Below are 288,358 nucleotides of genomic sequence, written 5' to 3' on the forward strand. Positions count from 1 at the left end.
TCCAGTGTACTTGCCTGGAGAATCCCAGGGACAGGGGAGCCTGGTGGGCCGCTATCTATGGGGTCGCACAGAGCCGGACACGACTGAAGCGACTTAGCAGTAGCAGCAGCAGCAGTACCTCCCCTTAGAAGAAGGCGATGGCACCCCACTCCAGTACTCTTGCCTGGAAAATCCCATGGATGGAGGAGCCTGGTAGGCTGCAGTCCATGGGGTCGCTAAGAGTCTGACACGACTGAGCAACTTCACTTTCCCTTTTCACTTTCATGCATTGGAGAAGGAAATGGCAACCCACTCCAGTGTTCTTGCCTGGAGAATCCCAGGGACGGGGGAGCTTGGTGGGTTGCCGTCTATGGGGTCGCACAGAGTCGGACACGACTGCAGCGACTTGGCAGCAGCAGCAGTACCTCCCCTTAGAATATCAGAGATTTTAGAAACCACTGTTTTGTTGTTGGTCTTTGTTACCTCAGCCAAAAACTCAGATGAATTATCTCCACATGAAATAGAGTGTTTTAGTTTATACTGTTTTAAAAATTATTGGCCCAGGCAATATATTTTAAAACATGTTACTTCCATTGCCTGCCTCCCTTCTCCCCTCACAGTTTTGGTGCCTTAGAAATGTCTGAAAATTTAGAAGACTAACAGGGAAATACTAATTACCTCGTCGTAAAACAAAAACAGAACCTTTTTCCTCTCTAGCTTGACAAATCATTCAAGAACTCTCTCCACTGCTTGAGTAAGAACAAATGTTATATTGGTAAATACAAATATAAAACATAATTAAATCTTACTTAACTGGAACATTTTGAATGAACCACTCTGCTAAATTGAATTTCCAGGTTAAGCAGCAACCCCTTTTTGTTTCAACGTTCATCCTTAAATATCTTCCTTATATTCCTCAGCTGCCTTAAATTCCTCATGGAATCAGGCGATAGGCAAGTCCCTCCTCATCTGCTGATTTGCTTTCCACGATTTCATTTACTGACGGACAACTGCAATCTGAAAATATTAAATGGAAAGTTGCAGAAAGGAACAATTCATGAGTTTTAAATTGTGTGCCATTCTGAGTAGACTGATGAAATCTCGCATGGTCTTTCTATGTCCCACCCGGGAAGTGAGTCACACTTTTGTTCTGGGTATTCCCTCCCGCCCCACATTAGTCATTTAATAGCCATCTCCGTTATCAGATCCACTGTCTTGGTATCATGGTGCTTGTGTTCAAGTCACTCTTTTTGTATTTAATGGCCTCGAAGCACATGAGTAGTGATGCTGGCAATTTAGATATGCCTAAGTATTTCCTTTAAGTGAAAAGGTGACAGTTCTGGACTTCATAAGGAGAGATAAACACTCTTTTGCTGAGATTGCTAAATTCTACAGTAAGAACGAATCTTGTATCTATGAAATGGTGAAGACAGTAAAAGAAATTTGTGCTAGTTTTGCTGTTATAACTCAAACAGCAAAAGAAATGGCCACAGTGAGTGATGACTGCTTATTTTGGATGGAAAAGACATTAAATTTGTACAATAAGATGCTTCCAGAGAGAGACCACACAACATTCACATATCTTTCATCACATTATATTGCTACATTGTTCTATTTTGAGTTATGGCTTAACCTCTTACTGTGCATTCATGCTGAGTTGCTTCAGTAGTGTCTGACTGTTTGCAACCCTATGGACTGTAGCCCATCAGGCAATTCTGTCCATGGGCCAGACAAGAATACTGGAGTGGGTTGCCATGCTTTCCTTCAGAGGATCTTCCTGATCCAGGGATCAAACCTGTATCTTTTATGACTCCTGCATTGGAGTTCTTTACTTCTAGTGCCACCTGGGAAGCCCAGTCTCTTAATGTGACAAATTATAAATTAAATTTTATCATAGGTATGTATGTAAAGGAAAAAAACATAGCCCATATAGAGTTTTTAGCAGCGCATCCACTGGGAGTCTTAGGATCCACTGTGGAAGAGGCAAGGACTATTGTATATGAATGAAATAAAATTAAAATACATGTCATTGCCACCTTTCTATGGCTTATAGTAATATAATTTAATGGTTGAGAATTATAGGAAATATCAGATAATCGTCTTACCTCTGGCCTTCTTCTTTTGATATTATCTGGGTCTGGAGGTACCTATACTACACAGGAAAGTAAAGCAGCAGGATAGAGCAGGCATCGTTCCTGAGCAGCGAGGGCTAAAATCAAGCGCTTAGTCTCAAGCCAGGTGCCGCTTTGTACATGACAATATGAAGAACCCCACTGGAACCTGGGTCCTGTCTTGGGAGACAACCTGATGATATACTGCCAGTCATATATCTTAATAACATAAAGCCAATATACACATGTTCTCCTGTATTCTCTTATATTCTATATTCTCTTAGATTCCTGTATTCTCCTGTATTCCATTACACTGTTTCATGCAAGTAGCCAGACTTAAATTCCTCGATCAGCAATTTTGGGGAAAGATACCTGAGGTCAGCATTTTTGGGGTAATGCCCATTGAAGGGCTTTTGCAATGTGGCTATAGAGACGATGAGGAAGAGTGATTCTGAGAGACTGACAAGAAGAAGAGGAAGTTCTGTAGACTGGGAATGAGAAAGGGGCCAAGGGTCCCTGGTAGTTTCTCAGGGGTGGTCAAGGTCTGAGGAAGGGTGACGGCTTGGAATACCTCAGCAGGAGGAATCTAGGCATGGGTTTCTAGCTTAGGCAAAGCAGCCTGTCCTTCCACCATGATGAGTTGTTATAAAACCTCACAGGTTTCTGAGAGCTGAGTTTTCTTTCTTTTTCTAGGTTTCCCACTGGAAGCCATGGTTACTGTAAGCAAAGTTCTAAAGTGGGTGACAATGTCAAAGATGGCCAGCTACATGTGTGAATGACTAGATGGCTTCTCAGAGATCTAGGGAGATCTGCCTACAACTAGTTGTCTCCCCAGTGGGTGTAGCTTATACTGAATGGTAATTGAGTCAACTGAACTTTTTGTCTTGGGGATTTCAAGTGTGAAATACTAGAGTTAATTATTAGGAGTAAAGGCAGAAGTTTATCTATTCATTTATTCAATAGACACTTCTTGAACTTATACTATTTTTCAAATACACTGCTAGATGATGAGAATATAGTCAGTGAATAAAACAAAACAATTTTCTGCCCTCCCAGTGCTCATATTCTAGCGGTAGAGACAAACATTATTATATTTAATTGATTTGAAGACTTGCATTTTTTCACATTTTAAATTTCTGGAAAAAAATGGAATGCATTTTACAGTCATTGGCCTCTGATAACCACAGTTGGACAGAAAGCAGTCAGAGTCATTTTTCTGTGTGACCTTAGTTATCTGTTTGTAACTATAAACACAATTGAATTACATGCATTGTTGGTACTGAATATGTGGACTTTAAATGCTGTTTAAAATATCTTCAAAATGTGGTATTCTGATATAGCTGAAAAAGAAAAGTTATTGGTAGACATCTAGGCTCAGAAATAGAGCAATGAGACATAAATTTGATATTAGAGAAGCAAGTAATATTATTTGAAGAATGACTACAATTCCATATCTCTTGCTTTATGAGTCCTAGAAAAGAAAGCCACTCACAAGTAGATGAAGCTGTGTTCCATTTTATTAGTGAGATAGTGTGTGGAAAAACAGTGACATTGAGTATGAGATGAAGAATATATCAGAATATTGAATTCTGATTGTAAAGATGTCTTAGATATAATTAAATTGATTTATTTTGCTTATAGTTTCCTTTTTTGCATGTGAAGGATATATGATTTTTTAAAAAAATGTCTAAATAAGCCTAAAAGACCAATTCCAATGAGTATAAAATAAAAATTCTAAGTGATAAGAAAGATGACATGATTTTATTTGTCAGAGTTTCTCTTTCTCGATGGGTATATAAAATAATGGCACATGTTTCAACTGATAACATCTTAGAGTCACTGAAATTCACTAGCTATATAATGTCAGTGCTAAGTGCCACAAGAGAAATAAAGTAGATAAGAGGATAGAGAGTAATGGACAGATTATGCTATTTTGGGATGTGGTGTTCAAGTCAGTTCTTTCTACTAAAGAGACATTTGAGCAGAAATCTGAAATAGGTGAGAAAATGAGTCATGCAGCTATCTAGGGGAGGGCTTTTCCACATGGGAGGAACTTCAGTAGAAAATGTTCTGTGGGACGAGCATGTGTGGAGTGTTTGAGGAATCAGGAAGAGTTTTCTGTGTTTGGAGCACAGTGGGGAAGTGGGAGAGTGAAGTCAGAGAGGTGGTGGAGCATGTACATTGCGGGAGTCCTTGTAGACCATGGCAAGGACCTGGGGTTTTACATACATCATGTAGGTCCTTGTAGACCATAGCAAGGAACTAGGGTTTTATTCTAAGTGTGATGGCAAGTCATTGAGGATTTTTAACACTCAGAATGCTGCATGGGGAATAGAATAGGGGGCAAGTTAGAAGATTGCTATAGTAAACCATGGAAGACATGATGGCAGCTTGAAATGGAATGTTTGTGGAGATGGTGGCTTTTGAATACATTTAGTGGAGAAGGCAATGGCAACCCACTCCAGTACTCTTGCCTGGAAAATACCATGGACGGAGGAGCCTGGTGGGCTGCAGTCCATGGGGTCACTAAGAGTTGGACACAACTGAGTGACTTCACTTTCACTTTTCAATTCCATACATTGGAGAAGGAAATGGCAACCCACTCCAGTGTTCTTGCCTGGAGAATCCCAGGGACGGGGGTAACCCCAGTGGGCTGCTGTCTATGGGGTGACACAGAGTCAGACACGATTGAAGTGACTTAGCTTAGTAGGTAAAACCCATAGGATTTATTGATGATTATTTATGAGGATTTCAGAGAAAGAAGGAATCAGGGATGGTTCCATGGTTTGGGGTGTGAACACCTTGTTAATGGTGGTGACCTTATTGAAATAGCAAGATTGTAGGATAATTAGGACCTATAGAGGGTTTCAGGTAGGGAATTAGTAGATTAAGACTTTGTTTTGGACTTGTTAAACTTAAGCATCTAAGAGAAAAAGTTAAGTACACAGTCATATATAAGAATCTTTGTTTGGGGGAGGCTAAGGCAGTAGAAATACATTCAGAAGTCATCAGAGTATGGATGGTATTTAAAGTCATCACACAGGATGAGATCACGATAGAAATGAATAAAGAGGACTGAAGAGAGGCACACAGGCAGTGATACAGGGAGCAAATTAGGAGGATTTGGAAGTCAGGTGAAGAAAGTGTTTCAAGAAGACGAGACTAATTAACTATGTCAAATGTTGATGAGATTCAGTTAAGATGAGGCTTCAGAATTGTCCACTGGGTTAAGCAATGTGGTGGTCATCAACAGCTTTGACAAAAACAGTTTCAGTGGAGAGGTGGGAATAGAACTTGGCTAGGGTAGAGTCAACATAAAATAAGAGGTGGAAGGTGAAGAAAGTGAGACTGAGGAAAGATAGTGCCTGTGAATTTTTGAGGGAGAAAAAAGAAACAAGTCAGATGTTGGAGGAAGACATGAGGTTAAGAAGGTGTTGTTTTTTTTTTCTTTCTGCTCCCTTTAAAAATTATGGGAGTTACTACAATGTTTAGTTATGGCTGATGATATGAATGCTTTAGTAGAGAAAAGAAATAGAAAGAGAGATATCAAACAGTAGGCAAAAGAGATGGGATTCCCTCTATACAAGGAGAGTTTGTATAGGAGCCTTAGACAGAAAAATGACTGTGGTCCAGAACAAAGTAATATTGAGAGACAATTCATGGTTTTGCACATTTTGAAAACAGAAGCACTGACTCTTTTGCTTCCAAATAGCTTTTCAAGAATGTTCGAATAATGAACTGTCTTGGAAAATGGTGATTTTTTTCTCTCTCTGGAGAAAAAGGTAGGCTAACTTGCTACCTATTATAAAAGATATGGGTCCCTGGTCTGAGGACTCCTTTCCTATAACACAACTGATAGCATGCATAAGCATCCATCTGGGCTCACCTGTGAGGGGCATGGGACAAAGGGAACTGACAGTAAATATGCTGACGTATGTGTGTCTGCCATACTATGGGTGATAAAGTCTTTGTCTCCTACCCAGGGGTCATGTGTGTCCTGTTGGCATTCATGGCTCTGTGGTAAGCTACATTGTTAGCTTACAAGTAGGGTAAACTCTCAGACTATCAACTCTCCTTGAAATATAGGTTGGTGAAAGGATAATGAGGACATCCTTGCTTGATAAAATATAAAGCAAAGTCATAGGCTAAGAATGAGAATGGGGAAGATATTTTAGAGTTTAAGAAACAGAAGAGAAGGCATGAAGTAGACATCTTAGGGAGTAAAGAGATTAAAGAGGTGGAATAACATTGCAAAATTCTATTGGGATGACATTTGAATACTTTGAGATATAATATGAAGCACCATCAGTCTATATAGGTTTTATCCGAGGCGTGGATGCTGAAGGGAGATTTTTGGTGGGCTTGAAGAAGTGTTGAAATAGACATACTGCGGGGTGTGATCTGGAAAGGTATCAGGGAGTGGTTTAGCAACAAGATACCTGACACTGAAATTTTGGAAGCAGTTACATTATGGTAATTTGTTCCTATATGGGTATTGATATAGGAAGATGATGATGACTAAGGTAGTGGTAGAGAGAAAGGTAACAACTCAGGGATAAAACTTACAGTGAATGAAGGAAATACTGTAGATGACTACAATAATGAGATGAAGTGGTCTCTCAGGCTGGCTGCTAGTCCATACAGTGGGTGCCGTCACAGAAATTAGGAAATCACCCTGTTGGTATATGCAGCTTTGCCTAAACTTGGCTTAGCAAATGGTTTGTCTCTGTGCAAATTAAAAATGGCACCCTTCCTTTAGCCACGGCCATCATCCTCCCTTGTGCAGGTTCTGGCTACACAACACTGTATTATAACCCTGAATCAGATGGCATATGTCTCCTCTAAAATAGACTTTTGGGGGTATTTTTGCATATTTGTTTTAAGAAGTGGGTTTTCCCACAGAAATGGCAATGGGAAGCAAGGATGTGGACTTTTATTCTACCTCAAGGCCAAGCAGTTTGTGTAATATAGGAAAAGAAGCAATCATCCCTTGTCAGGATTTCAGGGTAAGCTGAGCCCCCAAGGGAGAGTCAGGCTATAGTAAGAGAAAGAAGGTTCAGATAAGAGTTCAAAGTCGTAGAGTATTTAACTGATGACATATTATGAGTGGCTTCCCTGGTGGCTCAGATGGTAAACAATCTTCCTGCAATGCAGGAGACCTTCCTGTGTCAGGAAGATCTGGAGAAGAGCACAGCAACCCACTCCAGTATTCTTGCCTATAGGATTCTATGGATAGAGGAGCCCGGTGGGCTACAGTCCATGGGGTCACAAAGAGTCAGACAAGACTGAGTTATTAAAAGTTTCACTTTCTTTCATACTAAATTTTCATTTTTTAATTTCACTGAGTGATTGAATTGAACTAAGTCCTTATTTTATTCTTTTTATTTTATAATACACACTCTTTTCTATCCAGTTCTATTCTCTTAGTGAAAATACCTGGACTCCTCTAGGATTCTTCTTTGTTCAGTCACTCAGTCGTGTCCCTCTCTTTGTGACCCCATGAACTGCAGCACGCCAGGCTTACCTGCCCCTCACCGTCTTCCAGAGCTTGCTCAAACTCATGTCCATTGAGCCAGTGATGCCATCTAACCATCTCATCCTCTATAGTCCCCTTCTCTTCCTGCCTTCAATCTTTCCCAGCATCAGGATCTTTTCAAATGAGTCAGTTCTTCGCAACAGGTGGCCAAAGTATTGGAGCTTCAGTTTCAGTATCAGTCCTTCCAATGAATATTCAGGACTGATTGCCTTTAGGATTGACTGGTTTGATCTCCTTGCAGTCCAAGGGACTGTCAAGAGTCTCTTCCAACACCACAGTTCAAAAGCATCAATTCTTCAGCGCTCCGCTTTCTTTATGGTCCAAATTCTCACATCCATACATGACTACTGGAAAAACCATAGGTGGACTTTTGTTAGTAAAGTAATGTCTCTGCTTTTTAATATGCTGTCTGGATTGGTCATAGCTCTTTCAAGGAGCAAGCATCTTTTAATTTCATGACTGCAGTTATCATCTACAGTGATTTTGGAGCCCAAGAAAATAAAGTCTCTCACCGTTTCCATTGTTTCCCCATTTATTTACCATGAAGTGATGGGACTAGATGCCATGATCTTTGTTTTTTGAATGTCGAGTTTTAAGCCAGCTTTTTCACCCTCCTCTTTCACTTTCATCAAGAGGCTCTTTAGTTCTTCTTCACTTTCTGCCCGAAGGGTGGTTTCATCTGCATATCTGAGGTTATTGATATTTCTCCCAGCAATCTTCATTCCAGCTTGGGCTTCATTCAACCCAGCATTTCACATGATGTACTCTGCATTTAAGTTACATAAGCAGGGTGACAATATTCTGCCTTGACGGACTCCTTTCCCAATTTTGAACCAGTCCTTTGTTTTATGTACGGTTCTAACTGGTGCTTCTTGACCAGAATACAAGTGTCATAGAAAGCAGGTAAGGTGGTCTGATACTCCTATATCTTTAAGAATTTTCCACAGTTTGCTGTGATCTATACAGTCAAAAGCTTTAGCATTATCAATGAAGCAAAAGTAGATGTTTTTCTGGAATTCTCTTGCTTTTTCTATGATCCAACGATGTTGGCAGTTTGATCTCTGGTTCCTCTGCCTTTTCTAAATCCAACTTGAACATCTGGAAGTTCTTGGTTCATGAACTATTGAAGCCTGGCTTGAAGAATTTTGAGCATTACTTTGCTAGCATATGAAATGAGTGCAATTGTACGGTAGTTTGAACATTCTTTGTCATTGCCCTTCTTTGGGACTGGAATGAAAACTGACTCTTCCCAGTCCTGTGGCCACTGCTGAGTTTTCCAAATTTGCTGGCATACTGAGCACAGCACTTTCACAAAATCATCTTTTAGGATCCTTATGGATGGCCAAGAGTAAGAGATTGTAGAAATTCTGAGTAAGCAGAAACCCAGAGGTAGAGAGGGAGATGGAGTGGCTGAGGCTTAAGCACAATGGCAATCTGCAACAGCTTTTCAATCACCAGAGCTTCTGGTGATCACTAGGGTGACCACTGGAACTTTTACTCTAGCAGCTGCCTCCCACAGATCTCCCTGAGGCTAGGTGGACTATTATTTTGCTCTTCCTTCCTTCCTGAGTATTCTCACAATAAACCTCTATTATCTAAGGTTGATTTAACATATTTGTGGCATTTGAAAATAGAAAAGAACCTATTTAACAATGACTGTGGTAGTTTTAGTCCTAATTTTTTAAGGCATCTCCATACTGTTCTCTATAGTGGCTGTGTCAATTGACATTCACAACAGTGCAAGAGGGTTCCCTTTTTTCCAGCATTAGTTGTTTGTAGATTTTTAGATGATGGCTATTTTGACTGATGTGAAACGATACTTCCTTGTAGTTTTCATTTGCATTTCTCTAATAATGAGCTATGTTGAGCATCTTTTCATGTGTTTATTAGCTATCTGCATGTCTTCTTTGGAGAAATGTTTGCAGGGCAACAGTGGAGACACAGATCAGAAGAACAGACTAGTGGACACAGTGGGGGAAGGAGAGGGTGAGGAAATTGAGAGAGCAGCATTAAGGCACATACATCACCACATGTAAACTAGACAGCCAGTGGGAGTTTGCTGTATGACACAAGGATCTCAAACCCTGTGATCTGTGACAACCTACAGGGATGGGATGGGATGGGGTGGGAGGTGTGAGAGAGGTTTAAGAGAGAGGGTACATATGTATACCTATGGCTGATTCATGTTGTTGCATGGCAGAATCCAGCACAATACTATAAAGCAGTTATCCCCCAATTAAATATAAATAAAAAATTTTAAATGACTATGAATCACATGCCTCAAACGTATTGATTAGTGATAAGCAAGCACAGTAACAAAACAGGTCTTCTTACCCCAGGATGAAATTTACCTTCTCCAAGGCAGTGCCTCTCTAACTTCAGCTTGTCTTTGTATCACCCAGGGATCCTGTAAGAGTGTGGATTTAGACTCAGTAGATCTGGAGTGAGGCCTGATAGTATGGATACTAGTTTTCATATCATACTCTGACCAGGGAGACTCTAGAGTAAGGTGTGGAAATTCTATAAACACTCAACTTCTAAATATTTAAGGCTTGGGGGGCCATACAGTGGCTGTCTTAGCTACACAACTCTGCCATTGTAGCATGAAAGCACAAAGCCACAGACAATACTTAAAGAAATGCACCTATGTTCCAATAAAACTTAACAGGTATATCTCAGAGATCTTGCAGGTTTGGTTCCAGACCACCCAGACCACTGTCATAAAGCAAATATCTCAATAAAGTGAGTCACAAAATTTTTGGTCTCCCAGTACATACAAAAGTTACGTTTATGCTATACCATAGTCTATTAAGTAAGCAATAGAAATGTGTTAAAAAAAATCCTAACACTTTAATTAAAAAATACTCTATTGCTAAAAAGTGTTAACCGTCATCTTATAATGCAGGGTTGCTACAAACCTTCGTTTTTTAAAAAAATACAGTATCTGTGAAATACAATAAAGTAGAACTAAGTAAAATGAAGTATGCTTGGACTAATGGACACTGAAATTTGAATGTTTATAATTTTTATGTCACAAAATACTGTCATTCTTCTGGGTTTTTTTCAGCCATTTAAAAACATGGAGACCAGTCTTAGCTCACAGACCATACCGAAATATGTGACAAACCAATACGGCACGTAGGCTATCATTTGCCAGCCTCTGCTCTAGAAGGGGCTGTTTTCATTACCCGGAATCACTACCCGGAATTCCCCCCATAGCTGGGGGAAACCTGCTTTTGGCCTATCTATTCCAGTTTTAGTGGCACCATGAATATCATGATACCCTGACCAAAGGGTAGGCACCTGACCTGGGCTATTCCTAGGCTATTCTCTCCCAGGAATTTAGCTCTTGGGTGAAGTGATCTAAAGGACTTAACATGCTAGTTTCTCCTACAGTGGGGCACCAAAGAGACTGTCCTCTAGTTCCTGCTAATGAGATCCAGGAAGCAGGTGAGACCATTCCTTCCTGCAGAACTGTTTCCAAACAGTGTGATATACACATATGAAACGTTTCTAGGTATAGCCTTGTCAGTTCATTGATTATCATGTAACTCCAAATTCATCTTTTTTTGCCAGCTCCATCCAAACAGAACCAGGCTCTTTAAATATTGATAGGAAAGTTATGACCAACCTAGACAGCATATTAAAAAGGAGAGATATCACTTTGTCAACAAAGGTCCGTCTAGTCAAGGCTATGGTTTTTCCAGCAGTCATGTATGGATGTGAGATTTGGACTATAAAGAAAGCTGAGCATTGAAGAGTTGATGCTTTTGAACTGTGGTGTTGGAGAAGGCTCTTGAGAGTCCCTTGGACTACAAGCAGATCCAAACAGTACATCCTAAAGGAGATCAGTCCTGGGTATTCATTGGAAGGACTGATGTTGAAGCTGAAACTCCAATATTTTGGGCACCTTTTGAACTATGGTGTTGGAGAAGACTCTTGAGAGTCCCTTGGACTGCAAGGAGGTCCAACCAGTCCATTCTGAAGGAGATCAACCCTGGGATTTCTTTGGAAGGAATGATGCTAAAGCTGAAGCTCTAGTACTTTGGCCACCTCATGCGAAGCGTTGACTCACTGGAAAAGACTCTGATGCTGGGAGGGATTGGGGGCAGGAGGAGAAGGGGAGGACCGAGGATGAGATGGCTGGATGGCATCACGGACTCGATGGAAGTGAGTCTGAGTGAACTCTGGGAGTTGGTCATGGACAGGGAGGCCTGGCATGCTTTGATTCATGGGGTCGCAAAGAGTCAGACACGACTGAGCGACTGAACTGAACTGAACTGATGCGAAGAGCTGACTCATTTGAAAAGACCCTGATGCTGGGAAAGATTGAGGGCAGGAGGAGAAGGGGATGGCAGAGGAGGAGATGGTTGGATGGCATCACCGACTCAATGGACATGGGTTTGGGTATACTCCGGCAGTTGGTGATGGACGGGGGGCCTGGCGTGCTGTGGATCATGGAGTCACAAAGAGTCGGACACGACTGAGCGACTGAACTGAACTGAACTGAACCTTCCCTATTCCAGTTGGTACAGTGTTAATTTACACCAGAGGAGGAGGATGGAGAGGCACTGCAGGAGAAAAGGGTTTTGCTTCTTGGTTTTAGTGGACCAGATTAGCCAGCTGCTACTGTGGGGACCGGTTCCTAAAGCATAGACAGCTTCCACAGCACATGCCTCCTGCAGTACGCAGAGCTGCTCAGCACCAGACTCTTCCAATACACTGCAGCCAGCAGCACGTAGTGGCCGGCAGCTGCCCCTGGAAAACCCCTCAGGTGGCTTTGCTGCAGAGTACCTCTGGTGAGACACTTCCTTGTGAGCAGCTCTCCTCAGCACACCCAAGGGTGAATTTCTGGCGAATTCCAAAGGGTGAGTTTCCAGCAAGTTCCTCTGGTGTGTGTGCGTGTGTGTGCATACTCAGTCACTTCAGTCGTGCCTGACTCTTTGGGCCACTATGGACTGTAGCCCACCAGGCTCCTCTGTCCATGGCATTCTCCAAACAAGAATACTAGAGTGGGTTGCTATGCCCTCCTCCAGGGCATCTTCCCCACCCAGAGATCAAACCCACATCTCCTGAGGCTCCTGCATTGCAGGCTGATTCTTTACTGCTGAGCCACCAGGGAAGCCCTGGTGTGGCATCACATGAATTCCCTTCCGAGTCGGCCTGCTCTAACACCGTCTAGATCTCAGCTTTGAGGGATGAGAGCTCTTCCTTGGGTATCTGTTTAAGCCCCAAAGATGGGGGCTGCTCCTTATATCTGCTCTGCCCCCGTGTTCTTTAGAGTTACTTCTTACTACCAATCCCGTTTTCATTCTAACAGGATTGGAGTAACAATTCTTTATATTAAACTTCTACTGTTCAAATAACTGTGTGGTTTCTGTATCCTGTTTGGACTCTGGATGATATATATGATACAATAACCAATTTAATTTCCAAAATGATTATACCAATTCACCATTTTATGAGTTTTTATTTCCTCCACTGTTTGAATTGGAAGATTTTTAATAATTGTGTATTTGATGAGTTTTGAAATTCTGTCTCCTTGAAGATTGAATGTGTTTTTCCCGATCATAAGCCCCTTCACCAGTCTCTCTAAGTAGTTTCTACACCATGTTTTTGTATACCAGCCAGAGGTGTGCCTCCTCTAGGTTCTTCAAGATCATCCCCTAGATGGTATGCTAAAAAAGTACATTGAAGTAGCAAGGCATTTTCTTCATAAACAAAAAATTCAAAGCCTAAATCTGATTGCCATACCAAACCCTCAGATTCCTATGGCTACATTTTAAAAACGTCAGCTTTCCATTTTACATTTTCTTACATCTACTTTTGTAGATATGTGTATGAATTATATGAATATACATGTATAGTATGTTTATTATTATGTTTGAAACCATTTGAGTGTAAAATGAAGATGTCATATCTCTTTATCCCAAAATATTAAAATTGGCATAATTTATAAACAGGAACAATATCTTCTATGGTCATGGGCACGGTTCATTTATAAAATAGGAAAAATTTAACAGGAATAAATTTGGTGACTATAATATACAGTCAATATTTAAATAGTCTAAATTTTTTCCCTTACCTAGGATCTGATATGCTCATGAATGGCATTTAATTATCGTGTCTCTTTAGTCTTTAATCTGGAGCAGGCTTTCTCTTTTATATTTTACAACATTGATATTTTTGAATACACAGTTTTTATACATTGTTCCTCAGTGTATGTCTGATGTTTCCTTATTATTAGATGAAGGTTAGGCATTCTTGATTGAAATACCACAGAAATTATGTTCTTTCCACTGCTTTATATCACAAGGCACATGGTATCAGTTTCTCTCAATATTGGTGACAGAGACTTTAATCTAAGTAGTATCTCTCAGTTTCTCCATATAAAGTTACTATTCCTCTACTTTATAATTAATAAGTAATCTATGGGGAAATACTCTGGGCCTATGTACTTATCCTGTTTCTCCCCTTCCCCAGTGTAATTTTTTATCATCCCTCCTCCCACAGTGAGAACCCTAGTGCTCCACTCATTTGCTTTATCTTATAAATACATGCAGTGTAGTTTCATAATTACCACACTGATGCTATGAACAGCAACAAACTAGTTACTGAGTAAAATTCAAAAATTCCTTACCGTCCTTTTTTTTTAATAGACTATGTCCTATTGAAGATGTATAGAGTAGTGCTGAGTTCAAAGTTACTTGAATTATGGGTTTTTTTCCTGTGTTTTCTTATTATTTTGATTTATATTTGGTTCATTCATTTCTGTTTATACACTAGATAGTGATTTTACTTTTTTGTCCTTTTAACTTTATGTTTTGAATATTTAAAATATTAGTTTAATTCTATCAGCATCTAAAGAAAACCAGTTTTATAAGTTTATGGTTTATTCTTTTAGTGTGTCTCTTCACAAAAATAAGCATATATGTATATGTTTTTAGTTCTCTTCTTATACAAAAGGTAATATACTATACAGACTCTTTTTTACTTTGCATTTTTCATTTAACTGTGTTTCACAAAAATTTACATAGCTTCACAGGGATCTGCCTCACTCTTCTTCACAGCTTCAACAGTTCTCCCTTGTGGGATGTATGATAGTTTATTCAACCACTTTCCCTATGTGATCATTTAGGTCATTTTAATACTTTCCAACTATAGACAATACTATAAAATGTAATACTGTACATATAAATTTTTTATTTTTTGAAGTATAACTTTGGGATAAGCTCCAAGAAGTGGTGTTTCTGCATCAAAGCAGAAATGTGTAAGGTTTTTTTTTTTTTTTTTTTGGTACTGTTTTGCATTCCCATGAGGAATACATGACAGTGTCTTAGGCCAACTTTTGAGGTAGATGCTTTTCTATCACCTGAAAAATGTAGTCTAGTAGTTAAAGAAGGCCAATAAAGGAAGTTGGGATAAGAAGACACATTTTCATGGTCTCCACTGGGAATAATGAGAAATGAATGGAACAGAGAAAAGCCTCAGAAACAGACCAAAGTGTTTGTTGAGTAAAACATCAATGTGTCAAGTTTGAAACCTGTGTGGAAAGGATACATTTTCAACAAGTGTTATTGACTAAGTGGTTAATCATTGGGAGAAAAATTTTTGCCAGATAGCGATCACAGAATGTGCTATTCAGATGAATCTGGATCAACCCCTGGTGGAAATAACTAAAGAGCCTGGATAAAATGTGTAAAAAAAAAAAAAAAAAAAATTCCTAAAAGCGCAGAAGACATGATGAGAGAGTAAAAAATTTCTAGACTCAAACTGAAAGAAAATAAGAACCAAGATTAATCCCATTGACTCAGAAGTAGGTTGGCCTTCAGAGCATTTTCTGATTCTTGAAAAGTAGAAGCTTAGTTTTGACAACTCATAGGGTGAGGGAAAAGGAAATCAAAACCTGTAACTCATCCAAGAAACGCGTTCTCCCTACAATAAACTGGCACTCCAAAGGGCTACACCATCAAGGTACCGGCGAGCCAGAAATTAAAATAAACAAAACTAAAGTAGATTTAAAGCTTAAATTCGAATTACTCAAAGTGGTTGAATACAGCCCTAGGCTGGCAGTGCCCCCAAGTGTCTGATAGAAGCAAATGTAAATCCTCTGGAAGAAGGATTTATCACAGGTCTCAGATTATTTCCACAAAGATTTTACAAGTATAATGTCCAACACATAATAAATAATAAAGAGGAAAATAAGGAAATGAAGCTCTGTGACTAAGAACCAACAGAAAAAACAAACAACAGAAATAGATGCACAAAGACTTCAGATATTAGAATTATCGGATGCAATATAAAATAACAATGTTCACTATGCTTAAAGAAATTTTGAAAAGGCTTGAAAACATCAATAAAGAAGATAAAGTTATAATAAATGATATTTCAGATTCAAAAAAGAACCATGTAGAATTTCTATAATTTAAAAATACAAGCAGAATTAAAACTCAATAGGCACCTAAATCACTCCATATATAAAAATTAACTCAAGATGGATTATAAAACTCCAAACCATAATACTTTCAGAGAAATACATATGACAATCTTTGTGATTTGGTGGCATACAAAGTTTTCTTAGGTCATAAGAAGAAAAAATATTTAACACCAAAAGAAACTTATATATAAAGGAAAGAAGAAAAACAGAAATTGTAAATATGCCAGTAAATATAAAAACCTCATTTTCAGTGCTCTTAAATTATAAAGTCAAAGCAAAAATAATAACAATATATTATGACATTTCTAATAGGCAAAATTAAATGTATGAAAATAATAAACAGAAGGGAAAATGGAAGTGTACTGTTTTTAGTTTCTTACGTGAAAAGTCAAGAGGTATAGTATTATTTGAAAGAATAATGAAAAAGATAAAGATGCATGTAGTAATTCATAAATAACCACTTCAAAATAAAATGAAGAGGCAGAGATAATAAGCCAAAGGTATGGATAAAACAGAACAGTGAAAATGCAAAAGAAGACAAGAAAAGAGTAAAAATGGCAAAGAACAGATAAAACAAACAAACAAAAAATATCATTGTGTTGACCACATTAAATGTAAATGATCTAAGCACTGCAATTAAAAGGCAGAAAATGTCATACTGGATAGAAAGCAAGAGCCAATTACATACTGCCCGTAAAAGAAAACACTTATCTATAAAGATACAGATAGATTAAAAAAAAAAAAAAACTTGCAGACACTAATCAAGAGAAGGATGGAGAAGCAGTACTAATATCAGAAAAACACATCACAGAACAAAGAATATTAGCAAAGATAGAGGGACATTTTAAAATGATGAAAGGAACAAGTTATCAAACATATGTTCAGATCTCAGATGTGTATGTACAGAGTAATAAGCTTAAAATATATATATTTTTAATATTTTTAATATATATAAAATATATAAAGCCAAAACTGACAGATATAGAAAGATAAATAGATAAAAACACATGAAAGTTGAAAATGTTAATACTCCTATCTCAGTAATTGAATGATTAAACAGAGATAAAACCAGTAGGAATATAGTGGAGCTGAACATCACTACCAAACAACTTGACCTAATTGGTATTTAGAAACACTATATCAACCAAAGGCAGAATATCCGTTCTTTTCCAGTATACAAGAAATGCTCATTAAGATACATGATATGCTAAAAAATTTTAGTGTATAAACGCATAATAGAAGTTTCTATATGTTTAAGTAGACTGAAAACATGCATAGTATGTTAGCTAACACTACAGTGGTAATTGCTTTGCAATACGTTTATAGCATTAACGTGTTGTACACCTTAAGCTTACACAGTGTTATGCATCAATTTTTATCTCAATGAAAGTTTTTAAAAGCATACACAATATGTTCTCTAACAGTAATGAGATTAAATTAGAAACTCGTAACAGAAATGTCTTGAAAATTCCAAAGTTTTGGAAATAAACAACACACAACTCATGATCAAAGATAAACCACAAGTGAAATTAAAATATATTTAAACTAAAATTTTAAAATATAAATAAAACAGACAAGATTTAAACGGTACAGCTAAAGCAGCGCTTAGAAAGAGAGAAGTAACTTTAAAAGCTCATGCCAGAAAAGAAAAAAGTTTTAGTATTAATCATCTAAGCTTTTATCCTAAGAAATTAGTCAATTAAATCGAGTAAATTAATAGGAAATAAATAGTAATAAGAGCAGATATCAGTGAAGAAATAAAAAGTTCAAACAATAAAATTAATGAAACAAAAGCTAGTACTTTAAAAAGACCAAAAAAATTTATAAGCAATTATTTAGACTGAGTGAGAAAATAAGAGAAATCACAAGATAAATTAAAATTACCAAAATCAGAAATAAAAGAGAGACAGTCACTACAGATCCTATCAGTTCAGTTCAGTTCAGTCATTCAGTCGTGTCCGACTCTTCACGATCCCATGAATCGCAGCACGCCAGGCCTCCCTGTCCATCACCATCTCCCGGAGTTCACCCAGACTCACATCCATCGAGTCAGTGACGCCATTCAGCCATCTCACCCTCTGTTGTCCCCTTCTCCTCCTGCCCCCAATCCCTCCCAGCATCAAAGTCTTTTCCAATGAGTCAACTCTTCACATGAGGTGGCCAAAGTACTGGAGCTTCAGCTTTAGCATCATTCCTTCCAAAGAAATCCCAGGGTTGATCTCCTTCAGAATGGACTGGTTGGATCTCCTTGCAGTCCAAGGGACTCTCGAGAGTCTTCTCCAACACCACAGTTCAAAAGCATCAATTCTTCAGCGCTCAGCCTTCTTCACAGTCAAACTGTCACATCTATACATGACCACAGGAAAAACCATAGCCTTGACTAGACGGGCCTTAGTTGGCAAAGTAACGTCCCTGCTTTTGATATGCTATCTAGGTTGGTCATAACTTTTCTTCCAAGGAGTAAGCGTCTTTTAATTTCATGGCTGCAATCACCATATGCAGTGATTTTGGAGCCCCCCAAAATAAAGTCTGACACTGTTTCCACTGTTTCCCCATCTATTTCCCATGAACTGATGGGACCGGATGCCATGATCTTCGTTTTCTGAATATTGAGCTTTAAGCCAATTTTTTCACTCTCCTCTTTCACTTTCATCATTAACTCCTTTTCACTTTCTGCCATAAGGGTGGTGTCATCTGCATATCTGAGGTTATTGATATTTCTCCCGGCAATCTTGATTCCAGCTTGTGTTTCTTCCAGTCCAGCGTTTCTCATGAGGTACTCTGCATAGAAGTTAAATAAGCAGGGTGACAATAACAGCCTTGACGTACTCCTTTTCCTATTTGGAACCAGTCTGTTGTTCCATGTCCAGTTCTAACTGGTGCTTCCTGACCTGCATACAGATTTCTCAAGAGGCAGGTTAGGTGGTCTGGTATTCCCATCTCTTTTAGAATTTTCCACAGTTTATTGTGATCATAAGGGAATATTATGAACAATCTTAGGAGAATAAACTTGATAATTAGATACAATGAATGAACTCCATGAAAGATACAAATTACCAAATCTAATTCACAAAGAAATAGAAATTTTAAATAGCTCTATATTTGTCAAAGATATTAAACAATAATTTTATAATTTTCAACAAAAACTCTGGGCCAGATAGCTTCACTGGTAAATTCTGTCAAACATTCACAAAAAAATAATTGTAGACAAATTTATTGAAGAAACAAAAAGGACCACATCCCAAACCTTTCCCTGACACTGAGGCAAAACAACATCTTTAAAGTTCTAAAAGGAAAAAATGTATCAACTCAGAGCTTTATATCTGCCAAAATATTCCTCAGAATTAAGGCAAAATAAGGCAGTCCCTCAGCTATCTGGGAGAAGGCAATGGCAACCCACTCCAGTGTTCTTGCCTGGAGAACCCCAGGGATTGGGGAGCCTGGTGGGCTGCGCTCTATGAGGTCGCACAGAGTAGGACACGCCTGAAGCGACTTAGCAGCAGCAAGGGAAAACTAAAATAATTTGTTGCCAACAGCCCTGCAATGAAAAAAAAAAATGCTAAAAGAAGTCCTCAAGGCTGAAGCAAATGGTGATAGAAGGAAATTTTTATTTCAGATCAAATATCAAACATCAGAAATGATAAATATCTGAATATAAATGGGTCTGTTTTCTCCCTCTGAGTGTTGTAAAATACATGTGATTTTTTAAAGCAAAATTATGATGTTCTCCTGCATTATTTTCAATTTATATCAATATAGTGTGTATGTGTTAGTCACTCAGTTGTGTCCAACTCTGTGACCCCATGGATTGTAGTCCACCAGGCTCCTCTGCCCATGGAATTCTCCAGGCAAGAATATTGGAGTGGATTGCTATTCACTTCTCTAGGGGATCTTCCTGACACAGGGATCTAACCTGGGTCTCCTCATTGGCAGGCAGATTCTTTACTGTCTGAGCCACCAGGGAAACCCATATCAATATAATGATTATCTATAACATAAGGATGGCAAGGGGAGAGTAAGCAGTCTATATTGTTAAAAGGCTTTCATATTTTGCATGAAATTGTTAGTGTACTATTAGTTTTAGATAGACTGTGAAAGGTGATAGCTATAGAGAGTAATTCCGAGATCAATTTCTTTTAAAAATGCAAAAAGATATCGTAAAAACCAGTAGACAAAATGGAATATTGAAAAAAATAATGAAATAATCCAAAATCAGGCAAGAATGGGGGAAGAGTGAGAGAAAATAACAGTGCGAGAAAAAAAAAAAAAAACAAGAAAACAATAAGCTGGCATACTAAATCCATCTCTATCAATAATTGCATTAAATGCTAATTGGACCCTAAACATTCCCAATTAAAAGAAAGACATTGTCAGACTGGACAAAAAAAAAAATTATATCTTGCCTTTAAGAAGTGAACTACTGATTACTGCAATATATATGTATATATACACGTAAAACATATAAAAGCATTTTTCTGAGCGATAAAAGCCAAACACATACGATTATACGTCATTTATATAAAATTTTATACTAGGCAAAGCTAAAAAGACAGAGAGCATGTCAGTGGTTGCCTGGGACCAGGAACTAAGAGGTGGTAAAACTTTATGTGTGATAGAAATGTATTTTTTTTATTTGGGTGATGACTAAAAGGCATACGCATTTGTCAGGCTCATTAAAACTGTAAACTTAAGATGATGAATTTTATTTCATATAAATTATCTTCAATAAAGTTGAATCAAAACATTAAACATAAGTTAGACTTTAGTTACAAACCTTTAAGTTGTTTTATATGTATCTGTTTATGTATATTTTAATTTCAGAAGAAACAAATTAGTTTAATTCTACTCCCCTTCTGCTTTGTGCTACACAAAATTATTTTGAACTCAGTAGTCTAGTCCTTGGGAAAATAATACTTCTCACTGTTTGGAAAACATAGCTCATCAGAAGGGGAAAAACTTATGCCATGGCTTCAGATTTGGATTTAATTCCCATCTGATATTCATTAGATAAGTCGAGATGAATCCCTTGTTCTTGTGGAGTTACTCTCCCCGACGTGTAAAATGGCCCTGCTGGGCTGCCAGAAGTAAACAAGAAAGGATGTGTAAAGTACCTGGTCCAGATAGGAACCCTGAAAGAAATGGTTGCCCCCCTTTTTAGAAGAACTATAGGTTCTAGATTTTTAAAAACAAGCCTAATTCCAAATATTTCATTGAATTTATAATCTCATGTATACTTTTCATACTATGCATTCTGGAGTGTTTGTTTTAAAAAGTAGATGACTATATTTTTGAAGCAAAAAAAGATAAGAGTTTACTTCAGTCATCGCTAAAAATAAAAGCCTTAGTCAACAATCTATTGACTACCCATTATGGGTCAGGCACTTTTCTACCCTATGGGGTTACTGTTGGAGGGAGTGATGCGTGTGTGTGTGTGTGCGCGCTCAATACGCAGTCATATCTGACTCTTTGCGGCCCCTGTAGTGTAGCGCGCCAGGCTCCTCTCTCCATGGAATTCTCCAGGCAAGAATACTGGATCTGGTTGTCACTTCCTACTCCAGGGGATTTTCCCCACCCGGGGATCAAAGCTGTGTCTCTTGTGTCCTCTACGCTGGCAGGTGAATTATTCACCACTAGCACCACTTGGGAAGCCTATATATATGCACACACACACACACACACACACACACACTTATTGTACGAGTGTTTATACATACTACACCCAAATATAGTGAACTTGTACAAATTTTGAAACATCTTGGAGTATCCCACATGGTGATAAGACTGTAAGATTCTGGTTCAGTTCTGTCAAAACTGATGTCATATTGGGCAAGTAAACTACATTAATTTCCTCATCTGTAGAACAAGAGATTTGAAATATGTTTCCTTTCAACTCTAAGACACATGTATAGAAAAATATCTGAAGTTTTTTTTTCTGATTTTCAAAATCGTTCATTTATATATTGTTTTTTCCACTCATTCTGGGTGTACATTATTAATCAGTTATAGGTCTATAGATAAAGAAGTTTGGTTTCTGAATTATCTTAAACCAAAACAAAATTTTCGTTCATTCCCTCATTAAGTATCTTCTGAGCACCCTCTATGCATAAACAGCCATGCCAGATTCTAAGTATCAAGTAATGATCAAAACGATCTTGGTCCCTAACCTCATAGGACATAATAGGTATAGAGGATAAGGAAGAGGTTCTCTGATTTGGGAAGAAGATAAATTCAATTTTGATAGGTTAACTTAGAGGTTAAGTTAGGATGATATATGTCTCAGTGGAGCTGGCAGGTAAGACAAATTAGGGAGATATTACCAGGGAGATAGTATTCAAAACCACAAGACTGGATGTAATTAACTTGAGACAGAGTGTATACTGGAAGAAAAGAAATCACAGGTCTACATTTTCAGGAAAGTTAATTTTAGAGATTAGGCATAGGAAGAGTTGCTAGCAAAGAAGACTAAGAAGAGATGGAAGAGTTAGAATGAAAGCCACAGTATAGCATATCCCAAAGAGGGGACTGTTGACTGTATAAAATGTAAATTAAGTGAAAGAAAGATCCATTGGATCTGGAAAAACTAATGTTACTGCTGTACTTGGCATACATAGTTTCAGTGGGCTGGCTGAAGCAAGATTGGAATGTGCTGAGAAGTAGCTGAGGGTGCAAAGTCAACCCTGGACAAGATTAAAAGAGAAAAACTCTAGTAGCTGGAAGGAAATACAGGCATGCCAGTTATTGTTGTTTGCTTGCTCCTTAGTGTGACGGTTTTATTTTTATTTTTTTAGCATGAGTAATACCAGGGCTGAAGGGAGGTTGAAGATGCCAAAGACAGAAGAGAACCAATGAATGAGACTTCTTGGATGGTGAAGAGTGATGTGATCCAAAGGAGAATGGGAGAGGTGGTCTCTGACAATTTTCAAAGACTGAAAGCAGTGGAAGGATGAAGGTGCAGAATGGTTTGTAGAAGGATCAGGGGAAAAGAGGCAGCAGCATGGTGGAACTTTTAGGAGCCAGACTATGAAGATGGGCTCAAATCCAGCTTCTTCCACTTGCTGCTGCTACTGCTGTTGCTGCTGCTGCTGCTAAGTCGCTTCAGTCATGTCCGACTCTGTGCAACCCCATAGACGGCAGCCCACCAGGCTCCCCCGTCCCTGGGATTTTCCAGGCAAGAACACTGGAGTGGGTTGCCATCTCCTTCTCCAATGCATGAAAGGGAAAAGTGAAAGTGAAGTCGCTCAGTCATGTGCGACTCTTCGCGACCCCATGGACTGCAGCCTACCAGGCTCCTCTGTCCATGGGATTTTCCAGGCAAGAGTACTGGAGTGGGGTGCTATTGCCTTCTCCCTTCCACTTGCTAAGTTTGATTAAATGCTGCTCTCTGAACTTCAATTTCTTCATCAGTGACATGGAAGCAAAGTGTTACCTATAACATAGATTTGTGAATTTTTAAGTGAGTTAACATTTTATAAGAGTACTTAAAAATATCTGGCACCTACCAAGTGCTGTATGGGTGGTTGTTGTTATTCAGTTGCTCAGTGTGTCCAGCTCTGTGACCCCATGGACTAAAGCATGCCAGGCTTCCCTGCCCTTCACCATCTCCCAGAGTCTGCTCAAACTCATGTCCATTGAGTTGGTGATGCTATGTGTATGTTATTGTGAGATGATAAAGAAGGTCTTGTGTGATGGTTTCTACTTTATCCAAGAAATGGGATGAAGATGAAAAAGCTGTTAACCTTTCCAGAATGCAGAATCATATAAACAATGAGAGCACCTTTTTGCTGTTAAATTACTAATGATGTAAAAACTGTAATACCCACTGTGCATGATGGTGGGGTGAATCAGGCCTACACCTCCACATCTGGTGAAAGCATAACATGTATATCCTCTCCAGGAGGCAATTCGTTTCTATGAATCACAAGATTTTATTATGCCAATAACAGAGAGGTCCTCAGAGGAGGGGTGTGTGCTGTACAGAGCGGGTGGAAAGCCCTGCCACTGAGAAAGCCAGCTACTTACACTTGACTCCATCCCCAGTCCCCTGACTGGTGAAACTCCGAAGTCTTCCCTGTGGCTCCTGTTAATTCCCAGGTTTATGCTCCGCGGTGTAATTGACCTCGGGCCACCATGTTTGTATGCTATCTTTGTTTCTCTTTCCAACAATTTGGCTTCTTCACAAGCCTCCAAAAGAAACCCACACAGAAGGAGGGAGTCACGTCCTTGGAGCCCACAGTCTTATATTTTATTTCTCTCTCATATTCTCTGTCCCCACCCCCAATCCCTCCACCCTGTCTCTGTCCTGCCATTGCTGCTGGGGATTCAAAATTCTTCTCTACTGTGCAGAGCACTTCAACTCTTCTAAATTTCTAATTCCAAAATTGCACAGTAAGCCCTTCAGAACATCCTGGAGAGTATTGTAAGACCAACTGTGTTCCTAGAAGGGTATTCAATGACTAAATTTTACTACTGCTTCAGCTATTCCATGTCAAGAGCTGCTGCTGCTGCTGCTGTTGCTAAGTCGATTCAGTCGTGTCCGACTCTGTGCGACCCCATAGACGGCAGCCCACCAGGCTCCCCCGTCCCTGGGATTTTCCAGGCAAGAACACTGGAGTGGGTTGCCATTTCCTTCTCCCAATGCATGAAAGTGAAAAGTGAAAGTGAATTTGCTCAGCCGTGTCTGACTCCTAGTGGCCCCATGGACTGCAGCCCACCAGGCTCCTCTGTCCATGGGACTTTCCAGGCAAGAGTACTGGAGTGGGGTGCCATTGCCTTCTCGATGTCCAGAGCTAAGAATAATCAAATAATCACCAAAGCATAAACAGCTTAAATATTCAACTAAAAGGGTTAAAAATCATAATATATATCATGTGATGGAATGTCACTCAACTATTAGAATAGAGTGTGACAAGCACTTAATATGGGGGAAATTTTTGCAATACATTTTTTAACATACACTGAAGTACAAAAAAATAAAACAACCAGAAAGGAGAAGGTCCTAACCTCCCTTCTCATCAACACTTTAATAAGGAATAATGCTTGTATGAGGTTATAACATTTAAACAATGCTGAAAGTTCCAAAACGAAAAGCAAAAGGCCTCATTTCCATCTTTCCCCTACCATCCTCTCCAAGTGAACAATTGTTTATTATACTTCCTAATTTTAAAAAGCATAAATCTACATAAATTCACATCTCTCTTTATTTTAATTTTACACAAAAGAGGGCATACAATTTACACAGTTTTATACCTCTTTAATGTTTATGGTACATTTTAGAGATCTTTCAATAGCACCAAATATGTATATGTATGGATACCCATTAATATAGCTTTAATAATAATTCACATTATTCCACTGTATCAATATACTCTATCTAGTATCCTATTTGTGGAAACTCTGGTTGCCATACTTTCTTCCAAAAGATTGCTCCAATTTATAGTTTTCCCATTCATTGTATCTGTACTAAGTATCATTAAAATTTATGATATATATTTAAAAGAAAAAGCCCAGTATAAAAATATCAGTAAAATCATTCAGCTACCTGTGAATGAGAGCATACTATGTGAATCTGAAAATTATGGCATGGTATTATACAACAACTACAGAAATTAGTAAAATATAGTCCTTAATCTCTGTCCTCAATCTAATAATCTAGGGGGGAGGGGGAGAGAAAGATGTAAGTAAGTAACAACAATACAGATGTTGTTGTTTACATTTTTCTTTACAAGTAAGATGCTGTAAGTAATAACAATACAGAAGAGAATAGAAAAGAGAAAGAGGGCAAAGAGAGAGAAATAATTGCCATACTAAAATCAAAACAAATAGCAGAGCATGGAGGGGGATTATAGACACCTTCACAGTACAGGTACATTTTACATGGTTATTGTTAGAAACCATAACAGCGTCCACTTATTGATGGTACCAGGCACTATGCTGATTTACCTTAAGTGCACTTTCTAATTTGGGGAGGGCAATGGCACCCCACTCCGGTACTCTTGCCTGGAAAATCCCATGGATGGAGGAGCCTGGAAGGCTGCAGTCCATGGGGTCGCTGAGGGTCAGACACAACTGAGTGACTTCACTTTCACTTTTCATTTTCATGCACTGGAGATGGAAATGGCAACCCACTCCAGTGTTCTTGCCTGGAGAATCCCAGGGACAGAGGAGCCTGGTGGGCTGCCGTCTATGGGGTCGCACAGAGTCGGACATGACTGAAGTGACTTAGCAGCAGCAGCACTTTCTAATTTAATCTCTGTAACAATATGAGGTAGGTAAGATCTTCACAGGCATTTTACAGGTAGCAAATCAGAATCTGAGCAAAATTAATCACTTAACGTCACTCAGCTGTTACCATACACTTCCCTGTAGAGCTCATTTCAATTCATCCTCATAATGCTCCTATGAAATAAGAACTATTATTACCCCTGTTACAGGTGATAAAAATAAGGCACAGAGGGCTTAAGCTGTTAAAGGTCACAGTGTCAGAGCAAGGACAGAAACCAAGGCAATCTTAGAGCCCAAGTCCATCACTGATTTGTTGTGGGAGGGGATAGGTGAGGAAGGGGCATGGTAATAGAAGAGAGCTGCATGATTTTTGTGAGGGATGAGTTGGCTCAGCCATAGTCTGGAAGCACAGTGACCAGTAAAGGAGCCATTCGCTGGAGACTCGATAAGGCCAATGGGAGTGAGGGAGTTAAGCTCATGGAAATTAGATACAGAGCAGAGGTAAAACAGAGAGGACTTTGATGACTAATCGGATGCCTCAATCACAGCCCTCTCAGCCTTCACCTCTCTAAACTAAGCGTTTTACTCCTTTCCATCAATGCTCACAGGCTTGATTATTTTAGAGGCCCGTTTCGAGATGCTTCTGTTAGAACTGAGATCCATCTTGTGCAATGTGGGCTTGAGAAAGGATGATGCTAATGAGCTTTGTGATTGGAATAGTACTTCTCCCTCCCTCGCTCAAGAAGGCAGCAATCATGAGGTTAGGATGGTGGTTATTAATCAGGTTGCAAGAGAAAAGACATCCTACCCTCCAGTAGTTGCTAAGATGAATGAAGAGATATGTCCAATTGCCATTTTCCTCTCATCCTAACATTTCTTTCTGTAGCATTGGACACTGTTGATTACCCCCTCCTTGAAGTCCTCTCTGTCTAATGCAAGACTTCTGCATTATTACTCTTACTGATTTTTCTCCTACTTCTCTGACTTGCCTTCCCATTTCCCTTAAATAGTTCTATCTGCTCCTTTGCCTCTTAAAGGACCATGTTCCTCAAGGTTTTCTCTTTCTGTTGCTACCTAAAATTTCAAATAAATTTACTTAGAATTTTTGAACTGTCCAAAAATTTTTCAATTTTTCCATCTTTCAACGTCAGTTCATAGAAAGCAGAGGTCTCAGACCTCTTTGTTTCGCTGCTTTTATTCAGAGAACCTCATGCTTATAACTAGGACTCTAACTCATTTCTGAGAAGGTCACGTGGGTCAACTTTATAACTCTTCTTTTCAGCAGCCTCGATGATTGGTCCTGATTCAGCTCTGACCTGGACTCTGCTCCGTGACTACATTCATGCTACACCTATGACTGCCCTGCTTCCAGCTACTATGTACAAACACTTTACTTGTTTTCAGCTGTCTAGTTATCAGTAATCTACATCAGTAGTTCCCAGATTTTACAGCACATCAAATCACCTAGAGAATCTTAAAAAATCTTGACACCTGTTTCCTGCCCCAAACATGCTGACTTAATTGGTATGAGGGAGGGATTTTAAAAAGCTCACCACATTGTTCAAATGTGCAATAAATTTGGAAACCACAGCCTGTCTGGTAGTTCTCACATCCAGTTGCTTGTGGGAATCACTTGGGGAGCTTCTTTTGAAAAATACAGATTTGGGGGTTCTACCTTAGACCTCAGCCACGGGAACCTAGGAATCTAGATTTATGTCTCCATTTGAATGGAATGTTGAGATTGATTCCCTGTCATGTGTGCAACTTGAAGTGGGCCTTTATGGCCAGATTGCCACTGCCTTCATTCCAGTTTTGTTTTTTTTTTAATGCCTCCACGATATAACTTCCCTCTGTATCTGAAGGGAAGCCAGCCTGTAGCTCTTCTTCCTGTCCACATTCTGTGAGCCAGACTTGTGTGTATAACATCCCAAAGATACTTGGCTGTCATGCCACAGGCACTTCAAACTCAACATGGCCAAAACTGAACTCATCAATTTTAATTTTTTGTCTCATCCAGGTGAACTTCACCCCTACCAGCACCAGTGTACACGTCCCAAGCCTAGTCACCATGTCTTCTCTTAACCATACCCAATAGCAACTAAGTCAGCTACAACTACCGGAGAAGGCAGTGGCACCCCACTTCAGTACCCTTGCCTGGAAAATCCCATGAAGGGAGGAGCCTCGTAGGCTGCAGTCCATGGGGTCGCTAAGAGTCAGACGACTGAGCGACTTCACTTTCACTTTTCACTTTCATGCGTTGGAGAAGGAAATGCAGCCCACTCCAGTTTCTTGCCTGGAGAATCCCAGGGAGGGAGGAGCCTGGTGGGCTGCCGTCTATGGGGTCGCACAGAGTCGGACACGACTGAATTGACTTAGCAGCAGCAGCAGCAGCTGCTACCCTAAATTCTATCCTGTTGATTCTGTTTTGCAGATCACAGCCTTAGTTCAGATCCGTATTCTCTCTCTACCAGAGTACTTTTTAATAACCTAACAGGTCTTCCTGCCACTAATTTCCTGACTGCTAATCTCAGCTTTCTTCCAGTTCTTGTGTGTTAGTTGCTCAGTCCTCTCGACTTTTCGCCACCCCATGGACTGTAGCCCACCAGGCTCCTCTGTCCATGGGATTTTCAAGAATACTGGAATGGGTTGCCATTTCCTTCTCCAATTCTTTACTGCTACTTGAATGAACTTTTCTAAAGTGCAAATGTGATCTTATCACCACTCTGCTTAAAATCTAATGGTTCTAGCTTGCCATTAGGATACAATTCAAACTTTCAAGCTTACAAAGTCTCATGAGTTTTGCCTCCAGTCTCATTCCTTGGGACAAAGTTTCCCTTTTATGTGAGTCACCTGGGCCCCACTCCAGACCTCTGAATCAGATTCCTGGGAGGAAGAGACTAGATATCTAATATTTAACAAGCCCTAGTACTCTTGCCTGGAAAATCCCATAGACAGAGGAGCCTGAAAGGCTGCAGTCCATGGGGTCGCTGAGGGTCAGACACGACTGAGTGACTTCACTTTCCCTTTTCACTTTCATGCATTGGAGAAGGAAATGGCAACCCACTCCAGTGTTCTTGCCTGGAGAATCCCAGGGACGGGGGAGCCTGGTGGGCTGCCCTCTATGGGGTCGCACAGAGTCGGACACGACTGAAGCGACTTAGCAGCAGCAGCAGCAGGTGATTCTGCTGATCGGGCAAGATTGAAAAGCAGAGCACACACATACACACATAACACTTCAGAAAGCCAACTTGCGTGAGGCTTCTGGAATATTCTACACCGTGTCACGTCTTTACTATCATTTGCCTGTGCCCTTCCGCCTGGCTCCCTCTACTTATTCCCTCAAGGTCCCCTCACGAGATGGAGTTTCCTGACCTCCAATACTGCTTTCCTGGACATCTCTTTGGTGTTTCTGTGACATCACGTGCTCTTCCTTATTCCACTATTTTTGTGCATGCATACTAACTCCCTTCAGTCGTGTCTGACTCTTTGTGACCCTGTGGACTGTAGCTCACTAAGCTCCTCTGTCCATAGTATTCTCCAGGTGAGAATACTGGAGTGGGTTGCCATGCCCTCCTCCAGGGGATCTTCCTCACCCAGGGACTGAACCCATGTCTCTTGTCTCCTGTATTGGCAGGTGGGTTCTTTACTACTAGCACCACCTGGGAAGCCCCATTCCACTGTTTACCACCTCATTATTTTCTTATCTAGCTTCCCCATTAGAATTTGAATTCGTTGATGGTAAACATACTGTCTTGCTTTTCTTCTTTTTTTAATCCCCAGATTTCAGCACAATGTTGAACATAATGAATGATCGTTGAATGAATTACTAGAAGATGAAAGCGGAGGAGTCCATTGTTAAACAAACAGGGTTGGCAAAAGCCTGGGCAGGATTAGCAATACAGACAAGTATCTGGATTTGAATTTAAGTCTGAAGGTCCTATACCAATAATTTAAAATATAAGTATGTAGAATCATGGTGTAAGTACAGCATACATAAAAAATTTTAATGCAGGTGATAGACACAGACGCAGGCTGATTGGAATAGAGAAGGAATTTATTGAAAGGTTGTTGGAAAGCCCACAGAATTTCCAGGAAGACTAAAATGCCAGGCTTTGAAAACAGGCAGGAACAAAGGACGGCTGAGCAGCTAGAATCACGGCCACGGCTAAACAATGGAGGCTGCAGCTCACCCACCTGTCTCCACCAGCACGGGGCACGATGCTGCAGTTGGTGCTGCTTCTAGTGAAGTTGCTGTGGCTGCGGTTGCTAAAATGATTTCTCCACTGACTACTTCATTGCCTTATTCACCCCATTGGAATTGCTATGCTATGCTATGCTCAGATGCTTAGTCATGTCTGTCTCTTTGTGACCCCTTGGACTGTAGCCCACAGGCTCCTCTGTCCATGGGATTTTCCAGGCAAGAATACTGGAGTGGGTTGCCATTTCCTTCTCCAAGGGATCTTCCCCACCCAGGGATCGAACCTGGGTCTCCTGAATTGGAGGTGGATTCTTTACCAACTGAGCAATCAGGGAAGCCCACTGAAATCTCAGACTGGTTCAAATGACTGGACAAGTGTATACCTGGGTGTCTGTGAGATGGAGTTTCTGTGAGAGCAAGCTTCTGGAATTCTCAGCATCCATGTCCCATGGAGCAGAGGTTCATAGCTTGGAGAACTTCCCAAATAAAGGCAGGAGTTCAGGTCCTGGAGAGCCAATTTAAACTAAAAGTTTCCAATTTTATATAGTGTTACAAAATGGTAAAGTTAATTAAAATCCTAAGGTTCCCTTAATTTCTGAGTAAAATAACATTCACTACATATTATGATATCAGACTTGCAGAAATCTTTAGGCAGAAAAAACTGCAGCCTACTTCCTCTAGGATACTTGGAGCATGGATAGGTATCCAGAGGAGAAAGTTAGGTTCCAAATAAGGAGGACAGAGAGGCTAGAGGATGAGCTCAAAAGTGGGACTGCAAGGTCAAGAGTTTGTAGTTGGGGAGATCAAACTGAAGCAAGAGTGTGAAAACAAACATAGGTTCTGGATGACTGCCTATATAAGGGGAAGTATTCAAGGTTAATGGTTCACTTCAAATTTTCTTTCTTTTTTTTATTTAAAGAAAAATGTTCTTTGTAAAAAGATTAGATTGCTTTTCAGCAATATTGGAAAATGCAAAGGAAAATGTTGAAACAATCACTTCATATCCAACCCCCAAGAAATAGCCATTAACACTACGGCAACATCATTCCAACCATCATTCCACACTTGGTAGATGTGCAGAAAATATATACACATGTATACAGATAAAAGCATCTGGGCTGCCACATTGCACCACTCAAGTGGTCATCATTTATCCAGAATGTATGTGATAAGGATAGTCGATTGGATGGATGGATGAACTTTCATTACAAGATCTCATTTTAAAAATAAAAGTAGCAGCTCTAAGTTTCACTGAGAGAAAAAAATTAAAGGAATTGGTGGACTTCGAATATGTTTTATCACAAAATACATTATTTCCTTTTTATAAAAAGTTAATAATGAATTTGTTAAAAATAGGTTGAAATTGTTTTTTGTGTGTGTTTCAGTTAAACGCTTTGCTTTTAGACAGTGTCAGTTGGCTCACTGCTTGCTATTAAAGATGAGAAGTGCAGCCCTCTTAAGCTTGTTGTCTTATACCCTTCACGATTTTGCCATGTTTGTGAGTTGTTTTTTTATACTGTCAGGATTTATTACAGTTGTATTCTGTATTTTCCAGTATTCTATTTGGAAATGGATTAATTGCTCACATTTTTTTTTTTTGCCACCATTTACCCATTTCCCAGTTTTTACTTTTGATTCATTTCTTAATCAGCTGAGTTTTTGTCATCAAATATATTTTACGAGAAAAGCTCAGTGTGTTATATTCCCTGAGGTCTTTCTTTTTAAAGTATGTTTGTTTTTACTTACATGACACCATGCCTGGGAAAATATTCTTTAGTCCTAATTTCTTTACTTCAGAACTCTGTTTCACATTTCTTCATCAGTTCTCTGGCACTGGGTACTGCTGTGGAGAAGAGTGTGATGCCAACCTTTCTCTTTTTTTTTCTTTTGTACATGATTTGGTCCTTTGCCTTTGAAAATATTTCAAGCTCAACAAGTGAATCAGAAGTTTCCTGGGGCTGAGACTTCCTTATCTAATTATTCTCATCAGAATCTGAGGTGTCATTATCACTCTCCTGTCTTTGGCAGTCCTGAGAAATAGTCTTCTAGCAAGTCTGTAGAGCCAGGGAGGATGAATGCATCAAGAAAAATCCCAGATGGTATCTCAGATTCTTATTTTGTCTTCTAGGTCCATTGCCTTTGGTTTTTGTTCCTTTTCGTGTTCAAGCGAGTCCTGTAGATTTTCTTGGGTAGCTTGGAGTGATTTCAGAAACTCAGCAGTTGCTGGAAAGGTAGTAAGGTAAAGAAGTAATAGAGGTAGAAATTATTGACAGTGTTCTTGGTGGAGAGTTGTAATGAATTCTGCATATAGGAAGTGTGGTAGGTAGACCAGATATACTGTTAGGAAAATGAATTTTATAAGATTCCTTCTGCCTGGCCAATGGTCTATGATTGGCTGTAGATAGATAGATACAAATGGACGGAAGGCTCTGGATAGAATTCTTTTTCTGGAATAGGTAGATGAAATAGTTGACAGTCCACTGAGCTAAAATATTTCTGTACTGTTCTCTCATCCAAAGATAATGCATGTCATTTTGGTGAGGGCATGTACTTCCACCAAGATAATTTCATACCTTAGTAAGTAAAAGGAGAGCAGCCAATGATAAAACACATGATAATATTATCCCAGAGGTGCCTGGGTGGGGAAGGGTCAGAGGACTTGAAACATTATTCTGGACCATTAAATCCATCCTGCCTATATGTATGTGACATAGTTGTTTGTGTTTTAGATGTCAATATGCCAAAGACCAGGCTTCCTTGGTAGCTCAGACAGTAAAGAATCCGCCTGCAATGCCAGAGGCCTGGGTTTGATCCCTGGGTTAAGAAGATCCCCCGGAGGAGAGCATGGCAACCCACTCCAGTATTCTTGCCTGAAGAATCCCATGGACAGAGGAGCCTTGCAGGCTACAGTCCATGGGGTCACAAAGAATTGGACGCGACTGAAGGACTAAGCACAGCACAGCACGTTCCAAAGACAGAGTTATCAGAAATTCCAGAGGATAATTTTAAATGTTTTTAGTGGGCCTCACTGACCCCAGATGCAGAAGCACAGAATTTGTGGTTATGCATTTCATGCCAAGACATATATCTAATTGGTTTGGTTAAGAAGTCTATCTCCTATCACTGAACCACACTACTGGGAACTCTGGATATTAACCAAGCACTGGGCCTCTAGGCATTGGTTGGCTTCTCTTGGATTGCTTTCCTTAACTCTGAGTGAGGCTGAAAGATCACAGAGTTTTTATGCAGGAATATTCCTTGTCATGGGCTGGTATGGTGTCTATAGAGCCGTGTATACGTGTGGTTGTTTGAGCTCCTGTCTCTTGTTAGTGATGTGTATGTATGCGTGTGTTCAGTCGCATCCAACTCTTTGTGACCCCATGGACTGTAGCCCGCCAGGCTCCTCTGTCCATGGGACTTCCCAGGCAAGAAGACTGGAGTGGGTTTCCATTCCCTCCTCCAGTAAATCTTCCCAACCCAGGAACTGAACCCGCTTCTCTTGCATCTTCTTCATTGGCAGGTGGATTCTTTACCGCTGCACCACCTGGGAAGCCCCTTGTTAGCGATATAGATAGCAAAATGGAGCTCCCCTTCTCTGATACAAGTAGGGTTCTCAAGATCACTGTGCTACTCACAGCCATCAAGTGAGATGTGACCCTATCAGGGCGTCTTAATTTAGTGTATTGCCAAACTATCTTTGTCATTATTTTTTTGTTTGCCACCCCCCCCCCCGCCCTGCCCCCACACTGGGGAGTTACCCTTGGCTAGAATGGGCTGCCCTAAAGAAGAGAAATGGGTCAGCTGCAATGGAATCCTCTTTGGGCCCCAAATGGCGTTCAGAAAGATATTAGAAAGTTAATTTAGATCAGAGATATCAAGCTATAAACCTATATTATGAAATCAGCCCACAGGCACTTTTCTTTGGCCAAGATGCTCTTTGCCTGCACACAGTCATTAAAGGATTTTTCTTTCAATTAGTTGCCTATTTTCAAAACTTAGAAAATGTCCGATTTAAAAACATCCAGATTTCTCTCTCTTCTTTTAAAATGAGAGATATTATAATCACACTGAGAGCACATGTCTGCTGGCAACACCAGATCCAAAGCCTCCAAGAAGAGCTGAGGGGTAGGCATCCTCCTGACATTAGCCTGTGCTCACCACCTCCCCAAGGTCCCACCAGTTATTATCCTCCTGACAGCGAGTCCAGCTGTCAGTTCTCATTTATTGTTACACCTGAACTTCTGTTTATCTTGTGGTAGAATCAAGAGGAACATGACAAATATCCTACCGTAAGTGGAACTATATAAGACAGAGGGCAATAGATTTCTTCTTCTTGGCCTGCTTTACTCATTACCTGCTGGTAACCTCTGAGCAACTTCACTTTCACTTTTCACTTTCCGGCATTGGAGAAGGAAATGGCAACCCACTCCAGTGTTCTTGCCTGGAAAATCCCAGGGACGGGGGAGCCTGGTGGGCTGCCGTCTATGGGGCTGCACAGAGTCGGACACGACTGAAGCGACTTAGCAGCAGCAGCAACCTCTGAGCATCTGAGTGTATGACTGTTGCTTTAGATGATAGAAGGGTAAGGTGAGTCAGGTAGGCCAAGATTAGGATACACGCAAACATGATTTATAGAACAGGGTAGTCTGTTCCATGTGACCAGCACTTAGCTTTGTCATGGAGACTTATTGCTTAGCAGTAGGAAAGGGACTGCTGGGGAAAGAAAAGTCAATGGTGGGACTTCCCTGGCGGTGCAGTGATTAAGACTTCACCTTGCAGTGCAGGTGTGCAGGTTCAACCCCTGGTCAGGGAGCTAAGATCCCAGGTACCTTGCAACCAAAAAGCCAAATAAAAGAGAAGCAATATTGTAACAAATTTAATAAAGACTTAAAAAACAAAGAAAGGAAAATCATTGGTAATCAGCGATGATTTAATATCCTCAATTGTTTGCAGTAATATATAGCTTTCTGACTTTTCTCCCTGCGTGTTACTATAAAATTATAATGTAATTTATTGCAAGTCCACTGTTTACTTTCCATGCCTGAACTACTGGGCCAATTAGTAGTTTGTGTGTGAACCTAACCAATGAATCTCAGCTAAGCCTCCTTGTGAGCCATCTGAGTTTTATACCAGCCAGACACTTTGCAACTATGCAGCCATGCAGAATATTATCTTTGTATAAATGCAAGCTGTCACCTTACTTTCCTTTGTCCAGCTATCAAGTTTCTTATGTTCTTTAAAATCATTTTTACATTTATCTTGGAATGACTAATACATTCCCTTGGTATAAATTCAGAAAGTAAAAAGGGTTTACAGTGAAACATCTTCCACCCACACCTGTCCCCCAATTCTCCAGTGCTCCTCACTGAGGGAAAATAATGTTACCAATTTCTAATTTATTACTCCAGAAATTGTTTATGCTAATATTTTTCCAAACTGTGATCCACGGGACACCTGTGTGTTTCCAAGCTGCACTGAGGAGGTCTGTGAGGGCAGAACTATTTTTTTATGATAAGACCTGTTTGCCATGTCTGCTGTTGACATTTTCCCTGGTGATGCAAAAGCAGTGGTGGATAAAACCACTAGTACCTTGACTTGAGTCAAGACAGTGGCATTAAACTATACTAGGAGTCATCATCGTATTTTTCCCTACCATGTAGTCACAGTGAAAAACATTCAAATTTCACTTAAGAAGGTCCTTGATGAAGTAGGAGAAGCTAACAGTTTTGTTAAATTTTGTTAAATCTTGACTCTAGTATGTCTTTTTAATATTCTATCTGATGCAAAATGAGGTACACACGAAGCACTTTTGCTGTATACCAAAGTACCAGGTGATCTCAAGGGAATGCTCTTGCATGGTTGTTTGAGTTGCAAACCCAACTAGCTGCCTTTTTTCATGGAACACTATTTTTTATTTGAGAAAATGATAGACAAACTATGGTTATTCATACAAGTGTTTGGGAAACATTTTCTTAAAAATGAATGAAATGTACTTGTTGATTCAAGAAAAACAAATGACATTATGAGCTGCAACTTATAAGATTTGAACTTTCAAGTAAAAATCAGAATTTTGGAAAAATATGTTCACCAGTGTGAGCTCAATATCTTCACAGTATCTAATCTTTTTTGATGAAATTGGTGGTGATACAGCAAATGCCATTTTTTATGTTGTGAAATGAGGTGTGTTAACCTTTAGAAGATATGTGTAACTTAGTGGACCAATATTTCCCAAATGACAAACACATGATCCTAAAAATCACACACGGGTAAAAGAACTATTCAAAGAGCAAAGCAGACCAGTGGATTTTAATGTAACTAGGTATGAATAGTTCTTTGATAGTTTCAGATACTACATTAACCCTTTAAGAAACTATTAGTTGTCGAGTTTTGGTGTAATAGCAAAGAAGAATAGCTAGAAGTCGTATGAAAAGTATTTTAAAATACTTCTCTGTTTTCCAGCCTCTTATCCAAATGAAATCGTTTCTTTCCTTATAATTCAATTAGAACAATGTATAACAATTGATTGAATATGGTAGCAGATATGAGAATCCAGATGTCTTCTATCAAGCCAGATATTTAAGAGATTTGCTAATATATGCCACTCAATTTTTATTTTGAAAAACCCAGCTAATATTAATAAAATATGTTATTTTTGGTAACATGTAATTGGTTCCTTATTTCTGTATTCTCACATAGTGGAAGGGGCAAGGGAGCTCCCTAGAGTATCATTTACAAGGGCACTCATCACTTCCCTAGGACCCCATCTCCTAATGCCATCAAACTGGGGACTAGATATCTATATATATATATATTTAGAGGGACAAAAACACACTGTTGATAGCAACATATATTAAACATAAATACATATATACATATATGTTCTTTGTGTGTTCTTTTCTTATACAAAACATCCTACACTCACTGATCCTGCGCCTTGCTTTCCGAACTTAACATGTCCTCAAGAGTTATTCCATTATCAGGACATATAGATATTCTTTTTATGGTTACATGTTATCTCCTTGTAAGAATTTGTATACTTTAAAAACTAGTCTTTTATTGATGAATGTTTAGTTATTTTTGTTCTTAGAGACATGCCACAACGAATAACCTGAAACCTGTCTCAGGTCACACATGAGTGAGAAGGTGTGTAGGAAAGAAGTAGAAATGCTACCCAAGTATTCAAGTGCATACATAATTTTGATATATGTTCCAAAACACAGAAGCTCATACTTTAAAAAAAAAACCAAAACCAAGTAATCAAATTACCGCTTTATGAAAATTGCTGTTGTTCAGTCACTAAGTCGTGTTTGACTCTTTGTGACCCCATGGACTGCAGCATGCCAGGCTCCTCTGTCCTTCATTGTCTCCCAGAGTTTGCTCAAATTCATGTCCATTGAGTCGGTGATGCTATCTAACCATTTCACACTCTGTTGCCCCCTTCTCCTATTGCCTTTAGTGTTTCCCAGCATCAGTGTCTTAACCTTTCCCAGCACTGGGGTCTTAGTCTTTCCCAGCATCAGGGTCTTTTCCAATGAGTCAGCCTTTTGCATCAGGTGGCCAAAATACTGGAGCTTCAGATTCAGCATCAGCCCACCCAATGACTATTCAGGCTGATTTCCCTTAGGACTGACTAGTTTGATCTCCTTGCTGTCCAAGGGACTCGCAGGAGTCTTCTCTAGCACCACAATTTGAAAGCATCAATTCTTTGGTGCTCAGGCTTCTTTATGGTCCAACTCTCACATGCATACAAGACTACTGGAAAAACCATATGGAGCTTTGACTAGACAGAACTTTGTCAGCAAAATGATGTCTTAGCTTTTTAATATGCTGTCTAGGTTTTCCATAGCTTTCCTCTCTTCAAAGGACCAAGAGTTTTTTTTTAATTTCATGGCTGCAGTCACTGTCCACAGTGATCTGGAGACCAAGAAAATATAATCTGTCACTGACTCCACTTTTTCCCCATCTATTTGGCCTGAAGTGATGGGACTGGATGCCATGATCTTAGTTTTAATGTTGAGTTTCAAGTTGTTGCTTCTTGACCCGCACACAGGATTCTCAGGACACAGGAAAGGTAGTCTGGTATTCCTATCTCTAAGAATTTTCCACAGTTTTTTATGATCCCCACAAAGGCTTTCACAAAGTTAATGAAGCAGAAATAGATGCTTTTCTGGAATTTCCTTGCTTTCTCTATGATTCAACAAATGTTGGCAATTTGATCTCTGGTTCCTCTGACTTTTTTATTTTTTTATTTTTTTTGTAAACGTAACAATGTGATTTTTTCTTTTTCTTTTTCTTTTTAAAAATTTTAAAATCTTAAATTCTTACATGCGTTCCCAAACATGAACCCCCCTCCCACCTCCCTCCCCACAACATCTCTCTGGGTCATCCCCATGCACCTGCCCCAAGCAAGCTGCACCCTACGTCAGACATGGACTGGCGATTCAATTCTTACATGACAGTATACATGTTAGAATTCCCTCTGACTTTTTTAAATCCAGCTTGTACATCGGGAAGTTCTCAGTTCATGTACTGCTGAAGCCTAGCTTGAAGGATTCTGAGCATAATCTTGCTAGCATGTAAAATAAGCACAATAGTACAGTAGTTTGAACATTCTTTGGCATTGTCCTTCTTTGGGATTAGAAAACTGACCTTTTCCAGTCCTGTGGCCACTGCTGTGTTTTCCAAAGTGAAAGTGAAAGTGAAGTTGCTTAGTCATGTCCGACTCTTTGCAACCCCATGGACTGTAGCCTTTCAGGCTCCTCTGTCCATGGGATTTTCCAGGTAAAAGTGCTGGAGTGGATTGCCATTTCCTTCTCCAGGGGATCTTCCCAACCGAGGAATCGAACCTGGGTCATCCCGCAGGCAGATGCTTTACCGTCTGAGCCGTGCAGCACTTTAACAGCATCATCTTTTAGGATTTTAAATAGCTCATCTGAAATTCCATCTCCTCCACTAACTTTGTTCCTAATAATGCTTCCTAAGGCCTACTTGACTTCATACTCCAGGATGTCTGGCTCTAGGTTAATGATCACATCATTGTGGTTATCTTTTTTGTATAGTTCTTCTGTGTATTCTTCCCACCTCTTCTTAATCTTTTCTACTTCTGCTAGGTCATTACGCTTTCTGTCCTTTAGCATGCCCATCCTTGCATGAAATATTCCCTTGATAGCTGCAATTTTCTGGAGAGCTCTCTAGTCTTTCCCATTCCATTGTTTTCCTCTATTTCTTTGCACTATTCATTTAAGAAGGCCTTCTTATTTCTCTTTGCTGTTCTCTGGAACTTTGTATTCAGTTGGGTGTATCTTTCTCCCTGGCCTTTTGCTTCTCTCCTTTCCTCAGCTATTTGTAAACCCTTCTCAGACAACCTCTTTGCCTTCTTGCATTTCTTTTTCTTGGGGATGGTTTTACTGCTTCCTATACAATGTTATGTCCATAGTTGTTCAGGTAGTCTACCAGATCTAATCTCTTGAATCTATTCATCATTTACACTGTATAATCATGAGGGATTTGATTTAGGTCATACCTGAATCGGTTAATGGTTTTCCCTCATCTTCAACTTAAGCCCAAATTTTGCAATAAGGAGTTCATGATCTGAGCCACAGTTAGCTCCCAGTCTTGTTTTTGCTGGCTGTATAGTTTCTCCATCTTTGGCTTCAAAAAATATAATCAATCTGATTTCAGTATTGACTATCTGGTGATGTCCATGTGTAGAGTCATCTCTTGGGTTGTTGGAAAAGGATATTTGGTATGACCAGCATGTTCTCTTGAAAAAACTCTGTTAGCCATTGCCCTGCTTCATTTTGTACTCCAGAACCAAACTTTCCTGTTATTCTGGGTATCTCTTGACTTCCTACTTTACATTCCAATTCCCTACGATGAAAAGGACATCTCCATAGAACTGGTCAAATCCAGCTTCTTCAGCATCAGTTGTTGGGGCATAGACTTGGATCACTGTGATGAATGGTTGCCTTGGAAATGAACCAAGATTATTCTTTCATTTTTGAGGTTGTACCCAAGTACTGCATTTTGGACTCTTTTGTTGACTATGAGGGCTATTCCATTTCTTCTAAGGAATTCTTGCCTACGGTAGTTGATATAATGGTCATCTGAATTATGTTTGCCCATTCTCATACATTTTAGTTCACTGATTCCTAAGATGTTGATGTTCAATCTTGCCATCTCCTGCTTGATGACATCCAATTTGCCTTGATTAATGGACCTAACATTCCAGGTTTCTATACAATAGTGTTATTTACAGTATTAGACTTTACTTTCACCACCAGACTCATCCACAATTGAGCATTGTTTCTGATCTGGCCCAGCTGCTTCATTCTTTCTGGAATTATTAGTAATTGTCGTCTCAATTTTATATGTAAGTTGTGGTCAGGTGAGTATAACAGAGTTGATATGTATATATATGGTGTATATATATATATATGTATATATATATATACATATATGTAAATTACGTGTTTGAGAGCAAAATTTGACTTTAAAAAATAAAAATTAAGAAAGATGTAAAATCTGTTATAATATATAAAGTAAATATTTTAATTTTCCATAAATGCTCTGTATCATGGATGTAATTTTGGAGAAGTTGCAAGTTTTGCCATTTGGTCTGTAGTTGAAATGATTAGTTCTTTTGCTGGAGGCCCTGAAGCAGCTGGCACTGACTGCACCAATGAACACAAGGTCCCAGAATTTGTAAATTCCAAGTTCATAGTGGCCATTGAAGGAGATAGTGCTTGTCTTTGCAGAAGCATGATTTCAGAGCCTAGTGGAGATGAATCCCAAGCAAAGATTGTTGCAGAGAGGCAAGATCAATTCTTGAGTTCTTCACTAGCCATTACAGGTAAATGTAATGTGGGCTCATAGATGTAGGCTGGTAAGTGATATAATTAAGTATCTTTGTGTAGGAGGATGGTATTTTGAAAAATATTTTTAATTTTTTCTTTTTAAAATTTTTAATTTGAGGATAATTGCTTTACAACGTGATGTTGATTTCTGCCATACATCAATGTGAATCCGTCATAGGTATACATATGTCTGCTCCTTCTTGAACCTCCTTCCCATCTCCCACCCCATCCCACCCCTCTAGGTTGTCACAGAGCAGGATTTTTTTTTTTTTAATCTTAACAGTCTCAAGTAAATTTAAAGACATGAAAGTCCTTAGTTACCTCTTCCCTGTCTCCAAATAAGCCTCACGATTTCTTTCATATCAAATTTTGCTCATTTTATGGTTTCCCATATCTCCCATTTTTATCTTCACATATCAACTTAAATGCCATCTTTTCCAGAAAGCCTCACAAATTTCCCTTAAACTCAACCAAATTATTTTCCTTCCCATTCCCATAGCATTTTGTACATTTTCTACCATATTTATTTTTGTACTTTTACCACCAATATTTTTCTAGTATATATTATGATGCAATATTTTAATTGCCCTTTTACGGATAACATCTCCACTATATTTTACATCTTAAGGAAAGTGATGATATATATTTTATTTAGTGTGTTTTATTCTCAGACAGATATATAACCTAGTGTATTGCCTGGCATGAAGTAGATACTCAATAAATATTTGTTGAAAAAATAGGACAAATTTAGCTGAAATATGGGCTCTGGGTATCTGGAAATTTTAATTGAAAAGTCCACAGGGTCCTAGCAACTATTTTAAACAGCCCTATTTTCACATCATTTGTTTTACTGTTTCACATAAAATTTCTAGCAAGACAAACATACATAAGTATTTCTGGTATAGATATATTAGTGGTTTGATATAATTTAGAATGCTCTTTCCTCTGCTGTTTTCTGTACCTTCCCTGGTGATATTAGTGCTATTTGCCTTATTGACCATCAATGACACCTTGGGCCATCAATGACACCTTGGGCCTAAGAGGAAAAAAATGAATTTTCCAGGAAATAACAGGATAAATCATGTAAGAAAAGTACAGTCAGTACTGTGGTATAATACACACATCAATAGGCCAGTGAAAGCATGCTTTAGATGATGTTAAAATGAAATTATTTTTCTATATTTTGATCAAAATTGATTTATTTTCCTTTGTTTCTAAACTACCACAGGTTAACCAAAGGAAGCAGAATCTCAAGAGGTGGGGTAACATCAGTTCAGTTCAGTTCAGTTCAGTCGCTCAGTCGTGTCCGACTCTTTGCAACCCCATGAATTGCAGCACGCCAGGCCTCCTTGTCCATCACCATCTCCTGGAATTCACTCAAACTCATGTCTATCGAGTCGGTGATGCCATCCAGCTATCTCATCCTCTGTCATCCCCTTCTCCTCCTGCCCCCAATCCCTCCCAGCATCAGAGTCTTTTCCAATGAGTGAACTCTTCGCATGAGGTGGCCAAAGTACTGGAGTTTCAGCTTTAGCATCATTCCTTCCAAAGAACACCCAGGACTGATCTCCTTTAGAATGGACTGGTTGGATCTCCTTGCAGTCCAAGGGACTCTCAAGAGTCTTCTCCAACACCACAGTTCAAAAGCATCAATTTTTTGGCACTCAGCTTTCTTCACAGTCTAACTCTTGCATCCATACATGACCACTGGAAAAACCATAACCTTGACTAGACGGACCTTTGTTGGCAAAGTAATGTCTCTGCTTTTGAATATGCTATCTAGGTTGGTCGTAACTTTTCTTCCAAGGATTAAGCGTCTTTTAATTTCATGGCTGCAGTCACCATCCACAGTGATTTTTGGACCCCCCAAAAATAAAGTCTGACACTGTTTCCACTGTTTCCCCATCTATTTCCCATGAAGTGATGGGACCAGTTGCCATGATCTTCATTTTCTGAATGTTGAGCTTTAAGCCAACTTTTTCACTCTCCTCTTTTACTTTCATCAAGAGGCTTTTTAGTTCCTCTTCACTTTCTGCCATAAGGGTGGTGTCATCTGCATATCTGAGGTTATTGATTATTTCTCCCGGCCTGGCAATCTTGATTCCAGTTTGTGCTTCTTCCAGCCCAGCATTTCTCATGATGTATTCTGCATAGAAGTTAAATAAGCAGGGTGACAATATACAGCCTTGACGTACTCCTTTTCCTATTTGGAACCAGTCTGTTGTTCCATGTCCAGTTCTAACTGTTGCTTCCTGATCTGCATACAGGTTTCTCAAGAGGCAGGTTAGGTGGTCTGGTATTTCCTATTTATTTTAGAATTTTCCACAGTTCATTGTGATCCACACAGTCAAAGGCTTTGTCATAGTCAATAAAGCAGAAATAGATGTTTTTCTGGAACTCTCTTCCTTTTTCCATGATCCAGCAGATGTTGGCAATTTGATCTCTGGTTCCTCTGCCTTTTCTAACATCAGCATCTTTTAATTCTGAAAAGGCTTCTTGTGTGTTAACTTCCAAGAGGAAGGATCAGGGAGGAGGAACACATGAGAGGCTGGAGCTCTAGGAAGCTTCTTCCCCCATGTTCCCTGCCACCTCCTCACTTTTCTATAAGGCAAGGTCCTATTCATTTTCTTTGAGAAAGCTTCTCCAATCCTTTCATTCCAGTTAGAAGTTATTATTCCTTCTTCCGTACACTCCTTTACTATCTTCCCACATATTTACATACATTTTTGACTGACCTTGTGTATCTTCTGAGAGAAAACGGGTTTCTTGGGGGTCCACCTTGGGCTGTCTCATGTCATTTGCCATGATAATTCACATATGATGATGCTCTAAAGATGTCAAATGCCTTAGTATCTCCGCAGTGACTCGCCCCTCTTGTCTATACAGACATGTGATGTAGAGAATAGGAGTATTCAGAAAAGGTGAAAAAAGAAGCTAGACTAACTCTTAAAAATACAGAAAAGCTTCTGCAAGTATAAGAGGATTTAGATGAAGGAAATAAAAAATCATTTCAAGAATACCATGACTTAGCTTAAACACTCGGAGAAGGCAATGGCACCCTACTCCAGTACTCTTGCTGGTAGGCTGCAATCCATGGGATTGATAGGAGTCGGACATGACTGAGTGACTTCACTTTCACTTTTCACTTTCATGCACTGGAGAAGGAAATGGCAGCCCACTCCAGTGTTCTTGCCTGGAGAATCCCAGGGACAGAGGAGCCTGGTGGGCTGCCGTCTATGGGGTGCACAGAGTCAGACATGACTGAAGTGACTTAGCAGCAGCAGCAGCTTAGACACTGGCCATAGGCCTAGTTCAAATCTTGATATTAACATTTAGAATTGTGTCATCTTGAACAATGACCTACCTCTCTAAACCATAGTTTATTCATCTCTCAAATGGGGATAAAGAGTAGCGATCTGTGTTAGCTGGCCCCCAAGGTTCCTCCCAGCTGTTGTGTACTCTCTGTTTAATCATCTCCCCTTGACTGTGGGATGAATATGATGGGATTCTACTGTACTGATTAGATTATGTTATGTGACAAAAGAGAAGGGATTTTTTTAGATGTAATTAAGGTTTTAATCATCTGACTTTGAGTTAATCAAAAGGGTGATTATCCTGGGTCGACCTGAGTTAATCAGGTAAACCTTTTAAAGGAGGGTCGAGGGCATCCCTAAAGGAGATGTTTCAAGACAGAAAGATTTTTCTGCCAGGAATGAAGAAGCAAATTGTCATTTTGTAAGAGGCCCATAGATGTGGCAAGAACTGTAGGGCCCTGTAGGAGCTGCCACCTGGCAGACAACCTGCAAGAAAAAAAGGGACTTCAATCCTGTGACCACAGGAGTAGAACTCTGCCAACAATGCATGCACTCAGAAGAGACCTCCAAACTTCGGATAAGACACTGGTCCTGGCTGACACCTTGACTCAGCCTTGTGAGTCCCTGAGCCAGGGACCCAGTTTAGCTGGGCCTGGAGCCCTGATCTCTAGACAATCTGAGATCATAAATGTGTGTGGTTTTCAGCAGCTACACGTGTGGTAATTTGTTACACAGTAATAGAAACAAATATACTACCTTATAGGGAAGATTTGCAGGTTACCAACCACTGATTCTGGCTAAAATTAGATTTTTTTTTTTTAAAGCAGAAGTTATTGGAACAAAATTTAGTATGTCAAAAAGCTGAAGGAAAAGCTAAGTGACTAGGTCTTGGGGTAACAGACACCAGGGGTACTCTGAAGATATCATTTGGAAATTCGGGTGTGTACTCTGAAATAACCTATCTACAGGCAGCTACTCTTGTCACTCAGCCCGTGAATCAGTCCATACTCCTGACAGAGTCAAAACGGCCTCCCTTTCATCACCCACCCATTCCTTGATGTTAGGAAACTGTGGACTTGACAAGCCCCTAAGGCCACATGGAATGAGACTGCAAGCTCCCTAAAGGGAAAATTGGTGCTATCAGTGAAAGAAGAGGAAAAGAATCTAGGGTAGTCACGCACACACACACAAATCCACCTTGCTGTTTCATAGGGTTGTCAAGAAGACATGAGATAATATAAGGAAAATGCCTTGCACATTTCTTGGCACTCTGTAATCAGTTGCAAACTATTAGGCGTAATTATTAGGCACCAGGGGGCCTAAGTCTCCTCTAGAAAGCAAAAGAGAGAATTCTGCCCCTGAAGATGAAAAGAGAAATCCCATCTTGATGAAAGAAATATTTTCCGAGCATTCAAGAAAATAGCCTTCAGTGTCCGATGCTACCTGGATGACTTAAAAGCTTATCAGAAGATAGAACACTGTAGGTTCCTCAGTGCTCTTTGTGGTAATTATCGCCAAGAGCACAAGGCGAAAGGAACCAGAACAGGAGCAAAAAGGAACCAGCTGTCATTTGTTGCTAAGTCACTTCAGTTGTGTCCAACTCTGTGCCACCCCACAGACGGCAGCCCACCAGGCTCCCCTGTCCCTGGGATTCTCCAGGCAAGAACACTGGAGTGGGTTGCCATTTCCTTCTCCAATGCATGAAAGTGAAAAGTGAAAGTGAAGTCGCTTAGTCGTGTCCGACCCTCAGCGACCCCATGGACTGCAGCCCACCAGGCTCCTCCATCCATGGGATTTTCCAGCCAAGAGTAATGGAGTGGGATGCCATCGCCTTCTCCGAGCTGTCATTTGGACCCCACCAAACTCCAGTGGGTTAGGAAGGGAAACCAACAGTTAATGGCTGTACATTTTCTCACAAAACTCTTAATGGTTGGCTCACATTTCTGACAGTAAATATACCGGACAGTGCCTAAGCCCATCCATCTATGTTTGAATCATGGCTTTATATTTGAAATTTTAGAAAATTCATTCAGATGTGAGATGACAGCCCACTTACTGAGGATCATAAATGGAATCTAGAACAAGCTCTAAGTATCCAGTATTGAGTGATGCTGTTGTGTTATAGAGGCAGGCTCTCCTTTATCTTTGTGTTAGAGTATGTTACTGGCCAGTACGCCCCTCCTGAAGAAGGCCTGTCTATGAGGTGGTGTCATTTTTGGCCTGAAACATCACTGATGGCTGAATTTAACTTCCATTATGTCCTGTTCTACTCCACAAGTATTTATTGAGCCCCCCATTATGTGCAATGAACTGTATTAAGTGCTATGATAGATTAAAAAAATGAATAGATAAGATAGAGCTCCTGACCTCGGGGTATTTTATTATCTCAGAAGAGAGACAAACGCTTACAGGGACCAGATACAATAGAGACCAGGATGTGTCCAGCACGGAAACAGATGCAGAGCAGAAGAAAGCTTTCAATTTCAAGTGTAATGACCTGGAGTTTTTCATGGTGGAGGCAGAGTTTGAGGCCTTCTCAATTATACGGCACTCTGGGACAGGTAGCACTTTTATTCGTCAGCTTGTTTGTTCATTGTATTCCCAGGGTCTAACACAGTCCCTGGTATTTAATATATGTAACTTGAATTAGGAAAAAAACACTTAATTACAGTAAAATATACCTACATAAATATACATACACAGTGGGACCTAATGTCCAAGTGAATGGGTGAATGAATGAGTAAAAGACACTTAATCTACTGCATAAAGGACTTTTTTTGCATCTAGATTTTTGTCTTTGGTTCTAGTCATTAGTGGTGGTCTTGGGGTTATATAATCTGTTGGAATTTAATATGTGGATGCACAAACGTCTAGGCCCCAAATTAGGATTAGGATAAAATTTTAACTTCCTATTAAAATTCACTGATATAAGGTCAGAGTAGGATATACTGGAGGGCTCTAAGATGCCTTGGAGAAGGAAATGGCAACCCACTCCAGTGTTCTTGCCTGGAGAATCCAATGGGCAGAGGGACCTGGCTAGCTAAAGTCCATGGGGTTGCAAGAGTCAGACATGATTTAATGACTAAACCACCACCATACGTACATAAAATTGCCTATTTCAACCATTTTAAAAAATGTTTGGTTATGTGGCATTAAGTACGTTTGCATTGTTGCCCAAAAACTATCACCACTGTCCGACTCCAAAACTTTTCCATCTTACAAAACTGAAACTCTGTACCCATTAAATGATAACTCCCAATTCCCACCGCCTGACCCCCCGCCCCAGATAAGTGTAATTCTAGAAGATTTGTCCTTTTGTGACTGGCTAATTTCACTTAGCATAATGTTTTCAAGGTTCACTTAAAGCATGAGTCAGAATTTCCCTCCTTTTATAAGGCTAAATAATATTCCATTGTATGTATATACCACATATTGTTTATTTACTCATCTGCTGATGGCCATTTGTGCTATTTCCACCTTTTGGCTGCTGTGAATACTGTGTACAGCTATACATATGTGTGTACAAATAACTTTGAGAGAGACAGAAATTTTGATAGGTCAGTGAGGGCAGAGAGAGGGTATTTCAAGCTTGGGAAATGGCAAGAGCAAAAGCACAGACAGGTGGCAATGCACGGAGTTTGCTTGGCATGGCTTACTCCTTGGTTTCTCAGGGTGTACTGGCTGAAGATAGAAAGGTCAATTTGTTTCAGTGTTTGAAAGGCACTAAATACTAGACCAAGAAGATACATTTTTTCCTAAAGTTTTGAGGAACTATTTAGGGACTTGGAGCAGGGCAGTAACAATACCAACTCTGCACTCTGAAAGAGTGAATGTGATGGCCAAGATGTAGTTAGAAATGAAGGGTAATAAGCCTGGCAGGAGACCAGGCTGTTGAGTGGCAGAGGAAATAATAAAATGGAGGGAGGATTAGAAGATAGATATCACAGAGGAACAATCAATAGGATCTGGATGTGGGTAGCAGCAAGAGGAAGCTGTAGTTAAATGTGACTGAAAGCCCTGGGACATTATAAACTGAGATGGAGAATGCAGAAGGAAGAAGTAGCAGATAGAAACAATAGTTACTATTCATTAAACTCTTACATGTTGGGCAACTTACATGCATTATCTCCTTTAATCTTGATAATGGCCAGTACAGGAGATATTATTAGACACTGGAGGAAATTCAGTTTAGATAGATTAAGTTACTAATACCTAGTTAAGTAGCGGAAATGGGATTCCAACACAGGTTTAACCCTAAAGTTTTTTGTTTCTTTTAAACCATCACATTATTCACAGTCTTCTAACACATAGAATAGCCACATCAGTTTATAGCTCAAGAAATTGGAAATGTAAGTCTGAAGCTCTGCAGAATGCTCATGGACAAAAATATAGTCCAGGAGTTCTATACACAAAGATGAATTAAAATGATACTGAGGGAGTACATGAGTTCACTCAAGAGAGAATATAAAAACAGAAGACCAGAATTTAACTCCAGAAGCAATCATATCTATCAGGTGGGAGGAGAAAGAGGGACTAGGTTTGAGCCACAAAAGAACAACCAGGAAAGTAAATTGACAAGACATTACGTGAGAAGACAGTTTCAAAGAAGGGATTAGTCAACACCATCAAATGCTTCTAGAATCTTAAATAGGAAGTGGACTGTAGCCACTAGATTTGACATTTAGGAAGTCATTGGGGACTTTAAAAGAAGAAAGCAGATTCAGTAAGTTCATGTATTGAAGGATGAATCAGATGTATGGAAACGAAGAATGCTGAGTGCAAACTACTTGTTCAAGAAGTTTGGCAACAAAGGAGAAATTATGGCACAGAATTTGAAGAGATGCAGAACTGAAAAAAAAGGTTTTCTTTCTAGGACTGGGTAGATATGAGCATATTTGGGGGCTATAAAAAAGCCAGTGGAGAATAGCAAGCTGTAAATATCAGGAGAATAATGAAAATTTAGGGAGGAATAGTGAGAGGGTATGAGTGATCAAAAACACATTTAGAGAGACAGCCTGGTGAGAAAGTAGGAATATTTCTCCCCGGGGATGGGAGAGAAAAAGAGAGAGATTTGGAAGTTGAAGGGAAGAAGGAGCTTACATTGGGACAGGAGAAAACTGGGGTGGAATTTGACCTTGCAATCAGTACACAGCTGGTTGGGTTAGAAGAGGAAGTCAACTAGAGTCAACGAAATAGATCATCCAGCTTTATTGAGGGCTCCTCTGAGTTAGGATTATTTTAATCTTTAGTGAAGCCAATCAGCTAGAATAGTGACCAAAACTCAGTCTCTCTTTTCTGTCCAATACATTTTCAGACTTTCCTGAAACTCTACAGAGACACCTGATTGGATTTGGGCATTTCCCAAGTCTCCTTAAACTAGATTACTCTTGACTGATTTCATCAACAGTGTACTGATTTTTACCCTTTCATTCTTCACTGTCTACAAATTCTAAGGGCATACTTACAGTAAACCTCTAAACAGTGACAGGAGGCAAGAACTACTTTCTTGGAGAGGTTTTCACAGAAAAAAATTGGGAAATTACTAAGATACGGTGAAATATTTCAATACTGAATTTCAAAATTTTATTCCTTAAAGTCTTCAAACCCATTGAGAAACCCCAGTTTAAAAACCTTTCTATTGATTCTAGTTCCTGAAATAGAACCAAGTGAAAGGCAGAGCTAGTATAATTTAAAGTAACAGATTGTCTTCTTCTTGAACACTGACATTCCATTCGGCATTCTACACGAACAAAGTAATGTTCCAGATTTTTTTTAATATACAGTTACACTTACTGTATTTATGTGATGAATTTTCTTCCAGTTATAGGTATTAATGATTGGAACCATGCCTCAGTTACCTCCCTTATGAAAGATAACATAGGAATGTTATAACAAATATTTAGTTAAAAAACTGAAAAGGGCTTTGAAAATGTAAAAGTGTAATATAAATGCTAAATAAAGATAATATATTCTGAACAGCAGGCTCCTTTGAAATAGGGCCTATGAATTCCATTAGCACTCTCTGTTTACATGCTTTTAGGAACTTTTTGGAGGATGTTGTTCACGGGCATGCCTGTGACGTGACACCTCTGGCCTGGTCACCAGCAAGGAAAGAGGCAAATAAAAGAGTGGCCATAATAATTCACATAATAGTATTTTCTTAAGTCATTTGATAAATATTTATTGCATTTTTAACTGTGTGCAGGTTCAAGTCTGGGTGCTAAGAATACTGCTGGGAGCAACTCAAGCAAAAACCCTGACTCATAAGCTAATATTTATTGATTAGTAACTACACACCAAGGCTTAGTCTTGCATTACTCCATGCATCCTCATAGAGGGGACTTCCCTGGTGGACCTGTGGCTAAGACTCTGGGTTCCCAATGCAGGGGGCCAGGGTTTGATCCCTGGTCAGGGAACTAGATCCAATGTGCTGAAACTAAAGATTGAAGATCTGTGTGCTGTAACTAAGACCTGGCACAGCCAAGTAAATAACTAACTAACTAAAAAAAAAAAAAAAATCCTAGCCACGTGAGCTAGGTACTGTAAATATTCCCATTTTACAGATGTAGAATCTGAGGTAAGAGAGGTTCCCAACTTGCCCAAGTGGTGAACTTGGGATTTGCTCTCACCATCTGGCCCACATGTTCCAGTAACAGGCACAAGGTTATTGGGTGTTGGGCCAACTCAACTGACTTTCAGAGTTGGTCCCCTTTAAATCTATAAAGCTAAAAAGAACAGGCCATACAAATTGTTGGTGTTAGGGGTCTTTTGCTTGTCTACTCAATTCAAAAAATGACTCAATTTTCCATAAGGGATGGGGAGCCCTCATGGTAATACTAGTGAAGACAGAAATTCTACCCATGCAGGTGGTTTTCATGAGGTCCCAGAGTGGCCAGGCCTCTCTGAGACTAGAATGACATTTGGGGAGTCAGGCGGCACCCTGGGCAGATCTGGCCTGTATTTGGCTGGTTAACTTCTGCTCTGCTGTACCTTATGACTTCCATTAATACTTATGCATAGTTTCTAATGCCTAACAACTAAGGAAACTACACTCTACGTGCTTCTCTCTGTGAATCATTTAGCTTTTGTAATGCCTATCAACTAATTTTATCTCCAGTACTTCCAGTTCATATGGCGAAGCATAAGTATAGATGTGTCCATTTCATCACTTTTATTCATATGGGGAAGCACTCCCTCCTGACTCATAGGCTATCCCTTACTTGATTTAGTCCTTGGATTAAATGCCCACTCCTGGACCAATCAGCTGTGGCCAGGAGGCCATGTAATATGGAAAGAACATCCTAGAACCAGGCTCTAAAGTTATCAGGGGCTACAATCACAGATATGTTATGAAGTCTGGCTTATTCCTCTAATACTGTTTAGTTATGAGGCTTTTGGATTTACGCTTTAAGCAAGTAAATGTGTTCTGGAAAATTATTAACTTTTTGAATTTATAAGTCACTTTATAGTTCTATATTAGTCCATTGTTTTAAATATGTCTGTCATATTTCTATCTTTACTTTTACATCTAAATAAGATTATAATAAATAAGATGTTCTTTTATATTAATTTCCTTAAGATGTTGAGAATTTAAGATTTACATCATAATCCTTTCCTTACCTAATGAGTAATACTAACAAATACTTTTTTTCTCATCCTTAGCATGTCAATTACATTTCACCATCACAAGCTCTGTGCTAAGAATGTATACAGATGTGTGACAAGAAAAATAAGAAGGACTCAAATTAGAGTACCACATGAACATTTCAGTGTTATCTAGACGTTAACAAGAAAATCAAACTCAGCTTGTATAAATAATTATCAATAATAAGAATCTTGGCCAAATCAATGTTAATGTCATTTTTATACTTGGACAAACATGGAGCACACAATTATATAGACTAAAAAAATCAATAACTTGACTCACACTTAAAAGTAAGATAATACATTGAAAGAATGATTTCAAGTATTGTTCACTTTAGATAATTTCTATGGAAAGATTCAATTTTACCTGAAGACTTATAACCAATAGCACACATTACAACATGGGAAATGGTTTAGGAAAGCAGTTTGTGGCTATGAAACAGATCAAAACTAACTAGCCATTAGGGAATAGAACCCAAGACCTTCATCTCATTAGTAACAGGCTTAAACCAACTGAATGAGCTATAAACTGGTAACATTCTGATACCTAGCAGACGGATGGATTTTCTACTCTTAAAATTCATTTCTTGGTTCCATATTATTTGTACTAAAATGTGACAATGCTGCTGTTACGTGGAAGGATGGAAAGGGACATGGCTTTCAACGAGATCTCAGAAATCAATTATTACTCTTTCTTTGTGTAACTAGTGAGAGAATTCAAACCCTGAAGATGAGGTGACCTGCCTAATGGGTTCCCAGTGGGTGGTGGCAGAACTGTATTACAATAAAAATCTCTTGGACTTCACTCCTGGTCACTTTCAATTTGTGAGGGGCTGGCTGGTGGAGCAGGTTGTCCTTGAATTGTTCAAGGAAGGGGGAGTATGTCCTTTCAACGCAGAACAAACTTAGTGCTAGGAAAAGGGAGTGTAGGTTTCTAAATTGAATTCATACTGAATGGAGGTTACAGGAAGGAATATAGTGGGAAAGGTTTTGAATGACCTTCATCTGGGAGGGGATGAGAAGCCTCAGAAAGTCTCCAGAGAGTGAGTACAGTGATGGAAAACATTTTCCACGTAAAATGGCTTTAGCTTCAGTCCATGGGGTCGCAAAGAGTCAGACACAACTGAGCAGGCACACATACACCTCAGGATATTTAGGAATGGAGTAACCTGAAGTCATGGGGCTGGGGGGCATAAGTTTGGGTATAAACGAATAAATGTAAAGAAAAGTAAAGTAGTGGCTAATAATTTCACTTGGGAGGTCAGGGAAGTTACAGATCTGGGTCTGAGGATGGGTTAGGTATGTAGGTGTGATAGGGTAGAGTGGGGTGGAATGGGAACGGGGGAGAGTGGTGGAGACTGATACCATGAAGGGATGCTGGAAAGAAGGGATTCATCATGGATTATTAACCAGTGACTGAACAGTGGAAGGGTGAAGGAGCAACAGAAAGCTTCTACTAGTATATTATCATTTAGGGAACAGATGGAGAAAAGTTCTGTAAATACTACCAATTTATATAAAGGTCCAGTGTTATTTAGATTCTAATATCATATACTGCCTCTGTCTCAGGTGGTCACACCAGCGGATTCTTTGTAGCAATGTCTTTAGACGTGAGTACCTTCAAAATATTTCCCATCTGGAACCACATCTTGGGAACAACTTACATTAAGTCTTTGAGCTTTTACTGATGACCTCTGAAGGAGATTGGCCATGTATTGGAGACAGCCTCAACTCATCCTTATTTTTCTTACTATACCTCAGTATGTGCACAGGTCCTAGGCAAGCCATGCTTTCCTGACTCTGGACCTTTACTCAGACTTTCTCTGATTGGATCATCTTCCTACATACCCTGGACAATTGTCCTTCAAGAAACAGTTATCATCTTTTCTATCATCTATCATTCTATCATCTATCATCCTTTCCTTATTGCCACAGTAGCTCCTCAATTATAACTGCTCTGCATACCCCTAGTACAACGTCTTTCACACTGTAAAGCATTGCCCAGTGCACTAGACTGTCTTTACCAGTCTGAATTCCTTGGGGCCTAGTCTTGATCATTTGTTTATCCCCAATAACATGTGATTAGCACAAGGTAGATCTTTAATATAAGTTTAAAGACTATGGAAATCTCTGAAAAAGCTTGTGAAATAGAAATATAGTCTAGAAATTATCTAGAGAGAACAAGTCTAGAATGGATTTTTAGAAAGAGGAATCTAAAATTAATTTTATTAGTCTCCTTGGGCATAAGGCCTTAGTTTTGCACATAGCTCCTGGCCTTGCTTCCCTTCTCCTCTTGTAGTCTGCCTTTGGCCATTTCACTGCTTGTTATTCAAGGGCTAGGGAGAAAACGAGAGAAGCTGAAATTCAGATCAGTTAATTAGGCTGTTTGGGAACAGCTCAGAAAAAGGCTGGATATTGTGGGTGAAATCAATATTATCTATAGCCCTCTCTAACCCAGCCTTCCTCATTTCACATTCCTGAACCAATGGCTGCCCGACACAGGAAGCATATATTAGAAACTCTTTTCAGCTTCACAGGATTTGTTCCCTTGTCTTGAGTACATGTCAAGCTGTCTGTCCTGGGTTTTGGTTTGGAGAATTCGGTCACTACTCCAGCAGAAGACACTGTGGAGTAGTCTGTCTCTCTAGGGTAATTTCATGGTCCTAAGGAAAGAATTTAGCACTTTATTTTTCTGAAACTGGTTCAAGGAACATTCCCGAAGTGAAAACATTCAATCGAGAATACTACTACTTACATTTTGGATAAAGATTTTTAATACAGAATTTCCATCTGTGATATATTTAAATTCTAGGCCTCAGGCAGCAATTTTGGAAAAGGGCCTCCTTTACGGTTTATTAGATGCAAACTAGTCCACTCTGAGGGGTAGGGGGCCTTACTTTATCTCCCCACCCCAGCAAAATGTGAAATTTGCTTCCACTATTCCTGAAATTACCACCGCTCCTTTTTTTTTCCTTGCATGATGAACTCCGTTATTGACCTAAAAGTGTTGATCACAACTTCAATTTCCTGAATTATTTTCTAAGTACTTGTACCTAGTAGAAAAAGAGAATGGTAAGCTGCCCAAAAAGAGGCCTACAGTCAATCAGTGGAAAGCTGTCAATACCGAAAAACAATACTCTTGCTTGATCTGGTTTTGATGCCCTAACAAAGACAGGTTTTGCTGTTTAGGACCGCTCAGCCATCTTGACTGAATACATTCAGAAGGTAGTCCTCGACCTGCTTACTGCCAGAGGACTTTAACACTGATTTCTAAGTTGACATATGTATCCCAACAGATTTCACAACAGAGGCCTAACGCATTTAAGCTGTCAATAAAGACCAACACTAAGAAACGCAAGGCACGCGGACACTTTACATGCACACTTCATAATGCATTCTTCCAGAGAGAGAGGTTGTGTGTGTGTGTGTGTGTGTGTGCGCGGTGGGGCGGGGAGGGGGGGGGGCAGTGGTGGGGGGAGCTTAAAACTTTATTTCTCATTTCTCCTGACCTGTAGCATGTGTTTAGCCTTTAGGTTGTGTTTTTGTAAGACCAAGGCCCACTCTTTCATGGCTGAAAGCATACGTTTAACAGTACATGGTGGATCAGCTGCTCTGAGAAATGCCTTTTTTTAAAAAAGTAAAGTGTAAAATAGACAAAGAAATCTATCACCTTAGCAGTCTTTCATATTTGTTTTGATTGTTCTGGAACCAGCTCTGAGCTGGTGACAAGGATATTGAAAAGATGCACCTGAAACAGGATCTGCGGGCTGCTGCATTTGCCAACCGGCTTTAATGCTGCTTTCCAGCGGCGAAGGCGCAGCAGCATTAACAGGGAAGCCAGCGCGAGCCTCCCCGGCAGCGGCGGCGGCACGGCGGCACCGGCACCAGCGCAGTTTCCCCTCTCCCCAGCCCTGACTCTACGCGCACATGCGCACTGCGCCCGCAGCCCTGGACCATTTGTCAGGACTACTCGTGAGACGGAGAAAAAAAAAAGAGAAAATTTGGGGGTAAGAAGCGGTTGATCGGATCTAATCTCTAATTAATCTGAAGATTTGTCCGTGCCAAAGCCCATTCATTTATTTTCCTAGGTGAGGATGAAAGTTAAGAGACCTCTACAGAGAAGGAAGCGCACCCTCGTCTTGTGAAACAGATCAGGGGAGGGGAAAGGACAGAAGGGGTTTCTCCCCCACTTCTCTGCGCCTCTGGGAAAGAGAAGAAAACTTAATCCTGGGGAAAAAAGTGGGCAAGTGACTCGGAAACGGCTGGAGGGGGAGTCTCTGGGCATCTCACTCTGAAGTAGTGAGTGCGAGTGTGAAAGAGGAACAAAAGAGAGAGAAAAGAGAAAGGAAAAAATGGGGGGAGGAGAGACTTGTATTTTTTTCTTTGCGCGCACACGGGGAAGGGTGTGGGGGGCCGTGCGGAAGGGAGCCGGGGCGAGGCGGCGCGTCGGGCTCTGGCCCGCGCGCAGGCGGCGGGATGCGTGTGGGCCCCCTCCCCCGCGCCCCCCGAGCTTGTCACTTTGGTCGCTTTCATGACACCGGGCGCGGGGTGGGGAGCGCGGCGGCGCCGGGCTCCGCCGGGGTGCGTGCCCGAGTGGGCGCCGCGGAGCCGCAGCCCGGGCGGCGAGCGCGGCTGCCGAGGCGGGGGGCGCCGGCGGCGGGGGCTGGGGGGGGCGCGCGGGGGTGGCCGGGGCCGCGTATCGGTGCGGCGGGAGGCGCAAGCCCCGCGCGCCGCCCCTGCGGCCCCCTCCGCCCGTGTGGCCTTTGTGCCGGGCGCGCACCGGAGAGCGAGCGAGCGAGCGCGAGAAGTACAAGTACGGGAGACCGAGGCAGTGGGAAAAGAGGCCGGGCCACTTTCTCCCCGCTCGGGCTGCGGAGAATGGACTGGTTGAATGTGCAGGCGCGTCTCCCCGGCGTGTGCTGTGTGTGTGTGCGCGGCGGAAAGGCCTCCCCGACTCCCACCGCGCACACGCACACTCACACGCACGCACACACTCACGGACCCGCGGCGGGCTCGGCGGCCGAGAGTTTGCGTTTTCTTCCTCGCCGCCTCCCACTTCCCGACCGACTGTGTGAGAATTTCATATAGATCAGCTCCAATTTCCGCCATTTTGGGAAAGTTGCACAAAAATAAACCCTCCGGTTTATTTCTGCCCGAGGCAGGAAAGTGCTTCGGGAAGCGAGGCGGCGCGGGCCCGCGGCGGCCGTCCGCGCGGGGGAGGGCGCAGGGCGCGGGCCGGGCCGGGAGCCCGCGCCGTCGCGGCGTTCGCCCCGCGCCGTGCCGCGCCGCGCCGCGCCGGGCCGGGTGCGGGCGCGGGCGTGTGTCGGGAGGCGGCGGCCGCGGCCGCGCCGGGGCGGCGGGCGCGGGTGGGGGGGTTGAGGGGGGGAGGCGCGGGGCTGCTTTTCCTGCAACTTGTTTACGCCGTCCTTATATTGGGGAGGCAGAGAGGGGTCCGAGGCGGGGCCGCCGCCCGCCTGGCGCGGCGTGCGTGTGCCATTCCGGAATAATGGGTTTTGCACACTAGCGTCCTGGGCCCGGCCGGCCGTCCTCGCGCCGCGGCGGCCCGGCGGGGGGAAGTAGAGGCCGGCGGGGGTGGAGATCGGGGAAGCGCAGGAGCCGAGGCATCCGCCGCGCGCCCCGCGAGCTGGTGGCGGGGGCGGGGGGGGGGGGAGAGGGAGGAAAACTTGGGAGCCCTGGAGGCGGGGGAGGGGGGCACGGTGGCACGGGCGGGGGGAGGGCGCAACTTTCGTGCTGGTGGTAAAACTTTAATTACCTTGAAAGAAAAAGGCCCTCCGGTCTCCCCCACCCTCTCTGGGCGAAGCCCGGCCCCAGCGCGACCGTGAGAGAAAGTTTAAAAGCGGGCACTTTGCTCCCCGCCTTCCCCGCGGAGGGGTAGGGGTATCTGTTTGTCCGTCTGCGCTCGGAGAGACGTGGGGGTAACGAGCCGCCCTCCGGGGTCGCGACGATCGCGGCTCTCACCCCACCCTTCCACGGGGAGACGAAGGTAAACGTCGCTTCAGTTTCCCTCCTACCTCCTCCCCCCCGCCCCCCCGCTTCCTTTTCCTCCCCCTCCCTGCCGATTTTTTGAGGGGACCCAAAAAACGGAGTCTCTTTCCTTATGCAACTTCCTCGGACGCTGCGAGCACGGCCCTTCCCCCCTCCCTGCATCCCTCGGCTGGCTTCTTGACCACCTCGGGTCTACCGCCAGAAAAAAAATGCGTTAGAGATCATTCACGGTGCACCGAAACAAAAATAGATTTTTGATTGTTCTAAGTTTAAGTTAAGGGAAACTGAGATGAGAAATAAGAAGGAGGGGGGAGCGGCTGGAGCGAGTGCGTCGAATTTTAATTTTCCTAGAATGTTGTTTGTGATAGCTTTATTGCTGTGGGGAGCCCGAGAGTCTCCGTACTGGCTAACTCGGTCGCGTGGATTTTTGCGCAAGTTTTTAGAAAAACACTGACTCGAGTAGAGCATTTCTCCGGAAAGTTTCAAGTGCAGCAAAATAGCGAACGTGCAAAACTGGCCAAGGGGAGACCTCTAGTGGTTAGACGCGTCTTTAAGTTCGGAAGGCCGAGAGCAAACTTTGGCCTTTACTTTTTAGCTACGTAGTCCGTTCAGACGTGGAAGTGATTAGACGACCTGAGCCAGGGGCCAGATGTTGAATGAAAGGATGCTGATCAGAAATAGAAAGTTTGGTAGATCGGAGAGCAAATGAAATCTAAGGACGCAGCCTTCCAGTTGGGGTACTTCTATAGGAAAGTAGAACCTTCTGAACTTCATGACTTCTATGAACACTTTGCTTTTATTCTGGGATTTGAGATCGGTCACTATGGATTAGACGCAGTAGTTTGATTTTTTTTTTTTAATATTTGTCATTGTCTATACATTTGATCAACCTGTAATCAGGAGTGACAGTGGATAATTTCATTTGAATGTTAATTAAAATACGAAATGCAATACATGTTTAAAACTTTGAAAAAATGAAAAACATTTGTGTTTAAAAAGGCTCATATAAAATCATTTTGTATGAGCTAATCATTTTATTCTCTAGTAAATATAATTTAAGGCCTTATTTCGTTTTTTAAACACAGTCATATATAGTTATAAAATAAATGACCCCATTTAGCTCTAAGAGTGTAATTTTGTTTCACTGGTTAAGACTTATTTCTGAATACTTTGTATAATTTGGGATTTAAACACTTAAATATATGGACAAAAATTGCTTACATAGTATCTATTCTTCTGCTGGTGTGTGTTCTGCAGGGTAACTTTAAATAAGAGAAGCAGTGAGAGAAGTTAAAATTGAGTCAAATGATCCTGGGAACTTTCATTTGCTTGTCATACAATGGAAGAGACTTTAACAGGGGAACTTAGGGTAGGGCAGTGATATAAATGTAAAATCAATTTCACCTCATTCAAAGCTAGTTTATTTGTGTGTGTGTGCTGTAACATATTAAGTGGTAGTGTACAAAATTATGCAATGTCAGTAATTCATAATTTGAACTTATTATCTATGAGTTTCAGGGCTTCTTTTTTTTAATGACAATACTTTGATTTTATTTCTCTTCTCTTTAAATCGATGATAGACCTCCAGGAGAAGTCTTGAGGGTGAACCACAGTCTTAAAGACCATCAGATAATTATTTCTTCACTGCCACTAGGTGAGTTGTGTGTTGAAACAAATTGCTTGATATACTTGCAAATATTAAAAGCTGCATTTGAGGGTAAGGAAGGAGAGTGTGGAACAGGGTTGGCAGAAAAACATCATTTGAAAGGGGTGCTTTGAATTCATGAAAGTCTTGACCCTGATTGTGACTGAAGCTCCAATTAAAGCATTATGAAAAATTAAGAGGTTGTTCTGGATAATCTTTGGACTGGCTTTTTACTGGATTCTTAATTCACATTTCAGTTGTACCTGTTCTTTACTGAAAGTAAATAGTTTTATTCTTTGGAATTGAGGAAGTGGGAAATCTAGAACAAAGCAATTGTGAATTAATATAGGTGTTGTAGAAGTATGCTGTGATGTGAAAAGTTCTGGAACTTGGTAAAATTTTGTAGGTGATATTGCCAATAAGATGTTTGGGGCACGTTTAGGTAACTTATCTTCTATGGCTCAAATCCTATGGTGGGCTGATGTTTGCCCCAAATATCATGTGGTAGTGTTATAGTGAATTTCCAGTGTTTAGCATAAACTTGTCAACTTTTAAGCGTATCCCCACAAGCAGTACAGCTGCTGCCCAATAAAGATCTCTTTGGTAATTTTGGAGGGTGCTGGTTAGTCTCCAGTAATCCAGGGCCTATTCTCAGAACAAAGGTCATTCTCAGGCAAAAGGGAACCCTGTCTGGGTAGAACATGAAAGTACATTTGTGCGACTATAGTGCTTTTCTGCTGTTGATAATGATGATGTTTAGTTGATAAGTCATGTCTGACTCCCTTGTGACCTCATGGACTGTAGCCCACCAGGCTCCTCTGTCCCTGGGATTTCCCAGGCAAGAATATTGAAATGGGTTGCCATTTCCTTCTCCAGGGGATGTTCCCAACCCAGGGATAGAACCCAAGTCACCTGCTTTGGCAGGTGAATTCTTTACCACTGAGCCACTAGGGAAGGAAGCCTCTTCTACTTTTTGTAACTGTTTTTTTTTTAATCATTCCCTTTCTTTTTCTGCTTCATTTCATTTTCCTTCTCTGTCTCAGGTATTAAAGGAGTTGCTAATTCTTGTTTGGCAAAACAAAAGAAAACAAAAATTAGCAGGACGAATAATCCCTCTTTAAAACATTTTGAATTTTATATGGGAGGGTAGTCAATTAAAAGTGTTGTGAATCGTTTCAGTTTCACAGTAAAGCGACTCAGCCATACATGTCCACGTATCCATTCTCTCCCAGTGTCCCCTCCCATCCAGGCTGCCACGTAATATCGAGCAGAGTTCCCTGTGCTATATAGTAGGTCCTTGTTGGTTATCCGTTTTAAATATAGCGTTGTGTACATGTCCATCCCAAACTCCTCAACTATCATTTCCCACCACTCTTCCCCGCTGGTAACATAAGTTTGTTCTCTCAAGTCGTGAGGACTAACAGTCCTTATTGAGCCACGTTATAACCAGGGTAGGTGTGGTCTAGATGTCAAAACTGAATAAATACCACTATAAAAATGATTGTCAAAAAGGAATTTATTGTCATCTTCTGCTTGTGGATCACCTTGAGAAGTATAAGTAGCAAAATAAATAGATGTCCATATAGGTGATCCAGCAGAAACAAGGGGGCAAGAATGGCTGACAAGAAGATCGAAGGTGGAAGTAGAGTTCAGACAGAGTGAAGTGTGCTTCCTAGGATCGTTAGTTTCATGTTTAGATGCTCTCAGTGGAAGACAGTGGTTATTTTTCTTCATTTGGGGAATCATTGTGATTGTAGGTAGAGTGCTAGAATAGGAATCAGAGGACAGTTTAGCCACTAAATATACCGCTTTGTGTAAATCACTTTAACTCTTTTAGCCTAGATTTCTCCTTCTGGAAAATGGGAGCGACAATGCTTGCCTTGGTCTCTTTGTCAAAGGGATCAAATAAGGTTTTGAGAACTATGAACAATTATTCAAATGTTTGGTAGTCATATTATCATTTTACCTTAGCCAGGTTTTGTGAAAAGGGCAGAAGAAAAGGTAGGTTTTTAAAAGCTGAACAGAGTGATTTAATTCTTGGCTAAAATAATTGGTTTAGTTTTTGGTGTGCATATTATATGGACTTGCCACAATGCTTTCAGGGGATATTTCATTTCTTTAGGAAAATAGTAGTTTCTCTTTTATGGCTTTCTTGAGGGAAGAGACCATGTTTTAAAATGGTGCTGAATACAAATTGTGTTTTATCTCAAGGTAGTCATTTAATAGGTAGGAGTTGGTGAAATAAATACTTAAATATAAAATAATACCCAATTGTGGAAATGGTAGGGTGGTGAAAGTGGAGGGGTTGGTGTGAGGGGAATTTATGTACTGTAATTAATATTTTAGTTAGCATAGGTCTGTTGGGAAATGAAGATGACAAAATAGGTAATTGGAGTAGTAAGAATTTAAACTATAGGGACCAGAAACTGGGTCCTGCAAATGACTGTGAATTTCGGGGGTGCTCCCTGTAGGGCTTTTTCTAGAACTCTTGGCTGCGTTATTCTAATCCTAATCAACTATGTATTATCTAGATAGAAAAAAGAAAATCACAAGTCATTGCTTTCAGTTTGATAATACTGAATTTGCCAAACTCTTGAGAAGTTTTAGCCTATCTCTCTTATCTTGTACATTATCCAATCAATATTCTAAGAACCTAGAAACCCAGTAGTGGAGGAAAGAAGAAATACAGTTCCTGTTTAATTAGTCCCTGTGTAATTGAAGGTTGGTTCTTGGATAATTCCACTGTTTTGTTTTGTTTGATAGTTTATTTCTAAGAAATACATATGTCAACCAAGGCTATTTATAATAGATGCAGTTAAGACAGGAAATTTACAAAAGAAATCATTGAGTGGGCCAAAAAGTTCATTCGGATTTTTCCATAGGATGGTACAGAAAAGCCGAATGAACTTTTTGGCTAACCCAATACTTCAGGTAGTGTGGACAAGAGTACCCTTGGTGTCCCAAAGTTGGGTAACCTGAGTAATTCCTCTAGTGATATATCTACTAGTTAACTGATTTTTATTGAATTCTTACAGTGCTGAACACTGAAAGACCAGGTCTTTGCTCTTGAGGAGTTCCCTACACCCTTACCCTGGGAGTTTGATTTATGAAGTCAAACTGAAAAGCCTTTAAGTCCTTGTTTTAGGAGACAGGGTGGTTTGCAGGAAAAAATAAGGACTTTTGAGAGGCACTTGTGTAAAGTTGACCTATTCTGGATGCACCTCCAGTTTCTTCCTCGGAAGTGAACTTATAGTTAATGACTTGGGTAATGATTGAAAGAATTACATGTATATTAGATTGAGTTGGCCAAAAAGTTCATTTGGGTTTTTCTGTACCATCTTACAGATAAATCTGAATGAACGTTTTGGCCAACGCAATAATAAAGCTTTATTATTATTATTATTTACTATTCTTTCTGCAAGTCAGTGTTTTATGTCAGTCAATAGATATTTATTGGGTATCTTTGTAACTCTGATGGAAAGTGCTTTACATAATGAATGCATAGAATAGGATGAAATAAATGACTTTGTTGGAGCTAGGAGAAAGCAACAATCTTTGGCCTCAGTGTGTTTATAGTCTATTGAGGAGATAATCCATACACATACAATGATAATTACCAAAACAAAGCTGTGGCTCAGTGCTAGTAGTGAAAGGTAGAGGCAAGTGCAGTGGGTACTGTGGTGGTACTGCTGGCTGTGGTGCTAAGTGTGTCCCTAATGTAGGGACCTGGAACATGGGGCGCCCTTTGAAAAATACTGTGAAGTGTTAATATAGTCAGTGTAATTGTGTGTTGAGTGCCTTCTGAATGTCAAGCATTAAGCTGGATATTTCACATTCATTCATTCACTCATTCATCTAACAGAAACTTACTGAGTGCATTCTGTATGCCCAGGTACTGTTTTAACAGTATTATCCCTAATACTTTCAGTAACCTTGAGTGTTTGGTATTATTAATTCTCTTTTAGAGGAAACTGGTGCTCAGAGATACTTAGTAACTTGTGTAAGTTCATATCATGCAGTTTGGAAAGGCTGGGACAAGGGAAAATGACACTGGCTTTTGTTTTGTTATGTCTTTAACTTTCTAATTTTCGAAATAGTAATTCTTAACAATATTTCCAAGAAAACACATTTCCAGATTTTGAGGAATATATTTGTGTTTATACATTGGTTCACTAAGATGAGCAATAGCATACAGGTGTAAGAAAAAAATGATGGGAAGAAAACACTATTTCTTCACTTTCCTCTTTCTTCCTCCCTTTTTAAAAGTTGGGAAAAGACTTAGTTGTACTGAAAAGAACACCTTGGTCTAGTTCATGGCCTTGAAATGATCATTAGCTGCTAACAAAACATTAGTGAGATTAGGTTTGGTAATTACTGGGCTTATTTATTAAAAGGTTTCATCTGTTCTTTGTAGAAAGAGACCTGATAAGGCAGTAGGGTTTGTTTTCAATTAATTTAAATTAATTGATAAATTAAGTTTAAATCAATTGATCATCAATCAAAAGAATGGGACCTAAATTTACCATTTTGTGAACTCAAAACATGATGGAATTTATTGATTATAAAAAAAGAAAATTAAAATGAGGGATAGAGATAATAATGGTGAGAAGCTGGAGACAGGGAAGAATGTAGAGTGAGAGAATCAAAGTTTAAAAAAAGATATCAGGGAATATGACTAAGAGTATATTCACCAAAATGTGATAATTACTGATATTATGCTCTATCCAGAAGAGTAGGCCTATTTACAAAATACAGTGAAGAGTCTTTGATTCATTAGGTGGTTCTGGTTTATAGTGGGAATCATATGACATTTCTGTTATTTGAGTCATGGTCCATCAAGCAGAGCTTTAGTCTTAGCTTCAAAGGATGCTGTTGCAGGCTTTGGTTATAGGGTGATGGACTATTTCTCCTTTGTTGAAGCTCTATCATCCAACAAATTTTTTTAAGCACCTGCTGTATGTTGGAGCCTTTCAAGATTGGACTATGGCTTTATGTTACGTGCGCTTTTATAGAATTAAACTAGTTCAGTTACTGGAACACTTTGAGGAGGATGGTTGAGGCACCAAAATCAGTTGATTACTTTTCCCCCATCTGTTAAACTGACTGAGCACTGAACTGTGAATCGAAGTCCCTGGTCTGGTTGTTAAATGATCTAAGTAATTTCACCCCATTGCTTTGTGGTCTTATTTGGAAGATTTGAGGCCTAGCTGTTCAATTTGTTGATAAGGAGTTTAGCTGCAAAGGGTTATCAAGATAAGCCTATAGACATGACTTCTGTGACAGAAATAAAATCTGGACAAATCTAATTTATTATAGGCAAAAGAAATCAAGTGTAAATCTTTTAATTTTAGCTCTGTGTTCTATAAAAATATGAAGCAGAATAAGAAAAAAGAATGTACTACTTTTAGCATTTAAAAATTATGAAGCGAAGTAAGAAAAAAGAACAAGATACTACTTTTAGTTTTCTTTTAAAATTTAAACATGCATATTTTGCATAAGCATGGAAATATCTCTGTGAGACAGGTTCTTGCTCTTTTTATGCCCTTGAATCCCTCTAATGGGTGTAAAATTTCTATTATTACCCTACTAGTGTAGTGTATGGATGACATTATAGCACTTTTCAGGATATTTCTGCCTCAAATTGAGTATCTCATAGTCTGTACATTGAAAATGAACTTCAAATAAAAGCATTCGAAGAGAGTGTGTTAAATATGCCATAAGACTGTTAATGTCAGTTTGTGATTTCATTTTCTATATACATTTTTTTTTCTTGAAAGGCATTTTTCATTTTCTGTTCCTCCTTCAGAGGAAGTAAGTAGGTTAAGGCCACAGACTCTCAAACAATTCATCCTTCTTACAGTAACAAACGGAAGGGCAGGAAGTTGAGATTTTGTAAAGGTTGCCTTTGGTGACTACCCCTTTGCATGTAATCTTCATAGCAGAAAAGGTAGGAAATCAGATAAGCCATCGATGTGTTATAAATAGAGTCATTTTCATTAAAACATGACTAGTAGTAGATACAGGAGCGGGAGGTGTTTCTTGAAAAAATATCAACAAGAAGGAACCGTCCTAATAATCGATTTCATATGTAAAGGAAACCTAGGTTAGCTGCCACTCAGACATCTGCTACATGAACATAGATAGGGACAGAAAACCCAGATTCTCAAGAATTTGTTCTTGATGCTATTGAGATTTCAGTTTTCACATTGAAGTCATCTACAGTTCTACCTGCCTAAAAAAAAAAAATCTATGAACTTGGGCCCTCAGGGCAGAATTCACATCTCTCCACAACAGACCTCAATTCTAGTATGTGTACGATTCAGAGTTCTTATCAGTCAGGGTTACTGGAATATCAAAGCTGGTATCTGTCATGCTTGATTTGAAAGGAAAATTTTTCTTTGTAGCAAAATATTTGTTGAGAGATGCTTCAAGAGTGAGTTTAGATTTTTCTCTTATCCCTATTGAATAAGCCTGTTCAAGAGGCTTGAATTTAACTTCTTTTGATGTGTTCTTCACTGACACTTAAATAAGGAGGGTTTCTTGGAGCTGGAGAGTTATCCTCTTGCCAAAGAGGTAAATAAATACTTAGCAGCCTCCTTGTTAGAATTTTCACTGGAGAATGTGAGATAGATGGACACATGAAGATCTGTTTCTGATTTTCCCTCTCCCCAGTCCTTGCCCACAATTAGTCTGTTGCGTTTTCCCCTTCTCTTTTGTTCATTCATGTGATAAATTTTTATTGATGCCTACTGCGGATATTCACATGAGGGTAATGAAATGAATAAGTCAAAGTCTCTTTCCTCCAAAACCTCCTGTAAGAAAGGATCATGATATGATGTAGTAAGTACTGTTACTGGGGTGCAGAGTCTCCCTTCAGCCCCTGTTCTCCTGGCATCTTACATACCCATGTTCTAGTACTTGCACAGAGAAAGACTCACTGTGGTCATTTGAGTCCCCTTTGGAGAGGATCCATAGCTTTCATCTCTCCTTTCTCTGTAGGCCTCTTACTGTGATTTCTCAATGGTGCTTTCTGTCTGCCTCTGTGTTAGCTTTCTTGAAAGCAGGTCCTGGAACCAGAGTTGATACGCGAGGATGCTTTTATGCCTCCTCAGCAAAAATGTCACAGGAAGGTTGCCAATGGCTCAGTCTTAGGTCGTTGTTCAGATTATGTCCTTCATACTTTTCTCACTGTTAGAACATTCTTTTCTTTATAAGAGCTTGGAAAAACCAATACTTACTGACTTTTCATCAGTTTCCTAAATTCATTTTGAAGTTTTACTTGTTTGTGAAATCCCAGAGTCCTACCATAGTTCTTAACTCCCACTTTTCTCCACCTTCACCTCTGGACTCTGGAGAAATCTAATAGGACTTTGTGGTACAAAAGTATTAGCTTTTGTACAGTTATCATTGCTCTGCCCTGAGATATTCAGACATCTGGTAAACTCATGCTTGAAGGGAGTGTGGACACTGGAGAGCAACTTGTTTCTTTTCTTCAAAATGACTGTAGCTGTTGTGAACTGAGTGTCCACAAAGTACAAAGCACTTTAACATGTGTAATTTAAAAATGTTTAAATCCCTATGAATTAGACATTCCTGTTCATTTTTTAGATAAAGGAGCTAAGGCTCAAGAGAGGTTGGGTACCATGCCCAAGATTATTCAGCTAGTAAGTTGTGAAGCCAGGATTCAACCCAGGCACTCTGGCTGTTTGTGCTTTTCACCTTTACAATCATTTGGCTTCTTTATTGACTAAAATACATTGTGTTGGGCACTGTGGTATACTCTGAGGGTCACTGTTTTGGGAGGTGAAAGTTTGTTTATTGGTTTGGTGATCATTTTTTAATCTGTAAAATGAGGCCAGCAATTTTTGGCCAACTTAAAACGTAGCTGTTAGGGTCAAATAGGCTAGTATTGGTAAGATCCTTTAAAATGACAAAGTGTAGAAGAAACGCTCCAGCTCCACTATGTCTGTATCTCTGGAGTGGGTTAGACTTACTGACTTTGTCTGACTCCCCTTACGTGGCCGTGTATTTGTAAATATGTGAGTTCCCCATTACAGCCTGTGTACCTCTCAGGTGTCATGAAAGTGAATAGGAAGGCATTAGATAATAAATCAGAAAACCATAGATAGACCTTAAGAGGCGGGGCCGTGTCTTTCTCAGGATCACTTTCTTGAGCCTGGACTCTAGGTCTCCAGGACTTTCCCCCAGTGTTAGATACTACAGATTTTAACACACGGATGCAGACTGGGAGCTCAGCCAGAACGTAGCATCTCTGTAGTTGATTTCCTAACCTGGAGATGAATGAATTCTATCCTGTAAAATACTGCCTGTTCTCATGTTATTTCTTGAATTTGTTTTCCATAGCTCAGCATTTTCTGAAAAGGGGTTCCATGGGACTTGCTAGAGTGTGATAACAGAGCTATAGGGCTAACTGACTGTGGGAAACTTGGATTCAGCGCTTCACAGATAGCTGCATTGCTGCTGATGTGTGCCATCCATCTCCCGAAGACCCAGAGGTTACATTTCTCCATCACCACAAAACTTGTGTCACAGGACACACAGAAATGGTCTCCTATTTCTGAGGAGCAGACTTTGGGACAGTTTGCCCTAGCCTTTCATCTTAGTCTTGTTAACCTGCTTTAGCCTGGTCCCCAGTGTGCTGCCAGCCCAGCGTGATGGTGAAGAGAGCCCTGCCCTCGGGTCCAACTCCCTCCCTACGTGGCAAATCCTTGTCCATTACTTCAGAGGAATTGTTCCTTGAAGAAAGCTAGTCATTTCTAGAGCCATGTAAATATGAGGGATTATTGTTATTAATAACACAACGTCTACTTCCATGTTGTAATGCTGACATCTTCTAATGGAGCTTTGAACACAGGTGGCTTATCATAAGAGATACCACTGAAATAAAATGAAGGGAAAGGGGGGAAAAGAAATGCCAGTGACTAATTTTTTAAGGTCACTGAGCAATTCTCATGAACTCAAATAATTGTTAAACCAGGTAACTATAACAGACAGTTAAGATTTTATTGACTGCTTAACTTTGGAATAGACACTGTGTTGAACTGTTCCCTGACTCATCATCTCATTCAGTCCTCACCATGTGCAATAAAGAAAAGTTCTGTTATTATCTACATTTTATAGGTGAGGAACTTGAGGCTTTAAGGGGTTAGTTGGTCTGAAGTCACAGAACAGGGCATTGCCAAACCTTGGAAAGTGAATTGAAGAGGAGGGAAGGAAGGTCATGGCTCCTTTAGGAAAGGGCAGGGGATGGAGAGAGGAACTTGAGAGAGTGTGGCAAGTTTTGAGGATGATGCATGAAGTGTTTGATTTGCATCTGTGAAAGGATGACAAGGAGCAGGGTGGGTGGGAGAGGGAGGCTCAGCAACTTCATACACCATTTTAATATGGGTTTAGCAGTGGGCAGAGGCCCTTTCGGTGATATTACTGAAGGTGATGCTTAAGACTTATTTTTTGAGAATGTCACAATATGCCAAAGACAGCTTTTGGTGAGTGATTGATGATTTCTACAAAGTGAACCCAAAGCCAGCTTCAGCTGATGGTATTCATGTGGGCATCATAGCAACAGAGCACTGACTTCCCGCTGTAGATGTTGACTTTTCTTATTATTGTCTCACTCTTCTGCAGAGATGTCATTTTTGTTTCTTTCATGGTTATGATTTAAGGGTTAGCATTCCTGACTGACTCGTCACAAAAGATGCATTGCCCTCTTGAACCAAAAACTGATGTGTTTAGTCCATTGACACCAGGAACTGAGATCTCACTTAGTCCCATCGTCTCTCTGAGCGATAGAATTAAATCTGATCCTCAGATGCTGCTTCTGGGGTAATGCCTATCCCCATTTTACAACTACTCCCAGCTCTTGGCCTTGTTATCTCTGTAACTTACTTTTGAAAACTGTACCTGTTAATGGTAAAGCTATAAAATGGAATTCTAAAAAAAACAACTTTATTTTAAAACATTAAAACTGTGTAACTGGCATTAGTGAACATTAGCTGTTCTTGTAAATACTCTACTGTTTTGAAAACAATGGTTTGAGCAGGACTGGCCAGGCTGCAGTTGGTACCCTTTCTTAGTAATCTTTAATACTGACCTTATCTGCAGATCCAGACTTTTGGTTTCTAGGCAAGGCCCACTGTCTCAGTTTGTGTTGCAGCTACCAGATTGGGTGGCTTATCTTCCAAGGGACTGTTATCTTCCCTTCATCTCAGCCCCAGGCAGCCTCTTCACCTTGAATGTGCCATCCAAGTGCATGCCTGGGGCGTCTCTGCCCCCAACTCTGAGCGGCCATTTTATCCTCTCCTGGCAGATGTGAGCGAAGGAATCATATAAAGAGAGGATTATGAAGGACTCTGTTTATCTCCAGCCAAAATAAGATACAGTAGATTCTTGACATTTATGATGGATATAGCCCATGACCATTGCCAGTCCACAACTTGAAAAAAAAATCGTTGTAGCACATAATTCCTCCCTTCAGATTGCTCAAGTATAAGAGTAATGTAAATGATCTCTCTAGACCTTAACTACTTATCTTACTTGATGAGCAATTTTTGTACTGTCTAGAGCACTTATTGAAACAAATTCACACATCTTTTCTACTTATTTCCTTTTGGAGCGTTCGGTAGTTTTGTTCACACAATGTGTCTGAGTCATCATTGCATTTGACATTTCAGCCTTTAATTTATCTGAAACGTCTGTTTTGTGGCTGGGACTTATCACTTTCATAAACATTTCCATGTTCTCCTTGGTCTGTTGTCAACAATAGAATCAACTAGGAGTTCATTTTGTTTGTTTCATTTCTTCACCAGAAGCAGAGTTGTTATCACTTTATTTACAGTGGCTGTAGCACTCAGACACAGCACTGTGACTCAGAGCACACCTGGACCTTGGCCGGGCCCCTCAGCTTATAGTGTGTGTGATTCAGAATCTTGTCTCTGCAAAACGGCAAAGTACTAAATGTGGGAGCTTCAGCCGTCACTCAGGAATGGCAGAAATCAGCATAGTCTGTGAATGCCAGGGATCTACTGTTTGTTTGTGATACCTGAGTTGTGGAGAAGTGAACCCTCAATCAACCCTTTCTCTTTCCATCCGCCTGTGGGGCTGATACGTTTGTGTATGTAGTTAAATACCTACTAGCTAAATTACACAAGAGCTTTGGGGACGTCCACTTCCACTAGTGCCTTCCAGGCTATGGCTTCAATTGTTGACACCAATAAGAAGCTAAATATTTTTGTAAGGAGAGGCACCTTTCATGACCTAGCGTATTTTAAATAAATATGAAATAGAATTTTAAAATGTATTTTTATGTATTTTTTAATTAAAAAAATACACATTTAAATATTCAACAGGTGCTAAAGTGGCCACAGAGAATAGGTTCCCATCCTTTAGCTGTCTTTCAGCCTACCATTGCCCCTTCCTGGAGGCAGGCAGTGTTAACCAGCTTTTGACAAATCCTTGTAAAGATAGTCTATGTATATATAAGCAATATTCATACTGATATATGCCCTGTTTGTTTTACACAAATTGTATCACACTGTTTTTATAACCTATGTACAATTAGTATTGATTGTATCTTGAAGCTTTATCTGTATCAGAATGTAAAGAGTTTCCTCATGGTTTTCTATAGTGGTATTTTATACTATTGTATGGATGTACCACGGGAGAAGGCAATGGCACCCCACTCCAGTACTCTTGCCTGGAAAATCCCATGGGCAGAGGAGCCTGGTAGGCTGCAGTCCATGGGGTTGCTAAGAGTCAAACACGACTGAGCGACCTCACTTTCACTTTTCACTTTCATGCATTGGAGAAGGAAATGGCAACCCACTGCAGTGTTCTTGCCTGGAGAATCCCAGGGACGGGGGAGCCTGGTGTGCTGCCGTCTGTGGTGTCGCACAGAGTTGGACACGACTGAAGCGACTTAGCAGCAGCACCAGCAGCACAGTTTTCCTTTACTGATGGACAGTCGGGTTGTTTCCAGTTTTTTGACATTACAAGCAGTGCTATAGTCCATGAATCATCTTTTACATTTTTTATACACATGTGCAAGTATCTATGGGATAAATTTCTAGAGTAGAAGGGCTGAATTGGAGGATATGTTCTTGAAAATTCATTTCCATAGAGTGGAGGTTGTTTCAGTCAATAATGCCACCATAGTGTATGAGAGTGCCCACATCTCCATATTCTTATAGGATTTTTTTTTAATACAGTATATCAATTAATTTCATTACTACCTAATGTTTCTAGCTTCCTGGTGGTACATGGTAAGCCAGGGCTCCCAGGAATTTCTTTGCATGAGAGATTGGGGAAGTATATCCATTTGATAAATGATTCCAAGGGAGAGTCAAGTTGCACAGCTTTGGTTTAGAGGCAGGTGGTGGAGGAGGAGAGAAAGAGGAGGTAATTTTAGAAAATTTTATTTATTTGTTTTAATTGGAGGGTAATTTCTTCGCAGTACTGTGGTCGCTTTTGCCATATGTCGACATGAATTGCCCACGGGTGCACATGTGTCCCCCTATCCTGAAACCCACTCCCACCTCCCTCCCCACCTTATCCCTCTGGGTTGTCCCAGAGCCCTGGCTTTGAGGCTTTGAGTGCCCTGCTTCATGCATCGAACTTGCACTAGTCGTCTATTTTACATATGGTAATATTCATGTTTCAGTGCTGTTCAGAGGAGGTAATTCTGTGTTAAATGTCATTTAGTCTGTCAGCCAGCCCTTTTGTAGATTGTTATGCAAGGAAATTATAATAAAAAGGGTAAAAACTAAAGTGAACTGTTTCACATAGGAGGGACTTTGAGAATATCATACATTTGCATTGGTGCCAGCAGTAATGGTCTCCACCTACAGTATTGATGAGACATCCACTGTAGGCATTGGAGGGAACACACTGGGTGTTAGTACCCTTGATTTTAGCCATTGTCAGGTATAGTATAGGTGAGTGGAAATCAGAAGCTGCATTGGTGCATTTCCTGGATATCTGATATCCAAAGCTGTCCTTTTCGATATCAGCAATGGCTGGACTGGTAAAGAACCCACCTGCCAGTGTGGGAAATGCAGGAGACATGGGTTTGATCCCTGGGTTGGGAAGATCCCCTGGAGGAGGGCATGGCAACCCACTCCAGTATCCTTGCCTGGGAAATCCTATGGACAGAGGTGTCTGGCGGGCTACAGTCCATGGGATCTCAAAGAGTAGGACATGACTGAAGCAACTTAACATGCATGCACTGGAGAAAAATGGTAGATCTTGGCTAATAACACAGAGGACCCATCATGGTACACATTTAAGGTACTGCCTTAGGAAATCTCAGCAGACTTAACAAGAGATTTGGAGTGTGCTTTTCTGCACAATGAGAAATACTGCTTGTGACTTAAATGGTGAGTGACTTAACCTATCTGGTTTTTAGGCCTGTGGAGTACAGGTTACACATGAGATGATGGGATAGTGCCAGATGATAATTAAATAAAATACAAAGGATAGCATTTCTAAGTACTAAAAAAGTTTGCTTAACTCTTAGAAGCATAATTTGTTGGTGTGAAAAGACTGTATGTTTGTATACAAGGTCACACAATTACAGAAGACAGAAAAAGAGGAAAAAGGTGTCATAAAAACAGCTTCTGTTAAAATAATATTGGCTTCTGGTTGTTCTACCTGATTAGGAGATGGTGGAAAAAATGCCTAATCTATACTAGCTGTTCATAATTTTTGTGATAATGAAAGTAGCCAGTGACTTCAAAATTAGATGAAGGAAAGGAAGGTAGTGAATATTTTTATGCTATAATATTTTATACAAAATGTCCATAAACCTTAGAATGAGATAATGGATGAAAACAATTTTTATAAATGTTAGATATGTGCTTACAGGCAGAGTATAGTATGTAACATTACCAGTGTTTTGTATGCTAATTATTTCCTAAAATATATAATAAACATTTACTGCAGCCTTTGTGGAGAAGGAAATGGCAACCCACTCCAGTGTTCTTGCCTGGAGAATCCCAGGGACGGGGGAGCCTGGTGGGCTGCCGTCTATGGGGTCGCACAGAGTCGGACACGACTGAAGTGACTTAGCAGCAGCAGCAGCAGCAGCCTTTGTACAGTGATAGCTTTTAGATTTCTCTTATTTTTCTCTTCCTCCTCCTAATCACAGACAGCATTTTGCTGCTGTAAATTTCATACATTTATGGTTTTTAGGCAGGAAAAGTCCAGAAATCTATGTGTTGGATATGTGTCTCAGTGACATTTTGTTAATAAGCATATATTTGATGGTATTTTATTAAAAGGATACATGTTGTATCCTATATACATCAAGAACTTTGAACCTAGTAAGCTGGTTTCTAGATTTTCTTGTTCCAGAAAGTAAAATAAGGAAAAATAGCCTTAGCCAGATTCTCAGAGGGGATAAGACTTTGAAACAGGAAAAGACAGTGGCTGAAGAAAAACACCAGGGTCGGAATCAGGCTGATCTGGGCTCAGTCCTGACTGTGTCACCAAATATGGTTCTGGGTGAGTTACTGAACTCTGCAACTCAGTTTCTCCAGCATCAACTAGAGGGATAATAGAACCCATCTTTCTGTGAGAAAGAAGGAAATGAAATAATGTTTGTAAATTATCTAATGCTTTGAATCCTTTTTTGGAAGAAGGTGAGATTGAATTAATAAATTTAAAATGTTTCTTTTTGAAAGATCACTCAGGTTTTACCTCGTTTATCCACCAGGGGGAAAATTATACTATCACTCTATCAGGAAAAAGTTGCCACTCCTACATTATTTAATAGGGAAGTCAAATTCGTTGCTTTTGTTTATTTAGTGAGGTAGGAGTCATAGAGAACATCAGTATGAGTCTTAATTTATTTCTTATTTTTACTGCTTCTTAGATGGATTCTTCTCAGGCCTTTACAACTTGGCATACATGAATGCTAAGTCTTTATAGCTCACATTATAACTCAGAGAAATATAGGGTTTTTGTTTTTTTTTTTTTTCTGTTGAGTGTTTAAGATGTATAGAATGTAGTATAATACCTACTCTGGACCCTTCACTCCTCTTCGCAGGTTTCCAGGATGTTGCCAGTCTTGTTTCACCACTTTACCGCTTAATTAATTTGTAGCAACTTCCTCACCTTGTAGCATTTCATTTCACAGTTTTGATTTGTATCTCTAAAAATACATGGAAGGCCTCCTCTCTTTAAAGTATGTATCATCATCTCTCTAAAAAAAGCAACTGTATTTCCCTAATATCATCAAATAGTTGGTATTCATATTTCCCCTCCTATCTAATAATCTTTTTTTTAAATAATTTAAATCAGGGTTGAAACAAGATCTATGAAATGCAGAATATGATTGGTTAATATGTCTCAATCTATATTTCAAATTTCCTATTTCATTTGCTTATTTATCATTCCTTAAAATTTTTTTTTGGGTATGTGCAGAAAGCAACTTTCTAATCTTGTGTAGCAATGACTTTCAGACTTTTGGGTCTCAAGTCTCCTTTATGCTCTAAAAAATGAAAAAACCAAAGACCTATTGTTTTTAGGTTACACTTATCAATATTTACTGCATTAGAAATTAAAATATATTGGTTATTTATTACTTATAACAATGGTAAATTGATTACCTAAGTGTACACAAGCACACTTTTTATGAAATATAATGATAATTTCCAAAATTTAAAAGAAAAGGTGAGAAAAGTAGCACTGTATTAGATTTTTGCAAATCTCTGTTATGTCTGCTTAATAGAAGACAGCTGAATTCTCCCATCAGTTTCTGCATTCAGTCCGTTGCAATACATTGTTTTGATTGAAGCATGTGAAGAAGGTCTCGTTCACACTGGCATGGAGTTGGAAAAGGGAGGAATATTTTAAGTTTTTCATTTAATGATGGATATTCTTTAATATTATACCAAAACTTGACATGTGGTAGTTTCTTAAAGGTTAGTTGCAGTGTGTGATTTGAAATCTTATCAATGAGTTTTCTGTACTCTGTTACATTAAAATCACATTGGCCTGTCCTACATTCTGAATGGACCCTTTAACCATGCATAATTTTGTAACTTTAAGCATTGGTTGTTTGGAAAATACTGCCTAACTGAGTTATGACATATTTCATTATTAAGTATCCTTAAAGGTCATATTCATGAATATCACCATCCATCTCCTTGGAAGAGTCTATAGCTATTGGGAAGCTGTCAGGCTCATCCTGGTACATACAGGTTTTCCAAAATGTCCAAGTTGTATCATTAGTAACATGCTGTCAGTGTTTTCCTTCACATGACAAACTCTTTTCATTTACTTTTGACAGTGTATTTTCCAGATATCCAAACTTGAATAAACATTTTAAAAGTAAAAGTGGGATTCCACAGAAAAAAAAAACAAAACCAGCTTGTTCGGCTTGCCTGGAGACAGCCATGGTCCTTTGGCATGCCTGAGCTCTGTGTGCACACTCCTCGTTCATCAGACAGAATATTAAAAAGATATACACTCAAATATCAAGACTTAATGCAGTGTATTATTTTGCTTCATCAGAGATGGTCTTTAGTGAACCTGGCATTTGTTGACTGTGAGTGTGTGGTGGTGAAAAATGAAATGACTCCTACTGTAGCTGGGTGCTTCTGCTCCAGCAGGTTTATCCACTGTTGCTTTGGCCCATCAGCATAAATATCAGCATAAAATGTGCTGGTATTTTTATGAAAATAATTTTGACTTCTTGGACCTGTTGAAATTCCCAGAACAACTCGTATCTTGCTTCTTAAATCTTTTTGGTGTGATTTCACATGTTCTTTTGCCTATGGTATTTCCTCTGAATAAACTTGATCACATCAGATTTGATGTAATTTTTTCCTGCTTCATAGATGGTGTTGGCTTGGTAGGTATTCTTAGAAGGCATTGATGGTCATGGTCTAGAGCCATTATTTTAAAAGTTGCAAATGGTTATGTTTCAGTTTTATCTTTCCTTCTTATTACCAAGAATTTTTTTCTAAAAGGAAGCTTCCTTTCACCAATGATTTGATTTCCCTGAGATATAGTTCTTATTGATCTCATGTGATATAGTCAGGATAAATCCTTCTTTCTTTTTCCCAATGATGAATTAGTGGTTCTCTTGTATTCTCAAAAGGAGATCAATGGGTGTTCTTGACTGGTTGGTTTTGAATATCATTGTGAACTCATAATAATTTAAACTTATTTGATATGTTTCAAGTCACTGCAGCTAATATCCTTACTTTGGCCAACAGAAGCCTTTTCAGATTGGTCTCTGAGTCCTTTTGGTATGAACTCTTCTGTCTTTGATAGCTTCCTTGCTTTTTAATTTGATGAGATGTTCCTGATTCATCTTGCACATTTCCTGCTGCCAGTTAGTTCGTTCTCTGGGAAGACCTGGGAGAAACGGCATTTAGAGACTGCAGTCTGAACACTGCTGCTGCTGCGAAGTCATCTCAGTCGTGTCCAACTCTGTGCGACCCCATGGACTGCAGCCCACCAGGCTCCTCTGTCCATGGGATTTTCCGGGCAAGAATACTGGAGTGGGGTGCCATTGCCTTCTCCGGGCTGAACACTAGGCGATTAATTTTGACAGGTGGTTGTTTTCCAGATTTTGTCTGGGCAAAGCTAGAAAATATGCATATTTCTAAAGCAAAGTGAATCATGGAATCATAATGATACTTCCATTCAGATTTAGGACCCATTGATCTTTGACCACTTGTCAGTGACACCAATGTAGCTACTTACTTATTTTATCCCATACCACACAGACAGCAGCCTCAGAGTAACAGTATCAATACTACCACAAGTGGGTATATGATTATGAAAAAGTTTGTTTTTGAATTTTTTTTTTAAATGAAAGAAAGTTAAAAGTATTATCACAGTGTAGCTACCCAAACTGGTTATCTTAACATAGCCCTATTATGTTTGCTCTACATTTTGAGACTGTTTTCCTATTTCTGAGAACATCAGTTTGGCACCTGTTTCAATTAAGTTAAATAAATACGTTTATTGAATCAATCATACTGTGTATTTGTTGTGTTGATAGAACAGACTTAATTGACAAATTTAGTGTAGATGGCATTCAATAATGGACTGAATTTTCTTGTTCTTTTCATCTTTTTTAAAAAAATCTAAATGGCCTTTCTTTTCTTTTTCAACATGTTATATTGGGTACTCTCCTTTATGCACATCTACTCTCTTTTCAAAGTCTTAGAGGGGAAAGAAAAAACTTAGAGGGTGAAGAATTCTATCCATATGTGATCAAGACTTTTTGTTTTAAGTGAGTTTGCTATGAAACAGTGAATTCCTTTTCTAACAATGGCAAAGGTTTACCATGGTACTTTTTGTTTAAACTAGAACTTATTTTCTCCTGTAATGTACTTTAGGTTACACTCGAAAAAATGTTTCTGAAGCAGGTATTTCTAAATCTCTGGATGTGGGACATTGTGACCAAGAAAATTATGTAGTTAAGGGAAACTGAAGGAATGACCACTGAAATAAAAATTGATTTGCATGTAGACTATGTGGTACTATGCCCTTTTTTCCTTTTCCAGGTTAAAAATAAATCATGACTGAATCCGCCTCTAGCACAAGTGGTCAAGAATTTGATGTATTTAGTGTTATGGATTGGAAGGACGGAGTAGGTACATTACCAGGAAGTGACTTAAAGGTAAGCTGTCTGTATTGCATACAACTGTATATGTGTGTATATCTGTTTGTGTTTATTATGAAAATGAATTTGAGTACATATGTGACGTAAGGATTAAAAGCATTAAGCATAGGTGTGTGTAGGTGTGGTCAGTTGCTTCAGTCGTGCCTGACTCTTTGCGACCCTATGGACTGTAGCCTGCTAGACTCTTCTGTCCCTGGGATTTTCCCAGCAAGATTACTGGAGTGCGTTGCCATTTCTTCCTCCAGGGGATTTTCCTAACCCAGGGATTGAATCTGCATCTCTGGTGTCTCCTGCATTGCAGGCGAATTCTTTACTGAAGCGCAGTGGCTATAGTTTTGTATGATTCTTGTTCCTCTGCCTCTCAAGATAATACATGGCTGGTGGATTGACAGACGCCTTTGTCATTTGGGGTGGGGAACTAAGAAATCCTTCTGGAATCTGTACTAATTTTGTAGAAATTAATGTATAGTTTCAAGGAAGATTGTTTCAGGATTTCTATGGCTAATAAATTTTAAGAATGGTAGACTTAGAAGGCCTAGCTTTGTATATGTTTTGTAGTGACAGGCTTTGTAACTGAAAAGCTACACTCCCTGTGTCCTAGTTTTTTTATGTAAAAACTGGATAAAGCTAAAATACCGAATAAACAGGACTGTTCACCTCCCTTAAATTATTTATACTGTAAACTGTGAATATGGATTTTTGTATAATCACTTGTTCAGAAGCTGGTGCTTCCTGTAAATGAGACTGCTTTTGTAAAACTGAGAACTCTTTTCAGAGAGCAGTGCTTCAGTCCACTTCTTTTCTAGGTGCTCACCCTGCCCCCTTTCCCCAGCAGCCGCCGCCCCCGCCTGAGCCACTCCAGGAGCACACCTCCTGCCCCATGGAACAGGGTTGTGCAAGCACCCTCCTGTCATTTCTAATTTGCTTTTGCTCTGATCCTATCTCTGGGACCTTGAACCTGTCTGTGGCCCTTTAGACTTCGTGTTTGTACTTGGTCACTTAGGTGTTTGAACTTCTGATCTCCCTGACTGTCTCTTGGCTTACCTCGCTAATGCTTGTCTTTCTTGCCTGTCTTGACTACAAATTCATGCACCCTAATACTGACTTCTTGGAATCTGCTCCCTTTTAGTGGCTACTTGACAAGTACCTGAGCCAAAACTTTTCTAGTTGATCCTCAGTGGTGAGATTTGGACAGTCTGCTTGTTGTTGGAAAAATACTTAGATTTTAGTTGGTTTTGGTTTAATTAGGTGCTGTGTGCCAACATATCTATCTGAGTTTAGCTTAACAAAAATATTGCAGTGAGGTTTAGTGAAATCTGGGAAGACAATCTGGTTTTTAGTGTTAGTTTTCTGTGACCTTGAACAAGTCAGTTAATCTCTTTGGGGCCAATTTCCTCTTTGGTAAAGTAAGGAATTAAATGAATACCAAGGATTTTATCTGCTCTAACATTCTCCAAATGTTCATCTGGATTAGATATGATGGAAATAGAGTGCTGAAGTTTTTGAGAAAGAACAATTGTTTGAGATTCTGATAGTGTCAACCGCATATTAGCTAAATGAGTTTTCTTTAAATTGAACTTCATAATCTTTATCTGTAAAATGGGGATATAGGATCTATGTCATAAGCTGGTTATAGGGATTAAAAAGAGTATGTGTAAAAAAAATTAACAAATTCTATCTTTTGTTGCTTTATGGTGTATTATGTAAACTACCTTTTTTATTGTTTCAGAGTCTTATTTTTCTTGTGCATTTTTATCCTTATCCTGAATGGCTTTTTTTTTTGTATGTGTGTCAGGTGGATGATGAAATCTATAATTTTTTTTCAGTTAGATTTTGATAATAGAGTGACATCTCCATCCCTGAGAAATTCAGATTGCCTGAAGGTTTTTTAAGCAATGGATTTTAGGAATTAACCTATTACTTTTATAAAGGTAATCAGGTAATTAAGCCACTTAGTGGGTATTGTAAACTAGGTTATTTGATTCGACTTTTAGACTCATCTAATTACCTGGGTAATTGCCATGTACCCAGTTTACTTTATGTGCTGTTGACAGTTTGATACCCCACTTAAAATATAATTTAAAAAACATTTTCTACTTTAGAACTCCTTTTATCCAAAGAGAGTCAAAGACTCACCAGTTGATTATATTGCTTAGGACTCACTTGCTCTTCATATTAAAATTTGAGTGGCTTAGAAGATCTGATTGAGAAATTTATTTTTTCACAATTAAGTTATTGGAAAGAACTTTAAGTAAATCATGAAATTTACTCTCCTGAATCATACTTTGCCTATTTGACCCTAGAAGCTTCCCTTTTTTTTAATGGATGAAGGTATGTGGCTTTCCTAATGCGTAGTCACTAAGACAACCAGCTGAAGTTAATTCAGGAAATACATAGAAGTCAGTTTCTTTTCATGGGAACAGGTTTTTATATGCTTCAGTTTATTGCAGTTTTGAAAGAACTTTTCTCTGTAAAAGCCTCATGATTGCTGGCCAATCGAGTTACATCACTCTTCTGCTTAAAATCCTTAGCGGTTTCCTGTACCTTTCGAGATAAAGTTCAAACCCCTTAAGCTCACCACGGAAGGTTTTTGGTGGTTTGACCATTACTTTTCTCTCCAGCTGCATCTCCATGCCACCCTTTTCCTTTCCAGCCCAGTCAGCTCGTTCACACCTTGGTCTCTTCTTACTGGTCCCTGTTGCTGGAGTCCCCATTCCCCGCTTCCCACTGGGCAAAACAACCCTTAAGGAAGCAGCGTGCAAAAGCTCCTCTTTCGGGTGCAGCAGCAGAAAGAATAGAGAACTTATTCTCTGGTGGGCTCTTTGTTTCTTGTGCGTAGTTGCTCAGTTGTGTCCGACTCTTTGCGACCCCACTGGCTGTGTAGCCTGCTAGGTTCCTCTGTCCATGGGATTTTCCAGGCAAGAGTACTGGAGTGGGTTGCCTTTTCCTTCTCCAGAGGATCTTCCCGGCCCAGAGATTGAACCTTTGTCTCCTGCGTCTCCTGAATTGCAGGTGGATTCTTTACCCACTGAGCCATCAGGGATTGGCCCTACACCTTTTATTTTAAGTCACTTATTTAACCCATTCGAGGCAGTTTCTGTCACTGATGTTAGTTTACAGATGAGGTAAACAGAGGCCTGGGGTGGGTTAATGTCACTTGCTCAAGGTCAGACAGTTAGTTATTAGTAGAACTGGGTCTTAAAACCAGGCTTTTCTGATTTTAAAATGGAATCTCTTACACTGTTATTCTTCAGTCTAACAAGAGAAATGTTTTCATATCAAAAGAGATGAAAGGCAAATGTTAACAGCAGTTTAGAGGCAGTATTATGTTAGCTGGAGGGATCAGGAGGGTTTTGGAAACAGATGTCATGTGAGCTTTCAGGTGCCTGAAAAGAGGTAGGAGTCTGTGAGGACTTTTTGGGACGGGGATGGGAGAAGGGAGAGAGAGGGACATTCAGAAAGGGGGTCAGCATCAGCAAGCCCAGTATAGGGGAGACCAGGAAGGGTCCGCTGGTCCTCTTGCAGTCATTAACAAGACATTTTCACTTAAACAAGCTTTGGAAACTTTACTGTTGTCTAATTTGTTCTTTTAAAATGCACATCAGTGTTTGTAGATTAATATCTCAGGGCCAGCTGTAAGAGCAGGCAGGCAGCTTAAGTGGTGAGGCTAGTGGAAAGATGCACGGTAGGGCTTGCTGTCCCTAAGCAGTTCTCTACCTAAACTTCTTATACGATTTCCAAAATTGATCCACAGAGAATTATTCCTCTGTGTCATAAGGATTTAGCCTTCCAGCTTCCCTCAGTAAGATGTCGGTACACTCCCAACAGTGATATGCATCTTATCTCGAAAGAATAGTTGCCACTTAACTGGGAGCAAGACCCAGCAGCAGTGATGCAGAAACCCAACTGGAAAATTCAGTGCACTCTTTGTGCAGGGTTTTGCCTTGTCTTGATTGGCGTTCAGAACAGTTTAGTTACTAAATATCTTTGCACTTAAAACAGATTGGTAAGTAGAACTCACATTTATTTCAATGTCGTGAGTAATAAGAACAGGAATCTCAGCAGTGTCTTTTAATGATCTGTTATTAAAGACAGGCACAAATAGGCTAAAGATCCTTTGTCTCTATAAACAAAAATAAAGAAGAGAATGAATTAAAGGTAGCTTAAGCCAAGAGAAACAAGTAAACCTTCTCAACCCCTTAAATATTTCAGGCATAATTGTTTTCTGATTGACCTCTATGTATCCACTAACAGAAAAAGTTAGTCTCAACTGATATGCTTGATTTGCTTTATAAAGCCCTTTTATAAAGTTTGTAATTTTTGCATTCTTGATTGTAGAATGGAGTCAGTTGCTAATTTTTTTATACTGCTTTTAAGGTGTCTAGTTTAAAAGAACCAATAACCTGAAAAAAAAAAAAGTGATTTTGTCAAGTTTCTATGGTTCCAGCACCATTCATAAAATGTTACCAATTTCAGACTTTGAGCATATCATAGGATACTTTAAAAACACTTTGAGGTTAATGTTTTATTATAAGTTACAGGTGTACAATTTAGTGATTTGCAATTTTAAAAGGTTATAGTCTACTTACAATTATTAATATTGGTTATATTTCCCCATGTTGTACAATATATCCTTATAGCTTGTATTGTACCTAATAGTTTATAACTCTTAGTGCCCTACCCCCCTGTTGTCTTGTCCCCTTTCCTTCTCCCCACTGGTAGCCAATAGTTTGTTCTCTATATCTGTAAGTATGTTTCTTTGTGTTCTATTCACTAGTTTGTTGTTGTTTCTAGATTCCATATATGAGTGATACCATATACCATATGTCTTCACTTGTATCACTTATCATAATGTCCTCCAAGTCTATACATGTTGCTGCATATGGCAAAATTTCGTTCTTTTTGTGGCTGCATAGTTTTCCATTGTGTGTGTGTGTGTGTGTGTGTGTGTGTGTGTGTGTCACATTTTCTTTATCCATTTGTCTGTTGATGGACACTGAGGTTACATCCATATCTTGGCATTGTAAACAATGCTGCTATAATCATTGGGGTGCATCTATGTTTTAAAATTAGTGTTTTGGTTTTTTTGATATATTCTTAGGAATGAAACCATTGGCTCATATGATAGTTCTGCTTTTAGGTCTTTGAGAAACTTCCATAGTGTTCTCTGCAATGAGTACACCAAGTTACGGTCCCACCAAAGTATAGGAGGGTTTCCTTTTCTCTACATCCTCGCCAACATTTATTATTTGTATCCAGTTTCATGATGGCCGTTCTGACAGTTGTGAGGTGATGATACATACAATGACTGGTTTTGATTTGCATTTCCCTGATAATTAGCGATGTTGAGCATCTTTTTATGTGTCTATTGGCCATTCATATGTCTTTTTTGGGAAAATGTTCTGCTCATTTTTTAATTGGGCTGTTTGTTTTTTGGTGTTGAGTTGTATGAGCTGTTTAGATACATGGATGTTAACCCCTGTTGGTCATATTATTTGCAGATATTTTCTCCCATTCAGTAGGTTATCTTTTCCTTTTGTTGATGATGTTAATCCTTTTTGTTGTTGTTAATGCGTACTGTGCAAAGCTTTTACATTTAAATAGGTGCCCCCCTTTGGGCTTTTATTTCTTCTATGTTAGGAGATAGATCCCCCAAAAATATTCCTATAATTTATGTCAGACAGTGTTCTGCCTGTTTTCCTTTAGGAGTTCTGTTTTTTTTTTTTCCCCCCAGCGTTATAGGATCCCTTTAAACTTAATGAACCCTATCCACAGATAAATCAATGTCTGCCCTTAACCATAATTTTGCATTTATTTCATATGATTTATCAACCCTGAAGTCCATCCATGGGTCCCCGGCTTACAGGAGTTAACTGTGTTCCTAAGTGCCTTGCATTTTTACTTTGTGCTTAGACGTAGGTCAGTTACTGGCAGTGACTATTAGGAGAAGGAAGAGATAACTGGAATTAAATGTTGTTCTGTGGGAACATTATCTTTTAACTGTAAAAGTGAGCCTAAAACTCCCAGGTGTCACGGGTCTGGATTTTGATTTGAAGATTCCATTCAGCTGCGCTCTCTTTCTCAGTGTTTGAAATGCCAGGGTGTAGTTTAGCAGCAGTCTGGAAATTTGAACCACAGAAGACTTTCTGTGCAATGTAAGTGTTTTGTACTGTTTCCCACATTTTGTATTAAGATTTATCAAAAAGCTTAAATTAACATCAGCATGTAATAAAAGTAAATGTACTTTACCTGGGCTAATGCCAGTTTTTTAAAAAATTCCATTCAGAATTGATTTTCCACCATCATTTTTAACGTCATTAATTAATAATCATGATGGCTTGACTTTTCTACTCTTGCCCAGTAGATGGTACTATCAGCTTTATTTTCAAATATTCTGGTTTCAGTGTTGATCATTTAAAACTTTATTTTTTCCCAACAAGTCCTTCCCAGTTGACTTTTTAACCACCTCTTAAACTGACATTTGTAGGTGAATCCACAGGTTTAGTATATGCATGCTACCTAGGAACTTGTATCTGAAATATAGAATAGGAAGAAAACATTTTCACTTTCCATAACTATGTCACTTGTTCTATCTAGAAAGCTTTTAATAATTGTGGACCATGTGCAGAAAATTGTTTAAGGTGCTGTTTTCACCGGGTGGAAAGAATAATTAGTTGTAAATTTGGCTGAAGATTTTTCTGACTTGTAGCCTGAACCTAGTTTGATAAAATTAATCATTCTGTTGGCATGTTGACCGAATAGATTTTTAGGTTGGAAAATAGACGGCCTCATTTTAAATACTGCATATTTGCATGTTCATATATATTTCTGGGAGCTATCTAAAAACTTTAAGCCAATGTTTTATGATCCTTTTGAATTTTGAGCTTTCTAGCTCTTTGTCCCCTGGTAAAATTAGTGAATCTCTTATGTCATTCTGTTTTATGGGAAAACAGAAGGAATACAGGATGACTTTGACTCTTATGAATGTGAGTCAACCTAGCTGTTTCAAAGAGGATGGGGCACCTGCACACAGGTAGTGGTTCAAAGCCTTCCACACATTATGCCCAGTATGATTCCACATAGGATGCCCATGAGATTGCAGAAGAATATTTGGTTTGAGGCTTGCCATGAGATGAGGGGAGAGGAAATTTTCAATATTTGGGGTCCAGAATACCCATGAAATCAAAATGCTCTTATACTTTTTAGAAGTAAACTTGGCCTGGGGCTAGTAGACTTGTTCAGATCTCTCAGATATTACCAGTTGTTTGGGAGGACTAGAAGTGAATGACTATAATGGAGAATTCTAAAGAGCAGTGAAAGAAAGGAAATACAGAGCCTGGGCGGAGGGAGGAGGGGGGTCCCACGACTCACGCTTCAGCCTTCCTTCTTCACATCTTGGAATATGGAGATTGGATGTACAAGTCAGAATTTCTAAAATGGTAATTTTTCCTGCTCTTTGAACTAGGTAAACTTGGGTGAGACAAGTTGATTCCTGGGAAAACAGTAATTTTGCTTTTACTAACTTTAATTATTAAATAAACTGTAATATGAAATGTGGAAAAAAAAAAAAAAAAGCCTGAGCCAAAAAAACAGTATTTGAAATTGCGAGCCGTAGAAGTGAGCTGGCAACTCCCCGGGACAGTGCAAAGATGGTGGTTTGTGTCGTTCAGAAGCGCTTTGCCCCTTGTTCTGTTCCCTCTTCCCAAAATTCCAGACTTGTTAAATGCAAAGGTTTTCATAGTGGTAGTGAGTTTACCTGGATATAATTGGGGCTTATCTGAATATAATTGTTGAAATTAACTCTTAAAATGTAGACTCTATGTGCCAGCCTTCAAATGGTGACAGTTCTGAACACTTTTATAAATTCTGCCTCTTTCTTCTGTTGCTGCTAGTTCCGTGTAAATGAGTTTGGAGCCCTGGAAGTTATTACAGATGAGAGTGAGATGGAAAATGTTAAAAAGGCAACAGCGACTACAACTTGGATGGTACCAACTGCTCAAGAAGGTAAGCGCGGGTCACCTGCATTGTCTTTTTTCTTGTTTTTTTGGAGAGTTTTTAATGTAAGACTATCTAAGGTTTTATAATAGGCTGGAACTTAGAAAATCCTGGGTGATCTTCATGTCACATATTCTTAGGTAAATTTCTATGATGAAACTGATATGGAACCAGCTTTAATATTTTTGAAATAACTGTAAAGTGTCTTCTTCCCTCAAGCCAGATCTGTCATAGCACAAGGTTAATTGAAAATTACCAAGTAAATTCATGTTGTAATAGCCTACCCAGGTGATTTAGCCAAAAGCCTGCCACTTTTTTCTCATCTGCTCCGATGGTTGTAACTAACACCTATATGCTGATGACTCCTAAATCTATATCTCCAGCCCCGACCTCTCCCCCGAGCTCCAGGCCCGTATTTCCACCTGCCTACTGGACATCTCCACCTGGATGTCCCACAGGTACCTCAAACTCCACATGTCTAAAATGCGATTCATTTTCTATTTCTTTCTCCCCTCCCCCAACCTGCTTTTTCTTCTGTAGCCCATAATATCAGTTGATGGTAGCACCATCCATCCAGTGGACAAGCAAGAAATCTAGGAGTCATCCTGAATTTGGTCTCTCCCAGCCCATAGCCTGTTACTGAATCCTCTTGGTTTTTGTTTTCTAAATATGTCTCAGATCTGGCCTTTTCTACTTATTATCACTGCCGCTGTCTTAATTTAGGCCCTTATCACCTCTCACTTGAACCACTGCAGACATCTCTTAAAAAAATCCCTCCGCTTCTGATCTCCCCCAATTTATCCAGCACACTGAAGTCAGAGGAACTGATGTAGATTGCTTATCTGACACTTCAGCAACTTCTTATTGTCTCTTTAGCAAAACATACAAAGATCTGGGTGACCCACACCCACCTGCTTGCTTTTGTCTCTTTGCTCTCTGTTCTGTTCTTTGTACGCTGTGTTCTGGCAGGGCCAGCAGCACTGAATTACATAGAATTCTCCCAGGACTATGTGGTTTCAGGCTTCCTTGCCTTTGCTCACACTGTTTCTTCTGGCCAGGATGCTGTTTCTCTCTTTGTCCAGTTGGTAAATTCCTCTTTGGCCTTCAAAACTCTATTGAGGCTTTCTATCAGAAAATCTTTTCTCAAACTACCCACTGCCCCCCACTGCACCCCCCACCCCCCCACCCCCACCCCAGGCTGGATGAGTCACTTCTTCCTCTGCACTGCTTCTGGAACTTGTTCATGCTTCAATTATTGCATGTATCACATTTTATTATAAATATTGGTTTTCTTGCCTGTCTTCTCTTCTAGACTGTGAGCTCTCTTGGGCAAGGTCTGTACTGTTGTTATCAGTATCTAGCATAAATGGGTGCCTAATAAGTGTTTGCTGAATGAATGATTAGCCTAATGATTCAGATGAAAGGAAATGTGGACTCCTAGACAATATGGATAATTATGATTCAGGATATCTCCTACATTAAAAGGAAAGTAGAAAGATGATTCAGCCCATTAACTAAAATTCATCAAAAACATTATATAACACAGATAACTCTTTAAATTTTGTCAAAAAGATAACAGCTGAAAAGGATTCTATGGATGGACAATTTCATCTTCTGAATTTAGTGACTAATGAAATTTTCTTCATTTTACTTTGAACTCTGTAGAAAAAGCATTAGACAAGCTTTTGCTTGTCTTTTCTACAGATGTTTTTGTTATGTAAGTGATTGGAGTGATCCCGGTTAAGCCCATCCACCTCTCCCTCCCAAAGGACTGGTCAGTGTTCATTCATTCATTCAACAAACATTATCCTTTTTATTGTGTTGCTAACAAAATTATTAGAAGAAAAAGTTTAAATATATTTTGCCACGATTTCTGTCATGGTTTTAAGTTTTTTTTTTTCTTCTTTTCATCTTCTAGTCTTTTCTGAGAAGACTGGAATGCCTTTCAGGCTGAAGGACCCAGTGAAAGTAGAAGGGCTTCAATTCTGTGAGAATTGTTGTCAATATGGCAGCGTAGATGAGTGTCTTTCTGGAGGAAACTACTGCAGCCAGAATTGTGCTCGACATATCAAAGACAAGTAGGTTTTTGCCCACTTTCCATTTATAAAATGAGTTTTAGAGTCCAAGGCCCTGGTGCTTGGGAATAGAGAGGTTTAGTGTTCTCTGATGTCTGTCTTCCAAATGCCTTCTCCCCCACTCCACCCCACCCCTCAAGACTTTCCCTTTGGAGACACGTGGACCCTGATCCCACTACTGGACCAGGTGGCTTCAGTCTGAGTTCAGTTACACTGCTCATGTCCTACCTGCAATACAATCTTGGCCTCTTTCTTTAGTCTTTTGTTTACATTAATTTGCTCCCCAGCCAAGAGTATTTAGATCTCTTTGGGCTACATACACATTTTAGTGATACTGATGCTTGTGAAAATGTACTTGGGTTTAAATTTTGGGAGTTCTTAGGTAATTCAGCTAAAACTCCATGAATGAAATACAGCTTCCCCTGACTGAGCATCCACTGAATGGCCACAGTGTCTTGTAATTGTGTCTCTGTGGTTCTCAGGACAGACCGAGGATTCTGAGACAGGGCCATCAGCTGTGACTGATGGTGGTGTGATTGCCTTGGGAGACTCTGATGAGGTCAGCTTATCACTAACAAGGTGTATTTCCTGCATATACTTGTGTACTGCAAATAAATGACTTGGTATTTATGTTCTAGTGGAGTTTCTCATGTATTTTAATCAGCACAGGCTGGGGAATTGTCTGGTTTTGTTGGCCATCTGGTATTTTGCCGCATTACGTTTGGCCTTTTTTGATTGAACTTGGCATTCTCAATAATTGCTAGATTGTTGCTTTAAAATTGCCACCAAAAACTAGGATAGCTCCACATAATCGATTCTTTTCTTAGTATGGATGGTAGCTGTGAAAAACCAATGATTTTAAACTTGTTAGAATCTGTTTCACCTGTAGATGAATCATTAATTACATTATTATAATAAATAATTATATAAATTCTTATATAAGCTAATTTCTACTTTCTGTCATGACAATGTCATTCATGATTTTGGGCTGAAGTGTCTCTTAGCTATGATATTCTAATACATACACATTTATCCTCCTGGTTAAATATTGTCAAAAGGTTTTTGGATTGCTAATCAGCATGCAGATATTTGATGGGTATTGTTTCCTAGTCACTCTTTTGGGTTTATGAATTCAGCAGAGATCAGAAGGAAGAAAGGGACATGGGAGAAGACAACGAGGAAGAAGATTCTAAGTGTAGCAGGAAGAAAAAGCCAAAGTTATCTCTGAAAGCCGACTCCAAGGAGGAAGACGAGCGGGAGGATGAGATGGTCAGTACCCACAGGGCTGCTCCTTCTGCAGGTAGCACCAGGGTTTCAGTGCTGCTTCTGTGACCTTGTTTTACCATCAGCAGAGTGCCCACCTATCCTGTGTGTCACTGTCCTCATCTCATGATGAGAATAGTAAATAGTATAGTACCCCTCCCTCAGGGTGAAGAAGTAGGAAGTCCTCAAATTGATTGCTGGAGTGAGAGAGTCACTGGCAGAACCTTCAGTTCCACAAATTAATTTTAAATTCTTCTTGACAGCAAAATGCCAATCTCATTTTGGTAAATTGCAGACAGATCTTATAATACTATGCAAGTAGGTAGAAAATGGCAGATAAATGTCAGATATATTTAGGGAAAACTAATTCAAAATATGCTAATTAAAACGTAAACATCTCATCTCTCAAGTATTTATTAGTAACTCTATATGAAAAGACAACTTTGAAGTCTCAAAGCATTTTCCTTGCGATCAATACTGAGCAATGATTATTGGTTAGTCACTGTTTTAGGAGCTGGGAATGCAGAGATGAATAAGATGGCAGAAGGACAGGCTCTTTTTTCTCAGGGACATACAGTAAACCACTGGGGGAAATATCAGCCTGTGATAAGCGCTATGATGAGAAGTACAATAGAGCATTGAGATAATCTGACTGTTTAAGCTGGGTTATCAGGAGGCCTCCCAGGGGAGGGTGGCTTGGACAGTATGATCTGAATAAGGAGGCTGATGTAAAGTTGGGAGTAAGGAGCTCTGCAGGGCAATGGAATTGTTTAGGGAAAAGACCATAATGTAAAAACATGTGTAAGCACGCTTTGTTTAAGGAAATAAGACAAGGTTGCTGAGCCTTGAAGGCTAGAGAAGAATGGAGTAAGATGAGACTGAAGAGTTCTCTGCAGTCCAGGGCTTTATGGTAAACCAGAGTCATGAGTTGTCACTTTACTCTGAGTGTGCTTGGAAGCCATTGGAAAGTAGAGGGCAAGGGGAATACTTTGATATGATGTTTTAAAATGATCACTCCAGCTTTGACATGTGAGAGCAGAGTAGAATCAGGGAAACCAGCTGGAAGCTTATTGTAGTAGACTAAATAAGAGGGCTGTTTAAGATAGAGGGCAGTGGTTTTGAGACAGTTGGAAGGGTATATGAGGGAGAGAGAAGAATGAGGGATAGCTCCTAGCTTTTTGGCTTGAACTGTTGACTGGAATCATACCATTTCTTGAGAATGGGAAGGCCAGAGTGGAGTATAGAACTTACAGTACTTTGGCCGTCATGCATTTGAGATGCTTACTAGATGTCCAAGCGAAAATCCCAGGTAGGTATCTGGATACATGAGTATGGAGTCAGAGCTCGAGATATAAATAGGGGATATTTAGCAGACAGATGATCTTTCAAACCTAAGGAGAGTGATTGGATAAAGAAGAGAAGGGGATTAGATGGCAGGAGATGTCAGCAAAGGGACCAAGAAAGAGGGGCGGTGAGGTACCAGGGGACCCAGACCAGAGAGGTCAAGGAGCTGAAAGAAGAAAGCATTTCAAAGAGGTGGGAACAGTATCTGTGCTATAACAAAGTGTAATTCTTGGAAATATTCTTATTTTGTAAGGACCTCAGGCCAAGAGCAACAGAGTTCTCAAGTGACCTATATTCTTACTTTCTTTCAAAGTTATGAAGTGAAACTGAAGAACAGTGCAAAAAAAGACTTTCTGACAGCTCTCTAACTTTTCATTGATGCCAATTTCATGAACTTTTAAAAATCATAAACTTTTCTGCCTTATTGTAGGAAAACAAACAAGATGGGAGAATTCTGAGGGGTTCACAGAGAGCCCGAAGGAAAAGACGAGGTGATTCGGCTGTATTAAAGCAGGGTGAGTTGATGCAAGGAAGGTTTTACTTGTAATTTTCTGAAGTTGAAAATATTTCACACAGGCAGACATTTTAGTCTTAATTGTAATGCACACTATGGCAGTTAAAGGATCGTTTGGGGATTTTCTTTGATTAAATTGTGTCAATAAAAGTTGGAGTTTAGAAGAAGTAGAAAAAGGCGAAGGGAAAGTGGAAATTAGCAAGTTTCAAGCAGTGTCAGGGAAAACTTGAGATCATTTTCTGTTATTTATTTTTCCACCAGGTAGGTTTCTTTTACTTCTGCACTTTGACTAAAACCTCTGGTCTTACTCATTTCATAAAATTTTAGATTTTTTTTTAATGTTTTCTCTCAACCATAACTTCCTAACAGGGTACCCTTTTTTCCTTTCTTTATTTCTCGAGGAACACTTTATTCTCTGAGGAATCTAGAGCTTAGGCTCTGCCCTTCAGTACTTGGTGGGCTAACTTGCTGCCTTATTCATCCTGCACCTTGGGTTGTCTCCCCAGAAGCTTCTGTGTGCCCCACTAGGCTGTGTCGAAGGACCTGCCACATCTACACGACTGGTCTTCCATGTTAGGTCACTGTACTTTGCACAGTCCCATCCTGACCTGCCAATCACATTGTCCCTGTGAATCAGGGCCTGAACTCAGTGCTTCTCTTCAGGGCTTAACCACATTCCTCCCTTGTTCGTCTCTTAAAAACACTTTGAGGTGTTTCTACTTGCATCAAACACACAGCCTAACTTCTACATTCGGATGGCCTTCTGTATTCCATCACTGACATTAAAGGGAGCAAAGTCTCAGTTGCTCTGCACTTTGCCTCTTTGTCCTTTCTGTCCCTTCCCCTTCATTGCTGCTACCCTCGGGGCTCTGGCCCTTCAGTGGCCTTGTTGCTTCAGTCATTTCCCTCTCTCAGCTCTTCCATTTTCTTCCTCTTCCTGTGCTTTATCATTGCCTGTTCTAAGCTCATCTCCAAATATCTTTCCCTCAATTTTAAAACCCATCAAGCCTAACATTATATATCCTTTCTTCATTTTTTGTTAAATTAACCCCAAATAAAATTGCTATAGACTCCGTATCTTTATCATTTATGTGTTCTTTTGCAACTTAAAATTTGGCCTTGGATGCATTGATTTTTTTTACCCCCCTTTCTCCAAGTTAGCAGCCAGTCCCTAAGTTACTCTGTGCACTGACCTTTTCTCAGTTCTCAGCTTCTTGATTCATTAGGAAAAAACTTTGGAGCATCCTGCTCCTAGACACTTTCGCTTGCTGAGCTTCCATGATTCTGGTCTATCTTGGCTTCCTACTGCGTCTCCTTTATTTACTTTAGTACTTTACTTTAAATACTTTAAGTTTTTAAAAGTACTTTAAGTTCTCCTGTTCCTTTCTTCTACACTCATTCCTGGATATACACATAGTTTACTTTTTAGCTCTCATTTCTTCAGAAGAGGAGTCAGGGAAGGAGATTGAGAAATACCCATCCTGGAAATAAGAGAAGAGCCAGGCCTGGGGGTAGTTAGAAAGTAAGAGTTCACAGTAAGTATCCTGCTCTGATTTCCTAGATTTGGAAATTCGGTCAGTGTAGTCTCACTTGCCTTTCAGGTTTGCCTCCTAAAGGAAAGAAAGCTTGGTGCTGGGCGTCCTACCTGGAAGAGGAGAAAGCTGTGGCCGTGCCGGCAAAGCTGTTCAAGGAGGTACCCACCCTTCTAGAAGGCATTGTGCATAAGGGCAAAGGAGCTGGAATGCTGGTCTGGGATTAGTATTGCCGTTTCTACTGTCTGTCTAGGAAATGTGACTTGGGATAAGTTTTCAAACATTGTTTTTCTTATGTGGAGGGGGACCTCGGAGGGTAACTATCATCATATATGCACACCTTTGCTAGGGCCACATGCTTGGGCACACAACACACATACAAATACAGACCTACAGACAGACGCTGTTTTCTGTCAACAGTTGTTAGGCTTTCATGCACTGATTTGCAGAAGGATGCTTCTATTACTACTGAAAAACTAGTAGATAAAGAAAAACTAGCCTAAAATGTCATGGCTTTGAGAGAATAAAAATGACTTACTAAGGTTTGCATAATAGAACATCAAAAAACATTGTTATATTAACCACAGTAAAAATCTTTTATCAGAAGTGAGTTAAGATCAGAAAAGTAGCTCTGAGTAGGAACTGCTGTCCCTGGGCCAAACCAGGAATCAGCAAACTTTTTCCATAAAGGGCAATAGAAAATCTTGTAGGCTTTGTGGAGTATATGGTCTCATTTATAAGAGCTTAACTCTGTTCTTGTAATGAAAGCAGCCATAGGCAATGTATAAATGAATGAACATGGCTAATACTCCAGTAAAATTTAATTCACAAAAACAGTGGTTGGCTGGTGTGTCCCATAGATCGTAGTTCACTGACCTTTGATTTAAATGATTTAATTATATATCACATGGTATATAGTAAATCTGCCATCAATACTTTGTTACATACATATTAACACACCATTTTTAAGAAGTGGTGAATATTCAATAACAATTTTTTTTGAAAAGTGGTGAATAGTAAATGTTGGGATGATTACATTTACATTAAGACTATTTAATTCAGATATAATAGCAATTGCATATGACTTGTTCCATATAATTATTTTTTGCAACTTTGGTCCTTTGCATAATAGACTTTTTTACACTTTAAACAGTTTAAATACAGTTAATTATTTGAATCAGCAATACATTCATATGATTCAAAATATAAAGTGCTATAAGAAAATTATGTGTTACATATAAGCAATATATAGGCAAATCTTCCCCCACCTCACATCTTCCTACTACTATCAATGTCATCACATGATGACACATGTCACATAGTGTTTTGAACTTTGCTTTTTTTGTCTGAGTTTGGAGATTATTCCATCTCAGTTCATTTACCCACTTCATCAGACTCATACATAGTATTTCATCTTATGTTTGTTCCATAATAATATAAACTGGTCCATACTGTGGTTGACATAAATGTCATATATGTATGTCATATATATATCACATGAGTGTTACACACATACATGTGTCAGTGAGTAGAGACCAGCTTAAGTTATTATGGGACGGACATAAGATGAAATACTATTTGTATATATGGACTGCGAGTGTGCTCAGTCATGTCCGACTCTTTGCAACCCCATAGACTGTAGCCCACCAGGCTCCTGTCCATGGAATTTTCCAGGCAAAAATATTGGAGTGGGTTGTCATTTCCTTCTCCGCTATGTGGAATATATAATATATATACATGAATCTTTTGCTAAGTAAATGCTTTAGTGAATAGCCTCATACATTGCTCATTTTGCACATATGTGGCTATCTCTGTTGGGTAACTTCCTAGGATTGAAATTGCTGAGTCAAAGAGAATGTTCTTTTTTATAGATCTCTGGAGATTGCTAGAGGTTGTACAAATTTATATCCCTATTAACAATGTATTTATACATCTCTTTCCCTAGAGCTTTGCTAGTGTACTGTAACCAAACTTTTAGATCTTTATCAGTCTGATAGGTGGAATCTATTTTACTGTAATTTTACTTTGTATGACTCTTATGGGGGAGGTTGATCATCTTTTCGAATATGTAAAACATTTGAATTTCCTTTTCTGTCACCTCATTGCTTTGTCCATTTTCACATGAGATGACTCGGTGATCCTTTTTTTTTCCCCTGCATTTTTAAGAGCTGTTTGTGACTTGGTTATATAGTCTTAAGAATGATTATCACTCACTAAAACTGCTGTCATTTTACATTTTAGTATCAGTCTTTTCCATATAACAAAAATGGGTTTAAAGTTGGCATGAAACTAGAAGGCGTGGACCCTGAACATCAGTCTGTGTATTGTGTCCTGACTGTGGCTGAGGTAAGCTTTGCCTCATCTTTATTTTAAAAATAAAATAGTGCTTATAGGGTTTTAATAATGGGAAAAGATGCCATTTGTTGAACACTTCCTTTATGCCAGGCACAGTACTTAGTGTTTTGTAAACATTACCTCATTTAATCTTTGCAAGAAACCTTTTTCATCCCTGTTCCATAGATGAAGGAATTGAGGCTCAGAGAGGTTAAGTGAGGTATACAAGATCACACAGCTTCAAAGTAGTAGAACCACGATTTGACCCTAGTCCATTTGACACCATAGCCTTTGCCATACTATGTTCCTTGACATAAGAGACAAACCAACAGATATTTGTATTATTTTTAGTATTTCAAGTATTTTTAGTATTTTTAGTATCTCTGAAGTTTTTTAGGAAAAAATGTCCAAGTCAATTATGTGTATCTTAGTACAATATATGGACCTCCCTGGTGGCTCAGATGGTAAAGCGTCTTTCTTCAATGTGGGAGACCTGGGTTTGATCCCTGGGTGGGAAAGATTCCTTGGAGAAGGAAATGGCAACTCACTCCAGTACTCTTGCCTAGAAAATCCCATGGATGGAGGAGCTTGGTGCAGGCTACTGTCCATGGGGTCGCAAAGAGTCAGCACGACTGAGCGACTTCATTTTCACTTAGTACAATATATTACTGTTTAGAGTAATAGAGAGAACTCTTGAGAACTTTTTTTTCCCTTTCCTTTGTGTGCTTGACTCGTTCTCTCCCTTGAGTTGGGGGAGGTATCTTTTAAAATTTTCCTCCAAGAATCAGATGATCTTGTGTATTAGTTTTGCTTATAATTTTCCTTCAGTGACTTAGTGGTCTTGTAAGAAGTTTGGCTCCCACAGAACATAGAACCCATCTGCTGTGCTAATGGGAAGAAGAGTGAGAGGCTGAACTTCTGCGAGCCTAGTGCCAAGCGTGACCTGGCAGAGGTTCCATAAACCCACGTGACTTTTTTAACTTAGAACTCCCCCAAGTGCTGCCCTAATTTAAGCAGATGTGTGACCTCAGTGTTGGGCAGGGGTTACATAAAGTGAGTTCTCACCACATTCCAGGGATCCTGTTTCATTTAAGTATGAACTGGGGAGGCTCTTCTTTCTCCCAATTCTCCTACTGGTGGAAAGGAGACTGTTGACTTCTCCCCATGTCTGCACCAGCCTTGGTCTGGCCAGATCTCATTGTGTGTGGAGCTTTGTAAAGGACAGCCAGCCAGCACTGAGCCAGTGCACAATAGGGCACCCACGCTGGGCCCCTGCAGGAGCTCTGCGCCCTGTGCTTGTACAACGCAGGGGATAAAGAGGGGGACTTCTCTACATGGGAGAATTATTCTTTACCCATATCCATGTGCTTCTAATGGCACTAGGGATGAGGCCGGAACCCCCTAGCTCAGCTCTTCCCAGCGAAATAACGTTTGCCCCTAGATTTTGTTATTTGTTCACTTGTTTTTGTGGCTGTTAACAATGGTGCTCTAACATAATCCATATCATCCTTGAGATCATGTTAATTTGTTTTTGTACATGTGCACAAATATTCTATTCTTTACCTATTACAGGTTTGTGGATACCGGATAAAGCTGCACTTTGATGGATACTCTGATTGTTACGACTTCTGGGTAAATGCCGATGCTCTGGATATCCATCCAGTTGGGTGGTGTGAGAAAACTGGCCATAAACTCCATCCTCCAAAAGGTATTGCCACTTTTTAATTTTATATTTTATATTCTGAGAACACTTAATTTCTTATATTGTAATTTAGATTTTTGAGAATTCAGACTTTGTGGTTATTCAGGTGGGCCCAAATTTAAGCTTATTGTTCATGATGAGAAATGTTTGTTAATCAGGTGGGCCCAAATTTAAGCTTATTGTTCATGATGAAAGATGTTCTTTAAAGTGAAAAAAATTAAAAAAATAGAACCCTACTTAAGAGAATAAATTATGTCCATGCACTTATTTGCTTGTCACACAACACTTATTTGATACTTTGACTATAGGTTTTAGCTACAAATTTCTATCTCATACATACACACACACACACACACACACAACACATACATGCATACCTTCTTGAAATAACTGATTACAAAATTATTTCTAACCTGTTTATATAACTGTGTTTACTGACATTTCAGTAAGTAAAAACCTTGAGAAACTATGCATTGAACTTATCTTAATATTTAAGAGACTGGAAAGGAGACTATAACACTGAAAAGCAATTTGGGTGAGGGTTGAACTAATAGTGATTACTCTTTTATTATTAAGTTTTTATATTACAGTCTGCCAGTGATTTTGCCTATTTCATGTTTACCAAATATCCAAGAATAACAGATTGTATCTTTTTCAGTTCATCTCTAGGGTATTTAATAATATCTTACTTCCTTTCTTTTCATGTTGCATTCAGTATTGTCTGCTTGATGTGAAAGAACCAGGTTACCAGTCTGATATTTTTGGTCTGTCACACAATTATTGGGGCTTCCCTGGTGGCTTAGATGGTAAAGCATCTGCCTCCAATGCGGGAGACCTGGGTTTGATCCCTGGGTCAGGAAGATCCCCTGGAGAAGGAAATGGCAACCCACTCCAGTACTCTTGCCTGGAAAATTCCATAGATAGAGTAGCCTGGCAGGCTATACAGTCCATGGGATCGCGAAGAGTTGGACACAACTGAGCAACTTCACTGGCTACTACATCAGGGTTATTGAGGTTTTTTGGGGGGGCGTGGAGGTGGGTTATTGGATTTCAATGGACAAGCCATCTTTCGGTTTTAAGTGAAAAATTAATGGCAGAATGGTATTTCCAGATAACTGAAGGATTGACCAAAAACACCTAGAAAAGAAGGATAAAAAAGAAAATATGTAAGCCTTTACATAAATTGGCCTCATATGTGGTGAATTGTTTTTCTTTTCACACCACCTTCTGGACTTTGATGGAAGTAGAAAAGAGAATCTACTCGATAAAATTAAATGCCCAATTTCCTTTTTAAAGGGAATGTTGGCTTTACCAGTGTTGCACATGAAATGGTGAAAACTAAGGAAAGGACATTTCCATTATTGTAGTTGGCCAACATGCTCACTTCATGAATCTTGAATTGTCATTCTTGTGGTGACAGGCTAGAAAGATTTTATCTCTTGTAATACCATTTTTTCCAGGGTCCCACTGTTCCTACAAGTTAGTCTCCCAAAATAGAATGAGTGAGGGAAAAACAGAAAACTCAACTACTGCAGCTCACTGCTAATGAATTCTACCTAAATACTGATAGAAATGGTTTGGCAATGAAAAGAAGTCCATCTGAGGACAGTGTGTATTTGCTACCTCATACCTCTTCCTTTCATCCATTATCATTCATTCGGAATTGAAAAAATAATACAATTTGTTGGAAATACATACCCTGTGTGTAAAAATCCTTAGATCCTAATTATGAGTTAAATACTATCCATTTAAAAAGTCACTTGATGGCTTGATTTTGACATGTTGGATTTACAGGTAAAAGTAAGAATGGAAAGCTAAGTATGAAATATTTTGGTATTTTACTGTCTCTATATGTGTGAATCCTAGGATATAAAGAAGAAGAATTTAATTGGCAGACCTATCTCAAGACATGCAAAGCTCAGGCTGCTCCCAAGTCATTATTTGAAAATCAGAATATAGTAAGTACCTCCAAGATAACTTTTTCTTTCACAGGAAGTGGCTTTTGAGTGTTTCCTTGGATAAATTACAAGTGATAACAAGAAACTATAATAAATGTTGTTGCTTTGGTAAATAAGGTGCTTTTAAGCTGTAAAATTAACTAAAAATTACCATGAATAAATATCTGTTTTTAACCATATCATGGCTGTCTTTTTAAAAAATTAAATAGTAAAAGGCAACATAGTATAAAACGTAGGTATACTTTACAGTTAAGGTGCCTAAGCAAATTCAGTTGACTGGGACATTTTATGGTTATGGTCACTTGATTTTAGGAGTACTGTTCAGATAGGATTCCCATAGTGAGATGAATGTAACCCTATTTGAATTTGCATGCTAGAGACTATCATTTAAATCTTTTCTCCAGCTTCTAGCTCTGTTTAGCAGTGTTAACAGGAGCAAAGTCCAGATGTGTTTGTATTTTCTACTTCTTAAACTATGGGCATCTCTGAGGAGGCTGATATGTTACAGTGTTCTACCCTGATCAAGTTCTGATCTAATTGGAAGGAATAGAGGACAAGCAGGTAGAAAGCCAGAATCTCACCTTTATAGTTGATGAGAGCTCAGTTGGAGTACATGCATGGCCTATATCTGCTGACAAATGAGTCTCTTGATTCTGAGCCCTGGAGTTAGAGATTTATTGGCCCTTCCAACCTCACCACTCTAGCCCATGAGCACTGGACCAGGGCAGACTACCATCTTGCAGGACAGAGCTTGCTCCTAGAGGGGAGCAGAGTGGAAACTATATGCCCTGTAGGCCAGCTTAACGGTGTGACCACTTCTTCCTTCCAGATTCACCAGTTAGGTGACAGTGTGTGAGTGTGGAGAGAAGCCATCATATTTTGCTAGGGATTCCCTCCAGATATCAGGAATGAGAAAAACCTTCCTGCCTACTCCACATACTCTCCACTTGGGAAATGACATTATCCAGGTGTTTTGAGGGCAACAAGTCTAATGGCTGAAACATTGTCTAATCAAATTGAACATAGGCCAGCTTGAGTTAGAGAACTGGAAGCTGGTGTGTGTGTGCACGCACGTGCATGCATTTAGGTAATTAATAGACATAATGAGCCAGATTATTATTTTTAAATATCTTAATTGAGAAGATAGCTTAATTGCTGAGATGTACATGCTGCATAGTCAGTCGGCATTCTCCTTCAAGATGAGGGAGGCCAGGCAGGTGGAAAACTCAGCAACTGGCTTGCTGTCACGGCTCCAAGTTTCCTAATCCTTGTCTGGTTCTCTGATGATGAGTTCAGTCAGGTATTTGAGCCACTGACCATCATCTTAAATTCTGTGCATTGCTAGTACAAAACTGAATCTTGGGCCATGTCTGTTTGGTATGTAATTAATTTTTTTATTTCTAGATCTCTCTACCTCAGAATACTCAAATACTTATGGTTTGATACAGAAGCCCAGGGCTTAAATATATAGTAACAGTATCTGTGTAGCATTAGTGCCTGAGACAGGACTTCACTCTAACATATTCAGATACTTGCCTGTTTGCATTTTTGTGATGATAGCTGTATAATTATAGTAAAAAGAGATAACATCTATTTTGCTTAAAGTAATGAGAAAAGTGTCTGTATGCTTCAGTCTGGACAGAAAGGTTTTTTCTGAAGGGCAGAAATGACTTGTAGTATGTTGTGATTGATACTACTGATATCCAAGTACTTCTCCGAGATTAGGATCTTTTTCTTCATGAAATATTTTGAGGAATGTTTATATCCACAGCATTTCAAGTACTGCATCTGACTTGAATTTTTATTGTTTTTGTTTCATGTCCCAGATGGCCAATAATCTGTGGATTTCCTTATATTACAAGCTATTTTGTATGTATTAACAGCCAGCTCTTTGGGTGCTATTGTGAATAACATCTGGATTGTTGAATCAAAGTTGTAATAATTTCCAGCCTTTCGTATAGGAAGATGGCCTACTTTTAGTAGAGTACCCTTTTGAAAGATTTTTCAGAAGTGGGAGTGAATCTGTACTGACTTACACACATTTTTAACTTGATTATGTGCATATTTTAGATGAAATAATTTTCATCGTTAAGTCAATAAAGGAAGAGAGAAACTGAAAGTAAACTATACGTACATAAAACTTGCCTAACTAGCATGGTCATCTAAAGTACCAAGACGCATGTTAAGATAAGTAAACTTCTCAAGGTTGTGAGTGTGTTTGCTTTAAAGGTCCAGATAATTAATTGGGTGTAGCAACGGGGCATTTTTCTTATTGCTGCTTCTTGAAAAGCAACTCTGCTGCAAAACTGGTCTATGATTTTTAAATTATGTGAATACAGCTGATGGATGCCAGGCTTTCAAGCAGGGGTGCAGAGAGGGTACAGGTCCTTGTTGTTAAGTGTGTGCTTATCTCTAATTAAATCTGTATATTTCATAGACAGTGATCCCATCAGGCTTTCGAGTTGGAATGAAGCTTGAAGCTGTAGACAAAAAGAACCCTGCATTCATCTGTGTTGCTACGGTAACAGATATGGTGGACAATCGTTTCCTCGTACATTTTGACAACTGGGATGAGAGCTATGACTATTGGTGAGACATTTTTCATTGCTGTGTGCATTTTCTAATTGATGTTTACTCAAGTACTTATTTAAAACCAGTCATAATGCAAAGCAGAGAACACAAATAATAGTATTCTGTCCTGCTCTTTCTCATTTTGGATTTTTAACTTTACCTGTTCCATATGGCACGTTTCTAAATAACGTCCTTTAGTTCTACTTTGTGATTTGTAATTTAGTTGACTACCTCCTGTGGAAGCACAGTTCGTACCACACTCCCACGTGAGTGCACACACAGATTCACACTTCCCCCCTCATCTGAGGTGTCTTCTCTCATTTCTTAAGAAAATATTTTTAATCTTCCTTTCATATTTTCATGCCCAGTAGCTAATTTTACTATTTATAATGACAATACAAATTATTAATTGAGGAATATTGTTTTTAACCCTTAAGGGTTTTGGCTATATTACATAAAGTGGCAGGAGCAACATAATTATAAAATTACATAATCATGAAAGGATTATAGTAAAGCCATAAGGTTTTGATTAGGCAGTTGAAATAATGATTTTTCATACCTAATTCATGTTCACTGATGAAACTATACTTTGCTGGTGAAAGGCATTTCTGCATGGTTTAGTTCCTTCTGGACAGTACTTGCATTGAGAAGTGACAGTTATCTTTATAAAATGTGGCTAATGTTGCAGTAGCAAGTGGATGTTAATTTATGTAAATGTAGCTCAGCTTTAGGAAAATTTGTTTCCTGACCTTTTAGTGTGTGTATGGTTAAATATTCAATAGAGCCATTAATAATTTCCATTACTTCTTGGATTGGATTCTTACACAGTCATCAGCTTTACTTGCGTTGTTTTAAAAAAGGAGAGACATTGAAAGCTATTTGCTGTTTAGACTGTACACCTGTGGTGGATTCATGTCAATGTATGGCAAAACCAATACAGTATTGTAAAGTAAATAAATAAATAAAGATGAATTATAAAAATCTAAATTATATTTTATGTATGGTTTTCACAGAATTTTTTAAAGTAGTTCCATGATTACATCACATAGAATCAAGTACTTTTGAATAGTATAGTAAGTTTTATCCAGCTTTTTTCTGCAAAGCATAATTTTCCTCATAGGATATTTTTTTTTATTCAGTTAGCAATCAAATTTGTTACTGAAATACAAACCATTTCAGGTATATACAAAAGTTAGAACAGTAGAGTGACCTCCTGCAAGCATTGCCTACTACTGGCGATTATCAATATATACCAGTTTTGTTTCCGGTGTTTCCTACTCTAAAATCCCAACTCCAGGGCTGTTTTGAAGCAGATTCCAGATTCCATAGCATTTCATGTCTGAATGTGTATCTTCTAAAGATAGAACTTCTTTTTCTTTTTTCAAATATATAAAGTTATAAATAGCATCATGTCACTAACATACTAAAACATTATCCCCCAACTGTCTTGGTTTATTAGCTTTTGGTGCAAATAGGGTGTGCATTTTATGATTGCTTTGATGTTTCTCTTGATCTCTTTTATAGTTTCCTATTCCTTCATCGTTTTCTTCCCACTGTAACTTTTATTTAAGAAACCAGATTGTTTGTCCTGTTGACTCTGCCACAGCCTGGATTTGCTGATTGAATCCTCATTGTATTGCTTACCATGTTCTTCTCTTTCTCATATTTTCCACAAACTGGTGGCTTTTCATTTAAAATTATCCATACCTGTCTTGAATGAGTGAGTAGATGAGAAAACTATGAATTTAGAAATACTGGAATCTGTCCTGGGTGGAACATATTTCTCTCCCTCCTGTGTTTGATGTGCTGTGTTGATGGCAGTACCAACATGACAATTGGGATCCAGTCCTTTTATTAATAAATGATACTTTATTTATTAGAATCTGTTGAAATGAGAGCTTTTTGCTTTTAAAGGTCTGATTGCTTCAGGGAGAACTTTTTAAAAACAGCTTTTGCCTGATATAACACAGTGGGTGAATGTTTCAGTTATTTTTGTGGTCCTATAAATATTATAGGGTTTTAAAAGTGTAGGTTCCTTATTTGACATAATATGTATTTCCTTTAAAAGCATTCATTCTTCTGGGAAAAAAAAGTAACGAGAAAATCTAGGAGAATGTATCACATTTTTCTTTGATGCCAAATGCCTAGGGAATAGGAAGCATCCTGGTTTCTTATTAGAAAGAGCAGGGGAAAAAATTGATCTCTTTCAACAATGATTTTGCACTTTTACGAGCACAACCAAAAATTATTTTTAGAATGGAATGTACTTTGAGGATAGACTTACACTTCTAACTGTTGAAGTTATATTTTGTTAATTGTCAGAAAAAGAATAATAGTGTGTTCTCTTCCTCGATATGCAATTAAGGCATATTGAAAATAACTTATGTGCACTGCAGTTTCTCCAAGCTTATTAAATACTATGTTCTTTGATCTTTGAATTTTGAAATGGTTTTTATCTGCATAAAATAGTTACTTAGGTATGTAATTGAGGTTACAAATTGGATTGCTTTCCCAACTTAAAATAGTTTGAAAATGAGATTTTTTTTTTCCCTCTGAATTGGGAAGTGATCTTATCTCTTTTTACCTTAGTGGGAATTTGAAAGTATGCTTGACTGCACGTGTGCATGCATGCACTCACACACACACACACATTTGTGGTAGTGCATGTTTAATTGCACTAAAACATTTCTTTCAAAGAGAAATGCTATGTGGGATTTAAATTTATGTAGGGTTGTAGTAGTTTTTACTGAGAGCAAATAGTATACATATATTAGAATAAAAATTGGTTTCTCTCTGGGTTTTCTCTACACTTTTGTTACTAGTAGTTGGGCTATTTTACATGTATACATTAAGAGTAATAGTAATTTCATGTGTCTCCCCAAATAATGTTGAAAAGTTTGCATTGTGTTGTCAGTTTTTCAGAGCAGTGTGTGTGTCATCAACCATTATATTCGAGAAACACCCCTTGATGGTGCTGGCAAGTTACAGAGATGACAGGGACCTAGGGACCTCTGCACTTCAGTCTTGAGAGGCTCGGTGTCTGGGAACAGAGAGAAACCCAACACCTCTGTCTTGGCTGCAGAGGCCATGGTGGTTAGCGCTTAATTATTAGAACCAACTGCTTGCTGTCTGTGGTGGCATGTGGAAGGAAGGACTGACTGACTCACGGAAGCTTTCTCAGAAAGATCTTCCCGGGGACATGGAATTTGAACTGGATCATAAAGAATGATAGGAGTTAGTACTTAGAAGTTGGGATGAAATAGTTCTGGCCAAGGAAAGCACTGACTCATGTTTAAGCCCATGGAGCAAACAGGAATATGTTTGGGGTACTCAGTAAGTGACTTAGCCCTTCTAAGCTTTAGCTGCCCTCTTTGCAAAAAGGGTTAATAGTCCCTATCTCACAAGATGTTGTGAGGATTAAAGTAAGAATTTCAGAAACAGAAACCAGTTTGCAAAAGTTTAAAAAGAGGTGGCCGTTATGCGAAGTACTGACTCTTTGGAAAAGACCCTGATGCTAAGAAAGATTGAAGGCAGGAGGAGAAGGGGACGACAGAGGATGAGATGGTTGGATGACATCACTGACTTGACAGACATGAATTTGAGCAAACTTCAGGAGTTGATGATGGACAGGGAAACCTGGGGTGTTGCAGTCCATGGGGTTGCAAAAAAGAGTCGGCCACAACTGAGCGACTGAACTGAACTGACTGAAAGAGATGTCCGTAAAGCACATCGGGCAGAGAAGTTTAGCCCTGAAGGTGAAAGTGGGTTATTGTCTCAGAGGGAGTAAGCCCCTCAGGTGTTGGGCTTGGTTTTAGGCTGAAGGAAAGAAGCCACTGTTGAGCAAGAGTGGAGACATCTGAGACTGGATAATTGAGGACCCCAGACCCATAGGAGAAGGGCTAGCCTTAGGGAGAAACAAGCTTTCTTCTCTCTCAGTGTGGAGAAAATGAAGACTTGAAAGGAACATTGATGTTAGGGTGATGAGATGGCACCTCCTTTGTCTCTTCCTGGTAGTCACCTTGTTAGTGAAAATCAGGTTTTATGCTTGAAGCAAATTATGGATATTGAAAACAGCCTCAGTAGGGAATGGGCTTGGAAATGAATTAAGGATGAAAAGGAGAATGAGGTGACTCGGGATGAGGTCTGGGGCTTAGTAAAACAGAGTGATGGAAGCCCTGAAGAGTTAGCACAGAGTGGGAGCCGGGAAAGTAGGCGCCGGGAAAGAAATTGGCAGTCATCATGCTCTGGAATGGCACCCCACTCCAGTACTCTTGCCTGGAAAATCCCATGGACGGAGAAGCCTGGTGGGCTGCAGTCCATGGGGTCACTGAAAGTCGGACACAACTGAGCGACTTCACTTTCACTTTTCACTTTCATGCATTGGAGAAGGCAGTGGCAGCCCACTCCAGTGTTCTTGCCTGGAGAATCCCAGGGACGACGGAGCCTGGTGGGCTGCCATCTGTGGGGTCGCACAAAGTCGGACACGACTGAAGTGACTTAGCAGCAGCAGCAGCAGCAGAGACCAAGTGTGCTGTATTTGTTCAAAGAATCTAAACCATTATTGCTTGAAATGAAGACTTTGATGTGTTCCTTAAGTGAGCAACTCGAAATGTTCTTATCTGACTCTCTGCCGAGATCTGGGGAGCCCAGTGTGTGTGTGCATCAGTTTTGTTTAGCTTTTGCCAGTGACTGATGAAACTAGGGCCCTTTACTTTCAACCTGAAATCACTTAACCTCTCAGTGTTTCCATAAAATGAGGGTCTTAATGTTTGCTCACTTTATATGACAAGTGTGGGTTCTTCATGAATTCTTATTTCTATTATTATCTACCAATCTAGGTCTGATTTGGGTCTTAGCAGCCTTCATAAATAATTTGTACTTACTTGTGAAATGGACTTAAAAATTGTTTTGAAATGGACTTTCTTAACAATACACATAAAAACCCTCAAGAAAGGAAAGGCACAGGGAGCAGCAGTTTGCCAAACATTTCACCATTAGTTTTTCTTCATTGTATTTCTTCTTGGTTACATTTCTGCTTTTGAACACTAGATGGGACTAAGAGATGACTTGTGTTTCAATAGTAACAAATAATTTCACAGCCTTCCCACTTCTGAAGGAAGTATTGTTTGTTTATAGAGGGGCTGTAAGTCAGCTAGATAAAAATGAGGCTATTTTTAGTTTCATAGTTCAGACAGCTTCTTTATTTTATTTACCATTTATTTTAAATGGTGACTTTGATCAATATTTAAATAATATTAAAACCTTATATGAGATTTTGGCTGTACAGGAACAAGTGGCCAAAATATGCTACAGTGTTTTCTTTACTTGTAATATATAGAGAAATCCAATAAACAGAATTGTGTCTAATACTTTTACTTTAATCATCATGAACCTGACATAATTAGAAGTACTTGATAGTTGTCTTAAATTGAAGAAAATTAAAGAAGTATTACACATTTGTTATTTTTTTCATTTTTAAGGAGCTATTAAGAGTTTTCCCTAGAATAATATAAAAAATTCCCTAAAATAAAGGCTGCATCATTACTAATAATCCATAGCCAAATGATTTTCCAGGAAAGAATAGCATAATGGGAAAATCAAGATCCATAGTTTTGCTTATACAGTTTAAAACCATGCATCTGAAGGGATTGGGCATTAAGTGTACTGAGATTTCCATATATGCCTCACCTAGCTCCCCTAAATATTTCCCAGCTTAAAAAAACAAAAAAGCTTTCTTTTTTTTTAATCTAATGTCTCATTTCTCTGCTTCTTTTTAAAACAGAACTCCTTAAATGTGTTTTCTGAGCTAGCTATGCTCATTTCCTAACATTTTCTCCTAAACCCACTCTGTTCAGGCTTTTGCCCTTTCCCATACCCAGCTCCACCACAGCAGATCTTATCAAGTATACCAGTGACCTTTACGTTGGTAAATCCAGTGATCAGTTCTTGCTTTTTCTCTTCTTTGACCAAGCAGCAGCATTTGACCCGACTGATTTCGTCTTTCTCTCTCTCTCTCTTATTTTACCAGTCATTGTTTCTTGGACTTCTTCGCCTTTTCTCTTTTCTGTCCTCTGTACTCATTTTCTGGATGGTCACATCTCTGCTCATGGCTTTAAACACCACCCTATTTGCCGATGACTCCTAAATGTGTTTTTAGCCTTGATCTTGCCCTTAAATTCTGAATTTTTGTGCTTATGATCTACTACTTTACATGCTTGTTAAACATGTTAATATCAGATCTCTTCATTCACTGTTTGGAATGTCAGGCTTTGCTGCAGTCTTCAATGGTAACATCCATCGTCTAGTGGCCATGCCCAAAGCCTTGGAATGTTCTGGACTTCCCTTCACTCCCACTCTGCGTCAAATCTATCAGCTTATCCAGTGGATTCTTCCTTTAGAACACTGACCTAAATGTACAATCACTTCCTATTATCTTCACCACCAGCACTCTGGTTCAGGTTACTCTCACCAACTCTGGCAAAAACCTTCCAGCAGCCTTTTGTCTCCTTCCCAAATGTGGTTTATTATCTGCAAAGCAGTCAGAATAATTTCTTTAAAACATAAATCAGATTATGCCACTCTTCTGCCTAAAACCTTTCACAAAATGTTCTAGTAAACGTCATCTGTACTTGCTGTCCTTTAGCATGGAAGGCTTTCCTGTATATATTTGAGTGGCTCAGTTCTCTCTTCACTCTTTTCAGATGTCATCTTATTTAAGAAGTCATCTTGACTATGTGTTTCGAAGGAATATCTTGCCACTGTTTCGCTCTACCTTTTTATTCCAATTCTTTGCATAGCATTTTGCCCCCAGAATATAGATTTTGTTTGTTAATTAATTTCCTCTTTTCCCACTATACTGTAAGCTCCAAGAGGCTGAAAGTTGGTATATATTTTCTTCGCTACTGTATCCTCAGTGCCTATCCCAGTGTCTGGCACATGATAGACACTCAACCTTTCAATGAATGGGTGAGTGAATGAATAAATGAAGAGTGTTGCATGATGGGATGAGTACTGTATGGAACAAGTTTGATTAGGAGCAAGGAATCAGATGTGCATACTGGTAAAGAGGCCTTGGCAAAGCATATACTTGATTGAAGTAAAGATGACAAAGAGAAGAGGTGAGGAAAAGAAACACCCCATCTTAATACCTGGTCTCTGCCATTCTAATGGGCAATAGAGAGAGCGTGTTTGCTTTTTGAGGGTGATTGCGCTTCCTGCTTTTGTATATTTGTCCTTAGAAATACTGAAATAATTTTAGCTTGCCTGTGTATATGCTATTTATATACATGTTTATTTTTCCAAATGATTTTCCTAAATGGAAAGTCCAAATTTTAGTGATGTTATTTTTATATTTACTATTTTTGCAGTTGTGGAATATAACACCACTTGTGTGGGAGCAAAAACTATTTGCCTGGTGTCAGTTTTGTATGTTATATGTATCTGATAGACATCTCCTTAGTACTAATATGTTGGAAGAGTGAAAAATTCTTTGGTTTAGCCATTTTTTCCCAAATAAGATAGATTGTGAAAAGGGAGAACTCGGTGTAAAATGTTCACAATCACTAACCTTTTATTTTTTTAACTTTTACTGGTATTTGAGAATTTTTCCTAATTACTATTTTTAAATTTATATAACTTACAGGTGTGAAGCCTCTAGTCCACACATTCATCCAGTTGGTTGGTGTAAAGAGCATCGAAGAACGCTCATTACTCCTCCAGGTTTGTGTTGATTATGTGTCTGCTGTTTGTTATTTATGTCAATTTGAGTTTATTTTCATGTGCTAAAGAACAGATTCTGTGACTTCATCATAAGACAATGAATTTTTGAGCATGTCACTATTTAACGTGCCCTGGCTCCTGCTGGTATGAAATGATAGAGTGGTCAGCTCACACAGAGCATCATTGTGGCGTATGTGGCTTCTTGCGGGTGCTCCTGTGAGTAATGAACACTGTCACTGTCGTAGGGAAAGGATGCCTCCTTGGTTTGTTAGGAGCTGTTGTGTAGATGTTGCCCACAGCACGTAAGCAACAAAGACTCAGCTTGGAGCTTCAGATACTTGTCTCATTCTATTCTGCCAGCTGGTGTTGTTTTTAGCCTTGCCCCTAGTTCCTTGATACTGTTTCTCAGTTAGCGCCTGATCATTTACTCACTCGGAACCAACCGTTCCTATGATGGGCAAGGCAAGTCCCTTCTACCTCCTGCAGTTTCTTCTGTGTTCAGGGATGAAAGCTCCTATTCTTTACTGATTTACAGAGCTGTTTTGAAGGTGAAAGAATATTTGCATAAACCATGTGGTGTTAAAGTAAGATATTAAATGGTTTGGTAGCTCAAATGTGCTGCTGCCTGGAAGACCCCACTCAGCCCTCCTAGGTTCTGGGATTTACATAATATTAGGAGCCAGTGAATAGTGACTGCCACTGTCACCATCTGAATTATATTATATTATACAGATTCTTTTGGACTTCACAATTTGATATTGATCTTTTTACAATCCTTTTGGTCATCATTGGCAACCCACTCCAATATTCTTGCCTGGAGAATTCCTTGGACAGAGAAGCCTGGTGGGCCACAGTCTATAGGGTCGCAAAGAGTCAGACAAGACTGAAGTGACTTAGCATGCATGCAGGGATCTGTTAAATTAACAGGACCAGTGAACAGCAGGTTCCTGGCTATGTCTTCACAGCCTGGGAAGGGGTGTGTGAGGTATCATTACTGACTTCTGATGTGAGGCAGATTACCAAGTCTTCTGTCTCTTTTCATGGACTTTTATAATTCAGTAGCAGAGAAAGTATATAGCTTTTTGGCAAAATTAAAAAATATAAAATTGCATGTGAAAAAGTACCAAACACACAGCAGTGTGAATATAATTGATGCCACTAACTGTAGCACATGAAGATAGTTAAACTCGTAAATTTGATGTGATACATATTTTATCATACTAACTAAAAAGGTTAAGAAAACAAAAGTAAAAACATGCCAAATAAAAAGACTGGTGTGCAAGGCCTGTGCTGATGTTATTCTGCTCTTTGGATCTATGGCAAACAAGATGTCCTTTCTCTGGACCCTTTTCTCTAAGGGCAGATTCCTGGCTTGTGTCTCACATCTTCCCTATGAAAAGAAAGAATGTTAATCACCTGTCTCCCTAGGCAGTTGCCCTTCTCCTTCGTAGATCAGTCTCATGAGCAGCCCTGCCAGCTGCTCCATATTCATGTTCTTTTTTAACCTTTGTACATCTACTGTTCTTTTTCCAAAATTAAAGTCTTCATGTCTTTTAAAATGAGTTTTATTTTTGAATTACCAAATTATCCATTTAGATATGCTTATTTTTAAAGTTTAGAGTGAAACTAGAGATAACCACTATTCTCTCTCTTAATGGCTTAATAGGTGGTTATATCTTTGCACAGAAACGTTTTTTGCCTCTGTATACACATACATGCAGAGCTTTCCAAGTGGCGCAGTGGTAAAGAACCCACCTGTCAATGCAGGAAATACAAGAGACGTAGGTTCAACCTCTGGGTCGGGAAGATCCCCTGGAGGAGGAAATGGCAATCCACTCCAGTATTCTTGCCCGGGAAATCCTGTGGACAAAGGAACCTGGTGGGTTACTGTCCATGGGGTCACAAAGAGTTGGACATGACTGAGGGACTGAGCGCACACATACGTGCATGCATGCACAGTCAGCTTTAATGTTATTTAAATTCTGCAAGGTATATACCTTAAAAATGCACTGTAAAATATTGACTACTTGGAAATGTCTGCTTATTTACTCTTTCAAACTTGTATTTTGAAATATTTTCAAATGTATAGAGAAGTTGTAAGAACAGTAAACAGCTCATTTAGATAACCTTGAATCAGAGACCCATCCAAGTTTGTCAGCTCTATGAAGGATGTCATTTATAGCAAAATAATGGCATATTGCTCAGTTGTCATGTTTCTCTGGTCTCCTTCAATATGCTGTCCTTGACTTTTATAACTTCCGTATGTTTAAGAATTACAAATTGGTCATTTTGTAGAATATTACTTACTTTGAACATGATGGGTACTTTCTGGTAATTAGACCCACGGTGTGCATTTTTGGCAGGAGTATCACAGAAACAGTGCTGTGTTCTTATTCGATCATCTTCTGTGCCACTTGATGTCCGTTTATCTCATTATTGGTTGATTTTCACCAGTGATTGATCAAGATGATAGTTACCAGGCTTATTCATGGATGTAGGGGTTTTTTTTGTCTGTAATGATTAAGTATTTTGAGAAGACACTTTGAAATTGTATAACTATCCTGTACTTCAGTCCCATGTCGATTCCTAGTTTTAGCATCTGTTGATATTTCTAGTGTGAATTAATATTCTAATAGTTGCTAAGTGGTAATTTTTCTTATTCAGTCATTCGTTGTACATAATTAGATGACATTCTTCTGCAAAAAATAGCTTTCTCGTCTTCCTATTTATGCATTCAGTTAACTTATTTATATCAACATGGACCCAAATATTACTATTATCATCAGTGGCTTATATTCCATTACTAACATTGTTTATTTTCATGTTCAGATTTTCTCACATTCGGCCAGTGGGAGACCCTTCAGGCTGGTTTCTGTGTCCTTTTGACATTTTTTATTATTTTTTGGAGACAATTCCCATTTTCTGGCACTGTTTGGCTTATCTTGTGCTTTCCCTGACCCAACCTTGATGTCACCCATTTCTCCCAGACTCCGTGGTTTATTTTTGTAGAGCACGATTTGTAGACACTAAGATCTGGACACTCTATGTGCTCACTGCTAGTGAACTGATGCTGCTGTTGGCCTTTCAGGGGACATATGGTTAAGTAAATATATAATAATTTGTTTATTTCTCTATCCATTTATAGATATTGAAAACCATGAATGTATACCATTAGCTGCAGTTCATATCTAACACCGCTGAATTCATTCTAGTTTTTCACTTTTCATGTTTATAGTCAGTGAGAAATCCGGCTTCTATTTTCTCCAGTATATTTACTTACTTTTTCAGCAAGTAAGGACTACATAAAGTAACCAGTTTCCTCCCCTACTGGGCCAACACTAATTCCTACTCATGTCTACCTAAGGGGCTTTGGACTCTGGAGGAAACAGAAGGAGAGTGAGACGGAGGAAGGATGTTGTTTTTATACATTCTATCAATACTCTTCTGTGATTTATTTTAACTTATTTGTTTTGCCTAATAATGATTGTCTGGAATATTTCACATATTGGTGTATATATAAACCTGCCTAATTCTTTTTAATAAATGCTTTCTGTTTTACATTTCCAATATTTCTGTGTGTGTGTATTTCTATATTGATGGTCATTTAACTGATTTTTACATTTTCACATTTACAAATGATGCATTTTCTTTGTACACACATATGAGATTCTTCCTAGATTAATAGAAGTAAAATTTCTAGATTAAAGGGTATTTATATTTGTGGTTTGTATATATCTTGTGTTGTAAGACTGTCCTAACTTGAGAATGCAAATTATATATAGTCTCATTTAAAAGTTAATAGAGAAATCATGATCTAGATGAAAACTACTTCATTATTACATGTGTTTCCAAATGTGTAATCAGTTCAAAGTAGTTTTGTGTAATATGAGCATGCCTTTCTTCATTATAATGATAACAATATCTCATAATTTTATAGGCCTGCTTGTGGTTGTCACTATCATTTTGGTTAAACCTGATAGGATTTACTGTTTTCATTCTTAGGTTATCCAAATGTGAAACATTTTTCTTGGGATAAATACTTAGAAGAAACCAATTCTTTACCTGCTCCTGCAAGAGCTTTCAAAGTGGTGAGATATTATACTTTACAATATTTGATTCATCTGTGTTGGTAATAGTGTTCAGTCATTGAAATTTAAGAACAGAGAAAGTATTGGCAAACAGAAATGAGAGAAAAGCAGAAGACCAAAGAAGATGTTTTTGAATTTTTACAATTTTGAAAGGGAAAATGATTACTGGGGCGGGGAGGGGGTTTGTTGTTGCCAACTAAAGAATACTTCCATTTTGGACTTTAAAGTCTCCTTGGAAAATTATGTTTGAATTGGTTTGCAGTGAGTTGATTGTACAGCAGACTTCTGTTTTTCTAGCTAGATATTCTGAAAGACCAAACAGCACAAGATATCTATTGTTTTATAATGAAAACTTTATTTTTTCATTCCTTTGGGTTTTTTTATGGCAAGCTGAGATGTTGTGTGTGTGTGTGTTTAATGTTACTGCTATAAATCATCATGATTGACCACCGCAATACAAGGTCATCTGTTTTGATTATAGTGTCTTTCTAACCCAGGTAATTGCTTCTTGCCTATTAAGATTCAAAGTTAACCTCATTTGTGTGCAAGGGAAGAATACAAAAATGAAATGTATTTAAAATTTTTTAAAATCTCAAACAACTTGCTTTATAATTTGTATTTTAAAAGAAAAGAAAGATATATTAAATACTTGATTTTTTTAAAAAAAAGTGACCGTATTATAGGCAACATTTATAATAGATCCTTTTGTGTGTAAATTTATAGGATTTTTAATGATAAAATTAATTAGTAGGTATGGATCCAAATACATCAGAAAAGAACATTAAAATTTTTGAGAGAAAAATTGTTACATGAAGAAAAGCCATAAATTCAGGATTATACATGAGTAATGTTTAGAGTCATGAAATTTTATGGATTTTTATCTGACCCTCTAACTTAGCCTCATGCAGAAAAGAGCTGCTTTGCAGTTTTGCTTTGAACTGGATAAAATCATGTCAAGCTCAGTCTGCATATCTAGTGTCACAGTGATATCGGAGAGAAAATCAGAATTCCTTTAGCTTGGCCTTTGGGCGCCTTGCACTAGTTGTTCTGTTCCTTTGCATAATTTTCACACTTGATTTTCACGGCCAGACTTCTGTTACATCTGTTAGCCATCACCTTTCCTTCTGCCCATAAATTTTTCAGAGGGCCGTGGGCTTCTGCTGAGTTTTGAGATATAGGTAGCCCCATTCCTGTTCTTTGTAGAACAGTTCCACTTTGAGTGTCTTGATTGCTAATTTTCTTCTTAGAAAGGCTTCAGTTACTTTTTTTGTGTCAAGCTAATTTCTGTGTCTCCTCTCTACAACGTGAATGTTCTTTCCTCTCTTTTATAACTTTCATGTTTGTTGACTTTCGCCAAGACAGCTCCAAGTAATGTGAAAAAATTCTCCTCTTCCCTATGACTAGCCAAAAAAACCGCAGTATTCTGAATTTCAGCTTAAGATCTTTGGCTTCCTGTTTGCTCTTGTGGCTAGTTGCTCAGGCTCTTTCTATCGCCTGCAGGCTTGGCTGTGAGATTTGGGATTTTTTTTTTTTTTTGGTAAGGAGAATGAAGTCCAAAGCTATCCTAGGAACTTGAGTTGGGGAGGCTGGTTCTCTTATAATAGTTCAATTAAAAAAAAATTCTATCTTTGTGACATAGAGCTTACCTTCCCTTCCTTTGTATCTCACTATATAAAATTTTCTATTGCGGCAGAAGCCACCACATGGATTCCAGAAAAAAATGAAGCTTGAGGTCATAGACAAAAGAAATCCCATGTTTATTAGAGTAGCAACAGTTGCAGACACAGATGATCACCGAATAAAAGTAAGTATCCCTGTTGTGGTTTTGTTTTTCTTTTTTTTAACAAGACATCTTGGATGAAAACTTTAGCAGACATTTAATTTGTGAAGTCCTAAAATTACATTAGTAAAATCAAAGGAATATGCAAATTAAGTGATTACGTATCTTTGTAAGTAAGTGTTTTTCTACTTTTCTTACTTTAATCTATGTAAGTTTTCTCCTTATTTATGACTGACTTTTAATATTTTAAGTATGTATTTGGAAGAAAAAGTAGATACAGTGTATAAGGTAATCTGTTCAGAAGGCGATATAATACTTCATTTTCCAATAATATATATATATATATTCTTTTTTAATTAAGTTCAGGTTTTTTTAATGGGATGTTGGTTTTTGAGACGTCCCAGGCCATTGGGTTCCTTCTCTCTGACAATTTCTCTCTGGAAACTCTCAAGATTATCTTTGTCCCTAATATTTTGATATTTTGTGATAACATACTTTCGTTTGAGGGATTTTTTTCATTATCTTGCCAGACTTTGAGCCAGTCCTGTCATTTTCCAGACCTCCTGACATACTTGCTGCCTCCACATTGAGTCTTTCTGGATTCTACACTGTGAGCTCATTCACCCTGGCCCTGCTCCCTGTCTCTCGGAGTCTGGGCTGCAACCTACCCACTGCCTTCCAGTAGCTCAGCTCTCCCTCGCCCACTGTGCCCTCCGCACTCCTCATTGCCACGTCTGTCAGCTACTTTCCTTCTCCATTTGTCCTTCTGGGTTTATACGTTGTCAAACATAACTTTCATTTCAGAAGAGAGTGGAAATAAGCACCTGGGTCTAAAATGTGATTTATTGAGTTGCCTTTCGCCTCAACAGAAAATCCAACCAAATTAGTTTTTTTTTTTTTCAATGAAATAGTGTGCTCTCAAAAACTATTATCTGTCTTAATCTTGATATTGTCAATAATGAATATTCAGTTTTTATAAAGGGTCCAAATTACACTTTTAGGTAAAAAATGTATCTAATTTCCTAAACTATGATTTAAAATATGTTAAATTATCTGTACTATGCTTTGATATCTAGTAGTCTATTTTCTTTAGAATTTTCATTCGGCTTCATTGCTGAGTTGCTTTTATGTTAATTGTCTTTATAGTGGAACATTTCTATTATAAATATTTTTGAATGCCTCCTAGGCTTCCCTTATGGCTCAGCTGGTAAAAAATCTACCTGCAATACGGGAGACCTGGGTTCAATTCCTGGGTTGGGAACATCCCCTGGAGAAGGGAAAGGCTACCCACTCCAGTATTCTGGCCTGGAGAATTCCATGGACTGTGTAGTCCCTGGGATTACAGAGTTGGATATGACTGAATGACTTTCACTTTCACTTGTGTTTTGTACAATGCTTAAATATTTCGTGTTGTATGTTTATGTGTCTTTCTCTCTTACTCTTTGTTAGGTAATTTTATTTCATTTCAAAATAGGACCCAGCAAGAGAACAACTATCACTTAGCATTATGAGAAAGTCTGATTTTTTTGTTTATGAAAACCTCTTAATGTGCCAGTGACTCAAATAGTAAAGATGAAATGAAACTGTGCCAACTATAATAAATTTATTTCATCTGGGCTTCCATAGTAAGAGTATTAATTAGGTTTAATTTTTTTATGTATTATGTTTCCATAATTTATGATAGCAATCTTTAATTGAAGTATTGGTGGCTAAGATGGTAAAGAATCTGCCTGCAATGCAGAAGACCCAGGTTCATTTCCTGGGTTGGGAAGATCCCCTGGAGAAGGGAATGGCAACCCACTCCAGTATTATTGCCTGGAGAATTCCGTGGACAGAGGAGCCTGGGCAGGCTACAGTCCATGGGGTCTCGAGAGTTGGACACAACTGAGTGACTAACGCACACATATTTCTGATAGCAATTTTTAATTAAAGTATACTTGACTTATAATATTTTACTAGTTTCAAATATACAGTGTGATTCAGTATCTTTGCAGGTTATACTCTATTAAAAGTTATTACAAGATAATGGCTATTATTCCCTTTGCTATACAGTATATACTTGTTGCTGATCTGTTTTATACACAGTAGTTTATAATCTATTAATCCTGTACTGCTAATTTGTTCTTTCTCTCCTCTCTCTCCCCTTTGATAACCACTAGTTTGCTTTCTATATCTGTGAATCTTTCTGTTTTGCATATACAGTCACTTGTATGATTTTTTAGATTCCACATATAAGTGATTAAATAGCAGTTTTTAAGTGTATTTGCTCCTTATCAGAGAATTGTTTTGTTCCTCTGTTCATAATATTTAAATTAAATTTTAACTCTGAAATTTAACCTTAACTGCTAAAATTTTCCCAGTTGCCAGCCAGCCTAGTTTGTAGAAGAGATTCAGCTTGTTTACAGTAACTAACGTATTGTCCTCTTTCTGTTGCATATTGTCATATATTGTCAATAGATCTGTCATCTTTGATAGATGACTTTCCATTGCCAAACTGAGATATCAGTTTTAATGAAAACTAGGAAGGGGTTTGGGGTTGCACAGAGTTGGACATAGCTGAAGCGACTTAGCAGCAGCAGCAGCAGGAAGGGGTTTGGGACTCTCTATTGCAGTAGAATGGTGTCCTTTTTAGTATCATTGGAAATTCTCAGTATACAGTAGAGTTACTTAGAAGTTAAGTAAATGACATGTTAGGTGCACAGAACCCAAGTTATACCTCTAAGTTTAGAACCTCCTTGGTGGGCTCAGCCATTTTTTTTCTTATTATTTTTAGTTATCACAAGTAATTCTAGCGTGTATCCAGGTTGAAGAACCATTTACTTATTAGGATTGAGTTTGTTTGCTATAGGAAGATAGCTAAATTTTATAAAATGTAACAAATGTCACATGAGTTACATGAACATTGTTTCCAGTGTAGAAGAAACGAAATTTGGGAATAGAAATATAAGAAAACAGAGTTTTATGTACCTAGTAAAATAGAGCCCTATCACATGATGATTAGTTGAGAATTAGAATGCTTAAAACTTACTTTAAGCTATGAATTATGTATAACTTCTTATTTATTGGTAGTACTGACAGCATAAGCTGATATTCTTAACTTTCAGTGTTATTTGAACATTACTTTCGATCAGAGGAAAGAAAAGGGTTGTTTCAAATTAAACAGCTCTAAGTGTTGCTTTTATATGCAATGTATGTGAACGATGAACAAGTTTATTTTGGATCCATGAATCTTAAACTGGTTACTCCTCCTGACTGACTTTGTGATTTTTTTCTCCATTTAAAAATTTTATCCATGATTTCCTCCAGATGTGGAATTCTGTGGGATTTAATTCTAGGATTAATTGATTTCTAAGCTTGAGAAAGCAGATCCATTGCAAAGGACATTATTTTGAACCCATATATACGTGCTTTAGTAACTCTGTACTTCTCCATTACATAAATATACCATAAGTTATATAACCAGTCTTGTAGATGGTAGGCATTCTGGTTTTTTTCTGGCACAATAATGAATTGAGTTATTTAGATTATCAAGTCAAAGATGATATATTTTAAGTGTTAATCATTGTTGCCAAATACCTCTCCAGAAATATCTCACCAGTCAAGGCTCCTGTCAGTGGTCTATGAGAGCGTCCATTAATCTCATGTTCACTAGCTCTAGGAATCACCGAAATGGAACATTCTGGCAGATTGAAAGGAAAATAATTGCATCTTGTGATTTTAATTTGTAGCTTTTTAGTTATAAGTGAAATTGTCTTTTCACATGTTTACCATTCATTTTTATTTTTCTGTTTATGAGCTGTTTGTTGCTTTTCCACTTTTTCTATTGGATTTTTCATCTTTTTATACTGATATATGTTTTTTTTTACGAATTGAAGAACAAAGTACATTGTCACATGTTAACAAATATGTTTTTCACGTTTCTTTTGGGTTTTTCATCTTGCTAGCAGTAGTATTTGCCATTGTGAAGATCTGAACTTTGATGTAGTCGAATTGATCCATCTTTCATTTATGGCTTTTGAGTTTGGCATCTTGCTTACAAAGGCTACCAAACTCTTAAGATAAATACATTAATTCATGCTTTCTTCTAGAACTTTCATTGTTCTGTTTTCAATATTTGAATTTTTATGCATCTGACGTCTATTGTGTTTTTATTTGTATATTCAGTGTACTATTTATAAGTCAGAATGAAGATGGTTACCATTGGCAGAGTTTTTACTGTAGGGATTTTTGTGACCTGAATTAAACTGTTGATCCCTTTTTGTTATCCAGGTTCACTTTGATGGCTGGAATAGCTGCTATGATTACTGGATAGATGCAGATTCTCCTGACATTCACCCTGTCGGTTGGTGTTCAAAAACTGGCCATCCTCTTCAACCTCCTTTGAGTAAGATTCACAAAGATTACTTAAAGAAATGTTTCCATTATTGCGTAGTGTGCTTATTATTCTCTTTTCCTTCTCATTCCACTTCTCTCCTGTACATTTTTTCTCTATATAATTGTTTTTCCTCTTACTGCATTTTTAGTTAACCTGATAGTCAAAAGTACATAAAAGAAAAAATTTAATATCTGAAAAAGTGGTGTGTGCCTAGACTTACTTTTATTTAGCAGTATTGTCATCTTTTAAAACTAGTACTAAATTTTGGAAGACAATTTGTCAGACTATCAAAATTTAATGTATCATTGTCAATATCCTAATAGTGACTGGATACAATAGTTTTGCAAAGTAGTACTATCAGGAGAAACTGGGCAAAGTGTACAAAGGATCTCCCTCTGTGTTATTACTTACAATTGCATGTGAGTCTACTGTCACCTCAATAAAAGTTTTAGTGAAATTCAGTTTTTGAAAAAGGTACACCATGAGCTTAACATGTGTGTGCCGTCACTTCATTCATGTCTAACTGTGTGACCCTATGGTCTGTAGCCCACCAGGCTGCTCTGTCCATGGGATCCTCTAGGTAAGAATACTAGAGTGGGTTGCCATGTCCCCCTTTAGGGAATCTTCCCCACCCAGGGATTGAACCCGTGTCTCCTTCGGCTTCTGCACTGCAGGTGGATTCTTTACCGCTAAGCCACCGGCGAAGCCTTGAGCTTAACACTGGATTTCAGTTGTGGAGGAAAATAAATATATTGTAGAAAGAAAAATGTGGCAAATACAATACATTATTATGGGGTTTCTTAAAAATTTAGCGTGCCCTTCCCAACTAGTGGCTTCGTTCCTGGATGTCACCTAGAAACTGCAAAAGGCCACCAGAATGCACTGCATGATGTTGGTCACAGTATGTTTAAAATAATTAACCTTGGGAACAAATATTGCCTAATTGAATTTTGGTGTACTCATAGTACAACTACTGTGCAAATCATAAAAATATTACTATTGAGTTGAAGCTAAAGACCAAAGAAGACTGCTTCAGAATAGTATATACCCATGTTGTCCCTAATTTATGTAGCAGAAGCAAACCAAAGATTTGATACATGTACATATGCAAATGTAGGTACATTTGGGAATGCTCGGAACATCTAGGAAGGTCATGTTAACATGCTTAGTCAGGATTAAGGAGGGTATGAAATGTGAAGAGAGTCACTTAAAGGGGATCTGTAGCTGTTCTGTATCCTGGTGTGTTGTTTGAAGTTTTCACAGCGTGCGAGTGTTCATATATTAATTATGTTATTTACTTGATCAAGCTGTTTAGAATCATCTCATCATTTCAGATTTAGGTATCTCTGGAATTTGTGACATTTTGAAAGAGGGTTGGGTCAAAGTTTACCGTTTCACTATTAAAGACAGACAGTGTGAACGAAGTACTAGGGAAAACCTTTAGAAGTAGAGACTTTAAACATAGTTTTAATTTTGTAGCACCTTCTTTTTCTGTGTGTAAGTGTTGATTGAAAAATTGTTGTTGTCATTGTTGTTTTCTTATTCTGCTCCAAGGCATTTGTCTCTTACAGCCTTAACTTTTTGCTTTTTTTTTTTTTGGCTTTTTAATAGGCCCCTTAGAACTGATGGAAGCCTCAGAAAACGGTGGCTGCACAACCCCAGGATGTAAAGGGATTGGCCATTTTAAGCGAGCGAGACACCTGGGCCCTCACAGGTATTTGGTGCTTCCACTCACATGGAGATTCCTTCTGTGGTCAGATAGCGGGTGCCTATCCTTTGTAGGTGGACGACAATGATTCCCATGTACACTTAATAGATATGAACTAATTCTGCATTCAGATCCATATGAACTATGGTTGCTATGGTGACCATGTAAAAATGAAGAGTGTATGTGTAGTTAAATATTCCTGGGAGAGAATGCATTCGTGAATGAAAATAGATTTACGGTAGCTTCTTGGCAACCTGACTAGTTTTATAGTTACTTTACATCTTAAAGTCATTTTGGGTTGACCGTTAATAGTGAGAAGAGGGCGGGCCTTGTTTAAAGTATTTGTTTGGTAAAATATTCTGATTGGGTGACTCAACAATTTGAATAGTCAGAGGTGAGATTATTGTAGATTAGCAGCAAAGATCACAAAAAGCGCAAATATAAATAGACACATTTCAGAATACATTGGTCAAAATTAAATGGCTTTCAATATTTTTCTCTTACTTCTAAGTAACTTAAAAGAGAAACCAAAATTATACATTTGAAATTTGATGTGTTACTTGGGCGACTTGGGTTATTTGTAGACGTATTCAAATATTACTGGAATAGTAAGAAGTTTCTGTGATTTTAACTGGGATTTTTAGAGAACAGAGGCATCACCTATTCTTGTATATATTAAAATAATTTGTCAGTGTAAAGTGTTCTAACTGCATGTTAATTGGATTGCCCAGTAAGAAAAATGATTCCTTGTTTATCTAGTTTATGCAGGTTGTGAATCTCAGTCCTTAAAACATCTGAAGATTGCCCTGCCTGTTTCTCTAAGAATTAATAGGAATTGTAAAATTGACCTGGTTGTTCTATCTTCATATAGGTTTCTTCTTCCTTAAATTTCTGTAACCTCAAAGCCTTCTGCAGCACTGCAGCCAAGTTTGTTTTATGGGGTTCAGTGTGTTTCAGAGTAAAAATCTGCATGTAGACAGGATCATGATTCCACTTGCAAATATCCATTTAAAAATCCTTTTTCTGGCTTGTATGACTGCAAGCCAAAAGCAGTATGATTAAGGGGAGATAAAAATACTGTATCCTAGGAGTGATTCAGTTTTGGCCAGTGAAGGCAGCTGGATTACTTTCAGGCCTTACAGTAGTATCTCTCCTACCTTCCCCATCCCTGTGTGGATATGTTCCAAGATTCCCTGTGGATGCCTGAAACCTGGGATAGTACTGAACCCTATATATATTATGTTTTTTTTTTTCCTATTCATACATACCTATGATAAAGTTTGACATAAATCACACACAGTAAGAGATTGGCAACAATAATATTAAAATAGAACAGTCATAAATAATGTACTGTAATACAAGTTATGTGAATGTTGTCTCTCTAAAGTCATATTGCACCCATTGAATGCCTTTTCCATTTTAACTATGCAGCTATTATGTGCTGTGGCCCTCACTTTTGCAGTCTGAGGTATGACAGGAGAACTAGGGCAGATCTCTTTTTCCTCACAATTTGACAGAAGATTCATTTTTACTGCAGAGATTATTTCCCCATGAAGTTGAGAGTTGTCACCAGTTCACCTAGAGGAAGCACTTTATAGGTACCTGAAGTGCCAGCATCACTACTATTGTGCTTTGGGGCTGTTATTAAGTACACCAAGGATGGCTTAACACAAGCACTGTGATACCTTGCCAGTGGATCTGGTAACCGAGGAGGCTACTAGGTCACTAACAGGCTGGATGCACTGGACTGAGGGGTGATTTGCTTCTCACAGGGCCAGAGGGGGACAACGTGAGATTTCATCATGCTGCTCAGAATGGTGCACAGTTTAAAATTTTTTATTTCTGGAATTTTTTATTTAACATTTTCATACTTAGATTGACCTCAGATAAGTGAAACCATAGAAAGCGAAACCAGGATAAGGAGTGACTATGGTATATAAATCCAAATAACTCATTAGTATGCCAGACTTCTTTATATATCTATAAATTCTTTCATTCAGTAAATATTTTTGAGCAGCAGGTTTTTTTTTTTTTTCCTAATAGCATGTATTGGATAACCTTCAAGTGACCCCATAATATTGGACTGTTACTTTCTTCATTTTCTTGGTGAAGCCACCATTACACTGTAGAGGTTTCTCTAACTTGCCTAATTGACAGCTGGTGAGGAGGGAGCCAGGAATAGCACCCAGTCTAACTGTGCCCTTGACCACTCCCCTGTCACTGAGAATCAGGGCATGGCTTTCCGAATAAGTCACAGATCTAGCCTTCAAAGAACTCAGGGACCTAGTGCAACTATGAAAACTCGATTTAATTGAAATATGAGATACAAAGTAATAACTAATATTGAAACTTTGACACGTGTACCTTTCTGCTTTACAACCCTAAGATGTTCATTGAACCAAAGGCCGTTTGCTCAAATTATGAAGGAAAAGATAAAAGAAATCTTAAAAATGGGTGAATACTGACATTATGTTGTGTGGTACAATCAAAATTTACAAAGAATTTTTCTTTTTGGTCTTCTGGGAAGAAAATCCACCTTATAGCAATGTCTGTAATCTCTTTAGGGGTGCAGTAGGTCTGAGCAGAGAGGTTTGCCTGTCACAGCAAGGTCTGTGCCAACAGTCCTGTCCCCTGCTTTATGGTACCAGCCACTCATTAAGACCACCTTTCCCCAGATGGGTTGTGGACCTCAGAGGTGGTCTATCCCCATTTCACAAACTTTCAGTGATTGTCTCTGCAGTGTTTTTTCAAAGATTCAGTGTTATATTTGCTAAGTGAAGGGAGGAGAATCATATAAGATGTTACGGAGAAATGTGGTTAGAAAAAAATCTTTCGGTATAATTGAAGCCATAGTGGAGAATGACGTATTGTTTGGGGGGATGAAAGAGGAAGAAGTAGGCATCACAGCTTATAAGACGTGCACTGACACAGAGGTGCTCATTTCCTTGTCACCTATCAGACATAGCTGGCAGATCTGTGCATAGTCCGGGGCAGGAGTGCAAGCCAGAGGCCTAGCAGACAGGGCCGACTGCTGCCTGGGTCGTGGCTTCCCATTTTCTCAGGCCACCCCACTGGCTTTTCCTGGTCTTCCTGGATATGCCGTGCTCGTCATACACTTCCTGCTCTTTATCTGGCGGGACACTAACCCTCAGTAGCCACAGTGTGTTTACCGTTTCCTTACCAGACTTGTGGAAAAGCTGCTGCGTCACGAGCGTTCTTTGACAGGTTCATTTCGCTGGTGCTTGTTTTTGTCCTTGCCAAGAATGCTGTGTTTAGGAAAACGTAATGAGAAAATTCTCTTCAGATTAATGTGAGAAATTGCATAAATCAAAACATGCATTCTTTGCTTAGATAACAAAGAAAGTTGCTCTTTTGGCAAGAATTATCAATTTTGTGAATATGTAAGCACAAGGCTATGTTTTGACTAGGATGTGTTGTTAGCGTCTCCAAAAATTACAATAGTTGAATTTGATCTAAGAAGTGTTGGAAATACAAATGTGTTTTCAACAATGAAATTTAAAAATGTGCTGTTTTTAAATGTGATATAAACGATCAGTGAGCGAGTTGGATGTGGATACGGTGTTCCCATTTCTAGAGATGCTCAGAAGCCAGATGACAATTCTGTCTCTAGCAAGGCAGTATTAATATTGGCTATGTCATGGTATATCCCTTTCTTGATTCACTCATTTGGCTTACTGAGAGGTCATAATGAGGAGAGATTAAAAGAAAACTAAAGTTATATAAAACTGAATATTTTGTATATCTAATGTCTTCAGAAGTGAAGTAAATCTTCTCTATGTAAGATTTTTATCTCAGTAAAATTAAACAGGAAAAGAAAAACAAAATAGAGAGTACTTCCTACAACCTCTAAAGGATATTTATAAAGTCCATAGAGAGTTTTTAAAAATTAATAACTCTGGACATACACCTGCAAACCACAGTCATCATTTTAATTCAAGATTCAGTCCACTCATGGAACAAACATTTATTGAGTGCCTGCTGTATGCAGATACTGGGCTAGGTGATGGTCCGTACAGAGAAGGCCTCACTTCTAAGGAGGCCAGCATGTTATAAATAGGGATTTGGAGACGCATGAATGAGTAGTACTCAGAATCATCACCTTTTCCTGAGGGAAGCAGTGAGCCTCCATAAGCAAGGCATGTTAATGGAGTTTTTAATGCTGTTGTTTATTTTTGCTGATGGCCTTTTACCCAGTAGAGGTTAAGTGTTCCCCTTCTTCTCCTTTTAAAATAATAATCCTAGGCAGGCTTTGTGTGTGTCTGTGACTTCCTAGGTGCCAGGCTCTGTTTTAGGACTTAGATCTGTTATCTTGTTTTATTCTCTCAGCAGCTTTATAAAGCTGGCACTACTCTAATCTCTGTTTCACAGAAGTGGGAACAGAGATTTAGAATGCTTGAGAAAAGTACCCAAGATCAGAGAGTGGCAGACCCAGGATTCAGCCTAGGCTCTTAAGGCACTAAAGCTCCTACTCTTAACCGCTAGACTCTCATGCAAGCCACAGTAGCTGGATAGAACTTGTATTTTATAGATTCCTGTCTTGACAGAGAGTGAGAATGAGCATGTGAGCACTTAGGAAATGGAAGACATCGTCCAATTGTTTAAATAAATGTATTTACAACTAAAAAGGTTGTAAAGGTGGCAGTGGGAGGTGGTGAACAAGGCCGTTTTTTCCCCTTTCCTAATACACTGGACAGTCATTCCAAGGAAAAACTGCCTCCTTGCAGGGGCCAGTGGGACAAGAATTTATATATATATAGCAGGTATGGAATGATTTGCTAATAGAACAGAGTTCACCCTAATAAAGTCCTCATAGGAAAGAGCTGTGTAACCCTGTGTGAATCTGTTCCCCTGATGTCTGGGGAACTGTGTAACAGCAGAGTTGTGTGTACATGTATAATTGCATGTGCCCATGACTGTAAGTGTGTACCTGATGTTGTGCCATGGGCCAAGCCTTACTTATGTTTGTTATTAGAAACTGAATAGACAAGAAAAATGAAAATGATTATAAGCCTAGTGAAACCCACTTTTCCCAGAGAAGTTTAATCAGCACTTCTGTGTTTATAAAATCATTAAAATTGCATATGAATTTTATAAACTTAAAAATGAGGAAATTGGCCCAGAAAGGTTACGTACTGCCTCAGTTCATATTTAACCTTTCTGAGCTTCCTTGGCGGTACAGTAATAAAGAATCTGCCTACCATTGCAGGAGATTCAGGTTCGATCCCTGGGTCTGGAAGATCCCCTGGAGGAGGAAATGGCACTCCAGTATTCTTGCCTGGGAAATCCCATGGACAGAGGAGCCTGGTGGGCTACAGTCTATGGGGTCGCAAAGAGTTGGCATGACTGAGCATGCACACACAGTTCATAGCTATCTGGCAGCATCATCTTGCTAAGAGGTGGTACTCTCAGGTTTAATTGTCATGGATTAGGGATAAAGAAATAATTCAATATTGCAAGGTACTTTTTGCTCCTGTAGGAGACAACTGGAGTTCATATGCTAATGGGATGATACTAAGCAAGTTCCCTTTTTTAAAGCCTCAGTTTCTGCATCTACAAAATGAGCATTAGAATAGGAATGATTTTCCAGGGTTTGGGAGTTAGATGACATCATGCAAGTAAAGCAACATACCCTGGGCAACACACTCCATCTGTGTAATGTTTGTTGTCATTCTCTTCATTTTACAAGTGTCTTGTAAAACAGAGTCTTCCAAGTTTGTTTGCTCATTGTGGACAGAGCTGCAGAGCACATTTAGAGCCAGGTTCTTGATTTCCGTCTGGGGCATTGCCCATCCCTCTGTTCACACTTTATTTGCATTCTGTGCCTTTTTATTTTTTAAATCACCTCCCACTATGGGAACCAGCTGGTGTCCCTTTCTGTCCCAGAGTAGTTGTAAGAACTGGAGATGTTTAAACCCATTTGATTTTTCTCAGGGTTCAGAAGAAGAGAAGGCTTAGCACAATATGTATAGCCCATCAGCACAGGGTTGTGTTGGTTGATCATCCTGGCCCAATAGTATATCTTTGTTCAGAAGGCTGTGATTGTTTCCCTGCTTCAAAGTGAGAGTTTGGAATTTCCCTCTGGCCCTAGCAACCAAGATAAGGGGGATATTTAGGTGCCAAGTCTCATTCTGCAGCCTTGCCTCCCTGAGCTACCCATGTTTACATATGGTGGTCTAGAGAGACATATTCTTCCTTTACTTAATCAACAAACAGGAAGGGGCTGCCCTTGGGGAGCTTATAAACCTTCTAAACTACAACTATTCACTGTAGTGTGTAGGTGGGAACCCAGCCCATCTAAAAATCTGGGAATCTTCCCAATGTTAGAGTGGGGTTAAAATCAGCACCCTCATTTTCTTTTCTTTCTTCATATCTGATGAATTTAAAAATGAACATACAGATAGTTATTCAATAATTGTAAAGCCAGGTGTTTAACAGTGAGTCAAACATTGGATGGTTGTGATATTCTAGGAAGAGCAACATATTATGTGTCAAAAGAAATTAATAAAAATTATATTCATATTTTTTTCCTGCCACTTTTTTCCTGAGTGATAGTCACTCAGTTGTGTTCGACTCTTTGCGACCCATGGCCTGTAGCCCATCAGGCTCCTCTGTCCATGGGATTCTCCAGGCAAGAGTACTGGAGTGGGCAGCCATTTACTTCTCCAGGGATCTTCCCAACCCAGGGATCGGACCTAGGTCTCCTGCATGGCAGGCAAATCCTGTATCAGCTGAGCCACCAAGTAGATAATTTGCAATAGGGTACATACACAATATGAGGAAGAAAGAACAAAATCAAGCTTGATTGTGATCTGAGAGTTGGTTAATGTATTTCCTTTATCAGAAAGAAAAGAATCAAGAGCAAGAAGAGATAGTTGTGTTTTTTGTCCTTTTTGTTTTCAGGGGAAGGGAGTTCATTAAAGATGAATTTGGTTTTAACCATGTTTATTATAAGACATAGCAGTATAAAGTGACATGTAAGTAAAGAAAATAAAGATGCACTTTTGCTTACAAGTTATCTGTGATAAATTTTATAGACCGTTTGCAGAATTACTTTGGGAGCCTGTGCACACTCTTCTCCCCTCCCAGGAGGATGTGTCAGATTCTCTTGGTAGAGGGCAGAAAGGCAGTGTTTAAGAATTTTCCCCAAATATTACCTAATCGGAGGAAAAGAATATGCAGGACACTAGTATAATTTACCCAACTCCACATCATTTCCAGATTTCAGGAGGTTTCCTAAAAACCAAGGGCCAAGATAGGGAGTTAGTCAGAGTGGTTGATTCTGTACCAAGATGCAGAAGCTGCCAGTTGTTCTGGAGTCGGAAGGCTGAGGCCCAGGCACAGGAGTGTCCTGACTTCATGCTGAATGAACAGTTAGTGACCCAGATTCCCTTTGCTTGGATGACAGGAATGATCCTCAGAGGGAATCTTAGAGACCAACCCAGTGGTCACCAGTGGAAGGGAAGGGAGCTAGGTGGGTCATTATCCAAGTTGCCTCCTTGTCCTTTTTCATATCAGGAACAGGATTAGCTTGAGGTTGATGTTTTTTTCTGGGCAATCATGAATGCATATGGGCCTGGAGACAGGAAACAGGGGAACCTCCTTCCTTTAGAGGGCAGCAGCTGTTACAAAGGAAATTAAACAGTTTGTGGTGACCCTGGAATCACTTTAGGAAGCAGGTCTGCTCTATCAGTCATCTGCCTCTCTCCCACCTCTGTCACCAACACTCCTAAAGCACTTCTCTCCTGGGCTGATTGTTCACAGAGTTACACATAGGCCCTGCCCTTGGTAACCTCATTGACCATTACTCACTTCCAGAGATTGCAGGAGATTGTATTTAAAAATTTAGGGCAAAGACATATTTTTTATCAGAATATACTTAAATTATGTTTTAAAGGTGAAATATTTTATGCTATGTGTCTAATCTATGTAACTATATATTCAGTTAAATTTTTGCCCTTCACATTTTGTAGCTTGTTGTCTTAATTGGAAGAAGTAATTATGGTCTAATAGGAATCTTCTCTTCTTTCTTTTTTCTATTTGTAACATTTTAGTGCTGCCAACTGTCCCTATTCAGAAATCAATTTGAATAAAGACCGAATTTTCCCAGATCGTTTAAGTGGTGAAATGCCTCCAGCTAGTCCATCGTTTCCAAGAAGTAAAAGGGCAGACACAAATGAAATCTCTTCGTCTCCTGAAACCAGGTAATTAAAGTGGTAATATTAGTGTTATTCAGAGGTACTGTGGTTGAAAGACAGTTTTTTCCTTAGGTGTTTTGTGCTCTATGGTGATGTCTTCTAGTACATTACTGAAAATGCCCCTGACTTAATGTGAAATAATGGTGGGGGTCAATACTTGGATTTAAAAAAATTTAGGCAAGTTTTTTATAAAAGTATATGCACATCAGGCAAGATTTCTCTTGTTCATCTTTTAGCTGAACTTGCTTGATATTAGAAGTTTGGAAATCCCAGTCATTTTATTTCCTGCTAATTCATATTTCTCAATGAACTGATCGATATTTATATAAGATCATACTCTGTAAAGAAGATGATAGATACCCTGTGAGGAATGGACCTTCTTTTTAGTTTTCATTATATGCCACGTGCTTGTATCTACGTTGTTTCATTTAATTATTAGGGTATTTGTTGTACAATATACTCGGTCATTTGGTTTTGATTTTACTTGTAGAGTTAAGTTGGAACATTTTAACCTCTGTGGATTATTCCAGTAAAGAACCAGGTTTTGTTTGCTGTATCTTTAAGTAAATGGCCTCTGTCCTTGCGTTGACTGAAATACTACAAAAAGAAAACAGAGTAATAGAAAGATGATCCTTCACACTTATGTTTGGGGACTTTTCTTTTATGGAGAGTCTTTAAAATCTAAGGCAGTGTAGTTCTTTGATTATTTTAATATTTGGTAGCTTCTATTCTCACGAATGTACCAAGTAAACATTTGAATTAATTAGTCTGATTCTCAGTTCACAGCAATGTTGTTGAAGCAATGGCATTTAAAATATCAGTATCCTCATAGAAAAGCAGTTTTGCCCTATAGATGAAGGAGAGTTGTAACCTCTTTAATTAGAAACAACAGTGATGATTTATTCTTAATCCTTAAAACCATGAGCGATGTAACCTAAGCTCATTCACCTAACTCACAACCCTATAATGAGGGCATATCACTTGAGGAAATTTACTTTAAGACAAAGGAAGTACTAATTCACATAGTAGTGATTATAGCAACAGAGTTCATTGACTCACAAGGAGGTAAGGATCCTTAAAGTTTCGATTTCAAAAGCCAAGATATTGTGTAAAACTTTAAAAGGATACTCTGAAGTGCTGGCGGTTTGACCTTTACAGGCTTTGCACTAACTTTCTGGGCCCTGGGCTGGGTAGCTGGGCTCAGTTTCCTCACAGCAGAAAGGAAAATGTTAACAAATGAAAGGTTGTTAATAAAGAAGTCTAATCTTATGGCTTGAGAATGGTTGCTTTAAGGTAGAATTAACAGAGTTGAAGTTAGCTGGCTTCTTTGCTGTAAATGAATCTGTATGAACGTATTTCATATTTTTAAAAAATTTAATTTTTAAAAGATTTTTATTAGAGTATAGTTGATTTAAAAATGCTGTGTTAGTTTCAGGTGTACAGCAAAGTGAGTCAGTTATACATACGTCCGTTCTTTTTTAGATTCTTTTCCCATATCGGCCATTACAGAGTACTGAGTTCCCCGTGTTATGCCGTAGATCCTTATTAGTTATTTGTTCTGTACATAATAGTATGTATAGAAAACATGAAATTATTTGATCACTGATTCTTTTACCTGATCTTAAGAATGGTAAGGTGTACAAAGCTCTGAGACCAGTGAGTAATAAGTAATCAGTCCTCAATAAATGTTAGTTTTCATTAGTTTTGTTGCAAGATGAATAGTTTGCTTATTTGTTTCTTTTATTCCAGAGAAGGAAAGTAAGGCCGGCACATTTTTTAAATATATACATATACCTAGGTTAAACTTTGAATAGAGCACTCAAACAAGATGATTCTCATGATGTCAGATAATGTTCTCTCCTCTTTTCTCAAAATCGTTACTCACGTGGATGGAGTTCCAAGTCAGGTTTTAACACATTTTATTTGCGTCCTTCATAATAATTTTCAAAACATTGGTCTACCAGACTGTATTTTTTTTAAAGGCATTTGGCACAACAAGAGACAGCTAGCACCCCCAGAAGCAGACCTGGAGACAAAGATTTGATTGCAGGTGATTTATTTAAGAGGTGAGGAAAGCGCCAGTGGGGGAGTAAGGAGGTGAGGCCACGAAGGGAAGACAGCTGGTAAAAGCTTCACTGTCACACCAGCTACCACTGTGAACAGCAGGAACACAGTCCTGCTGGGGCCCCTCTGGGAGGCTGTGTAAAACACACATCTCAGGTTTTCCCACCATAGGGATGAATGCGCTCAGCTATTTTAAACACTTGGAAAGGAATTATCCTTCAATGAAAAAAATGAATAAAGTGGAAAAAACAAACACCAGAGTTCCCTTCGGTCACGGAGCAAGGCTGCCAGGGTGGAAGGATGAGCGAATGCCCCAGCACGTCCCCTGCCACACAGCAGGCAGAGCTGCCAGAACCCAGGTAACCCTTGGGAAGGCAGAGCAAGTGAGACAGGTGGGCACAGTGGGTGGCCAGGGGACGTGGTCCAGGCACGGCTGACAGTGTCTGCTGCACCAGCCCAGTCACCCATTTCAAGTGCCAGCTGGGCACCAGAATGAAGTATGCTGGCATTGCTTTTGATCCAGAAGCAGAAATAATAAGGCCAGATAAATGAACAGTTTGAGGAATACCTATGTCTTTTTCATACCAGAAAAGGTATTTTAAGGGCCAGTTCCTAGGCCACCTACTCGGAATAGACCCATGGACGACTGGTGTTCCTTATCTGTGCTTCCCAGGCCTGACTCTATATCTGATCCCCTGACATCTCTAATATTCAGATTAGGGGCCCAGCCAGCCAGAACCTTTCAGTCTGGAGCCCAGGAGCCTGCATTTTAAAAGTTCATTTGGGAATATATCTCCCTGCTTAAAATTTTCAGTGGCATCTCTTAACTCTTCGAATTAAAGGCCTAATTCTGAATGTAGCCTGCAAAACCAGTGTTATCTGGTATCTGCTGAACTCTCCAGCTTTTTTCCTATCAGGTCGTTTTTAAACTTAATGCTTCAGCCACCTTGGTCCTCAAACCTTTTCTCTCTGCCTTGCATCCCCATCTCTAACCTGTCCTAGTGAGTCTCACCTCATGGGCTTCAGGGTAACTCCCATTTCCCCAGGGAAGCTTCATCCTTTCCTGCAGACCCTGGGTCAGGTTCCTCATTACTTGCTTTCGTGTTATACATCCCCAAACTGTTGATGGTTCTCTGTAGATACTTCCTCTGAGTCTGTGTGCTTGTCTCATTGGTAAGCTCTACAAGGGCAGAGGCCACATCTTCTCTGATTCTTTTAGATACCCTCAGTGCCAAGTATACTACCCGACACTTGGTGAGGCTGGAAGGCTGCCATGAGTCATGCACTAGCCTTCAGAGGAGACCTACCAGTCATATCACCTAAGGGGCCACCTCTGTGTAGCCTTTTTTTTTATTCCAGCAAAACTTCTTACTTTTTCAACTTTGTACAATCCCCACACCAGATATCTAAGAGGTGATTATTAAATGATGAGATAAAGCCCCCAAACACATACCTGTGCTTTTATAAATTAGAGCAATGTTTCCCAAACTGTTGTTTGCCTTCCTCCCTACATAGAAAACCATACCATACAAATGACATTTGTTTGACGCAATGAGAAAGTGGTTGGGACTGCCTCTGGGTGACTAGACAGGGGCCCTGTTTACTGACAGGACCACCGGCAACAATATCTCAGAACACTTGTACCTGATCGTCAGGGCATCCTAGCTGGGAAGCTCTGCTCCGCATTCAGAGGGCTCTACCTTGAGTACTTTTGTAGGTGTACTGAATGTTTGGGTCTGTTTTCTTTACAGAGACTTGTCAAATGGGTGGTCAGCTAATGAATGAGTTGCCAGTGTCTGTATAGATAGAAATATGAGATTGTAATCCTTTCCCAGTTATCCATTCATTCATCACATGCATAAGGAGTCTCAGCATTGTGTCTAGAGCTTTCAGTGAGATGTTTTCCTTGGAAGATCAGCAGTTCATCTCTGCCCTCACTGCCCTCCTGGCAGCAGATACTGGTGGGCTCTGCCAGTTAGTGGAGGTTTCTGGGGACCAATAACCTTACATCTCTGTATGTCTGCAGCTGAGTAAGAGAACATGTTTCTCTATATATCTGAATAAAACCTTTCAAAGTTTTAAACTGTTTTGCATCAGAAATAGCAGATGCTTGTTAAAATGCAACCCTTAAGGTACCATCTCCAGAGATACTGAGTCACAAAATGTAAGCTGCATCCCCATTCATTTTTAACAGGCATCTCCAGATGATGGAAGTAAGTGATCTATAACCCAGACCTTGAGAATCATTACTGAATATAAAGACCCTTCTCCGGAGTAATAGTTCATGATGTGTTACCAAAGAACATCAGCATCTGTCCGACGTAGTCTTATTCTCTTGAATATATTCTATAGCTGCTTGTCATTGTGTTTCTAAATTAGGTGCTATCTCTGTTTAAAATCACATAATGTTTTAAAGTCCCGTGTTGTTTAAGCCTGCTTAGAGATAACCGCAGAAACATAATAAAGCCTATTAAAAATACCTGCGAATGCTTATATTAACTTGCAAGGCAAATGCCCATTACTATCCTATATCCAAAGAAAAAATTGAAATCAGTCTTATATAGACCATTAAAACAGCTTTTCAGGTTGTGGATCCAGTGTTTCTACTCTGAGAATTATGTGGAGCAGTTACAGGAGTTGCAGCTTCAATCTGATTTACATAGTTAGGATGAATCAGATTTGCCCATCTGTACCCAAAAGAAGGGCTTTATGAAACAGATGGGAATACAAACTAACATAAAATATGAAACTGTAAGCATATATACATCTCTTTACTTTGCAAAACTGTAAAATCAAGTAGAGTAAAATTAGAGCCAAAAGTTCTAAAAGATGGCAAAAGTTAATTAGAAATCTTCAGAAGCTTTGTTTTGCTTCCTAAGGTACTGTGGTCATGAGGACTTGGTATTGATGACTCACAAAGTCCCTTTAATCCTTGGGCATCCCCTGCCTATTGTAAAGCCTCTCCGCCCCCCACCCCTCCTTTAGTTGCTATGCTGCCAGATATGGATTAGGAACTGTGAAACTTTTCAAATATTCCAGTTTTGGGAATCTGCATTAAATCTATGCAGTTGTTTATGCATGCTAGGGAGGAGCTGGGTTATTAAAACACTTGCAATCCAGATGCCAACTGCTGTGACACCAAGGCACCCATTCAGAGTGTAAGGAAAAGATGACTATGTTATTGTCGATACATGGGAAGTTGTTAAAACAATATTGTAACAGGGTCTTATTTTATCTCCTCGAATAGCACTTGTTTTTGACTCCGGAGATGCTTTTATATACACTAGAAAATGACATCTGTTCTCCTTTTCTATGACAGCAGCATGAGAGCAATGCAGTCCTGCTCTTCGTATGACATGATCTTTATTTCCCAAATCTCACCTTATTGGTTAGGGCTTTTCATTTTATACAAGAGCTGATAAATTAATTGAGGAATTCATTTTACTGGGGAGTTTCTTTGGTATCTTGATAACATCCACTCTATTTACTTACTCATTATATTCCTTTCTTCACTGACATGTTCCTTATGATAATTATAACTTAGTAGCCTTATTAGCAGCAGCAGCAGCAGCAGCCTAACTAATTAGGGCTTCCCAGGTGGCACTCGTGGTAAGCACCCGCCTGCCAGTGCAGGAGAGGCAAGAAACATGAGTTCAAGCCCTGGGTTGGGCAGATCCCTTGGAAAAGGGCATGGCAACCCATTCCAGTATTCTTTCCTGGAGAATTACATGGACAGAGGAACCTGGCAGGCTACAGTCCATAGGGTCGCAAAGAGTTGGATACAACTAACCGAAGTGACTTAGCATGCACACAGCCTTACTAATCAAAATTTTTTATTTGTAGTCATTAGGTAAATAGTAAACTGTGTTGACCTTTCCTGAGCTGTGTTTAGGAAAAATGCTGTTAAAACTATTGTTCGTGTATTGTCTCAAAAGGAATTTAATTTTTAAATACCTTTATTCAAATGTTAACTGTAGACATGAAAGTTTTATTTGCCAGTGGTTTTATTTGCCATTTTTTTCTAATCCCTTTGAATGTGGTGACCCCCTAGTTTGGACGCAATCAGCACAATCTTCTCTTCATTTGTAGGAGGCATTTTGGAGACAATTTCAGGTTCTCTAATTTTGAAGTCCCTCTAACATATTATTCTTAAGATTTCCATTTGATTTTTTTACCTGTTAGCGACCTCAGCCCAGAAACTTTTTTTCAAAGTGCTGGGGGTATGCAAAGAGACATCCTTTTAATATTCAAATTAGGAAACTACATTTTTCACAGCTCTCACAACATTCACTGTGTCCCCACTTGTTCCTGGAAGTACAAGTAATTTACAGTTCTAACAAAGCCCCAGTGAGGCTAGAGTAAGCTATTCTGGAAGGAGAATGATGGAGTGGTTTTGAGGTATGAGCCAAGCCAAATTCATGCTGGAGTTAGAGAGCTGGCTGAAATCCCTGAATTGAAACAGAATAATTGTTTCATATTTTTTCAGTATTATTTTTAACAGACTGATGACTAATTGAAACATAACTGGCTAGGGATTGTTTTTAAATGAAAAATAAGCTTGAAGAAATCCAGCTGTTTGCATTCAAATACTATCCTGTTGCTGTGTATTTACTCTTCTAATGTTTGTTTCACTAATATTTACCACAAAGTCTAATTCGAGTAAGATAGTAAGACATCTAAAGCATGACACATAATTACAGAGAAAAAAAAAAAAAAGGATGCTGACTCAGAAAGAAGACATTTTTCCGTTTGAGTGGATTCCACTGTCTTAATTAAAAGCCTACAGAGTATTCTTCACTAAGATTTTGTGCTTAGTCACTCAGTTCAGTTCAGTTCAGTCACTCAGTCGTGTTGACTCTTTGCGACCCCCATAGACAAGAGCCTGCCAGGCTCCTCTGACCATGGGTATGCTCCTGGCAAGCCTATGGAAGTGGGTTGCCATGCCCTCTTCCAGGGGATCTTCCCGATCCAGGGATCGAACCCAGGTCTCCTGCATTGCAGGTAGATTCTTTACTGAGCCACTGGGGAAGCCCTTGAGTAAGATATAAGTAGGAGTATGATAAATGGTCCTACTTAATATTTCATTAATAATTAATATTTAATTAAATAATAATAACTTAATATTTAAGAATTACTTACAGTTTAGGATAAAATTGTTTACTGACATCTGTTTTCTTTATGTAACTTGTTTTTCTCAGGTTTTAAAACAACCTTTAGAGAAATGGTTATGAACCAGAATACAGTCAGACTTCCTGGGCTGCTACTTACTAGCTGTGTAAACATTTAACCAAGAGGGGTTTGTCTCTAGAATGGGAATGTAATAACAGCATCTGCTCACATAGCGGAGAAGGCAATGGCACCCCACTCTAGTACTCTTGCCTGGAAAGTTCCATGGATGGAGGAGCCTGGTAGGCTACAGTCCATGGGGTCGCTAAGAGTCGGACACTAAATATATATGATTATATAGCTAATATAATATGATTATATTTCAATTCAGGCTAAAGAAATGTTGAAATAAACTGGCTCTTAAAAAATCTCAAATCCCAAGGGAAACATTTATCATGCTCCTACTTATGTGTCTGGCTGTGCATTAAGCACTTCTTATACATTATTTTGTTGAGTCCTCCAAAATGCCTGTGAGTTAAAGGATTTATTATCCTTGTTTTACAGAAGATGCAGCTGAGGGTTAGGAAAGTTCAGTAACTTGCTGAAGGTCATATAGGGCTAGTAAGTAGTAGAGCTGAAACTTGAACCAGGTCTATTCACCTTCAAAGACCATACATGTCACCACTGCTGGGCTGCTTTCTCCACATTATAATACACACCCTGGGCCTAATCAGCTTGTACTCCCTTCCTAATATAAATTGTTGGTAATGAAAAATGGTGATCCAGAGGAGAAGATAAGAATTTTACAGTAGAGCAAAATCATAATATTAAAGTACAACATAAAAATATTTTGGGTTGTCATTTAAAAAAAATCTTCAATAAGCATATCTTGTATTATGTTCCAGAGTGTGTAATAATATTATCACAGAGTTTTGACATTCTGATATAAACATGTTTTGTTTATAATTGGAAGATGGTATAGCTAGAATAACTTTTTGGTTGGAAAGTTAATATCCTCAATAAAGCATTTCATTTTTGCATAGAGAAAGAAATTCATAACAGCACCTATTCAATCAGAATTAGCAATGAAGTTTCTAAACTTATGGGTGAGAGAAATACTGGTTGTCCAATCCAGAAAGTGATTTTTAAGTAAAATATAAAACAAGAAAGGATATTAATGAGGCAGATTCTTCATTCCTAACTTTATCAATAAAAGACAGTTGAAAATTTTAATAAGATTATGATACAAGAAGGCAAGTTTCCTTTAAGTGTATATAATAGGGATATGTACTGTATTCTGGAAAAACACAAAGGTAAAAAACAAGTAATAATTATTTCTAAGTATAGATTTTGGTGTGTTAAGATCTGGTTCTATACTAGTTCTGAAAATTTGGGATTAACCTCCAAGTTTTAGCAAATGTAACAACAGACAGTGGTTGTTATGAAATATCAGACATGTAAAGGACTCAGCCAGTCTTGGTGCATAGTATGTTCTAAAGTATATTAAATTTTCTTATTACTCCTCATTAACACTATTTCCACATTTCTGTATGTGCTTGATCAGGAGTCTGTTTCCTTCAGGGGCTCTGTTCACCCATCAATTTCATAATACCTATTCTATTAGACTATTCAGATAGACTCCATACCACCAACCATCTCACTAAAGGAAACATCAGAACCCTAGGGGACGTAATCACTTTTAAGTTAAAGGAGTTAGCAGGCTCAATATATTAATTAGAAGTAAAAGATTCAGTAAACCTTTCTTGTAGTGTTCTGTTTTGGTGCAAATAAATATCCATATTTATATATTCACAAGTTTATATGGGTTAAATTTAATGAAATACGAGTTTAAGGAAAATGAGAACTGAACATGCTTTTGTAATTAAGTAATGTGAATAAGAGCAGAAGGTTTCTTTTTTGCTTCTCTTTGGGGATAGATTATGGCAGATTCAGGCACAAAGAAACTTTTGGGGTCAAACATATTATTTTCCTTTTCTATTTCTGTTTCCTCCTAGAAAATGATTCTTTTCCTACATTTCATAAATCATCCATATTGTATTTGGGCATAAGAATACAAAAGAACTTTCCTCATACTTCAGTCTTATAGCTTTATTTTAACAAAGTTTACTTTAAAGGAATATATAATATACTTTACTGAAACCACAAAAATAAGTATTAATTATCAGTGGACAATTTCAATCATAAAAAATGAAATATACAGAAAAATCTAGGACTTAATTTTAGCCTTTGGACTCTGTTTGGGCTTTGGTTTTTGTTTTCTTTTTGGGGTGTTTTATTTAGGGTTTTTAAAACCATTAATTAAAGCTTTTAGGTAATTATGCTAATTAATTGGGAATTTATTTACTTTGACTCAGAAAAATGCTAGTTTTAAGATACATCACTCTAATATGTGATTGTTTATAACAGCATTAAGGTTAGCTATCCACAGACCACTTTTTTCAGTGGCCACAATAACTGGGATAAATTTGTGGACTCAAAAACTATTATTTCCAGTTTAATATGAAACAAATACAGAAGATCACATAAGATATTTTTAGCATAATGTGATTTTAATGTGTAATTGTCAATTCTTTTTACATAGAAGACAGTTTTCTATTATCACTTAATGTCCTTTTTCCAGTTGTCATTAATTTTCCTGCTTGTTTTCACTGCACCTCTATCTCCCTACTTTCCATGGAGTAAGAGCCTCCATAGTCATTAATTGATTTTTCTTAGAAAAAAATTTTATTGCGTAATAAAAGTGATTCTTTCCATTCTCAAATAAGCAAGTATCCTTCACAGTTATAAAGATTGTTTTTAGTATAAACTAAGCCAGGGAGCTCAGATTCCAATGAAATTTCACATATCTCTGGAAGTGATCTTTCTAAAAATGAAGTAGTGGATATATTATTTATCACATGCTTACTGTGTTGACGTCATTATGTTAAATTACTGTTGTTACAAATAAGGAATAAATAAGTGCCTCAGTAATTAAGATTATAAAACTCTTCTATGTTTTGTTGGGATATTTGGCTTCAAGGGTATTTTCCCTTTTCTTAACACTGAGCAAAAGTGTGGTCTGAGTCTTCAAGAAACTAAGGATATTTGTAAAGGTAACAGCATGTGAAACAACAGAACATAAGTACAGAGGATTATAAAATATTATGAAGTATTCATTTTGAACCCTGACTATATAGTAGATTAGGTTAAAATTTTTAAATCCCTGAAATTTAGTTTTAAAGAGAATATACATAGCCTGGGCCTGGTTTCCTTTAAAGCCATTTTTGTCCCTGACTTCAGGGTAAAGCTCTGAATTAGGATTGTAATGGGTCCATTCCATTTTAGAGCATTCATGGCATGGATCGATTAGCGTTAGGTCATTCCTGGTCAGAAAGAGATGGAGTCAGTTCAGCCCATGAATTTAACCTAATTAAGCCAGGAAAAGCTTCCTAGAATTGAGTTTGATTCTCCTGAACAATCTCAATCTCAAATCCCAGAGCAGAGTAGTATATGGTGACTTGATTAAATGATGTGGACTTTAAAACCCTCTTTTTCCTTAAAATTGTAGTCTTAGCAAACAGTGCAAGTAATATTCCTCATGAACATGTGTCCCAATTTGAAGCTGAACTATTCAGTAGCCACATTTTTCAGAATAGTTAACCTTAATAAAACATTCTTAGCTCTCTGAACAGTGAATGAAAATGGATAATGAAGGAAATGAACATTTATAGGTGTTCTTAGTATTAATTGCTTCTTAATAAAACTAAAAATCCTTTCTAACATTGTAATGATATCATTGGTTTTTAAATTTTAAATAACAGTTTCCGAGGTACAGTGTTGAATCATCTCTTTAAATATTTCTATTTTTCTCAGAGACCAGCGGGCTGAGGATGTCAAAGAAGACTTTGAAGAGAGAACAGAAAGTGAGCTGAGGACACCACATGAAGCCAGAGGTACCCATCATATTCTCATATTATTGATAGGTATTATGATTAATAGTCAACAATCAAAATTGGAGTGTAGCAGTCCCTTTTATATTAAAGACAAACTTCATTTGGTTGGTTCTGTTACTGCAAGCAATAAAAATTTATTGTTCAGGATAATTTTGGTATACAATTCATAATGATATGGATCCATCTGTGACCTGTATTTATAGTCTGTTTCACATATGTTTAGAATATTGTGTATAGAGTTTGAATAAGGCCTTCTATTTGCTCCATGTAGTGTATTTTTTAACATTGTTGATGTCATTTGCTTCATATGTTTCAGACTCATCTCAGAACATGTTGACATACAAAATAGAAGTAATATGGTCTTAATCTAATACCACAAAATGAAAAGAAAATCACTTGAGCAAATGTTTTAAGTTGTACTGGAGAAAGTAACTTGTCTTCTATCTTTGGTGAATAGATATTACAGTAGTTTAACTGAGCAATGAAGTTGTAATGACTGTTGTTCATAGTATAACCTGTATTTATAATTTACACATGGCTTTATAATCACTATTTATTTTTATAAGAAAATGTTGGCTGGATTATGATTTTAATGATTGCCTCTGGGGACTTTGCTTGTCATGTACTTTCCTGGGTTTAGATTATTTGTAAGATTATAGAATGACACCTAAGGACTGTATGCCTGTAATGACCTATTCTGTAAGTGATGCTTTGATTTCCATATCTGATTTTCATAAAGCAGCAATTTATGGTTAATTTAAAAGCTGTATTCTCTGCTGTCCTCAGCATATTTTATAGTGTCTAATCTTACACCATATACAAACCCCTACAGATGGTGAGGGTTTCATCTGTGATCTCCCACCTATTCACTCTGTAATCTTAAACATTTCACTGAATACTTTTCAGGGCTTGTTTCCTTATCTGCCCAAAAGGCTGATGGAGGTACTCCCTCCCACAGTTGCTATGGGGATTGAGTACAGTAACATTTGTAAGTTGCTTAGAACAGCTCCTGGTACATAATAAGTGCTATGCAAGTATTTGATTATTTAAAATGTTTCCAGTCACTTAGAAAGGAAAAGAAAAACACTTAATTTACGAAGGTTTTGTCATCAAGGTATTGTGCTGCTGTGCTCAGTTGCGTCTGACTCTTTGTGACCCCATGGATTATAGCCTGCCAAGCTTCTCTGTCCATGGCATTTTCTGGGCAAGAAGCCTGGAGTGAGTTGCCATTTCCTACTCCAGGGGATCTTCCTGACCTAGGGATCGAATTCATGTCTCCTACATTGGCAGGTGAATTCTGTACCACTAGCGCCACTTGGGTTCTTAATCCAAAGTGTCATCCTTTCTTAGTGAATGGTGGTTAGGAGCATGGCCTTCATTCTTGTCTCAGCTCCACCAGTACCAGCTGTGCGGCTGGCTCCGGGGAAAGCATTTAATATCTCTGTGTCTCAGCTTCTCAGTAGTGCTCACATCACTGGATTATTACGAGAAATGAATGCATCAGTGGCTGCAGGATTAGCTGTAACAGCAGTGGCAATAGCAGGAGTGGTAGCATTGTGAAGTAAGTGTCTATTGTGTGTAATTATCTGATCACTGGAAGTTTAGACAGAGTCATAGTAAAATCTTCTGGGCTCTGAACTTTTTGAGGGAGTAGTGATTTTCAGCCTTTTCAGTTTCTTCCTAACTTGGTGATGTAATTCACTTTTCACTTGATTTGCTGAGCTGATTTTGATCCTCCCCCCCACCCTACCCTTGAAATAGTCTATCTAATGGAGAATTTTAGGTTTGTTAATGCGCTATGCATGGTGTTCTTTCTTTTTCGTGGTAGTTTTGTCTGTTCAAACTTTGTGTATTTTTATCCTGTTTTTCTTGATTTGAATTATCTGAGTTTTTCTGTTTTATTATTCTTTCCAAACATTGCTAGGATTCATATATAACCCTTTAGTGTTTTTCTCACCTACAAAACCTGTAGTTTGGTATGCATATTATGCTGTCTTATTTTTCATTAGTGAAAGGGAACCTCATAAAAACAAGCTGCTTTGAGAATTTTTGCACATATGTTCCTAAGTAAGATTTGCCTATTAATATCTCATCCAGTTTTAGCCTCCTAAAATGAGTTTGATAATTTCCCTTCATTTCCAGATTTTTGAAACATTTTATGTAAAACTTTCATAAAATTAATTTTTTTTCTGTAGTAAAATCATGTTATCATTGTTAGCTTTTATTTAACTGCTTTCTTAGCTTTGGATTTTAATTTTTTTGAAATTTTTTCCAGATTCATTCTGTTTGGAAAAGATTTGAATTTCACCTTCTGACCTTACCATGTAAGAGTTTGTTGGTTGTCTTTCCCTGGACCCCATGAACCTTCAGTACAAAATGAGCTCTTATGGTATTTGAGAGCTCCTGTATCTTGGTGATGTTGGGGATATCTCAGATCCTAGTCAGTGTGTGGATATGTTTAGTTCTTTCTGTCCTTCTGCCTCTCAGATACAGAGCCATGACCTAATGTCTCAGATGGGGCTCTCTGTTAGCAGACATTGAGAGTGGTGTGTGCAGGAGTTTTGTTAGTGGGTACTCAGGAACAGTACCGGTGGGAGAGGGAGAGAAGCAGCAGTGGGCAGAATGAGAAGTTGAGTTGTGATGCAGTTACAGCAGAAGCCTCAGCTGATCCCATAAGGAATTCTGGATGAATCTTCAGAATTATCCCAGATTTAGGCAGGAGAATCTGACCTTTGTATCTTTGCATTGACTACTCCTTGGATATTGGCTGAGAAGGGCAGGAACCTCCCTTTGAGCAAGGAACCTCCCTTTGGCTTAGGGCAGTTTCTGGAGAGGGAGGTACCTGTGAGGCATCAGCAGTCCGAAGGTAGGAAAATGAAACGTCTCGGTTCTGAAGGGTGATTTGGGTGGCACACTGCAGCGTCTGCTACACTTGGCTCATACTACATGTCTGCTACCCTTGGCCTCTGACTTTCCTATAAGAAAAATCAAACTGAAATGAAAAACAGAGTATCCTTTCACATATGTGGGGTTAGGCCAGCCAAATTAAATCTAATCTTTTGGTTTTGAACAATGAATCTGACTCCTAAATTCAATCTTCTTTCGTTATTTTGCCTGAGATGTCATGAGCTTGCTTTTTTTTTTTAATCCAGAAAACTTCCTTCCATTATCATTTTTATTATTTGGTATTGTTGCTGTTCAGTTGCTAAGTCATGTCAGACTCTTCGCAACCTCACAAACTGCAGCATGCCAGGCTCCCCTGTCCTTCACTATCTCCCAGAGTTTGCTCATATTCATGTCCATTGAGTCAGTGATGCTCTCAAACCATCTCATGCTTTGCCACCCCTTCTCCTTTTGTCTTCAATCTTTCCCTGCATCAGGGTGTTTTCCAGTGAGTCGGCTCTTTGCGTCAGGTGGCAAAAGTATTGGCGCTTCAGCTTTAGCATCAGTCCTTCCAATGAATATTCAGGGATGATTTCCTTTAGGATTGACTGGTTTGATTGCCTTGCAGTTTGAGGGACTCTCAAAAGTCTTTCCAGCGTTTGAAAGCATTAATTCTGTGGTGCTTGGCCTTCTTTATGGCCCAATTCTCATATCCGTACATGACTACCTGAGAAAGCATAGCTTTGACTATAATGGACCTTGTTTGGCAAAGTGATGGCTCTGCTTTTTGACTGGTAATACCTATTATTCTTGGGTTAGATCCAAAGGATGATATTCAAAATATTTAACAGTTGGTTTGACAGCCAACATTGCACAGGACAGTTAAAACAAACACCAGCTTCAGCGCTGTAGCAGTTTGGAGGCTCCGTGGTATACTTAGTTGCAGCATCTTAGGGAAGTCCCTCTAGTGCCTGACTTCTGAGAGTGGAGGGGCCTGTTACCGTCCAACATGAAAGCATTATAATATTTCAACAGCTTACACATTTTTTGATATTCTAAACATTTGTCTCAAGTTGGAATATCTTACTCTTGCTCTGTCAAGTCTGCTATTTACTGCCTTTAACATGAATTTTAATAGTGGTTTTATTTTCCCTTAATTTCCTGCACTAGCTTGTTTTTGTTGTTGTTTTTTTTTCTTTTCATAGCTTGTTTTTGTCTTGTAGGGGTCATGTTCCCTTGTCCCTTACTAAAAATCATGAAACTCTTCGGTCGATAATTTAATGCTCCTTTCCTGATGTTTTGTGTAACTTTTTATCAAAGGCCTCATAGTGATTTTTTAAAAATCATTTTTGAGTGCAGAGTAGTTTCCCCACGTTTTTTGTGAAGAAACTTACCTCTCAGTGCTCCCATTGGGTATGGTAGAATTCCTCTTTCACACCTGAGCTTGAGGGTCAGGTAGGTATGCTGAGCTTAGTATGTGCTTCCTAGTGTTCATTCACAATGCACTTCCCCAGGGTGGACCTTCCCAGATCTAGCCTGGTTAGGGGGTAGCATAGGAGACAGGAGAGAAATCCTCTTGCGGTTTGTTCACTGTCTAGTATAGAGGAGACTGAAAAGATCTGTCTAGTCACAGCTATGGTTTCTCCAGTAGTCGTGTATGGATGTGAGAGTTGGACCGTAAAGAAGGCTGAGGGCCGAAGAATTGATGCTTTCGACTTGTGGTGCTGGAGAAGACTTTTGAGAGTCCCTTAGACAACAAAGAGATCAAACCAGTCAATCCTAAAGGAAATCAACTCTGAATATTCTTTGGAAGGACTGATACTGAAGATGAAGCTCCAACATTTTGTCCCCCTGATGTGATGAGCCGACTCATTGGGAAAGACTCTGATGCTGGGAAAGATTGAAGGCAGAAGGAGGGGGTGACAAAGGATGAAATGGTTGGATGGCATTACTGACTCAATAACATGAGTTGAGCAAACTCTGAGAGATAGTGAAGGACTGGGAAGCCTGGCATGCTGCAGCCCATGGAGTCGCAAAGAGTTGGATACAATTTAGAGACTAAACAACATCAAGACTGAAAACAAGCCACCCTATATTCCTTATAGCCAGTAGGATTTAAGACTCAGTAAGCCCATGAGAGCTCTTTCATTTGGAGTCTTAGAGCAAATTGATTTTTAAAAACACTTCCCCTAAGAAAAAGCTTCCTACCTTGTTTCTTCTGTTATTTCAATTTAATTCCATACAATATGTGTGATTATGAACCTTCTCAACTTTTTGATGAGTCCCACTGTGTTACTGAATTTGACCTTTGGAGACCTTTACTAAATACAATTCATTACTTTTTTCTTCTTTCTCTATTTGCTGACTTCTATTTCCTTTACCTGAAAGATAAAATAACTCTTTTTCTCCATTGTAGGAAGGCCCATTAATAAAGGATCCTATAAATTGACCTTAAAATTTGAACTCTGTATTCCTGGGAAAGGTGTAATTTTCTTTCCCTTTTGCAAACGTTCTTTCTCATGGATGCTGATGGGCAGAGAGAGTTGAATTATATTTTATAATGTGCTAGATTCTTACTTGAAAAATCAGGCTTGCTTTTTGCTTCCATAGCAGTTGGTTTTTATTTTGGTTGTTAACCTTGAAATGATCCTCAAATATTTTTAATGCTTGAGTGTAGGATCTTGGAGCTAAGTTTATCCACATTCCTCGATGTTGTGATCCGTTTATTCTACCCAATCACTGTTATTGTTCATCCTTCTTATATTTAGTCACCAGTGTGTAACTCCATTAAAAAGAGTGGTTGACAGATGTATCCCATTTCTTCTGGCTTTTTTCCTTTCACATTAAGAGCATTTTGTTATAGACTCATGGAATATTAACTTAGAAGGGCCATTGACTCCTTTTCATTTTTGCCTTTTTATATTCAATATACTCTCAGTTATATGCCTTTCTTTCAAGATAGGGATAATTTCTCCCTTTTGCTGAGCCTTTACTATATGTCAGATAGTGGAATAAGCATTTTTAAAAATATCATGTAATCCTTGCAACAATTCAATTGCATTGATAGCCAAAATTTAGACCTGATTAGTGACAGAACAGGGATTTAAATCCTGGTTTGGGTGCATACTAAGTTTCTTCAGTCATGTCTAACTCTTTGCGACCCAATGGACTGTAACCCGCTAGGCTCCTCTGTCCGTGGAATTCTCCAGGTAAGAATACTGGAGTGGGTTGCCATGCCCTCCACCAGGGGATCTTCCCCACCCAGGGATCAAACCTGTATCTCATGTCTCCTGCATTGACAGGCAAATTCTTTACCACTAGTGCCACCTGGGAAGCCAGTTCTATCAGACTCTTAAACTCACCCCCCTGACCATGACCCAGAAGATCCAGGGCCACTTGCTGATGCTTCCACTAGCTCACAGTGAGGCTTTGGGCTTTGCCCTGACAGTGTGTTTTTCTTGTCTTCAGGATAGCTACCTCCTAGTGCTGTTTTGAAAATAAAATGAAACAAAGCATTTGAAGATTCTGGTCTCACTTCTGTCACTGGCTTAAAGGGAGAAGAATGAGTCAAGACAAGTGGCAAGTCATGGTTGGCTTGCTGATTTAGCAGTATTCAGGCTTGGAAATTGGAAGCAGAATGGAATCTGAGTCTGAAAGCAGCAGGGAGCGTGAAGAGTACTTTTCCTTCTCTTTGGGGCTTGGGCTGCCTGTGGTTCTGCTGGGGTTCTCCGGGCCCCTGACGGGCACAGTCGTGTAGGATGCAGGTTCTCAGGTTCTGAGATAGTGAGGACATCTCTTTCTACTAGGAGATTTCATGTTTGGTTTAGATGGTGGTCTCTATTCTGAAGATTTATGGTCTTAATTCTACGTGAAACATTGGAGGATATATTTCTCTCAGGATCACCTTTATCAGATCTGTCTTCTCACAAGAGTTAATCTTCTACTTCACTTTTTCCTACCCTAAAGTCAAATCAAGAATTTTAATACCTATATTTGCGGCCAGAATTGATAGACATTTGTATTTGCAAATTTCTACTTTGGATAACCACATTATTTATCTATTAAACTTCATTTCAAGCAAGTCTACAAGGATGTGCTGTATTAATGTAGCCTTCCAAATTGCATTGTAAGTGCTGAGTAAATTATTGCTCTGTGAATGATTTCCATGTAAGTAGTTGTAAATGATAGAGGCAGGCCTTTACTATCCATTCATGAAGTATCAACAAAAGAAAATAGTCCACATTTGATTGTCTAGAGAGATGAAGTAGCGGTAAAACCATACAAAGATCCACTAAGTTATTTCTCTGACACTATTCCCATCTAATATTTTCTTGCTTCTAATATTAAGGAAGCCCAGCAATGGATGTTTTAATACTGTATTTCCAAAAATGCATTAAATTGCTTTCCAGGTCATGAAAGTAAGATTTTCATTTTTTTTTGGTATGAATTTTTTAGTAATAATAAATAGCTTATTCAATATCAGTCTCTGGTTTTATATAATTATTGTCAAGATAACATTTATTGTAGAATAATTAGAAAATACAGGAAATCAAATAGCAAAAAATCAAAATTACCTGTGATTTTATCTTCTAACACATTTTCTAAATTTTGGGCAGCATTTTGGATTTTTTTAATATATGAAATATTGTACTAGCTATTTTGTAGCCTGAAGTGTTTTAACTATGTAACATTATAACCATTTTCACATAAATATTTATACTAATTATAAAACAATATCAAATATTCCCTCTGTGGATTGATGCAACATTATTTAATGAACCAATCTCTAATGGATATCTAAGCTAGTTATTCCCTGTCTCTCACTATTATAAATGCTATTGCAGTAAACCTTAGTAGTGATTAGGATTAGGGGTGTGTGTGTGAGTATGTGTGTATGTGATACAAAATACATACAAATGGCTTACACAGCAGTTTATTTCTCTCTCACATGGAGGAAGTTCAAAGGTAGGTGCTCCAGGATTTAATGGTGCTCAATAGGATCAAGAAATCAGGTTCCACCTATCTTGTTGTTCTGCTTTGCAGAATGTCTGTTCCCAAAGTCTTATCTTGGTCAGAGGTGTTCTAGAGGACTGGTTACTCAATTAGTGTTCTTCCCCAGAAGGAAGGAGGGTTAGGGTGAGAGCGTGGGGAGAAAAAGTTTGACCATATACCTTTAGTAAATTTTCATCTCGGGAAATGTCAAGAAATACAGAAAACTCCTTAAAAAGTAATATGTTTCATGCAGGTAAGTAGTTTGAGAGGAAAGCGATAAGAAATCTGATCCTTATAAAATGATGGTGGCAGAAATGTCTTCCAGAATTAAAGGCTTTGATCTCTGAAGCACGTTGTACACATTCAGACCTACTCTTCCCTACTGTTCTCACTGAGCCAGCTACTTGAGCCAAAGTCTGTGCACGTTTATTTGAGTGTATATCACATGTTAAAATAAAAACCTGGAGTCATGTTTCTGTGCATTTCAAGGGATTTAGCTCATAATAGATTTTCAGTAGAACAGGATGAGGACCTAAAACCTTAAAGCCAGTTATGTGAGATTTGCTGGATGAAATGTGGAAAGAGGGACCATGAAGGGTTTTTTATAAAATATTTGAAGAATTGAAATGTTTCACAGAGAAACAGTTTTCTATATGAGCTCACTCAGGAAGAACCAGGGCTAGTGGATGTTAGCTCCAGTAAGACAGATTTTTTTTTTTTTTTCAAATTCAGCGTAGTGACTTTCTAACATTCAGAGCAATTCAAATTTAGAGTAGGTTAGTTTAAGAGAAAAGTTATTCAAGATCAACAGTAGAACAGTGGGAAATAGGATGAAAAAAAACTGTACCACTAGGCTTCCCTGGTGGGTCAGTGGTAAAGAATCCACCTGCCAATTCAGGAGACATGGGTTTGATCCCTGATCCAGGAAGATCCCACATGCTGTGGAGCAGCTAAGCCTGTTTGCCACAGCTATTGAGCCTGTGCTCTGGATCTCCTGAGCCACAGCTACTGAAGCTCGCATGCTGTAGAGCCCATCATCTGAAACAAGAGAAGCCACTGCAATGAAGTCTTCACACTGCACCTACAGAGTAGCCCTGCTCACTGCAACTAGAAGCCCATGCAGCAAAGAAAACCCAGTGTAGCCAAAAATAATAAGATAAATAAAAATAAAATTTCTAGGCAGGTTCAGTGGCTCAGATGGTAAAGAATCTGCCTGCAATGCAAGAGACCTTGGTTCGATGCCTGGGTTGGGAAGATCCCCTGAAGAAGGGAACGGCAACCCGATCTAGTATTCTTGCCTGGAGAATCCCATGAGCACACTGCAATTGCAGAACAGCCCTGTACACCACAGCTAGAACAAGCCCATGCAGCAAAGAAGACACAGCGTAGACAAAAAAATAGACAAATAAAAATAAAATTTTATATTGTACCACTTATAATAGCAACAGAAAGCCTCAGATACATGAGAATAAATTTAACAAAAGAGATACAAGACCTCTACATGACAGTGATAGAACATTGAAGAAGGATATTAAAGAAGGTCCAGAGAAATGAAGGGAGATACTTTGTTCTTGGGTTGGAAGGCTTGATATTGTGAAGATGTTGTCTCTCACTAAATTGATGTATATTCAGTGATAATTTTAGTCTAAATCCTACCATTTTTTTTTAACAAGCCCATCCTAAAATTGGCAATGCAAAGGGGTGAGGATAGTCAAGGCAATCTTGAAGAAGATCTAGATCACAGACATCAGTACACTTATAAAATGGGGGTTATTAAAATCTGTGGATTGTTAAAAAGACACCAGTGGATCAGAATCAGAAATCTTTAGTAGCATATTTATATTTATTTTAAAGTTGGAACTGTAGTACAACAGGGAGAGGATTTCTTTTCATTCAGTCATGGTTGGGCAGTTAGAAATCTATGTGGAAGAATGATCTTTACCATATACAATAATGCCATTTATAGCAAAATAGATGGACCTAGAGATACTGTGTGAAGGAAACCAGGGACAGAAAAATACCATAGGACATCCATTATATGCACAATCTAAAAAGAAATGATACAAATGAACTTACTTAAAAAATAAAACAGACGCACAGACTTAGAGAACAGCCTTATGTTAATCAGCGGGAAAGGAAGAAAGGAAAGGATAGTTATGGAGTTTGGAATCAACATGTACACACTGCTGTATTTAAATTGGATAGCCAATGAACCTACTGTGTAGCTCAGGGAACTCTGCTCAATGTTATGGGGCAGCTTGGATGGGAGGGGAGTTGGGGGGAGAATGGATACATGTATAGGTAAAAAATTTTTAATATATAAACTCATTTATAATAACTTCAAAAAAGATTGTCAACTTTGTTATCAGACAGTTACAGTTGTAACCACAAGTGTACCACAACACACTCACTAAAATGAATACAACAAGAAAGACAGTACCACATCTTGGTGAGAGTATGGAGCATGTGCAACACTTTTACACTATCAGCAGGTGTGTACTGTACAGCTGTTTTGGAGAACTGGCAGAATTTGCTGAGGCTTAAAGTATACAAATGCTATATCCACAAAGCCCAACTCTTCAGTATATATGCAACAGAAAGGTATACGTATATTCAAAAAAAAGATCCATACAAGGGTGTTCACAGCAGCACTGTTGGTCATAGCCAAAACTTAGAGACACCTCAAATGTTCATCAGTTCCAAATTAATTGTGAAATAGTCATAACAATGAAAACCCATACAGCAAAGAGCAGGTCAGCTACAACTACGTACAGCAACGTGGATGAACTGCACAAACTGTTGAGAGAAAAAAGCCAGCTACCAAATGGAATTTTCATCAAACTGCAGTTCAGAACAGGGCAAAAAGCAGTGGTGTTAGAAGCTAGGACAGTGGTTTCTTTGTGGCATGGGCTATGATTGCAGGGGATTCTATGTGCTGCCACATCTGTTTCTAGCTGAGCTGGTGGGTAGGGGGAGAATTAAGTGTGAGGGAGGTGCCTTTTTTCTGAAGGGCTTTGAGTTAAGTAGTTTTCAGGAAAGATGTCTTTTCTGAAGGATCTTAGGAGATAATGATTAACAAATTCTGTCAAGAGTCCCAAGGACAAATAATCATTTATTAAAAAGGCTGTTTTAGAATAGGAGAAAACCACGTTTGGATAAAGGCATTTGCATTTCTGCTCTTTTATTTTTATTGCAATAATTTCATATCCATTTTCAAAAAAGATAAGGTGGCTATTTAAGAAGTCAGTGTAATTGGTAAATAGAAATTGGAAGAACAACGCAGAGATGAGATAAAAGGAGAGAACGGGTATGGTATCTACAGGGTAATCTCAGTAGATGGACTTGAGCATACTTTCCTCTTCCAGGACGTCCAGAGGCAAAAGAGAACCAGCTATAGTTTCCTAGGCTGAGAGTTATTTTCTTTGTCCCTAAAGCTCCGGTGCAGATTTCCTCCCTGAAGCATTAAAAAGGCAACACTGAATGACGTAACAGTGCATGTTTGACGATAAGACAAATGTGTCAGTTGAGTTTTAGGTGGTTTCTTATGATGACCTTCGGTAAAAATGAAGAGAGTGTAATTACTCAGTGAATGTAATGTTGAACCAATGCTTTTACCTGGTATCCCTGCCACTTGTGGTTTGGGGGTGACATATAGCTTTTGGGGATTTTGTTCTTTTTTTTGGCTACTTTTCAGAGAGTGAGTTCACATCGTTTCTGTCAACCAGGTGCCCGGGAAGAAAGCAGCGTACAGCAGGCGCAGCGTCGGTCAGCCGTCTTTCTGTCCTTTAAGTCCCCAATTCCATGTCTGCCCCTGCGCTGGGAGCAGCAGAGCAAGCTTCTCCCCACGGTGGCTGGCATTCCTGCCAGTAAAGTTTCCAAATGGAGTACGGATGAGGTAGGTTTTACTTTCTTTGTCTGCCAGGGATCTGACGTAGGAGTACCGGCTTAAAGAGTGGGCAGTATGAGTGCGTATGGGGCTTAGTCTTTCTTTCTAAGAAGAAATTATTCTGAGAGAAACAATGAAAACATAGGTTGGATATTTGGAACGTGTACCAGTTAGATTCTGGCTTCTGTTTCAGAACTGGAATTTTGATCTTATTTTTTAACAGGTGTCAGAATTCATACAGAGCTTACCTGGATGTGAAGAACATGGGAAGGTATTTAAAGATGAAGTAAGTGTTCAACTATATTGCAGTATGTTTCTTAATGGGGGACACAGCACTGAAATGCAGTGAATAGGGAAATACTCTAAATTGGCAGAGGAGGGAAGAGATGGGTTATGTTGAAATTGACAAAGTGATACTGAGCTGTCTAACAAGCAGTGTTAATCAGTTGTATAAAAACATGCAAGATGAGGAGTAAAGGAAATGTTTGTACCATTTTATGATGCCCCACAGCAGTAGCACTAAACTCATTATTTAAAAAAACAAACACAAAACTTACTAGCATACATTTATATAGTATATAGCACAGAAAGAAACCAAAGCAAGAAATAAGCAACATTTCATTTTTAATAAAGTAAAACTAGCTCCCATTATTTAATTTTCAAGTGTCATTTTAACACCAAGATTAACTTCATTTGATGCTTATAATTAATATTACCATTATTGCTAAAACAATCCCTTAGATCTTACACATTTCTCATGTTGTTTATACTAACTGACATGCATTACATTTATTAGTATCTGCCGTTGGAAGTGGAGAAGGAAATGGCAACCCACTCCAGTACTCTTGCCTGGAAAATCCCATGGATGGAGGAGCCTGGTAGGCTGCCGTCCATGGGGTTGCTAAGAGTTGGACACAACTGAGCGACTTCACTTTCAGTTTACACTTCCATGCATTGGAGAAGGAAGTAGCAACCCACTCCAGTGTTCTTGCCTGGAGAATCCCAGGGACTAGGGAGCCTGGTGGGCGTCCATCTAATGGGGTTGCACAGAGTCGGACACAACTGAAGCGACTTAGCAGTAGCAGCAGTCGTTGGAAGATTATTTTATTAGTTTTTTTCATTTGTCTGTCCAAAACTTCAATGTAAGGGATGATTTAGTAATGATACCACCTCTAGTGAGCATTAGGACAAAAAGAATTTCGACCTCTAACTACACTAGAAGCCAGAGACTCTTTTCACTAGAGAACTTTAAAAATAAGCTACTTGCCTGTCAGCTCCTCCAAGCAGAACAGTCCATTATTGCATGATCTTGGCTCCCAGAAGGTACAGTGAGGACTAGGTCATCTCAGAAGTCTTTGTCCCACATCTGCTGTCTGCAGTCATAAGTTATCTTGTTTGTGCCTGTGTTTAGCCTCCACTGTTCAAAATGGCACATTTTCTGTTAAGAACATTGCAACAGAGTAAGAGTGTCGGGACTGCCAAGAATTCAGCCACCAGTCGCCAGTGTCAATATACTATTAGCTATCATTTATGCTGTATGTGGTGGAGAAGGCAATGGCACCCCACTCCAGTACTCTTGCCTGGAAAATCCCATGGACGGAGGAGCCTGGAAGGCTGCAGTCCATGGGGTCGCTGAGGGTCGGACACGACTGAGCGACTTCACTTTCACTTTTCACTTTCATGCATTGGAGAAGGAAATGGCAGCCCACTCCAGTGTTCTTGCCTGGAGAATCCCAGGGATGGGGAAGCCTGGTGGGCTGCTGTGTAGGGGTCGCACAGAGTCAGACACGACTGAAGCGACTTAGCAGTAGCAGCAGCATGCTATATGTGGATGCCTGTGAAAATGCACAAGGATCTGATTTTCATCAGCCTTTTTCTGACTTATGTTCTTATTTCAGAAATGTTCTTTCTAGTGGATCTTTAATTTGCAGTTACTCAGATTTTGAGCTTCTTAAGGCCCAAGTCCTAAGTGTCTTTGTGTTACTCTCAGTCAATTTTCCGTCCCTAAGCAGGCTTATATACCTGCAAGGAGCCATTGTTCTTTCTTGGAAAGAACCTTTGAAAATGACGCAACAGTTTTAAAAATAAATTTCTAGTACATATATTTTATAAACACTACTTTTGGTTCTGTTGATGTCTAGACAGTCCATATAGATTGCTCTGTTATTTAGTTAAATTAAGGTTCAATTTCACATGATATGTTATTTCTTTGAATAACTTCTTTCTTCATAATATCTTTGGAGACACTCCTCAGGCACCAACCCGACAGCCTCAGAGGCAGAGCCTTCTTTTGAAGAATGAGGCAGTGAATGTTCTCTGTTCACGTGTCAGTCATATGTTCATTTCACTCTTCATTCATCCTGTGAACTCTTGTTAAATGCCTGCCATGTGTATGTTACTACCTGTGATGCTCTGGTGAGAGGGTTAATTCAGAAGTAATAGGACACAATCCTTGCTCTCAAATGTCTCACCAGGTCAGCAGGCATGGGGTTTGAGTCCTAGACGAAAACCAGAAAGCAAATGTAAAATCTTGTAATTCATCTCTGAATGGCAAAAAAGTGCAGGTGTGGGCTCTTATCTGAAACCATCCTTGACTTCTGTTTCTCTTATACACTCCACATATAATCAGTTGAAAAACCCTATTGGGTGTATTTTAAAAGCATGAGGATTCCAGCTCTTGCTCCACCATAACCTCTATGGGCAGAGTCACTGTCATCTGACAGTTGGATTAAAGCAGTAACGTCTAGCCAGCAGCCTTGCTTCTACTTCGCCCTTCTGTAATTTATTTCCAGCATAGCTGGGCTGATTCTGCTAGAGCGTCGTCAGATCACGTCTCTCCTCAGTTCAGATCCTGCTGGCAGTTATCAGAGTAAAAGCCAAGATCCTCACCAGGGCTACAGTCTGACACTCCATCGCTTCTCTCACCATCTGACTTCTTTGTCCTCTGCCCGCTGCTGACACTGTTCCACACACACACCTCCTTGCCGTTCCTAGCATTATCCAGACACACTCCGGCTTTCCTGTCTGTCTGGCATGCTCTTCCTCTGGGTGTTCACATGGCTCACTCCACTTCTCAGTGTCCCATCCTAACTGTCCTCCTTCAGACTGCCACCTTCCACCCCGGACTCCACTGCCCACTTACATCCTCAACCAGCAGTTTTCTCATGGCACTAATCACCTGTTAGAATTAGTGATTCTAATTTGCCTTGTTATGGTTTTTCTTATAGTCTACCTCCTACTCCTAAAATGTAAACTGTACAAGGAGTTTTTGTTTGCTTAGTTTTGTTTCTGTCTGTTTTAGTCTCTGCTGTATGCCCAGGCCCAAGAATAATACTTAGAATATGTACTCGCTTGTGTCCGACTATTTGTGACCACAGGGACTGTGGCCCGCCAGGCTCCTCTGTCCATGGGGATTCTCGAGGCAAGAATCCTGGAGTAGTTTGCCATTTCCTCCTCCAGGATCTTCCCAACCCAGGGGTCAAACCCAGGTCTCTTGCGGCTGCTGAATTGGCAGGCAGGTTCTTTACCACTAGCACCACCTGGGAAACCCATTTAAAATATAATGGGTACTTAATAAATTTTTGTTGAATGAATATATTCATCCCTTTACTCCCTGAGAAGGACATTCAAAGAGCAGGTCGCTGTAATTTGTGGAGTTAAAACATTGGAAGAGAACCATGAGTGCACAGTGAAAAGAGTAATGAAATGGGAGGCAAGAACCCCAAGTTCCAAGTTTTCCTTCAGAGTTTTGGGCCTTTAGCAAGATACTTAATCTCTGGAGTTAGACCAGTTTGTATGTATTATGAAAGCATAAGCGAAAAATAAACCCAGCAATATATCGCAGTCATTACGGTTTTTAGAAAGTCGTTTCTTAATTTACTTCTTTCCACCTGAGGTTATCCTTATGGCTGCACATCGAAGCAGCTTGTGAGAAACCCATTTTCCTGTGGGTTGATTTTTTCAGATGAATAAATTTGACTTTGCTCACAGTCCCTATTTGGGGGTGTTATTGCATATAAGAAAGATCTACTTATCAGGAAATGTTTGTACACCTGAACTCCCTGTCTGTGCTTTTCCAGTGTTGCATGTAGAAGACAGCTGATAATTTAACCTTGAATATGTCCCACGACCCTGGGTCCAATCAATTCACAATCTTTTGTCTTTTTTCCTCCCCTTTTAGCAAATTGATGGAGAGGCATTTCTGCTTATGACCCAAACAGACATTGTGAAAATTATGAGCATTAAGTTGGGCCCAGCGCTCAAAATTTTCAATTCTATCTTGATGTTCAAAGCCGCAGAGAAGAACTCTCACAATGAACTTTGAAGGTGGTGAATTTTGAATACCATCAGCTTTCTGCTTTAAAGCTCATATTTTACTCAAAGCACAAAGACAGTTGTAACTTCTAAGTGAGAAGTCTCCAAAAATCTAAAGAGCGATGCTATCAGATTATTTATATTCCTCAAGAGACGATATATATGAATTCTTACAAAAGTGCTTGAGCTTTTAACCAGGTACTGTCTAACAACAGTCATCTTTCGGTTCTGTTCACTGAGCTAAATTTATCTTTGTAAATCTTTTTGAGGCTGGGGGGGTGGGGGGAAGGGGGACTTCATTAATTATTTATGGAAAAAGTGGGGGGGCAGAGTAAGAACTTTTGGCATTTTGTAAACATTGTTGAATTCTCTTTCATGTACACTGTTTCTTTTTCAATACTTTCAGGAACCTTTTTTATATAATCAAACTTCAACTTAAACCAAATTAGTCAAAACCTGGCTAAGTTTAGCCAGTGGGACTGTTATCTGTATTGTTAATTCTGTGCCATATTTTGAATTGCAACATTATGCTAAGTATAACTTTGCAAGTCATGATATTGCCTAACTGCTTGTCCTGATTCATTGAGGCTGAATAGTTGTAAAAATTACCTTCCTTTAAATCAGTGTTTTTACTTTTGCACGCAATTATGAAATGTTAAACAAATTACTTTCACCAGCATCTTGACTATAATTACCAAAAACATGTATATAAATAATGGAATTAAAAAATAAAATATATAAACATAAATAAGGTGATGTATTTGAATGGCATCAGTCTCATACATTGTGGTGCCCTGTGTGTTTACAGGATTCCAGTGATATCAAAGGAATATACAGTTATATTTGAAGGGGGTGCTGTTTGTATGATCTTGAACTATTTATGAGATTATATTGAGCTTTTCTCTAATTGTCATTGAAATAACTGTGGTCCTTTGCAGAGGTGAAGGGATCGTTCTGTCGATGTAAACACTAATCCCAAAAGAGCTCTGTCTTAGACCTTGCAGTGTCCTCCAAACCCAAAGGTTTTCTTCAGTGTTGGCTAAAGAGAGAGTATATAGATTTTACTGAAAAGGCAAGATTTGAGGGAGCAACCCCAGTTGAGGCAAACATTCTAAATGCTCATAGATCAGGGAAGTGACTTCCTAAAGCTCCATTTTGGAGAGACCCTTTTCTCCATAGAAGTGTTTGCCTCAGTAGAGAAGCGTACAGATGCACTTTAATTGAAAGCCCTTGATTCCCTATAAACTGAGAGCTGGTAGTGTTTCTTTTGCAAGAATGCATTTCCAACGCAAAAGGTAAATTATTTTATCAGCCTATGTATGTAACTTCTATTTCCAGGATTGGATATTTATCCAAGGACTATTTTAAAAGTAGAAAGTAAGTTTGTAGCATGTTGTCTGAATTCTGGGGAAAGTTTCACCTTTCTCTGTAGTTGCTCTCATTTTTTCTCATGTAGGATTCCCTTGATATCTGCCCTGCCCCACTCACCCTGTTGGAAGTCTGTAGTGGTCCTTTGCTTTTGTTGTAATTCAAGGTAAAACAGGGCCCATGACATCTGCCATGGCCGCTTCATTTCTTTGCATGAGTCTGCTTAAAAAAAGTTTTTCGTTGTTAGTTTTTATTTTCTTTATGTTCTGTTCAGAGTTTGTACATTCAAGTTGCACTTGTTATACCTGACATGAATAAAATAAAATCTTAATTGCAGATGCCTTTTTTACATATGTATGATTCTTAAAAATAGAAGGGGTGAATGAGAGCAGGAGTAATATCAAACATATGGCATTAGATAGCTGTGTGATGGAGCTGTAGGGTTCACGGCAGTTTGTCAAGCTATGTCCCAGATGATGTGAAGAGTGACAAAAAGGAAGAAAAAATTTTTTAAATGTTATTGTTAGGTCGAGTAGGGTTCACACACATTGAAGACTTCTTTTTTAAAGCATGTGTTGTTAAAAAAAAAAAAAAAGAAAAGAAAAGAAAAAAAGAACCTTTAAATCTTACTGAAAACGTCCACTCATTCTGAGAAGCATGTTGTTTGTGTTTGAGGCAAGATATTACTCCTCCCTGTTAGGGTGGAACAGTCTACCAAAAGAAGTGGAAAGCTTTCACCATTCCCTCCCTGGGATATGCTCTAAGAATGGACTGAGTTTTAACAGAGGAAATAGGGAGCCCATGGTGACAGGGAGGTCCCTGAAGTGAGAGAAGCAGGTTTGAGGTAAGACAAAAGGGAGAGATGAGAAATGTGGAACTTGACAGGACCTTCCAATCAAAAGGCATTTTAAAAAACTTACAAATACTCTCTGAGCCAAAGGAGTCCTGCCTGGAGGTTAACATATTATCCCAGGCTGCCGTTCTGCAACTTTTGGGTTCAGTGGATTCAACCTCCAAAGAAAATAGGGTTAGGTTGGTCAAGCAATATTGAATATTTGCCAAGTGGCATGGCCATGCTGGACATTGGAAATAGATACACCGCTGAAAGCATGAATTTTACGGGACTCTGCCCTCATGGTCAGCTCATGTCTATCATGTTCAAAGCCAAACTTCACTGCAGTTTACCTGCAGCTAGCTCCACCTCTCTCTCTCCACCCTCAGCCCAAAGGAGCAAAGAGAGGCTTTCATTCAAGGCTAACTCTTTAAAAAAAGGTATTACACAGAATTGAAAGAGACACGTGTACCCCAATGTTCATCACAGCACTGTTTATAATAGCTAGGACATGGAAGCAACCTAGATGTCCATCAGCAGATGAATGGATAAGAAAGCTGTGGTACATATACACAATGGAGTATTACTCAGCCATTAAAAAGAATACATTTGAATCAGTTCTAATGAGGTCGATGAAACTGGAGCCTATAATACAGAGTGAAGTAAATATCAGAAAGAAAAACACCAATACAGTATATTAACGCATATATATGGAATTTAGAAAGATGGTAATGATGACGCTATGTGCGAGACAGCAAAAGAGACACAGATATAAAGAATAGACTTTTGGACTCTGTGGGAGAAGGTGAGAGTGGGATGATTTGAGAGAATAGCATTGAAACATGTATATTACCATATATGAAACAGATTGCCAGTCCAGGTTTGATGCATGAGACAGGGTGCTCAGGGCTTATGCACTGGGATGACCCAGAGGGATGGGATGGGGAGGGAGGTGGGAGGGGGTTCAGGATAGGGAACACATGTATGCCCATGGCTGATTCATGTGAATGTATGGCAAAAACCACTACAATATTGTAAAGTAATTAGCCTCCAATTAAGTAATTTACAAAAAGGTAATACAAATGAAACATATTTACAAAACAAAGACTCATAGAAAGAAAATTTATGGTTACCAAAGGAGAAAGGTGAAGGGAGAGATAAATTGGGAGTTCGGGACTGGTATGTACACAGTGCACTGAGATGACCCAGAAGGATGGTACGGGGAGGGAGGAGGGAGGGGGGTTCAGGATGGGGAACACGTGTATACCTGTGGCGGATTCATGTTGATGTATGGCAAAACCAGTACAGTATTGTAAAGTAATTAACCTCCAAATAAATAAATTTATATTTTAAATGATTTAAAAAATTTTTTATGTTAACCAACAAGGTCCTACTATATAGTGCAAGGGAACTCTGCTAAATATTCTATAATAACCTAAGTGGGAAAATAATTTGAAAATGAATAAATACATGTGTATGTATAACTGAATCACTTGGCTGTACACCTGAAACTAATACAGTATTAATCAACTATATGCCAATCCAAAGTAAAAGAAGAAAAAATAAGAAAGGCCAGCCATAGAGATTGTGGACCTCCAAGGGAAAGGACTCTTTTAGAACTTCGTAACTTTATTCTGGAGAAGAGGAGTAAGATTGTGAAAACTTAAAAAAATGGGAGTTGGGAGGGAATAATTGGGAGAAATAAAAGAAACTTTGCTGCTGCTGCTGCTAAGTCGCTTCAGTCGTGTCCGACTCTGTGCGACCCCATAGACGGCAGCCCACCAGGCTCCGCCGTCCCTGGAATTCTCCAGGCAAGAACACTGGAGTGGGTTGCCATTTCCTGCTCCAGTGGATTAAAGTGAAAAGTGAAAGTGAAGTCGCTCAGTCGTGTCCGACTCTTAGCGACCCCATGGACAGCGGAGCCTGGTAGGATTTTCCAGGCAAGAGTACTGGAGTGGGTTGCCATTGCCTTCTCCGGAAAAGAAACTTTATAAGGAACTAAAAGCACATTGTAGTGAAAGAGAAGAAATAGAAACTGTAAAATAGGGACTAGTTATGGAGAAATGTACCAAATTGTTCTTGCCTGTCCATTCTCGTATAAGCAGTGAATAATCATTGCAGAGGTGGGCAGCTGATCTCAAATTTTCTTTTTTCCCACTGACTTAAGCATTTTAATGAACAGTCAGAGATAAAAATACTAGTATTTTGCAGTATTTCTAGAGATGTGTTATAAAAATTTCTTCAATAATATGAACGCTTCTTAAACTTAAAAAAAATAATTAGATGCAATAACCCAGATCCATTGCACTGTGATGCCTTATTAGCACACTTAAATTCTTCAGTCTTTTAAACCAATTAATTCTTTCAAAACTAAGTAACGTCAAGATTGTGATAACAGCAAGGGGCACCTTAAAACCATAATGTTCGATTACAATGTAGGACTCTGGGCTGGATGAGGCTCAGGACTAGGGCTCCTGAGACAGACTGGAGAGCTGATCTAGGAAGGGCCTAACTTGGAAACTGTAAGCTGGGCCCCTGGGAGTGAAAAACCAGGTTCTTATTACAGATCCAAACTAGCGCATGGGGCAACCAAGGCACATGAGAACACTGGAGGTCAAAACGAGGGAAAACCAGAAACCTTGTGGGGAGACAAGAACCAGCTGTATCACTGTATCTCAAGGGAGGGAAGCAGAGGAAGAGGAATACGGGTCACCGATGATGGAAACCTGTGCCAGCGAGACCATCCAGCAGTGAGGAGACCTCAGAAACAGCCACAGTTTTCAACAAATAGGATGGAAGGAAACCTAAACTCCCTGCAGGGCAGCTCAGCAGGCGAAAAGAGGAACTGGGGAGTTGTGTGCTGTGCTAAATCCGTTCACTAGTGTCCGACTCAGCAACCCTGTGGACCGTAGCCCACCAGGCTCCTCTGTCCACGGGGATTCTCCAGGCAAGAATACTGGAGTGGGTTGCCATTCCCTTCTCCAGGGGATCTTCCTGACCCAGGAATTGAACCTTTGTCTCTTAGCTATGTCTCCTGAATTGGCAGGGTGAGGCGGGGTTTACCATTAGCACCACCTGTACATCTTAAAATGCTCAAGTTCAAAATGTTTCCAAACAATGCTCAAATCAAATGGACAGAACCACAGGCCACAAATGTGCAGCTCCTGGGCATTCAGTTCAGTTCAGTCACTCAGTTGTGTCTGACTCTTTGTGACCCCACAGACAGCAGCACGCTAGGCTTCCCTGTCCATCACCAACTCCCGAGTCTACTCAAACACATGTCCATTGAGTCAGTGATGTGATCCAACCATCTCACCCTCTGTCATCCCCTTCTCCTCCGGCCTTCAGTCTTTCCTAGCATCAGGGTCTTTTCCAATGAGTTGGCTCTTCGTGTCAGGTGGCTTAAGTATTGGAGCTTCAGCTTCAGCATCAGCACTTCCAGTGAATATTCAGGACTGATCTCCTTTAGGATGGACTGGTTGGCTCTCCTTGCAGTCCAAGGGACTCTCAAGAGTCTTCTCCAGCTCCACAGTTCAAAAGCATCAATTCTTCAGCACTCCTAGGCATTAAGTCTTTCAAAAGTGGACATATTGCCTTAAGTTCAAGTCATACCCTGATATGAAGGATTTTAAGAAAATGTGAAGCATAGTGTCTTTTAAAAACTAATGCCCCCTTGAAAGTGTTAACTTGGATTGGAATTTCTTAAAACTCGAAATAAACAGCTCTTTAAGTCATATTTTATTACAGAATTTCAATAAAGAAAGTGTAAAGGTCAAAGTGTAAAGGTAGAAGGCATTAATATTCATTTGAATCTCAGTGACAAGATGATTTTTCTAATATTAATACCTACCTCTACTAAATCAAAACAATGGTTAATAGTTTCAGCCACCCCAGAGATCCATTCTGCTTTAATATTTGGCATGCTGTTAAGTGACTGGATGTTGAAATCCTACTTCCTTTTCCTTTCCTTTCATAGAAGGAAAATATGGGCTGTGCACATCAAAAATCAGTGTCTCTAGGAAGTTGAGGGTTTGAGACAGTCTTCTTGGACACTCAATCCCAAACACATGGAAGGAAGCTATGAGTGCAGCCAAGGCCGTAATACAGTCATCCACCTTTGTGAGTCTCTCTTTTTCTAAATACAAAGAAAATTCACAGACATCCATGTTGAAAGGGTTCTTAACTGCTAACACAGGCGTGGACACTTGCACCTGAATAAAAAAGATTACAGTCACTACCCTGTGGTACGTAAAATAGCTCAATAACACAATGTGCCTCAATTTAACCATGATACTACAACAAACGCACTTGTTACAATGTAGCATATTTGTAAATATGACAAAACATAACTTTAAAATAGGCCACCATTCTGCTTCAATATATTGTATTAAATATCAAACCAATGATCACTGACATACTGCATACCTTGTCATTCACAATGACAAAAAGGCTGGAATCCTCCCCAAAAACATCTGGTAGGAGTAAACAAGTGGCTGTCATCTTCATATCTGTCAAAGCAAGTCCAAGTAAATGTTGTAAGTAAAGCCAGTATTAAAATGTGTGGGTTTTTTGTTGCTGTTACTTACCTTCTAAAGAACAAATTAGCTTTCTTATATCTTAGTTCCCCTAGTTTTCTTTTTTTTTTAAAACAACATCCCCTTGTAGTAAACATTCAAGATCTCCTGTTCTGCCCTCCATGTCACAGCCAAGAGGAGGTAAGATTTCTATACTCTCTATCCATCTGCCAGAATGATTTCATTGTACTTAACCTGTGGTCTGTAAATTACCTTCTATATGAAATTAACAGGTTACTAGTTTCCTAAATATAATATTATAATATCACGTGTACTTTAAAAATCTATTCTTAAGCTCCTTCTACTTAAGAAATTATTTTTTCTTCCTCACATATTTTTTCACTAAATTCTACAAAATATAGCTCTCCTAATTACCCTGAATTATACAGGTAACTGAGACCAGATCACCCTATCCCCCAGGTTTACTAACGTTTCAACGTGTCTTCATCTGTGTGCTGTTTCATCTTTTCTTGCAATACAATAATGATTGGGTTGTCCACCAAAGAAAGAGAAGCCAGTATATTTTCTGAATAGGATTCCAAAATGTGCCTTATTTTCTTATAAATATCTGTTCTTGTAAGAAGTTGGAATTCTCTGAAGAGCTGAAAAAAGAAAAAGATCACAAGAGAAGCTAACCTATGGACTGCAAGGAATTAAATTGCTCTGTAGAATTACAGTAAGCTTTGAAGGCTAGTTTATATGCTAGATATTTGATTAGTTTTAGTGGCGAAGTAGACTTAAGACAGAGGAGGAGCAAAGAGTGGAAGCCTGAAGTGAACAGAAAAAAGATAGAGTGGGCATGACAAACATCTGAGCTTGCAGAACTAAATCTGGATACAGACTCAACAAATGAGGGTAACAAAGTAACTGGGGGAAAGAGCAAACAAAAAAGAAATCCCTCCACAATGAATGCAATGAATATTTTGGCTGTCTGTGTTACCCAGCCGAGATTCTAGGATCTTACACTTCTTTACTACGTTGTTATTTTGGCACTCCAGGAAGAGGCACAAGAAATCTATCCGATTTTAGGAAGCAAACCTTGAAAAAAATCCCTAACCCTATTATGCTAAAGGGAAAAGAGCTTTAGAGACATTGTAACATCAGACAGAAATAAAGGATGAAAAACAATCTAAATGTACGAGATTCGACTATGAGATGAAAGCAAAACCAGTTAACATGTATGGTAACTTCTTTACTCAGAATCACTTTTTCCTGCTACTGCCCAAATTCTTCTCTTGGGAGAATTCCACCACCACTCCCTCCCAATTTTTTTTTTTTTTTTGACAGAGTGACATTATAAAACTCATCACCCACACTAAAAGGAATTATGTAGTCATCATTTTCCCTAAAACTCTATAAAAAACAGTTATATATTACCCACTGGGTCTCATTGCTTCTTGAATGTTTTGGTGGATCATAAATTGCCCAAAGATTAGGTGTGGAAGTTATCAGAAAACTGGAATGCACATCCTCATAAAGGCATAGCAGCTCTGCTATCAGGCAACCTTCAGTGGGCACTAATCTATATTAATAGCCTAAAAAGAAACTCTCTCAGAGAGCAGGGAGATGTGAAGTGAAACACAAGGAGGGTAGAGAGTCCACTTTCTTGGGTGCAGAACCTAGGAATTTCTTTAACTTTTTTTAAAAAAAAGAATTTCAGGTTGACATTACAGTTGCAGAAAGAGTAAATAGAGGTCACAAATGGCCTTCATGCAACTTCGCCCAAGGCTAACATTTCTGACTGATTTGAAAATAAGTTGTAGACAGGATGCCCTCTTAACCCTTATTCTTCATTGCATATTATTATTCCTTGTACTTAAGAAATACAAGAACACTATCCTACATAAGCACAGCATAACTGTCAAAATCAGGAAAATCTAATCCACAGACCCTGTTTAAACTTTCCAGTTGTTGCAATCATGCTCTTTACAAATCTCAGATTTAATCTAGGAACAGGTGAGATTTAGATATGTTTCTTTGGTCTCTTTCAGTCTGAAACAGCATCTCAGTTTTCCTTAAACTCCTCAACTTTTACTTGGGAGAACACCCCCTCCTTCCAGGTTCATATGATGTTTCTTCATGATTTACATACTTTTTAGCAAGAATGCTGGCACTTCTCCTTCAGGAGGATGGTTGTTGGCCCCATTATTGAAGATAGTAACTGATCGCTCGGTTAAAATGGAATCTTCCAGGTTAATTCATGTATATATATATAATTATTATTAATTAAAATATAGTTGTATGTATTTTATGGGGTGATCCCTTGAGCTGATGTAAATATCTTGTCCCTACTGTAATTTTCATCTGCAAGATTTAGCATTCACCAATGATTCTTGCCTCAATCAACCATCTACTGACTCATTTAGCATTTAAAAAGATCAGTATTTCACTTGTATTTCACACACTGTACTCTGCTAGGTACTTTGGGAACTACCACAATGTTTAGAACATGCTTAGCTTAATTGGTAAAGAATCTGCCTACAATGCAGGAGATCCTGGTTCAATCCCTGGGTCAGGAAGATCCACCAGAGAAGGGATAGGCTACCCATTCTTGGGCTTCCCTTGTGGCTCAGCTGGTAAAGAATTCGTCTGCAATGTGGGAGACCTCGGTTCAATCCCTGGGTTGGGAAGATCCCCTGGAGAAGGGAAAGGCTACCCATTTCAGTATCCTGGCCTGGAGAATTCCATGGTCTGTATAGTCCATGAGGCCACAAAGAATCAGACATGACTGAGCAGCTTTCACTTTCACTTTCTAACATTTTAGACTATTGGTTTAACAATTTTTGCTTTAAAAGTATATTTTATACATGTGTCAATCTGTCATACTCTTCTAACAGTTATTGCCAGATATTGCCTTTCCTAGCAACTGAAAGAGAATCAAGCGATAAATAAGGTAGGGTTGCTGAAAATGAATTAACTAAAATAATCCATGTAAAGCACTAAGAACATGCCTGCTATGTAATAAACATTCAGATGTTCTCTATAGACATTATTATTAAAATAAAAAATGCGGACAAATTCTTATTTCAGTTTTTTTTTTTTTCGGGGGGGGAGAGAAGAAAAGCCTGTAAAACTTTTCATTTCATTTGGTTTCTTGCACCCATAGCATTCCTTCAGGAAATGCATTCTCAGATAAAACTCTGATGAATCTTTCATTATATACTACAGCCAAAATTACAGTAAAATTATAATTGGACCTTTAATGGCCATCTTAAATAAACTAACTGGAAGGATGTTTGATTTACCCATAAAAACTTCGTATATTTTAAGACCACTAAAGAATCTATCTGCAATGTGGGAGAACTGTGTTCAATCCCTGGATTGGGAAGATCCCCTGGAGAAGGGAATAGCTACCCACTCCAGTATTCTTGCCTGGAGAATTCCTTTGACAGAGGAGCCTGGCAGGCTACAGTCCATGGGATCACAAAGAGTTGGACACGACTGAATGACTTTCCCTTTCACTTTATGGAATAATTTGGGATGATAAAGGAAATAGATTGTGAGTAATGCTGCAGGATAACAGCACCCTAATTAACTATCTTGATTGTCTAAATGCGTGCAAAGGGAAAATGTTTCCCACTGTCAAAGTCCCCCAAAGCAGGGGCGTGGTGCCTTAGGGCACCACTTGGCGACTCTTCAAATCTGATGACAGCCAGTGCGTGTTATCAGAATGATTCCAGAAATCCTTACCAAGTGCTCCTCATCGTGGCCCCTTGGACCCCACACATTTCTACTGAGATTCACACCCATCATCTTGCTACACAGTCCTGTTACCACTCCAAGAAGAAAGAGAGAAAAGTCCATCTGAACACACTAATCAGAGTATTATAGGTAAATACAGATACCTGATAAGGGCACTGCAGGAAAGGAAACATTTTAAGAACGTCCTTCAGAGGTGTTCTGCCGCCAATCAACTTTCTTCTTATTTCCAAAGTCTGGCTCATCCTCTTATCAATTTCTCTCCAGTCCTTTTCTGTTTTCACATATTCTTGCTGGAACCAGTTAATATGTTCATCTACCTCAAAATCTAAACAAACAGCTTCCTCCTGCAAAATATTTTCAAAATATCATATGTTCCATGTTTCAGGTGGCAGTTTAACACTCCATGAAGACTTGAATTATGAGCTGTTGTTACACACTCAGTAATGCCCTCGTACGTAGCATTATGTTTGACCTTGACTAACAAATGCTGTGAACAAATCTTTGATGCTGTGAACAAATCAAATAGTTAATTACCAACTATGGAGTTATAATCTGCTCTCTTGACAGATTTAAACGCTATTCATTTCCTACACACCCTTTTACATGGATATCTAGATTATCCAGAAGTTTAACATGTAATAAGAATGTCATTTACTCTTTTTTTTAAATTTTTTTAATTTTTAATTCTTACAGGTGTTCCCAAACATGAACCCCCCTCCCACCTCCCTCCCCATAACATCTCTGTCATTTACTCTTATGCATTTAAATTTTAGAAGGCAAAATATTAAGAAGAGATAAGGTTTTTAATGAAGGTTTTGTTATTGTTTGTATTCTTCCTTTTTAAATGCCTATTTGGAGTTATAATACCATGCCATATAATCCAAATTCAAAACAAATACAGTGGGTATATTGTTATACTAAATCATGAAGTTGTCGATTATATTCCCTATACATTTGGGTACCTTGGATTAGGTGGGGTGGCTAAGAGGTATCCCACATATTTTCATTAAAAATCTAAAGTGAAAAAAAAAAAATCTAAGGCAGGCGGAACAAGATGGCAGAGGAATAGGTGGACGTGTAGTACATCTCTCTCCACGGATACATCAGGAATACAACTTCAGGCACAGAAGTGGATGCAGAACACCAGCTGGGAGCAGACAGGAGTACCTGAGCAGCCGAAAAGAATATGTAGACCCACGCGAAACTTAGTAGGACAAAGGAACTAGGGGGAAAGACTGGACTGTTTCTAGGATGGACCTGCCCTCGGTGGGTGGAGGAACTGATGCAGGGGTCTGATCCCCACATCCAGGCAATTGTCTGAGTCAGAGAGGAGAAACATTTAGGGCTGTGAGTGAAACAGCTGATCTGTGGCAACCTAAATGGGATGAGAATCAGACAGTCCTTGCCGCAGCCATACATACCCCAGACAGGGAGGCAGGTTCCCTAGAAGTGCAGCAGCTGGGAGCTGGAGTTTAGGGATTGTGGAACAATCCCAGGGCGAGGGCTGCTGTTGACTGTGGAGAGACAGATCGAGGGGAGGGGAGGGAGGAGATTGTGGTGGGAAATGCCTGTGGAGGAAAGCGAGACAGCCATGGAAGCAAGGTGAGACTGCTGAGTCACGCGTAGGGGTGGAACCATCACCATAGCCTCTCTCTCCCCACACACCAGCATCTGCAGCTGAACAATAGAAAGGCTGGCCCATCAAACGCCTGAGCACTGAACAACAGAGTAGGACCCCACCCAGGGTGCTCCTTTCAGTGACTAATGTGCCAAACTACAGAGTAGGACCCCACCCAGGGTGCCCCTGTAAGTGCCTGATGTGCCGATCTACAGCATAGGACCAAGGCCAGGGAGACCCCTCTATGTACCTGATGCGTGGCACAACAGAGAAGGGCCCCAGGCAAGGGAGCCCTCTAAGTACCTGAACAGGAGGAGCTAAAGGAAAAAAGCTGGCCAAAGAGGCCTTCTGATCACCAGCTACAAGAGGCTTGAAAAAGACTCTGATAGGGCCATAACTCCTGCGGTGGAGACAGTCCATGTCCCTGCACACTTGGCGCCACCAGGATCCCCACAAGCCAAGCGCCTGTGCCACCTTCACCCTCAACCCTCACTGGGTCAGAGCTGCCACAGGCAAAAAATGTTTTGCGTCTGTGCATGCAGGGTTACTCCAGTCATGTCCAACTCTTTGCAGCCCTGTGGACTGTGAGCTGCCAGGCTTCTCTGTCAGGGGGTTCTCCAGGCAAGAATACTGGCGTGTATTGGCCAATACTGGTCGCCATGCCCTTCTAGAGCACTATGTTTCCTGCTTCCCTAACCGCCAACTCTGCTGAGTACCTGGTGCTGCCAGAACCCATGCAACCCAAGCAGCAGAACCACTTCCACACCTGGCCCTCACTGGGACAGACCCAAGTCCGCCAGGGCAGCCTCAGGAGCAAACCCCAGTGGACCTCACATGCAGAGGTGGAAATAAAACCACAATTGAAACCCCGGGGCAGTGTGGCTAAAGAAGAAGACCCAAAACCTTCCCACTAGCTGTACAAGCTGCAGATTAAATCCACACAATCAATTAGGCAGCCTCTTTGTCTATGGAATATACAAAATGACATTGAGAGCTCCCACAAAAGAAAATGCACTAGTTCTAATAGCTGTGGACATTGAAGATAAGGACACACAAGAGTAGGACAAATTGGAATCTGAGCTGCCCCCACAGCAGGTCCAGAAACCAGCACAGAGTTGGAAGGCATCCTAGGGAGGTAACGTGGACTGTGACTCCCAGCGAGGAAAAGCACTCTGACAGCAGTGACTCAAGAAAAACATTTATTATTCTTATGTTTTGACCTGTTCTGTGGACTCTTTTGGATTTTTTTTACTTCTTTCTTTTTTTCCCTTTGCCCCCTGCTCTGTTGTAGTTGTTGATTTTATTGGCACTAAGAAATCTAATTAAGCTCTTGATTGTTTTTTTTTTTTCCTCAGTCACATTTTTTATTGTTGTTATAAACCTCTGCTTCTGTATCGGGTTTTTGCAGTTCTATGGAGTTTTCCTTTTTTCTCTCTTTTTTTTAATTTTAATTTTTAAGCCCATTATTATTTTTTCTACATTTACTCCTTTGTTTGCTTTTCCTACTATTCTTTTCTCCTTTGCAATTAATCTTTAATGTATATAAATCTTCATCTACCTTTATTTAACTTTGCATATCCATTCTTTCTTTCTTTTCTTTCTTTCCTTTCGTCTCAACATATTGGTTAGTTTTGTTTTCATTGCTTTATTCCCCACTTGGCACCTTGCTTTAGTTTTATCTTCCAGTTTGTGCTTTAGTTAGTGTTGTTCTTAACTGGTAGATATAATTTTTTATTTCCTTTGTTTGCTGAGTCAATCTACTGTACTTTATTGGACTGTTTTGATTTTGCTTATTTTATAGTCATCAAGACAGTATGGTACAGGCACAAAAACAGAAATATAGACCAATGGAACAAGATAGAAAGCCCAGAAATAAACCCATGCACCTATGAGAACCTTATTTTTGACAAAGGAGGCAGGAATATACAATGGGGCAAAAACTGCCTCTTCAATAAATGGTGCTAGGAAAACTGGACAGCTAAATGTAAAAGAATGAAATTAGAACACTTCCTAATACCATACATAAAGATAAACTCAAAATGGATAAAACCCTAAATGTAAGACCAGAAACTATAAAACTCTTAGAGGAAAACATAGGCAGAACACTAGATGACCTAAATCAAAAAGATCCTCCCCAAAGTAAACAAGTGGGACCTGATTAAACTTAAAAGCTTTTGCACAGCAAAGGAAACTATAAGCAAGGTGAAAAGACAGCCCTCAGAATGGGAGAAAATAATATCAAATGAAACAACTGACAAAGAATTAATTTCCAAAAAATACAAGCAGCTCATACCACTTCATACCAAAAAAGCAAACAACCCAATCAAAAAGTGGGAAAAGTACCTAAACAGACATTTCTCCAAAGAAGACATACAGATGGGTAACAAACACATGAAAAGATGCTCAACACTGCTCATTATTAGAAAAATGAAAACCAAAACTACCATGAAATATCACCTCAAACCAGTCAGAATGGCCATCATCAAAAAGTCTACAAACAATAAATGCTGGAGAGGATGTGGAGAAAAGGCAACACTCTTGCACTGTTGGTGGGAATGTAAATTGATACAGCTACTATGGAAGACGGTATAGAGATTCCTTAAAAAGCTAGGAATAAAACCACCGTATGATCCAGCAATCCCACTCCTAGGCATATACCCTGAGGAAACCAAAATTGAAAAAGACACTTGTATCCCATTGTTCACTGCAACACTATTTACAATAGCTAGAACATGGAAGCAATCTAGATGTCCATCGACAGATGAATGGATCAAGAAGTTGTGGTACATATACACAATGGAATATTACACAGTCATAAAAAGGAATGCATTTGAGTCAGTTCACATGAGGCAGATGAAACTAGAACCTATTATACAGAGTGAAGTAAGTCAGAAAGTGAAAGATAAATATTGTATTCTAATGCATATATACAGAATCAAGAAAAATGGTACTGAAGAATTTATTTACAGGGCAATAATGGAGAAACAGACAGAATAGACTTATGGACATGGGGAGAGAGGAGGAGAGGGTGAGATGTATGGAAAGAGTAACATGGAAACTTATATTACCATATATAAAATAGATAGCCAATGGGAATTTGCTGTATGGCTCAGGAAACTCAAACAGAGGCTCTGCATCAACCTAGAGTGGTGGGATGGGGAGGGAGATGGAAGCGAGTTTCAAAAGGGAGGGGATATATGTATACCTATGGCTGATTCATGCTGAGGTTTAACAGAAAACGACAAAATTCTGTAAAGCAATTATCCTTCAATTAAAAAATAAATAACAACAACAAAAATATAAGGCAATCGGAATTCCCTCGTAGTCCAGTGGTGAGGACTCTTTCACTGTTGAGGCCCAAAGTTTAACCTCTGATTGGGGAAATATGATCCTGCAAGCCTCACAGCTCAGCCAGAAAAACAAACAAAGAAACAAAAAACCCTAAGGCAATCAACAGGCTTTGCTGCTGCTGTTGAGTCACTTCAGTCATGTCTGACTGTGTGACCCCATAGATGGCAGCCCACCAGGCTCCTCTGTCCCTGGGATTCTCCAGGCAAGAATACTGGAGTGGGTTGCCATTTCCTTCTCCAATGCATGAAAGTGAAAAGTGAAAGTGAAGTTGCTCAGTCGTGCCCGACTCTTAGTGACCCCATGGACTGCAGCCCACCAGGCTTCTCCATCCATGGGATTTTCCAGGCAAGAGTACTGGGGTGGGGTGCCATTGCCTTCTCCGAACAGGCTTTGCGGAGACAACAAAAAAACTCTTTCTCGAAAAATTAGTTGAGAGGACACTTGGCTGAACTACACTTGAATCAACAAGTTGACATACTATCATCTGACTAAAATGTGAACAGAAAGTGAAAGTGAAGTCGCTCAGTCATGTCCGATTCTTTGCGACTCCGTCCATCAAGCTCCTCTGTCCATGGGATTCTCCAGGCAAGAGTACTGGAGTGGGTTGCCATTTCCTTCTCCAGGGGATCTTCCCAACCCAGGGATCGAACCCAGGTCTCCCGCATTGTAGACAGACGCTTTAACCTCTGAGCCACCAGGGAAGCCCAATGTTACCTATAAAAGATGGGAAAAATGAGGACTTTTACAAGTATTTTAGGAAAGTGTTAGGTAGATCCACTATCTGTGAACATACGATGATCAGCAAGACACAGAACAAGTGAACAAATTTCTAGAAAAAAATGTAACATACCAGCAGGTCGAAAAGAAATTCCTACAACCTTATACAAATTTAGTTAGAAAATAAAAGTCTTTCCACAAAGAAAATACCAAGACCTGAAGGTTTCACAGTTAAATTTTACTAAACTTTCAAAACAGAGCGTGTACCAAATTTACATAAATTCTTTCAAGGAGTCAAAGAAAAAAAAGAATTCTATGAAGTATTCCAGTCCATTCTACGAAGGCCTGTATGAAGCCTCTGTGATTCCTAAACCTGAAAGAACTGTATGAGAGAAGATAATTACAGGTCAGTCTCATTTCTGGACAAAGTTGCACACATTAGGAACAAGGAAAAACTAGCTTGGATTTACCCCAGAAATGCAACAAGGGTTTGACATGAGTAACCGGTCATGCTTCCTGCTAACTATGGTGTATATACTGGAGAGTGTCATTTAACCCTTTAATTCCTCTAAGGTCATCGTCCACTCTAGAGTCATTGGCCACATGTGGCTATAGAGTGCTTGAATTGTGGCTAGGCCAAATTAATGCATATGATGGAAACACTGGATTTCAAAGACTTAGTATGCAAAAAAAGAATGTAAAACATCTCATTAACAAATTTTCATAATGATTACATGCTGAAATGATAATATTGGGTTAAGTAAAATATAGTTTTAATATTATAATTCCACCTGCTTTGTTTCACTTTTCTTGAATGTGACTACTAGAAAATGTTACATCATATCTTTGGTGCATATTATATTTCTATTGGAGAGTGCTATGTTAGATGGTAGGGTTTTCTTCATACCAAATTCCAGTCACCCCTGTTTTTACTTCTATTGCCATCAAAGTGACTTTGAAAATGATGCTTCCTTGTGTAACTTGAGCAGTTTTTTTCCTTAACATACAGTCATGTGTCTTAGTCAGCAGGGAAAGGGCTTTGACTTTGCCCCATGTTTCCAAGTGCACAGTTCAGTTCAGTCACTCAGTCGTGTCCGACTCTTTGCGACCCCACGAATCGCAGCACGCCAGGCCTCCCTGTTCATCACCAACTCCCGGAGTTCACTCAGACTCATGTCCATCGAGTCCATGATGCCATCCAGCCATCACATCCTCGGTCGTCCCCTTTTCCTCCTGCCCCCAATCCCTCCTGTCCCCAATCCCTCCCAGCATCAGAGTCTTGTCCAATGAGTCAACTCTTCGCATCAGGTGGCCAAAGTACTGGAGTTTCAGCTTTAGCATCATTCCTTCCAAAGAAATCCCAGGGTTGATCTCCTTCAGAATGGACTGGTTGGATCTCCCTGCAGTCCAAAGGACTTTCAAGAGTCTTCTCCAACACCACAGTTCAAAAGCATCAATTCTTCAGCTCTCAGCCTTCTTCACAGTCCAACTCTCACATCCATACATGACCACAGGAAAAACCATAGCCTTGACTAGACGGACCTTAGTCAGCAAAGTAGTGTCTGCTTTTGAATATACTATCTAGGTTGGTCATAACTTTTCTTCCAAGGAGTAAGCGTCTTTTAATTTCATGGCTGCAATCACCATCTGCAGTGATTTTGGAGCCCCCCAAAATAAAGTCTGACACAGTTTCCACTGTTTCCCCATCTATTTCCCATGAAGTGATGGGACCAGATGCCATGATCTTCGTTTTCTGAATGTTGAGCTTTAAGCCAACTTTTTCACTCTCCTCTTTCACTTTCATCAAGAGGCTTTTTAGTTCCTCTTCACTTTCTGCCATAAGGGTGGTGTCATCTGCATATCTGAGGTTATTGATATTTCTCCTGGCAATCTTGATTCCGGCTTGTGTTTCTTCCAGTCCAGCGTTTCTCATGAAGTACTCTGCATAGAAGTTAAATAAGCAGGGTGACAATATACAGCCTTGACGTACTCCTTTTCTTATTTGGAACCACTCTGTTGTTCCATGTCCAGTTCTAACTGTTGCTTCCTGACCTGCATACAGATTTCTCAAGAGGCAGGTTAGGTGGTCTGGTATTCCCATCTCTTTCAGAATTTTCCACAGTTGATTGTGATCCACACAGTCAAAGGCTTTGGCATAGTCAATAAAGCAGAAATAGATGTTTTTCTGGAACTCTCTTGCTTTTTCCATGATCCCGCGGATGTTGGCAATTTGATCTCTGGTTCCTCTGCCTTTTCTAAAACCAGCTTGACCATCAGGGACTTCACGGTTCACGTATTGCTGAAGTCTGGCTTGGAGAATTTTGAGCATTACTTTACTAGCATGTGAGATGAGTGCAATTGTGCGGTAGTTTGAGCATTCTTTTGCATCGCCTTTCTTTGGAAGTGGAATGAAAACTGACCTTTTCCAGTCCTATAGCCACTGCTGAGTTTTCCCAATGTGCTGGCATGTTGAATGCAGCACATTCACACCATCATCTTTCAGGATTTGAAACAGCTCAACTGGAATTCCATCACCTCCACTAGCTTTGTTCATAGTGATGCTTTCTAAGGCCCCCTTGACTTCACTTTCCAAGATGTCTGGCTCTAGATTAGTGATCACATCATCATGATTATCTGGGTCATGAAGATCTTTTTTGTACAGTTCTTCCGTGTATTCTTGCCACCTCTTCTTAATATCTTCTGCTTCTGTTAGGTCCAGACCATTTCTGTCCTTTATCGAGCCCATCTTTGCATGAAATGTTCCCTTGGTATCTCTAATTTTCTTGAAGAGATCTCTAGTCTTTCCCATTCTGTTCTTTTCCTCTATTTCTTTGCATTGATTGCTGAAGACGGCTTTCTTATCTCTTCTTGCTATTCTTTGGAACTCTGCATTCAGATGCTTATATCTTTCTTTTTCTCCTTTGCTTTTCGCCTCTCTGCTTTTCACAGCTATTTGTAAGGCCTCCCCAGACAGCCATTTTGCTTTTTTGCATTTCTTTTCCATGGGGATGGTCTTGATCCCTGTCTCCTGTACAATGTCACGAACCTCATTCCATAGTTCCTCAGGCACTCTATCTATCAGATCTAGGCCCTTAAATCTATTTCTCACTTCCACTGTATAATCATAAGGGATTTGATTTAGGTCATACCTGAATGGTCTAGCGGTTTTCCCTACTTTCTTCAATTTAAGTCTGAATTTGGCAATAAGGAGTTCATGATCTGAGCCACAGTCTCACTTGTAAACCTTCACAGTATTAGCAAACATGTCACCTACTGATGGCAGTAATTGCATTACATCCAGAATGCAATTAACTGTCAAAGTTTTTCTTCAACTTTTGCTATCTTGTTCAGTTTTGCACCATGAGAGCAACAACTGTGGAAAAGGCTATAAAAATGATTAGAATATTATATAATAAATTATCATGTGTCAGGTGCAGTAAGAAGCAAACAGTAAATGCCCTAAAAGAAATTCAAAGGAACCTAGTAGGTGTCCTTAGCGTTTGACTATCCAAGCAGTTTTTTCATAGCTTTCAAATCCATTTGATTTCTAAGCCAAGGAAAGCTAACACAGAGAACTACTAGTGACTTTCAAAGTCATGGGGTACATATATTCCCAAATAAATAGAAAAATAAAATGTTTTAAGAGAAATGAATTACAGTAGCCCCGTCCTTATCTGCAGGGGATATGTTCAAAGAACCCCACAGGAAGCCTGAAACTGCAGATGGTATTGAACCCTAGGTACAGACTGTTTTTCCCTTAATGTAGACCTATGATAAAATTTAATTTATAAATTAGGCACAGTTAGTAACTAACAACAATAACTAAAAATAAAATAGAAAAATTATAATGATATACTGTAATAAAATTTATGTGAATGTGGTCTCTCTCTCCATTTAAAACTTATGAATTCTTTATTTCTAGAATTTTACATTTAATATTTTCAGAACACAGTCCACCATGGGTAAGTGAAATCTCAGACAACTCAGACAATGAATCTCCACAAGTATAGTGCTTTTAATTTAACACCTAGCAATTAGTTAGTTAGCTAGCTAGCTTCTTTATCTATTTAATTTTTGGAGGACTTTGTATGCAAGGGCCCCCCACAATCATTTATTAAATCCTTGTGTTGCTGTCCTAGATACAGCATAAGTTTTTTTAAAAGCACCAATTAACCTCTCTATGGAAATTTCTGTGACATTCCCAGTATATTTTGATATTGCAAATCAGAATTGGGCAAAATATTAGCTCTGTATTTTTCATACTCTGAGAAAAGTCCTTCGAACTCCATCACTTGATGAAGCTTGCCAGGAGCAGAAGGATCACAGAGATGTGGATGCAAAGCCTGACATGCCAAGCTTGGAGCTGCTGGTATTATTCAGGATGGGCAAGATGCTGCTGCTCTACCTAACAGCCCCCAGATGTTAGCACAACAGAAGTTTACCTCTCATGGGACAGGCCCATCTCTTCATCCTCCTCATCCGAAAAATCTGGCTTTACCACCTAGAAAGTCAGTCGCCACTGCGAAAGAAAGGGAGAAGATGGAGCACCGCATACTGGATCTTCAACTGTCTTGACACTCCTCACATTTCACTGGTCAGAGTCAGTCTCATGGCCACATCTCACTTCAAGGGAGTGGAGAAGAACCGTCCTCCTGGTGGTCTGGAGGAGCCGAGCTGAGTAACTTGGTGAGCAGAAATCTTATCCACACTCATCTTCCTCTGGGTTTCATATTATGTGACACCATAGCTCTCCTTATCATTTTAGCCAATTTCAGGCAGTGTTGTCTGTTATTTACGGCCAAAACCATGATAACTGAATGCTCCTGCTGCTGCAGCCGCCAAGTCTCTTCAGTCATGTCCAACTCTGCGCGACCCCATGGACTGCAACCCACCAGGCTCCCCCGTCCCTGGGATTCTCCAGGCAAGAACAGTCGAGTGGGTTGCCATTTCCTTCTCCAATGCATGAAAGTGAAAAGTGAAAGTGAATTTGCTCAGTCGTGTCCGACTCTTAGGGACCCCATGGACTACAACCCACCAGGCTCCTCCATCCATGGGATTTTCCGGGCAAGAACACTGGAGTGGGGTGCCATTGCCTTCTCCAAACTGAATGCCAGAACACCCAAATCTCAAACCAGAAAAAAATCCCCTATATAAATTCTACATCCAAGAAAACATCCTTCAGATATGAAGGAGAGATTTGAGACATTCTCAGATAAATAAAAATTGAGAGAATTGGTCACTAGCAGATCTGCCCTACCAGAAATTCTAAAGGTGGTTTTTCAAGCTAAAATGAAATAACATGGACTATAACTCCAATCAACATGAAAAAATAGAGCACTGGTAAAGGTCACAACATAGGTAAATATAAAAGAGAGTTTAAATCAATTTTCTGGTTGTAACTCTCCCATCTTGTTGGTTGTAACAACTGCATGAAACAATAGTTATAAATTCTGTGTTGATGGACATACAATGTATAAAATGTAACTAACAGCACAAAAGGGAAGAAGAGTATTGTTATACAGGGGCAAAGTTTTTATATGCTATTACAATTAAAAGGGTATGAATCCAAACTAGATTATTATAAATCAAGGTATTAGCTGTAATCTCCAGGGCGACCACTAAAGAAAGAACTAAAAATGTTTATTTACTAAGAGAACAAAAAGGGGAATAACATTAATATACTAGGAAATATCTCCTTTAACACAAGGAAGGCAGTAATTGAGGGATAAGGGATAAAGTAAGAAGAGACGACATATATTAATAGAAAACAAATAGTAAACATAATTCCTACCTTATCAGTAATCATATGAGGTAATTGACAGAATGGATCTAAAAAAAAAGTATCCAACTATATACTGTCTGCTAGAGACATACTTTAGATTCAAAGTCATAAGTAGGTTGAAGGTAAAAAGATGGGAAAAGATATATTATGCTAGCAGTAACCAAAAGAGAGAAAGAATAGCTATACTCATACAAGACAAAATAAACAACACAAAAATTCTTCCTAGAGACAAAGGAGGATATTTTATAATGGGAAGAGGGCCAATCCATTAAGAAGATATAACAATTATCAACGTACACACACTTAACAACAGCCCAAATGTCATGTGGCAAAAACTGACAGAAGGAAGCTAGAGACAGTAATAGTAGTTGGAGATTTTAATGTCACTTTCAATAATGAATAGAACCACTAAGCATGTGATAAACAAGCAGTTGGAAGACTAGAGTGACTGTTATTCCTGGAGAAGACAACAGGGATTGTAGGAATCTGGAGCTGGGTAAGGGCTTCTTGGCTGACAAGAGTGGTAAAGAATCTGCCTGACAATGCAGGAGATATAAGAGATGCAGGTTCAGTCCCTGGGTCAGAAGACCCCCTGGAGGAGGGAACGGCAACCCACTCCAGTACTCTTGCCTAGAAAATCCAATGGACAGAGGAGCCTGGCAGGCTACAGTCCATAGGGTCATACAGAGTTGAACAGACTGAAGTGACTTAGCATGAACAAAAATCATGCATAAAATGAAAACCTCCAAGAAAATATAATCAAAAGGACTTCTGAAGAAACAGATAGGATTAACTTACTTAAAATTCTAAAAAAATTAAAGTGTAGATTAAATTAGCTGATAAAGATAAAATAATCTGTGCATTTAAAGATCACATTAATAGCCTCCAAACTGAGAGAAGATCATTGCAACTAGGAAAAAAAAAAAAGAAAAGAAAAAGCCTTTGTGGGAAATTCAAAGTCCTTCCTGTACTGCTTCAAGAAACCAAAATAAATTTTCACCAGATATGCAATTCAGAGTTCATTTACTCCATAAAGACAGAGGAGAATCTTTTCAAAGTGGATGAAAATATCAGGTGCAGATATGAAGAACTGGACACATGAAAGATTCAAGCCAAGTTTTTTCAGAAAATCTTGAAGGAAACAGTGACTATTATCAAAGTCAGCTTATATCCCATGAGTAACAAGTTTATGGTAATAAGTTGAAGGCTTTACTGGCTGTAAGAAATCTCAATAATTTAAGAAAAGAAAATGTGTGTACTTTAGCCAAAAGAGCATTTCAAAAGTATATTTAGATCCTGATGTTTCAAATGAGGCATTTGGCAGAAACCCAAGAGGACCACCAATGAATCCTCTGGATGAAGAGATTCCCAGGAAAGGATGTGCGTCAGGCTGTCTCAATGTGAAATGTAGGATTCCTCCATACACCATCTTCATCTTGTCACAGGAGGCTCTTCATGAGCCAAGACAGAACTTATCCTAGTGTCCTTGCTCTGGCAGATTCTCAAAACCTTCCTTTGGTCCTACATCCACTTGCCCTCTCACCTCAGTACCCCTAGCCCAGGCTCTAGTTCTCTGTAAGAAGTCAAGTGCTACAAAACAGTCCCAGGGGCAAGTTCTTGGGAAAAGGAACCACTGTCCTTCTCCATATTCCAGAAAATGAGAGTGACCTGCCCCAGAAATGTCTATACACTAAGTGCTAAGTGATACTAAGTAATAAACATTAAGTAATCAAATGAATTATGGCAATGGCATTAAGAATAGACTGATAGACCAATGGAATAAGAGTGAGTGCCCAGAACACACTCAAGTCTTTTGGGGGGAAGTTAACATACAATCAAATTGCCACCATAAGCCAGAGAAAAAAATAATTGGTTGTAAGAGCAATAATTCTATGGAGATCCTTACCTAATGGCGTATACAAAAATAGACTCCAGATGACTTAAAGATCTAATCATGAAAGTGCAAACTATACACTTAATAAAAGAAAGAGTAGAATATCTTGGTGACTTAGAGTATGGGAAGTACCGCTTCCTACAAATTAAGAAGAAAAAGATGCCAACCCATTAAAAATGGGGCAATGGAACTAAAGAGGTAATTTTCTAAAAGAAGGAATACAAAACTCTAACAAACACATGGAGAGATGCTCAGACTCATTAGTTATCCAGGGAAATGCAAATCACAAGACTGAGATTACAGTTTATACCTATTAGTCTTGGCAAAACTCACAAGGCTGGTTAACACCAAGCACTGGCAGGAAGATCAAGATATGCAGGTACTATGGGACTGAGACTAACAAAATCATTCTAGAAAGCAATTAGTCAAATTAAGTACCCATGCTGGTCCCATCAGTTCCACTTCTGGGTGGACAAGCCAAAGAAATAACAGAACAGCTTCATCCATAACCAGCCAGGTATAATGGTGTTCTCTGTAGTACCATTCATTGTGGGAAGGAAGGGGCTTGAAGCAAGGGCTTGTAAAAATTGCTATAAACATGGGGTAGAAATACACATGGTAACATAAATGAGACTTAAAAGTGTCAGTGAAAAAGTGAAATGCAAATGAGGTATAGAATGGCATTTTTGTGTGTTCTCAGTCATGTCCGATTCTCTGTGACCCCATGGACTATAGCCCATCAGGCTCCTCTGTCCATGCAATCTTTCAGGCAAGAATACTGGAGTGGATTGCCATTTCCTCCTCCAGGGGATCTTCCCCATCCAGGGACTGAACCCCTATCTCTTGTATCTCCTGCATTGGCAGGCAGGTTCTTTACTACTGCACCACTTGGGAAGTCCAGAATATCATCTACATTGAGTCAAATATATATAAACCCAAAATGATTGTACACATTTTAGAACACCTCACAAACAAAAAGATACAGATGAAATGCATTAGAAGGGCTGCCCAAGAGCAGAGGTGGGAAAAGGGCATAGAAGAATGAGCACATGGGAATTCCTTGGTGGTCCAGTGATTAGGACTCCGGGGGCTCACTGCAGAGGGCCCACGTTCAATCACTGGTTGGGGAACTAAGATCCCACAACCCACACAGCATAACAAAAAGTAAAATTAAAATTAACAATAAGAGGACTCTTATACTTAAAAAAATGAATGAGCACAAAAAGACATGAATACAACAACAGAGAGGCCTGGCACAGAACAATGATGATAATGTGCCATGAGGTGAGAGTTTGAGTCACTCGACTTTAACACCTCAGGTTTTCCACAAGAAAATATTACAGTACAAAGTTAATTCCACTACACTGCTGCTGCTGCTAAGTCACATCAGTCGTGCCTGACTCTGTGCGACCCACAGACGGCAGCCCATCAGGCTCCTCTGTCCCTGGGATTCTCCAGGCAAGAACACTGGAGTGGGGTGCCATTGCTTTCTCTGTCCACTACACTGCATACATACAATTCCTATAAGCTTTTAATACCAACGTGTCTTCATCATTTAAACAGGATAATATTGTCAGCAACTTAACTAATTACTCAGTTAAAACACAGACAGAAATAGACTCACAAACATAGAAAACAAATTGAAGGTTATCAAAGGGGCAAAGGGGTGAAGGAGGGATAAATGAGGAGTTTAACATATACATACTACTGTATATAAAATGCACAACAACTAAGGACCTACTATGTACACAGGGAACTATAGTCAATAATTTGTAACAACCTATAATGGAAAAGAATCTGAAAAAGAATATATATATATATATATATATATATGTATGTATAACTGAATCACTGCTAAAACCTGAAACATTGTAAATCAACTATGAAAGTGAAAGTTGGTTAGTTGTGTCTGACTCTTTGTAACCCCATGGGCTGTACAGTCCATGGAATTCTCCAGGCCAGAATACTGGAGTGAGTAGCCTTTCCCTTCTCCAGGGGATCTTCCCAACCCAGGGATCTAACCCAGGTCTCCCTCATTGCACGCAGATTCTTTACCAGATGAGCCACAAGGGAGCCCAAGAACACTGGAGTGGGTAGCCTATCCCTTCTCCAGCAGATCTTTCTGCCAGGAACTGAACCAGGGTCTCCTGCATTGCAGGTGGATTCTCTACCAATTGAGCTATCAAGGAAGCCCTAAATCAACTATACTTCAATAAAAAAATATATTGCTCAGCTAACTCTACTGTTTTGAGAATCTACTTGTATCTCTGTTTATAAGTACTCTAAAAAGTATAATAAAAGCCAATTAAGCAAGTGAAACAGATTTATCAATTCACAGGGCTACAAGTTGCTTGGACCTAAAGCTAAAACTCAGATGCCTAAGAAAGAGTGTTACTTATGCTGCATTTGATTGAATGTACAACCAGCAGTGACACGGGGTCGTGAGGTTGGCAAAAGATTTTTAAACATCACATTTAAATCCAGTATTTTTGGAGGATTGATCTAGAAACATAGCCTGGGATTCTGACAAGTATAGCTCTGCGTACCATGGTTATAGTTCCTTTTAATAGCAGAATGTAAGGAACCCAGGCATTTTTAAGACTCATGGGGGGATGCTTGATGCTGCTGAAGCTTTGGGTTTTATAGGGGCTTCCCCAGTGGCTCATCTGGTAAACAATCTGCCTGCCAATGCAGGAGATGCAAGAGATGTGTTGGATCCGTGGGTTGGGAAATACCTTAGAGGAGGAACTGGAAACCCACTCCAGTGTTCTTCTCTGGAGAATCCCATGGACAGAGAGCCTGGCAAGCTACAGTTCGTGGAGTTGCAAAGAGTTGGGCATGACTGAGAATGTGTGCGTGTGCATGTGCTTGCACACGCACACACACACACAGAGCATAGTTTAGGCAGTGCCACGCTGACCTCAGAGATTAAGGGAGGAGGAGGGGTGTGGACAAAAGATCTGTGACCTCAGACTCATACAAATTCTGCAGCTGCTTAGTCATCTTCAGAAGCCCACATGACAGGAATAAGAAACGCGCTGTCCTTCACTGAGGCATCTACCACCAATATTTTGGTAAATTCCTTCTAACCACCGACGATAAACAACAGAAACAAAACAAGTGAAAAACTCTGCTCCTTCCTTACTTATTCCCAAAACTTTTCTCCAGTTTAGCGAAACCCACTTCCCTGCCCTTGAGGGGATGGCCTGCCTCCTGGCTTGTTGCCCACATCAGCATTTCCCATCTCTCTAGCACAAAGGGTAACATTTTTTTCTATATTATGGAAATGCTGTTGTCAAAGTATATCTTAATCCAACTATCTTTAATCTTCAGAAATCATAAAGACATTTAAAAAGAGCTACAAGAAATTCCAAATGCAGACTGGAAATAATTTAGGCAACTCATCTGAAGTCTAAAATCCCATGAGATAAGTGGTGTATTCACTGAACTTGTCCCTCCACTCTTCTTAGTGGTTTTCCATTTGCTTAGTCACTATGGAGGGTACAAAATACAGAAATACATTGTTTCTGTAATATTCTAGTGTAAACTTTTTTCCATCCTTTGAAGTATTTGGCTTTACAGAACATTAGGTCATAAACAGAGACATGACAGTGTTTAAAGAACCAGCAATGTGTAGCTCCATTTGTAAGAGGGAGAAAAGTAAATTCTTACCAATTCCATTTGCTTGGAAGGAAAAATGTTGTTGCCTCTTCAGGTGCTAACAATGACCCCTTTTTGCCCCAGCTAGCAGGAAGGTCAAAACTAAATTCTGTTGCAACTTAACTCATCTTGGGCCCTGATACATTCAATCCCTCTTTTTTTTTGTAGCAAAGACCCCCTGCATGGGCTTTAGTAGAATTCAATTTAAGATGCAGACATGTCTAGGAGACTCCAAGATAGGAACCACAAAGAGCACACTTACACGATGAACTGAGGTGTTTCTAAGAAAGAATAGAAAGATGACTGTACAGGCTGGGTCAATGATGGCTCAACACAAGAGAGGAGCTGCCATTTAGCCTGTGTCAGGGTGACCTCTGACCCCGTGGGCTTACCCTTGCTGGGGACAAAGACTGCTTTTCCAATTTTACCGCTCATCCCACTCCAGTGAATTTTGGTGGAACATGCATCAAAGGGAAAGAAATAAAACTGAATTTGTAAAATATTAATTCATTTATAAAGGAACTCCATTTGTAGTATGAGGAAAATCACATATTTTGAGAATACTTATGCATAATGTAATTATGTTCCTTTACAAAGTGGCTCTTTATTTTAAGAATATAAAATATATTTTTAAACAAATCTAATTCTATCTTATGATTTTAGTTTAAAATTGGAATATTGCAGTTGAAATTTTTATAAAATCACATCTTTTAATTTATGTACCTTTCATCTGTCTTGTCTTTTCATCAAAGAGCAGATATAAAATTGTATTACCTTAACTGGACTGTCATTTTGAAAACACTTTGAAAGTTACATAATAAGATATTTAAAAATACATCTTGATCTAAAATTTTTCTTATGTAAAATGATAGAATGAATAGTTCACAAAATATGTTTAAAAAAAATACTCCCGTCCCCTGGGACTTATAAGTAGTGACAATAAAATTGAGATAATCTGATAGGCTGCTCTATTAATATTAAATAATTATACTAGCTGGAAAAGAAAACAGAATATTTACACTGAGTACATTCACTAGCATAAATGTGCCTATAGTGAAAAGTTAGATTTACATATTTATGTTGTGCTGTGTGAGCACTAGGTTGCTTCAGTCATGTCTGGCTCTTTGTGACCCTGTAGACTGTAACCCGCCAGGCTTCTCTGTCCATGGGATTCTCCAGGCAAGACTCCTGGAGTGGGTTGCCATGCTTTCCTCCAAGAGATCTGCCCAACCCAGGGATCAAAACTGTGGCTCTTGCAGCTCCTGCACTGTAGGTGGATTCTTTACCACTGAGCCACCAGGGAAGCCCACTCATTCATATTGGATTGAGGGAAAAATAGTATTTCAGGGGACATGAGATTTAGCTTCTTGAACTTGATAGTTAGGCCATCCTTCCTAAGGAGCTCAGTCTATTTTATTAGCAGGGGACGTTTTTGTTTCTGAGAGCATCTGGGGGCCATGAAGTAGATAACAGCTATAGAACCTCAGGTAATTAGGACCCACATCAACATTATGGCACAGCAAACCCACTGTAGGGCAGGGAATCTCCAGACCCTGCCAGGGGCCCTTGGCCTGAAGTTCCTCTCGGCCGCCTCTGTACAAAGCAAGAACACTGTGGCATTTTATACTCGTGTGTGTGGATTATCTTCCTCCCCAAACCTTGAAACCAGAGGCTACTTGACCCCTACAATATGAGTATTAAAAACTTTCTGTAGTAATAAGAACAGTGAGAACATAGGACACATTTTAGGATGAGAGGTAAAGAAATTATTCAAAGATTCAGAGCTTAAGAGTTTCTCCAAGTCTTTTGAAGATTGTGAAAGAATAAACTTGAGATGTTCAATAAACCCTCTGCTCAGGTTTTTGGAAACCCTCTTCTGGAAGTATTCTCATTCACAAAAGCAAAACAGATTTTCTTGGTTTCTGACCCACATGTTAAATTTTCAAAAGGATATTTTGTTTTGCTGTATTTTAGTATTTGTTATTCCTTAATCAGTCAATCAATAAGTTGTCAGAACAATTAAAGATTCAATCTTACTTTTATCTGGACAGTTTTAATTTCATTAAATCTTATATCAGCAAGAGATTTCCTTGTCTGGCCTCTTCGGTGTCCAAATTTACACTTATTTCTCATCACTTGTTCATCGTCTTCTATGGGTCTTCGAACATATTTAAAGCGATCTTTGAGAGCTCGTTTCCATAAAAACTGTGTAAAATTATAAAACAGGGCAGTTAACATTCAAAGAGGTTTGAATAAGCCTATATAAACAATAAAATTGTTGCCTATCACCTTTGGGCTTGAAAATATCTTCCCATCACAAATACTGGCCAGACTGAGAAATCTTGATCTAGTTAAAAGGTATATGGATGTTCACTGTAACAGTCTTTCAACTTCTGTTGTAAATTTGAAAATTTTTGAAATAAAAAATTGTGACTATCAAAAGCTTGTAATAATCTATAACAGAAAATTATCTGGAAAAATTATATATATATATATATACACATACATATATAATCGAATCATTTTGCTGTACACCTAAAACTAATACTGTACTATAAATCAATTATATTTTTCACACCAGTCAGAATGGCTGCGATCCAAAAATCTGCAAGCAATAAATGCTGGAGAGGGTGTGGAGAAAAGGGAACCCTCCTACACTGTTGGCGGGAATGCAAACTAGTACAGCCACTATGGAGAACAGTGTGGAGATTCCTTAAAAAATTGCAAATAGAACTACCTTATGACCCAGCAATCCCACTGCTGGGCATACACACCGAGGAAACCAGAATTGAAAGAGACACATGTACCCCAATGTTCATCGCAGCACTGTTTATAATAGCCAGGACATGGAAACAACCTAGATGTCCATCAGCAGATGAGTGGATAAGAAAGCTGTGGTACATTTACACAATGGAGTATTACTCAGCCGTTAAAAAGAATTCATTTGAATCAGTTTGATGAGATGGATGAAACTGGAGCCAATTATACAGAGTGAAGTAAGCCAGAAAGAAAAACACCAATACAGTATACTAACACATATATATGGAATTTAGGAAGATGGCAATGACGACCCTGTATGCAAGACAGGAAAAAAGACACAGATGTGTATAACGGACTTTTGGACTCAGAGGGAGAGGGAGAGGGTGGGATGATTTGGGAGAATGGGAATTCTAACATGTATATTGTCATGTAAGAATTGAGTCGCCAGTCCATGTCTGACGTAGGGTGCAGCTTGCTTGGGGCTGGTGCATGGGGATGACCCAGAGAGATGTTGTTGGGAGGGAGGTGGGAGGGGGGTTCATGTTTGGGAACGTATGTAAGAATTAAAGATTTTAAAATTTAAAAAATAAAAAAAAAATTTTAAAAAAAATAAATAAAAAAAAATAAAAGTTAAGAATAAAACTAGTCCTAAAAAGAACCAAATGCTTCCTCGCTTGTGTGCTTTCTCTCTTACATTAATATTCTAAGAAATTTTCTGCATCGTCCACTGTTACATTAGAAAAACAATGTCACATACACTTGTGGGGAGAGTTTGAGTAAACACCTACCATGCCCCAAAGTCTCCCCTTTCACTGTATGTGTACAAACCTGGACCATAATGTGCTAAGCAGTTTTGCAGGTCTCTTAACAGTGAACTATCTTTAGTTAACATCACTGGGAAAAGATGTGGGTAAAAAGCACACAAGATCAAAGTAAGCATTATTCATAACTTTCTGTTTGTCTCATTTGATAACCACAGAACTAAAGGTCAAAATGTAAGTAGATAGATATGTATTTGCTTCTATATATGCAAAGATTCTCTGGGAGGAAACTTTAATAATACTGGTTACTTCTGGGAAGGAAAATTGGATGATTGGAGGATAGAGGTGGGAGGGAGATGTTCCCATTTATATCCTTTTATAGCTTTTGAACTCCATGAAAGTATAACTTATTGAAACAGCAAATTTAGACTCTTTCTTTAAAACACAACTAACTCTATAAACAGTAACACTAATTTTTGGCAAATGTTATATCTTAAGTATAGAAGGAATTCATGTCATGTCAGGTAATTATCAATACTAGGACCCCAGGTTTGTTTGTTTGTTTGTTTTTTGAGAAAATTTGGTTTACTTTTTTTTTTTAACTTTTATTTTTTTACTTTACAATACTGTATTGGTTTTGCCATACATTGACTTGAATCCAACACAGGTGTACATGAGTTTCCAACACTGAACCCCCCTCCTATCACCCTCCCCATATCATCTCTCTGGGTCATCCCAGTGCACCAGCCCCAAGCATCCTGTATCCTGTATCGAACCTAGACTAGCTATTTATTTCTTACATGATAGTATACATGTTTCATAGTGTGCTTTTGTACACAACAGAATATTTTAGAATGGATATCATACTAGAAGCAAGGGTAGCTGAATACCAGTCTGACTTCAAAGTTACTGGTTCTAGATATGCCTTTTCTGAGTCTGGGTGGTGAAAAATAATCTTTAAGGCCCTCTCCCACTCAGGAAATTCTATGATTCTATCCATATACAATGAACTTTTTCCAAGAAAGAAAGAGAGAAAGAAAAAAGCAAAGCAAGGGCGGGAAGAAAGAAAACAGAGGCCTTAAATGTTATGTTCACAGATAGTGACATTTATTATTTGTTATTCAGATTGGAACTGATTGCTTAAATTCCACATCTTCAAGAAAGTACAGCGAAAAATTTTTCTCACAGATGTCTGTGAAAATAAAGTACAAAGGACATGCATCTTATTTAGATACAACTACCAATGTATGCATGTCACCTAGAGATATAAGAACTAATAGGCATTATAGCTTTAGGTATAAAAGCTATAATTCTCCACAATTGTCCCTTAAGTCATACAGTTTCAGTGTTACAATGCACTCAAGTTTTTTTAACCACCTTGACTTTTTTAAGTGTACAGTTCAGTAGAGTTGAGTATGTTTACATTGTTGGGCAATGGAGATCCCTGACTTTTAAAGCCAAGGGACTTGCAGATCCAGAGAGCAAAGCTTATACGGAAACCTCTAGAACAGTGTTTCTCAACACTGGTTACACATTAGAAGCATCTGGGGTCCTTTTAAAGATGCAAAGCTTTCTTCTTCAGATCAACTAAATCAGCATCTCTGGGGATCCTGATGTGCAGCCAGAGTTGAGAACTGCTGCCCCAGAACACCACCAGGATCTTTTTTTGTCAGAACAGCAGAGCCGTGAGAGAATCAGGTGAGGCTGTGGGTTAAGCCCTCAAAACTATACAACTTCTGCTTGGGTCTAAACAGAAAGGCAAGAACCACTCTAGTGATGTGAAAGCATGGATGTGGGTACAGTCACAGCTTCTCTTTCTAGTATGGCATCTCTTGAAGATCCTTCCTAGAGACTCACGGTTAAACATGAGCTTCCAGATAGCTTTGAGAGAGAGATTCTGATCATCTTTCTAGAGGATAACATAGAGAGAGAAAGAAGACCAAGGAGGAAGCTGGGGAGGGATGAACAGGTGGAGCACAGAGGATTTTTAGCACAGTGAAAATACTATATATGATACAATAATCATGGATACATCTGTCTAAACACACATAGACTGCACAATGCCAAGAGTGAACCTTAATGTAACCTATAGGCTCTGGGTGATTATGATGTGTCAATGTGGGTTCATCAGTTGTAATGAATTACCTCTCTGTGGGGGATGTTGATAACGAGGGATGTTAGGGATGAGTAGGGGCAAGGGCTATTTGGGAAATCTCTGTATCTTCCTCTCAATTTTCCTGTGAACTTAAAACTGCTCTAAAAAAATAAATCTTTTTTTAAAGAAGACATAGAAACACATAGAAATCATCAAAAAGAACAGAGAAGAGACAGAAAGACCAAAACTAAGAACAAAATGGGGACGGAGAGCAAGAGACAGAAGAGATGGTCAAGGGAATGGAATTAGAGAGAGACCAGACAGAAAATGACAGAGAAAGAGAAACAGACAGAGCTAGATAAACAGGGAGAGAGACTGCGGAAAAGGAAGTGAGGCCTGAAATTAGTGGACAGCACAAGGCTCTTATTTTAAGGAGGGTTGAGAGTAACCAAATGGTGCCATGTGGTCACTTACAAAGCCACAGCCGTCCTCATCCAGGAAAGGGTAGGCCTGCAGTAGGGCGTTGACCACGTCGTTATACTGCTGGGTGGTGGGGTACCTGTTCAGCGTGACAGGGAGGACATTTTTCAGTTCAAGAAGCCTGTGTTCCTCCCTATGAGTCCACATTACATTCACTTTTCTTCAAGTCTTTCTATGTGATGATGTAGACACTCAAATCAGGGCTTTCCTGAGGGCTCAGTGGTAAAGATTCCGTCTGTAATGCAGGAGATATAGGAGACCTGGGTTCGGTCCCTGGGTTGGGAAGATCCCCTCGAGGAGGAAATGGCAACCCACTCCAGTATTCTCGCCTGGAGAATCCCACAGACAGAGGAGCCTGGTGGGCTACAGTCCATGGGGTAACAGAAGAGTCAGACACGACTGAGCATAGCACATACATTCAAATATTGGGCAATGTTGGACTTATTACCGATCTGTCATGCAAAATCTGAAGAGAATGGGTTCCAAATGATTTCAAGTCTATTCTGAAAACACGCCCTCTCCCCAGGCAGCAAGTCTGCCCTGTTACTACTCACAATGAGCCTTCCAGATACTTGGTCATGTCTGCCTGGAGGAACTCAATGATCCTTATCCTCATGCTGTGATCGGGACACTTCTGTTCTGCTAGCATGCACTTGACATCATAAGGGAACTCTGGTAAGACGTAGGACTTAGTCCATTGTAAGGCTTTATTCCTTGCTAGAATGTGTCTCACATTCCTTCTGTGAAATAAAAAACACAAAGAGTGAAATTCTATTTCAAATATATGCAACTTATTAATTCTCTATACCCTGAGTGAATGGCTGGATGGCATCACCGACTCAATGGACATGAGCTTGAGTAAACTCCAGGAGTTGGTGATGGACAGGGAGGCCTGGTGTGCTGCAGTCCATGGGGTGGCAAAGAGTCAGACACAATTGAACGACTGAACTGAACTGAACTGATACCCTGAGAACTGATGATAGAAACCACATTCTTGAGATCTAAATATATGGACGTCATCAACCCATCTTCCATCCAGTCATCTATGTGCAAATATTTAAAGGTTCATCAAGTATCTCATTTTCTTTCCCTTTGCACACACACAAATACTTGTCATTCTGGAAAAAATATCATAATAACATAGGCTATAGAAGACAGTCTGAAGTTGGGAAGAATGTTGATCCATGTATCTTGAGGAGGCAATAGGTAATGCGTAGCTTAAAACTGAACAAGATATCTAACTAAAAGAGAGTAAATTGCAATTCAGCAAAGCAAATGAGGCATGTGATAAAGTCTTACTTAGCATCTGATTCAGAACCTTCTAATTAGCTGGCCGCAAAAATTAACTTATTAATTCTAATTAATGTGTTATTATTTATTTCACTACAATAAATAATATTGTAGTGAAGTACAAGAGTCACTTAATGAGTCACTTTAGTTGTTCTTGGCTATTTTAATAAGGTAAACTTGGTCTCTAAATTTAAAATAAGTATTAGATATTCTGATCCTCTCAAATGAAGTTTCTACAAAAGGCTACAGTAGAAAATGATAGCTACAGAAAGCAGATCAGTGGTTGCCTGGGGCTTGGGGTGGGAGAGGAGACTGACTGAAGAAAGGACACCAGGGAGGCTTTTAGGGTGATGAAAGCGTTCCAAAATGCATTGTGACAATGGCTGCACACCAGCATAAATTTGCTAAAATTAACCGAGCTGTATACTTTAAATAGGTGAATTTTATGTCATGAAAGTTAAATCTCAGTACGCTTGTTTATAAAATTAAATATCGGAACCACTTTAAAGCCTTAAAATCAGTGACTGATCCAGTGTGTAAAAACTAAAATTTTCAAGCAAGTTACCAGAGGCAAGAGGTAGCGTTCAGTCCATTTCAATAATAGGATTGACTGGGAAGGAAGTGAAGTAATAGAAGCAAGTCAAGCTGAAGACAAAGAAAGATTTCCTAAATTAACCTAAGTAGGTTAATCTTCTGGCACAAGCATGGACTACTTAGTAGCCCAAACAAAATTCAGATGAGCTTTGAAAGAGGTTTCCTTTAGAATTTTAGGTCATATTTTGTAAGAATGCAAGAGATATAGCAAAACATGAGGAATAAAGGAAATTAGAGAAAGAATTCTGCTCTCTTTTCGTGATAAGATCTTTCTCCTTTTTTCCCCTTTGGCAATAACTATATTGGTGGTGAAAACACATCCCGGCTAAAACAAGCACACTGATAATTCAACACTTGATTCAATACAGCAACAGACAATTCCCAGAAGAAATTTGTGCCTCAGCCCAAACTATTTTCCAATATGTTCCCCTCTTATTTCATTCATTCATTCAAGCAAATATTTATTGGGAAGGTACTAAGGGGCAATTGCTTATCTACAATCCCTATTTCCTTTCTTAGTCTCTAATTTCTTTCTCCCATGATCTCTCCTTTATCTACTTAGACCCAGATTCTAAAGTAATGGCAAGTTTCATTGGCTGTATTTTGTGCCTTCCCAAGATTTTGAAAGGTGCTATAACTGTGCAGGCATTAAATTTGGTTTCAGTACAACATTTTAACATCTAACTCCTTTCCCTATGAATTTCAAGTCTATTTAACTGCATGACCCCTTTAGACTTTTGAGGTTGCTAGTCTATACTATATATAGTATATATAGTATCTCATCAATGAATAACTTCTACATTCCAATGCTATAAAATAGGTCTTGAGGCAATTTTTATCTTCTTGGTCTATATATGTCTTTTCTCTTCAACATCAGGGTAAGAACTATATATATAGCATGTTTTTATTTCTGTCAAATGCCTAGAATGTGACTAGACACATATAGGCTCAATCAAAGCCAGACAGTCCATCTTGCTCCTAATTAGACAAAATCAGAGGCAACAAATTTTCCCTTTCTTACATTAAAACAACTTAACAAGATATTTTGGAAGTGAACAGAATACAAAGTATGCTAACTAACACAAGTCAAAACTAATGTTACACAGAATACTAGAATCAGAAATTAAAAACACATTCTAATTCAGTACAGATAACTGCAGGCGCAATCACCACCCGTTCATAAAACTATTAAAATTCAATATTTGCATTGTATTTAAAAAATCTTTACTCCGAGGTTATGATTATTCATATCATTATTGAGGTAGAGTTGAGCAGAACAGTGTAGAAGTCAGCTCAAAGTAAGAACATGGGGCAGAAAACAGTCGCAAACTAAGAGGATGCTGATATTTCTGTTTCCACTTCAGAGTCAGTGCCCTTTAACAAGATAATATCAGAAAACAAAGATCTTTAATTCAATGGGTCACAACCCTGGGTTCACAGTACAATCATCTGGAAAGCTTTTAAAACAAGTTAATGGCTAGGACTGATTCCCAGTCTATCTGAACCAGAGTCTACTGCACTAAACACTCAGTGTCTATGTAGACTTAATATTTGTCATAAAATGAAACTAACAATAAACTTAAGCTGACACATTTGATAATTATCAATATTATTATTGCAATATGTGCCAATTTAAAAAATTATGAGGGACTTTCCTGTTGGTCCAGTGGCTAAGACTCTGTGCTCCCAGAGTTTGGGGGCCAGGTTCGATCCCTGGACAAGAAACTAGATTCCACATGCCTCAATCAAGAGCTCGCAAACTGCAAACAAAAGATCCACATGACTTAAGGAAGATCAAAGATCCTGCATACCTCAACTAAGGCCTGATGCAACCAAATAAATAAATAAAGGTTTTTAAAAAATCATGAGATAGAGGTTCTCAGGAAGAAGCTTACTGACTGTAAAACTTTGTTTAACTTTAATAAGAATGAAAAATCATCAATTATTTTTACTCCTAAGAAACAGACAATATGGGCCTCACCTAGGATAAGGGAGATGGCTCTATGCAGAAAATGGCCAGTGGAGTTCCAGCCTGTTAAGGAAAAATCTCAACATACAGAAAACAGAAGTTGAGCCTTGGTAGGGATCAGGAGAGACATACATGTGGGCAAGGACTACTTGTTTTATCTCCAGAGTATATAACTTATTCAGTAGTTAAGACAGCTCATAATATAGTTCAATTTTGTGTGCCATTTTATTATCAGCTAGTATCCAGTGTTTTTTCTCAGATCCAGCCAAGATTCAAGCCTTCTAAATCTCCAGGACACACTACGCATGTGTCAACAGTTGTTTCTCTCACCCCAAATGCCTTGTTTCCTTCATTCTCCCAGGTTCATCTTAGGTCTTCTCCCCAGGCCGATTCTCTTCCCCTCTCTCCTGGCTCTCTGGTGGTCTTCCTTGTCTAAATCCCCCACATGGCCTGGTCCAGCACTGGCCCCATGGGTACTCAACTATGTCTTGCTTTCTTACCTGTTCTGATTTCCCTAATGCCATTGTCGAATGAAACAGTTGTACTACAGTTCTGTAACAGTTATTTAACAGTTCTAGAACTATACCTGCTATATAGTTATTTAGGAACAGTTCTATAACAAAAATGCTATGTAAAGTTTCAGGAACAAATGTTAAATATAACATTCTATGACAGATAAACAAAGACAGTCGTAAGTTGCTTCAACTTGTGTTTTCACACATGAAATTGGCAACTTTTAAAAAGGGGAGTTCTATTATATTAAAAACAACCCCCCATGATAAAGGAACAGGAAGGCATCAGGCTGATGTGCTAGCGGAGAGAAGGGTGATATCACTACGTCCTCAAGTTTGAGATGTGAAAATGTGTGGGACCCAAATGCAAGAGAGGCAGATCTGGGGATTGGAGTAGAGCCCTCTGTATACACAAAAGATAGCTAAGAATTAGACTGTGACTTTGCAAACTTCATAATAATCAACTACCACTGAGAAAAGCCTCCCAAAGACGTTTTCTCACCAGGCTTTAGCTACATCCCATGTGGCTTCTTTATAGAACCAAGGGCAGACTTCACATCAACTCAACTGAATCCTGGTTGACTTTTGGCATCATAGTCATGAATTAGGTCTGCTGCTGCTGCTAAGTCGCTTCAGTTGTGTCCGACTCTGTGCGACCCCACAGACGGCAGCCCACTAGGCTCCTCCGTCCCTGGGATTCTCCAGGCAAGAACACTGGAGTGGGTTGCCATTTCCTTCTCCAATGCATGAAAAGTGAAAAGTGAAAGGGAAGTCAGTTAGTCGTGCCCGACTCTTCGCAACTCCATGGACAGCAGCCTACCAGGCTGCTCCGTCCATGGGATTTTCCAGGCAAGATTACTGGAGTTGTGTCTACTTTCCTAAAATTTGGGCCACAAATGACACTTTTCTCTGGGGGTCCCCAGCGTGGAGATAATCTGTTAACTTGAGGGACTGTGATGCTTTTCTAGTCTTGTAAAATGGTATTGCTTTCCGGTCCTTAAGGAAGAAGAGCATGAGGCAAGTGGAAGTCTTTGCTGTGAAGAACAGCCATTCTCACTGCCAGGCTTGGTCTTCACATGTAAAGACCCACCACTGTCAGCAGTAGCATTCCCAGCATCAAAAGAAAAAGCAGTGACAAATACTGTGCTCTCCAGGGACTTAATGGAAAGACTGTGTTCCACAAGCCTACATTCATTTTATTCTTTTCCACACAGAAACTTGCAGACTCTATACACTGAAAATGGTATATTTATCGGGGTGCCCAGTTCTCTATTATCAACTCTGAAACGAAATGCCATGTAACCACATCTAAAAGCTTGTGTTTTGGGAACACAGAAGAAGAGAATGGAGTCAAGTAAGAGAAGGTACAGACATCTGTTTAAAGAACTTGCTGTCATCTAACTGTAGGACATGAAAGGACCTTATAATACACATCCTCAAAGCAGGGATGGAAGTTCACCAAACTACAAAGCTCAACAGAAATGTTGCTTCTGTGTTATTAGGCCATACTCTGTGAATCACCTGCTTTACTTTACCTGGGCAAGACCTTCCACTGCTAAGAAAACAAAGTAAACAAGACGTTCTTGAAAAGCCCAATAGAGAGATACATGTCAATGAGCTAGGTGAGATGCCATCTCTGAAAATACAGACCGATGTCACAGCAAGACATGCACGGACTATGAAGGAAATGCTGTTCTGTTGCTGCAGCCATGAGTAATTCAGAAAATGTTTGCACTGCAACCACCAGTAATTCAGAAAATGTTTGCTCCACATTCTCATCATTTGATGTGTGCTTTTAATTTGTGTTTTATAGCTCTGGGCTATCACAGCTGCCATTTAATCTATGAAATTTCCAGAGGAATTTAGTTTCTGAAAGGCATGTGTGAACACGTAATCAAGCAGAAAGTAGAGGTAGAGATGTGGCTGGCATCAGGCACTGTGCTGTGACACAGACAGACAGACAGACAGACAGACAGACAGACACCTCTCACATCCTCCCTGTCCTTGGCTGCCAGTGAGAGATTCAAGGAGCCTGGAACTTTTGGGGTCTTGACTAATCAAGAAAAGAAGCATAACATAAATACATCTTTTATTTCTCCCTGTTCCCCAATTCTTCTTGATATTGACAGATGGACAAAGACCCAGAAATGTGACCTTACCCTCAATATTTATACTTGTTAGCAGGACAGCCACAAAAACAGATCTCATAGAGCTATCATGTCTGTGTCCCTCTTTTTCTTTTTTATTTCTCATTCATAAAAAAGAAAAAGTAATGAGACATTACCTATGCAGTTGTTGCAAAATGTTCAGTACTACAATTTTGTAGTTCATCATTATCAAAATCGGGTGGTTCAGGGCAGTTTTTTTATTAATCCACCTGTATACTACTATGTTTTTGAACCTTGACCTCATGTGAACAGTTTATATCCTCAGAGCATCTGCTAAATAGGGATGAGCCTGGAAAAATTCACTTTTCAAATCTGGCCCACAGTGCTGGTTTTATGTGACTTTTGGGGCCAAAAAAAGAGACTGACTTAGTCTTGTCCCAACTGTGTGCCATCTAGGCTGTGACTTGCCAGTTCCTCAACCATGCAGCTTTGTAGAAATAAAAGTTTCCTATTTCTAAGGATTCAAGCAACTTGATTTATACCAAAGTACCATTAGACCGGGTGGCGTAAGGGGCTTCCCAGTGGCACAGTGGTAAAGAATCTGCCTGCCAGCACAAGAGACGTGGGAGATGCAGTTTTGATCCCTGGCTTGAGATGATGCCCTGGAGCAGTAAATTGCAACCCACTCCAGTAATCTTGCCTGGAAAATCTCATGGACGGAGGAGCCTGTCCATGGAAAATTTCAGGAAAGTGTCCAGGAAACTTTCATGGACAGGCTACAGTTCAAGGGGTTGCAAAGAGTCAGATACGTGTCAAGATACGTAGTTGATCTGACTGAGCGACTACACATACACACACAGGTGGCTTCAAGAACAAACATTAATTTCTCATGGTTACAGAGGTTGGATGTTCCAGATCAGGGTGCCAGCAAAGCTGGATTCTTGGCAAATGTGCTCTTCCTGGTTTACAGAAGACCATCTTCCTACTGTGTCCCTACATGCCAGAAAGAGAGCAAGCTAGCTCTCTGTTCTCTTTCCTTTTTATAAAAAAAATACTATTTTTTTGGCCATGACCCACAGCAAGTAGGATCTTAGTTCCCTGACCAGGGATCGAACCTACACCCCCTTGCAATGGAAGCATGCAGTCCTAACCACTGCACCACCAGGGAAGTCCTGTTGGCCTCTTAGCCTCTAATAAGGACACTAATTCCATCCATACGGAGTCCATCCTCAGGGCCTAATTACTTCCTCAAAGCCCCTCCCTCCAAATACCATCATATTGGGATTAGGGTTTCAACATATGAATTTTGGAGAGGCACAAGCGTTTAATCTATTGTACACCCAGAAATGCCTTGCTGTTACTGCAAAGGATAGTCGTAAGACAACACTAGCATCACTTAGGGCACCTGTTAGAAGTGCTGGATCTCAGGTCCCACTCCTGACTTACTAAATTAGAACTTGCATTCTGATAAGATTCTTGGATGATTTTTAATTGTAGTGGAGCTTGAGAAGCACTGGTATAGGGCCCTGATAGATTTCATTTAAGTCCTCCAGGAAATTCTAATGTACAGTCACAGTTATAGAGCACTGTCTTGTCCATTGGCACAGCACAGGGTCTTCTTGCCTCCTTACAACCAGCTCTCTTCATTTCCAGCAAGTCCATTTTCTCTGTCTCTATCTCTCACATTCCAAAAGCACATATTCCAAATAGAATGTCCTATTCCATTTCAGGTGCCTGTACCTTTTCACGTGCTGTTTGCTTTTCTGGGAATGTTCTTTTCTCCTCTTGCTCCATTTTTCTTCAGATGAAATTCAAATTATGTTTCAAATCCACCACCACCATCCCCCCCCCACCCCCCTCGCCACCTTCAATTTTGAGAAGACTTCCCCCAGGGGCCTTCTCCATACTTACTTCCCTAAAAGTCTCATTTATCTTTCTTTCTGTGCTATTTCTATACCCTGTGCATTTCTATTTCTATGTCTCTTTCTCAATATTGCAGTTATTAACTTCTGTATCTTTCTTGTCAGAATCTGAGTTCCCCTAGGCAAGGACAAAATTGCCCCCACTTCAGCCGCTGTCTATATAATATCTAGTTCATGGTGTATATTCAGTAACTTTTGGACTGAACAAAAGGGAAGACGAGACTAGAAATCAAGTTTACTTTGATCTCTCTGAAGACTTCCTATTAGTTAATAAGAATGAGCATGAGGCAGAGAGTTATTTATCAGTCACAACAGCCTAGTTTTCCCTGCAATTCCTGTTTGGCTGTGTCCAGATATCCTCCACTGAAAGAAATTTGTGTTCTAACTTGATGAGCCAGTGTTCCTCATTTCATTTCATTTGGCTCTCTGCTCAAGCAACCTCTAGTCAAAAGTAGAAAGACTGCCCCAAAAACCCTCCTGAAGCTAACACACACATGCACTTACACACACCATTTCCTCTATTTCCCCCTTTCTTCTTCACCTTATTGGCCTTCATAGCACTTAAATGTATTTACAATGTAATATCATAGGTATTTATTATTTCCTCACTATTTTAGAATGAGAACTCTGTGAGTGTGGAGGCTTGGTCTGCTCTGCTCCCCAGTGTATCCTCTGTGCCTCCCAGGGCCTGGCATCCAGTAAGCACTAAGTAAATGTTTACTATGGAATGAATGAATGGACCCTGACTCAGGTAAGAAATCATTAAGTCAGCAGTTCCTAAGGTGGGTCCTGTGATGTTAATAGATGTTCCATAGAAAGAATTCTGGGCCAGACAGAGTGAAATGGGTTTTCTTACTGCAGGACGCTTTATAGCATTTACTATATCACTGTACAGACTCTTGAGAGTCCCCTGGACTGCAAGGCGATCCAACCAGTCCATCCTAAAGGAGATCAGTCCTGGGTGTTCTTTGGAAGGAATGATGCTGAAGCTGAAACTCCAATACTTTGGCCACCTCATGTGAAGAGTTGACTCATTGGGAAAGACTCTGATGCTGGGAGGGATTGGGGGCAGGAGGAGAAGGGGACGACAGAGGATGAGATGGCTGGATGGCATCACTGACTTGATGGACATGAGTTTGGGTAAACTCCGGGAGTTGGTGATGGACAAGGAGGCCTGGCGTGCTGCGATTCATGGGGTCGCAAAGAGTCAGACAGGACTGAGCGACTGAACTGAACTGAACTGAACTGTACATCAGGAATCTCCAGTCAGGGAGTAGACTTGGAAGGTAATACGTCCAAAACACACAAAACTTAGGCACGGGTGTTCCATACACCTGTAGGGTAGGAGATGAAGGATGTAGCGCTGCACTCTTGTTTCACTGACCTGGGATTCAGCATCTAAACGTGACAATGTACCAGCTGGGTGGGCTTGGTGTACTTTGAACCTCCCCTTATTATGTGATGGATAAGATACACACACAAGGGTGCTGCTCCTTATTTTAGTTGTGTATATGGCATTGCCTACAAACAGTATGTCAAGTGTGGAACTACTGACATTTGCCCTCTTGAGCATAGGCAAGTGGGTAAGATCATTCTACAGTATTTTATAGTAGTAGCCAGACCCAGAAAAAAAGTCATCATTAAAATAATTTTAAAATATGCATGGAATTGTGACTAATTTATAATTATACCCAAAGGCTGAAGCAAAACATCTGCACACACATATATTTAAAGTTCAGGCCAAGTGTTTTTAAAGTGGCATTTAGGAAACCTCTACGTGTTTATCTGATTTCATGCCTTATTAGTTACCAAAAGGGAAACAAACAGTTTTAAACAGTGTAGAGGAAAAATAAAGAACGGCATTGTAAAAGAAAAAATATCTTTCTAAAGGATCGCCAACACATGCTGAGGATAGGACCTTATAAGCTTTCCATCAAGAAAGGGCATTTAAGCAATTCAGTAAAGAGCATGGGATCACCTATCACCAAAGAAAGCTGCTTCATGTCACAGCAGCATGTGTTTCCTTGGAACTTGGAATTCATCCACTGGGACACACACATCGTTTCAAGAGTCAAAGTCATGTGAATGTCCTGCCTCTAGAGCCTTCTTTTACTTCTTTGCAAATGATCTGGATGGAAAACACATGTTCCTTTTAGGGAACATAGGAAAAATTATCACAAGAATAATGACAGCCACCTTGTATGGGATTATAACAGCTGCCAGGTACCTTCACTGTTATCGCACCTGCAGGTGGGGGGTCCCATCACACAATGTTTGGAGACCCACTGGACAACAAGTAACAGTCCGATTCCCACCCCAGGTGTGTGAGATCCCAAACCTGGCACTCGATCTACCATCCTTTCCCATCTCATTAAAGCACATGGCTTTGTGAAAGCCCTGTAGCCAAACATCAACTTGCTAGCCTGTTATGTATGAGTGGCCCATAAACTCCTGGGGTTGAATTCTGTTCAAAAAATGAGCATATTTAGCAGGAATTGTATCAAAAATGTCTAAAGAGAAATTGATGCTATTCAAATATTTATGCTGTCTTGTAAAGGTGTGTTCAGTCTTTCATTGGACCATACATCCTCATTTCAAAGAAAAACTCCTATATAGCCTCTGTTTACCAGGTACTATGCCAAATGCTCTGCTCACAAGGGAAAAAAGGTATGGTTTTTGCCCAAGTAGCACTTCTATGGAGGGAATACAGACTTTAAAGTGATCAGTTCCATTATCTAGTCTTATAAGTAAAGAAAGGGGTACGTAGAGGATGCTACACAGTAGAAAAAGGGCTCCTTGCCTGAGCTGGAATATCAGTGGCAGGGGGTGGGTGGCGGGGGTTCCTTCAGAAAGAGGGATTTTTGAGCAGAATCTTCAATGTTGAGCAGGTAGAGAAGAGAAGGGAAGAACACAGCCTGACACAGGAACTGTGCAATAGGCTCTTAAATCAACACCTGTTGAATGAATAGCACCCTGGGCAGAAGGGCAAGAGATAGGTGATTTTTAGAAAATATTTGCTTATCTGGCTGTGCCAGGTCTTGGTTCTTAATTGTGGCATGCAGGATCCTTGATACTTGTTGCCACATGAGGATTTCTTTTTGTGGTTGTGGCATATGAACTCTGTTGCAGTATGTGAAATTCAGGTCTCCAACCAGGGATCGGATTTTAACTCACATGGCTGGATGATGGAGCCACTCTCTGAGATAGGATGTGGGAGGGGAGAAAATCTCCATAGCCCTGAATAAATGGCAGAACCAGAGCAAAACTATCTAAAACAGATACCTCTGCTTTGTCCTCATCTGCCCACACACAGCTGACTGCCCAGAAGGGGACATCTGACCTGCACTGGAACCCCCCTAGTTCCTCTTCTCCAGATACTGAAAGGCTGAGTCTGTTACCTGGGATGATCTGAGCTCTTTTCATGGAGAATGTCCTGGAGGCAGTGCTGTGGTGAGCCTGCCATAGGCCAGCCAGTCTGAATGGGACAGAGTGTACATGAATAGTAGGATAAATCCATCCTCAAAGGAAGAAGCAAGGGCATGAGGCAGACGAGGGAAGCAAAAGAGAGATGGAGATGGCCGTCATGTGGCTCCATGAGAGTGAGGGACAGCTTGACCCCTGGCTTTCCAGCACCAGTGTCTCTACCCCTATCACTGGGTCCTAGTGAATTTGTATTTCTTGCACTTAAATATACACTAAAGCAAGAAACATGAGTTCAGTTTTTGGACATGTTTAACTGTGGTGCTTGTGATGAGCAGCCGGTTGGCACATAGATTAGAAGACATTTTATGATTAGAAGAAAGATATGAGACTCTGATTTCCAAACTCTATTTTTCTCCATTTCTAACACAATTCTGGTTTTTTTTTTTTTCTTTCCTCCTCCATGGCAGACACTATAAAGAATGAGAAATACCCTGAAGCACTGGTTGTGCTTTTGATCAGCCACGTGAAAAAACAGGCATAATAATCTGACTCAGCCAGCATTGCAGGACCATATAAGAATGGAATATCATCAGAGGGCTTAGGAAAAAGAAAGGACCCAGAGAACCTGTAGAAAGGGGCATCCTTGTCTCCCACTGGCAGCAAGAAGGAAGAGGAAAGAGGTCTTCAGCAAAGTGAGCTTTCTACCTGGAGCCATGCTGAGTAGACTGTGGGACTCTGAGTGCTTTCCAGGGCTTCCTGTGCTTAGCACTGAGCAGGTGTTATCTATCTTTAGATAATGGTCCTCACAGGAGCCCTGTGATAGAAGTATTTGTGGTTATTATTCCCATTTTTCGGTTTGAATACTGATTCACAGTGGTGTCAGGGTTGGACCACTGGGGCTAATCGTCGCTCTTCCTGTCTCTACTGAACAATCAGAGAAGGGACTGGCAACTTTTGGCAGCTTCATGAAGGAGTAGTTGAAGACCCCCGACTGACTCCACACACCTGGAACCACATCAGAGAATGGCACTGGGAATCAACAAGCACCCGTGAACAGAAACGAGGTGAAGGAAGCCACCATTGAAACGTATTTACATCTTCTGAACCACAGTTCAAACCAGGAAGACCCCGGGGACCAAGCCCTACCTAGGATATTGTCTCTACCTCCTCGTTCATCACCCCCAAGTGGGAGCCAATGGTGTGAAGGAAGGTGGATTCTACCACTTGAAGAGCTGGAGCCTTTGAGCCCAGGGATGACAGTGCAAGGTTGCAGGTGGTGGGGAGAGAAAGAGATCCCAGAGATGAAGCCCATTTGCAAGAGCTCCTGATCAAAGGTGCTGTTTCCTTGCACTCACTCACGGGGCTGCTGGGGCTGGGCGGCCAGGGGCTAAGGCCGCTGCCTTTGGTCCCCTGAACTCCCATGCTGATGGCAGTATATTCAGTGCTGAGGTGAGAACAGCCCATTTGGGAAACTAGATAGAAGCCCCTTGACTTTTCTAAATTTCAGTTTAACTCAATTCGTAAGAAAGAGAGAATAATACCGACCTGACAGGACTGCTGCATGGACTAGATGAGATGATAATGGAAAGTGAAACTCTAAAGGATGACACTCTGGCTTGATTATCGCCTGATTATATGGTGCCAGCTGACATCGCTCCTTTCCATGACAGTACACTTAAAGAAAAGCATTTGCTCAGCAGCTGCTGAAAATAATCGCCTGAATTGCACAGGGCAGGTGGCTGGGAAATCCTAGAATGACTACCCTGACTCTTGGACCGTATCTTCCCTACAGTCCCCCTCAGGACGTTTAGTGCCACGTTCCTGGGTCTGTTTCTCTAGATATGTAGTTTTCCTCTGTTCCAGTGTAGCCCATATGTTGAAATACTACAGCTCATAAAACCCAGTGTAGGATATAAGGAAACATTTAACGAAGTAGTGCCTCCATCAGGAATGGTCAAGACTGTTAATTCAAATTTAAAAAAAAAAAAGACTCCACAAAAAGCTAATTCTTTAAGACACTATTTGCAGAACAAATTCCATCTTTGTGGCCACTGCCAATCACTCTGGACAGTTTATGACAGAAAAATCATCTTTTTACTTAACAACGTGTCCTTGAAAGATGCATAATATCATCTCAAAACTTAACTTGTTCAATGCAGAGATTTAAAAAAATTGACCATCTCTCACCAAATATCTTCATCACTTGATTTACAAAAATCCCTTCCAGAAAAACAGATAGTTTCCACTTAGAAATACATTTAAACATGAAACCTCATAAAAATAAAGACAAATATTATCCATTGGCTTTAAGATGTTTAGAAGTTGTCCATCCCACCTCTGTTTCAGTACTCTGTGATCAATTAATCCGTTATCAAGGTTGTCAGCTGGATAGAAAGATGGCATCTGCTCCTCACCACTGGCTGGACTGGAGGACTGTTCATCCCTGTCACCAAGAAAGAAAAGGTGGGTCTAGGGTATTCAACTGTTGCTGTCATGGTGACTCTGAAGGTATAAATCAGCCCAGAGTAAACACTATGATCTGTGTCCATTCCAAGCTCCACATTAGAGTCATGACTGAGAGGGTTGAAAGAAAAAGCCTCAGGACCATCTCATTCACTACCAGTTAATACATGCCGGGAGGTGGATGATGCCAGTTCACTGTGATGTTTTCACTCATCTATCACATTTAAAAATGGTATTATTGATAATCCTTTCCTTTATGAAACAATGGTAATAACAATACACCTTTGTTGATTAACATTATTATTTGGCAAAAAAAAAAAAAACAAAAAAACTCTATATCAGATCCTTTCTCTCTTCCCTGCCATCTAGGGGGACCTTTTATTATTTGTGGAATTTCATGATCTTTGAACCACTCTTCACTAACTCCCTCATCTTCTAAGTGATACAACTGAAAGGAAGGCAACTTGCTTACCTCCACAGGCTACTCAGTAACAGCGCCCATTACCTCAGTTTTCCAACTTTCCAACTTCCTGTCCAGTGATTTTTCTACCAGCTTCAACAAGAGCAACACAAAAGCAACTGGATATACTCCTTCCTGTTATATATTCCTGTCGTTTGCCTAAGTCTGAGTTGGAGGCCAAGTATCCTGTCCATATGTGGCCTGTAAATTTTTTTTCAAAGTAACATACCAGGCAACTGTTAGCCACTAAATGAAATTTACACTCAAGTTGGAACCCATCTGTAAACTCTGATCTAGGCTGCCACTTTATAAACTCTTTAGAGGGAGTCCTAAGCATCATTTATTCTACCCACTTCATTTTACAGTTGAAACTAAGAAAAGTCAAGCAGATCTCCAAGGTTAGATGAGTAGCTAATATCAGAACAGAGATTCATAATCCAGTTTTAATACCTAGCTTCTGGGTTCTTTTTACTACACTAAATTTCCTATCTTTATTAAGAACTTATTAAAATTATTTAACTAAATGAATAGCACATTCTTATACATTTTTTCTATTACTATGACTCCCACATGACAATGTATTTGTCAAGTGCCTACATATTTGACAATAAACAAATATAGCCAATAAACATTTTAACTAACTATAACCTATAAACCTACTTGAAATTGTGATTTTGCACCAGAATAATTGAATCTGAATGTAAAACAACACAAACCTTAGAGTCAGCTATTTACTGGGTAGAATGACGTGTCCCCACTCAGCCCCTGGAAAACCAGTGTTCTAAGTCATGGTTACATTTCAAAATGGCTTTATAAATCACATTAATAATGCTTAATATTTAACAAAAGACTATATTTTAGTGTGGGAGAAGGAGGAGATATTTTCTCAAAGCTTATGATACTCTGAACATCAGTGTGATTAACTTTGGAAGTATGTATTATTTTTCACAACCTAGAGATGAAGCAAAAGGAGTGTTAACATTTAATGCAATCAATCCAAGTCAGTGGTAGGACCAGGAATGATGCCCAGACTTCCTGGCAGTCCAGTTAGTTCTCATTTACTAGAGAACATTATAAACTGCTTTGCAGTGGAAAAAGAGGCTGTCAGTTTTCTTCCAAGCTGTGTCTAAGGCAACATCAAGATTCCAGTCAACTGAGGGGAACTTCCAGCTCAAGAGTCCAACTCATCCAAGAATGCTGGGAAATTACTTTGAGCTCTATATGAGGTTTACTCCCTCCCTGTGCTGCAAAGGAGTAAAGGCATACAATGGGAACTGCATCAAAAGTCACATATCTTTTGCACAAATGTATCAAAACAACATTTAGAAGAAATTCCTCAAACAAATCAAATGGTAGACTCTCCAGACCAAATGTGGGCCATTCCTTCAAGCTGACCTATCCCCCTCCTTGTCCCAAATATCCAAATTCTCTAGAAATCAAATTACCTCAAAGTAACTAAGTTAGAGCTCTCTAACATTGCGTTGCTTATAAAAAAGCAAGACAGAAACAGAGTTTTACAGATATACTGAAAAAAAAAAAAAACTAAAGTAAAAACATGGAATGGATTTCATCAAACATCATAACCTTATTTAAAAAATTAATGAATGATCCGAATGCAGTAGTTATTTAAATTTAGAAATCTGGCAAAAAGTTTCAAATATCAAAAAAAAAAATCAGAATGCCTAAATGATCCTGGGGAATACATTATAAAGTGAAATTTTTAATTTTGTAATTTTTGTTATCATTCCTTTTTATGGCAGAAGTCAATGATTTTAAAAAAATAACATCAAATCCTCAAAACCATCACAAATTTTTCTACAAGACTTCTCTGGGATGCTACCACGGCATTCAGTGCTCCAAGAACACTCTTGAAATCCAGTGTAGCAAAAATCTTTAGCAAATCATATTATGAAGGCCTCTAGAAGAGAATATAAATTAGTTACTGTAAGGAATCCTGGGCAAATAAGTAAATACACACATAAATAGCTTTGGGGAAAGCAAAGAAGCAGAAAAAGATGCCTTCTTCAAGTCCTAACTTTAAGACCTAAGCTCAGGAGTTCATTTCTGCTTGTGTTAAATTTTAACTGCTTGTTACAGAGATTTCTATACAGTAACTTCAGGCTTATAAGTCTTCCCTAACAAATGGAGTTGGAGTTTAAAAACCTGGTGCATTAAAAGAAAAAGTATCTTGATTCATAAAACTTTACAAATAGTGTTACTGTACACACAAGCTGGAAATGGTCACAATTTTCAACAAAGTTTAAACTCCATATGCCATGCTACAGCCATCTTAGGGAAAGCACAGAATCAAAAATAAGGCCATTCATGAACACTTACTCTGCTTGTGTGACCGGGGCTGTTTCTCCAGGGGACTTCAGCTCTTGACTCTTCTGCTTATATTTTTTAATTAAATCCATTAGAACAGCCTGGTGCCCAATTTTCTTTACCAATTGCTGAACCATCCGATCATTAAGTGCTAGGAGAGCAGCCCCACTTACTTCTTCCTCTGGGAAAAAGAGAAAAAATCTCTACCTGTCTGTTGGGTAAAATACTGTAAAGCACGGCACCCTGAGCAGGCAGAATCATTTCTCATGTTAAAAGGAGCATCTAAACTTGTGCTCTGCAGTTATAAAAATTATTTGTGTTTTTGCAAAAATAGAACAGTAATATTGCATAATTCCAAATGTATGTCTGCTCCTAAGGAAGTACTGCAACATGGAGTCATAATAAAATTTTTTACATCCACATTAATGCCTCCCCTCTTCTGATTCTACCATTGTTTTCATAAGGAAAAAAAATTCTTTTTGGAAGAGTATTCTTAGTGTACCTCCCAGGCAATAATCAATACTTGTAAATCCAACATTATACAAAGCTGCCTAAAAATGCACATCCTGGACAAAAGCAATATCAAATGTATATACCAAATATTTATTTTAAGTAACCCAAGATTTATTTTGAGTTCTTTTTGAAATAATTAGATTTTCTCATGGATACTAGGTCAAATGCAAACTCTGCTACAGTCGGTAAAGAAATGAAAGTTTCCTACTGCAGCAACTCCACATCAATGTTCACATGCATTAGGAGAAAAGAAATCAATGACAGAGGACACTCAATATCTCTACTGCTCAATTAACATTTTTGAAAGTATAAGCAACTCACCTTGAAACCTATGTACTAGCTCTCCTAAGTTTTTCTCCACCAGCCAACTGCAGACCTGATCAACTGACCAAGTGTCCATGGCTGTATCCTGTAAATACACCTGTAGAATAAAAAGAGGAGTCTTCAGTTTCTCTGTCTGTTGTTCTTCTGTTTAATTTTAGCAATCAGCAGTCTAAGCCTTTCCTTTGCAGACTCTTTGAGACTCTCAATACTAAGCTTCTTTAAAATTATTGTTTTCCGAATACACATCTAAAAGTTGCTAATAAAACAAATACCCGTTTTGAAAATGAGACCAGTTTGAACCTATTTCTTAGCCTCATTTTTCAAATTTCTTCACCTTCTCCTACTTTTTTTCCACAGGCATCCCTCAGGTTTACTAACAGGCAGCTAGAGACATACAGTGGTACTCAATCCTGTACCATTAACACCCAGTTTTCTTCACAAAGAAAAGAAAGGTGTGAAATTCACCACTACTAGGCTTATCAGGAAGTGGTTGACATTTACAAAAGGGGTGGGCAGGGGAGGAAGGGAGGAAGGATGGAAGGATCAGATAAAAGCCTGACAGAGATACTTGGTAAACCCAGACTGATTAACCCCTTGCAGCTCCCAATTCAAGAGAGAGAGCTTGTAACTGCTTCTGATTGCTTCGTTTTAGCAAGAGGACCAAGTAGGAACCAGATTCTCAAGAGTCTGAATGTTTCCTTCCTTTCAATAATATTCTTACATATTCCACTCAGTTCTAGAACTTTATTGAAGACCATTATGATTCATAAAATAACTAGTATGAACTAGCACATTGATTGAAAACCTAAAAAAAATTAGTTGGTAGATTCAAAATCGGAAAATGATTCAGTATGTCAAAGTGAAAGAGGTATATTGTTTGTAAGATATATTCTTTAACTATTCAGTTATACTGTCACTATTCTTTTCTAACCATCTGAAAACTTAAAACAAGTATGCCTATTGCAATAATTTTTCTAATTTCCCTTAGGCAGCCCATCTTGTTTTTTGTTTCTGTTTTTTAATAGTTCAACCCAAATGACTTAATGGACTGGAGAGAAACTGAAAAAACTTACAACATTTAAATCTTTTTAACATTACTTTCGATTTCATCTTTCAAACCAGACGATATAAATTTCTTTGTACAGTAAGATACTGACTCTCCTATCAAAACAGAGGGAAAAGCTAATCTTACAGAAATGGAATCCCAAAGAAACATAAAAAGTCATTAAATCATGTATTTAAACTTTATTGCTAGAAGTTCTCCAAATAAATATTATTGTATTTTTCATTTTTGTGTATTTGAATAAGTTACAATTTCCAGCAGTTAGAATGGTGGCAAGGGAGAACCTGATTCCCTTTCATTCTTGACAATCTGAAAAGATAACAGACTTCAAAAATAATTTTCTAAAAACAAGGACACTTCAAAGGAATAAATCACATTCCCATAAGTATTCATGAATACCGAGTTAGAAAATTGGAAACAAGGGTTAAATGTAGAAGAACGTCTTTCCAAATTACAGCAGTGGATTTAATTTGCTACGACAACAGTAGCCACAGAACTCCTCCCCTAGGCTAAGCAGCAATAGCAGGGTGTGAAAAGTCATTATTTGCAAGACTCTGGTGTAAATTAAAAATCACACCTTCCTGTCACACTTCTGGCTTCCTTGTGAAGAGTAGGACTTAGGGAAAAAAAAAAATAGAAGAGAAAGAAAAAAGACAGCAATTCTCTAAACTTCAAGATTAAAAGATTTGCAGAGCAGAAGATACTGCCCTGCAGCCATCGATGGATAAAAGGAAATTTGAAAATAGAATGAATCCTTGAACCCCCTCATATTTTTAAATTCCTAGATTCTGCAAAGTCTATTTCTGGGAAAAACAGAACAGTTATCAGATTATAACCTCATACAAAATAATAAGATTAAAATTAGTATAGTATAACTCATTTGTTTTTCTGAACGTTTCATAAAATATACTATCACTGCCTAGACAATGTAACATTTTTAAGTACAAATCTTACAACTTCCTCTCACATAAATAATGGATATATTCTTTATGATCTTATGCATTATAGAGGAATAAAAGATATGTCAAAGGAGAAAAGACATATCCAGTAGCTTTATTGCATGTCCAGTATTTTCAGAAACATCTGAATATTTTGAAACGTGAGGGTAAGCATGATCATTAATTATTATAAGACACAATAGTAAAAAAGAAAATTAATAATAGTATTCTGTTGGGATACTCCTGCCAAATAATTCTCATGATTTGATTATATTATATTTCAATTAAATAAATTGGTATTAAATATTAAAGAATCTCATCTAACTAAAGCCAGGAAGAAGTAAGACTTAAGCTAAAGCAACCTAAATGTGGGCAAGTGTTATTTAATAAACTTGTTAAAACTCCAGAGGAAAATAATACTGCAAACCATGGATGTGGTTTATAATCTTCAAGAGCAATGTAACATATAACAATATCAGCCACAAATAAACACTTTTTTAGAAAATGCAAAAACATTTGTCTCTTTCCTTTCTGTTTGCATTTTCACTTTTATTTTCCCAGAGTTAAAAAACTGAGAAAACAAAAAAGATTGTTAAAAGCTTTGATGGCAGCATCTGCCCTCTCTTGAATCAAGGCATCATCCTGCTCTGGGAAAGGACATCTCCTGCCATGGTTAGGCTTGAAAGAACCAACCATTTAGCATAAATTGGGTCCTGACAGTGAAAAAGAAGGAAAACCAAGAATCAATAATAAGGATGTGGCTGTCATATGGAGCAATGTCCAGGCAGTTCTGTTGGGCAGCAGCCTTGCTTTGACACAAGCAATGATATCATTGAACTCCACTGGAGCATAATATCTCATCTGCTTTGGACTGCCACCTATTGCAACCATCACCAGACAAGGAGGAATGAAAACTGGAATAGTCAATTAGAAAACCTTGCATACCTTAGTAATAAAAATATTTACTGCCTAGATATCTCATAGCTAAGTAACTAAAGATAGACCAAAGAAATTAGGTGCCTTACCAAGAAGATAAGACATATACATAACCAGAATATAGAGTCAGTTATGATGGATGCAATAAATAGAGGGCTTCCCAGGTGGCTCAGTGGTAAAGAATCCACCTGGTAATGCAGGAGATGCGGGTTCAATCCCTGGGTCAGGAAGATTGCCTGGAGAAGGAAATGGCAACCCACTCCAATATTCTTACCTGGAAAATTCCATGTACCGAGGACCTGAGTAGGCTACAGTCCATGGGGTCGCATAGAGTTGGACATGACTGAGCACATTCGCATGGTATAAATAGCACTAGGGGCTGAATTTTCCCATTCCCCTGGAAAGGAATGTATCTTGATTTATAATCTGAATGAAAGATACACTTTAGATGATAGTGAAGAAGCCTGAAGAAATTAGATCAATCGAATGAACCAAAAGTAACATGGCAGAAATAAGCAAGTTATGTTTTGGGACCTGAAAGTGACCACTCTTCCTAGAATGGTAAATATATTGTAGGCAGTAACAAAGGAGAGAATTGGAAAGATCACTGGAGAATTAGAACACTGAATTCTGAGGTTATAAATATAAGCTTTGCAGAAAAGGTCATTGTGTTTTAGAAAGATTGTTTATATAGCTGAGCCAGATGAATTACAGGAAAAGGTGTTTTTTAAGTAAATTGTATATGAGAATGAATGCTTTAACTTTTACTAAACATTCATAAAGGCTTCCTTGGTGGCTCAGAGAGAGAATCTGCCTGTAATGTGGGAGACCTTGGTTTGATCCCTGGGTTGGGAAGATCTCCTGGAGGAGGGCATGGCAACTCACTCCAGTATTCTTGCCTGAAGAATCCCCAGAGACTAATTTTTTTTCATTTTAGAAAGATAGATGTTTATGTTTATATTTATCTTTCTAAAAATTATGGAAATAAAACTTTAATTTTTTCATGTCTTGAGCAAAAGAGGAGAGAGATGTACAAAGCTAGCCAATACCAAGCAAGTGAAACACACCAACAGGAACTGTCAGTATACATTAAGTTATTTCCTATAGAATCTGGAACTGCATCACCTTAGGTCAAACAATGAACAAGGAGGGAGCACAGCTGCACCCATCAGAAGACAATCGGATTAATGATTTACTGAGCATGGCCCTGTCCACTAGAGCAAGACCCATTTTTTTCCCACATCCAGTCCCTCCCATCAATTGATGGTTTTGAACTGTGGTGTTGGAGAAGACTCTTGAGAGTCCTTGCAAGGAGATCCAACCAGTCCATCCTAAAGGACATCAGTCCTGGGTGTTCATTGGTAAGACTGATGTTGAAGCTGAAACTCCAATAGTTCGGCCACCTGATGTGAAGAGCTGACTCATTTGAAAAGACCCTGATGCTGGGAAAGATTGAGGGCAGGAGGAGAAGGGGATGACGAGGATAAGATGGTTGGATGGCATCACTGACTCAATGGACATGGGTTTGGGTGGACTCTGGGGTTTGGTGATGGACAGGGAGGCCTGGCATGCTGCAGTTCATGGGGTGGCAAAGAGTTGGACATGACTGAGTGACTGAACTGAACTGAACTGAAGTCCCTCCCATCAGGAAGCTTGCACAAGACTCTTATTCTCATCCATCACAAGGCAAACAGAAGAAGCAAGAACTACAGTCCCACAGCCTTCAGAATGAGAACCATAATCACAGTAAGCTAACCAAAATGATCACATGGATTACAGCCTTGTCATGGCAAAGGGGCTTGCATAACTCAGTGAAGTTATAAGCATTATCATGCAGGGCCACTCAAGGTGGAGGAGGTCATGGTGGAGAGTTCTGACAAAACATGATCCACTGGAGAAGAGAATAACAAACCACTCCAGTATTTTTGCTTTGAGAACCCCAAAAGTTAAGCAAAGCCAGATGAAATTGCCATTTCAAAAATATAAATTTATTTATTTGGCTGCACCAGGTCTAGTTGAAGCATGTGGGATCTTTAGTTGCAGCATGTGTAATCTAATTCCCTGGCCAGGGATCAAACCCAGGACCACAGCACTGGGAGCATGGAATCTTAGCCACTGGACAACCAGGGAAGCCCCAAAATGTCATTTTTGTACATACAAGAATCTAAGATCAATAATTCCTTATAGTGGAACATATAGGTTGAATTTTGATTTTGTGAAAACTATTAGTAAGTGTTGGTTGATTCCTTTTGTTCAGCAAGACTTCTCAGAGGTCTCTGTGATTCATACCACCTCTGAACTTTGAGGGAGAGAAATGGTGAGCACAAAAATAGTCACCTTAATTTTTTATTTTCACACTTATAAAGAAACTAAACAGCAATGTATCTGGGAGATTTAGTTAAATTAATGAACAAAAATAGCAATGAGCCAGAGTTAGAGGTCTTTGGAGATGTCTGGGTGACAAACACCCAGTCTTTTGGATTTTGAGTCAGACTTCTGGGGCATCCTTGCCTCTGGTTAGCTGACTGTCAAAGCTGATGATCAACAACATGAACTACATTATCTGGATTTTTGCCAGAGATGGTAGCTGTGAGCTGCATTGTCAACTTCTATCAAAATCTGAATTTGTAACTGAGAAGATTTGATAGATGTCAACCCTTCCAGAATTAATCTATAAATTCCAATTAATATTTAAATGTGTTTGTGTTTTAACTTACTATGGTTCTGTACTGTATAAATACACAAAAGAGCTAGAAATGCTTGGCAAAGGGACTTGTACTCTCAGATATTCAAAAGTAATTTTAAATTATAATAAGTATAAAAGCTTGGTATTGGAGCAAAAGAGGACAGATCACTGAAACTGAATAGAAACCTGGAAACAGAAATATATGGAAGTATTAAAAAGATGTTTTTTTCAAATTGGTGGTGAAAGAAGTGACCGTTCCACAAATTTTGTTAGAACACTCCCTTGTATCACCTACAAAATAAATTCCTCAGATGAGATAAATAATTATTTCAAGCATATTTTCTGATCACAATGTAGTAGGATTAGATGTCAACCATCTAATAGTTTTATAGTTAAAAAAAACTATTAAAAATACAAACTAAACAACATGCTTATGAATAACCAACAGATCACAGAAGAAATAAAAAAGGAAATCAAGATATGCATAGAAACAAATGAAAATGAAAACACAACAACCCAAAGCCTATGGGATTCAGTAAAAGCAGTGCTAAGAGGGAGGTTCATAGCAATACAAGCCTACCTCAAGAAACAAGAGAAACATCAAATAACAACCTAACTTTATACCTAAAGCATCTAGAAAAAGAAGAAAAAAAGAACCCCAAAGTTAGTAGAAGGAAAGACATAAAAATCAAGCAGAAATAAATGAAAAATAAATGAAGGGGACTATAGCAAAAATCGACAAAAGTAAAAGCTGGTTATTTGAGAAGATAAATAAAATTGACAAACCATTAGCCAGACTCATCAATAAAAAAAAGAAGAAGAATGAAATCAATAAAATTAGAAATGAAAATGGAGAAATCACAACAGACAACACAGAAATACAAAAGAACATAAGAAACTACTATGAGCAATTATATGCCAATAAAATGGACGATTTGGAAGAAATGGACAAGTTCTTGGAAAAGCATAACCTTCCAAAACTGAACCAGGAAGAAATAAAAAATCTTAACAGACCCATCACAAGCACAGAAATCGAAGCTGTAATCAAAAATCTTCCAACAAACAAAAACCCAGGACCAGATGGCTTCACAGGTGAATTCTACCAAAAATTTAGAGATGAGCCAACACTTAGCCTACTCAAACTCTTCCAGAAAATTTCAGAGGAAGGTAAATTCCCAAATTCATTCTATGAGGCCACCATTACCCTAATACCAAAACCAAAGATGCCGCAAAAAAAGAAAACTACAAGCCAATATCACTGATGAACATAGAAGCAAAACTCCTCAACAAAATTCTAGTGAACAGAACCCAACAACATATTAAAAATATCATACATCATGACCAAGTGGGCTTTATCCCAGGGATGCAAGGATTCTTCAATATTTACAAATCAATCTCTGTGATACACCATATTAACAAATTGAAAGATAAAAACCAATAGATGCAGAGAAAGCCTTTGACAAAATTCAACACCCATTTGTGATAAAAACTCTCCAGAAAGCAGGCATAGAAGGAACATATCTCAACATAATAAAAGCCATATATGACAAACCCACAGCAAACATTTTCCTCAATGGTGAAAAACTGAAAGCACGTCCTCTAAAATCAGGAACAAGATAAGGGTGCCCACTCTCACCACTACTATTCAACATAGTTTTGGAAGTCCTAGCCAGAGCAGTCAGAGAAAAACAAGAAATAAAAGGGATCCAGGTTGGAAAAGGAGAAGTAAAACTCTCACTGTTTGCAGATGACATGATGCTCTACATAGAAAACCATAAAGACACCACCAGAAAATTACTAGAGCTAATCAATGAATATAGTAAAAGTGTAGGATATACAATTAATACACAGAAATCCCTTTCATTACTATACAGTAACAATGAAAAAACAGAAAGATAAATTAAGGAAAAATCCCATTCATTATTGCAATGAAAAGAATAAAATATTTAGGAATAAATTTACCTAAAGAAATTAAAACTTATATATAGAAAACTATAAAATACTGATGAAAGAAATGAAAGATGACACAAATAGATGGAGAAATATACCATGTTCGTTGACTGGAAGAATCAATACAGTGAAAGTGAGTATACTACCCAAAGCAACCTATAGATTCAAAGCAATCCCTATCAAGCAACCAATGGTATTTTTCACAGAACTAGAACAAATAATTTCACAATTTGTATGGAAACACAAACACCTCTGAAAGCCAAAGCAATCTTGTGAAAGAAGAATGGAATTGAAGGAATCAACCCACTTGACTTCAGACCGTACTACAAAGCTATAGTCCTCAATACAGCATGGTACTGGCACAAAGACTGACATATAGATCAATGGAACAAAATAGAAAGCCCAGAGATAAATCTACACACTTTATCTTTGACAAAGGAGGCAAAAATACAAAATGGAGAAAAGACAATCTCTTTAAAAAGTGGTGCTGGGAAAACTGGTCAACCACTTGCAAAAGAATGAAACTAAAACACTTTCTAACACCATACACAAAAATAAATTCAAAGTGGATTAAAGATATAAATGTAATATCAGAAACTATAAAACTTTTAGAGGAAAACAGAAGCAGAACACTCTGACATAAATCACAGCAGGATCCTCTATGACCCACCTTCCAGAGCAATGGAAATAAAAACAAAAATAAACAAATGGGGCCTAATTAAACTTAAAAGCAAACTATAAGCAAGGTGAAAGGTAGCTTTCAGAATGGGAGAAAATGATAGCAAATAAAACAACTGACAAAGAATTAATCTCCAAAATATACAAGCAGCTCCTGCAGCTCATCACCAGGAAAATAAACGACCCAATTAAAAAGTGGGCCAAAGAATTAAACAGACATTTCTCCAAAGAAGACATACAGATGGCTAACAAACACACGAAAAGATGCTCAACATCACTCATAATCAGAGAAATGCAAATCAAAACCACAATGAGGTACCATTTCACTCTGTTCAGAATAGCTGCCATCAAAAAGTCTATAAACAACAAATGCTGGAGAGGGTGTGGAGAAAAGGGAACCCTCTTACACTGTTGGTGGGAAGGCAAACTAGTACAGCCATTATGGAGAACAGTGTGAAGTGTTCTTAAAAACTTGGAAATAGAACTGCCACATGACCCAGCAATCCCACTGCTGGGCATATACACCAAGGAAACCAGAATTGAAAGAGACACATGTACCCCAATATTCACTGCAGCATTGTTCACAATAGCTAGGACATGGAAGCAGCCTAGATGTCCATTGGCAGACGAATAGATAAGAAAGTTGTTGTACACATATGCAATGGAATATTACTCAGCTATAAAAAGAACACATTTGAGTCAGTTCTAATGAGGTGGATGAAACTGGAACCTATTATACAGAGTGAAGTAAGTCAGAAAGAGAAATACCAATACAGTATATTAATGCATATATATGGAATTTAGAAAGATGGTAATGATGACCCGATATGCAAGACAGCATAAGAAACTCAGATGTAAAGGACAGACTTTTGGACTCTGTGGAAGGAGAGGGTGGGATGATTGGAGAAAATAGCAATTAAACATATATATTACTATATGTAAAATAGATGACCAGTTTAAGTTCAATGCATGAAGCAGGGCACTCAAAGCTGTGCTCTGGGACAACCCAGAGGGATGGGGTGGGGAGAGAGTTGGGAGGAGAGTTCAGGATGAGAGGACACATGTACACCCATGGCTGATTCATGTCGATGTATGGCAAAATCCACCACAGTACTGCAAAGTAATTAGCCTCCAATTGAAATAAATAAATACATTCTTCAAAAATAAGAAAAAAGAAAAAAAATAATTTTAAGTTAATATAAAACTAAGTTAAAGAACTAAATGAATTTAAAGTAAGAATGTAAAATAAAAATAGAGAATGATCTCAGTTCAATTCAGTTCAGACACTCAGTTGTCCGACTTTTTGTGACCCCATGAACTGCAGCACACCAGGCCTCCCTGTCCATCACCAACTCCCGGAGTCCACCCAAACCCATGTCCATTGAGTTGGTGATGCCATCCAACCATCTCATCCTCTGTCATCCCCTTCTCCTCCTGCCCTCAATCTTTCCCAGCATCAGGGTCTTTTCAAATGAGTCAGCTCTTCGCATCAGGTGGCCAAAGTATTGGAGTTTCAGCTTTAACATCAGTTCTTCCAATGAACACCCAGGACTGATCTCCTTTAGAATGATCTATTTGACCACAAAAACTAAAACATGCAGACATACATATATGTTATATGAAGTTTTAAGTAACATAATAATATTTAAAACAATACAAAGATAAATATAGCTTAAATACAGATAAATGTTACTAATACACATGAAAAATCTTCAAAATATTCTTGTACTTTGGCCCACCAAAATAACATTTCTAAGAATTTGCCCTAAGGATATTCACAGAATGTGCACAAAGATGTTTACAACACAATAGCTAGAATTGCAAAGAAATCAGGCAAACTAAATTTCAGCAATAGGAATTGACCAGTGAATTGTGGTCTTTAAAGTTTAAAACAAAATACAATGTAGTGATGAACCACTGTGTTTTAGAGAAATAGTTGTGAAATACATATAAGTGAAAATAGGTTTAAAATAGTGTGATTCAATTTGTACAATGCAAATAAATCAGAACAACACACAAAGGTAACATAAAGACTGGGAGAACATACCTGAAGGTAAAAGTGATTCTCTGTTTGGTGCATTTTTGGTGCTTTTTTTTTTTTTTTTTTTGATTGCTACTCTCAATGTTGTTTCCATTAAAGAATGTTATTGTTATTTTCAGGAAAATTAAGGTTTTAAAAATAAAAGGAAAAAAGTGGTTATTTATAGATCATTGCTGGAGAGACCTCAGTCCATCTGTTTTCACACCAGAAAATTAAAAGAGAGAGCACTGGACCAGATCCAGCCTACTGAAGTAGTTTTAGTTCCTTTACTTTCTTTTAAAAATGAATGATTTCACCTATAAATCTGGAATGTTGGCTTCTCCTGAAAAATTGGGAGTTCTCGCAACACTGAATTCATATTTCTGAACAGTAACCATTCAGGTCGATGCTGCTTCCTTGAAAGAAAAGTAAAACAGTCTGAGATGTGTTGTAGAGTATAGGAAGCATAGAGCAAGTTTGAAACAAGCTGGATTTTGGATAGCTAATGTCTGTTAACTCTTGAAAGAAGAAGATTTTGAGAAGAGTGATAAATATCTATGTATACATGTATGTGTATATGGGCTTTCCCCAAGGCTCAGTGGTAAAGAGATGCAGGAGACAGGGATTTCACCTCTGAGTGGAAAAGATCCCCTGGAGGAGGGCATGGCAACCCATTACAGTATTCTTGCTTGAAAGATCCCATGGACAGAAGAGCCTGGTGGGCAATAGTCCATGGGGTCACAAAGAGCTGCACACACAGAAGCAATTGAGCACGGCATACATGTATATACATATATTCGTGGGCGTACAATAATTATCTTTGAATACACTTAGTTCTTAACTAACTTTTTGTTATGTCCTAAAAGAAATAATATCAGAAAAACATTTGCCATGCTTAAGGCAGATATAATAATATGTATATTAGAATTTAGATCTTAAACCAAAGTCAAGGACTCAAAGCTTTGTGAGTCAGAAAGCCCTAGTATGTTGGGGCTTTCATTTTCCTGATGGCTCAGCAGTAAAGAATCTGCCCGCAATGCAGGAGCCACACAAGATGCAGGTCCAGTCCTTGGGTTGGGAAGATCCCCTGGAGGAGGAAATGGCAACCCACTCCAGTATTCTTGCCTGGAGAATCTCATGGACAGAAGATTCTGGCAGGCTACAGTCCATGAGTTCACAAAGAAGTGGACATGACGGAAGTAACTTAGTGCACACACCCTCATGAAGTAAAAGGTACATTTACTGATCATAGACACTGGCTTAGTTCAATTCTGATTACGTTTCTCATCTCAATGTGTGTGCAATAGTACAGGTGAGAATTGTTTATTTTATAGCTCTGACTGGTGGCAAGAGCTGAGGCTATTAAAACATTGCAGTTATTAAACTGTTTCTTCAGAACCACTCATCTGTTAGAGCACATGACAATTGATTTCTGAAGCCTCCTAGAAGGCTTAGCTGGTAGAGCCAAGCTGGGCTCTTCTGATCTGTTATGCTAAGTGTTGGTCTGGCTTTATGGGTCCCTTTTTAGAGGATCTTCTTGATGCCATGTCGCTGAAACCACAAGGAGGGCGATGTGGGGACAAAATAGGCACAGGACTCTAGTTCTCCTACGAGATTTCTATAGGTTGAGTGACTAGTGGTCATGCTTCTGCCAGGTCTGGGTTTTTCTGAAGACAGGCTCTAATGTTCACACTTTTTGTTGACACCAAGCTACTCTTCCTAAAATACTGGCCAGAAAAGTAAACATGGTACCAAGAGGTAATCTATGGTTGACTGGCTAGTCTGAGTGTGTGTACATGAGATTTTGTGTATGTGTGTGTGAGAGAGAAAGAGAATGAAAGCAAGACTAAGCAAGGGAGCAAGACAGCCTGAGTACGGAGGAGAAGAAAAGATTATCAGTTTATCATTTGTTGTTCAGCTCCTAAGTCGTGTCCAACTCTTTGCAACCCTGTGGACTGCAGCGCCTCAGGGTTCCCTGTCCTTCTTTATCTCCAAGTTTACTCAAACCCATGTCCACTGAGTCTGTGATGCCATCCAACCATCTCATCCTCTATCATCCCCTTCTCCTGCCTTCAATCCTTCTCAGCATCAGGGTCTTTTCTAGTGATTTGGCTTTTCACATCAGGTGGCCAAAGTATTGGAGCTTCAGCTTCAGCATCAGTCCTTTCAATGAATATTCAGATTATCACGAATGATAATGAATAAATGTTGTTACTGAGCCAAACTTGGGTCCACTGGCTCACTCACAGTAAAACCAGTCTTCTGACACTGAGCACCACACAAGGAGTTCAGGGTAGATACTTAGTACTCAAAAAGCCTGCACTCCCCATGGGTTTCAAGATAGCATTTTTTTAAAGGCCGAGTGAGAGAGGGGTGTCTCGGGATGTATACTCAGCTCATGCACATTCTCTGATTGGCTGGTGCTGTGGTAATGGGGCTGTGTAGCAGGGGTTAACATTATCAATCCCTAGGCTCCAGGAAGCCTGGAGGCTACATGCTCATGGTCATCAAGTAGTTACATCTTTCGTTTGGGTTTTCACATCTCTAAAACAACTTGGGGAATGTGCATCAGATACTAATATGGAAGTACTTCAGAGATGAGCTAGGGCAGAGACTATGGGGGAGGAGTTTGTACCAGGAAGGTCCCAGATGGTCCTCCTCAGTAACAATAAGATAATTGTTCCAATACTGGATATAAAGACTGTCAGTTCAGTTCAGTCACTCAGCTGTGTCCTACTCTTTGCGGCCCCATGCAGCACGCCAGGCCTCCCTGTGCATCACCAGCTCCTGGAGTTCACTCAAACTCACATCCATTGAGTCGGTGATGCCATCCAGCCATCTCATCCTCTGTTGTCCCCTTCTCCTCCTGCCCCCAATCCCTCCCAGCATCAGAGTATTTTCCATTGAGTCAACTCTTCACATGAGGTGTCCAAAGTACTGGAGTTTCAGCTTTAGCATCATTCCTTCCAAAGAACACCCAGGACTGATCTCTTTTAGAATGGACTGGTTGGAGCTCTTGCAGTCCAAGGGACTGTAGGAACATAATAAAGCATTCATGTTAGGCAGAGGTAAACAAATTTTTAAACTCACCTAGAGCAAGACATCCTGGAATATGAAGTCAAGTGCACCTTAGAAAGCATCACTATGAACAAAGCTAGTGGAGGTGATGGAATTCCAGTGGAGCTATTTCAAATCCTGAAAGATGATGCTGTGAAAGTGCTGCACTCAATATGCCAGTGAATTTGGAAAACTCAGCAGTGGCCACAGGACTGGAAAAGGTCAGTTTTCATTCCAATCCCAAAGAAAGGCAATGCCAAAGAATGCTCAAACTACCGCACAATGCACTCATCTCACATGCTAGTAAAGTTATGCTCAAAACTCTCAAAGCCAGGCTTTAGCAGTATGTGAACTGTGAACTTCCAGATGTTCAAGCTGGTTTTAGAAAGGCAGAGGAGCCAGAGATCAAATTGCCAACATCTGCTGGATCATGGAAAAAGCAAGAGAGTTCCAGAAGAAGATCTATTTCTGCTTTGTTGACTATGCCAAAGCCTTTGACTGTGTGGATCACAATAAACTGTGGAAAATTCTGAAAGAGATGAGAGTACTAGACCACCTGACCTGCCTCTTGAGAAACCTGTATGCAGGTCAGGAAGCAACAGTTAGAACTGGACATGGAACAACAAACTGGTTCCAAATAGGAAAAGGAGTACGTCAAGGCTACATATTGTCACCCTGCTTATTTAACTTCTATGCAGAGTACATCATGAGAAACGCTGGGCTGGAAGAAGCACAAGCTGGAATCAAGGTTGCCGGAAGAAATATCAATCACCTCAGATATGCAGATGACACCACCCTTATGGCAGAAAGTAAAGAGGAACTAAAAAGCCTCTTGATGAAAGTGAAAGAGGAGAGTGAAAAAGTTGGCTTAAAGCTCAACATTCAGAAAACTAAAATCATGGCATCTGGTCCCATCACTTCGTGGGAAACACATGAGGAAACAGTGGAAACAGTGTCAGACTTTGTGTTTCGGGGCTCCAAATCACTCAAGATGGTTATTGCAGTCATGAAATTAAAAGATGCTTACTCCTTAGAAGAAAAGTTATGACCAACCTAGATGGCATATTGAAAAGCAGAGACATTACTTTGCCAACAAAGGTCCGTCTAGTCAAGGCTATGGTTTTTCCAGCGATCGTGTATGGGTGTGAGAGATGGACTGTGAAGAAAGCTGAGTGCTGAAGAATTGATGCTTTTGAACTGTGGTGTTGGAAAAGACTCTTGAGAGTGCCTTGGACTGCAAGGAGTTCCAACCAGTCCATCCTAAAGGAGATCAGTCCTGGGTGTTCATTGGAAGGACTGATGCTGAAGCTGAAACTCCAACACTTTGGCCACCTCATGCAAAGAGTTGACTCATTGGAAAAGACTCTGATGCTGGGAGGGATTGGGGGCAGGAGGAGAAGGGGACGACAGAGGATGAGATGGCTGGATGGCATCACTGACTCGATGGACGTGAATTTGGGTAAACTCTGGGAGTTGGTGATGCACAGGGAGGCCTGGCATGCTGCGATTCATGGAGTCACAAAAAGTTGGACGTGACTGAGCGGCTGAACTGAACTGAACTGAAACAAATTTTAAAAATTTGTTTCATGGTAAATTTGTAAAACTCTCTACATTTCAAACTTGACTCTTATCCTAGTCGGGTCTACCATTCTTTGATTGCATTTGAGAACAAATGTGGCACACCAAGGTAAAGGTGAGAGTAGTTTGGAAGAAGAGGGAAAAAAAATAAATTGGATTCAGAAATTAGATCTTCTCTAATAGATTAAAATATGAAAAAACAGTTGATATTCCTGAAGCCAAGCCTAAAACTAACTTGTCATTTCAAATTCCTTGGCACTTAGAATACAGCTTAAGAAATGCTTGCCTGGGCACTTGTTCCTCATGAAACTAAGGAGAGACGCCTAAGTGAATTAAGCCATCAGTCTGCTATTGGCTTAATCCTAGCTTCATTGACTACTAATCACATTACCCTTTTAATCCAATTGCCCAAATCCCCTGTTGAGTTATCCACTTCAGGTTGTTCTGTTTCTGGTACAGTTTTCCATCTGTTGCTGCAAACATATTTGCAGTAATTCAGCACAGCATCAACTTTCCAGAGAAAAGGTATTAGTGAAGCTGTCACCTGGTGGGGCCTAACAGGTAGACCAAGGGTGGAGAGGGGCAAGAGGTGTCACTGAGGGGTGTCTGACTGCTGCTGATTCCTGCCTCTCTCTCAACTGAATTCAGAATTCAGAATTTAACTCAAGAAGTATATTTCCCAACTTATCCAATATAAGAGTCAACCGGGGGTACTACATGAAGATATTGATTCCCAAACTTTTCCCAAAAGATTCTGGTTCAGGTGGCTTGGGGTGAGTCCCTGAAATAAATATTTTAAATTATTTATGGTGGTTCTTCTGATTAGCCAAGTTTGAGAAACAGTGGAAATATTCATCAAGATTTATTTCCAATTTATAGGGCCCCATTAAGTTAAAGTTTATAAACTTTGTTTATAAATGTTATAAACCTTTGTGACATGTCATTGGGTTTCCCTGGTGGCTCAATGATAAAGAATCTGCCTGCAATTCAGGAGACACAGGTTTGATCCCTGGGTTGGGAAGATCCCCTGGAGAAAGAAATGGTAACCCACTCCAGCATTCTTGCTTGGAAAATCCCATGGACAGAGGAGCCTGGTGGGTTAAGGTCCACTGGATCACAACACTGTTGGACACGACTTAGCAGCTAAACAACAACATGTCATTAGGCATAAATTATACTGTTGAGAAACTTTTTAGCAATTTATCAGGTAAATATCACTGGAATTAACATAGTACTATTGTATTGAAAAGAATTTTTCATAAAACTTAAGAATGTAAAATAAATGTGGTAACCTGATTTTTTTCAACATTTGTATTGTGGTTAAATATATGTATATAGCATAAAATTTACCATCTTAACCCTTTTTGTGTGCAATTCAGTAGCAGTTAGTAAGTTCAGAATAAATGGAAACATCACTATGAACTGTTTCACCATCTGAAACTGAAACTCTCTACCTGTTAAATAATAACTCTTATCCTTCACCCTGATAACCACCGTTCTACATTCTGTCTCTATCAATCTGGCACTCGCTCCTTGACATATGTGAAATCAGAATATTCTTCCTCATGTATCTGTCTTATTTCACTTAGTATAATGCTTTCCATGTTGTAGTATCCTTCCTTTTTAAGGCTAGATAATATTTCATTGTTTATATCACAATCTATTTATCCTTTCATCTATTGATCAGTGTTTGGGTTGTTTCCCCTCATTTGACAGCATTTTGTGTATAATGCTGATTTGAACATGGTTGTGCAAATATTGTTCAAGTCCCGGTTTCAGGAACCTGATTTTCATGGTTATAATCATTCAACATACCCTGACTTCTTCCTACACCACTAGCAGACATGGAGACTTTACATGGATCTTCCAGATCTGGCAAAATCCCTCTCTTATCCTAGATGGGGAAAGAGGGGTTTCAGAAATGCTAAGGGACTTGCCCAAGGATGCACAGCTGTTTGAATGAGGATGCACTTTTTATCAGGCCCAGTAAGGCAGATAAAATGAGTTCTATTTAATGAGGCTAACCTGTAAGTCACTTTCATCCTAATAAAGATAGGAAGACCTTGTATGGTGACGACTGTCTTCACTTTTGTATTCCCTGTGCTGATCACTAACAATACATTGTAGGACCTCAAAGCTTTTCAAGAAAAATGCATAGATACACTAAGAATCACTGTGCAAATATGCTTTGAAGGAAAAGACATACAGTTTGTAAATACAGGGCAGATATCTGTTTTAACCCAGAGTTACACAACTGCAGTGTCTGAACACACTGGTTCCCTCCAATCTACTGACAGGTAGTTAGAACTGATATCTCTTTGCCATAGATAGAACTTCTTCCAGGTGTACAGAGGTTTCATATAGTTTCATGCATTAATCCCTTTTCTCACTAAAAAAAATTTTTTTTTCTCCATATGCCATGATATGGAAAAGTTTGAAAAGCTGAGTCAGGCTAGTAACATTGAGCTTGGAAGAAACAGGAGGAGATGGATATAGCAATGTTTCAATCATTACCTTTGACTACATGTTAGTCTGTAGGTGGGCTATCCCCAGCTTCTACACCAGTCCAATTAAATGAGAATTTCTGGAGCAAGGATCATAGGCAGTAGCATTTTTTAAAGCTTTTCCAAGAGATTCTGATGTGCATCAGAGCTAAGAACTGATGGTATAAAGTGAGGCAGAGGGAATAAACTTCCAGAAACAAAAAAGACTTTGCCATGGAAACACTTCTCTCGCTCTTTTTTTTTTTTTTTTTTTGCCATGTTGCATGGCATATGGGATCTTAGTTCCCTGACAAGGGATTGAACCTGCCCCTCTTCACACACTCCCATCCCCTCACAATCCCCCACATCCGCCAGCCCATATTGGTAGCACAAAGTCTCAACCACTGAACCACCAGGTAGGTCCTATGGAAACACTTTTGTTGAGCCTTCTCTTGAATTGTAGCCATCAACTCAAGGCTGTATATTGTCAACCTGCTTATTTAACTTATATGCAGGATACATCATGCAAAATGCTGGGCAGGATGAAGCACAAGCTGGAATCAAGATTGCCAGGAGAAACATTAATAACCTCAGATATGCAGGTGACACCACCCTTATGGAAGAAATAGAAAAAGAACTAAAGAGCCTCTTGATGAGAGTGAAAGAAGAAAGTGAAAAAGTCAGCTTAAAAATCAACATTTAGAAAACTAAGAATATGGCATCTGGTCCCATCACTTCATGGGAAATAGATGGGGAAACAGTGGAAACAGTGAGAGACTTTATTTTCTTGGGCTCCAAAATCACTGCAGATGGTGACTGCAGCCATGAAATTAAAAGACTCTTACTCCTTGGAAGAAAAGCTATGACCAACCGAGACAGAATGTTAAAAAACAGAGATATTACTTTGCTGACAAAGGTCTGTCTAGTCAAAGCTATTGTTTTTCCAGTAATTATGTATAGATGTGAGAGTTGGACTATAAAGAAAGCTGAGCACTGAAGAATTGATGCTTTTGAACTGTGGTGTTGGAGAAGACTCTTAGAGTCCCTTGGATTGCAAGGAGATTCAACCAGTTCATCCTAAAGGAAGTCAGTCTTGAATATTCATTGGAAGGTCTGATGCTGAAGCTGAAGCTCCAATACTGTGGCTACCTGATGCGAAGAACTGACTCATTGGAAAAGACCCAAGGTAGGAGGAGAAGGAGATGACAGAGGATGAGATGATTGGATAGCATCATCGACTGGATGGACATGAGTTTGAGTAGGCTCTGAGAGTTGGTGATGAACACGGAGGCCTGACGCTACAGTCTACGGGGTCACAAAGAGTCGGACATGACTGAATAACTGAACTGAACTAAACTGAACTGATTACATCTTATTATGCTTTTATGTTGCTATTATTACACTCATCACATAGAAATAATATTGTTTGATAATGGTCCATGAGGTCACAAAGAATCGGACATATCTTAGCCACTGAACAACAATGGACCTAGGTTTTCCCCATTGTATGTTTTTTGATGATAAAGACTATGTCTTGTCCAGCTTTGCAGTTCTAGCACTTACTATGCCTGGCACAGAGCAAGCCATCAACTAATGATGAATAATAAACTGCATTGCTCCTTTTGAGCAAATTCATAGCTAGCAAACTGAGTAGCTAGCAAAAGACAGAGCTAGTAAAATGAAGAGATTCCTGTGAGTCAATGACCTGCATAGCTAGCACAGGAGATACTACAAGAAAAACAGTCAGAAAACTCCCCTATAGTGTCAGCTTTAATGATTATTAAACAGATTTAACTGCAGACTCTGATATAGGCATATTTAATGGCTGGAGAAATTATTTTACTCTAGTCATAATTCATAAGGCAAGTATCTGCTCATACAGATATTATCAAATGTTTGATAATAAGTTGTGATCTGTTTAACAACTAAAGTTTAAAATAAAGAATTACTCCATTATATCTTGTTCATGTAGTCAAAGCTATGATTCAGAATAGTGTTGATTAAATTACTGAAGAGAGCAGATTTCTTTCAACCAAGTTCCCTAAAGAGTTCCTAAGAACCTAAACCCTGAAGCTATTCCTTTCAACTTGTTAGAAGAATGGTATGATATTGGAACTCTTTGTACTTAGAGCATTAATGTCAAACCCAAAGGACTTTTTGGTGGGAAGTTTGGGCAGGCTGGGCCCAGGCAGGGACAGGAGGACAGAGGACTGTCTGAGCTGTTCTGGTTCACCCAGGACCAGGGGTCTGCTATGCTCATAGCTATGGTAGAGGTTTGTTCACCTCTCATATGCACAACCCTGGAACGCTTCCTGTTCAGGGCTCTGGTAGAGGTTTGTTCATCTCTCATATGCACAACCTCGGAAACCTTCCTGTTCAGCTGGAGGATGGCTCCTAAACAAATGTTGGTTGAATAAGTTGAATGAACAAACAAATTTGGTCCTGGTTGCCTGCATGTTAAGTCCCATCAGTCATGCCCAACTATGTGCCCACCAGGCTCCTCTGTCCATGGGATTCTCCAGGCAAGAACCCACTGGAGTGGGTTGCTGTGCCTTCTTCCAGGGGATCTTCCTGACCCAGGGATCAAACTCTCATCACTTACATCTCCTGCATTGGCAGGCAGGTTCTTTACCACTAGTGCCACCTGGGAAACCCAGTCCTGGTTGAAGAAGTCTTATTAACATCTTGTGATCAAAATATAGAAATATGGGTTGGGTGCCAAGATAGTAAGAAATTCTAAAAATGTGTGAATAGTCATAACTGAAAAGTTCTGATAAGGCAAAATCGTACCTGGGGGGAAGATCTTCAGTGTCTGTTGCTGCAGTTCAGCCTGTAGTCACATTCTATTTAAGAGCATTATCAATGCTTTAGAAAAGAAAACAAAGATTTTGAAGACCTTGACAATTGTGTGTATACGTGTACCATTTTTCTTATGACTATAAAGAAAACATTATCATTATGAAGATATATAGTATATGTATATGTGTTAATATAGTATAGTGTATATAATTATACTATAATGTATATGTTTAATATAGTAAAGACTAGAGTACACAGTTTTACTTTTTGTTATTTTTATTTCTCCTGATATTAAAAAGTTTTTGCACATTATTCAATTACAATAGAAGAAAAAATAGACAGTAACCTCTTTAACATTGATCTCAGAATTATTTTTCGTGTGTCTCTATGGGCTAGGGAAATAGCAGCAAAAATAAATGAGACTACATCAAATTAGAAAGCTTTTGCACACAAAAGGCAGCCACCAACAAAATGAAAAGGTAATCTACTACTGAATGGGAGAAGATATTTGTAACTCATATATCTGATAAGCGATTGATATCCAAAATATATAGAGAATTCATACAACTTAATATAGCATAAATAAATGGGCAGAAAACCTGAATAAACTTTTTTCCAAAGAAAACATGCAGATGACCAACTGACACATGAAAACATGCTTAGTATCACTAATCATCAGAGAAATGCACGTCAAAACCATAATGAGAGACCACATCACACCCATCAGGATGGCTGTTATCAAAAACACAACAAAGAACAAGTGCTGGAGAGGATGTGGGTAAGAGGACACTGTTGGTGGAAATGTAAATTGTCATTGGAAAAGACCCTGGTGCTGGGAAAGATTGAAGGCAGGAGAGGGGATGACAGGATGAGACGGCTGGATGGCATCACCGGCTCAATGGACATGAGTTTAAATAGACTCCGGGAGTTGGTGATGGACAGGGAGGCCTGGCGTGCTGCACTCCACGGGGTTGCAAAGAGTTAGACACGGCTAACGACTGCACTGAACAGAACTATGGAAAACAGTATGGAGTTTCCTCAGAAAACTAAAAACAGAACTACCATACAATCCAGGAATTCCACTTCTGGGTATTTATCCAAAGAAAAGGAAAGCACTAATTCTATGAGATAGATGTACCCTTATGTTCATTACAGTATTATTTATAATAGCCAAGATATGGAAGTTACCTAAATGTTCATCAATAGATGAAAAGATATGAACAAGAAGTGGTGTGTGTGTGTGTGTGTGTGTGTGTGTGTGTGTGTGTGCATGGATGGCAGCCCAGCAGGCTCCACTGTCCAATGGGATTCTCCAGGCAAGAATACTGGAGTGGGTTGCCATGCCCTTCTCCAGGGGGTCTTCCTCACCCAGGGATAGAACCCAGGTCTTCTGAATCACAGGCAGATTCTTTACCATCTGAGCCACCAGGAAAGTCCATATTTATAAATACACACACAATAGAATATTGCTCAGTCACAAGAAAGAAGGAAATCTTGTCATTAACAGCAACATGGTTGGACCTGAAGGGTATTATACTGTGTGAAATAAGTCAGAAAGAGAAAAACAAATACTGTGTGTCTTCCCTTATACATGGAATGTAAAAACAAAACAAATGAACAAATAAAACAAACAGCTTATAGATACAGAGAACAACCTGATGATTGCTCAACGAGATGGGCAGGGGACAGACAAAGCAGGTAAAGGGGATTAAGAGGTACAAAGTTCCAGCTATAAAAGAAATAAATCACATGGATGTAATGTACACGTTAGATCATGCAAAACAGTACATCATGAGAAATGCCAAGCTGGATGATTCACAAGCTGGAATTGAGATTGCTGAGAGAAGTATTAATAATCTCAGATGTGCAGATTATACTGCCTTAACGGCAGAAAGTGAAGAGGAACTAAAGAACCTCTTGACAAATGTAAAAGAGGACAGTGAAAAAGCTGGCTTAAAACTCAACATTCAAAAACAAAGATCAAAAAAAAAGAAAAAAAGAAAAAAACAAAAAACCCCCACAAAGATCACAGCATCTGGCCCCATCACTTCATGGCAAATAGATGGGGAAACAGTGGAAACAGTGGCAGACTATTTTCTTGGTCTCCTGAATCACTGCAGATAGTGACTGCAGCCATGAAATTAAAAGATGCTTGCTTCTTGGGAGAAAAGATATGACAAACCTAGACAGTGTATTAAAAAGCAGAGAAATCACTTTGCTGACAAAGACTCATATAATCAAGGCTATGGTTTTTCCAGTAGTCATGTACAGGTGTGAGAGCTGGACCATAAAGAAAGCTGAGTACTGAAGAATTGATGCTTTTGAACTGTGGTGTTGGAGAAGACTTTTGAGAGTCCCTTGGACAGCAAGGAGATCAAACCAGTCCATCCTAAAGGAAATCAGTCCTGAATATTCATTGGAAGTGCAGATGCTGAAGCTGAAGCTCCAATACTTTGGCTACCTGATGTGAAGAGCCAACTCACTGGAAGAGACCTTGATGGGAAAGACTGAAGGCCGAAGGAGAAGGGGATGACAGAGGATGAAATGGTTGGATGGCATCACTGACTCAATGGACATGAGTTTGAGCAAACTCAGGGAGATGGTGAAGGACAGGGAAGCCTAACGTGCTACAGTCCATGAGGTTGCAAAGAGTCGGACATGACTTAGCAACTGAACAACAACAATGTACACATAGGAATATTTAACAACTTTTTGTGGCGGCTGATAGTCACATTTTATAATGCATAAAACTATCAAATCAATTAGGGAAAATTGACTCATAGCATTACTTGTTATTTTATTACCTTTTTGCTAATGGTGTGAAGCAGCTATTTCCTTAGTGGGCCAACTTTGTATATGAAAAACTGGGATATCTTCCAAGCTATTTAACAGAAGAATTAGCCAGTGGGAGATAGAGCATTTCCACCAGTGTGGCACTGGTCTTGGGTCATTCACTGTGACACGAGCTGAACTTGTGCCGTTTCTGATAAGCAAAGACAGGCCTGGCTGAAGGTTCAGAAGAACAGTGCAATGAGTTTGTCAGACCACAAGGTGTGAGGGCACAGTCCTTCATAAGACTGATCTCACTTAAGAACCAGCTATAAGTTCAGGGGTTCCTAGGGCCACCCCCACTTTGTAGACCAACTAGCTACACATTTTTAAGTTTCCACAACCACTTTAGGTTCCATAATTCACTAGAAAGATTCAAAAACTCACTGAAAGTGTTCTATATATGATTACAGCTTTATTAAGGCAAAAGGATTCACATTAGAAGCAGCCCAAAGAAGAGACACATAGGGCACCGTCTGTGTGTATGTGCTCCATCACTCAGTTGTGTCCAACTCTTTGCGACCCCATGGACCATAGCCTGCGGAGCTCCCCTGAACATGGGATTCTCCAGGCAAGCATACTGGAGTGGTGCCTGTTTTGAAGTGCCATTTCCTTCTCCAGAGAATCTTCCCAATTCAGGGTTCGAACCTGGGTCTTTCGCATCTCTTGCATTGGCAGGCAGATTCTTTACCACTGAGGCACCTAGGAAGTCCAGGCACAGTCTGGGAGAGTTCCAGATACACAGCTTCCATCATCCTCAGAACCTGGTCCCTACCCAGTATTGAAGGGTGACAATACTCAGAGCGTTCCTGACCAGGGAAGTTTACTGGATCTTTGTTGTCCAGAGTTTTATTGAGGGTTCATTATATAGGCAAGCTTGATTGAGTCCCAACAAAGACATGCCTATCACTTGGCAAATTCCAAGGGTTAGAAGTTAACTTCCAGGGACAAAGCCTGCCAAGTCCTTTACAACACTGACAATAATTCAACTGATGTTCAGTGAGTCCAGGGGGTCCATAATCAGCGGGAGATAGAGCATAATGTATGGACCCAGGGCCCACCTCCCTTTTCACTCTGAAAGCTTTTGATTTCAAAGACTAAAGTGGAATAACAGGAGAACTCTATCACAGTTCACAGAGGACCACAGCTATGAGACCCTTCATAAACTCCTGAAAATGATCTAAGCTTGCCACATTGCATGGCTGAGCTGACCCAGACACAGGCCTGGGGAGATGTTGAGAACCTTCTTTATATTCTACAACCTAACTTACCCTTGAAGTTCCCTGAACCCAAGTGAGAAAACAGGCTAGTGAGGAACAGAAGAGACAGGAGGCAAAATAGACACCTTTCCTTTCCTCTGACCTCTTTCAAAGAAGCAAACACTATCAAAAACACTAGCAACCAAACTCCGTCTATTGATACCTAAACTCAATTGGAGGTATTAGCTGAGTTCTTGGGGCGATTTACCTCCATATGTCTCCTAGGGATCATCCTTCCTGTTTGGGGCCAGGAGCCATGTCAGCACACAAATTATTCTTAGTCAGTTTTGGCCCAGCATTGGGATGGCCCAGGCTGGTTAGGAGTTTGGATCTGCACAGTGAAAACTGGTAGGAAAAAAAAACTGTCACCAAATGGATTTGTCAACTTGTATGAAGTCCCTTGTTATTCAACAACCTTAACACTCTGATTTGTTAATGATCACTCACACTGTAAATTTCAAGCTCAAAATGGGAAGGATTTGATTTAATGTTTGGATTAATGAGAACCTCACACTGTCCTCCCAGCCATTTAATGATGTGAATGAAGAGCAAATGAGGTCATCAAGGATTCCAGGTTGAATGGAAAAATAAAAATCAAACATTTGCTTGAGTTTCTATTCAACAGGGATTTTTTTTGGATCAAATCACTTTATAAAGCAAGATTGGCTGAAGGTGACATTTGGCCTTGGATGAAGGTTTTCCTTTTTAATCAAAATCCTGAAGTAAATCTCTTGATTTCTATTACAATGAAAGCTGACTAGCTGAAGATTATTCTAGTGCTTGAAAAGTAAAAATCAACTTTATTTTATTTCTAAAAATTTATTCACTTTTTGGCTGTGCTGGGTCTTAGTCGTGGCACGTGAGATCTTTAGTTGCAGCATATGAACTCTAAGCTGTGGTTTGTGAGACCTATTATTGTTCCCTGACCAGGGATCGAACCCAAGCCCCCTGCATTGGGAGCACAGTCTTAGCCACTGGGCCACCATGAAAGTCCCCAGCTTTACTTTAAAAATTAATTTTATAGAACATTCAGTTCAGTTCAGTTCAGTTACTCAGTCGTGTCCGACTCTTACTCTGTAATATATGCTAGTTACTTTTGCAACTGAGATCAAATTGAAGTGAAAGTGAAAGTGAAATTCTCTACCAACTCTTTGCAACCCCATGAATTATACAGTCCATAGAATTCTCCAGGCCGGAATACTGGAGTGGGTAGCCTTTCCCTTCTCCAGGAGATCTTCCCAACCCAGAAATCAAACCCAGGTCTCCGGTATTGCAGGCAGATTCTTTACCAGCTGAGCCACAAGGGAAGCCCAAGAATACTGGAGTGGGTAACCTATCCCTTCTCCAGGGGATCTTCCTGACCCAGAAATCAAACCAGGGTCTCCTGCATTCTAGGCAGATTCTTTACCAACTGAGCTATGAGTGAAGCCCTTAGACCAAATTACTTCCTTTTAAAAAGTGATGTTTGCAAGTAAATTTTTCATACATTTCTATAACAAGACTATAAACCCTTTCATATTGTCATTCTAGGATAATTCTGTAGGTTTTCGGAACAAAGTTTTGTTGTTTAATTCCATTTAGATATGCACACTGATATGCCCCTCAAAATGCCTAAATTCTTAGGGTCTTCTTGGGAAAGAAATCTTTCATTAGGGATTATAATTACATGAATTCTGAATCACAGTTAATCAAATAATGTTCCCTGATTACTAACAAATCTATATAATAAGCACTTAACATAAAATGACCCTTTTTAAATTTTTAATACATACAAAATATAACAATATTTTTGATAAAAATGTTTGTGTGCATGCTTAGTCACTCAATTGTGTCTGAGTCTTTGTAACCCAATGAACTGTAGCCTACCAGGCTCCACTGTCCACAGAATTTTTCCAGGCAAAAAATACTGGCCTAGGTTGCCATTTCCGACTTCAGGGTATATATGCTTACTTATTTTAAAGATAAATAGTATAATAAATATAAATAAATCTATTTTCCCTTTTCTGGTCCCATCTACCAAATTCCTCTTCCTTACAAATAATCTTGTTTATTCTATTCTATTCCTTTTTATTATTTCTATGTGCAAATATAAGTAATGAAAATATATCTTATGTTTCTCTATAGTTTCAGAAGCATTTTCTTATCTGAGCAGCTGTGCAGTGCACTGTGTGGATGTAGCATTGCTTCATCAGCCAGTGTTTTAGTGGTTCATCTGGGTTGCCTCCAAACTCCTGTGAGTAGAAACAATGGTGCGCATTGGTGTATGCCACTTTCTGTGAGTTCAGCCATCTATTGACTGCATTCCGCAGAGAATGCTTGCTGGATCAAAGTTAAATGCACTTGTCATTTTGGTAGACACTGCCAAGTGCCCTTCATAGAATTTTATCATTTTTTTTTCATTCCTGTTAGCAATGTGGGAGAGTGTTCCTCACTCCTTTCCTTGCCATTGTGAGTGGCCAAAGTATAGCGTTTCTGCCGTTTTTATGTAGTGAGCTGAGGTTTAGTTTTTATTTCTCTTAAGTGTAAAGTTTTTGGAAGAGGGTGTTTGCTATGACCAGTGCATTTTCTTGGCAAAAACTCTATTAGCCTTTGCCCTGCTTCATTCTGAATTCCAAGGACAAATTTGCCTGTTACTCCAGGTGTTTCTTGACTTCCTACTTTGCATTCCAGCCCCCTATAATGAAAAGGACATCTCTTTTGGGTGTTAGTTCTAAAAGGTCTTATAGGTCTTCATAGAACCATTCAACTCCAGCTTCTTCAGTATTACTGGTTGGGCCATAGACTTGGATTACTGTGATATTGAATGGTTTGCCTTGGAGATGAACAGAGATCATTCTGTTGTTTTTGAGATTGCATCCAAGCACTGCATTTCGGACTCTTTTGTTGACCATGATGGCTACTCCATTCTTCTAAGGGATTCCTGCCCGCAGTAGTAGATATAATGCTCATCTGAGTTAAATTCACCCATTCCAGTCCATTTTAGCTCGCTGATTCCTAGAATGTTGACGTTCACTCTTGCCATCTCTTGTTTGACCACTTCCAGTTCATGGACCTGACATTCCAGGTTCCTATGCAATATTGCCCTTTACAGCATCAGACCTTGCTTCTATCACCAGTCACACCCACAACTGGGTATTGTTTTTGCTTTGGCTCCATCCCATCATTCTTTCTGGAGTTATTTCTCCACTCATCTCCAGTAGCATATTGGGCACCTACTGACGTGGGGAGTTCCTCTTTCAGTATCCTATCATTTTGCCTTTTCATACTGTTCCTGGGGTTCTCAAGGCAAGAATACTGAAGTGGTTTGCCATTCCCTTCTCCAGTGGACCACATTCTGTCAGACCTCTCCACCATGACCCGCCTGTCTTGGGTGGCCCCACAGGCATGGCTTAGTTTCTTTGAGTTAGACAAGGCTGTGGTCCTACTGTGATTAGATTGACTAGTTTTCTGTGATTATGGTTTCAGTGTGTCTTCACTCTGATGCCCTCTTGCAACACCTACCATCTTACTTGGGTTTCTCTTACCCTGGACGTGGGTTATCTCTTCACGGCTGCTCCAGCAAAGCGCAGCCACTGCTCCTTACCTTGGATGAGGGGTATCTCCTCACCGCCGCCCCCTCCTGACCTTGAACGTGGAATAGCTCCTTTAGGCCCTCCTGCACCCATGCAGCCACCGCTCCTTGGACGTGGGGTTGCTCCTCCCAGCCACTGCCCCTGGCTTTGGACGCAGAGTAGCTCCTCTTGGCTGCCACCCCTGACCTCAGACGATTATGTTCTTTGCAGCCAAAGATGGAAAAGCTCTATACAGTCAACAAAAACAAGACCAGGAGCTGACTGTGGCTCAGATCATGAACTCCTTATTGCCACATTCAGATTTAAATTGAAGAAAGTAGGGAAAACCACTAGACCATTCAGGTATGACCTAAATCAAATCCCTTATGATTATACAGTGGAAATGAGAAATAGATTTAAGGGACTAGATCTGATAGATAGAGTGCCTGATGAACTATGGAATGAGGTTCATGACATTATACAGGAGACAGGGATCAAGACCATCCCCATGGAAAAGAAATGTAAAAAAGCAAAATGACTGTCTGGGGAGGGCTTACAAATAGCTGTGAAAAGAAGAGAAGTGAAAAGCAAAGGAGAAAAGGAAAGATATAATCATCTGAATGCAGAGTTCCAAAGAATAGCAAGAAGAGATAAGAAAGCCTTCCTCAGTAATCAAAGCAAAGAAATAGAGGAAAACAACAGAATGGGAAAGACTAGAGGTCTCTTCAAGAAAATTAGAGATACCAAGGGAACATTTCATGCAAAGATGGGCTTGACAAAGGACAGAAATGGTATGGACCTAACAGAAGCAGAAGATATTAAGAAGAGGTGGCAAGAATACACAGAAGAACTGTAAAAAGAGATCTTCAAGACCAATATAATCATGATGATGTGATCACTCACCTAGAGCCAGACATCCTGGAATGTGAAGTCAAGTGGGCCTTAGAAAACATCACCATGAACAAAGCTAGTGGAAGTGATGAAATTCCAGTGGAGCTATTTCAAATCCTGAAAGATGATGCTGTGAAAGTGCTGCACTCAATATGCCAGCACACTGGGAAAACCCAGCAGTGGTCACAGGACTGGAAAAGGTCAGTTTTCATTCCAATACCAAAGATAGGCAATGCCAAAGAATGCTCAAACTACCTCACAATTGCACTCATCTCACATGCTAGTAAGGTAATGCTCAAAATTCTCCAAACAAGGCTTCAGCAGTACATGAACCGTGAACTTCCAGATGTTCAAGCTGGTTTTAGAAAAAGCAGAGGAACCAGAGATCAAATTGTCAACATCTGCTGGATCATGGAAAAAGCAAGAGAGTTCCAGAAGAAGATCTATTTCTGCTTTATTGACTATGCCAAAGCCTTTACCTGCGTGGATCACAATCAACTGTGGAAAATTCTGAAAGAGATGGGAATACCAGAGCACCTAACCTGCTTCTTGAGAAACCTATATGCAGGCCAGGAAGCAATAGTTTGAATGGGACATGGAACAACAGACTGGTTCCAAATAGGAAAAGGAGTATGGCAAGGCTGTATATTGTCACCCTGCTTATTTAAATTCTATGCAGAGTACATCATGAGAAACACTGGGCTGGAAGAAACACAAGCTGGAATCAAGATTGCCGGGAGAAATATCAATAATCTCAGATATGCAGATGACACCACCCTTATGGCAGAAAGTGAAGAAGAACTAAAATGTCTCTTGATGAAAATGAAAGAGGAGAGTGAAAAGGTTGGCTTAAAGCTCAACATTCAGAAAGCGAAGATCATGGCATCTGGTCCCATCACTTCATGGGAAATAGATAGGGAAACAGTGGAAACAGTGGCAAACTTTATTTCGGGGGGCTCCAAAATCACTGCAGATGGTGACTGCAGCCATGAAATTTAAAGACGCTTACTCCTTGGAAGAAAAGTTATGAGCAACCTAGATAGCATATTGAAAAGTAGAGACATTTCTTTGCCAACAAAGGTCCATCTAGTCAAGGCTATGGTTTTTCCAGTGGTCATGTATGGATGTGAGAGTTGGACTGTGAAGAAAGCTGAGCACTGAAGAATTGATGCTTTTGAAGTGTGGTGTTGGAGAAGACTCTTGAGAGTCCCTTGGACTGCAAGGACATCCAACCAGTCCATTCTAAAGGAGATCAGTCCTGGGTGTTCTTTGGAAGGAATGATGCTAAAGCTGAAGCTCCAGTACTTTGGCCACCTCATGCGAAGAGTTGACTCATTGGAAAAAACCCTAATGCTGCGAGGGATTGGGGTCAGGAGGAGAAGGGGAAGACAGAGGATGAGATGGCTGGATGGCATCACTGACTCGATGGACATGAGTCTGAGTGAACTCCTGGAGTTGGTGATGGACAGGGAGGCCTGGCGTTCTGCGATTCATGGGGTCGCAAAGAGTCGGACACGACTGAGCGACTGAACTGAACTGAAATGAAGTGTAAAGTTAATCATCTCTTCTGTTCAAGACCTATATATATTTTTTTATGGGAAGTTCATATGTTTTTATTAGTTGTTTGACTATTTACTCAAAATGTCAAAGACTTTTTTTTAAGTAACCTTAATGAGTAATTTATTATTTATTAAATTAATTGCTGTATTTGAAAGTTTAATTGATATGCTGCACATACGTAAAGGGCACAGTCTGATAAATCTTCTTACACACACAAACACCTATATACCCACCAGTGTATGGAACAATATGGATATGAATATATATCAATCATATATACATACCTTTGAAACCATCACTACAATCAAGATAACAAGCATTTCCATCACCCCAAAAGTTTCATATCCTACCAAATCTGCATCACAAACTTGTTCTCAGAAGTCAGGTGTCTGTCCTTGAACATACAGGAGAACAGTGTTTGGAGTCTACCCTGCCATTGTTTCTTCTACACTTTAGATAGAAATGGGTGGTCTGAGCCTCATATCTATTCATTATGCCTGAAATTGAAAGCTCGTTGTCCTTATATACTTTCTAAATAGTTTTAAATTTTATTAAGAATTAAAAGGAAATGGAGAAATAGATCTTTTATAGATTCTTTCCCCCCAGTTTTGAGATATAATTGACATACAACAGTGTGTAAATTTAAGGTGTACAGCCTAATGATTTAACTTATATACATCTTAAAATGATTACTATGACATGTAGTTACATTTATCATCTTATAGAGATACAGAGTTTTACAAAAAGAAAGGAATCTTTCCTTGTAATGAGAATTCTTAGGATTTATTCCCTTAACAACTTTCATATGTAACTTATAGCAGTGTTAATTATATTTATTGCATTGTACATTACATCCCCAATATGTATCTTGTAGCTGGAAGATTGTACTTTTGACCACCTTCTTCTAATTTCCTTTCCCTTCACCTCCACCTCTCTGATCTTTTTTTCTATGAGTATTTTTAGTTTTGAATTACAATTGACCTCTAATACTGTATTAGTTCCTGGTACACAACATCGTGATTCAATGTTTCTAGACATTACAAATTATAGTTCTATAAGTTATAGTTCTACAAATTAATAAGTTGAATTTATATTTTTACTTTATAATAAAGATGGAAGCATCTATGTATTATGTTTTTCTCTAATGAGTTAAATAAACTACTGAGGGGAAAATTATATCTGTATCTATACATACCTAGCAACAATTTTTGATGCCATGAAATGGAATTTTTATGAAAGCAATATAACTTAGTTTTATGTAATCATATTGTTCCCTGGCAAAACTAAATCATACTGCATGTAGAACTCTTATCATTCTACTCTGATATCAGGGTTGTTATTTCTACAAGTGTGAAAAACTACAAACCAATTTCATGTGTTTGCACTGAGTTTGAAAATAATAATTTGGTTTCCTGTTGAGCTTGAACATTGTGGTAAGTTTTAAATTTAATAACGGCTTCCTTAATGATGTAATTTTTCTCTTAAATTTCTATGCAACATCAGTAGTCAAAAAAATTGAAAAGAAGATTTGCTACCTGGATCATATCTTGAGATTTGCTAAACATACAGCTAAAACTACATACTTTTAGACTCCCAAACAGTAAAAAGACATTTGAACCCAGCATCATCTCTGTGTTTTGGAGCGTATTTACTTTCTCTTACTGCATTCATCCTTGATGATCTATCAAGCTGCTCTAGTACTCTCTCTCTGGAGGAAGGCCAGAGGATTCCTTCTGGGCCAGTTAGATTTTTTTACTTGAAATTTGAGTACTGATGAAGGTTATATTTCATGCATTGGAGAAGGCAATGGAAACCCACTCCAGTATTCTTGCCTAGAGAATCCCAGGGATGGGGGAGCCTGGTGGGCTGCCGTCTATGTGGTTGCACAGAGTTGGACACAACTGAAGCGACTTAGCAGCAGCAGCAACAGCAGAGGGTTATACAAGATTAGAAGAAAGGCTATTCTGTTGACTCCTTGAAGAATCTGTTCTGCTACTTAATATCCCCTTTGATTCTACTTGTACCTCAAATCTTTCTAATACATTTCCTTTTTCACTTAATAGCCCGTGTTTCCCTGTTTCTCTAGCTTGTAACCAAGGAGCACTTACTAATGCACACAGTAATATTTTTTATGTTAAATTAAAAATCAAAGTAGAAAAATTTCCGTATTAATATAAAACAACTTTAGAAAACTTGTGTTTGGAATAAAGATTGAGAAGGAGAGAACTGATGTTCTTGTCATCTGTCCCTGAGAAATGGGGTGGAGGTTGCTTTTTTTCTCTCCTACATTTTCAATAATGAAATTTATTATATTTTAAAATAATTTTAATTAGAGGAAAATAAGTATAATAATTTAGAAACCTATTATATTCCTGGATTACATCCAGTTACTTTAATATAACTCTGAAAATATAATAGGAATTCTAGTCTTGATTCTTATCATATATCCCACCATAACCAACAGCTACAAAACACAGTGAAAGAAGCCTTAAAAATAAATGTAAATATTATGCATTATGATTCTTCAGCTACTTATGGTAATATAGCCTTTCAGGGCAGCAGCATGTAAAGAATGTTGCTCTTCAGTCGCCAAGTCATGTCCAGCTCTTCGCGACCCCATGGACTGTAGCATGCCAGGCTTCCCTGTCCCTCACCATCTCCCAGAGTTTGCCCAAGTTCATGTCCATTGAATTGGTAATGCCATCCAACCATCTCATCCTCTGTTGCTCCCTTCTCCTCCTACCCTCAATCTTTCCCAGCATCAGGATCTTTTCCTATGAATCAGTGTTTGGCATCAGATGGCCAAAATACTAGAGTTTCAGCTTCAGCATCACTCCTTTTGAAGAGTACTCAGATTTGATTTCCTTTAAGATTGACTGGTTTGATCTTCTTGCTTTTCAAGGGACACTCAAGAATCTAAAGCCTACGAAGGAAGAAACTTTTCCCTGGAGCAGAGGGCCTCACTTCTCTCTCTAGTGCTTATTTATTTATTCATCAAATATTATTTAAAGCTTATCACGTACCAAGTACTGTTCTTCTGCTAGAACAATGAATTAGATCGCAAGTCTGCAAACTTTTTCTATAAAGGGCCAGATAATAAATGTTTTAAGCTTTGTGGATCAGAGAGCTATGTCTCAGCCACTCAGCTCCACTGTAGTACCACAGATCTCCCATAGAAGATATGTCAGTGTGTGTGTGTGTAGCTGTGTTCCAATAAAACTTTTTTCATATAAACAGGAAAAGTCTCTGTTCTGCTAGAGCTAGAACACTCATAAAGAGGAAAACAAGTAAAATAAGATATTTTGAATAGCAATAAGTGCTATAAAGGAAATCAAACAGCCAAGATGACAGACAATGACAGGAAAATGTAGGCTACAATTCATCTAGGTTTGCAGGAAAGGCCTCTCTGAACAGCAAGAAAGAGGTAGCTGAAGAAAATTTGGGAATAGGATGCTCCAAACTGAGTTTCCAGGCATGACTTGTAGCATGATGCTGAACCCACTAAAAAAGTACTTCCTCTGCCCAAATGAGGAAGTTGAGACATCCTAAGGACAGCTCTATGAGGAGTAAAATATGGGGAAACATGGTTGGAATGGTGTGCCTTCACCTTAGGAGGTATGGTTAGCTCTGGTGCTACGCTCATACCTCTTTAGTAGCTGGAGTCAGACACCAGTGAGGGTGGGGGCAAGTCTGAGGTCAACAAGACTGTCAGGATGGCAGCAGCTCTTCTCCGTAACTGCCAGGGGTCTGCCGGGATTCTGCTGCAGGAAGCCAGTCTGTTAGTCTTAGTCTCATGTCCCAGAAGCAAAGAAAGACTGTCTCCTCCCTGACTGCTCCTTCCCCACAATTCTAGGGACCTCATCCTTGCACAGAGCCCCTACCTGTGAAAGGGCATATAACTAAAAAGGGTCAAATGCCTGCTCCTTAGATCTCCACTTGAATCCTCACTACTTTCTGTCCTTGTGAGCTGGACTGGATATGCAGAAAGAAATATTAAGTTGCTCTTTACTGCTCTTTCTGAAAATTTAGAATCTGCATATTCTCCTCTCTTCTTCCCTTTCTTGGGAACCAGCAGGTATGGCTGAATCTTTCTAAGACAAAGGTTTCCCCTAAGCAGGAGGCCCTCTACTTCCAAACTGTACCTCCCATGTCTCAGCAACCCCTTCCAAGAGAGGAGAGAAAACAAGACAAAGGGGAAGAAAGAGTTGGAACTGACATTTATAGTGCTAGATGCTGTGGATTTTACATCCATTATTTCACTTAATTTTAATGACCTCCTTACAAGATAGATGGTGTTCTAATTTTTTCAGGTTAAGAAGCTTAGATTCAGCAAGGTTTAATAACTTGCACAACGTCACATAACTATTAAGAACAGAACCAAAATTTGAACCAAGTTCATAGTAAATTCTGAGCTCCTCAACCATGGATAATAGGCACTGTGTGCTAGACATTATATGTTTATAATCCCACTTAATTCTTTTAAAAACCTTGAGGCTTAATGAAGCTTAATAATTTTCCCAAAGGCCAATAGTTGGGGGAAAAGGTGTCTCCTCTGTACACACACACATATACACATTATTAACTGTACAATACATTTTTTTAAATTCATCTACTGCTACTTGTATGTTGTTTTTTTCCTCATGAATGTATATTATCTGCAACTTGATTTTGTATTCTTTATATCCCTAGGTAAAAAGAGTAGGTAACCACTAAATTCTCATCAGATGAATGACTAGCCAAATTTTAATCAGCTTGCAAATACAAAATAGAAGGTAGATTTCAAATAATGGTTCTTTTTCTACATAAGTTTTTGTTGTTATTCAGTCATTAAGTTGTTTCTGACTCTTTGCAACTCCATGGGCTGCAGCATGCCACACTTCCCTGTACTTCACTATCTCCCAGAGTTTGCTCAGACTCATGTCCATCGAGTCAGTGATGCTATCTAACCATCTCATTCTCTGTTTCCCTCTTCTCCTCTTGCCCTCAACCCTCAATATTTACCATCATCAGGATTTTTTCCAATGAGTTGGCTCTTTGCATCAGGTGGCCATAGTATTGGAGCTTCAGCTTTAGCATCAGTCCTTCCAGTGAATATTCAGGACTGGCTTTCTTTAGGATGGACCAATTTGATCTCCTTGCAGTCCAAGGCACTCTTAAGAGTCTTCTCTAACACCACAGTTCAAAAATATCTAACGCTTCGGTGTTCAGCCTTCTTTACGGTCCAACTCTCACATCCATACATGACTACTGAAAAAACCATAGATTTGACTTTACGGATCTTTTTCAGCAAAGTTATATCTCTGCTTTTTAATCACTGTCTAGGTTTGTCATAGTTTTTCTTCCAAGGAGCAAACATCATTTAATTTCATGGCTGCAGTCACCATCTGCAGAGATTTTGGAACCCAAGAAAATAAAGTCTGTCACTGTTTCCACTTTTTCCCCATCTATTTGCCATGAAGTGATAGGATCAGAAGTAAAACTGTTAAATTTGTTCCTAGTAAAATGAAAGTATATTTTAATTGAGTTGCAAATTTAGTTTTACTGAATGATTTTATCTAGAGGATAATATTGATATTCATGCATTGGACAAAGAATAAAATTTCTATATGCTGGACAATTTGAAGCCTCACTAACCTTATGAAATGTGTCGTTAAAAACATATGTATGACTGAGATACTTCTCGGGTAGAAATTTTCTTTAGAAGGAAGCAAGTATAGTAGTTCAGTTCAGAATAGATTCAAAAGTCAGAATGTTTAGGTTTGATTCCTGGCTCCTTCATTTACTGTAGAACGTATGTTTAGCTGAGTACTCTTGCATAAACATTTAATATTTCTGTGCCTCGATTTTTTTCACCCGTAAAATAGCACAAGGGCACATCAACTCTATAGACTGTGTATTAACTGAATGATGCTACAGTACTGTGTAGAACTAAACTATGGAACTGTGCCCTCAGTAAATATTCAGTTTTTACTTCCAAGCCAAGTTCAAGGGGAACACAGATATGAAGAGTACTAGCACCCATGCTTGGCGAGCAGCATTGTGACTGAAATGCTCTGACATTCTAACAAGGTTACATGAGTTCCTCTACAGGCTGAACATTCTGTAGAAGTTCCCAAATTCATCTGAATTGCTATTATTTTTGGTACATGCCTACGAATGCCCCCAGGAAAATGTTCCACTGAACACTGGAAAATTACAACCTGAGGCATATCATCTATAAAAAACCAAGATTGTGTGGAATGTCCTAGTCTGATTTGAAAAAGACATTAAATGGTGTTTCTGCTGCCAAAGAACAAGAAGGAAATTTACACATGACCAGAAATGTCTAGAAACTTTTAAAACTCTTAGAATGGAAAAGGAGCAAGTGATGGTATTTTGATACGACATCTTTATATTTCACCACCAGATCCAATTCACAGAGTTCAAATCCCTCACTTTCTTCAGGGCACTGTGTGTGCTGAAGTGTAGTTGAGAGGAAATGCTCCCTCTCTCAAATTCTCTGTGATAACATCTCAATTCAGACTGACTTAACTCTGAACTCAAAGAGAGGAAGTGATACTCCATCCAGATCAGAGGTTACTGCATTCTGCAAGGAGGATGGGCACCACTGCACTGCGTGTTTCATAATATACTAGAGGGAATCAAGAGCACATTGGAGGTTGCAATACAGTACATGGAAACTTGAGACTATAACCCTCTCAGTCTCCTTTGGAGCGGAGTCATGAATGGGCCTCAGGGAATATAACACACCTCTGGAAACGTGGAAAACTATATAACAGAGTAAGGCAGAAATGACACTGAGGTAGATATCTAAGATTTATACCAGATTCTCCAATGTCTAGAAGTGGAGTTCAAATGTTGCCCTGAAATATTTTTTTGTATTCTGTGGCAAATCACTTGAGTGGTGTCCCTTAGTTACATGAGTATTAAGACAAGGTAGGAGGGTGATAAAACTATAATAGAGAGTTTAATAACTTTCAGATTGACACACTGAGATTTTGTTCCTGCAAAGCTAGTCTCAGGGAAGTGTAGACCAATCTGCAAATGGAGCTGGTGGCCCATCCAAGAGCTCTTTCTGCCATATCAGTTAAGGGTCTTAGTGGCAAGCAACTGAAGCCAATCTTAGTAGACTAAGCAAATTAAAAAAAAAATTTATTAAAAAGACATTCAGTAGCCCACACAACCACTGAGAATCCTGGAAAACCAAGATCAAAACCAAGCTGGACCACTGGTGGTCTAGTGGTTAAGAATCCACCTGCTAATGCAGGAGATACAGGTTTAACCCCTGGACTGAAAAAATTCCACATGCTGTGGGGCACTAGGCCCATGTGCCACAATGACTGAGACTGTGCACCTTACAGCCTGTCCTCTGCAACAAGAGACGACACTGCAAGGCCTGCTCACTGCAACTAGAGAAAGCACACTCAGAACAATGAAGACCCAGTGCAGCCAAAAGTAAAATAAAATAAAGAAAAGAAAAAAGTAAGCTTCTAGAAAATATATAAGAAATCATGACACCCTAAAAATTTAATATATATGTATACCACATTTTGAATATTCATCTTTGAAACTATGTAAATATGTTACAGGTATTTATATATGTATGCTATATAAGTTACATATGTATGTTATACATGTTATACATGCAATTATAAAACAATAAAAATTTAAAAAGCCATTCAGTTCAGTTCAGTTCAGTCATTCAGTTGTGTCCAACTCTTTGTGACCCCATGAATCATGGCACGCCAGGCCTCCCTGTGCATCACCAACTCCCAGAGTTCACTCAAACACACCCATCGAGTCAGTGATGCCATTCAGCCATCTCATCCTCTGTCGTCCCCTTCCTCTCCTGCCCCCAGTCCTTCTCAGCATCAGAGTCTTTTCCAATGAGTCAACTCTTCGCATGAGGTGGCCAAAGTGGAGTTTCAGCTTTAGCATCATTCCTTCCAAAGAACACCCAGGGCTGATCTCCTTTAGAATGGACTGGTTGGATCTTCTTGCAGTTCAAGGGACTCTCAAGAGTCTTCTCCAACACCACAGTTCAAAAGCATCAATTCTTCGGTCCTCAGCTTTCTTCACAGTCCAACTCTCACATTCATAGATGACCACTGGAAAAACCATAGCCTTGACTAGACAGACCTTTTTTGGCAAAGTAATGTCTCTGCTTTTGAATATGCTATCTAGGTTGGTCATAGCTTTTCTTCCAAAGAGTAAGCGTCTTTTAATTTCATGGCTGTAATCACCATCTGCAGTGATTTTGGAGCCCAGAAAAATAAAGTCTGACACTGTTTCCACTGCTTCCCCATCTATTTCCCATGAAGTGATGGGACCAGATGCCATGATCTTAGTTTTCTGAATGTTGAGCTTTAAGCCAACTTTTTCACTCTCCTTTTTCACTTTCATCAAGAGGCTTTTTAGTTCCTCTTCACTTTCTTCCATAAGGGTGGTGTCATCTGCATATCTGAGGTTATTGATATTTCTTCCAGCAACCTTGATTCCAGCTTGTGTTTCTTCCAGTCTAGCATTTCTCATGATGTACTCTGCATAGGAGTTAAATAAGCTGGGTGACAATATACAGCCTTGACGTACTCCTTTTCCTATTTGGAACCAGTCTGTTGTTCCATGTCCAGTTCGAACTGTTGCTTCCTGACCTGCATATAGGTTTCTCAAGAGGCAGGTGAGGTGGTCTCGGATTCCCATCTCTTTCAGAATTTTCCACAGTTTATTGTGATCCACACAGTCAAAGGCTTTGGCATAGTCAATAAAGCAGAAATAGATGTTTTTCTGGAACTCTCTTGCCTTTTCGATGATCCAGCAGATGTTGACAATTTGATCTCTGGTTCCTCTGCCTTTCTAAAACCAGCTTGAACATCAGGAAGTTCATGGTTCACATATTGCTGAAGCCTGGCTTTGAGAGTTTTGAGCATAACTTTACTAGCATGTGAGATGAGTGCATTGTGCAGTAGTTTGAGCATTCTTTGGCATTGCCTTTCTTTGGAATTGGAATGAAAACTGACCTTTTCCAGTCCTGTGACCACTGCTGGGTTTTTCAAGTTCGCTGGCATATTGAGTGCAGCACTTTCACAGCATCATCTTTCAGGATTTGAAATAGCTCAACTGGAATTCCATCACCTCCACTAGCTTTGTTCGTAGTGACACTTTCTAAGGCCCACCTGACTTCACATTCCAAGATGTCTGGCTCTAGGTGAGTGATCACACCATCGTGATTATCTTGGTCATGAAGATCTTTTTTGTACAGTTCTGTGTATTCTTGCCACCTCTTCTTAATATCTTCTGCTTCTATTAGGTCCATACAATTTCTGTCCTTTATCGAGCCCATCTTTGTGTGAAATGTTCCCTTGGTATCTCTAATTTTCTTGAAGAGACCTCTAGTCTTTCCCATTCTGTTGTTTTCCTCTATTTCTTTGCATTGATCGCTGAGGAAGGCTTTCTTATCTCTTCTTGCTATTCTTTGGAACTCTGCATTCAGATGCTTATATCTTTCCTTTTCTCCTTTGCTTTTCACGTCTCTTCTTTTCACAGCTATTTGTAAGGCCTCCCCAGACAGCCATTTTGCCTTTTTGCATCTCATTTCCATGGGGATGGTCTTGATCCCTGTCTCCTGTACAATGTCACGAACCTCAGTCCATAGTTCATCAGGCACTCTATCTATCAGATCTAGTCCCTTAAATCTATTTCTCATTTCCACTGTATAATCATAAGGGATTTAATTTAGGTCATACATGAATGGTCTAGTGGTTTTCCCTACTTTCTTCAATTTAAATCTGAATTTGGCAATAAGGAGTTCATGATCTGAGCCACAGTCAGCTCCCAATCTTGTTTTTGCTGACTGTATAGAGCTTCTCCATCTTTGGCTACAAAGAATATAATCAATGTGATTTTGGTGTTGACCATCTGGTGATGTCCATGTGTAGAGTCTTCTCTTGGGTGTTGGAAGAAGTTGTTTGCTATGACCAGTGCATTCTCTTGGCCAAACTCTATTAGTCTTTGCCCTGCTTCATTCTGTACTCCAAGGACAAACTTGCCTGTTACTCCAGGTGTTTCTTGACTTCCTACTTTTGCATTCCAGTCCCCTATAATGAAAAGGACATCCTTTTTGGGTGTTAGTTCTAAAAGGTCTTGTAGGTCTTCATAGAACCATTCAACTTCAGCTACTTCAGCATTACTGGTTGGGACATAGACTTGGATTACTGTGACATTGAATGGTTTGCCTTGGAAACTAACAGAGAACATTCTGTCATTTTTGAGATTGCGTCCAAGTACTGCATTTCAGACTCTTTTGTTGACTGTGATGGCTACTCCATTTCTCCTAAGGGATTCCTGCCTGCAGTAGTAGATATAATGGTCATCTGAGTTAAATTCACCCATTCCAGTCCATTTTAGTTTGCTGATTCCTAGAATGTCATCGTTCACGCTTGCCATCTCCTGTTTGACCACTTCCAATTTGCCTTGATTGGAGGCATTACTACAAACCAAAAAAATTACTGCAAACCAAAAAGCCATTACTACAAACCAGAAACAAAGCAAAATAAAATGAAGGAACACAACAGTATATCACGTTGGCAAACTACATAGAAGAGAAATAATTTTAAATGTCTGTAAAATAATTTAATTTGGCTATATATCATCAGTGGATGGACTGTAAGGACAAACAGAACCAGAAAAAAAATAAGCAGTTTTCAGTGATCATATCTTTGTGGTAGTATTAGGATTGAGACTGCTATGTGTATAGTAAATGGATAATTATGTTGCTTCTAAAAAATAGAAATTTGGGTGCAGGGAAAAACAGATAAAAATACGAGACTGAAAAAGCTAAGTAAAGTCCTTCTATCCGTAAATTCAAACTTGAAATTCCAATTTGAACTCATGATTTATTTTAAGTATATATCATTTTATTGCGTGTGCTTAGTCGCTCAGTTGTGTCTGAGTATTTGTGACTCCCCATGGACTGTAGCCCACCAGGCTCCTCTGTCTATGGGTGTTCTCCAGGGAAGAACACTGTACTGAGTTGTCATGCTCTCTTCCAGGGTACCTTCCCAACCCAGGGATCGAAACCAGGTCTCCTGCATTACAGGCAGGTTCTTTACCATCTGAGGCACCAGGGAAGCTTTTATACACTTATATATTATATTTACACATATGTTATATTTAGATGTAATTTTGACCACTAGAAAGGCCTAGAAATATTGATCATCCCTAGAAGGCAGATTTTATCTCTAAAATCTATTTCCAAAGGAATCAGTTCTCCTTGGTGAAATGACTGAGTCCCAGCCTAGGAGCATTCGTGTGAATAATACATATACTGCATTGAATATGAAATACGTCAAGTATATTTAAACCATGAATTCATTATAGAGTAAAACAAAATCATGGGGTCAGTTGCCTCTGGAAGATGCTCAATGAACAACTCATTATTTTGCAAGCTGGTAAATCAGAGAACAGCAATGAAGTCAGGAGTCTCTCCTGTCTTTCTGGTATGACATGTATCTCAGGATAAGCACATAGTTAATGAGAAATCCCATGTTATAAAAGTATTTGGATCAAACAAGAAGAAACTACTAGGTTATTTAGCATTTCTAGCTCTCTACTCCTTTTTCAACCATCCATCTATCACAGCCTGAGTGAGGTGCTGGCAATGGCACCCCACTCCAGTCCTCTTGCCTGGAAAATCCCATGGATGGAGGAGCCTGCTGGGCTGCAGGCCATGAGGTCACTAAGAGTCGGACACAACTGCGCAACTTCGCTTTCATGCATTGCAGAAGGAAATGGCAGCCCACTCCAGTGTTTTTGCCTGGAGAATCCCAGGGGCGGGAGAGCCTGATGGGCTGTCTTCTATGGAGTCACACAGAGTCAGACACGACTGAAGCGACTTAGCAGCAGCAGCAGCAGCAGCAGCAGCAGCAGCAGCAGCATTGTTTCTGGATATTTCTTTTTGTGTCTTGTTTCTTTTATGATTGTTGGCTCATAAATACTTATAATACATTTAGTGTGAAGTACATCCTGCAGCATTATAAATTTTCCTTCATTTTAAAAAAATATTTTGTGCCATATTTTCACCTTGCTGATATTAAGAGTCACAGATAACCTTTCTGTGTTAACATTCATCCGGTATACTTTTGTTCCCCCCTGTTATTTTGAACCGCTGCGAATCATTTTGTTTTAGGGGTCTTTAGTGTTCCAATCTGAAAATTTTGATTTGTGTGCCCCTTTGCCTTTATTAACATAACATCACAGCTCAGCATTTCAAAATGTATTCAAATAGCGCAGTCAGTGACTCCAACCAGGGACCACCAAGTGTCAGGATCAAAGCCGTACTGCAGGGAGCTGGATCCTCTCCAGTCTGTCTCCTAACCATCTTCATCTCTTCTTTTATCTAATATGCCTGATAGAAAATGTTCAGGAACAAAAATCACAGTGCAGGAGTTGGGGGCCCACATTGTTAACAAGGGGACGTGTTAGATGTCGGAGGAGCAAACAGGAAAGCAGTGCTTGTCACCCAGGGCTGCCGGTCTTCCCGCTGCAGCTGGCTGCCACATGCTCAGCCTGTCCATTCCCTTGGTCCCAGTAGGGACTCAGCAAAGAAGAAGAAGCAAGGAAGATACTACAAACCTGGCAGTATTCCACGCTGAAGAAATTAATGCTAACTCAAGGGACAGAACTTCCCAATAATAAGCCAGCCTCTCCTTGAGTGCTGAGGCGTAGGAAGAAAAGGCTTTAGACAAAGGATCTGGGCTTCATTTATCAGCAGATTGGCTAAGGTACCTTCCAGAAATCTTAATGATGAATCCTGCTCTTATGCTTGGGGCATTGGGAAATTTAAAATTAATGGCTATCAGGATAAAATAGATGGCTATCAGGATAAAACTTGATTAAAACCATCTCTCAAGGGCAAAAATATCATCATGTCCATCTCACAGAGCATCTGATATAGGGCTCAGTATCAAGTTTTTAAAATAAGACTGTACAGAGGACTTCTGAAAAGACAAAAGAAAGAAAATGTATCAGTGAGCTAATTGTTCTGATGTATGTTTTTCCAGACTTCCTTTTCCTTTCTTGGAAAACTTGGTAATACAATTTGTGTGTGTGTGTGTTGCTTCAGTCATTTCCAACTCTATGCGACCAAAAGGACTGTAGCCTGCCAGGCTTCTCTGTCCATGGGATTCTCCAGGCAAGAATACTGGAGGGGGTTGCCATTTCCTTCTCCAGAAGATTTTTCTTACCCAGGGATTGAAACTGGGTCTCCTGCATTGCAGGAAGATTATTTACCATAAGAGCCACCATACTGTACTGCTACAATAAAGTAAGCTTGAAAAAGGAAAATGTTATTGAGAAAATCATAACAAAGAGAGAATATATTTACACTACATATTTGTAGCTACTGGAAAAAAATCCATGTATAAGTGAATCCTTGCAGTTCAAAACTGTGTTGTTCAAGGGTCAACTGTATTCAAGACAGTCACAGAAATAACATCATTTGTGGACACAGCTACATAATACATTTGATACCTTCCAAAGTTTTCCCCCTTCTGCTCTAAGCTGTCAAGAGGTCTACCAAGTGCCCTTACCTTTGGTCCAGCACAAAAGGAGTGGGAAGAGAGGGGGTAAGGAAAGGTTGAAGAAGCAGCCTTTATTTAGCCTTTACTAAATAAAAACCTCCCACCAATTGCATCTTTATTGAGACAGACCTCACAGGACAAGAAATTTACCCATTTAAATGTATAACACAGTTGTTTGGGGTATATTCACAGAAGTATGCAAACATCACAATTTAATTTTTGAACATTTCAGTTCATTTCAGTTCAGTCACTCAGTCGTGTCCGACTCTGCGACCCCATGAAATCAAAGCACCGCAGGCCTCTCTGTCCATCACCAACTCCTGGAGTTCACCCAAACTCATGGCCATCAAGTTGGTGATGCTATCCATCCATCTCATCCTCTGTCATCCCCTTCTCCTCTTGCCCCCAATCCCACCCAGCATCAGGTGTGAGAGTTGGACTGTGAAGAAAGCTGAGTGCTGGAGAATTGGTGCTTTTGAACTGTGGTGCTGGAGAAGACTCTTGAGAGTCCCTTGGACTGCAAGGAGATCCAACCAGTCCATCCTAAAGAAGATCAGTCCTGGGTGTTCATTGGAAGGACTGATGCTGAAGCTGAAACTCCAATACTTTGGCCAGATGATGCAAAGAACTGACTCATTGGAAAAGACCCTGGGAAAGATTGAAAGCAGGAGGAGAAGGGGACGACAGAGGTTGAGACGGTTGGATGCTGTCACTGACTCAATGGACATGAGTTTGAGTGAACTCTAGGAGTTGGTGATGGACAGGGAGGCCTGGTATGCTGCAGTCCATAGGGTCGCAAAGAGTCGGACACGACTGAGCGACTGAACTGAACTGGGACACCAGGGAACCCCTTCAGTACTTTTAAAAACCACTTTATTGAGGTATGATCGACATGCAAATGGCAATACATAATGTATACAACTTGATTATGAGTTGAGACCATCACCATAATCAAAGCCTTAAACTGATCACCTCCAAAAGTTTCCTTTTTCTCCTTTTGTTCATAACATTTAAATTTTCCAGTAGTCATGTATGGATGTGGGAATTGGACCGTAAAGTAAGCTGAGCACTGAAGAATTGAGCTTTTGAACTGTGGTGTTGGAGGAGACTCTTGAGAGTCCTTTGGACAGCAAAAAGATCAAACCAGTCAATCCTAAAGGAAATAAGTCCAGAATATTCATTGGAAGGACTGATGCTGAGGCTGAAGCTCCAATACTTTGGCCATCTGATGGGAAGAGCTGACTCATTGGTAAAGACCCTGATGCTGGGAAAGATTGAAGGTAGGAGGAGAAGGGGATGACAGAGGATGAGATGGTTAGATGGCATCACCCACCAATGGACATGAGTTTGAGAAAGCTCTGAGAGTTTGTGATGGACAGGAAGCCTGGCATGCTCCAGTCCATGGGGTTCCAAAGAGTCAGACACTACTGAGCTACTGAACTGAACTGAACTGAATTTTTTTTGCTGTAAGAGCATTTAACATGACATATATCCTCTTAGTAAAATTTAAGCATGCAGTGCATTATTGCTTATTACATACTCCTACATTTATGAAAAATTTAGAATAGTCAATTGTGCAAAACCAGAGAGTAGGATAGAGGTTCCTAGGACTGGGAGGATGAGAAAATTTTGAGGCATCAGTCAAAGGAGACAAATGCGAGATGAATCAGTTCTGGAGATCTACTGTACACTATTACCACTCTGTGTAGAGTATTCCCTTGCTTGCTATGATTCTTCTTGAGAGCAAATCTTCTTGCTCAGAGATCCCTCTAGTTTTCACTGCCTCACATCATTCCCTTTCTAAAGCAGAAAAACCTTTGTCCCCTGACTTGTCTGTTTATGATTATGTGTTTTGTCTATATGCCCTCTTCTCCAGTTTTCATGGAAACAGCTGTTGTTGCCTAAGCTCTTTCCCCAATATAACAAATGAAATAGGATTGGAATAAAAAACAAAACATTTTTTGGTTTCAAATTTATTTTAAACATCCAACCCAGATGTTCCAGCTTATCCAGATGCCATTAAATGGATGAGTTCATTTTTCTATTACTCTATGAGATGTTTAATTCAGCTTTATGAAATTGCATGAAACAAAGGTATTTTACAAGCACTCAAAAATCATTATTTAGCTAGCTCATGTCCTGGAAATGGCTGCTCTGCTAATAATTCTCTAAAAACCTTTTTTTTTTTTTTTTTCCCTCCTGGCGCACGAGTCTTTTGGCCTCAACATTGCATTGATACGATCTAAAGCTTTTGATGGGAAATAGATGGGGAAACAGTGGAAACAGTGTCAGACTTTATTTTTGGGGGCTCCAAAAGCACTGCAGATGGTGACTGCAGCCATGAAATTAAAAGACGCTTACTCCTTGGAAGAAAAGTTATGACCAACCTAGATAGCATATTCAAAAGCAGAGACATTACTTTGCCGACTAAGGTCCGTCTCGTCAAGGCTACGGTTTTTCCAGTGGTCATGTATGGATATGAGAGTTGGACTGTGAAGAAGGCTGAGCGCCGAAAAATTGATGCTTTTGAACTGTGGTGTTGGAGAAGACTCTTGAGAGTACTTTGGACTGCAAGGAGATCCAACCAGTCTATTTTGAAGGAGATCAGCCCTGGGATTTCTTTGGAAGGAATGATGCTAAAGCTGAAACTCCAGTACTTTGGCCACCTCATGCGAAGAGTTGACTCATTGGAAAAGGCTCTGATGCTGGGAGGGATTGAGGGCAGGAGGAGAAGGGGATGACAGAGGATGAGATGGATGGATGGCATCGCTGACTCGATGGACATGAGTTTGAGTAACTCCGGGAATTGGTGATGGACAGGGAGGCCTGGTGTGCTGCAACTCATGGGTCACAAAGAGTCAGACACGACTGAGCGATGGAACTGAAAGTATTTTAAAAATAACGGAAAAATTGAGTTAATAAAGTAGTTGTACTTCATTTAATCTGTTTTTCAATAAATTAAAAAAATAATTTAACTGCTGATAGATTAAGGAAACCAGTGAGTCAATTGTCATTGATTTGCTATCCCTTTACCTAGGGGTCTTCATCCTCCAGGCTGTGGACTGGTACCTCCTGTCGGATTAGCAGTGGCTTTAGACTAGAAATAAAGTGCACAATAAAGATAGTATGCTTGAATCATCCTGAAACCATTTTTCTCTTCCCAGTCCATGTAAAAATTCTCTTCCACAAAACACTTCCCTGGTGCCAAAAAAGGTTGGGGACCACTGCCTTAACCCCTGTTTCCACCATCTTTCTTCATCAACTCTCCCCTCAAGTAGAATCAAACTTTCTAGCCATGTTATATAGCATTATTGACTTTTTAATGTATACAATTCAAATCACTTCTAAAATATTTTCATTAAAGTTATAACTTATACATAGCAAGATTTATGCATTTTAAGTGTACACCTTGATGATTTTTAACATGCATATCTAACCAGCAAGTTATAGAACAAGATATAGATAAAGAACGTATAGAACAAGATCAAGATATAGAACATTTCCAGTTACCAGGGAGACTCCCGGGTGGCTCTTCCTGCCGATATCCTTGAGGTAATCATTATTCTGACTGTATTATCATAGTTTTGCCTCTTCTTGAGTGTCACGTAAATGAAATCATACAATCTACGTTATTGTCAGTAACAATGCATGTTTTGCTTGCTCATGTTCATACAATATGTATTTTGGCATTGTAGTAGCTTATTCTCTTTTATTTTTGTTAGTATTCTATTGAATGAATAGGTTAGTATTCTATTGAATGCAATTAATTCTTTTCTTGCTGCTGTTAATGGTCATGTGGGCTTTCTAGTTTTTTTCCTATCATGATTGCAGCTGTTATGAACCTTCTTGAATATTTAATTTGTCTGCTGTCTGATACTAATACATAGTGCCAGCTGTCTCATTTTCACTGTTTTCATGGTATATTTTTTTCTCATCCCCTTACCTTTCATCTATCTCCCTAAATATTTGAAGTTCCCTCTACTCCTTACTCATTAAGAGATTTATTGTCAATGGATGTTTTATATTATCAAGTATTTTTTCTGTGTCAGTTGATATGATTATGTGATTTTTCTTCTCTAGCCAGTTGATATAGTGAATCACATTGATTTATTTTCAAATGTTGAACCAGCCTTGCATACCTGGAATAATCCTCACTTGGTAATGTCATATTATTGTTTTGATTAATTATTGGATTCAATATGCTAACATTTTATTGATAATCTTCACATCTAAGTTTATGAAAAATATTGGTCTGTAGTTTTATTATACTGTCTTTGCACAGTTTTGATAGCAGGGTAGTGTTTGCCTCATAAAATGAGTTTGTAAATGTTCCTCTTCTTCCAATTCCAGGAAGACATTATGCAAAATTGGTGCTAACTTTTCAAATGTTTGGTAGAATTCTCCATCTGGAGATGAAAATTCCTTTCCCAAGAGCTTTTAAAAAAATATGACTTTGATTTCTTTTATTGTTATAGAACTTTTCAGATTATCTATTTCATCTTGGTTGAGTTGGAGTAGTTTGTGATCTTTAAGGACTTGGTCCATTTCTCCTAAGTTGTTTAATTTATAAAGTTGTTTTTAGTATTGCCTTTCTATCCTTTAGGTGGCAGAGGACTGTAGTTACATCCCTGGTTCCAGTCCTGATGTTGATGATTTGTGTCTTCTCTCCTTTTATTTTGTCATCTTGCTAGAGTTTTATCAAGTCATTGACTTTTTTCTCCCAAAGAACCAGTATATTTGTTTAATTTTCTCTATTGTCCGGTTTTCAACTTAAATAACTTCTACTCTTAACTTTAGCATATCCTTCCTTTTGTTTGCTTTGGGTTTATTTTGCTCTTTTTCTTTACTGAGGTAGGAATTCTCATTGTTTCAGACATTTCTTCCATTCTAATATAAGCAATTAATTCTGTAAACTTCCCTCTTGGTTTTGTTTTAGCTGCACCCTACACATTTTAAAATTTCCATTGTGATTTCTTCTTTATCAGTGGACTATTTATAAGTGTGTTGCTTACCCATAAAATATTTTATGGGTATCTTTCTATTACCAGGTTTTATTTTAGTTTCATTGTGGTATGAAAATAAACTCTCCATGATATCAGCCCTTTGAAATCATAATTACAAAATTTTTAAGGTCAAGAAAATACTTCAAAATAATCTTGTGCAGCTCCTCATTCTAAAATTGAGGTAACTCATTTTTATAACTAAAATAAGAGAAAATAATGGCTTTAATAATGAGATTTAAGTGATTTTCTGAAAGTCTCACTAACTGAATAAAGTTGTGATCAGAACCAGAATGCAAGTCTTCTGCATTTTCTACAGTCCCATGCTTCCTCTTCTTCCGAGTTAAGTTCATTCGTTGACTTCTTGGCTAGTCCTACTTTTTCCATTAAAGGGTATGTGACTAATTCAGCCTTTCTTTCTATACTTTCCCCCGATATCCTATTGTGGACTTTCAATTATCATGTAGGTTAGCTTTTACGACTATTTTAAAATTTAATCTTATCTGTCCTATATTTTTAGAAGGACTGGCCTGAAGTGTTTTAGCTCTTCTCTTTCTCCCCAACATACTGAGTTTAGTGCTGGGCAGAAGATACTTGGTATATTGGTGGTGGTGGTGGTGGTGGTTCCGTCTCTAAGTTGTGCTCTTGTGACCTCACGGACTGTAGCCCCAGCTCCTCTATCCGTGGAATTGTGCAGGCAAGAATATTGGAGTGGGTTGTCATTTCCTTCCCCAGAGGACCTTCCTGACCTAGGGATCAAACTGGCACCTCCTGCATTGGCAGGCTAATCCTTTATCACTGAGCCAATATGTTGGTATATTTAACTAAGTAAATCTCCAAGCTAGTTTTTCATTTTTTTCAAACAACTTAATTTTAAGTTTTTTTCATAGCCAAGAATTTACTTAAAATTTTTGCTAAAAATTTGAATTAAAAAGTAACTCCCTCAAAATCCTTAACTTGAATGTAGATGAGCAGAATTTACTTATCTTCCCCAGGATGCAAAAGAATGCAGTAAGAAACTAAATATTTAAAAATATGCATACATTGATACATTTAAAAATATATTAAAAACCTATATTGAACGTAGGACACTAAATAACAATCATCTTAACTAAATCCTACTAATATAATAAAAAGTACCTTATACTACTACTATTAGTACTAATAGCTAAAATTTACTGACTGCTTTCCATGTAAATAACTGTTTTAAAATTCCGGCAACACTACTGGAATGTTGTGAGATATCACAAGCCTTGTAAGTTGGCCATCATTATATTTATTCTGTGTCTGATAGGGATTTCACGTTAAGCATAGGCTGTCTATAGTCATGTTGGAATATAAAGCAGACTGGTTATATAAGTCAACACAATTCTTTTTTCATGGAGGCTGAAGTGTGTTCTGGGAGAAACAATTTATTAAGCATAAGAAGAGCCAAGCCTATTGAGGAGAACAGTAACAAATAGAAGAAGAAAAGGAATTCTGAATAGAATATGAGGTTCATTAATTGCCACTAACTTCTACAACAGCCTTTACTGAAGCCTTAGTTCTACAGGAAGCAGGTGATCTAAATTAAGGGAAGGAAAGAAATAGGAAAAAGAGAGGATGAGATGCAGACAGGGAGGGAGGGAGGAGAGGATGGAGAAAGAGAAAGAGAAGAAAAAGGAAGAAAAGAAAGAAGAAGAAAATTAAAGAGCTCTGTCACTGGCACACAAAAGCACCATATTTTTGGAAAGTGTAACAGAAAGTACTGCCCAGAGGAGGGGCACCTCTTCTCTACAAATCACTAAGGAACTTTGAGCCCCTGAGCACTGTTTGGGATGACACCTAGAGGAGCAACAGAGGTTGCTGCCAGGGCTAGAGGTCAAGTGGCAGCAGGTGGAGTTAGTACCAGGGACTTGCTGTCCCATGTGGAGTAACAGCGTTGCTGAGGAACCCACTGCAGACAGAAGCAAGACTGGCACCCAGGGGAGCCCTAGGGCACAGTAGAGAAGTGCAGTGCCCATGGAGCAAGGCTGTGCAGAAGAAGCACACTTGAAACGCTTAGGGAGAGGTGTGCAGGAAGCTGAGCTTATGAAACTTGCACGTGGGGAAAATGAGCCCGTAAGACTTGCATGATTCTTATTAATGAGACTTCAAGCGCACCCACAATGGCCCTGAAAATGTTGGCAAAGCCTGCTGGGTGGGGATGTAGTTTTTCCCTTGATGAAAACATTGACTTGCTCTAAGTCACCACAGCTAGTGAGTAGAAGAGGCAGTATTGGAATCCAGTCTGTCTCATTCTGAGGACCATGTTCTTGGACCAATTGTTCTCTTCCAATAATTAATTCTAATATTTACTGAGCAGCCGTTAGGTACAAGACTATGCATTAAACTCTGTAAGGAAAGTTCTCAGTCTTAAGGAACAAATGATCTACCTTGTGGTGTACTTGTGGTCCTACATGGAAATAGATGGTTAGACTAGAATGAATGACTTCTTTAAGTGTCTTGAAAGCATAGGTTTCTATATTTATAGATATCTTGCTGATCTTGAAATTCCACTTTATCACTGGTGTGCATAAAATAAATTTATTTAACTACCATAGCAACTTGGTCAGTGTATGAAAAATGTCATTTTGTTCAGAATAACCTGTAATTTTAAGTAACAAGTCTCTGATCATTTAAACAGCTCTTCTTCAAAGTATTAATATCGTTTCAGGGCAAAATGCAAATTATTCCATGAATTATACATGTGGTACTGACTTCAAGGTCAAATTAAAATTGATTTAAAATATATATCTTTGAAAATTTGTTAAGACTCTATCTATTATGCAAATAAGCATCAATTATTACTGGTTCTATAAATATTCTTGGACCTCCAGTTCCATGTCTGTAAAGCCTGGAGGTACAGCTGGATATCCTAATAGTTCCCATGAAACTATGACTCAAACAGAGGTAGGCTCCTGATCTCATGATGTTTTCTGGGGCTTTTTTGGCCTGAAGCAATCTCTTCTTTCTGTTTCAACTTCAACATCCCTCTCAGGGATTTTAGGTAAAAGGATTAAACAAGTGAGAATTTGCCTATGTAGTTACACTTAAATCAAAATGTGATCATTTATAAATGTAAACCATGGATAGTCTAACAGATCACTTTTTCAGAAATTCCCTCTCCAAAATAACTCCATATGGTTCTCATCTGATATTGCAGATACTTTAATACATAGACTTAGTTATTTTAATAGTTACATAATGTTTCTTTGTATGAATAAATAATTTATTTGGCATTTTACTAACAGGTTTTAAGATATTCTCAGGGGTAGGAATACAGCCAAAATTTTATAATGACTTTAAATGAAAACTAATCTATAAAAATACTGAACCACTATATTGTACAACTGAAATTAATATAACATTGTAAATAATTATACTTCAATAACTGGAAACAGTGTCAGACTTCATTTTTGAGGGGCACCAAAATCACTGCAGATGGTGACTGCAGCCATGAAATTAAAAGATGCTTACTCCTTGGAAGGAAAGTTATGACCAATCTAGACAGCATATTCAAAAGCAGAGACATTACTCTGCCAACAAAGTTCTGTCTAGTCAAGGCTATGGTTTTTCCAGTGGTCATGTATGCATGTGAGAGTTGGACTGTGAAGAAAGCTGAGCACTGAAGAATTGATGTTTTTGAACTGTGGTGTTGGAGAAGACTCTTGAGAGTCCCTTGGACTTCAAGGAGATCCAACCAGTCCATTCTGAAGGAGATCAGCCCTGGGTGTTCATTGGAAGGACTGATGCTAAAGCTGAAACTCCAATACTTTGGCCACCTCATGTGAAGTGTTGACTCACTGGGAAAGACTCTGATGCTGGGAGGGATTGGGGGCAAGAGGAGAAGGGGATGACAGAGGATGAAATGGCTGGATGGCATCACTGACTCGATGGACATGAGTTTGCATGAACTCTGGGAGTTGGTGATGGACAGGGAGGCCTGGTGTGCTGCAATTCATGGGGTCACAGAGAGTCAGACACGACTGAACTGAACTGAAACTTATTTTAAGAAATAAAAATATTCTCAGGGTTTTGTTATTATAAATAATATTGCATGACATATTCATGTACATATTCCTTGGAATATGACAAAATTTGTCAAAAGTTCCTAGAAGTAGAATTTCTGGGTCAAAGGATATAAGTATTTTAAGTATTGTGAAATACTGCCAAATTTCCTTCCAAAGTATTTGTACTCATGCTTGTCAATGGTCTATGAGAATTCCTGTTTCCTTTCAATCTCACCAACACTTATACCGTCAAAGACAAATTTGTGATGCTTACAAATTTGATTGGGCAAAAATGTTTCCTCTTTGTGATTTTAATTAGAATTTTAAAGTTCATTAATGAGCATCCTATGTTTTTAAGACTTTTTAATGGTTATTTTTCCCCTCATTTTCTGTTGAATTGTTTGTTTTCTACTATTTGGTTTTTAAATGTTTTTATATATTTAGAAAATAACTTTTAGTCTTCATGAAAGTGAAAGTCTCTCAGTCTTGTCTGACTCTTTGTGACCCCATGGTATAGTCCATGGAATTCTCTAGACCAAAATACTGAAGCCTTTCCCTTCTCCAGTGGGTCTTTCCAATCCAGGGATCAAACCCTGGTCTCCCACATTGCAGGCAGATTCTTACCAGCTGAGCCACAAGGGAAGCCCAAAAATACTGGAGTGGGTAGCCTGTTCCTTCTCTGGTGGATCTTCCTGACCCAGGAATTGAACCAGGGTCTCCTGCATTGCAGGTGGATTCTTTACCAACTGAGCTATCATAGTCATAGGTATTACAAATATTCTTTGAGGTTTTTCATTTATGTTTGATGTTGTTAATATTTTCCCTCATGTAAAATTTTAAAATTTTACATAGACAACTTTATTCATCTTTTTCTTTGTGCTTTATTGAATTTTTGCATTTGGTCTTAAAAGGTCTTATCCTTTCCCAGATAATAAGTAATTCTCTTATGTGGATACATTTTAAAACTTTCATCCCTGTAATTTTCTTTTTGTTTTCTCTCATTTTCTTCAGTGAGAGAAAGGTCCAGTTATATTTATTTTCCAAATGGCTGACCATTATCTCATTTCTGTTTATTAAATAATCCATCTTTCCTCTATTTTGAAATACTTTCTTAATTATATACCTTTATCCATGTCTATTAATAAAACTTTTATTTAATGGATTAATTTGAGGATGGCTAAAGTCAATCCATTTTCTTGGATTCTATTAGTGCCAATGGTCAGATTGGAATAGTCACTTTAAAAAATCATTTCCTCATTTATCTACTCATATTTAAAATTATTTCACAGCTAAGTGAAATCCTCCAAGCTAGGTTTCAACAGTACGTGAACTTAGAACTTCCAGATGTACAGATAGATTTAGTAAAGGCAGAGGAACCAGAGATCAAATTGCCAACATCCACTGGATCATAGAAAAAGCAAGAGAATTCCAGAAAAGCACCTACGTTTGCTTTATTGACTATGCTAAACCCTTTAACTGTGTAGATCATAACTGTAGAAAATTCTTAAAGAGATGGGAATACCAGACCACCTTACTTGCCTCCTGAAAAGTCTGTATGCAGATCAAGAAGCAACAGTTAGACCCAAACATGGAACAACAGACCGGTTCAAAATTGGTAAAGGAGAGTATTGACGCTTATATTGTTCCCTGTTTGTTTAACTTATATGCAGAGTACATCATGGGGAATGCTGGGCTGGACTGAAGCCTAAGCTGGAATCAAGACTGCCAGGAGAAATATCAATAACTTCAGATATACAGATAATATCAGCCTTAGGCTTTCACTTTCACTTATGGCAGAAAGCAAAGAGGAACTAAAGAGACTCTTGATGAAGGTGAAAGAGGAGAGTGAAAAAGCTGGCTTAAAACTCAACATTCAAAAAACTAAGATCATGGCATCCCATCCCATGGCAAATAGATGGGGAAACAATGGAAACAGAGACTTTATTTTCTTGGACTCCAAAATCACTGCAGATGGTAATTGCAGCCATGAAATTAAAAGACACTTGCTCCTTGGAAGAAAAGCTATGCCCAACCTAGACAGCATATTAAAAAAACAGAGACACTGCTTTGGCAACAAAGGTCCCTCTAGTCAAAGCTATGGTTTTTCCAGTAGTCATGTATGGATGTGAGAGTTGGACCATAAAGAAGACTGAGTGCCAAAGAACCGGTGTTTTTGAACTGTGGTGTTAGAGAATACTCTCGAGAATCTCTTGGGCTTCAAGGAGATCAAATCAGTCAATCCTAAAGGAAATCAACCCTGAATATTCATTGGAAGCATTGACACCGAAGCTCCAATACTTTGGCGACCTGATGCGAAGAGCCAACTCATTTGAAAAGACCCTGATGCTGGGAAAGATTGAAGGCAGAAGGAGAAGGGGATGGCAGAGGATGAGATGGTTAGATGGCATCATTGGCTAAATGGACATGAGCTTCAGCAAACTCTGGAAGATGGTGAAGGACAGGAAAGCCTGGGGTGCTGCCGGCAATGGGATTGAAAAGAGTTGGGCATGACTGAGTGACTGAACAACAGCAAGAACGCATCTAAGTTTGTAGTTTTACAGCATCCTAGAACAACCTAAGAAAAAGAGCTCTGATTCTTTAAACTTTTATAAATAGTCAAGAATAACTAGAGAACTACTGTTCATGGTGTTCTTTTTATTCTTTTCCTCTGTGCTCCACTCCAATATGGTTATGTTCTTATTTTAGGATTCCCCCTACCCTCATCTCTGCTAATGATCTTGCTCATAATTCCTTTAAGTGGTAGCCTGAATAATGTTCCTTCAAAGATGTACAATCTTAATCCCCAGCACTTGTGACAATGTGACCTTAGGTAGTAAAAGAGACTTTGCGGATGTGATTAAATTAAGGATTTTTAAAATGGAGAGTCAAAGCTGGATTATCTGGGTGGGCTTCATGGAATCACAAGGGTCCTACTAACAGGAAAGCATGAAGATGTGAATTAGAGAAGACAGGAACAGGGGCTGTACCAATATGCTCTGAAGAGGGAAGAGGGGCCCACAAGACAAGGCTCTACAGTCTAGAGCCTCTAGACCCTGGAAAAGATGAGAAAACCAAGTTTTTCCTTGGAGCCTTTAGAATAAATTCAAACACCTCCTTGATTTTAGCTCAATGAGACTGATTATAAATTTCTAATTTTCAGAATGGTGAAATAACAAATTCAGGTTTTTTTTTTTTTTCAAAATAATTGTATTCATCTGCTTATTTATGTACTTATGGTTGTGCTGTGTCTTTGTTGCTGTGTGGGCTCTTCTCTAGCTGTGGCAAGGGGTTTCTACTCTCTAGTTGTGGCGTATGGGCTTCTCACTGCAGTGGCTTACCTTGCTGCAGAGCACAGGCTCTAAGGTATGTGGGCTTCGGTAGCTAAGCACATAGACTCAGTAGTTGTGGCTTGAGGGCTCTAGAACTGGGCTCAGTAGTTGTGGTGCGTGGGCTTAGTTGTTCCACGGCATGGAGGATCTTCCTGGACAAGGGATTGAACCTGTGGTCCCCAGGATTGCCAGGCAGATTCCTGCATGCTGTACTACCAGGGAAGTCCTCATGTTTTTTAAAGTCACTAACTTCTTGGTGATTTGTTAGAGCAGGAATCGAAAACAAATACAAGGCTTTTTTTTTTTTTTAAACAAAGCAAAACAAAAATTTATTTTAGCTTCTAAAATTTCTAACTAAATAAAGAGTGAATGGAATAATGAGAGAATATCTCATAACAGATATGAAATGTACCATAAAGCTATAATAATGAAAGAAGGGTGTAATTTAAACAAAATCTGGACACACATATCAAGGAAATAAAATCAATAACAGAAAATGAGAACCTATGTGAGCATACACACAGACTTTGCAATAAAGGCAATGTTCACTGACACTAAATGACCTGTCTCATTCTTCTTTGAGAACACTATCTTGTTCCTTCTCTAATCATTCATACATGGTGAACCCTCTGCAGGTTCAATGTGTTCTTATTTTTGCCTATTTAACTCCAGTTCATCCTTGGGAATAACTCAGTTGTTACCTCTTCCAAGAATCATTTACTGGATATGCCTCCTCAGTTCTGCTGTAGTTTAGCCTTGGTAACAACCAATCCCCAAATATTAGTGGCTTTATACAACGCAAGGATATTTTTTGCTCATACAAGTCTGCTGAAGGTCCTGGCCATCTCTGCAGAGCTGCATTCTTTTTAATGGTGAGTGAGTGATCTAGTCTGCCTTAGTCCTTTGGCCCTGCCACCCTCATCCAAGATCTTCCTCCATAACTGGAGGAGGAAGGAGGAGCTGGAGGAATCAGGATTTTTATTGCCTCAGCCCCCAAATGGCAGGTGACTTTTGCTCACATTTCAACCCCTTGAACTTTTCACCCAGCAAAGGGCTGTGATGCACACTCCTGCATGTGCCCGGAAAGGAAGGTGAACTGTTTAGTGGTGACCTGCAGTAATGCCTACGACACAGGCTGAGTCTGGCACAGGCTTATCACTTACTACAGGGATTAGGCAGAAGGAGGAAAGACACAGATAGTATCACATTCTTTGCAATTCTCCTTTGTCAGGCTCAATTCAGTATAGGAGTTGGAGAATGAGACTAGGAGTCAAATTAGATCTGAATTTAAATCCCAGCCCCACCACCACAGGTGAGGTGGGTTTGATCCCCAGGTTGGGAAAATCCCCTGGAGGAAGAAACGGCAACACACTCCAGTAATCTTGCCTGGAAAATCCCATGGACAAAGAAGCCTGGAAAACTATAATCCATAGGGTTCCAGACAGTCAGACACGACTGAGCGGCTAAGCATGTAAGCACGCCCACCGCTGAACTTACTATATGGCCTTGGCAAGTTACTTCATCATTCTGAGTCTCAGTTTCCTAAATTATAAAAAGAGCTTAATGATAATTATCTAATAGGATTGTTGCAAAGACCACATTATTTCAGTTCAGTTCAATCACAGTCGTGTCTGACTCTTTGCAACCCCATGAACTGCAGGACTCCAGGCCTCCCTGTCCATCACCAGCTCCCAGAGTCCACCCAAACCCATGTCCATTGAGTCAGTGATGCTATCTAGCCATCTCATCCTCTGTCATCCCCTTCTCCTCCTGCCCTCAATCTTTCTCAGCATCATGGTCTTTTCCAATGAGTCAGCTCTCTGTGTCAGGTGGCCAAAGTATTGGGGTTTTAGCTTCAACATCAGTCCTTCCAATGAACACCCAGGATTGATCTCCTTTACAATGGACTGGTTGGATCTCCTTGCAGTTCAAGGGACTCTCAAGAGTCTTCTCCAACGCCACAGTTCAAAAGCATCAGTTCTTCAGTGCTCAGCTTTCTTTATAGTCTAACTCTCACATCCATACATGACCACTGGAAAAACCATAGCCTTGACTAGACGGACCTTTGTTGGCAAAGTAATGTCTCTGCTTTTCAATACGCTGTCTAGGTTGGTCATAACTTTCTTGCCAAGGAGCAAGCATCTTTTAATTTCATGGCTGTAATCACCATCTTCAGTGATTTTGGAGCCCCCCAAAATAAAGTCTGACGCTGTTTCCACTGTTTCCCCATCTATTTCCCATGAAGAGATGGGACCAGATGCCATGATTTTAGTTTTCTGAATGTTGAGCCTTAAGCCAACTTTTTCACTCTCCTCTTTCACTTTCATCAAGAGGCTTTTTAGTTCTTCACTTTCTGCCATAAGGGTGGTGTCATCTGCATATCTGAGGTTATTGATATTTCTCCCAGCAATCTTGGTTCCAACTTGTGCTTCATCCAGTCCAGCGTTTCTCATGATGTACTCTGCATAGAAGTTAAATAAGCAGGGTGACAGTATACAGCCTTGATGTACTCCTTTTCCTATTTGGAACCAGTCTGTTGTTTCATGTCCAGTTCTCACTGTTGCTTCCTGACCTGCATACAGGTTTCTCAAGAGGCAGGTCAGGTGGTCTGGTATTCCCATCTCTTTCAGAATTTTCCACAGTTGATTGTGATCCACACAGTCAAAGGCTTTAATGGATGTAAAATTCTTAGCACTCTACTTGCCATGCAGTAAGCAATAAATGAAGGAATATGTGTGCTTTCGTGCCAGGTCTCTTTAGTTGCGTCTGATGCTTTGCAACCCCATGGACTGTAGCCCACCAGGCTCCTCTGCCCATGGAATTCTCCAGTCAAGATTACTGGAGTGGGTTGCCATTCCCTCTTCCAGGGGATCTTCCTGACCCAGGGATTGAACCCATGTAGCTATGCCTCTTGCATTGGCAGATTGTGTTCTTTACCACTAGTGCCACCTGGGAAGCCCATAAATGAAGAAATAGCCTTGGTTATTATCTGAGTTTTGCACCGCCATCCTTCAAAGACTGTATGTAATTCTCCCTTTACTTCTCAAATTTAAATGTCTCTTTCTCTTTTATGACTCATTTTCAGTGGCAACCCATAATTATCTTTTCTAAATTAAAAATCAAACCAAACCAGTCCAAACAAATTCAAAAGCCTTGGTTTCAAACTCCCTGTCCCATTAGGCTATTTTTTACATTTCCCACTTATCACCAAATTCCTCAAGTGTTCTGTTTTGGGTGGTACAGTTTTTCACAACTGCTTCTACTTTCTAGATTCCCATTCGATCCTGAGTCAATTCATCATAATTTTCCTTTTCTCTTCCTGTTAACTGAAGCTGTTCTCTTGTGATTATAACCAGCCTTATTATGATTAAGTTGTTAAACTTCACAAGTGTTTCACACTGCAGGTCTTTCCTCTAGCTTGACGTTTCTTTCCCTTTGCCTTGAAAATGGTCTACAGACTCACTCCTCTTTCCCTTCTCCCCATTCCCAAATTGCCTTTTCTGACTTGGTTCCTCTTCCTTTTGATTCTTTTCTTCTCTTTCAGATACACTTCCTCGGCAATCAGATTCTCTCTCAAAGCTTCAAAATATTGCCTCTAGATATGCAACCTTCAAATATAGTCTTCAACCCCAGCCGCTCTTCTGAGCTCTGCTGCAGCTTGCTGAGAGCCTAATCAAATTGTCATGTGAATTTTGTTCCTGTATCTCAAATTGAGTGTGTCCTAATTTGGATTCTCAATTCATCCCACCTTCTCCCTCCAACACTGTGTCCAGTCTGTTCTCTATGTCTGCATCTCCATTACTGCCCTGCAAAGAGATTCATCAGTACCGTCTTTCTAGATTCTACACACATGCTCAATGTACAAGATTTGTCTTTCTCTTTCTGACTTAATTCACTCAGTACAATAGGCTCTAGGTTCACCAACTCATTAGGACTGACTCAAATGCATTGTTTTTTAAAGCTGAGTAATATTCTATTGTATATATGTATCACAATCTCTGTATCCATCCATCCGTTGATGGACATTTAGGCTGCTTCTATGTCCTAGCTATTGTAAAAAGTGCTGCAATGAACTTTGGGGTGTGTGCATCTCTTTCAGTTACCATTTTATCAGGGTAAGCTTAGTAGTAGGATTGCTGGGTTATATGGGAGTTCTATTCCTAGTTTTTAAAGGAATCTCTTCATTGTTTGCCATAGTGGTTGTATCCACTTACATTCCCACCAACAGTGCAAGAGGGTTCCCATTTCTCCGTATCCTCTCCAGCATTTATTATTTGTAGATTTTTAAATGATGGCCATTCTGACCACTGTGATGTGATACCTCACTGTAGCTTTTATTTGTGTTTCTCTAATAACGAGTGATGTTGAGCATCTTTGCATGTGTTTGTTGACCATCTGTATATATATCTTCATGGGAGAAATGTCTGCTTAGGCCTTCTGCCCATTTTTTAAATTGAGTTTCTTGTTTTTCTGGTATTGAGCGGCATGAGCTGCTTGTATATATAGATCAGTTCAGTTCAGTTCAGTTCATTCTCTCAGTCATGTCTGACTCTTTGTGACTCCACAGACTGCAACAGGCCAGGCTTCCCTGTCCATCACCAACTCCCGGAGCCTACCCAAACTCATGTCCATCGAGTCAATGATGCTATCCAACCAACTCATCCTCTGTCGTCCCCTTCTCCTTCTGCCTTGAATCTTTTCCAGCATCAGGGTCTTTTCCAATGAGTCAGCTCTTCACAACAGGTGGCCAAAGTATTGGAGCTTCAGCTTCAGCATCAGTCCTTCCAATAAATATTCAGGATTGATTTCCTTTAGGACTGGTTTGATCTCCTTGCTGTCCAAGGGGCTCTTTAGAGTCTTCTCTAACACCACAGTTCAAAGGCATCAGTTCTTCGGCACTCAGCTTTTTTTATGGTCCACCTCTCACATAAATACATTACTACTGGAAAAACCATGGCTTTGACTAGATGGACCTTTGTTAGCAAAGTAACATCTCTGCTCATCTCTGTGACCATCAAGCATCTATTTGATAATGTGTGCAATAAGATACTGGGATATAATTTCACATTAAAAATGTGGTCTAACATAACTGAGCACAGGTGGAATCATCACAGTACAAAATGATAGAAAAATAGAAAGTCTCTTGTTTATTGATTTTAAAGTATAAAGTTATTATTTCCCCTATATTTAAATTTCAGGGCTATCAGACATGCACCACAGCAGATACTATTTAATTAGGGTTAGAGGTATACTGCTGCCAAGATGTAGAAGACAAAGCTTGCATCTCCCAAAAGAAGATAAAAACTAGACAATAGCAGCCACATCCCTGGAGCATTACCAGTTAGAGCTCATCATCTGGTATAGAGTGGGTTTTGTTTTAAATTTGGAAAATCACATTGTCATGCTGTTTCTCTCCTATTGGAGTAGGAATTGAGTGATAAACACCTGCCAGATTCAAGATGTTTGCCAGGTTCCTCTTTACACAGAAAATGGGAAGTCGAGAGAGCCCAGATTGCCTCTTCTGGCAGGAAAGCTTCCACCTTGCCCCCTGTGATATTTCTATCTCTGTACCCATTGAGATGCAGCTGTAACTACATTAAAGAATTATTGGGGACTTCCCTGGTGGTTGGTCCAGTGGTTAATAAGACTCCACACTCCCAATGCAGGGAGCATGGGTTCTATCACTGGTTGGGAAACGAAGGCCCTAAGATCCTACATGCCGCACACCGTGGCCTAAAACAAATAAATGAATGAAAGAATTATTTCTTTCTAGTCAAAGCAGTGAAGAGCATTAATTACACAACATTATGTTTGTTCATCCTTTTTAAGGATGAATTTTAGTGATGCTGATGGATCAGGGACCCCACTGGAAAGGTAGTAGCAGGAAATAGGGGGACACAAGCTTCTGTCATGTGAATGAGTGAAAATAGGCATATCTAAATGCATTACCAGTATTAACCACAATATAGCATAACTCGTATCACCAAGCTTTTAGTCCTGTTGGCACCCTTTCTTTAGCTTGGCCTGCATCTTTCTGACCTAAATTTCTTGGCACTTTAACCAACAGTGGCCCTGATCCAGTCTTGGCAACCTCTTGATTCCTCTTCCGGCTCTCCCGGACTTCAGACCTCTGCTCAGCTCCCACCTGATCCTTCTTTTGGCTTTTGAGTCCTCAGTGTCAGACCTGTGCCTGGCACTCTTTCTCTGCATTTCTCCCACCCTCAATATCTCTGCTGCCAAATGACCCTTTATAGCATGGAGAAGACCGTGTGGATGAGCGCCAGAATCTCCTGCCATCCTGCGTCTGTTCTCCATGTTGGCTCTCTACAGAGGAAATCTAATCATGCCACTCTTCTGCTTGAAATCCTTCAAGGGCATTCAGTTGTCTTTAGGACAAAAATCTAAGCTTCTTAGCATGGAATTAAGGAGGATTTATGGCATGCTGTCCTAGGCTTTGACCATTTCCCCGAGTCAGGCTTATGCTTCTGTTGAATGGACCTGCTTACAGATTGCCAAATAATCCGTGTACCCTTAAGCCTTTGAGGACTTACAAATGTTCTGTCCACTGCCTGGAACAGGCTTCCTGTGCCTCTTTGGCAAATTTTTCTTCATCCAGTTCCTCAGAAAAAGTCTTCCCTGGTGCAGGCTTATTTTCATACACCTATTACATTTCCATAGCCATACCTGTATCTACTTGTACACACACACATGCACAGGTTTGACCTTGCTCTGTGCCCTAGTGTTGGCTTCTATATCTGGGAAAATGGCCTTGTTTTATACCCGTACAGAGATTACAGCTGTTCTAAATAGCTATGGCAAATGGAGAACAAAGAAAAGGAGAAATTCTCCTACTATCAACAGTTATTAAATGCTGGATATATATTATAAAGAAAAAGTTTTAAATGCATCACTGAGCTTACAAAGAAGAACAGACTACTCTGGTTGCAGGGTGAAGTGTCTGAGACCACGAGCTACTGGCACTGCCCTGCGTATTCTTGGTCTCCATAATGTAGAGTCTCAGAGTTTAATATCCCTCAGAGGGACAGTAACTGAAGCTTTGTATTCAAAAGATGGAGGGGGTTGCAACTGAGACATTTCAATAAATATAGGACCCTCAAAGTATTACTAAATCTCAGATAAAAATGCTCAGAAAAAGAGTATTCTTTTTTAAAAAGATCCACCCATTGGTATAGAAGGAAGATAAGAACCTGAAACAAAAAAAAAATTTCTGAGACTCCAAACTCTAAATTTGTATTTCATGCCAGGTTAAGGCTCAAAATTATATTTCTGACAAAGCCAGGGAACTCTCATAGGAAAGAAGTTTGAATAAAGTTAGAGCCAGCAGGGTGGTACCCTTGGGGCACCTGGAAGAAAGAAGCAAATGCAGAATTGTTCCAGAGACAATCCTCAACCCATGCTGTAGAGAAATGACTCTTGAGCAAAAGACAGCAGATACCACAACAATGAGCATTGAAATCCCAATAATTTTAGTTCCTGGAACACTCAAGTAGAACTTATAAAAGTTTGTTAGAAAAGAAAAAAGCAAAACCTTTGGAATATAAATCACAAGAAAACAACCGGACACCATGAAAAAGACTGCATGTTTGAAAAAGAAGAAATAGAATTTCTAGAAATTAGAAGTCATTAGGTACACAAGATAGAAAATAAAATGCAACTTTCCTGCAACACAGGAGACCCGGGTTCAGTGTCTGGGTCAGGATGATCCCCTGGAGAAGGCAGTGATGACCCTCTCCAGTATTTTTGCCTGGAGGATTCCACAAACAGAGGAGCCTTGGTGGCTATAGTCCATGGGATCACAAAAAGTCGACACAACTGAACGACTAACACTTTCACTTTTTGATAAGAGGATGAGTTTAACAGAGAGTTAGATTGGAGATCATTACACAGAATATACAGTACTGAGCAAATTGAAAGGAAAAAATCAGGAGATACAAAGGTTGGGATGAAAACATCAGATGTAGGAGTTGTAAGAGGTGACGGAGAGACAGGAGCCGTGTGTTGAGGTAATGATGGGATAGGCTACCTATTCCAGTATTCTTGGGCTTCCCTTGTGGTTCATCTGGTGAAGAATCTGCCTGCAATGCGGGAGACCTAGGTTTGAGTTCTGGGTTGGGAAGATCCCCTGTAGAAGGGAAAGGCTACCCACTCCAGTACTCTGGCCTGGAGAATTCCTTGGACTGTATAATCCATGGGGTCACAAAGAGTTGGACACAACTGAGCGACTTTCACTATGAGATGATAAATATTCACTAAACTTATCATGGCAATCTTTTCTTGATATATGTAAGTCGAATCATTATGCTGTACACTTTAACCTTATACAGAGCTATACATAAATTATATCTCAATAAAACTGGTAGGGAAAAAACCCACTGGGATCTAATAAAACTCCAAATACTTACAACATTTAATAAGGAAAGTGGGTAATTATTGACTAGAAGAAGGTGAGAATTATTTCTTTTTTTATTTTTTATTGAAGTATAAGTGATTTACAATATTGTGTTACTTTTCAGTTCAGTTCATTCAGTCGTGTCCGACTCTTTGCGACCCCATGAATCACAGCACGCCAGGCCTCCCTGTCCATTGCCAACACCTGGAGTTCACTCAAACTCATGTCCATCGAGTTGGTGATGCCATCCAGCCATCTTATCCTCTGTTGTCCCTTTCTCCTCCTGCCCCCAATCCCTCTCAGCAACAGAGTCTTTTCCAGTGAGTCAACTCTTCTCATGAGGCGGCCAAAGTACTGGAGTTTCAGCATTAGCATCATTCCTTCCAAAGAACACCAGGACTGATCTCCTTTAGAATGGACTGGTTGGATCTCCTTGCAGTCCAAGGGACTCTCAAGAGTCTTCTCCAACACCACAGTTCAAAAGCATCAATTCTTCGGTGCTCAGCTTTTTTCACAGTGCAACTCTCGCATCTACACATGACCACTGGAAAAACCATAGCCTTGACTAGACAGACCTTTGTTAGCAAAGTAATGTCTCTGCTTTTCAATATGCCATCTAGGTTGGTTATAACTTTCCTTCCAAGGAGTAAGCGTCTTTTAATTTCATGGCTACAGTCACCATCTGCAGTGATTTGGGAGCCCCCAAAAATAAAGTCTGACACTCTTTCCCCATCTATTTCCCATGAAGTGATGGGACCAGATGCCATGATCTTCGTTTTCTGAATGCTGAGCTTTAAGCCAACTTTTTCACTCTTCTCTTTCACTTTCATCAAGAGGTTTTTTACTTCCTCTTCACTTTCTTCCGTAAGGGTGGTGTCATCTGCATATCTGAGGTTATTGATATTTCTCCCGGCAGTCTTGATTCCAGCTTGTGCTTCTTCCAGCCCAGCGTTTCTCATGTTATTTTTAGGTGTACAGAAAAGTGATTTGGTTTTATTTATACACACACATACTCATATGTTTTGTTTTTTAAAAGAATTCTGGCTGGCACAAACACTCAAGGGCAAAAATAAAAGCAAAAAGAATAATACTTTAGAATCCCATTTTAACAAGAATACATATATATATTCTTTTTTCTGATTCTTTTCCATTATACATTATTACAAGATATTAAATATAGTTTTATATGCTATGCAATTATTAATATTAGTCCCTCTTAAATCAAGTATATATGTTAACAATTTCAACATAATTAAGTAAAAATTGATTGTATATCTAAATACTTAAAGGATAAAAAGGAGTAAAGATACCTTGGTCAATATTGTTGAAGGCAGAGAAAGATAAAAGATTTTAAAGAGAAAGAAAAAAATGAGACGATAGAGATAAGCCACCCAAAATTTTATTAATCACAAGAAATGTCAAAATTCTCCAGGTACAGGACAGAGGCTGTAAATTGGGCTTTAATTACACAATAAAGTTCTCTTTATAAGGGAACATAAATATATTGATACATAATAATTCAATGTAAAAGGATAAAAAAAGGAGACTAGGTAAATAACAATCACAAATAAGTTAGTATTGTTATATTAATATAAAAAATGCACTTTGAGGGGGAAAGTATTATAAGGGGTAAAGATGGTTACTACCCATTGGTGTGTTTCAAGCCACAGTAAGTAACAGTATTTCAAAGTGTAGTACATGCCTCCACAACATGTATAGGGAACATTTTACATAATTAGAAGGAGAAATCCCAAACCTACAATTATATTGAGAAGTAAGTGCTCCTTATTCTGTAATAGCAGACCACGTAGACATATGAAAATTCTTATTTGCAACTCTGTAACAAAAATGTAGGAACAGCTGTCCCAAGTCAAGAAGACAGATAGCTAACTTGTTTATTTCCACACTGGATATGCATTCAGTGGTTGAAATGGACTAGATCTCATGGATAACATATAGATAATTATCTAAAACTGGATGCAAGGTGACAAAAGAAAGTTGCAAAATATCACATGCAGTATGATACCAAGTGGAGTTTTGAATTGGTTATGTACACAAAGGAGCTTGGAGATGAGATTTGGATCGGAATATAAAGTTGGCAGTTGTCTGCATTTATCTCTTTAAAGTACAAGAAAGCGTAAATTTGCCGAGGAGAGTTAAGTAGAGAAGTTCCTTAGAGCCAGGCTTCCCAACTTTCACAAAGCACATTGACAGGAGGAGACTCCAGCAAATGAAATCCAGAAAAGCAACCTCTCTTGAAACGTAAAGACAGAAACAAACAAGGAAAACTCTCTTATTGCTTGTCCTCATGGCTTCCTGCTTTGCAAGCAGTTCTGTAAGGCCATAGGATGCCCAAAGCCACAGTAGCTATTTAGAATCGTGCGGGAGAAAAGCTCAAAGGTGAAAAGTCAGCATGCTAAGAATGGTGGATTAGGAGAGAAAGAACTTGACAATTAGAGTCATTTGACTCATCTGGAAACTTACCACCTCTAGAATTTTGTTTTATGAGATAAGCATCTATTTTGTAAAGTCTCTGCTCCTTATATTTTCTGTAACTTGAGGCCAAAAGCACCTTATTCTGTCCTAGTGGCAATGTAACAATATCTGTTTCCTAGATAAAGAAAGTTTGTGTTGAATAAATATATTAAAGCTACTCACTAGGGTTTCAAAGATGACTAAGACAGGTCCCTGGAGAGACAGATCCAGGAGAGACCTAATAAAGGAGAGAGAAATTTACATTGAAAGTAGTAAGAAATAGTAGGGCCTTGAAGGCTTTTGGTCACGGGTGTAGAATAATAAAGGCAGTGTTCTAGAACCATTAGCTTAGTATCATAATAGAAATGGTTGCTCACCTCGTATGCATAGGGAAGAAGAGAAAGTAGCTCATTTGTGTCCAACTCTTTGCAACCTCATGGACTGTAGCCCACCAGGCTCCTCTGTCCATGAAATTCTCTAGATAAGAATACTGGAGAGGACTGCCATTTTCTTCTCCAGGGGATCTTCCCAACCCAGGCATCGAACCTGGGTCTCCCGCACTGCAGGCAGATTCTTATGGTTGAGCACCTAGTGTGCGTACAGATGACTATATTACAGATTTTATTTCATTCAAACCTTATAACAAACCAAGAAAGACGTCTTGTCTGTGTTTGAGGGATGAAGAAACTGAGGGCCATGGAATTTAAATAATTGGTTCAAGATGAGATATCAATAAGATTAAAGCCTGTCATCTTCACCTCCAGAGGCCATGTTCTTATCTGGCCTCTTTCATGTGACAATGTTTCTTGTGGCATCTGCTGCCTTTATCCTCCTCATTTCATCATCCACCCAGGACGCCTGGAGGGAGGAGAAATGGGAGTCAGGGCGACAGATCAAAGCAGAACAGAGGCAGGTACAGCAAGGGAAAGGAAGGAAGGAAGGATCAAGGCGGATGACGTCTGTAGGAGGAGTAATGAGACTCAGTGACGGAGCGATGTGGGATGGAGGGAATGAGGCCCCTAGGGACCTCAGAGATTCTGCTCAGTTCCTTTCCTCCTTGAAAGAAGATCTAGTACTCATTGCTTCTGTTTTGTTCACACATTTCTTAACACATGAGAATCTAGCTTCTGCTGCAACTACTTTTGGGGAAAGTCTTCTTTATGTATTTACCATTTGCCTAAAAACTGAACATAGATACAAACATTTTTTTTTCCTTTTTTTTTCTCAGTATCTCTTCACTTTCTTTAAGTGTTCTTCATAAGTCGTTCCACGAAACTGAGGTTATCCTTAGAGAAACTCATTGTCTCTTTTAAAATGCCTCTATCCTCCACCTTTTGTCTTCTTCCAGAATTATTGGAGGTTGCCTTGTGTCTATCTTCTTACTTGACTCCAATTTTTCTCTGTTGTCCTCTGAATGAACACCTGGAATATGTCCTTTGCTCTAACAGTCTTTATCTATGTTTTGTCTCCTCCTGGATATCTTCTGAACAATTTTAAACTTTCGCTGTCCCATCTCCATACCTTCTTGCCTATAACTATCATATGGCTTTACATATGTATATATTTTTTTATTACTCCTTAAACCAGATGATATGTCTTGTTTAAGGAGTAATTTTTTTTGTGTATATTTTCAGTAGCTTTCACAGTGCCTCACATTTTGCATCTAGAAGACTCTCCATTCAGTCATTTCTTCACTCATTGAACAAGCATGTGAGTAGGAGGCACAAAAAGGAGAAAAACCGAATAAATACCTACAAGAACATGAAGAAGAGAAGAGAAATGAGGCGGCAATTTGAAAATGCTGTGGAAATTCATATTGTATTTTTTAAACCTGATTGCTTACACAATAAAAGCCAAAGAGAAGTTCAACATACAAAAGAGGGAAGTAAGCAAAGAGGTAGGTAGGGAGGGGCTCCCTCAATGTGTGTACAGATAAAAATAACAAATGCTCAGTTTTTTAGTATAGCTAAAAAGTCATGGTGCCTTCAGCTTCAGGTAGCAGGAGCTTCCAGCCACGAAGAGCCATCATGTTATACAAATATTTGCATCCTTGTTTTTATATAAGCCATTCATAGATAGTAGATGGGGACCTGTATTGGAATTCTCCAGAGAAACAGAACTGATAGGAAGGACGAGTGGGTGGGTTTTAAGGCATCAGCTCATGGGATTATGTGGGCTGACAAGTTTGGAATTGGCAGGGCAGGCTGGCAGGCTGGAAATTCTGGCAAGAGATAATGATCTAGTCTTGAGTCTGGAGGCAGCATTTCTTCCTTGTCTGGGAACCTCGGTCTTTTCTCTTAAGGCCTTTAGCTTCAGTTATGTAAGGCTCACTCTCACATGGAAGGTAATCTGTTTTTACTCAATGTCTACTGATTTAAACGCTAATCACTTTGAAAACATGCTTTGACAGCAACATGAAGACTGATGTTTGACCGAAAACTGGGTACCATAGCCTTGCCAAGATATAGGAAGTTCATTATCACAGGATGGAAGCCAAGCACGCAGGGAAAGTGTTCCTCTGGATAGGAGAAGGGTCAGTTCCTTCAATACAAGTGGGAAATGAGGACGGGTACTGATGTGGGGGCATTAGGGAGTTCCTGTGAAATAGCTTCTGGCTCTCTATGAAGAAGACCGATCTGAGATTGGAGGAAGGGATTAAAGATTTGACAATAGTAGATCGGGTTTGCAAAATTCAGTGACTAGAGTATGAGACAGAGTTGTAAGTGAAATAGTCAGATTGCTGAGTAGAACAAAGGGCTGCTAATTAGAATCTTATGTGTAGTACAATCTCCTTAATAAATATAGATGGCATAGCTATTTCACATAAAATGACATCTTTATAACTGTTTGCACAGTGTTGCTCTTTACTTTCTTCTAGTAAACATCGCTCTTCAGTTAAGTGCCTTGCACCCTACTAAAATCTCTTATTCCATCTATCAGACCTAAGTAGTATCACTTGTGGTCTGCTTGTTTGAAGACATTGTTTGCCTTGTAGCACTATGCACATAATAAATATTAAACTATAATATTTTAAACAAGTGACAAGGTGAATCAGCTTAAGGAGAAGGATACGACTAATAAATGCTAGAAGTATTTTATAGGCTTTTAGCATAGACCCGCAGCTCCGTAACTCAATACTGACACGCTTCTCTTGCCATCTTTCAAAGGACAAGCTTACATACTGTGTAATAGGCACTTCATATGTATTTAAATGAATTCATGAAGACGGATTCTATTTTCTACATCTTTGTCTATTTGCAAATCATGTTTTAGAAAATGGCTAGGAGGCAAAGAATATCTAAAGCTTTTGATTCAGTGTTCTCATCTTCCTGTGTTTATTTGAATTATCCGGTTAGTGGCACTTGTTTATTTGTGAGGTAGTGTGAGGTAGTGAAAACATTTTAAAATCATGGAGTAGGAAGACCTAGGCAGGTGGTAGAAAACTCAGATCCCTACAGAAACATAGTACATCTGCTGGCAGATCTTGTAATCTTTGGCTCACATTTTAGTTCAGGCTTCATTATTTGCTAGTGCTATGATTTAGAGAAGTAATTCACTCTCCACTGGCTTCATTTTCTTTATCTCTAAGATGTTAATATTATTTGTTTTGCCTACAGCATGATGTTTTAGCAACACTTAAATAAAAATTTTATAACAGAACTTTCAGGTTATACCAATATACATCTATTAGTTCAAAACAGAGAGGGAGATTGGTTTTGAGGAATTGGCTCATACACTTATGAGGCTGGCAAGTCTGCAATCTGGAGATCAGCCTGGCAGCATGGAAACTTGGAGTTGATGTTGCAATCCTGAGTCTCATATCTTGAAACTGAAAACTCACACAAGGTGTCTACATTGCAGTCTCAAGGCAGAATTCCTTTTTCTTCAGGAAACTTCTGTCTTTGCTCTTCAGACTTTCAACTGATTAGATGAGGCCTACCCATGTTATGGGTGATAATCTGTTTTACTTAAAGTGTACTGCTTTAATGTTGGTTACATCCAAAAAATACCTTTACAACAATATCTAGACTGAACAAATGTCTGAACAAATGACTATGTACAAAGCCCACTCGTCATCACCAAAGACTATTATAATTAATACTTGATTCTTGAGTTGAGCCACTTAGATTTAATTCTAGCATCACCTTTTGGGGGCTAAGTTGCCTTGAGCAAATACTGTACTCTCTGTGTAATTCACTCTCCTTTCTATGAAAGCATTTTATAGAGTTGTTATGAGATTAGATGATACATGTAATATGTTCAGAATAGGGTAGCACAGAGTAGATGTACAGGAAATTATGGTTATTATTATTAAATATATATCACTGTTATCTGGAAATATACCAGTACAAAACTCTGAAATGGAAAATAAATTTTTGTGCTTATTAATCCTGTTGTCCACCCCTCCCCCACCAAACTGGGGTTCTGATAAAAAATAGTAACTACTCATTCTCCATTTATTGTAACGATCACAATTTCAGTATTCTGCCCTAAGGAAATGGCAACCCACTCCAGTATTCTTGCCTGGAAAATCCCATGGACAGAGGAGCCTGGCAGGCTAGAGTGCATGGGGTTGTAAGCGTCAGACATGACTTACAGCTAAACCACTAACACAGTATCTTCTTCAGCACAGTCTATTTTTCAGAACTTTTATTCTGCTGTTCGAATAAACAGCAGAATAAAATATTTGTGCTATAAAACATCACATACACATACACATATATATAACACATATATAAATATGAGTTATAAAATATTTATGCCATAAGTATCAAAAATAATTGACCTTGACAAGATAGCAGTTAAGCCTGGCTACTCAGACTTATAGTTTATTCTATAGTTTCATAGAGAAGCAGCAAATTAGTTAGCCTTCTGCCAGCTAAGAAGCCTTACCACCTTGTAGGCAGTATCTTGGTAATAGATTCTTAATTTCATGCAAAGCTATTCATTAATTTTTGTCATAATCTCAGAGGGTTATAGTTTATTTATTTCTCTGCATCTGAACACATCAGCATCATCTAAAACAATTTGTTGATATGCGATTTTATTTGCTAATACTCAAGTGAATTTACCAGTTCCAACTTTTGTTTGTTTCTCAGAGTTACTTAATTAACTGTGAGCTTCCCTTCTGTTGCATAGAGTATATTTAATAAATGTCTCGTTCCATTAAAGTAACTGGATGTAGGCCTATCCATGGGTTCTTAATGTGTCACTGAGCTGGTTCTGTTTAGGTGAAAAATAAGTTAGCTTAGGAAAAGAAAATAGAAATTAAAAAAGGAATTCAAAATTTAAAAAGATCAGTTAAATGAGCTTTATTATTAGAACTAGTCTAATACTTACTTGTGTTTTAGACAAAATGTTAACATACTAAATTGTGAATGAATAGGTGGTCATTTTTGTTATACTTACAGAATTGAGATAAAAAATTCTTCACCAAGTAAGGCTTTCACAGATTGACAGTGAGCTCTGAGGTCCACTCTCACCCAGGGCCTGGATCCTGGATTTTCATATGTAGAACCTCAATTTCATTAGGTCTTCAGTCAACCTGATCTCAGGAACAACTCTGAAAAACCAAGCTCATAAATAATTTTTTAACATAATTTACAATGTTGGCTTATCTATTACACTAGAGGCTATTTCAATCCAAAGATTAATCTAGGGTACTGCCCCTAGATTAATCCCCTCCTGGCATCAAAGTCCCTGAAAACTTGAATCAACATTTAAAGTTGTGTTTAGAGAAACCACAGTTAGGGTAAAAGGACGTGTACAGTCGCAGAAAAGGCTAGAGGAGCAATTTAGTTTTATATTATGTCCCATCTTTATTTCCTTGGAGTGCTGGGTTGAAAAGGATCTTGAGATGTATATTTGATGCCAGTGAAAAGAGAATGCTATGCTTGAACGACAGCACTTTACATCTGCCCAAGATTCTGGTGTGAGAATAGCATGCTATGTATCTGTCACTTTTGACCTAAGCTGTTGAAAAAAGGCTTACCACTGTCCTGTACCCATAATATAATGCCTCACTCTACTAATTTAGAATGTAGATATCTTCCAGATGTGCTTGTGTTAAGTTGTTTCAGTTGTGTCTGACTCTTTGTGACCCAATGGACTTCAGGCCATCAGGCTATTCTGTACTCGGGATTCTCCAGGCAAGAAAACTGGAGTGGGCTGCCATTTCCTTTTCCAGGCGATCTTCCCAACCCAGGGATCAAACTTGCGTCTCTTATGTCTCCTTCACTGGCAGATGGGTTCTTTTCCATTAGCGCCACCTGAGAAGTCTTCTAGATACATCACGTATTTCCCTTCAGCTCAGTTCAGTCGCTCAGTTGTGACCAACTCTGCTACCCTATGGACTGCAGCACACCAGGCCTTCCTGTCCATCACCAACTCCTGGAGCTTGCTCAAACTCACGTCCATTGAGTTGGTGATGCCATCTAACCATCTAATCCTGTCATCCCCTTCTCTTCCTGCCTTCAATCATTTCCAACATCAGGGTCTTTTCAAATCAGTTGGCTCTTTGCATCAGGTGGCCAGGGTGTTGGAGTTTCAGCTTCAGCATCAGTCTATCCAATGAATATTCAGGACTGATTTCCTTTAGGATTGATGAGTTGGATCTCCTTGCTGTCCAAGGGGCTCTCAAGAGTCTTCTCTAACACCACAGTTCAAAAGCATTAATTCTTTGGTGCTCAGCTTTCTTTATAGTCCAACTCACATCCATACATGACTACTGGAAAAACCATAGCTTTGACAAGACGGACCTTTGTTGCCAAAGTAATGTCTTTGCTCTTTAATATGTTGTCTAGGTTGGCCATAACTTTTCTTCCAAGAAGCAAGCGTCTTTTAATTTCATGGCTGCAGTCACCATCTGCAGTGATTTTGGAGCCCCCCAAAATAAAGTTGAGCTATTTCAAATCCTAAAAGATGATGCTGTGAAAGTGCTGCACTCAGTATGACAGAAAATTTGGAAAACTCAGCAGTGGCCACAGGACTGGAAAGGGTCAGTTTTCATTCTAATCCAAAGAAAGGCAATGCCAAAGAATGTTCAAACTACTGCACTATTGCCCTTATCTCACACACTAGCATAGTGATGCTCAAAATTCTCCAAGACAGGCTTCAACAGTATGTGAACTGTGAAATTCCAGATGTTCTGGCTGGATTTAGAAAAGGCAGAGGACAGAGATCAAATTGCCAACATCCATTGGATCATCGAAAAAGCAAGAGAGTTCCAGAAAAACATCTATTTCTGCTTTATTGACTATGCCAAAGCCTCTGACTGTGTGAATCACAACGAACTGTGGAAAATTCTTCAAGAGATTGGGATACCAGACCACCTGACCTGCCTCTTGAGAAATCTGTATACAGGTCAAGAAGCAGTAGTTAGAACTGGACATGGAACAACAGACTGGTTCCATTTCCCTTAGGCAAATATAAAATATATATATATGTATGGTTATCCGACTAAGCTCTATTTTCACAAAAAGCCATCTGACCACATTTTTCAGGTGACAATGTCCTTGAGTAAGATACGATTTTCTTTAGTCATATTATGGTCTTAAGAATAGCCAGAATTATGGTGTTTCTGTGGTCTCCATAAGCAGCACTTTAAAAATCATATTCTTTAAAGATGAATATATGATGTAGACATGTTATTAATTCATTGAGGACTGACTAGCATCAGAAGTGAGTTTTCTCTATCTTTGGGTTTAAGGATACTCCATGCCACCTTATGCTGATGTGTTTTTAGTGCTTCATACTGAAAAAGACTTCATAGTTTGTCTCTTAAGTCTCCCAACTTTCCTGGATAAAGATTGAATTTGTTTTCCCAAAGTTTTAGGCTATCTGGGCAAGGAGAGACGCTCATAGCCTTGGCTTTGAGTTTGACTGAGGATGGGTTGGCTTCAAGACTGACCAAGAGAAGGCAGACAACCTCTTGGGTTGCCTTAATTTAAAGGATCTTTCATATTCTGTAAGGAACACAGAATTCACACCTAAGATATATATATATATATCTTATATATATAATATATATATATTTTGGGGGGGTGGTGGGTGAGCAGACATTAAGGGATATGGATTTGAAGAGCTGGTGAGTAAGGGCAAGTTATTCATTTTAAAAATGTAGTTTCATATATTTTTTAAGAAACTGATAACTTAAGAGAATAATACCTTTCCTGTGTTTCAGTTGGGATTAGTCTAAAGTTGTCATATAATATATACACTAGACTTCAAAAGGCTTTACACCTGCCGCATGACTCTGAAACTTACTTCAGAGAGTTGTGAATAGACTTTTCTTCAGGGTATTTCAGACTGATCTAAGAAAATCTTTGCCTGAACAGCTCTTTATGGGTGTTTATTTTAGAAAGAATTCTACTCAGTCTCTGCTTATTAATGTTTATCTCATTTGTGAAGCTCTTTAGACTCTTTAGAAGAAATGAGTAATAATTAAGTACCAAGGTAAAATGTTATCATTCTTTTTTTATGTGTGTATTTCATTTACTAATAACATTTAAATCATTATTGTAACATATCTACTAATGTCTCTACTTCCAAGGATTTATTTTTATTTTCCCGTTTACTTATTTTTCAATATGACTGCGAGGATGGTCTCAAAATTTCATAACTCTCTGATTTTTTATTCTTCAGAAAACTGTACACTTTTGAGTATCCAAAATGCCCCAAACATCCCCAAGTCCTTCATCTCAGGGGTCAATTTTCTTTTCAATATCTAACAACCTCAGTCTAATCATTCACCTAGATTTTTTGGCAGGCAGTTCATCTCTTGTTATTGGATTTTCTTGGTTTCATATTTCTGAACTCTAGGAGTGTTTAATTTTCCCATGAATCCTTCTGATTATTGTGTACTAATATTTGATGTCATTGTTCAGAGGCTAAATTGTGTCCGGTTCTTTGCAACCCCATGGACTACCGCATATCAGACTCCTCTGTCCATGGAGATTTCCAGACAAGAATAGTGGAATGGATTGCCATTTCCTTCTCCAGGGAATCTTCCTGGACTGGAGATCAGACTCATATCTCTTGCACTGGCAGATGAATTCTTTACCACTGAGCCACCAGGGAAGCCTGTCTAACATTAGTTTCAGTTAACATGTTTTAGTTTCACCAGCATGAAATCCAGCCCAAACTAGTCTAAAAAATGTAAGGGATATATTTACTTATATCATTAATCTCCAGGAGTAAGGCATGCTTCAGAGCTGGTGGTCTGATGAGGAGGACTGTGTTCTTGCTGTCTTTCCCTACTACAACCTCTAAATCAGTTTCATACCAAATTTTCCTGGGGCCACAGGATGCAAGTCAGTAAGAGTTGAAAATACAGAGTTTCATTTTCAACTCTAGGAAGAAGAAGTTTGACTGTAATAGCTTTCTCTTAAAAGGCAAGACACTTCTTTCTTAAAAGCCTACTAAAAAATAAAAAAAAAAGAAGAAACAACTCTCCTCACTTCTCACTGGTATAAACTGATTCAGGCACTTCCACCAATAACCTCCAGCAGAGAAGATGAAATAAATGTAATTGACCCATATGAATCAATGAGTCTTGCTTCCTTCCCCAGGCCATGCCTCAGATAGAAAATGAATATTGAGTAGTAAATTATTCCATAGCATGCTGCTATGGACTAGTGTTCTGGGCTTTTTCACTGGTTTCCACTTACTAAGTTATAATTTTAATACATCACAACTTTCCCTCTTCCAGATCACAATCATGAGGGAGCAAAAAGGGTACCCTTACTTTGAATATGGCCGTTGAACTCTCAAATAATATTTTAGGTTTGATCTCTCTGTTGAGTTCTGATCTAAAGCCACCAATGTCTACTTTAATGGAGTCATCATCTCCATTTAGATATCTAATGGGTAACTCAAACTTAACATGATCAAAAGAGGACTCTTGGTTCCTCCTCAACCCTACACTTTTCCTCCCTCAGACATCTCCATAAATAGAAAGAAATATTCTTATTTATAGAACCTCATTTATTCAGTTGATCAAACCCAAAATCAAATTAGAATCATATGAGCTTTTTTCTTTTCCTTCCAAAGTGAAAATTGCTCAGTCATGTCCAACTCTTTGGGACCCCATGGACTATATGGTTCATGGAATTCTCCTGCCAGAATTCTGGAGTCGGTAACCTTTCCCTTCTCCAGGAGCTCTTCCCAACCCAGGGATTGAACCCAGGTCTCCCACACTGCAGGTGGATTCTTTACCAACTGAGCCACAAGGGAAGCCCTTTCCTTCCAAACACGCATACAATTTGTCAACAAGCTCTATTGGCATGTAGGCAAAAAATATATCTTGAAAACTGTCTACTCTTTTCTTCACAGCTACTGTCCCAGTCTAAAATCCCATCATTATTCACCTAACTTGCCTCTTAACTGTTTTTCACTTTTGCACCTATACAATTAATTGAACAAACGATGTCTTGGTGAGCTTTGAAAACTGTTTATAAAATCCTATCACGTGGCTTGGATGATAAAGAATCTGCTTCAGTGTAGCAGACCCAGGTTTGATCCCTGGGTCAGGAAGATCCCCTGGAGAAGGAAATGCCAATCCCCTCCAGTATTCTTGCCTGGAGAATCCCATGTACAGAGGACCCTGGTGGGCTTCAGTCCATGGGGTCACAGAGTCAAACACAACTGAGCAACTCTAGATTTTAATTCTTACCTTTTATATGTGTTTTTCAATTTATAAAAATGTTTTGATTAACATAAAGCTTTAATTTTAAAATGGTCGAATATATCAGTCTTTTCCTTTAAAGTTTGTCATCTTTGTCCTTTTAATAAATTCAAACTTGAGCATCTTAGTATATTTTGCCATATTTTCTGCTGAACGTTTTAATGTTTTCCCTTTTAAATTTAAGTGTTTAAACCTTCTGGGATGAATTTTTGTGTATCATGTGAGGTACTACATATCAATTTTCTTTCTTCCCATGTGATTAGATAATTGTCCTGAAAACACTACTGAATATTTCCTCATTGCCTCTCTGATCTGAAATGAAAAATTTGTTTATAAATCAAATTTCCACAAATGCATAGACTAGTAGTAGGGGGCTCTCTTTTTAGTTTCTCAGCCAAATTCTCTGTTTCTGTGCCAATATCACTTTTGAATCTTAATGAATGGACTTTTATATCTTTTTACTGCAGTTAAAGCAAATCTCCCTAATTTATTTTTTTTGCCTCAAAATAATCTTGACTCTTCTCAGGACTCTTTGGTCTTCAGTACATAGAATCACCTTGCCATGTTCCACATATACAAAAAATCATGCTGAACTTTTAATTAGAATTCTATCCAGAGGTTGCAGTGAGGAAAGACAAGTTTGCTGTCACTGTCTTGAAATTCTTACTTTTTAAAGACAGGGCCCCACATTTTCATTTTGTATTGGGCTTTGCAAATTGCATAGCTGGTCCTGTGATGATTATTAGAGAATAGGTTTAAAGTTAAGCTTTGCTTTTTTTTTTTTGCTTTTTTTAGTTTTTTTTTTTTTTTTGCTTTTTGGAATTCTTAAAAAGTATTCATTAACCTTGAAAATGAGTATTCTTTTAAGGCCTTATTAAAAATATTACTCAAATATTCTTTAAGGGAGGAATTAGAGTATTAATTTAAGAAAACCAGGTCTACAACTTAATAAGGGAGAAATTATTTAATATTTAGTTGAATTGCTCCACAAATAGTGGGATAAACAGAAAATTTACTTTTAAAAATTGAATAACTGTGATCTTCAGTGCATTTTGTAAGATTTTATTACAGAGTTAATTTAGGTCAGTTGACTTTTAATGATTAGTCCACAAGTTAGAATAAGTTTTAAATAGCTTTGGTTATAAAATGAAGTAGGTCAATACTTTATTTAATTTGATCACTCTAATCAGTGTTTTGAAAATATGAGTAGATAGGGCCTGAAAGGGCTTAGTATCTATCAAATATGAGCCAGTTTTTCAGAACTGAAGATTTGTAAAAAAATCCATTTCCACATTTCCAATTGAGACCTGTACTTTCCTTTCTTTGAACACTGACATAGGTGGCTGACCATGAGGGAGATGAGTTCTAACTCATCGGGGGCCAAAGGCTTCCAATCCAATATTTTATATTTAAATTTGCAGGGAACATAAAGAACTTGTTGAGTTATATGTGATAAATTCCTAGGAGTCTTCTCTCACATTCTGCTCCACCTTAGTACTCTCCAGTCAAACAAGATTTTATCCTGTTTTAACTTTATTTGTTTGGGTTTGCTTGGTTTAACTCTGTGTTAATCTTGATCCAATCAAGAACTGAAGTGCATGACCAACAAATTCCTGGAGTTGTCTCTCTCAGAAAGCAACAATAAAGTCCCGGAGGAGTTTGAGATGTCTATAAATTCTGAATATTCATTGGAAGGACTGATGCTGAAGCTCCAATACTTGGGCCATCTGATGTGAAGAGCCGACTCATTAGAAAAGACCCTGATGTTGGAAAAGATTGAAGACAGGAGGAGAAGAGGGCAACAGAGGACTAGGTGGTTGGGTGGAACTACTGACTCAATGGAAGTGAGTTTGAGTGAGCTGTGGGAGATAGTGAAGGACAGGAAGCCTGCTGTGCTGCAGTCCATGGGGTTACAAAGAGTCATATATAACTGAGTGATTGAACAGCAACAGCAACATAAATTCTGGAGAGGGCCAAGAGGCCTTTTTGTCATCTCAACCTCCTGGATTTGGCAGATTCAACGATTCATGCTACTGTCTATCTATCTATCTATTTATATAGTAGGAAAGGTCTTGAGAGAGAAATTTCATCTGTAAACAG

General features: G+C 39.1%; 2 protein-coding genes across 7 annotated transcripts; one reads left to right on the forward strand and one right to left on the reverse strand.

Annotated features, from left to right (window-relative positions):
- Positions 56,226 to 158,684, forward strand: L3MBTL3 (l(3)mbt-like 3 (Drosophila)). 6 transcript variants are annotated; one of them, XM_005684735.3, is made up of 23 exons: positions 56,226 to 56,303; positions 59,883 to 59,956; positions 78,487 to 78,602; positions 86,498 to 86,609; positions 86,984 to 87,058; positions 88,519 to 88,678; positions 89,812 to 89,944; positions 91,713 to 91,797; positions 93,398 to 93,489; positions 95,570 to 95,674; positions 97,235 to 97,370; positions 99,231 to 99,322; positions 101,760 to 101,911; positions 109,536 to 109,612; positions 113,615 to 113,700; positions 115,394 to 115,504; positions 119,750 to 119,864; positions 121,467 to 121,569; positions 129,636 to 129,785; positions 140,823 to 140,902; positions 152,503 to 152,672; positions 152,887 to 152,949; positions 156,844 to 158,684. In XM_005684735.3, the coding sequence occupies exons 3-23, from the start codon at positions 78,501 to 78,503 to the stop codon at positions 156,985 to 156,987; spliced, it is 2,343 nt and encodes a 780-aa protein (XP_005684792.1). In that variant the 5' UTR covers positions 56,226 to 56,303; positions 59,883 to 59,956; positions 78,487 to 78,500; the 3' UTR covers positions 156,988 to 158,684. The 6 variants fall into 6 exon arrangements, with proteins under 6 accessions (XP_005684792.1, XP_017908688.1, XP_017908687.1 ...); XM_018053199.1 differs by lacking the exon at positions 56,226 to 56,303 and adding an exon at positions 57,013 to 57,367; XM_018053198.1 differs by lacking the exon at positions 56,226 to 56,303 and adding an exon at positions 58,035 to 58,300.
- SAMD3 (sterile alpha motif domain containing 3) lies at positions 162,904 to 208,877 on the reverse strand. Its single transcript, XM_013966557.2, has 11 exons — positions 208,809 to 208,877; positions 208,472 to 208,571; positions 207,650 to 207,818; positions 204,725 to 204,832; positions 191,126 to 191,311; positions 190,566 to 190,650; positions 186,513 to 186,680; positions 167,597 to 167,797; positions 164,182 to 164,353; positions 163,603 to 163,685; positions 162,904 to 163,388 (listed from the first exon to the last, which is right to left on the reverse strand). Exons 2-11 carry the CDS (start codon positions 208,548 to 208,550, stop codon positions 163,104 to 163,106), a joined length of 1,536 nt encoding a protein of 511 aa, XP_013822011.1. The 5' UTR covers positions 208,551 to 208,571; positions 208,809 to 208,877; the 3' UTR covers positions 162,904 to 163,103.

This window comes from Capra hircus, chromosome 9 (genome assembly GCF_001704415.2).
Source record: "Capra hircus breed San Clemente chromosome 9, ASM170441v1, whole genome shotgun sequence".
Classification (NCBI taxonomy): Eukaryota; Metazoa; Chordata; class Mammalia; order Artiodactyla; family Bovidae; genus Capra; species Capra hircus.

Coding starts and splice junctions, on each gene's coding strand:
- L3MBTL3 (XM_005684735.3), top strand. CDS start 78,501: ATGACTGAATCCGCCTCTAGCACAAGTGGTCAAGAATTTGATGTATTT. Junction 97,371..99,230: donor TAAACTCCATCCTCCAAAAG/GTATTGCCACTT, acceptor TGTGAATCCTAG/GATATAAAGAAGAAGAATTT. Junction 115,505..119,749: donor CAGATGATCACCGAATAAAA/GTAAGTATCCCT, acceptor TTTGTTATCCAG/GTTCACTTTGATGGCTGGAA.
- SAMD3 (XM_013966557.2), bottom strand. CDS start 208,550: ATGGACACTTGGTCAGTTGATCAGGTCTGCAGTTGGCTGGTGGAGAAA. Junction 207,819..208,471: donor GCTAGTACATAGGTTTCAAG/GTGAGTTGCTTA, acceptor TCTTTTTCCCAG/AGGAAGAAGTAAGTGGGGCT. Junction 164,354..167,596: donor TCCTGCAGTGCCCTTATCAG/GTATCTGTATTT, acceptor TTCTTTTTTCAG/CTCTTCAGAGAATTCCAACT.